General features: G+C 36.0%; 2 protein-coding genes across 5 annotated transcripts; both read right to left on the minus strand.

Moving 5' to 3' along the window:
- Positions 1-108,003: 108,003 nt before the first annotated feature.
- CTXN3 (cortexin 3) lies at positions 108,004-123,282 on the minus strand. The gene is made up of 2 exons (XM_039334155.1): positions 123,205-123,282; positions 108,004-108,340 (listed from the first exon to the last, which is right to left on the minus strand). The coding sequence occupies exon 2, from the start codon at positions 108,244-108,246 to the stop codon at positions 108,004-108,006; it is 243 nt and encodes an 80-aa protein (XP_039190089.1). The 5' UTR covers positions 108,247-108,340; positions 123,205-123,282.
- Positions 123,283-128,474: 5,192 nt separating this feature from the next.
- MEGF10 (multiple EGF like domains 10) lies at positions 128,475-241,769 on the minus strand. Of its 4 annotated transcripts, none has more exons than XM_039334152.1 (25): positions 241,213-241,769; positions 217,242-217,374; positions 215,623-215,724; positions 214,605-214,705; positions 208,458-208,550; positions 184,931-185,177; positions 183,283-183,403; positions 182,754-182,890; positions 180,734-180,946; positions 171,426-171,600; positions 170,928-171,048; positions 170,177-170,340; positions 169,620-169,722; positions 156,056-156,202; positions 150,866-151,000; positions 148,447-148,575; positions 146,037-146,165; positions 145,415-145,543; positions 144,003-144,131; positions 136,899-137,132; positions 135,312-135,439; positions 135,052-135,178; positions 134,866-134,910; positions 133,267-133,473; positions 128,475-130,754 (listed from the first exon to the last, which is right to left on the minus strand). In XM_039334152.1, the coding sequence occupies exons 2-25, from the start codon at positions 217,355-217,357 to the stop codon at positions 130,594-130,596; spliced, it is 3,393 nt and encodes a 1,130-aa protein (XP_039190086.1). In that variant the 5' UTR covers positions 217,358-217,374; positions 241,213-241,769; the 3' UTR covers positions 128,475-130,593. The 4 variants fall into 4 exon arrangements, with proteins under 4 accessions (XP_039190086.1, XP_039190087.1, XP_039190084.1 ...); XM_039334153.1 differs by having other exon boundaries at positions 135,052-135,175; positions 136,899-137,135; XM_039334150.1 differs by having other exon boundaries at positions 136,899-137,135.
- Positions 241,770-243,793: the final 2,024 nt, after the last annotated feature.

Here is a 243,793-nt window from a genome sequence, read left to right on the forward strand (position 1 = left end):
AGCTTTTTTCATTCTTTTGGGAAATGGGCTTTGGAAAAGGGCAGTTCTAAAGATCAGGAAGAGAAGGAATTCATTGGCTTCCTTTCAGTATCCTTTTGTTTATGCACGCATATAGATACGTACATTTTTGATCAATTGTTCACTTTCCAATATTCTGTTTTTACCCTTTTAAAAGCTTTTAAAAGCTTTTCTGGAAAAAAAGAGGGGAAAAAAGAAAATGGAGATTTTGTTCCCAACTTCTCTGCATAAATAGCTGACATCTTGTTTATTCTCAGAATTCATGGTGATTATGATTCGTTTGTTTTCATTAGTGTTATATTTGATCATATAATATGAATGTTGTTTTTTTGTTGCTTACTTCAAACTTCAGCCATAGAATTTATGTCCTGCCAATTGCAGAAACAATAAAAGAAGGCAGAGGAAAAAGGAACACATATTGGCAAATTGCTATTAGGGATAATTGTTTAGTTTTCTTAAATGAAGGTGCCTTTTTATTTGAACTAATTAAACACAATGTCAATTTAGATTTGCTTTTGCCATCTGTTCTGAGGTGTGATTGTACTAGAATAAAGTTCTTCTTTGTGACACTGTACTTTCTTTTCAAAGTCTTACTTCTAATAGCCAGATTGCTATTAATGAAACTCTGAAGGTCCTGTGAAGACATGTTCCTGCTTAGGTATATTGGTAGACATTTCATGCACTGAATTCCAAACATTCTGTGTGAGTCATCGGATCTAGAATTGAACATATTGTATTATTTTTTTTTCAATGGACTTACCTTAAGGCATCCTTCTATCTGTGCTGTCAACATTCTCCATTTGCCATTTCAAAAAAACAGAGAAAGGTTGTGGTCCTGTCAGTTGTTCGTCTTTATACAAAGCTTGAATTTAAAAACTATATTTAAAATACATTTTAATATATTTCAAATTATTTCAGTGGTGCAGTTTTTGCTCAGTTATTTTCTATTCAAGCAAAGAGCATAAACATTTTCAAATTCATTTCACAAGGAGCTGAAGAAAGCTAATTATGTCTGTGTGCTTTGAAAATTACTTTAGATGTTTCATTGTGTAAGACTTGCACAGTAATACTGAACTTAGTTCACAGATGATTTCTAATTACATAAATTAAAAATCTACATATTTCTGCAATAATGCTACTAGACAATGAAATAGGCAGGCCTCATTCAGCTACCGAATTAGCAGTTGCACTACGAGACTAATCCTGTATCTGTCAGCCTCTTCCAAATTAGCAACATCCATCTGCAACAGACTGTCAGGAATGTTCAAAGACAAATGCCAGGGCCATACCATAATTTTTCCATCTCCCTTTCTAAGTAATACCAATGCGGAAGAATTCTAATGATGATTTTGCACCCTAATATAACAGAAATTGGAAAACAGCTATCAATTCAAAACAAAACAACAACATTGTGAATAATATTATGACAGAAATGATGTTGTGTTAGATCTAATAATTCTGAACACGATGCGTAGTGTCAAGTCATGGCAAACCATAGCCTTGCTTTCCTCTGATTGGAAACTACAGTTATTTTAGGCATAAGGAAACAATACTGTTTTCTACGACTCTGATGATGCAATAAGTTTGTTTGTGTGTAAAAGAGTGATGCCATAATGTGTGAAGGGATCATGGGTTCTTTGAGATGACAAGCAAACAAATTAGTTTTCCTTTTATGAAATCTTGTCTCATGTACTGTTATAAGAAAGTTGTACTGTTTAAAAACTAAGAAGCCCAGCAATACATATAATACAAGTCAGACAAAAAAAAATATGCTAGTTCAAAAACTATAAAAATAAAAGCCTGGTGAAATGGGAACACATCCAGAAAAACATGACTATTAAAAGTATTGAGAATATCTCAAAAATATTGCGACTCTCCATAGACATTTATGCCTATTAAAATCCATTTTCCTCTTTCAGGATTTTCAGTACATTTTAAACGTTGTCATGGAGGCTACAAGCTGCTCCATGTTTCTTAGGTTGATCTATAATATTTTTTAATCATTTGGTAAATGGATAATGATATACTCTTGATGGTTTAGGAAAACTTAAGCTTTACCTGTCCTTTTTTCTCCTTTGCCACCAAGAATTAATGCTAGTACTCTGGAGGAAATAAAATGTTTTATTTTTAATTTTTAGTATAGCATTTGCACACACTTAGTCTCTGATCAGGAAAATCCAAATACCCTTTGAATACATTATTTGTATTATTTCTTCAGTTGATCAAACTGGTCACATCTGCTTGGAAACTTCTTCACCTATGGTTTCACCTACTTTTCATTTAAATAGTAATAAATAACTTGGAATTTGTCATATTCTGTTAAAATATAATGTTTTCCACCTGGAATGTTCAACTCAGAGTAGAACATAGAAACTTCCATGGTGACAAGTTTAGTATGGCCATACTATGGTCATTATCCGTAAAATCCTCTTGAGTCTATGCTGATGTGGGACAAATCTTGACTGTCTATTGCTATCATCAGCTATTTGACCCATTTAATATTACATCCTAGATAATAAGACTGGACAGTTCTGTTTGTAAATATGTCGTCTCTGTTCAGAAGTTTCAGGGTGATACTTTTTTTTAAAGAGAGATTGAAGGGTTGTTTTCTTTTTAGTGTGGAAAATACCAAGTATACAGTAGCATGCATATGAAGACTGCATAGTTAAACAGATCTTATCTGAGCTGTCAAACATATAAAGTCCATTTATTAACTGCATAATTTGTACATAAATCTAAATAATATTGTAAAAGATACAGCATCATTATTTTTAGAATTTTCAAACACATATTCTAATATTCATCCTCTAAGAACAGAAACAACACATTTTCTTATTTTCTTTATCCATGCCATGTGAATACTTGTATTAAGTATACACTAATGTACACACCAGTGTATATATACATAAACATACATACCAAACTAACTGGAAACAATGTTCAGGAGATGGAATAAAGTTCTTAATTCAGTTATAAATTTCAGTCCAAGTTCATTTGAAGAAGGAGCTGTATTAAGGGATACCAAAAAGCAGACAAGCATAGTAATTTCTATAGATAATTGTCTCAGAAGGCGCTCCTAAAAATGTTCAGGTTTTTTCTGCCCATTCATGGAAATGCATTTGCCAGCAATATGGACTCACTTGTCTTTGAAAGATTAGACAGAACTGAGGACATGCACAGGTTTTGTACAGAAGAAAGAGGAGGAAATAAAAGTATCATAGTGCTGTAGATCACTCACACAATGTTGGACTTAGCTCATTAATTCCATCACTTGAAAATAGCAGGATAGTTCCAGATTCACTCAAATCTGCACCAGTCCCCATAGTTTTTTCATATAATTGAAATGTTTCCAAATTTAAAATTTTCCCCATAGACCAGTTATTAACTGTGCTTTTTTTTTTTTTTTTTTAAAGTTGATTAATAATCAAACAAATAATATAGAAACAGAGGAGTGGCCATGCCGGTGATCTTAGATTTCTGCTGGCAAGCCTTTCCTTAACAGGTAGTCATTTGTTAATACAAATATGCAGCGATTGTTGCCCCATGAAGCAAATGTTGCTAAGAAAAATTCCGTTGAACTTGGTGACATGAAGCCAAAATTCAAAATAAGTATTTCTTGTTGAAAATGGTTGTCTTATAGGAAAGCTTACAATAATAGAGTACTAAATGTCATTCTTTGTGAGAGCTATATGGGAAATCCTATCTTTAAGACAAAGAGAAAAAGGAAAGGGATAGGCTGAATGCCTCCTTAAGGGCCTGGCCAATTGGGTGTGTACTCTAATCAGAGTTTATGACTCATGTAAGAGTGTAAAATAATTTTTGCTTGTAAGATTTTTCTGAAAGCAACATTCTTCCAAACTATGTATATAACATTGTTTTTTAAAGTCAATAAGTATATTCCATAGCAACTGTTCTAAGCATAAGGGTCTTAGAACTTTACAAAATCTATTTAAGAATGTGCTGTATTTTTCCCAAGTAAAAGTGATTAGAACACTAACCGTCAACACTTCACTTTATAATGCAGAAATGGACTACACTTTCCAGGTTTTTCAACATGACCTTTGTTACAGAGGGGCCACAAAAGTAAAGGGAATTTTGGCGTTTCAGCTGCTCTTGAAGGGAAGCTACTGAGTGCTTACTTTCATTCTTATAGTACAAGGTCAGGAGGAGAATAGCAGAAGAAAAGTCTTCTCTGGACAAATGAAGGACTTTTCTTTCTTGGGAAAGCATTCCTGAAGATTCAGTTTGAGATGCAGACAACACAGACTCATTCCCAACAGCCTGCGCCTATGTTCAACAGTGAAGGGACACAGGGCAGAAGCTCCACAACACAGTACTTTCAGCAGTTCCAAGAAGGCTCCACACCCATTTACACTACTCAGGTGATCCTGATGACACAGATAAACCTCCAGGTGGCCTCAAGGACTCTATAAAGGAATACAAATGACCAGCTATCTGCAAGGAATAGAAATCCTTCCATTCCCCACCATCCAGTCAGAGGTGAAGGAGCTTTTTGAATGAGAAGTGAAACGTCTTCAAAGAAAAACAAGAAAGTCCAGTTGCCTCTTGAAAAAGCACCTTTGGGACAACCATGACCTGGATGACTGAGAATCTCCATAGACAGAGAGGCATGTTATAGTCACACATGTTATTAATCCACTATTTTGAAATGTACACATTTGGTGAAAAAATAATGTATTTTGACATTTTTTGCATTCCACGCAAGTGAATTTTCAGTTTACACTCCTCTTGGATCCCACTTCAGTTTCCAGGCATTTGATATGTAGATGGTTTCTCTTTGCTCTAGTTTCAGCATAACAGAACCATTTTGGTTGTATATGTGGTAAACTTTGGGAATGATTGTGATGGATATACATGTTTGGGAGTGATTGGAAAGAAACTATAATCTTTGACTGAACTTTTGGAAATCTGTTTGGTTTCACACAATATGGTTAAAATAATCATAGTTCCCTAATAGGGGAATGCATGCAGTTATGTTGAATTATAGATCATTTTGCTTGATAATCAGTGACAAATATATCTTTTATGTTAATATGTGTGTGTGTGTGTGTGTGTGTGCGCGTGCGTGTGTGTGTGTGTGTGCATATGTGCTAAATATATAAATATTATATTAGTAAGTTAAGGAAACCTATATACATATTTATAATTTTAAAATAAATTGGATTTTGGAATGGATGAAAATTACTTTTAAAACTATGGGAATGCATAATCATATACAGTATTTTTACTTTAGTTCCACTAAATGTAATTAAATCATGAGATAAGTAAATACAATAGAAATCATAATCCTCAAAGAATTACTCAGGGAAAAATTATTGATGATTGATCACATCAATCAGTAGAAATATTCTGGGTAAACCTACTGAAGAAAGATAAATAAAACTGTTGTTGTTGAGGCATGATGCTTGCTTACTTATTGTGATGTATACACATCAGAAAATATATAGGAAACATAGGTAATACAAAAGAGAAGCCTTCTGCAATGGACACTCTCCAGATGTGTGAGGACTGTCACTCCCAGATTTTCTAGTCAGCATAAATACCACATTCAAATTGTGCCAGTCTTGGGAAGGCTACCATGGTGACTTTTTAGGCAATATATAATTAAGAAATACTAACTGGGAGTAACAGGATGGGCTACTTGTGGGCTTATTGGATTCCTTTGATTAGTCATTGTGGGTGGAAAAGACATACACTTTATGAACCATCAACCTTCTTAGGTTCTTTAATATTTCCAGACTCTTGTATCTACTAAATCTGGCTTCTTGGATCTCCTTTTGCTAAGTTGAAGCAAGACTTAAATGTGTTCAGCATTAATACATTTCCCAAAGACTAAATGTGGACACATTACTAATATGTTCTTAAAATGTTGTGAGTTCGCTATGGATTTACCTCAGATTAATAAAAATTATCTGAATCAATGCAAATAATATAAGAACTGGTAACTAATGTATTGTTGGAGTTCAACAAAAGGTCAAATATGCTGATTTTTATTTTGTTAAAAAATCTAAGTTGGTACTTAAAGAATATTTGAAGACACTAATAAAAAAGAAATTTCATCTCATTCAGAAATCAGTGTATCAGAATCCTTATCTCATTGAAGAGATTGTTTTCACCTAGCACATCTGGGAAACATCTATATTGTAGGTCATGTTTAGACTTCCATAGACCTGAGACCAGCTCTCCAAACTCACTTCCAAGCCATAACTATTTCTCCTAAGCATATTCCGAACCACTCCTCCTCCACTTTTTAAAATCATTAACACCATCCTGCTCTGTCTCATATATCTACATAACTGATTGAAAGAAACTGCAAAAAAATAGGGAGGACAAAAAAAAGTCTAGATGCCAAGTCCTTTTTGCATTGTAAAGGAAGGGATTCAACATATTGCTTTTCATTTGTTCCACAACTTCCTCAAATACATGATTGCTGAACTAATATAATGGTGATTCAAAACAGTTTGACAGTACAAAAATTTATCTTACCTTTGCTTACCTTTGTGTGGCTTTTATCATTCTTGTGGCTTTGACCACGCCCACAAGTGAAATAAGTTTATGCTTGTCTGAACTGGGAAAAAATTGCCCACCACTGTTTATTGCTTTCTTCTTTGTGAACAACAAGAAAGTAGAAAGGAGGTAACACAATACCCTCTTATGATTTCATTTTTTATTTTTCTTTCACAAAAGTGATTTATTTATATAAGATTGAATAATATTTTCATTAATTTACTTTTTATCAGGAGTGCAGTGGGTGGAGTGGTGATGTCATAAGACAGAAGTTTCTAAAAGGCAAAAACAAAATGTTCAGTCTGTCCCTGCATTTTTATATTTTTGTTGGACAGACATTCTAGCATTTTATTGGCCCATTAAGTCTATTGGAGTTTTAACCCACCTATATTTTTAAATTTCACATTAGAAATACATGGACAGTCAGTCCACTGATACAAATGTGTGTGAGGTGTTGCTGGGAACTGCAAAAGGCATTTGCAAGCTATGTTCCAATGGACTATGCTTTCCCTGCCTTAATTTTTAAGTATATAGGTAACATTCATAAGTGTGTGTGTATATATATATATATATATATATATACACATACATACATACATACATACATACATACATACATACATACATACATACATATATATATATATATATATATATATATATATATATATATATATATATATATCAGACACTGTGGCTTATATGCTTGTTTGTTTGATGATCTCCCAGACTCCTGAATTATAGAGCAGTTGTACTTTGTTTCTAGCCTTGCATGAAAAAAGTCTTTGTTTTTGTAGGGAAAAAAGAAGAAAAGAAAGTCTGGCTTCAAATCTTGAATTCAAGTCAAATATTTCACAGATTTCATCCTAGTTCCATTACAGTAATTAAACATCAAATGAATACATGTTAGAAAGAGCTGAGATAACTCTTCTGCGTTTGGGCTTAGAGTTCACCTATGATTAGCCTTTCTCCATCCAAGAAACCACTTATTAACAAGTCTGCCCATGTTGTATGACTCACCTTCAACATGTATTTCTGAGGCAATGAGATGTTTCTGAAAAAGTAAATTACTGATAAAATGCTGAATTGGAATCAGAGCCTTTGCTTATCTGAGAGTAAAGTTAGAATTAACAACCATTACATATAGAATAGTTTATATATGTGAACTAAAACAGTAAGTGTTTGCATTTTGGGAAAAGCATGTGAGTATCATTTAAATGTAGGTCTCCTGACTATAGCTTACATCTATAAATAAAAGACTGACCACAGAGACCTGAACAGTCATAACTTCAGGATTAAACCAGTGCTGAAGGAATGAAAGAATATGATCTGGATTTTTGTTCCTATTATCTAGCCTGCATCTCTGAAGTTTTTCCTATTAAGAAACAACAGAATTTTTTTCCTCTGGATAACCTAAGAAGAACAGTTTAAAAACAACTTGCAAACTAATATAGGACCATTTAGCTGACCTTAACTGATTTCAGTAACGCTAAACAAGACCAGTCCTAGTTAGTACTTGGATGGAAGATGGTCAGGAAATCCTGTAAATGTACGTGGACTTTTTTTAGACAAGAGAAAAACAAGAAAATAACTGGAACAAAACAAGCTCTCCTTATTCACAATGACCTCAGTTAGCAACGACACTTGGATAAGTTTATCTCCTTCTTAGCATTAGTTACATTGTTGCCTTTTCATGTGCTGTTTCCCTCTGAATCAAATCCATCGAGTGCAGGACACATGGAGGCTACTGCTTTGTTGCTATTATCCCATCACTTTCATACTTGGACAGCTGTGCCCACATGATTGCGTTTGAAGTGGTAATCCAGGGCTGTGTCGGTTATGAGTTGAGCTTTTCAAGTGACAGCACTGTGGGGAGCTCGCCATATTTCTGTAGTAATATTCATGTCTGATGGTACTGAAGTTAAAAAATGTATTTGCACCTTATGAGAAATGCATTTTTGATGGCAGAAAGAGATGCAGCAGACTGGCTTATTAGAAACGCATGACTAAACATTCCATCAAGAAAATGTTTTATATTTATATATATTTGGTATTATATTGCATTTTCCCCTTAACATGAATATATAATATTTTCCACACTCTGCTTCTGTTAGATTGCTTTGTTCCTAAAATGAAATAAACATAATACTTCATTTCATCTAAATGGTAGCTATCCATCTAAAAATATTTGAAGATTAGAAATGTTTTCCTACTGCTACTGACTAATTCTAAGCCAAACTTATTCAACTCTGTATTCTCAAATATGGTGAAATTTAGCTTTCGTAGTTTTTCATCCACACAAACAGTGGCCCATGATTATGGATAATAAATGGTATTTTAGCATCTAGAAGAGATATCTGACTGGGAAAGGCTGTTCAAAGCAAAAAAATAATTTAAAGTTAAGAACCATTTGGTTTTCCTACTAGATCATGTCAATTTATGATACTTAACTTTGTCCCTACTTTCAGTTTTATATTTTAATTTGGTATCCTGGCATCTCTTCAACATAGGTTACAAATGTTTGTCTGTGGGAACCATTGCCTAGCGACATTGCTACTTGGCTTGAGCATCATTTCAATTTAAAGGGGGGGAACTGCTTTGGAGGGTCCAGTGGCTTTACCCTTATCAAGCTCTTTAAATCCCATTTTCCAGAAACATGCTATGAAGCACCTTTTCCCTTTCAATCTGAAACATCACAGAGCCCTAATCACTACTCTCTACTGTTCTGTCTTTTAGATTATGTCTCCTTTATTGGCACAATATTTTCAAAATTGTTTAAAAAGCAATGGCCAGGCTTTGACAAAAGGTATTCCCCATTGTTATCTTTTAGGAAGTGAACTGATTGCCAGTTAATTACCTTGGTACAATTCCAAGAGCTATTTCTGACATAGAGGATGATCTTGGGTCTTCATTAACGAACTTAATGTCTGTCTTCTTCAGATGTTCCCCTTTACATGTCTTCCTGTCAATGGGAGGCAGGACAAGCTGGGAATTCATATCACCAGAAAACTGTTTTCCAAGCCACTCCTGGGAAAACACCACAAAACTCTTCTTGCAATGTTTCCTCTGAAACAGCCGCTGAATCAAAAGTTAATTGACTTAGCCTATGAAGATTTAAAATCACCATGGATAGTGTGCTAGAAAAAGCCTAAATTTTCCTTGACTTTTAAAAACTGCTTTCATATTATTCAACTAAAATCCATCCAGGGAATCATAGGGAAGGGGAGCCAGGATGTAATCGGGCTGAATGCAATATAAATGTGTGTGTGTGTATGTATGTATGTATGTATGTATGTATGTATGTGTATATTAAAATCTTCTGCTATTTAGGTCCATGTTCAGCATTTCACTTCCATGCCATTTCTGAACCTTAGAAAATCAATCATCACTCATTTCTTTGCCTATTTCACAGATTCATGGAGCTTCCAATGTCTCCATAGTTGTATATTAAATGTTTACAACTAATGTTTCTTCTCATCTTCCTCCCATCTGAAACAGAAGGGCTTTTTCACTGTTCCATCAAGCTCAAGCTACAGGGTTTCTGTGCTGTTTGATGCCATGTTGGCAGGCTGTCAAGCTGCAAAAGTACTTCTGTGTGCAGGTCTATTGCTATAGTCTTAGAATTGCTACATCCAGGGAGTTTTATTTATTTAAAAATTAATGTTCCTTCCCACCATCCCTCATAGAACAGCTCTCAGTATTTGTTTTATTGTTTGTTGCATAAAAGATTGTGTGGGGTCATCTGTCTGGTAGGTGTAAATTACTCTTTCCCCTCAATAGTAAGAAGCTGCACAAATGAAAAATAGTCTACACTGGCTCTGTTTTCAAGAATATACACCAAGAGATGTAGACATCCATAGGTTATCTGAACAATGTACTTAAAATGTTTTAAACCTTGAGAAATAGCTTGGCTTCATGATTCAGAGACTATAAACCATTTTTTTTGCCAGAATATAATGAGGTAATTACAGTAAGTTTTATATGAAAGTAAACGTCAAAAATAAATTGATCAAAAGTTAAGCAAGGTTAATTTTTTACAAACATAGGTATATGTTTTTAAGATCATTGCCATAATATTTTTATAAAAATGTTTAGAAGGTTTGCTAATGAGGCATACATTTTATTCTGATGTAAATGAAATTGAATACTGTAGCTGCTAACTTTGGGTGGGAATGTACTTCTGTATGAAAAATCAGTTCTGTGGATAAAGGTTATAAAATTGCTGCAAAGATTCACCCACATTTGCACCAACTATTCAAAGCCTGTTTTTAAAAGATCCATTTGTGGTCAACAACTTCGTTTCATTCATAATTTTTCTTTACTTATTTCATTGGAGGAATGGGATGGGATGGGATGGGACGGGATGGGACAGGATGGGATGGGATGAAATGGAACGGAACAGAACAGAACAGAACAGAACAGAATAGAATAGAATAAATGTTGAGACTTTGGAAAAAGTTCAGAGAAGAGCAACTAAATGATCAAAGGCCTGGAGACTAAAACATATGAAGAATGGCTGCAGGACTTAGGTTTGGCTAGTCTAAAAAAAAGAAGAAACGGGTGACATGATAGCAATATTCCAGTATTTGAGAGGCTGCCACAAGGAAGAGGACGTCAAACTATTCTCCAAAACACCAGAGGGCAGGACAAGAAACAATGGTTGGAAACTGACCAAAGAAAGAAGCAACCTGGAATTAAGGAGAAACTTCCTAATAGTGAGGACAATTAACTGGTGGAACAGTTTGTCTTCAGAAATCGTGGGCGCTCCATCACTGGAGATTTTTAAAAAGAGACTAGACAGTCACTTGTCTGAAATAGTATAGCTTCTCCTGCTTCAGCAGGAAGCTGGACTTGAAGACCTTCAAGATCTATTCTATTCTATTCTATTCTATTCTATTCTATTCTATTCTATTCTATTCTATTCTATTCTATTCTATTCTATATTCTATTCTATTCTATTCTATTCTATTCTATTCTATTCTATTCTATTCTGAATAGAACATTCATATTCTTATATTCTATCCTTATAAGAATAGATGACATGACTAGACTAGACTAGACTAGACTAGACTACACTAGACTAGACTAGACTAGAATATGTTTAGCTGGGGACAAAATTGTATTGCAAAAGTAATTTTTTCTCCTTTGCCCTCCATATTGTCACAAAGGGTGGTCATCATTGTATTTAATGTGCAAATATTTACTGAATATAATATCATGTGTAATTAGTGAAAAAAATTGGATAGAAATTCAAAAGAAATGCCATGTGGTCATTTTATTGATTAGCAATAGCTCAGTAACTTTTATACTAGCTACGAGAACTTCCTGTTAATATTCCCCCAGGACCTGACATTTGTGCCTTCAAAAGACAGCTGCCTAGTAACAGAGAATGTAATATTTTCCTCTCCCCCCTCCTTTTGTATTCATAGCACTTTATATAATGTGCCTGTCTGTCAGCTTGGTTCTGTTCTGTGTTTTCTCATCCAAGGTTATTAATTTTCCTGTTGACTCTGTCTAGTGCTAAACATAGGACAGTTCTGTATTCCAGGGCAAGCTGCTTGTCTCCTATGCTGCTTCTGGTTTTTCTTAAGACAACTCCAGAAATTTAGTCTGGATTGCAGGGGGTTGATCACAGAACTGAGCTCATCCTAGAGCTACCTTAAGACCCGATTGGTTGCTCCTTTGCTTCTTGCCCTTCCTATCCCAGCATGGAAGGCAAGCTTTGCTGGCTGGGTCCTAGCGGGCCACTATCAGTGTGTGTCTTTCCTTTTCAGAGATTGTGCCCTTCTCTATTTTTCCCTTCCTGTCTATTGCTTTCTCAGATGTTTGCACACATCGATGCCTTCACACAGACATATACATTCACAGACGTATAGTGTCTCTTTGACTATAGACTCTTTCTTCTTCTTCTCCCCTGCTATGGTACGTACCATTATTGTTCTGATGTTAAAATAATTAAAATAATAAGAAAAAAATATTATTCTGTCTGTGTATTCCTTTGTAGGGCAACGGAAACTTTATAACAAAGAAGAACCAACAGTTTAGCTTCACAGAAACAAACAAAGTTCCTACCATAGAACTTAAATATGTTTTTTTAAAATAAGGACGGACGCTTTGCAGTATCATGGATAGAGAGTGGGAAAATAAAGGGAGCATGGGCAAAACCAAATGGATGCCTATTGAGAAATGTAGGAGTCGACTGGAGTACAGTATGTGCTTCTAGAGTTGAGAACACTTCATTGACTTCAGGAGCCATTGCTGGATAAACCACAAGGAGCTAGCAGCTGCTGACCGGCAGAGAAAATAACTGCTAGCAACTCAGGGCAAAGCAGCCACTAAAGGCGTTACTAGCCTCTGGAAAGAATGGGCATATCAGACACTACAGGCAATCTTGGTCCTTCCTTTATCAGTTTTAGAGGAACTCATTAAGTCTTAGGCTGCTGACTATCTCTGAACCTATCATGATGATATATCATGACTCCAAAGATTGGCTGAATAGTTGGGTTTTTTCTTTTTTTTCTCCTAAGACAATTACTCAAAGCAATGACTTTCTCCCCCCCACCCCTCCCACCCTTCCCACCCCCACAAAACTCCTTCAATTCTTATCTGAATTTTTAAATTCCATGTTATTTTTAATTTTGTTATTTTAAGCACATTTATTATTCCAGAAGAGTAATAATAAACCGGAAGAGCTCCCACCAGCTGTGTCTTCTCCATTTCATGAAGCCTTGAAGCATTTTCCAGCGCCTCTTTCACCTCTTGCTGTAGTGAAACTTGAATCTCTGATTCTCTGATCAAACTAAACCTCAGTCTCTGTTTCCTATTGGTATGAGACCTCAGTAGGTCTTCACTACTCAGCACTCCTCCAAAATAAGCAAATAAAGAGAAAAAGGAGTCTGATCAATTTGAATTTGATTTGGCATAGCTGTGCAGGTTTCTTTATAGCAGTCCACTATAGATTTAATTTCTTTCTTTTTTTTGCTTTCAGGAAATTGTTCAAAAAGACTGCAATGGGCATTCAGCTATTGATTTAATTTAAATTTACTTGAAAAGTAAAATGGAGGCCAATATAAAACTATAAAATAATCCTTAAAAGTGCCTTAAAACAGTAGTTTGGCATAATACCTTTCAAGTCATAAAATTCCTTTTTGGAATAATTTTTAATTTCCAAGTGAATACTCATTTTTTCAATTACCAAGAGAATCTCTTCCCCTTTTTTGTTCTCAAAATGCAAGTGCCATCCAAAACAACTCCTGGATAGGAAATAGGTCTTGTAGAAGGATCTCCCCAGTATAATTACTATCAGATGCCAATCAAGATGTTGCAAAATGATTCTGTTTGTTAAGCCCATGAAACAAACACACATACATTTCATTAACTGAATTCAAAGGTGATCTTTCAAGAACCTCACTTGTTTCCCATGTTCACATTTGAAGATGGTACATGCAAAATTGCTTTGGGGACACGGTGTTGATATTTCAGTTCTGTAAATAAAAAATGCCCCATTAATACTAGGAAAATCTGTGGCTTAGTTACATTCCAGGAAACAACAACCCAGGAAGTCATCTCACACCCAGTGATTTTTCAGGTACAATATGCTTCCACCCAGCAGGATGTAACAAACTGAAAAATATATTGCTAAGTGCAGGTTGTTATGAAACATTAAACATTAGATAGAATCTTCTTTTCCATCCAACACACCTTTAGCAAGGAACAGAATATCTTCAATTCTGTTGGCTAGACCTAGATTTGTAAATGATTCAGAATCTACACCTGACCACAAATGCAAAAATGTTATGCTTCTGCAGGACAGGGAATTTCAGCAGGTTAAGTTCTAAATTTTTTCTCTTTTTTTCATAATTATTCAGATTCAAGGTTACCTTCCTCTTTGCACCTGATCATTCTCCATGATTGTTCAAAACTCTAGAGCATTATTAAGATTTGCAAATCAATATAAAAATATTTTTTTTGTTTGTGTGTGCACACATGTCTGTGTAAATGGAGAACCCAAAGAGGTTGAGAATGAAATCAACTGCTATTGTAAATATGCAAGATAATCTAGTACTTTTAATTCAGCTGTCTCCAGCACATTTTTTCTTCTTCTGTGCCATAATTTAATCCTTCTTTTCTCAAATAAGGCTAGAAACTGTATATTTTAAAAGTGGTTATATTTTTTTCAGCACCTTGATGCAAATTTCTGATGGGCTATAAAAAAGTATGATTTCTTCAAGTAGCTCTGATATCTGTCATCTGCTTAATGCATCTCTACATTAGTATAGTTCTCTATGCGCAGGTACATTGGTGGTTCGGTGGTAGAATACCTTACACAAGTCCCTTACGCAACGTCTTTGGTAAGATTGCTGTGGTATTTTGAGGAACTTTTGCAAACATTTCCTGTTTAATCTTTCATCACAGTCTGCCCAACAGGAGAAATATCAAGGCATGCTAAAATCATGGTTATTACAGGATGGGTTTTACTTAAATTTCCTTTCCTTATTTCAGCATCAAATTCATTTTTAATAAGCACATAAGAGACTTGGGTAACGTTACGCTTTTGACCAAGAAACGCTATTACCTTCTTAAAGTGAGATTAGCTTTAAGAGGTTCAGTCTCCCTGATGGGTTCTTTGCAAAAACGATTCAGTCCCATAGCACAAAATCAGCAGCATTTCTGGGCATTAAGTGTTTTCTGCTATTCATACCATGAAGACTGTTGCCACTACTACTTAGATGCCTAGGAAACCATATTGACTAGCCAGTCATGCTTAAACGAACAGCAGACTCCAAAATGCATTTTAAAACAAACATTCTGACTCACCGTTTTAAAGCATTCTCCTGAGCCTTTGCTTCTTCTGTGTGCTGCTCTTCACATATACATTTTTAATGTGCAGATAGACAAGACACAAGAGATCTATTTATATCACCATCAGATCAGGTCCTGTATTTTCACACATTACAAAGTGCCTTTCAAAAATTGCCTCCATGAAATATTATAGTTTTCATAGGAAATGCCAGCAAAGAATCCATGCTATGTAAAACTCATAATTTAGGTGAGAGTCTTACTGCATATTATTATTGTCCTGTATCATTTCAGTTTTAATCTTTCGTATGCATTTCTGATATGCAAGTATTTCTTCTTTGGAATTATTTTAAATATGACCACTTTCCTACAATTAATGCAAGATGCCATATAGTTATTCGGCATAACTCCCTTTAATGTTTATATACATGCCAAAAAAAAGGAAGAGCAGAATTGTGATGCAAATTAATGTTAAAAACAATTCTAAAAGGGGGGTTAAACTTTAGGTATCTGGGAAAACAGAATAAATGAGTTAAATTTCAGCCATTTTGTTGTGGCTGCTGCTGTTGTGATTAATTTAAGTAGAAGCTTTTTCATCTTTCACACCAATATCTGTGTGTGCCCACTTCTCCTAACAATAGGAAGAAAAATGCTGCAAGATGCAACTTTTCTGTTTGGAACATTACATGAAAGATATTACAGACAATAGGAAGTACTGGTCATTTGAATTTCCTGTACCCCTTGCACTACATACATAAGAAGCTGTTTGTAATTACATCTGATCTGAACTGCTGAAATATTAACTTCTACAGAATTTGTTATATTTGTTATTTGGCCTCCTAGCAAAAATTTTAAAAAATCAAAATAAAAACATAGTTATAGTGATTCATTTTCAAGTTCATTTTCATTTGCTACACTTAATTCATAATGTAAACAATTCTATGCATACTCACCTAAGTGTACATTGTATTAATTACACGCATTATAAACATTGCATTATAAGCAAGCAAAAATCCAGTGTTTGCAATTTCAATCCTTATTAGGAAGCCCTCTCCACAACAGACAATGGAATAGGATCAATTTCCATGAGGGGCAAATATATGTCCCTAGGATCAATTTCCATGAGGGGCAAATATATGTCCCTACTCGTGTGTTCAACTCTCACCATTCTATGAGGAAAACTAATCACCTCCATTGTTGCCAAATCCCTAACAGCCTGCCAGAAATAAAGCCAACAATAAGAAATATGGGGAAAATCCCTGGATTCAGCCTTACCTATTTTCTTGGCAGCTGCAGCACACTGCTGGCTCACTGCTGTCCTCAACCTATGGTCATGATTGAGACGATATTACTAAGCAGGGCATTTGTTAAGTGAATTTTGCCCCATTCTACCTGATTTGCCACTTTTGCTAAGTGAATCACTGCAGTTATTAAGTTAGTAACAGGGTTGTTAAGTGAATCTGGCTTCCCCATTGACTTTGCTTGTGAGAAGGTCGCAAAAAGTGATCACATGACCCCGGGACACTGCAGCCATCATAAATATGAGTCAGCTGCCAAGCATCTGAATTTTGATCACTTGACAATGGGGTTGCCGCAGAGGTCACAGGTGTGAAAAATGGCCATCAGTCACTTTTTTCAGTGCCATTGTAACTTCAACTGTTGTAAGTCGAGGCCTACCTCTACTGTAGCAGACTAAAACAACTGCTAATTTAAGGGGGGGAGAGAAAAAAAAAGAGAAAAATAGTTGTCTTTCCTTTTTTTTTCAATAGGGAATAAGAGTCACAGGAAGAAAGAGTGTGAGAGTTTTGTCAACTGTAAACATCCTGAGTCAAGAAGTTCCCCAGAGCCAGGGGCCATGCCCTTAGATTTCATCAAGAAGCATTGTTTTTCTTTGGTAGAATTTCTCCCCTATCGAGTCACTCACCCATATTCTCTGAGAGTTTTCAGAGAGTGTGATTTTGACTTTCATAAATAACTAACTATAAGTAACCAAAATAGTGAAATATAGTGTGGATTGGTCCAAGTGGGACACATTGGTCTTTTAGCATACATAATACAAATCAACTGTTCTGGTAACCTGCAGATGCTCACTGTTTAGCCAGGCCTTCCAGTTTCAACAGCTTGACTTATTCCTTGTCTTACTTTAAACTAAGGTGACCAATCGTCCTCCTTTGGGGAGGACAGTCCTTCTTTTGTAAGTTCTGTCCTCTCTTGAAAAGTGTCCTCCTACATGTCCCCCTTTTCAATATTTGAAGACTAATCTGTAAATCTCCGTATTCGATTGATGCCGAGCTGATCTGTTGTGTGTGATGTGATGTATTCGTATTTGACATGACGATTTGTCAAGGCTCGGTACAGTGTGGTGAGACGCGATTATGAAACGCATGCGCTACACACAGGAGAATTGTTTTGAGAGAGTGCGCCGCGCGCAAGTGGCTTTGTTTACTTCTTACCGAAACACGACACGGCACACGCACACGCATTAGACTCACTTCTTTCTCAGTGAATATTCAATCATACACAGGTGAGCACAATAATTCACATTTTATTAATTCATTATCTATTTAATAATTTTCAAATATGTATAATTTTATTTACAAGTTTATTCGCTTATGACATTTTATTTATTTGTGTCCTCCTTCTCATTGTAAAAAAGTTGGTCACCTTATTTAAATGGGCTGAAGATACCCTGGCCTTATAATGGCATTTAAAAAATTACAGTACATCTTAAACCAAGACTGCCACCATGACGATCTATTAAAGTCAGAACTGGATGGTATCTAGCAGAGGACCCATTTATGAGAATGTGACCTGCAACTCCCTTTGTGTTCCTTCACACAGGTCATTGCCTATTAATCTTGTTTTGTCCTTTTTTTGGAGGGACCCATTTCTACATTATATCCGCCCATTAGTGTTTTTTATCCTGCCTTTATTATTTGTATAAATAACTCAAGGCAATGAGCATATCTAATACTCCTTGCTACTCCTATTTTCCTCACAACAACAACCTTGGGCAGAGAGAGAGAGAGAGAGAGAGAGAGAGAGAGAGAGAGAGAGAGAGAGAGAGAGAGAGAGGGAGGGAGAGAGAGAGAGAGAGAGGGGGGGAGAGAGAGACTGGCCCAAAGTCAGCCAGCAGGCTTTCATAGCTGAGGTGGGACTACAAGTCACAGTCTTCTGGTTCCTAACCTGGTGCCTTAATTCTTCAAAAGAAAGTTGATGCTGGAGCAGAAGTGTCCATGGGAAAAGTGAAAGAAGATCATTTGGCATAGCTGTCCAGTAAAAATCCTGCCTTTTTATGCATGCAACACATTTGATTTTAATTTCAATCTGTTGGCTTCTACCCTTGATTTTGACAGGCTGAGGGAGACAGTCTTTAATATCTTTGTATACTGCCATTATACTTTCTCTTTTAGTAGCTAAACATGTCCAGTTCCTCTAAACTATGCTCATAATTTCCATATTTCTTATCAACTAGTAGTTTTCCTCTGTCCCTGTCAAAGTATAGTATACAGAAACAAGTACAGTATTCCAAATAGAGTTTTAGCAATGCAGAAGCAAGTCCTTGTTTAACTGCAACTGAGCTGAAAATCAAATGGCTCGGTTGCCATACAGAAACAATGTTGTAGAAACAGGAGACTGTGGAGTTGATCTAGGAGCTGCTCAAATATTTCCTGGGGGGGAAAAACCATATAAAAATGATATTTGGTTCTTTTCTGCTAAATATCATTGCCTAAAAACCATGGTTGTTTTTCCTATCAATCCTTTCCATTTTTTTAGATGACTAAGGCAAAAATCAATACAATTTTTTTGTATTGATCAATACTTTTTTTAAGGCAAAACGCTTTTCAGAAAATGAAAAGATAATAACTGATTTGTGAACTTGTGGCCTTTGAAGACTGCTACAGGAAATCATGACTTCACCTGATTCTTACCTTCCCATTTCTTCAAAATTTGGCAACTTATTGTTATAGCCCTGACTTAGATTTATGAGGGCAAAGAGCACCGGCAAAGAGAACCTGCAATTTAGAAATCATTGTACAATTATTGACTTTGGGGTATGAGTAAAAGAGCTGCCAACATAAAAGTGATATGAAGGTTGCCAGAAGTAATTATTATTCATTGAAATTGTTTTCTTACTTTCTAACATTAAAAAATGCTTAAGACAATAATAAATTAAAGGATAATGATTAAAGCATAATAAAGGAAAGCATTAAAATATGTTAAGAAGTCATCTTTTTAAAAGGAAACCATTTGGCAAAATATTGTTGGTCAGACCATTTACTATTTTTTCATTCAAAACAAAGTTATGCTGGGGAAAAAAACAGGATCCTTCTCCATCCTGTGGCTTTGTATTTTCCAGGAGCTATGCATTTATGTTTCTTGAGTACACTTGAATTGAAACTCAGTCTATGTCAGTGATGGCGAACCTTTTAGAGCAGTGGTTCTCAACCTGTGGGTCGGGATCCTATTTGGGGTCAAACAACCATTTCACGGGGGTCACCAAACAACGCAGTCCGCCATTTTTTCCCCCTTTTCCTTAGCTGTGCTACTCCCTTTTATTCTATTGGCTTTTGAAAGCCAATAGAATAGACTCTCTTGAATAGAGTCTAATTCTATTGGCTTTCAAAAGCCAATAGGAATTGTCCAGGCTGTCTCTGCCCTGCTGAGCCAGCCAAAAGTCCCATTCTGCAAACGGTGCTGCACCAGCTGAGTAGTCCTTGACTTACGACTGGTTGAGTAGTCCTCGACTTACGATCGCTTGGAGGTCGCGGCATTAAAAAGGTTGAGAACCACTGTTTTAGAGACTGAGTGCCCAAACTGCAACCCAAAACCCACTTATGTATCTCCGGGTGCTGGGTGGGCATGGCCCATTGTGTGGGTGTGGCCCATTGTGTGAGTGTGGCCCACTGGGTGGTTGTGGTTGTGGCGGTAACGGCAGACTGGGTGGGACTAAAAAGTTCAATCAATCCATTCCAACTTTGCGAGATCTATTTTCCACACAAGAAATTGATTGAACTTTTTTTTTTGCACACAGCGGTGGAGGCCTAAAGCGAAAAGGTTTTATAAAACCCAGCTGAAGACCTAGGACTGGGGCAATGGCACACGTGCCCACAGAGAGGGCTCTGCATGCCACACGTGCCACAGGTTTGCCACCAAGGGTCTATGTAGTAGGTCTCCCAATACTAAATGCCAACAAAATCAAGCACCCCTCTGAATAGTCTGATGGGACAGTCATTCTTATTTCCTCCTATACCCCTCCTATAGAAAGAGGTATGCCTACATAAACAGGAAAATCAGGCAAGTCTAGTACTTGCCTTAAACCAGGGCTTTTCAACCAGTGGTACGGGTACCACCTGTGGTACATTGGCACCTGGCAGGTGGTACGTGACCATCCTAGAAAAGTAGTAGCTGGGGAGGGGAATGAACTGAACCGGTGGTAGCACCACACAAGCCTGAGGAAGAGATGGCTGGAGCTGGAGGGCTGTCAGGGCTCAGCGGAAGCGCCAGGATCAGTGCCACTTTCCAGCTGATCGGTGCTTCTTCGGGGCTGTCAGGGCTCAGCGGAAGCGCCAGGATCAGTGCCAGGATCCAGCTGGAGCTTGGCGCTGATCCTGGTGCTTCTGCTGAGCCCATACGAAGCGCCGATCAGCTGGAATGTTGCAGCATCTCCAGGGTCTTGTGATTTACATTCAGATGCTTGGCAATTGATTCATATTTATGATGGTCACAGTGTCCCAGGGTCATGTGAAGTGACCCAAACCTGTTGCAACCACCCAGCAGACAGGGGGAATAAAAACCAAACACCCCCACCTCACCCCCACTGCCAATCCTCAACAGAAATGCTCACAACAATGAAAACCTCGTAGGAGGAAGAGTGCCAACAGGTGGGCAGGCAGGTTTCTTGCTCAGCTGTGGCTTGGGGGGCACTTTTTTTCAGTGCCATTGTAACTTCGAACAGTCACTAAGCGAACTGTTGTAAGTCGAGGACTACCTGTACTTTATCACTGTTTTCTTTTTCTTTTTTTTTTTGGGGTCATCAAGTTTTTGACACCTTGCTAGGCGATTGGTGGTATTCGGACGTTGCCATATCCTAAAAGTGGTACAATGGGTGAAAAGGTTGAAAATCCCTGCCTTAAACAACCAAGTATGGTGAACATCCGACTATGTGTGATCTGAGGACTCTGCTGGGCACCTGTACAATGGAATGGAGATTAACAATCTGAAGATTCAGATCTTGTATTGGAGCATAAAACACTTGATTCCAAAGGCTTTTGATTTGTAATTGTTTGTTTGAACTTGAACTCCATACAAAAACATACATCAGCTTAGCCTCCTTGACTGAGCTACTAGATACTGTCCTACTTGACTGGTCCATAAAAGGCAATATTTTCCACTCTTCAAAAAAGTTCTGCTTTTTTTCTGAGGTTGTGTTACCATTCCGAAGTTGCTGAGGAAATGGTAGTTGTTGTTGTTTCAGTTGAACATCTATCCAGCTCTCTGCAATCTCCCTGGCTACCATACTTTGTGATCTCAGAAAGCTTTATGGGAGAAAATCCTTTATCATGTCTGCTCTTAAAATTTAGTTGAGGGATGAGAAGAACCTGTTGGAGAGACAGAAAATTAATAAAAAGCATCAGAAGTATATTAATCCTTCACTCTTCTTTTTTCTTTATCATCAGGAGTGAGTCTTTAATTTTAAGGGCATACAAACCACCCTTAAATGGATGTAAATTTCTTTTAAAAAAATTTTTTTTTAAAAAAAATAGATAGGTTCTATCTGGCCTGATATGTAATTCAGGAAATCAAATTGTTTATATTTAGCTATTGGAATCAATTGGAAAAGTGTACATATTAGTATTTTGTTATCATATTTTGAACATTTTTTAAATCATTCAGTCAAACTTGGGAAGCATTCGTTTCAGCTATACACAATTGCGAAATTGATCAAAATGTCTTACTGAATCCATACTCTCTTGTGCCAAACTGAAAAACCAAGCATTAGTTTAAAACAAAAAAATAAACAAAAACTCTCCACAATCCTCTGCCATAATTGTACCCACAAAAAATATGCCTGATGTTCTGCTTTTAAAGATCATCAATAACAACAAAAAGTCAGGTATAAAAGATTTGCAAGTACAAATAATCACAATAATCTTACTGAAATGTATTCAGCGATATTGTGAAACTCTCCTTTATAAGCTAATGCTAAATCTTAATTTCTATTTCAATTTTACTTCGACTTGACAGCTTGTTTTTCTCTGCAGACCAAGTCCAAGTCTTCCAGTTGTGTAATTTTATGTATCCCTCTTCTCTCTCTCTCTCTCTCTCTCTCTCTCTCTTTCTCTCTCTCTCTCTCTCTCTCTCCCACTCCCTCCCTCCCTCCCTCCCTCCCTCTGACAGAACAAGGAAATAAAATGCATATAGGTAAACAATAGTCTTAACTATGTCATTCCTGCCAGTTGTGAGAGAAATAACAGTGCCTCACTAATACATCTGGATCCTGGCTTTGAGGTCATATTGTTCTATGTTCAGAACAAATTTGTGCATATTTTGACACAGAAATGAAGTATGTAAATAAGAAGTCTAATTTGCATCAGAAACGTACCTCCACTTCCCATGAAAGTAGACATATCTCTGAAATGTGATGAGATTAATATGAATGAAATTAGGCATCCTTCCACAAATCTGTAAATAAAAGTGTGTAAATCATATTGGTGATGTTAGCCTTTTGCACTGTAACATTTCTACCCCCAGTTTAAAGTACTTTCTATGAAATAGAACCCAGATCTTGGGAAAGACTCAGTTTTAAATCTTCTCCTTCTCCTTCTCCTTATAATAATAATAAAGTTGGAAGGGACCTTGGAGGTCATCTAGTCCAACCCCCTGCTCAGGCAGGAAATCCTATACCAGTGATGGCAAACCTTTTAGAGACCAAGTGCCCCAAAACTGGCCCCGCTCCTGCTCCACCCCCTGCTCCGCCCCCACCCCATCCCCCACCCTGCCTGCCCGCAGGGCCACTCACCGCCTCCAGGGCCCACCCCAGATTGCCCAGGCAGCCCAGCAGCGCCATGGTGGCCACGCCCTCCGCCCGCACCCTGCAGCATCAACTGTGTGGGATTGGGTGTGAAGGCAGTGTCTTGTCTACCCTGCCTGGCTGCCATGTTCTTGGCTGCGCTGCTCGGTGTGAGCCACACTTGGGGGCAATTCTCCTCCAGGGGGAGGGGGTCACGGGGGGAGGCGAGGCTGAGGCAACAGCACATGTGTCCACAGAGAAGGCTCCGAGTGCCGCCTCTGGCACGCATGCCATAGGTTCGCCACCACTGCCCTATACCATTTTGGACAAATGGCTGTCCATTCTCTTCTTAAAAACTTCCATTGTTGGAGTTTTCACCACTTCTGGAGGCAGGTTGTTATGTATATGAGATGCCAATACTTCTTTTCTTCAAAAGCAGGAAAGGTCAAGAGAGAGCACAGAGAAATGTGTATAAATACATCTACTATTAACCTCACTGGAGTAGATGTTTGAATCTTTGTCATTTATATTTAAATAAATGTGTTTCATGCAGCCTTTCCTTTCTGACCTCCCAGCCAAGGAAGGAACAAGTCTTTCTTTGTTTTAGCTCTGTTTTTGTAGTTTTTAATCTTTTTAATAATTCATAATGAATAATGGTTTTAGGTATTTATTATTTTAGCTTTGTTTTATGCCATCCAGAGCTGCTTTTTTTTGGTGACATAGGTTGCTATATGAAGTAGATATATAAATAACTAAATTTGAAATTTGTCTATACTTCAGTATCCATTGCTTGCCTACAGACTGATTGAGAACCCTTTGACAACACCACGATATAAAATCTCAGTGATAGGCTTTGCTCCCTGCTTGAAAATTATTGTGCAAAATTGCTATATAATTATATACCTGTGCAAATATAAGGCTTATATATTCTCATAAGGTTATAAGTCAACGTTTGTTTCTCATTTATCTCTCATAAAAGTGACTTTTCTTGTTTAATGGAAGTAATTAAGCAATCTTTCATTAGGATTTAGTCTTTACTTAATTCTGTATGGCCTAATTTAGCCAAGATGTTATACTCCCAAGAAAGACATAATTAAGGAAACCAAAGGAATATGTTCCCAGAGGGTTAGACTTTGGCAGAACATTACATAGCCATATCCACGGGGTCATGTGAAAAGCCTACTTTGTATACGTAATGCAGTATTTGGGTCAGAGAACATACATCACAGAGAGTTTCTTAAAAAACCTCATCACTGCTCTGTCCAGGAGGTCCTGCTGAACTATCTTCTTAACAACATGTTCATTTGACCACTGCTGAAAGCATCATCTCTTTTAGCCAGTTGATGATGACTGAATACAGAATAGAACTGAAAGGGCCAATTTCAAACAAGAAATTGATGTTACACTCAACTTTCACATAATTTTAACCTTACCTTATTTGAGGAGTCTATAGCAAATTTGAAGGGATAGTGAAATGCCTCTATATTGGATTTGGGCCTAACAGGTTCACTCAGAATAAAACAAATTATGTAGACCTGAATAATTCTTTTAGTGCTGCAGCTGGATGCTGGGTTTCCCCCCCCCCCCAGTATAGTTTTAAAAGAAGCAGCACAGCATATGACTGTTTCCATGTCTTGGTATATATCTGTGTAATAATCAGAGTAGTGTAGGAAATGAGCTTGACATAGCTACTAACTTTTACCCTGTTAGTCGTGGGATAAGCTGCAAGATCATCTTCTGCACTCTTTTTTACCCCTTTGAGAAAGGACAGGATAAAAATGAAGGAAATAAAACAAATAAGCAAGCTATAAAAGTTAGCCTACCCGCAGTCACTCATATATTACAAAGAATTATGAATAAGCATACTGTAAATTACTAGAGTTTATCAAGGCTTTAATGTAATGTTCGTACAAGTGGAAATTTTAACCTGAAGGCCCCCTTCAGCAAAGGAAAGAGGCTTAGATCTAGGTCAGGGTTTCTGCATTCTGAATAGATTTTAGATTTAGATTTTCCATAAACATTGGAGGATGGCCTACAAAAGAGCCCCTCCTTCAGTGCTGTTTTTTGTTGTTTTTTTAGAATAGAATAACAGAGGTGGAAGGGACCTTGGAGGTTTTCTAGACCAACCCTCTGCTAAAGTAGGAAACCCGGCCTATACCATTTCAGAAATGGTTTCAGAAATGTTTTGTGAAAGCAGGGAGGGGGAAATGGCTAAGAATGCAGAATCTTTTTACTACCATTCTCTGCATTAAGAATCTGGGACACACAAAACTGAAGTATCACTGGATTGCAGCAAAAGAGCTACAGAAAACTCTTTTTGCTGTCCTCTAGTGGTGGTTCAGATTTTTGTGACCAGAATATGGTATCAAGCTTTCTCTCTGTTAGATTTTCAGGTGCCTAAAGCAAATAAATCTTCACCATTTTTAATGTAAATACCAGCTCTACTTCTTACTGATGAGCCTCCAATTGTACCTTTAGGAGGCTTATTTTTATTCTCTTTACTCTGTCAATGCACAAAGTGTGTTTCTGTATTAAGGATGTGGTTCAGTCAAACTGTGTCCTGGGAGAATAATAGACAATAAAGAACACACAATGACATTCTTTCCTTGCAGCTGATACAGCTTAGAAAAGTCTGAAAAAGCTCTTCTGTTCTGTAACAATTCTGCTTCTGTATTTTTACATTTTTTTTCTTTTCAGTTTTTACTGAAGACATTTGTATCAAAACATGATATTTGTTTAAGGATTCATCTGCCCCTTCCACTTAATTACACCACCGAAACTCTAATTCTTTGCTTCTAACGTCACTGTGGGTTTACTGAGTGTCTTTGCCAAAAAACCGAGAACTAGGACTACAGGTAGAGGATAAACAGAAGGAGCAGATTCCCTCTTGAGAAACAGATCTTTTAAAAATCTAAATATTTTCACTCATCAAGAGTGAGCAAAAGGAAGGACAGAAAACACATGACAAGTTCCAGAGGTGCAGCTGGAACTTTTTAACAAGAACTTTGGCAAACTTAAATGCAAAGATGCCCTGTCACTCTGAGAGAAAGTATTTTAAAGGTATAGGCTCTGAATTATTTTTATTGTTTCAATTTAATTAGCCCTATGAATGTCTAAAACAATGGTTCTCAACCTGTGGGTCGGGACCCCATTTGGGGTCGAACGACCATTTCATGGGGGTCGCCAAACCATGCTGTCCACCATTTTGTTCCCTTTTCCCTAGCTGTCCTACTCCCTCTTATTGGTGGTCACACCCACTTGGGGGTCATCACAACATGGGGAACTGTATTATGGGGCCACGGCATTAGAAAGGTTGAGAACCACTGGTCTAAAAGAATAGAATGTGGTCTACATCTATCTATCTATCTATCTATCTATCTATCTATCTATCCATCCATCCATCCATCCATCCATCTATCCACCATCATCCCTCCACCCCTCTTCCTCCCTTCATCCATATATGTAGGTCTTTGATTATTCGGGTTTTCTCCCACGTAAAATTGGAAGTGTCTTGGCAACACTTAAATAGCACACAAAAAATAGCAATGCAGCTCACCATTTTAAACCCCCTGGCAACTCAGACTAACCTGAGCACAACAAAGCCCCCACCCAAACAGAACACTCCCCCAGCCAATCAGAGCACACCCAACCCCCCAGCCAATCAAAGCACAGCCAACCCCCCAGTCAATCAGAGCACAGCCAAGCTCCTAACCAATCAGAACACACCTCCATCCAATCAGAACACAGCCAAGCTCTCATCCAATCAGTTCATACCCCCACTGGCAGTTAAAAGGAGGAAACAGCTACAACCACACATTGCTCCTAGAAGCACGAAGCCAAAAGCACCAGCCTGAAGATGACGAATGAGACTTCATCGAAATGTCGCCAAGACACTTCCAATTTGACGTGGGAGAAAACCCGAATAACCAAAGACCTACATACAAACACCCGCGAAAACCTCAGAAAACATACATACATACATACATACATACATACATACATATATATCATATATTAACACCACTCTCAGATTTCCTGCCTGATATCTACATTGACCTCAGGAACCTACAAAATTACTCTTGCTGTCTTTTAGCACTTCCATATACCGATGTACTCTAATCCTCACAAGCTGCATTACAGCCATGGTGACATTTTGTTGATCCTCTGGTGGCCCATGCTGGGGATGGTCAAAACAACTCAGCATGAACCCAGGATGCTTTGCAATGTCAAGATGAAAAGTGCCTTAGAACAACACATTCAGCTTAGTCCTTGCAGAGCAGTACTATGAAAATGACCCCTGGCTGTTAGGTGTTCTTGGAGATGTATTTGTTCTTACAGTATTTACTCTCTTAATTTTATGGGTTGTCCTGCTGGTGACTAAACAGCAAGAGGCTGGAAAGAGATTTACTGGTAGCCTTGATAATTAACACTAAAAGGTCAGATTTTTGTATCTGTTATTATCTGCTATCCCATTCTTTGTGTTACCCTTGAAAAAGCACATTTTTCTTAGTCCTAATTGTCTTTAACATGGGAGTTGCTTGGACTACTAAGTATTCCTTTCACCTATTTATGTTCAGGACTGCCTTCTTTTTCATTTTTTTTATCTGTTTGGTACTATTGATACCTGTTTATATTGCAGTTTAAATAAGATAAGGACAAGAACATAGCCCTTTTGTTAAATGATGTTTCGCATTCTGCATTTACTATTAGCAATTGGCTTACAGTACAATACTGTGATCTAGCACTGATTAGCTGCTTCAGTCATGGAGAACTCCGCCAAGCCAATACAGATAGTCCTCAACGTACAATATTTAGTGACTGTTCAAAGTTACAATGTCACTGAAAAAAGTGACTTATGACCATTTTTCACACTTATGACCATTGCAGCATCCCCATTTTTACATGATCAAAATTCAGACAGTTGGCAACTGACTCATATTTATGATGGTTGCAGTGTCACAGGGTCATATGATCATCTTTTGCAATCTTCTGACAAGCCAAGTCAATGGGGACAACCAGATTCACTTAACAACCATGTTACTAAGTTAATAACTGCAGTGATTCACTTAACAATTGTGGCAAGAAAGGTCATAAAATGGGGCAAAGGTCACTTAACAAATGTCTCACTTAGCAACATGTATATATTGCTACCTGTATATATTCCTTTAATTCATTAATGCAAGTATGTTAGACAGCAGAAAGCCACCCATCATATCAATTAGCTTTCATCTACTTACTGAAATATGTACCAGTGCCTATTTTATTAGGTAGTAAGATTTTGGAAATCATCCTTTTTCTAGTACCCTTTCTTAAAATGACACAAACATGGAAACCAATCTTGGGACAGACCCAGATACCAATTCTATCCATAGACTTTATCTCTCAATGCTATTTTAGGACTTTGTCACAACAGCTACAAAATCAAAGCAATATAGAGTATTACCTTTCAATATGAAATATGCCATTAAAAACATCTCTGCAGATAAATCAGCTGGCTTGGAGAGCTAAATATTAGTACATCCCATGCAATTTCTGTTCTGGCTTGGGTGCAGTTATTGCCTCCCAAACTCTCCCATCAAAAGATAAAGAGAGAGTCATAAATAATGGGAAAGAGAAAGAGAAAATAATGTATCTGGTAATCTCCCAGGCCTGTGTTGGTATCTACAATACTAACATGAATGGACAGCATGAACATGCAAGGAATATCCCGTCTATTAGGAAAATCTATTTTAATTTTATTCACACTCCAAAGTATTCTTCGAGGAATGAAGTCAATGGGGTTTCTGTTCATAAAAATATGATAGTACTACTTTTTAAAAAAGAAGTCAAAATAGTCCCTTGATATTCAGCAACAATACATATACAGGGATGTATCAAAATCTCATTAACTCTGCAACTGAGATTTAGAAATTAAATACAGGGGTATCCTAGAGCAGAGTAACTTCATGGCTAACAACAAATGATGCACTGCCTTTCAGTTGGGAATATAGATTTCGATTTCTAAGTATAAACCAGGAAGGTTATTTCAGGTGAGCTCTTTGTTTATGGTGCACCTGCTATTTTTGATAGAATAAGAACAGCAAAGGGAAAAGTTGTACATGGGAGGACATGGTGATTTTTCTTCAAAACTCCTGTTAGAGGACAGTCTTCATTTTTCTAGAAACTCTACTGATCCTTAAAATGAAGAAACCCAGCAACCTGAACCCCTTTATTTTACAAAGAGGAAAAATAACATGTGTATTCATTGGTTGAACAATGACCATGAAATAGTCACGATGTACTTTGTTGTCACCAGGAGAAAGTAAACGTGTTAAGATAAATCATCTTGAGCTATGAAACTGTAAAGTTACTAACTACTACTTCAAATAAGCTGCTCTTTGATACTGTTCAAGATAATGCAAATTCAAATGATCTGAAAGCACTGATATAAATAATGTAGCATATTCAGTTACAAAACAAATGTGCTAGCAACAGCTAACAATCAACCTTAAAAAATCAGTTTTTACAGATGCAGAGCACTGCACTTTGGGATGAAGTAACATTTATGGATCTGCACAATTTCCCCCTATGCAAATCATACCTACCTTTCTCAACACAATACATTTATTTTTTTGTTGTATATTCAAGTTCAGGTCCTACAGAATAGTCATCAAGATAGCTGATTTGTGGCTGGGATGGATGGCTGTGTCATTTTGTGACAACATTTAATAGTCAAAATTCCTTGAATTTCACCAAGCCAGGCACTGGAATATTATCATTCCAAATATATGCATATAGTAAAAATACTGGACATTGCTCAGATTCATTCTCAGTGGCAAACGATTCAAAAATACCATACTAAACTTCTAACATTACTTTTATTTTGTTCTGTTGTATGGAACACAAAGAGAGAATATAAAACAGGAAGAATAAAATAATAATACATGAGAAACAAGGAATCTAAATAATGTCAGGATTAGTTTTCTAGCATAAAATCAGTAAATTACAAAGGATTAAATGTAAAATATCTCTTTATGTGACTAAAAATCCTGTCAAGTAAGTGTGTGTGTGTGTGTGTGTGTGTGTGTTTGACTTTGTCAAAAGGTCACAAAAGGAGATCACGTAACCCCCAGGACACTGCAACCCTCATAAATATGAGTCAGTTGCCAAGGAGCTGAATTTTGATTATGTGTCCATAGGGATGCTGCATTGATTGTAAGTGTGAAAAACAGTCATTAGTCACTTTTTTCAGTGATGTTGTATCTTTGAACAGTAACTAAATGAACCATTGTAAGTTGAGCACTACCTGTATTCAAATTCTGTATCAATTTAATGTCTTTGACTTGTTCAGATTCAGAGTCATACTTCACCACACCTTTATAAATCAAGCCCAACAAATGTTTTGAACTGATTTTCAAATTCAGTTAAGCTTCTCAATATTTCCTGCAGCATCAGTAAACCAAACGTGTTTCTTCCTAAATAATACTACCTCTGTGGAAAACATTTGCGAAAAAAGATGCAGCTGTTTTAAGGAGCTGCAGTTCCATGTGTGCACTGAAAAACTTTTTTGCATTTGAATCTGAAGCACATAAATCAGAAGCCATAACCTAGGTTATGCAAACCTCAATGGTTATGGTCTTTTAGGCCTTCAAACAATGGCTTAGAGACTAATCCCTGAAGTTTTCTTGGTGCAGTGGTTAAAATGCAGTATTGCAGGCTAATTGTGCCGATTGCTAGCAGTTTGGTCCTGACCCGCTCAAGGTTGACTCACACTTCCATCCTTCCAAGGTCAGTAAAATGAGGACTCAGATTGTTGGAGGCAATATGCTTAGAGTGGGATATATGCCGCCCTTTGAAGTGGTATATAAATCTAAGTGCTATTGCAATTGCTATTTTCCAAAAGTAGTTTGCCCTGGCCTCCTTGATTTTATAATCTGTGCAGTAGCAAATATAATACCGTGCGTCATCTCACTTTGCTGAAGTCTTGAAATGAGTTAGGTCCCCAACAGAGAATGAAATAACATATGCAGCAGTTACTGGTTTCCCCCTGAACCTGCTATGCACTTGAGAAGTCAGTAATTAAATTGATTTGACCATTCTTGGCTAGCTCATTTGCTCTATCATAAAGGTTTAGAACTGGGTAATACTTCTGCGTCTAAACAATCTTTGTCTGCTGTGAACAAAACAAGTCTTAAGACCTTGTTTGTTTATTTCCCCTGTCTAAATAAAGCTGACTGTGACCGCAAGATAGATTCAACACATTTGCCTTGCTCTTTTTTTTATTTACTTAGAGTGCAGCTCTTCTTACACAAGGAAATACTCCCACCACATGTAAGATAAACACAGCATTATGCAATAACATATTTTAATAGACCAACCACTGAAGAGCTGATGAAGCCTCTCAGGCTGTACTCAAACCTTTTAAAGTAAACTAGGTTTTAAAAGGGTAAAGGCAGACCTTGTTATAATGTCCCGGTCAATTCATACTGCTGCATACCACTTGTTTATATAAATCAAGAGTGTAAAAAGTTTTTTAGTTGGGAAAGGGGTGAGAGAAGACCACACTGTGGATTCTTATTTAGTCAGGGGCCTTTGAGGACCACAAGGCATCATGGCAGAGACACAGTACCAGCAGCGAAGTTGTTCTTTTTTGGTTTTATTACTCAAAGTAGATTCATGAAGATCTGCTGCTTTTTTTTTTTTTAAGGGAAGGAAAAAAAAACTGGATGTCATTGAAAGCTGCCATTTTGCCTCAGATTTGGACAGAATAGGGGCATTGTCCATCCAAATAGTTGCACAACAATCAACACTTAATGGATATGTTACTTAAATAAGAATCAGGGATTACCATTATCTTATATTGCTTGTACTAATCATTTAGATAGTGGGACTCCAGTGACAGGAAATACTTTAGTAATCTGGTATAATTTGTGCTGTAATTCTGAAGCTTAACAAAATTGTACCTAGGTTACCTTTCCCGCAACTATTGTTTTACAATATTTGAATTGGAAAATATGAAAGTCTCTTTGTGCACTGCGTCAACACAGCCAATCTTTATGATGATTTATGTCAGCTAACTCACACCTCTAAGTCCCTGAGGGAACAAAAACAGATGTTTAGATTAATTTCAAAACTTTTCCTTTGTTACCCTTATCATAAATGTGCTTTTCAAAGAAGCTGGAGGAAGGGAGGCGAGATCAAAGGTTGTTGGGGTTTTTTAAAAGCAAACTTAGAGAACTGCCCATCTAGAGCTTGTTAAAGACAAGGCCTGCCAACACTTTTCCAAGTTTCAATCATTATCTTCTTTGTCACTTCAGATAGTCAGCTGCTTCACTGCATAATCAGAAGTAAGAAACGGGATAGATAATCCTGCTTGATATGTAACAGAGGCTTCTTACAGATAATTAGAATATTTGCTTTTCATATGGTTAAGTGTGTTCTGAGAATGCATGCACCCCTCAACAAGTTAATCCCGTTCTACATGAAATATCACACTTCCCAATAAAAAATTAACTCAGCTAGTTTTTGAAATGTACAGCTATCTTTCTTCTAGACTGTGGTTTTAATTCAAACGTCTGAAAACTGTTCTTATATTGTGAATAACTGGGATTATTCTGATAATAATCATACGGTTATTAGCACAACCGGAGATTGTTGAGTCTTCTCTTCAGAAGCATGCAATAGCATATGCATTCAAGGCAGAATCAACCTGGATAGTTTAATTTGTCAGTTACATTGTCCCCCTCTTCAATTCATTTACAATTTCTAGCACTTTCCATTCTACTTTGGAAAAAAAAAGCATACCAAAACAAAATTCATACTCATCTTTACAATAATCATGCTATAAAATTCAGCTCAGAAACTACTTTACTGAATTGTATTGGGAGATTCATAATTGTCTTTGTGTTCTTGTTCCAATGCAATTATCTATTTCATATGCAGATATAGTAACATTCTGCTGTTAACTATTCCTTGGCCAGATGAATATTTCTATCCTTTTTAATGGAAAAGAGGAGGAGATAAGCAAAGAAAATAGATACCAAAAGTATAAAAGAGAACAATTTCATCAGCAGATTGAAAAATGTTTTTGTTACTAATGTAGAACAGTGGTGATCCCTCTTGTTTATGTCCTTTTTTAAATACAGCAAAATATCCCTTATTCCCCATACCAACACGCCACATGAGGATTCTTCTTTGTCTATAAACATTTCCACTGACTGCCATCCTGCCTTCTAGAAGGCTACAGCAGACCTGCTTGGACTGTTTCTTCCCCAGATGCTGTGAGTTAAAGCAACAATCCACTCATAATTCCATCAGTTTCTTAAGACCAAAGCAATCCTGCTATGCCTCCCATTAAGATCTACAAATGTTAATTTAATCTCATTAAGAGGTTTGACCTTTCACCCAGTCCCAAAAAACATTTTTATTCCCTTGATTCCTTATTTTTAGTTTCTGAGAAAACTTGCCATGGATTTATAAGCTTTTTGTTCTTTACTTTTTCAAGCTTTGGAGAAAGAGACAAATTCAAGAAAGGACATAGGCACATGCCTAGCATGTGTTTCGAAATGAATTATAGCTACTAAAAGATTAGAAAGCACTTCAGGGTTTGGCCAAATGAAAGTAGTGGTTTCTTATCATCTTATTTTTGATTTAGTGACAGGAATATTCTTTGCAAGGCAACAATAAGGCACTCTCATCTCTGAAACAAAGGGCTACTGTTTATTTCACAACATTTTTACAAAATTTATTTTTGCAAGTGAAACAAAAAATAATTTGTATGGTTTCAGCCATTTGGCTTTGTAGCACAGAACTGGGAAGCTTCACTGAAATCTTAAGAATCTTCGATCTCTGTTTATATATTGCTGGCATTTCTTTTCCCCCCAAAAGGGATTTATCATTATCAGTTGAGAATGATAGCACCCAGCAGGCTTTGTGCCCAAGGCAGGACTAGAACAGAAAGTCTTCATTTCTAGCCTGATGCCTTAACTGCTATACTAAACTGGCTGTGTATTTCACATATAGGTAATCTTCAACTTATGACCACAATGGAGCCCAAAATTTCTGTTGCTAAGTGAAGCATATGTTAAGTGATTTTTGCCCCATTTTACGACCTTTCCTACCACAATTATTAAGTGACTCACTGCAGTTATTAAGTTAGTAACACAGTTGTTAAGTGAATCTGGCTTCCCCATTGACTTCGCTTGTGAGAAGGTCGCAAAAAAGTGATCACATGACTGCAACCATCATAAATATGAGTCACTTGCCATGAATTTTGATCATGTGACCATGATCTTAAATGTACAAAATGGTCATAAGTCACTTCAAAGAGTCACTAAATGAACTGTTGTAAGTTGAGGATGACCTGTATTAAAGAAAATATTAAAAAGTAGATTTTTCAAGGATCAGGGTATCTCCATCCCTCAAATATACCTTGTCTTAACCTTATCTAGATTTTTTTTTTCTACATAAAGTTGACACTCTATGGAGAAATCAATACCACATTCATTGGTTTCACTGCATCTTCCCTCCCCTCCCATGCAGTGCACACATTGGAAGTTGGTCTGTCAGCATCCCCATGAGCACGTAATCAAAATTCAACTGCTTGGCAACTGGTTCATATTTATGACCATTGCTTTGTCCCAAGATCATGTGATCACCTTTTGCAAGCTTTTGACAAGCAAAGTCAATGGGGAAGCTAGAGTCACTTAACAACCAGTTTACTAACTTATCAACTGCAGGCAATTGAGGCAAGAAAGGTTGTAAAATCATAAAACTCACTTAATAAATATCTCACTTAACAGAAATTTTGGGCTCACTTGTGGTCATAAATTGAGGACTACTTGTATAAGTATTTTTTAATATTTACTTACTCGGTACTACAGTCTTCTGAAGTGAGGGAGATAGAAACTACCATTAGTGTTAACACATGACCTTTGGATTGATTTTATAGAATCATTTTTTGTTCATCATATTTAAGTACCAAATAAAATCACTCTCATTTTCCATGTCTATTCAGGAATTGTTCCTTTAATTATTTTACATCACTTTGGATATTTTTATTAGAAAGTGACTTGTAAATATTTGATAAGAAATAAATAATCATAAATAACCATTAATTACTCAGTGCTTGTGTTTTCATTTTTGTTCAGCCTCTAGGAAATGCAATTAACAATTGCTGTCAGGTGTACATAGCTATATGTATCAGATTAAAGTCTATTTTAATTAGCACACAGTTTAGTGTTATGCCTCTGGCCAACCATCCTAATAGTAGCTGTGAATATTGCACTTGGACTTGGGCGGCTGAGGTTCATATAACTGTTTTCTTATGCTGAAGAAAAAAACTTGAGCAAATCATAATTTCTCAGTGTTGCTGAGTTCAGAGGTCATTGTGATTCCAATATGTCACTCCCAATGTCTTAAAAATGCAATTAGAATAAAGAAACACAACCTATGAAAATGAATTTTGTGACCTTTTAGCACCAAATATTGTACGTAAATAGACAAATCCCATACAATGTGCATAGCATGCCCACAATACAGTGAACTATAGAGCAATATAAAAATAAAATCTGTAAGACGTGTGGTTTTTAAAAGGATCACAGATCTTTATAAAATATCATGTGAAGTGTGAAAGTAACATGATATGTTCTCTTTTCTCTAAACGGATTCTGCAAAAGAGTTTATATAGTTGCAACACCATTTCTTCCTGCCATTTTATATACAGAAAAACTGACAGCTAAACTTGAAATTGTCAGACAGTTTCCTGTTTTGCTGGTTTTACTCTTAAAATGTTTGCTTTTCAACTGAATGCTTCACTTGCTTTCCAGCCATTATTTACTTTGAGAAAAGTTGATTGTAGAGCAAATAAAAATCTATGGTTTTATTATTTTAGATTGGGATGAATGTGTAATCAAATTAAATAAGCCAACAGTACTTTTCGGGTCACCTGTGGAATGTCTATACTTGGTATTCTTTTGGATTTCCTGAGTTGCCAAATTCCTCTCAGCAGAGACAGGAGGGGTATTTTCTTTATATGTTCTCCTCCATTACTTTAGAATTAATCTTCCATTTCATTTATCCTTGTTATGAGCAATTAGGCATGCCTGTACAGCTGTATTTTAATTTTTGAAAAAGGAGAAATCATCCTAAGGGAAGATTTCATCACACTCAAATGGGATAAAAACTCTTTACTCAAGATACATCTTGGTTTCTTTTTACATGAATATGAAAAATAAAGGATATACCTTATTCATTAAAGATAAATAAAGATTATTTAACTGTACCAATGAAGAAATGCACTCCTTTTCACTGACCTCAACTAGAAATGGTTCAAAATGTTATTTTGGAACTATAATGGTATATCTTGATGACATCAAGGAAATATTTAAAGTACTGAAATTCACTATAAGAAACTATATGTGGAAAGGTTTGATTGATTGGAAAATAAACATATGGTAAGAAAAGACTTTGAAGTTTGAATAGATTTGAATAGAACAGATATTTGAATAATCAGAATAAAGGTAGTCCTCGACTTAACAACAATTGAACCCAAAATTTATATTACCAAGAGAGAGATTTGTTAAGTGGGTTTTGCCCCATTTTACAACCTTTCTTGTCATAGTTGTTAAGTAAATAATTGCAATTGTTAAGTTACTAACATGGTGGTTAAGTGAATCTGGCTTCCCCATTGACTTTGCTTGTCAGAAGGTCACCAAAAGTGATCATATGAGCTCGGGACACTGCAACCGTCATAAATATGAACCAGTTGCCAATCATCCAAATATTGATCACATGACCAAGGGGATGCTGCAACGGTAGGTGTGGAAAAATTGTCATAAACTAAATGAACTGTTGTAAGTCGCAGACTATTTCTGGTAGCTCTTAATACACTTCTGCTGAATGATGGTTTTTTACAACTTAATTATTGACTGGAAATGAAATATAGGAAGAAGGTTTTTTTTAATTGAAATACTGGAGAAGATGTTAAGTTTATAATTATTTGTTAGGAGGTATCATTTTTATATATCTTTTTTTCTTGTTTTTTCTATCTTTCTGCACTTTTTTTTCTTTTATATTTGTTTTCAATTGTATTACACATTATACTTTTAAGCCCTAATAAAATTACTATAAATTTCTAAAATGGTGGCACCTGGATCGGCTGAGGCTGCATTGCTCTCGAAGGTGAAAGTTTTTTGGAGGGATATAAGGGATATAGGCCACATGATTGGGAAGGTTTTAATGTGTTTGAGCAACATGATGGGACTAAGCTAACATATGACCAACAATCTTTGCTGGTATGGTGAGGTTTTAGCTGTTGGTGAGACCGTTAAAAGTTGTTGGCGTTGTTTGAAATTGTTCTGCCAGAAGCAAGATCTGACTGCTGGCACAGTGATGGTTTCTATTGCAGATCAGAGCTGTTTCCAAAGAAGGCAGAGGAGGAGAGGAACTTATGGAGCAAAGGAACTGGATGACGCTGTTGGCAGGACCAAAGGAAAAGAGAGAGGCATTTGGAGGAGTTGGAGGTGGCGGCAGCATGCTCCAGGGGTGAAAAGGAGTCAGAACACTTTAAGGAAAAGGTGGAAGAGACAGGATCAGAAAAAGGAAGGAGGTGAGGTTGTCATGCAGGAATACAAGCTAATTTGAGGGCTAATCCATATGGAGCTCCCTTTCCATCTGTCCTGTTTGCGATCGTTTGCTCCCTAGAGACTAAAATGGACGTTCTGAAACTTGAGCTGGCCACAAACAAGGAGTGTATATCAGAGGTGGTGACCCTTTGAGAGCTGTATGCAACAAAATTTCATTTGGATGTATGTTGATTGGTGTACATTCAAAGTGACAAAGTTGTTGTTGTTGTTATAAAAAAGAACATTTAAAAGAATATAGGAATATTTGGTACAGATATTTTCAGCCCTTCTTACTCAAGTAATGGATATTATTTTATAAGAAAAAAGTAATGCCATTTGAAATAAGAACTGCTTCCACAAGAGCACAAAAGAAGCTCACCATGTTCCTAAAAAGATAATTTATTTTCATCCAGAACAAATATATTATGTTTGGCTTGAAATATTGTAAGTAACCTGCCTTGAACAAATAATGTCTTAAAGATTAGGCCAGGCAATCTACTATGTAACACCATTGGAAAGTTAAATAGATGTATTTTATACACAGATCTATTTCAGCATTTTGGCTGACAGGTTCATGGAATAATTTAGAAGCTGAGATGCAAAACTAGCATCTCAGGTCAGCTGGCAGTGATTTCAAAGAAAGAGTCATAGGAGACACACTAGCATAAAGATGATTTTAAGGAATCTCACTGGCATTTTTGTGAGTCCATTTGAATTCTAAGTCATGTGCAGCTGCAACACATTTTACTAAGGATACACTGTGTTCAGCAACACCACCCAATATTTTTTTCTTAATTCAAACAGTGAGGCTGGTTTGTGCAATTTTCAAGATTTCTTTTCAGGGTTTGACACAATAATATTATCTGATGGTGCCTGCATCAGACTGATGATTCATATCATAAAACTTTAATTCTTCTCAAACACATTTTTTTCCAGGAGAGTGCAGAGACCATTTACATAGTTACAAAGTCAGAATACCAACTGATACTCATGAATTATTACTCACATTGAACTGTGATCCTGTCCATTTGGGGGCAAAAATAAATCATGATCTAAATTCAGTAGCTGACATCTCCCAGAGGATGGCTACCCTGACATGAGGTAAGAGCTCAACAATTTCCATAAACCTGAGATTGATGTTAGCACGGACTTTTGATAAGGTCACTGTGCCAGCATGAATGAAAGGGGAAGGGGATAATACATAATAGGCAATGAGGATAAGCTGAGTTCCAGCTTTCCAACTCACCTCGGAAAAGAATCCAAAATTCAAGAAGGCAATAGCAGACTATTATGGGATTGTCCAGAAATCTGTATAGACTTAGCTAAAATATTTGGACACAGTTTGGATGCCAGATGATGAAGATCAAAAGAACCACACTGATTACTGGAAAAACCTTTGGCCTTCCGATGTAAATACAAAATTGTAAGTTAATCTGCATAGTGATGGTATTATTGCAAATGTCTTAATTTGGAGTTGAGAAATTCTAGTTTAATTGGGGTTTTATCTGAATAAAAGAGCAGGAATGAAGAGACTGTAAAAAAAGCACTCATCATCAATGGATACCATGAGGTAAGAGATAGGATAAATCCAAATTGTTTCTTCAAGAAAGCAAAAGTTTAACAAGGCATAAGATGTTTGAAATCCAATCAGATATAAATTGTGTACACTTATTCCATCATTCAGACAAAACTAATCATCTATTTTGCCTACTGTTTCCTGCAGTATAATAAAGATATAGTTTATAATCCTGTTTTTGTGTGAATGTGTGTTTGTGTGTGTGTGGAAGACCTACCACTTACATCCCCAATTATGGCATAAACATGCCCTGGTAATTATTTTTATGGCATGTTAACCTCAAACCAAGCCTATATCTTAAGTACTTTAAAGTTGTTTTTAGCTGTTGCTGTTTTAGAGTTATATTTTCCTTTTTCTCCTAACCCAAGTTTTGCTGGGGACACACTTTATCAGTTTTTGTTGCCACCAACTCCACAGGCAATTTCTGGGCATTGCCAGTCACACTCCCTGGCTGCCAGATCTGCTATACCCCTACAGAAAGGCTGAGGATGGAATTCACCCATTACTGATAGTTTTCTCCTGACATATCCTACAAATTTCTTTAATATTTCTGACTTTCAGATGGGCTATATGGGGACAGAGGTTTAATTAATTAATTAATTAATTTATCTTTGGAAAAGCACTAGACCTTTGTAATAGGCACAAAGCACCACTGCATATTGTTAGTCAGGCAACAATTCTACATATCCACTCACATTTACTCATCCCTGTTCCTCCACAGCAGTGGTTCTCAACCTGTGGGTTGGGACCCCATTTGGGGTCGAATGACCATTTACGGGGGTCGCCAAACAACGCAGTCCGCCATTTTCCCCCCTTTTCCTTAGCTGTGCTGCTCCCTTTTATTCTATTGGCTTTTGAAAGCCAATAGAATAGACTCTCTTGAATTGAGTCTAATTCTATTGGCTTTCAAAAGCCAATAGGAATTGTCCAGGCTGTCTCTGCCCTGCTGAGCCCGCCAAAAGTCCCATTCTGCAAACGGTGCTGCACCAGTTGAGTAGTCCTCAACTTACGATCAGTTGAGTAGTCCTCGACTTATGATCAGTTGGGGGTCGCGGCATTAAAAAGGTTGAGAACCACTGCTCCACAGAGTGATTGATAATTGTCTTTCCCATTAACAGATAAAGTTCAGGGAGCCATGAAAAGAATCTACCAGTTATTGAATTTAACTTGTCTCAGTTTGAAAAAGTAAGGAGTATCATTCACTGGCTTACAGAGATACAAGAGGGACTGGTGATAATGGCAATTGCATGTATGCTGCTCACAGCCAACTCAGAAATGTCTCATTGGTGCAATGGGTGACTTTGGTTGACAATGGGATGGAATTGGAGAAGAATCCAGATGATGTATTAATTTGTACCTTTTATAAATAATCAATGAATTAATGACAAAAATTCTTTTGGAATCCGTAGAGAATCTCTAGTGACTGATCTTCCTACACAGACACAAACATATCCAAACCCTACTGAGGGTCAGGGGCCAAGATCAACAAAGGAGGAAAATCCCAGTTTAAGGATTCAGAACACAAAATACACTTTATTAATCTTTATAACTTGTTGACCAAGGCAACCAGAAATTGGGAAAGGGAAAATTTGATAGAGCATCTGACAGAAAGCAGAACCAACCAGAAGATAAGAAGGAGGAGGAAGATGATAAAAATATTTTCAGTTGCTGGGAGTTTTCCCCCTATTTTGAGAGTTTGAAAGCTCCTAAATCCAGGATAGTAGTAAACACACACAGATGTGATAAGAGATTGTTATTGCCATCTTCCCAACCCCTGATCCTGATGTGCTAGATCCAATAGTTTAGTTAGAGCTGGAGTTGTGCTAATTGGGAATTGTAGTCCAATGCTACAGGTTTATAATATAATTATTTTTTGATAATAGTTCTAAGAATGCAATTTCCTGGGGTGAAAATAGAAACTGAAAATAGAAAAAACAATACATTTAAGAATAAATAAGGTGGAATATTACTAAAGTCATGCGATACACTTGACTTTTTGGCATCCCAAGGCAGTCTTGATCTTTTATCTATGCAGTATTCTATTTGAGGTCCTGCAAATGAGTATATAATACTCTTGGAGACTCAGCTGCTTCTCTTTTTCTGCCTCTTTCAAGTCACTCTAAAGTAATAGAAGAGACATGCAAAACTGATGTTCAGTTTTTAAATGGAACATTTATTTTTTACTTGACTAGAAGTAGGCCAAACATTCCTTATACATAATACTATTCAGATACATAAATGGAAACTGAAGCACAAAGCATCACTTTACTTCCAGAGGTACTAGGACTTGAAGACCAGCTCTAGTTTCTCTTTGATAGGGAAGGACTCACTTGGCAGATCTTTTAAAGGCAGAGGAAAGAAGTGAAGGAACTTGATGATTAAACTACTTTGTTTACTGCCTGAAAATTATATAGACTTGTTTGCAGTCTACTTATAGAAGACTCTTTTAGACCCACAAGCTATTCATACTGCTTGCTCTTACAAGCACATTAAATTCCTTTTGCGGGCATTGTCACCCTGCTGCCATTTTCATCTCTCATATTCTCAGAAACAATATGAAGGCAATCTTTCTCTTGACTTGGAATGCTGAAAAAAAGAAGTGAAAATTATTGTTTTGCCCTGAACTTCTAAAGGTCCTACATCTACAAAATTTCTCCACCCTAAACTAAAAAAAAAAGGAGAAAAAAGAAAAAGAAATCCAATCTCTTGGCATTTTATAGACAGTTATTCTGAGCATATTTCATTCATGCTTGTTGGATTGAGCCACTGAGGGGAAAACTGGAAAGCCATTAAGATAACATTCCACTTCCAGGACCTGAAACTCAAAAAGCAGGAGGGGAAGGGGTTTAAGGAAAGAATTCCCTCCAATGAAAACTTCAGCATCATCCCTTTCCAGTGGTAAAAATCTTGTTTGGCAGTATTTCAACTGTCCTGAAAACAAGTCAGATATACAGTAAATTAGTTCAATTCTTCAGCAGTGTTGTCATGGAAATGCAAAGATTTAGAAGGCATTTCAAACTAGCTCAGAATCCTTCAGTAGAAGGGCCCATAGTTCTCACTGAGATCATAGCTTTGTAATTCATTTACTTACAATCCTCTTCTGTCCATAGTGAATTCTAACAGCAAGGAGATCAAATTCCAATTTTTCAATTTCTTTGTAATTAAAAAAATTATGATGGTTCTACCTACTATTTATTTTTCGGGATGCAAAGACTTTTCCTAGAAAGACAAATTCCATCATAAGAGGTCCCACCTGGAGTTTGCCTTACAACTCAGACAGTGGCCTAGTATGGCTGAATTTAAACAATACACTATTTCAAAACGAGGCTGGCTTGTTTGTGCCTCAGTATGATGACTAGTTTCTGGTTCAGTGTACTTCATGGACCCAGATAACTGAGCTAATTTGATAAATAATAGTTAAAAAACATGACTTACCATATTGGGACAATATAGTTCATGTTATTCACCTAAAGCAATATTAGTAACTGGGTTGTATCTAATATGTAATTCATAACAAAGGGCAGTGTCCAGTGATTCCAAAATCCCTGGCCTGAACTTGTTTTTAACAGCTGCTGCAAGCAATTGTATCCAGGAGCTTCTCTTTCCTTAGTTGGGAACACAATTTAAGAGAGAGCCACTATTAGCCTCCAGGCTTTGCTGGAACATGGGGACTTTCCTTTCTTTGCTCATTAAGGAAATAGTACCTCTAACATCTGAGTAGCAGTGATTGCTCTTGGGGGCCACTGGAAGAGAAAAGCCACTAATTTACACAAGAGAAAAAGGAAACAGACTTGGTCCAAATAGATGTTATCTTCTTTTTTTTCTTCTTACAGTGATAGGCACTGTGTGAGCTGGCATCAGAGACCCTTTGCTTTGTTGACTTAGTTAATCCTGACTGGTTTTCTGGCTATTGGCACCTGCTTGTCCTTTCTGCTTTCATGTCAACAGACCTGCCAGACAACATTGCTCTTGGACTATTGTTCTGCTCGGTTTGCCTTTGAGCATAGTTCTCTCTAAGAGCAATGGGCCTCATTAGCCCAGAAAGCTTCATCTAAACCTCAATAACCTCTGAGCTGCCTTGCTTTAGGGTCATGATTTAATGAGAGCTTTGTTCATCCAAGAAGTCTCTCAAACTTCAAGGCTAATTGGTGAAAGAAAAGCTTTGATATCTAGTTGCATTGCAGAATTCACCCCACAGCCTAAGACTAGATGCCCATGCTCTGACATATATAGCTATACTGACCCCTAGGGGTTTAACTGATCAGTAGATCTCTTGGGATCTGAATATATATACTGTATACTGTATATATAGAGAGAGAGCCTGTGTCTGGCTAAAACCAGACAAAGTATGTCCTTTCTCATTTCTGAAAGCCTTTCTTTGTGTGAAAGACCAAAGGGATATCTATATATCTTCAGAATAGTTTCCTCTCCAAAGGAAGAAGAGTTATCATATCTATGAAGTGAAAAAGCTATTCCAGTAGTTCTGTAATATGTAATCTAATTTCATTGAATTTCTGAAGTTACAGAATTCAAATGATATTTAGAAATGAAAAGATAAAATATCTACAAAAAATAAAATATCTATAAAAAAAAGAAATGAAAAGAAACAGCTTTATAAAGATTGATCTATCTAGTTTAACATGATCTGACTCAGAGAAGCTCCTTAAGATATTTCCCACCTATTCCTTGGTTCAGCAATGCAACCAACTGAACAAGGATTTTTTTTTCCATGCAAGGCCTGTCCTTTTGTCAACATAAAACCTTTAATCTCTTTGTCTGCCTTAGCTTCTGTGCCAAATGCAATGTCTCTTCATAGAAACATATGCTTGTCTGAGTGGGGAAGTTGCTCCTTTCTGTAATGGTTCTTCACAATTGCCCCTTCAAAGGTTGCATGTTAAAAAAAACATTTAATTTATTACATGGCCATATATACTTGACAAAAGGATGAAAAACAAATATTTGGTTGTATTGCCCCCTTATGAGCAGGCCTTCTGGAACTTAACTGGTCTCTTTTGCAGGTAATCCATGTTTAATAACCACTTGTTTAGTGATTGTTCAGACTTAAAACAGTGCTAAACAAGTGGTACTTATCACCAATCCTTGTACTCACAATGGTTGTGGTGTCGATTGCGATTTGGGTGCGTGATTGCGATTTGGGTGCTTGATGCTTGGTTCACAGTTATAATGTTACAACATCCCTCAGTCACATGATCACCATTTGAGACTTTCACTGCTGACTTCCAGCAAGTAAATGGTACAATGGTAAAATCAGCAGAGGTCACAAATGGTCACCATATGATGTTATGTTTAATGATGGCATTATAGTTGCTTAACTAGGAGAACTGGATGTGCTGGAACTGTTGTCACCAAATGGTGCACTCATGTGGCATCATGCTTTACGAGCACAGTACTTAGCGGTGGAAATTCCAAACCTAATTACTGTTGTTAAGCAAAGGACTACCTGTATGTTTAATGTAATGCAGAAAATAAAACAGAATGCATTCAAATGGGGGAGCTCTTGATTAATTTTCAATTAGAAATGATCAAGTGATCCTGTTGCTTTTACTATCTACTGTCAATATTAACCCATTGATAGAAGCTGTTTCCAATGGCCACTTTCTTCTGCATTGGAGCAACTAATCTCAGAGCGAGCAGATCTATTCAACTCTTAAAATGTTGACCACATGGGTTTTTTCCTGCCTCCCTCTATCAAGAGAAGTCTTCCTGGTTGAGATTCATCCTAGCATGCTGGAGTTAAAATATGGCAGCTCTAGAAAGATGACTTTTCAAAGAAGAAAATGTATAGAGGTGAGAGAAAGAGAAGAAAGGAACTCATAGCTATGAAGATTTAATAAAACATAGTGGGAAAAAATAGCCCAAACAGCATTTCTTTTGGACCCTCCCTGAACAAAACAAAGTTCACTGCCCTTCATCTATAGTCTATTTACACACAAAGTAAACATTAGAGTCAAGATGTTTAAAAGCTGCATACCACATTTAACTCCAAAATGCAGCCATCCCTATTCCTGCATTTATGGCTACAATAGAATTACCAGACAATCAGGAAATCCTTAGGTGGAGAATGGGAAATCCTATTGTTCTGAATTAATTTACTAGGGAATTCCATTGTGGAAAATCAGTGTCAACTGTGAATTTCAAAAAAGCCCACATGCTAAGTTGAAATAGATACTGCATTTTTGGGAAACTTCTATTGTTGCATGTTTGATATAATGTTCATCCTATAGGGATTTTTTCCTCCTCACATTTCCATCTGCATTTCTAAAAATACAACTTTCTCTCCTTTCAGAAAGATGTTTATTTACATTTTAGTATTAAACATTATTGTTCTAGAGCAATTATTTCTGTAGAACCCATTTTGTCTTTTTCCCAAAATAGTGATTGCTCATAATCTACTACTATGCTCGAAGTTCTTCAAACATGCACATGCAATAATAAAATGAATATCAGTAGAATTAGAGCAAAGTATGGAATACTAGACATCAAGACAGTAAGTATTTAATAAATGTGTCTCCCATTAAAATAGTACTAGTAATTGTGGTTCTCATCTTGATGTAGTTAGTCTAAAAGAGTCTAAAATAAAAAAGACCCTCATAAATGGCACCTGGTTCATGATATTCCCAAGATACTCAATATAGAACTATACTGAAACAGAAAAAAATGGTAAGGATTTAGGACAGGGATGGCGAACCTTTTAGAGAACGAGTGCCCCAAAACTGACCCTGCAACCGCTCCACCCCCTGCCCCGCCCCCACTCTGCCCCCACCCCGTTCGCTGCCCCGCCTGCCCACAGGGCCACTCACCGCCTCCAGGACCTGCCGCAGATCACCCAGGTAGTCCAGCAGCGCCATGGCAGCCACGCCCTCTGCCTGTGTCACGCAGCATCAACTGTGCATGATGGGGCATGAGGGCAGAGTCTTGTCTATGGTGCCTGGCTGCCATGTCCTTGGCTGTGCTGCTCTGTGTGGGCCGCACTCAGGGGGCGACTCTCCTTCAAGGGGGCTGCTGGTGAGGAGGGGGTCATGGGAGGAGTTGAGGCTAGGGCAATGGCATGTGTGCCCATAGAGAGGGCTCCGAGTGTCACCTCTGGCACGCATGCCATAGGTTTGCCACCACTGATTTAGGAGTTGGGGAGGAGGCAGCAATACAAAACAATGAGGTACTATGTCTAAAAAAGTTGTGCAAGAAAAAGTTCTTACCGTAGTTACAACTTAAACCTGGAATCTTTCTGAAGTGGCCTATAAGAAATAATACAATACTCAAGAGTTCTTCTTCATTGTGAATAAACTATAAACTTTAATAAAATGGGCATTGCTTTTTAATAGAATTGCATTACAGCACTTTGATGAGACTAAAATTGTATGGCTAGATCAAAAATCAATTTTTACCATATATTTTTTTTTAAAAAAGGACCTTGTGGTTTCCAATCCTTGAGTTGCAACATTGTAGAATAACAAATGTTTGGGTTCAAAGCACTTTAAGATAATCTGATTTTCATCTTGGTATGTCTGAGTTATGAAGCATAGCATAATATTCTTATTGTACTTTTCTTTGATGCATGGCCAAACCATTACAGTGATTACAGTAAGTGATAAGTGCCATATATGAATAGAAACAATCAATTCAGATCAAGCAACATGGGGGGGGGGATTTTATATCATCTGACATCTCTGTAAGCAATTTTTTTTCAGTAATTCATGTCTTAAGCTATATTTAATTGAGATACTTATTGCACAGACTTAACCCTAATTATACCATGAATTGTCTCAAATGCTGCCTTATAAATGTTGTCATGTTCTAGATTTTCACTGATTTTTAATTCATGTCTTCATCAAATTCCAAGAAATAATGTGCAGAAATTAGGGCAAGATACTAAACACTACCCTATTGAAAGCCAAAGCAGCTGGTCTTTCTAATAAATCTAAAAAACTGGAATAAATAGCAAAGGTTCTCTTATCATGCATCCTGCATGCCCCCCCCCCAATCCATATCTTCCTTTTGGAAGAGAAAAGAATGCTATCAATATCCTTTATTTTGAAATGCAAAAACATATTTTATCGTGCACAGAATATAAACATCACAGCTGTGTACTTATAAGACATTCCTTATCAAAAGATTATGCCTACTTCCAAATATCATTTTCTCTTAAATGGTCAACTGTTGAAGCAAGTTGAAAGAAGGTAACTTTTCCTGCCACCCAATGTCATTAAGAATTAAAGGCATATAGTAGCTCCTAAAAGTAACTGGAATTGGTAAAATTACATCTTTGGGTTTAACTCAAATCAACAACCATTGACATAAGAATACCAGCTTAAAATGGCCTTTTCTAATGGGAAGAACAATTGCTAAAGCCATTTCTGGAGCAGATATTTGCTATATGTGAGTTTAATCTTTGCCACTGTAATGACCCAATATTCTGCATATTGTTTTAATATTCATTTATCCAAGGATATCACTCTTTTTATTAGCTAATGTTGAATTCCCTTTTCATGCATTTATTTATTCACTTAAGTTATACACTGCAGTAATGAAAAACAGATCCTTGAATTTTCATTTTTCCCCCCTATGGAAGATATGGTAGCATCTAACTTCATATTTATATCTTAATTATATTCTAGTGAATGTGAGATTATAGCCTTGCTGGAATGAATTATTATAAAAATTATATTTTGAACAATTAAAATTTAATGGTGAGACTTACTCCTCAAACTGCTAGATGAACTTACCTTCTCTCTAAACTTTGCTGAGATAATAGACAGTCTTTTTTAAAAACATGTAACCTCAGAGGCAAATATTACCTACTTTTCCTTATTCAGGCCTAAGAAACACACACATTCCACCAGAGTAAGAAGTGGCTCTTAAGGCCAAATAATCCCATTAAGCTGTCATATTTCAGATAAAGCCAATGACTCACACAATCCAGTGTTATCTTGGTATTATTGCTTTCTGTCATAACTCTTACTTATTACTGCCATTTGATCCTTTTTACCAGTATAAAGCATCTGGCATTAATTGTAATAGTTTCTATTCTCAGTAGACAAACCAGCTTTGTTGCTATAGCTTTGTTATTACAGATTACAACTCGGGAATTTTGGAGAATCATCTGCCTTGCTCAGTTCAGGCAGTTTTAATCAGTTCCATCAATTAATTCAACTGCTCTTAAAATTAGTAAGTCCTATCCTTAGGTTCTACCTAAATTAGGCAGGTCAGAAGTGGATAGGCTGGACAATAAAGTTAAAAAAATCTGGACAAAGGCAAACTTCATCCATACTAGTGAAAGAAAACCATGTCACCAGAAGTCAAGTTCCCTTGACTTGAAGGGAATCGAATCAATTTTTTAATACAATCCTTTTTATTATATCAGTTATATTTTATAATGATATATATTTTATGATGGTGTGCCCAGGAGCTCTATATGGTGGCAAGAGCTGGCCATAGAGATGCACATGCTTTTTTGGTTGTTAAGGGTTTTCCTCTTGGACCATGTCAGCAATGACACAGTTCATAAGCAAATGGGCACCATGCCAATATCAGAGAAAATGCAGGAGAAACACCTACAGTGGTATGGCCAGGTTCTATGAGCAGCCCCCACACTGTTGCCTCATTGCCTTCCATTTTAATATAGATGGCAAGCATCTGTGTGAAAGGCCGAAGCAAAGATGGCAAGCTACAATAAATGCAGAAATAAAAAATGTCTAGTTGGACCTAGATGCTGTGTATGATTGAACAATATGGCATGTTGATCTGAAAAGTGAACCCCACACTTGTGGGAAAAACACTAGGATGATGATGATCATGAATAGAACAGAACAAAACAGAACAGAACAGAATAGAATAGAATAGAATAGAATAGAATAGAATCTGAAACGGACCTTGGAGGTCTTCTAGTCCAGCTCCCTGCTTGAGCAGGAGAACCTATACCATTTCAGACAAGTGACTGTCTAGTCTCTTCTTAAAAATCTCCAGAGATTGAGCACCTATGAAGTGGAAAGTGGATATTTTGGAAGAAGAGTAAGTTGTGGGAGAGTTTATTTAAAATGGCAAGCAATCCAAATTTAGTTAAGATTGGTGGGGGGAAGAAAAACGTAACATAAAGTTCCAGTCCTATGAGCCAAAGATCGTTAGATGACATGCTTCAAAGAGAATGTTCCAATCCACTTAAAGAATTGCAGGCAATGATGCAGGCAATCCAGGAAGTCATGATGAAAAACCATGAGGAAATCAAAATGGAACTAGAAGTAGTTAGGAATGTTACTGAAGAAATGAGAAAGAAGATTCAGGCAATGGACGGAAGATTTGAAGCTTTTCAGCAGCAAATCACAAAAAAATGAACAGAAGTTTCTGGCAGTAGAGCAAAGATTGGATAATGAAGAAAAGAAGGTGGAAGAGATGGACAAAAACTTAAATGAAGCTAATAAAGAGTTATTGACAGTGGTGACGTTACTGGAAGTGGAGAAGGCAACCCAATATCTTAGATTCCAAAATGTTATTGAGGAAAGAGGAGAAGATCTTCCAGACAAGATGGCGGGTTTGTTGGCAGGAGCTCTGGAGATTGACAAAGAAGAGATGATTGCTGGAATGGACGAGACATATAGGGTGCAGACAAATTATGGGAGACGACATAACCTTCCCAGAGAGGTCCATGTGAAGTTTATAAAAAAGAAAATTAGAGATGAACTATTATATAAAACACATGATGAACAGTTAGAATACGGAGGGAAACAAATTATTGTATTAAAACAGATACCAAAAAGGATGAGAGACCTCCGAAAAAACTACCTCTTCCTGATGTCCAGGTTACATCAAAGCAATGTAAATTTTAGATGGTTAACACCAGAGGGACTTATTGTGACTTGGCAAGAGAAGAGGTTTAGATTGGATACAGTAGAGAAACCGGAAGACTTCTACAGGCAATATTGTGCTTTAGAGGAAGACCTGAGGGATCTCGGAGAAGAAAGAGTTATGGTTGAAAAAAGAAGAGATATTGAATGAATGTTGGAAAAAAGAGGGACAGAGCAAAGCATGGAGGAAGTGAGAGGGGGAAGAGGTCATGATAGGCTAGAACAGCAGGGGAGAAGCTCAGAGGAGGCGAAGGAAATAAGAATTACTAGAAGCACAAAGACATGACAAAAACAGGACAATGGGAGAGGAGTATAAGATTTGGTCAACAAATATTAGAGGGTTGAATGCACCAGTAAAGGGTAGGAAAGTTTTTAGTAAGCTTATTAGACTAAATGCGGACATTATCGCTTTACAGGAGGTTCATATAAAAAATGATCAAGAATATCTATTAGAACAACCTAAATTAGGTAGGCTATATGTTTGATAAGAAAGAAAAGAGAGGAGTAGCTCTGTATGTTAAGCAGAAGATAATTTCGAAACAAATCTATAAAGACAAAGAGGGAAGGGTCTTGATAGTTGAGGCTAAGCTGAATAAAAAAATATAATAATTGTTGTAATATATGCCTCAAATGGAGCTCAAGTATCCTTTTTTTAAAAACCTTCATAATAAGCTGAGTGTTACGGAGGGAGATGGTTTCTGTATAATCGGAGATTTTAATGTGATTGTAGATAAAACAAAAGATCATAAAAGTATGGAGGCAAGGAAAGGGAAAAAAAAATACTTCCCAAAACCTTTTTTGAGATGTGTATAGATCTTAGCTTACATGACGTTTGGAGGGAAAGGAATTATGATAAGAGGGAATACACATACTTTTCCAATACACATAGATCATGGACCAGGATAGACATCCTATGGTTTACCAAGGAATTAGCCTCAGAAATTCAAGAAATTGATATTGAACCTAGCCTCTGGGCAGACCATAATCCGATAAGTTTTCGCTTGAAAGGACAAAGAAGCAGCCAAGATGGACTCTCCAAAGAGTGATTCTTAAAGAAAAAGAATTTAAAGAAAGAATGGAGAAAGAAATGCACTTTTTCTTTCAAGCGAAGGACAATGAGGATACATCCTTGCAGAACATTTGGGATACGGCAAAAGCATACATGAGGGGTGTAGCAATTTCGTATATGGCTAAGAGAAACAAAAATAAAAAACAATACAGGATGAGGCTCGAAAAAAAATACAAACAGGCCGAAACACAATTTCAGAGAGATCCTGAAAACAAAGGATTGAAAAGCAAAATGGATTTAATTAAACATAAACTCTGTATAGAGGATTTGGAAAAGTTAGCACAAAAATTACAGGCAGCTAAGCAAAATAACTTTGAGCACGCAAATAAATCAGGAAGATGGCTAGCATATAAACTAAGAAGGCAGAAAGAGAAGCAATAGATTATCAATTTGGAAGATGAGAAAGGAGAGACCCAGGGGGAGGAGACTATAAAAAGGGGAATCGCTCAAAGATACTATGAAAAATTATACAAGAGAAATGAGGGGGAAAATGTAAGACGGATAATAGAATACTTAGGAATGGTCGATATGCCAAAGGTTCCGGAGGAAATAAAATCTATGTTAAATGAGGAAATAAGAATGGCTGAAATAATCAGGGCTATAAATAAGCAAAAGATCAATAAGGCGACTGGTCCAGATGGAATACCTGCGGAACTATATAAAGAACAAGAAAGTGCACTCAATCAATACCTACTAGAAGTTTTCAATGCAGTATTAACCAATGCTAAAATACCTAAGACCTGGTCGGAGGCAAATATAATATTGATTCCAAAAGAAGAAGCGGAAAAAACACGGATACAAAATTATAGACCCATATCATTATTGAATTCTGATTATAAAATTTTTGCCTCAATAATGACAGAGATATTCAAAAAATACCTAATTGATTTCATACATTCGGATCGAAATGGGTTTTTACCAAACAGGCAGACTAAGCGGAATATAAGAACAATTTTATACATCCTTTAATTTTATGAATCACATAGTGATCATAAAGTGGCACTTCTGTTCCTTGATGCACAGAAGGCTTTTGACAATGTTAATTGGCAATTTATGATCCAACAACTAAAATTAATGGATGTTGGGGAAATTTTTTTTAAACATGATAACTGCAATATATTCTGAACAAAAGGCCCAGATCATAATAAATGGAGAGGCCACTGATAAATTTAACATACAGAAAGGCACAAGACAAGGATGTCCTCTCTCGCCATTGTTATTCATATATACATTAGAAATTCTTGCTAGAGTAATAAGACAAGAAGAGCAGATTAAATGACTTAAGATCAAGAAAGAAACATACAAACTTCAAGCTTATGCAGACGACTTAGCATTTACATTAGAAGACCCAGAACAATCAGGGCAGAAATTATTAAAAATATTGGAAGAATATGGGGATCTGGCAGGTTTGAAAATAAATAGAAACAAAACAAAGATTATCACAAAAAACATGACTAACATACAAAAAGGAAACCTCGAGGCAAAATTAGGTATACAAGTAGTTTCCAAATTAAAATATTTAGGGATAGTTATTTCAGCTCGCTGCTTATCAATTAAAGAAGACAATTATGGCAAATTGGTCAAGAATATAAAAGTAGATTTAGACCACTGGAAAAATTTACATCTCTCATTACTCAGGAGAATTGCCACAGTGAAAATGAACAACTTACCTAAAATGATATTCCTGTTTCAGAATATCCCAATTCAATTAGACAAGAAATTTTTCAAGGAGCTGAATAAATTAACCTTACAATTTGTGTGGTCCGGTAAGAAGGCAAGAATAAAATTAAAGGCACTACAGGATGCCAAAGAGAGGGGAGGTTTATATTTTATAATGATATATATTTTATGATGGTGTGCCCAGGAGCTCTATATGGTGGCAAAATCACAGAGGCGAAATCATATAAAGAAAACCTGTATAAGATGGTTTACAGATGGCATCTCCCTCTGGCCAGATTAGCCAAAATGTATAACGAATATTCATCTATGTGTTGGAAATGTAAAAAAGAAAAGGGCACCTTTTTTCATGTATGGTGGACATGTAGAGAAGCACAGGTGTACTGGCGTATGGTCTGGGAATGGGCAATAGAAATGACTAGGCAAAACATTCAATACAAACCTGGGACACTACTATTAGGAATACTAGAGAAAAATGTAAATAAAGAGGACACGTATTTAATTATCCATGTGGTTACAGCAGCAAGGATACTATTTGCTCAAAAGTGGAAAGCAATGGAAGTACCGAGTAGGGAAGTACTAATAAAGAAAATTATGTATTGTGCAGAACTAGATAGGATAACTAAAAGATTAAAAAAATCAGGATAAATTTGAAGTTATAATTTCAAAATGCTTTTCTTTTTCTTTCTGTAATGTATCTGCTAGCCACTTTGGATTATTGGCAAACTCATTTTTTTTTTTTCGGTTTTACAAAATTCATCTTCACTTCCATTTCTTTTACTTTAAAGGCAACTGTTGTAAAAGCTTAATTTGTTGAGAAATACTTATCTTTTCTGGATATTTCTTTAATTCTTCTTTTCTCTTTATTTCCTTCAAAATAGCATAGAATGTGGTTTCATTAGGCCTCAAATAATAATATCTGAAGGAGAGTGCAATGTTTGCATAAATCACCCCTGAAGGCTGCTTCTGGAAGCAACACAGCCTCCTGGCTTCTAAGAATAAAGAGAAGCAGTCTTGATGCTTTATAGTGCTTTGCTTCTCTCTGCACTTGCTTCCCCAATTCTAAGAGTGAGAAAAAGGCCACCATTTGGGCTTTTGCCCATGCTGTGGGATGCTTGGAGGAGACTATAAAGCAACACTCATTTTAGAATTCTCTGGAAATCCTTTCCAACCTTCCAAGTACTGAGGATGCTATTGGTGGTGGCAAGCACTTAAAAGAGCTTCCATCATGCTGTCTTTTGGAACTTTCCTTAGAATCCTTGTCCAACTTTTGCAAATGAAGGAAAGAACCCTGAGGACATATGACAGAAGATGATGGGGTGCCTAGAAGGCAGTATACAGTGTATCATTAAGGCAAATCACACTTCCTCTTTGTCTTGATATAAAGAATTACACCATTTTCCCAATGAAAAGGTCTTCACTGTGATGAATTTAAGCTGCCTCACATAGGAACAATTGCTCTTTAGAGAGTATATTGTAAAAAAAAAAAAAATGTTTCAGTGGTGGGATATTCTCTGTTTAGGCTCCCTAGCTGCTTTAAACATCAATTGTACAGGATTTCTAAACATTTAAAGCTGCTTCTCGGATCTGATTCATTACCTTTATAAAATAATGTGATGAATGTTATGATAAGACACTCAACTTCCCTGTGATCAGCTGCTGCAAGCAGACAATAAAATACTTTTATTCCTATGGTTAGAAATGGTTTACCATGATCAATTACTGCTACTTCTGCTTAACCTTTGTCTTAGCTGCTGAAATATTCTGTGCAATTGTAGCCAAAACAAACAAATGGAGTAGAGGGCAATGTTTTCCATAGTAATCTCTTTTTATTATATCCAACTTATTTCCTTTTGCCTGACAAGCACATTATCAAAGAAACTATAAAATGTAATGGCATCCTTAAAATATAATAAATTTGATGCTGGGCAAGAGTTCCCCAACACGAATGGATTTTTTTTTTTAAATCAGTTCTACTGTGTTTCTGTATTTTAATTTCAATTAACAAGACCCAAGAAGTCTGGGATTATATAACTGGGCTTGGTATGAAGGTTTTAGTTTCCATGCCAGTGAGATAATTACTCAGTCATAACACCATCTTCAGTGCCAACAATGTGATTAATGTAGTAATTGTGGAATTTGAAGAGAATCAGGAGATATTACTTGAAATGTACAATGTCTAGAGTGATATGGCCTTGAAAAAGGTATTCAACAGCTATTGTAGAAACACCAGCTTAGTCCTGAAAGATATGAGGGAGTTAGAAAGAAACTCAAGATTGTCCATCTTGATGCTCTTTGGTATAAGAATTAGTGATGAGAGATTATTTACTTTCAAGATTCTGCTAATATATCTGGCAATAATAGAGTTCCATTAGTGCCCACTTGGCTTATCTCAAAGGGTTGATGCCATGAATTATGCTCTAACAATGCTAAACTTCCATTTGGTTTGTCTCAGCATTTACTTTCTCTACAAGCACTGGTTTCCCAATTTCTTTTCCTATTTTTGATACCAATTTCTCTCCAAGCTTCCAATAAGGGAAAGCAGAGCAGACTTCCAATGTCACTGTCTGCTTTAACCCAAAGACCCCATTAGATAACTTTAATATTTACTTGCTTATTTACTGGGTTTTTTAAAAACAATCACCAGAGTTACCTATTTTATATTGTAATATCCAGAAAACAGCAAAAGTTAGCGAAGTGGGCTTTTGTTGCTTAGTCTCAGTCACTTTAATCAGAGGGACCCAATTTAAATCCTTATTCATCATATAGTGACCTTTTATGAGTTAACTGATGCTCAGTCAAATCCACTGCATAGAGTTTTTGTTAAGAACAGAAGTGTGTTTGATAGCATCGTATTCATAATCTTTCATTTGTTTCAGAAAAAAGTTGAAATGCTACTATCTCTTTCACACCCCACTGGTACAGATGTTAGACTTGGGGATTGTTGGGGAGATCCTCCTTGACTATGAAAAACCAGTTATGTGTGCCCATGATCTGGACTTAGGGCACCTATGTCTTCAAGAGGTACTCCTACATTTCTCCATAGCCAAATGGTTAGTGTCTCTTGTGTGGAATCCTCTTACTACCTCTGCTGCATGTGAAAACGGAGAAAACCAGAAAAGTGAGAAAGAAAGAAATGGTCTTATGTAATGAAATATAAATCAACTAGAATGGATCTTTAAGAGATAGTCAACTTCACTGAGAAAAGTCTATATTCCAGGGTAAAAAAAAATCAATTGTAAGCCCTGTTTTATGATAAGTTTAGTAATTTCATAAACCTTTCTAGATAAGTGCTTGTCATTCCTCAACTAAAAGCCTCAGGCTTTGTCTCCCCACCTATTTTCAAATGATTTTACACCATTTTGTATGTCTCATAAATTGTTTAGAAGAAATATTTGCTTTTTGCCAGATTTCTGTGTGAGAGAATGGATTGTTTTCATCAGTTCATGTCAACCTACCAATGCAATTGAATTCCCATTTAATTTAATACATTTGCTTCTCTGATAGCAGGAAGAAGAAATTCCACTAACTACAATAATGCTATCAGATATAAACCATAAAGTCCAGACAATCATTAAATAGCAGCCATATACTGTACTTGTTCTGCGTCTTTTTGCTACTGTCTACTGATTATCTGGATTGCAGCCCAGATCTGATAGACCTAAACTATGAAACCATAGATGTGCCCACTGGGAAATAAGAGCCTTATTTCTTTGTAAGCATAAATAAGACCTCAGCATAAATATGAATGAATTGTCAAAAAGTGAAGAACCTTTCTTTCTTTTCTTTTTTCTTTCTTTCTCTCTACTTCCTTCTCTTTCTTTCTTTCTTTCTTTCTTTATCTTTTTTCTTTCTCCTTCCTTCCTTCCTTCCTTCCCTTTCTTTCTTTCTTTCTTTCTTTCTTTCTTTCTTTCTTTCTTTCTTTCTTTCTTTCTTTCTTTCTCTTTTTACATTGTTTGGGAATCAAATGGGAACAATGACTTTTCCATATGAAAAGCCTTTGAATAAGAACCCTGGGCTTTTGTGCTTTAGATGCTGCCTAATTTCTGCTTTCCTCAAAGAAAGCACTTTTTAGTTGTATCATTTAGTTGTACCAGTTGTATCATGTGCCAGGAAAGAATAGATAACTTTCTTGGATTCATGCTGGCTCCCAATGCTTGTCTTGGATTCATGTGGGCTCCCTATGCTTATCATCCTGTAGGACTCCTTTAAGTAAGAAACTCCACCTGCTTATTTAAATCCTTGTCATTACTTTTTTCAGTGTTAGTCATAAAATTACTATGGGGAACAGACAAGATTCAGAGTACATTGTCATGCAATTGCAATGGAACTAAGAGGCATTTAGAGTAGGTCATCAGAATGACTTTCAGCATATATTTTCCATTGCATGAGTGAGTTATGGATGAACACAGATGGCAAATACTACATTAAAATGCAGTGAATTTTCAGCTGGCCATTGGGATATGATTAAACAATGGAATGAATAGAAATTGCTGAATAGAAAAAGGATGAAAATCATGATGACTGCTGAAAGGCACTGAGAGGGTTAGGAAAGAATAAATAGAGACAAAAATGGTGTCTCTAGAGTAAAGTGGAAACTTTACTCTTCCATATCCATGACGAAAATATTCTCCTATAGAATACCTGAACATTTTTACAATGTATGTAACTGATAATTGATATGTATATAATACATTAAAAGGGAATAGAAATGCATATTGTAATTGCTCAAATGAATATCACAATCTAATTGACTGGGTGCTGACTATAATGATTCGGGTCGCAATCAAGGACCTAAGAGTTTTGAAGGTAATGCCATATAATGTAAGCTGTTCTAAATAGGATTTTTTTCCAAGATGAGGAGACTTTAGTCCATTAAATTTAAAATATCTAAATGGTGGATCCTTTTGACAGTACACCAAGATTCCAATTTCATTAGATATTAGTACTGATCTTTCTCTCCATAATTTGTAAATTTGTTGTTTTTCATTAATCTGACTACCTTCGGGTATTGCCCCATCAATAAACAAACTTTCTTTTTTTTCTATAACTTTAGGAACTTTAGTTCCAATCTAGTAGGTTCCAAGTATGTATCAGTTTGAATTTTGAAATCTAAGAAAATTTTGATCTCTTCATTTTGCAAAACTTCTGTCACATGGTCCTAGTAGTTTTTGCGAACAATAAAAAACATATTTTCCACATAATTTTCAGTGACATAATAATGACAACCACTACTGAAAGCTGAATTAAAGGGGTAAACAAACAAACAAACAAACAAACAAACAAACAAACAAACAAACAACTTCATGTTAAATATACCGTACTAGCCCAACAAGACACTCAGTTATTCACTTTCTAGTAATTCATCTACCTCCATAGAAATGTGAGGAGATTCCAAATAAAGTAACAGAATAACTAACCACTTTCCTTAGGAGCTTTGAATACACTTTGCCCATGCCATATGAATATTCTCCTGAAAAGAAAAGACAGAGAAAGGAACAATTTTGCATCTGTTTAGCTTCACCTTCCAAATTGTAAATAGAGAGATAGCTTTTCTGTTGCCAAAATCCTGAACTTTTCTTTGTTCCCTCTCATAGCTATTCTGTAATTTGTGGCAGTTGCTGACTCAGCCAGCCACCGATATCAACACCCGGCACCATGTCTTACTAAGCAATAAATAAAACAAATGGCCTGGACTGTTGGCTTGGCTGGTGACAGGCTGGCTGCTTGGCTTACTGACATATCAAACAAACAAAGACCAGTGTTACTGTCTAGAGTCTGCCTCTTGCTTGTCTGGAGTAAAATCCCTATATCTTCCTGTAAAAAGTAGTGGAAAAGACAGCTGTAAAAGGAAAACACATAGAATAAAAAATGTGTACATTTTACTGTCTCAGCTTATTACATTCTTCCATGTGAGGAACTTAAGATGGCACAAAGTTTGCTTATCTTATTCTTACAACCTTGTAAGGTAGGTCGAGGCTGGGAGAGGGTCACATCCCAATCCCCCTCAAAGATTGGGAATTTGGTTCCCTTCCAGAAGGAGCCATGCAGTGGACTGTAATACACAGTCTTGCTCAGTTTTTCTTTCAATATTTTCTCATGCATGCATTTTTCATATCAATTTTTCCTCAGATCTGAATCCCACTATACCCTGTGATAATCAGTTTCAGTTTCACTGAAAGATTTAAGATTGTTTCAGAGTATAGTTCACAAATTTGTTTTTTATTTTACACAATAGTATAGTATATACTAGCCATTTCTACAGTAACAAATATATTTAATCAGCAAAAACAAGATTTCTTTTTTTCCCCTTTGCAAGCACAAAATCCGGAAGAAATTTCCCAATAAAAACAAAATTAAATATATTCTCTTCTTTGGATGAAGGAATCAGTTTAACTATCTCTGCTTTTTCTAGCTATGGAGAATAGTATATACTTCTGTTTACTCATTATATTCAAAGAATTCCCTATATTATTTCAAAAAAAATTAACCCTAAAAGGAGAAAACACTTTTTTCTAAATTTTACAAAGTAACCTTTTTTTAAAAAGCATTTATTATTTAACAAATAATTAAAAATAAATGTATGATACCAACTCTCTGTTTGATTTTCTGATTTCCTAGAGTTTTCCAGTCTTCTACAAGCATTTATTATTCTTTGGGAGATGAAGGAAAGAATTATGTAATATTTCAGACTGTTCTGTTAGATTGTGCTGTTCCTTTGCGCTCATTAAGAGCATTAGTGTTGTGTCTTTTTTCTTGGCAAGACACATAGTTAGCAAGCTTCATGTACTTTGCCTGCAAGAAACCAACATGATTTTTTTTTGCATACTTTGTCCCTGTTCATGCCAAAGAATCATTACAAAATAATCATTATTAAGGCTGTGCACACTCCCAAAATGATTCGGAAAACATACTTTGGACTTTGCATGAATAAAAATAGTATCTGTGATGAATCTTAAATTATGCAGAACTACACAGATTATTTATGTAAGAAACAAGAAAAATTCCACAAGAGCAGATCTGAACAGACTGAGTGGCCTCTACATGTTACAGAGCAGTGAGTAAAAAAAGAAGATAGAAAGAAATTACACAGAAGAGGGAGAAATGAATTGCTTGAGACTTTTACCTTTAAATTGTCTTGGACATAGTCTATTTCTATTAGAGCAGGGGTTCCCAACCTTTTTGGTTCCGTGAACAGGTAGTGGGGGTAGCTTCGGGTGTTTCACGATGGGATGGGAATGGTTTTGCATTCGCAACCTAAATCCCGCACATATGCAAATGAAGCTTTGCGCACTTGCTCACTGCTTTGGTGGCCCAGTTCCCAACAGGCCATGGATTAGTAGCTGTCCAGGGCCCGGGGGTTGGGGACTCCTGTATTAAAGAGACAAAAAGTGAAAGCTGCATTTTGTTGCAGGCTTCGCTTAAAAGCACCACCACTCTGAAATAATGTACATAGGTTGATATTCTGTGGCAGGATGGACAAAGACAAAAATCAGATTTTAAAATTGTTCTTAAAATGTTTCATTAAAATGATAGGCATTGCTCAAAAATGCAATCATGAATATAACTTCTAATTATATTTGGTTCTGTTTTCTATTGTGGTAATGCTAGATTTGGTCATTTATCTGTTGCTAAAAGTACAAAAGCAACGAAGATCAACGAAATAGAATCTGCGATAAGGAAGTACTTCTGACAAATATTTCAAAACAGATGAAAATAATCAAATAAAAGAGGAAATTCTACAATTTCACCAGAACACAATGAATCATATTTTACAATGGACAGAGATCTAGAGTCATGGAAAGCAGCTAACACTGTAGTTATTCCCAAAGAAGGACAACATTTAAATTTGACTGAAAAATATAATCCCATGTCTTTATTGACTAGTGATTTTAAGTTATTTGCAATCATACGGGCATATATATATATATATATATATATATATATATATATATATATATATATATATATATATATATATATATATTCACTAAGGTTTTTTTAACCTAAAAGACATTTAATAGATAAAATGACAAGGCTGCCTACTATCCCCACTTCTGTTTATATTGGCTATGAAAATTTTGAATAGGGATGGCAAGATAAAGGGATAATGGGTGTAATTTTTTTTTAAAAGAATCGTATAAATCGAGAGCCTTTACACATGGTTTAGTGTGGGTGTTGGAAGATCTGTTGAAAAGTTGATGTTAATATTAACTATTAATGGGGAAATTAAAATAATTTGGTGTAGTAGATGGCTTTAAAATTAACAAACAAAAGACAAAGATGATAACAAAATATATGAAGATACAAGATCAATTAGAATTGATGAATTAAAAAAGTTTTAAGATTGAGAGTAAAGTAAAATACTTCATATTTGATAAATATGAAATGCATGTTGTTTCAGAATAATTATGTTAAGACATGGAATGAGGTTTAAAAGGACATATCAAGAAAAGACTTTTACAATTGCCATTACTGGGAAGAATCTCTATGATAAAAATGAATGTGTTACCCAGAATGTTATTTCTCTTTCAGGCAATACCTATTTTGAAGTTGGATTTACCATTTAAATGAGGGCAGAAAAATATATCTAAATTTGGGGGGGGGCAAGATAAACAAACTAGAATAAAATATAAAGTATTACAAGATGCTAAAGAGAGAGGAAGGCTAGCTCCACTAGATTTGAATGTACACTTTGCAACCTGTTGTTTAGTTTGGTTGAAAAATGGTGAGAAATAGAGGTTTATTGGATTTAGAGAGATTGGCTGGCATGCCTATATAAATTTAAGATTACTGTAGATGTCAGAAATCATTTTATTAAATGTGTCATTCTGAGAATTCAGAATAAATACAAATCTAGATTCTCTTCAAAAATACTTTTATGGCTTTGCCACAGGAAGCATATTTTAAAAAAGAAATGGTAACTAAGCAGAAATGGTTAAGGTATGGTTATTTGTTAGAATACTCTCAGGTTTGTTTATGCAACAAATTCTACGCTATGTATTATTGAGAACATCTTTACATTATGACTTCGATATAGGTTATCCACAAAATAGAAACTAGAAGTAAATAGTAGTGTAAGTATATAAGAAAGTAATTGAGAAATATTTTGGTGGATGAATAATATCTGTAAATATTATATATTTTTGACTACTTTTTTTACAAAATAGTTATGATTTCTTTTTGATTGACTGTCTATTTTTGTTGTATGTCACACAAAGTTGTTTGAGTTGGGTGATCATATAGATCAGAGGTCTTCAAACTTGGCTCTTTTATGACTTGTGGACTTCAACTCCCAGAATTCTTCAGCCAGGCACGCTGGCTGAGGAATTCTGGGAGTTGAAGTCCACAAGTCATAAAAGGGCCAAGTTTGAAGACCCCTGATATAGATGCTTGTAATAAATGAAGTCCTCAACATATAATCTATGATTGCTGGGCTCATTTACTGTGTCTTTTAACAAGACTTCAGTAACTAAACATAATGCAGCAGGGATCATAAAATATCTTTGAAATTACTTTTCTAAGTAGCTGCTCTGTTGAAAGCAAGAAGAAATCCAGGAGCTCTCCCAGAAAAAGAAACACATTAAAGGATGGTTTAGAGAATTATATTGAGAATTCAAGTTGCTGTGAGGGTAATTCTTCACAAAATTGTGAAGCAATAGATGGAGGACTAAAGAAAAACACTGTACAGTTGAGAATAATCAAAAAATCTGTTTCTGAGATTCTTAATAAAGTACAGATAAATAAATAAATACCTGCTTTAATTCTCATGCTGTGAAGGAGGGAATAAGCCCCTTTTTTTAATCTGTCTGGTTTAGTAATGGTAACTACTTACAGCAGTGGTGGTGAACCTATGGCACGGGTGCCAGAGGCGGCACTCAGAGCCCTCTCTGTGGGCACGTGCACCGTCGCCCCAGTCCTAGGCCTTCAGCTGGGTTTTATAAAACCTTTTCGCTTTAGGCCTCCGCCGCCATGTGCAAAAAAAAAAAAAAAAAGGTTCAATCAGTCAATTTCAACTTCTTGCAGGAAAAAAAAAGATCTTGCAAAGTTGGAATTGATTAATTGAACTTTTTAGTCCCACCCAGTCTGCCATTACCACTGCAGCCACGCCCACACAATGGACCATGCCCACCTGGTACCCGACGATGCATAAGTGGGTTTTAGGTTGCAGTTTGGGCACTTGGTCTCTAATTATTATATTTAGGATACATTATTATGGCAATGCTGAGAAGAATGGAAGGAAAGAGGGGAAAAAAGGATGACCTACAGCTTGATGGATGAGTGTTGACATGGACTTGGCACATAACAATCAAATATAACTACATCAGAACCTCAATATTCCACTTTCAGGTGAACTATACTACAGATTAGTTTGTCTGGTGCTCTGAACATATTGACAGCCTGAAGAATAGAAGAGCTGTGTCCAAAAATTTATCAAACTTGTTCTCACGTGCTTAAAGGCTGCAATCTGAAACAGCCTTACCTGGAAAAAGGCCAAATGAATTTGGTAGTTTTCTTCTGAGATGAGGCACACAGAGATTACACTGTCCCTGTTAAATCTCAGCAGGCTCATATTCTTGAAGGCGCTTTGATTAGATAAATTCAAGCTGTGTGGGTGGCTGGATATTTTTCATAGCTGTAAAACAGGTTTATAAGAGAGGCAAAGATTCTAACTGCATTATCTAGAGTCAAGTAACGTGTGACTGAGGCTTTTGACCGCGGTGACTGTTTAAAACCAGAAGGATTGATTATCCTTTTTCCAAGCAGGACAAATGATTGTTTGGAGTGGCAATGTTTCTTAGTGTGCTAAGCAAATTGTTGATTTTAGCTATTTTCCCTTCTTGTTATGCAACATATCAATTAATATGGGCTTTGTGGCTTAAAAAGTCCACTTAGAATTTCTTATTCGAAGGAATATGCCCTGTTGATTCTTAAAGGTATACAGCACAGGAGTAGGGAATCTGAAGCCCTCCGAATGTTGCTGAATTACAACATTGGAGGACTCCCCTATCCCCCAGCATTAGCCAAATTAACTGAGATTACAGTTAAAATGGTAAAGACTACGGGTTCCACACTTGCTCTTTATAGAATTGTAGGCACCGTCTTCCTTGCAAATGAGTACCAAAAGATGCCTGGGAGCTCTACTTCCTCTTGCAAACTGACATCCAAACAAATTCCTGATACCCATAGCAGATTCTACAAGACTGTTATATTTCAGGTAAAATTCAGTAAAATCTTCCTACTTGTGAAGAAAGAGATGTTTGCCGCTTCAGATCTTTATTAAAAAATAATAAAAGCAGGATATAAATAAATATTGGAAATATGGGGAAATCAATGGAATTATCCAGAAATATGAATCAAACAAACAACCCAAGGTGAAAAACATATCCAACACATCTTCTCCTCCTGTTTTCCCCACAACAACAACCCTGTGAGGTGGGTTGGGCTGAAAGAAAGTGAGTGGTGAAAAGTCACCCAACTGAGCAGCTTTAATTTCATGCGCATGTTTGATTAAACTTTGTGTGCACCTGTTGCAAAATTTATAAATCCTATCAAATGATAAATATCAGTACATTAAATCAAATATCCAAGAAATGAATATTACATAAAATATTCACACTTTTAATGAAATGTACAAGAAGAATGGTCAGAGACACAAAATATTTTTTGATGTGGAACTGTAGGAATTGAAATCCAAAATATTTCCATTATGTCAAAATATTGTGTTGCCATTACATTTTATAATAAATGTGTTCTTCAAAACAGCTAGAACCTAGGGGGTATATCAACTTTATCTCATAGTGCTAAACATTAAAAACCAAACTTCAAAGTTCCTGGGAATTCTACATATTTTTAACATAGTCAAAATATACACTTGTGAGATCAGCAAAACATATATCTTTCCCCCTTATCTATAACAATTGAAGATGTTAAAAAAAATAGTCATGCTGATTTATCAGCTGAGAATTCCCAAACTGTACCTGGGTAATATATTTATTGAGCTCAACCAAAATGACACAAATCAGTAGGTTTTTAAGGTCTTGAGAACACTTCATGAAGGGGCTTATTACCAATACAAGGATTGGGAAAGGTAGAACCAAAGAAAATTGTCTGATTTTTGTATTGTAAGTCTGAGACCAGGAGTTTCATGAGCTATGGTTCAGCATTATTCACTCCTGTGTGCCAGCTCTTGTTCAATGCCCTTTTGTCCTTACAAAATAAACAGTGCTTGGGAAGAACCAGCAAAACAGTATTTTCAATTGGTGAGTCACACATAAAAATAGGCTTAATGGCAAGAAATAAACAAATATCAGATTGAAATGAAAGATATAAAGTAATGCTTTGTAAACAGTAATATAATTGTAAGGAAATTAATGCCAATGGGATCCAATCTGATGCCCAAAAAAAGCTCAATCATTTCTAGATAAATATATTTAATGCAAATATTACAGCAAGTTCAAACAAAGAACTTAATTTATCTATAAGATGGACTTCAATTTATTATAAAGTTTGCTTGGAACGGCTACCACAAGTTGATGGACCAAGAAAGAACAATAGCCAACTTGGCATTTGCAAGATGCAGAAGAATTCACAAAAAGCACGAAAACCCATAGTAACTCTTGGTTAACAGCTTAAGATTAGCTTTAGACATGGTACATTCTTTCCATAAATATGGGGAGAGACGGGAAGGCAGAAACAACTGTGAGGATCATTCAGGATCTCAATGATACAGAGTAGGAGTTTGTATTGCTCTTTGTGTTGTTCTTAATGGAAAACCAACTCCCGCAAGGTATGTTTTAGATTGGTTTAATCTAAGGTCAGGAATAGGTAACTTGTGCCCAAAACCACATGGGGACCTCAGGCCTTTTTTTTTTATGTTCCTTGAAACCCCCTTTCTGATTCCCCTGAAACAGTCTTCTATCACTGAATGATGGGAAACAGATGAAAGCGGTAATGGAATAATCTCTAAAATAGGGATATACCATGTTTCCCCAAAATAAGACCAGGTCTTATATTAAATTTTGTTCCTAAAGGTGCATTAGGGCTTATTTTCCAGCTAGGTCTTATTTTAGGCGAAATACGGTACTAGATGTGTCCATCTGGCTGAGGATCTTAACTGAGGCTTATTTTTGGTGTGGGGCTTATATTATGAACATCCTGAAAAATCATGCTAGGGCTTATTTTCCAGCTGGACCTTATTTTGGGGAAAACACAGTAGTACCAAGATTAAAAAACAAAACTAACCCCAGCCACATGAGTGATGTGGTCTCCATCCCATTGTAATTGTGATCTCTTCCCATTGGATGGTATGGATATAACAAAGGGAATTGAAGAGGCACATCAATTAGCCTGTTCACATATACACATAAAAGAATTTAACTGCAAGACATTACTTCAGGTCTGTGCAGAACAGACTCAAATAAAGATTGTCAGCCAGTTTGGGTTCCAAAAGATAGAGTTTTCATAGACAATAAGTTCAGGAGACAAATACACAGAGATCTGACAAGCAGAATGGTTGTTGTTTCCAATGGAGGTTTGCTCTTGAATAGTAACAGTACCTATTGCAATCAAGGGCAGGAATGCCTTTGACGGCCAAGAAGCTTTGCACTGCTTGCTGTTCTAGGGCTGGAAGAAGGTATAGATCTGTCTCTTCATTGCCTGGAGCTGCCAGCTGCTTTGCACATTCACAGCTTCATCAGCCTCAGATGTCTGCTAGGTTTTTCCTGAGACTAACTTTCCTCCTGGTTGTCTACTACAGCATTGCCCTCCAGCAATTCCTAGCATTTGTCAGGTGTATCAAAAGCAATATTTCCCAGCTTGGACTCTTCTGAATCCAACCTAACCATGGCCTCCATGAAATTGTGACGGTAGAATTGGGGGGCAGTACAACCTGGGCCTTTGGGGCCTTTGAACTATGATGCTGGACAAGACTCCTGAGAGTCTCTGGACTCCAAACCAATCAAACCGGTCAGTCTTAGAGGAGATCAACCCTGACTGCTCTTTAGAAGGCCAGATCCTGAAATTGAAACTCAAGTACTTTGGCCACCTAATGAGAAGGAAGGACTCACTGGAGAAGAGCCTAATGCTGGGAAAGATTGAGGGCAATAGAAGAAGGGGACGACAGAGAATGAGGTGGCTGGATGGAATCACTGAAGCAGTAGGCGTGAGCTTAAATGGACTCCAGAAGATGGTAGAGGACAGGAAGGCCTGGAGGAGTGTTGTCCATGGGATCGCGATGGGTCAGACACGACTTTGCAATTAACAACAACCTGGGCATCATTCAGCAAAATGAGCAAGCAGAACTAATGAATTACATTTTGAAATGTGAAGCATGATGCATATTACTTTTCAATATCTCCCAGCTTAGCAGGTACATTCAGCCCAGATCATTCAACCCATCCTGAAGGGTCTTATTTTAGAGGCTGCATTAGAAGCAACAGCAGATATTAAATTCTCAATGAAGTTAACTGTGTATGCAGATTGTATTGCTACAGTTGCTTTATATTAAATGTGATCTTATTGGGGGAGAGAAATGTATGGAGTTGCTGCAGGGATCTTTTGGATGTACAAAATATAGCAAGTTTTTCTATTCTGGTATGTGGTAGTCATTTTGGATTCTGTGAAAATAAGACATAGGAAGGAGACTTGCTTTTGCTTGTCTGAGAGAATTATGACATTTATTCAATTTTTAATAACTTTTTTACGATCTTAAAATCACTTAATTTGGGGTAGAGTTGTGGTAACTGAATGGAGTGTTTACTGGCTGGATACCCTCCCTGACGCCATACAGAGTTCACAACAGGTTTTTTTTTTCCTATGTGCCCTAGGAGAGAAACATTTGCCACTAACTAGGATTGAATTCTCAACCTTCCGAGTGAGAGGTGAGCATCTTCACCCACTAGGCCAGTGGTTCTCAACCTTTTTAATGCTGTGACCCCCAACCAGTTGTAAGTCAAGGACTACCCAACCAGTCATTAGTCAAGGACTTTCCCTGCCTGGGAGCACCACGCATGCGTGGTGCCGCTCCCTGCGCCAGCTGAGGAGTAACTGGCAAGCGGCAGAGACGGAGCAGGCCAACCACCAGCTGGGCCACCAGCTGGCCCAGCCCAAGAGAGGTAAGGCACCCGCCAGGCCCTACGCACGCCAGCAATCCTCCCTGTGCCCGCCGGCCTCCCACCTCCCACCCCTGGTCCTCTTTTACTTACATTTTTAGTAGTTGCTCAGTAGGGAGGGGTGGAAACTTCAAGACAGCTCGCCTTCGCTGCAGACAACTTGCAGCACCGTTTGCAGAATGGGACTTTTGGCGGGCTCAGCAGGGCAGAGACAGCTTAGACAATTCCTATTGGCTTTTGAAAGCCAATAGAATTAGACTCTATTAGACTCTATTCAAGAGAGTCTATTCTATTGGTTTTCAAAAGCCAATAGAATAAAAGGGAGTAGTACAGCTAAGGAAAAGGGGGAAAAAATGGCGGACTGCGTTGTTTGGCAATCCCCGTGAAATGGTCATTCGACCCCAATGGGGTCATGACCCACAGGTTGAGAACTACTGCACTAGGCCACCTTACCACTCATTTATTCAATTTTTAATATTCAACTAAAACGGTTCCAAAGCACAATCCTTAAGTCATACAAAATTCAGAAGTTATAATCATACAAAACATTCCAAAAGGTATGCCATAGAAATGGGTATTTGACAAAAACAATAACAATTGAACTGTAAGAATGACAAGGAAGCTTACTGGTTAAGGTAAAACAGTGGGAATCCCCTTGGGAGACAGGACAACCAGTATGCAAAAAGTATCTTAGTTCACTGAGCAGTTAGAAGGAAGGATGGTGTAGGAAACATTTCAGAAGGGATTCTTCCTAGTTTTCCAGAGAGTGAAAAGGGAGGAGGGGAAAAATATTTTCAATTTTGCAAGAGTCGGTTAATGTAATCTTACAATAAAGTTACAGTTAGGGCTTCTGTTTGTGTTTCATGTCTAAACTATCTCCCAGGTTTAATAATAGGTACAAAAAATAATGAAGAATGGGGTAATAAATGCTCTGGTTTTGATTGAAGATTGGCTTTAGTTTAAATATAAAAAAAGCTGGGCAGAAAACTATTGATTAGGCAGAGAAATTCCATTAAGATGATGGAAGTTATCTTCATTATTCAGAACAGGATTGAAATGCCTTGAAAATGGATTTCCTGAGGAAACTGTTGGGTTTTTTTTAACCTCAAAGAACTTTATCCTTAACAATGACAAACTCTAACCTTTTGTTTTAGTTTTTTTTCCCAAAAGAATCAGTTTCTCTCTGTTGTCCTGCCCTTGAAACTCTGCCAACAGATTCATTATAGTTACAGAAAAAAGAAGAAACCACAAGTTCTTTGTCCAAAAATACCTGGGCACATATCTGTGAAAAAATATGGCACTCTCCCCAAACCACTAACAGGTTACTTCATCCCCACAAGACACTCTTTCACTTACTTCACAGTGGCTATTTCTGCTCTGATGAATAACAGGTTTCCCCTCTGGAAACTGTTACACGAAAAGAGACTCTATGTACTTGATTAAAAGAAGAAATAAGGAACTCAATATCCATTCATCGTTGAAATCTTTTCTGCACATACTAAGAGCTGAATGTTCACATTTCATGCCAACACCTAAAAGCAAGTAACAAAAACTTGCAAACAATGAAAAAGTCATTGACCGAGATGGGCAGCTATTGAAATTGAATACATAAATACTTTACAGCAAACAGGTAATGCTGCAAATATGTGCTATGAACTGTGTCAGATGCACTGTGCAATATGTATTTACCAGTATATTAACAAATACATTTTAATTTTCCAATAATTAGAAACTCAAGAAAAAAAGGATTTCATTGCTATTTTATGAAAAAATCAAAATCTAGAGTAAATGTTTTATGATGCAATATTTAAATCTAAAAAGCTACCAAATTCCATGTGCCAGCCAGATGCTAAAGAATGAAATCTTAGCATAGAGAATGAAAACAGCATAATTTGTATCCGGTTGAGAAATGACAACTCAGAGGGAAAATGTGCAAAACTTTCTCTTTACTGTATATCTTTAAAAAGCGGACATTATGGCCATCTTTGGCTCAACTTAAGAATGTTAATAGATGAAGCACTCCATTTTAGCAAAGGCATTTGCAATAAATTTTGAGAATGATGATAGTGTCGGGAGGATCATGTTGTTATAAAAAAAAATCCACTCTGCTGCAATCACATTTAAATGTGTTTTGTATGGATCTTAAGATTAATAAGATGATTTGAGTAGCGTCATCTAGTACATATTTAAAATGTGATTCTCCTTACTATTCACTCCAATACTAAACATGTTTTACCCTTGGAATTGTCTTCTTTTTCTGCAGATTATGATACAATTTGGAATACATGCAACTGAATGTTCTTGTGTAAAAATAATGTTCTTATATTCAGCATATAAGACTGGCCTAAAATTTCAGAATATTGAATAGGGGTACTCAAAACTTTGATCAGATAATTCAGTTTGAATGAGATTCAATTGATGACCTCCATGATTTCTTTGAATTGATTCAAGGCACTGAATAAGTCATGTCCCATCATATGCCTTCATAGAGATTCAAAAGCAGTTCAGAGATTTGATGAGGTTCTGGTACTTTCTAGGTCAGTTTAATGCTTTAATTCAAAGGGGATTCAGCTATTCAAACTATATTTTCAAATCAACTCTTGATTTAAATTTTGAAAACCGAAACTGAAGTGAAATCTTACATTTACACATCCTGAAACAATACATTTATGGAGTCATTTTAGGACTCAACAATAGTTTCTGGCAGTAGGCAGCCTCCTATGTCTCAAGACCGCTTTCCTCAGAAATTCCAGCCAGCATCAACTGATGGCAGTCCAAAAATCTACAGGAAAACCATGTGGGGAAAGCAGACCTAGAATTCTTTAAATAAAAAAAGGAAAGGAATACTTGTGAGTAAACCAGAGCACCGCTACTTACTTTTTAAGGTGGCATTGATCATCCAGGTTAACAGCAGTTGCAGGAGAAAAATGTTTGTCTGTGTGGCTGTTTCTGTTTCTATGAATAAGATACATATAAGGTAAGTATTTTTAGCTGTGAAACCTAATCATAAGGGTGTGAAAAGCATCCTCAGTTTTGAAACAGTGAGCTGAGAAATAGAGAGGTGCCCTGTTTCATAAGTGCTGCGAACAGTAAGCAAATTCACATGCCAGAGTTAAACTACTGCACATTTTTTTGCACCTCTGTTATTTATGGTGACAAATTGCTTAGAATACCACAAACTTAAAATAAACTTAACCTGCAAATGTAATAGAAGTTTTTTAAAAACGTTACTTTAAGATTCTTGTGGCAGGGAGCTAGTTTATACACTTTGGAGGTAAATAAACAAATATTTTCTGACCGGTTGTTGCCTACAGGTCTTCATTCCAAACTGCAGGTCATTAAAATAAAGATTGTATTAACCTGCAACAGCAAATAATCCTGTGTAATCAGGTTATTAACCAAGCTCTATTGTAGGCCAGAAGCCTCGAATATAGATATGATTCACAGTCCATTTCTTAAAGGTATTGCAGCATATATCACATAAAAATCTCGGATAGTGTGGAAGAAGGAATTCGGTATGGTACTCCAGGAGGAAGCAATATTAAGGAGCTATATTTGAAAAGCTGTCCCTAAAAAACTAAGCCCAAGCAAAAAACAAACCACAAATCCCTACACCAAACTTCACAGAAAACAAAACTATTTCAGACAGGTTCTAAAGCTTAGAAATCTTTGTCTAAATTTTAGGAATGATTTCTTATTACAGCAGGGGTCTTCAAACTTGGCCCTTTTATGACTTGTGGACTTCAACTCCCAGAATTCCTCAGCCAGGCACACTGGCTGAGGAATTCTTTGAGTTGAAGTCCACAAGTCATAAAAGTGCCAAGTTTGAAGACCCTGTATTACAGGAAACTAACTGGCAGTATGAAGGACTGCCTCCGGAACAGGTAGCAGCCCCAATTTTATGAGCAATTTTCCAGCTGTCATTGGATGGCCATGGCTATGGAGGAACCTCCAGGCCCTATTTCTATGATTCGAAATTCCCAGCTCTCCTTTCTGATTGAAGCAACTGATTCTTCTCTTCAGAGCAGCCAAGCATTGCATGTAGATGTGATGGTAAGGATACATTCATAGAAGACTGCACTCAAATACAAGGCTTATTTATTCCTTAATCAGCATGCTGTGTGAAGTCTGAGTTTCAGCTTGTGCCAGGACCAGATGGATTACACCCCAGAGTTCTCAAGGAACTGGCAGATGTGATATCGGAGCCACTGAACTATATTTTTCAAAGATCCTGGAACACAGGGGAACTACCAGAGGACTGGAAAAGAGCTGATGTAGTTCCCATCCTCAAAAAAGGAAAAAAAATGGATCCAGGAAATTACAGACCTATCAGCCTGACCTCAATACCTGGGAAGATCCTGGAAAAGATAATCAAACAACGAATCAACGAACACCTAGAGGCAAACAAAGTCATTACTAAAAGCCAACATGGGTTTGTCAAAAATAGATCATGCCAGACAAATCTTATTGCATTCTTTGACCAAGTGACAAAATTAGTGGATCAGAGGAATGCTGTGGACATAATTTACTTGGACTTCAGTAAGGCATTTGATAAAGTAGATCACAACCTACTACTTGACAAGATAGAAAAATGTGGGGTAGACAGAACCACCACCAGATGGATCCGTAGCTGGCTGACCGGCCGTACTCAGCGAGTGGTCCTCAATGGAACTGCATCTATATGGAGGGAAGTGTGTAGTGGGGTGCCCCAGGGCTCTGTTCTGGGCCCAGTACTCTTCAACATCTTCATCAACGATTTGGATGAAGGGATAGATGGGGAACTCATCAAATTTGCAGATGACACCAAGCTGGCAGGAATAGCCAACACTCCAGAAGACAGGCTTCAGATACAGAAGGATCTGGACAGACTTGAACACTGGGCACTAACTAACAAAATGAAATTCAATGGTGAAAAAAGCAAGGTTCTACATTTAGGCAAGAAAAACCAAATGCACAAGTACAGCATAGGTGGCACCATGCTCAATAGTAGTAACTGTGAGAGGGACCTCGGAGTCCTAGTAGACAATCACTTAAATATGAGCCAGCAGTGTGCTGCAGCTGCCAAAAAGGCCAACACAGTGCTAGGCTGCATTAACAGAGGGATAGAATCAAGATCACGTGAAGTATTAATACCACTCTTCAATGCCTTGGTAAGGCCACACTTGGAATACTGCATCCAGTTTTGGTCACCACGATGTAAAAAAGATGTTGAGACTCTAGAAAGAGTACAGAGAAGAGCAACAAAGATGATTAGGGGACTGGAGGCTAAAACATATAAGGAACGGTTGCGAGAATTGGGTATGTCTAGTTTAACGAAGAGAAGGACAAGGGGGGACATATAGCAGTATTCCAATATCTCAGGGGCTACCATAAAGAAGAGGGAATTAAGCTATTTTCCAAAGTACCTGAAGGCAGGACAAGAAGCAACGGGTGGAAACTAATCAAGGAGAGAAGCAACCTAGAACTAAGGAGAAACTTCCTGACAGTGAGAACAATTAATCAGTGGAACAGCTTGCCTCCAGAAGCAGTAAATGCTCCAACACTGGAAGTTTTTAAGAAGAGACTGGACAGCCATTTGTCCGAAATGGTGTAGGGTTTCCTGCCCGAGCAGGGGGTTGGACTAGATGACCTCCAAGGTCCCTTCCAACTTTACTATTATTATTATTATTATTATTATTATTATTATTATTATTATTATTATTATTATTAGCAGGTATTGTGGTTATTTTGCCTTGTGAATGAAAATGTACGGCTTAACATTAGATGGGAACCGAGTTAATGGTAATATATATATGAATAAAAAGAAGCAGTTAAGCAAAGCAAATCTTAGATTTTTAACATAGCCTTACTTAATATCTTACTTAAAAATATTTGAAATAAAAGCACTACAGTATGTTTATCAACAATAATTAAAAACACTAGATTACCAAAATAATGGACAACTTCTCAGAGAATGAGAGACAATTTAGTGTGGTAGTTAAATTTCCACAGGCTAGAAGCCCTAATCCTGGCTTAGGTGCAAATTCATCTGGGTGAATTTGGGCCAGCCCTTCTCCCTCAACTATATGGAGAAATCTTCCTTTTGGGTAAATATAGCATATCAAAAATCTTTTTATTAAAATCTTTTAAACTTAAATTGTTTAAAATTTCCACAGGCACTTCAGGACATCTGCCCAAACTTCTCTCTGTTCATCATTTTCATTTATGGCAAGAGCATCCATGGGAAGGGTCAAAATAGTTAAGATGGCAGCTGTAATTATAGAATCAACTGTGACTCATGTAAAAAAAAGGGAAGAGCTTTGATTGCACAGTGGCAAATGCCATCTAATTTTTTAATTTCCATCTTTCAGACATCCCTGAATCATTTTTTTCAGAACTATCACATGTGAAGTCATATAAATATCATTAATTTTATTTATTTAAAACATTTATGTAGCCACTGAACTTATAACCAACTCTGAACAGCTCTCAATCCAAAGTTAAAACAGCATAAAAACCATACTGTGACAGCCTGCAGGGCCTACCACATTTCCAGCTCTCTATTAAAGTTCATGTTTCTCTTGCAGACGCACTTCTTTGTGAAATCTTGTCTAAAACAACATTATTTCTATTTGACACTTGAATAAACTCAAAAATTGCAAAAGGAAATACAATCCTGAACCATCAGAATGATGTGTTAAAGTACATCATTAGGGGCTTAAACCAGAGAACAATAAAAATGCAGAGCCCCTGAACCAGAAGTGATCTATAATATCTGAGATAGAATAAAATTGCTGACAGGCAACTGGAATGGACATCTGTTACTAGGACTGATTAAGAGCCCAACAGAGATTGTGTTTACTGGTGATGCTGGCAACTCAGTCAACTTAAGGAGTTAATTGTATAGATGCAGGGGTTTTTTTTGTCATAGAACGCCCAAAACGGAGTTCCGACACCTTTTTTGGATGGAACCTTGTAGGATAGGCAAGGTGGATTGTATGACATGTGTGAGTTCCGGCACCTTATTATTTTTCTTTTTACAAAAAAAGCACTGTATAGATGCATATTAATTTGTGAATTAACATTAGACTTTTGAAAATGTAGATTTGTTCTTTGCAATATTTAGCTATTTGTATTATAGTGGATTCTGCTACATGAAAGCTTTGACAACAACTGCTTATCTGGAGTAGTGTACTTGTGCTTTTTGTTTGACAAAAATACAATAATCTGAATTTCTTTCTGAATGAGTTTGATCAATATAGGTTTCATGAGCCATTAAGACTGATTAAAAAGAAGATATTATAATATCCTTAATGGGAAAAAATACTTTTTCAAAGATGATAGTAAAAAGCTCTTAATCCATGGTTGTACTGGGTGAGTTATGCAAAAAAAAAAAAAAATTCTGTTTCATTTTCCCAATCCAGTCCTCATTTGTCTTGTGCTTAAGGCTTAGAATACTATTAAATGCCTGTGATGTCATTCATTAATATATGTTTACTTAATTGGCCTAGGCCAGGGGTAAGGAACCTTGGCTCTTTTATGACTTGTGGATTTCAATACCCAGAATTCCTGAACCAGCCATGCTGATTCAGGAATTCTTGGAGTTGAAGTCCACAAGTCATAAAAAATCCAAGGTTCCCTACCCCTGGTCTAGGATTAAGTGAGGATAGTGCCAGCCCTTCTCTGCTCATGCAATACTGCTGTTAGACAAAATATAAATGTGCTATGTTCTCATTTATCATACCTGTGATGTATGTGAAGTCTGAAACACCTGGAAAGTATGAAGTGAAAGAAGTCTCCATTAGTTCTTAAACCGCTGAGACTGTTTTTGTTGTTTGTAAAACTCATGTAGGAACCAATCCTTTATCGGTCTCTTAGGTTTAACTTAACATTTTGGTTGTATCTCACTATAGCAATTATTTGTTGTTTTCATGCGTGAGGTCCAGACATTGCCTGCATTGTTCTTGGAAGAAAGTCAAAAATGAAGAGCAAATTTTATCAAGGAGAAAAATGACTTTCCAGAAATGTTCCCAAGCCTTAAAGTTTCTTTAAAATGTATTCAAACTAGTTTTCCAAACCTGCTGATCTGGACAATGGACTACTCATTACCTCAGTAATACTGCTTGTAGCTCAGAAATATTTTACCTAGCCCAATTTTAAATGTTAAAGCAAAAAATAATTTACCTAATCTGTTCAGAAAGGGTTTCAATTTGCTTCTGTGCATCCAAGGTTCCCAGAATCTTTAGGTCGAATAATGGGGGTCCATGGGATTGCATTTGAATCTTCTTTTCTTTTGGGTTGCATTTGAATTCTGATAGGGTGTTCAAGGGATAAAATGAAGCCTTGCAAAGGCTGAAGCTTTCATTTCATCCCTTAAAATTTCTGTGCCTCTGTCAAAGTTTCTCTGAAGATAAAGAGGCAAGGAAATATATCTTACAAATACAGCAACTGTATCAGACAGTCTCTGATCAGGTGAGAAGTATAGTATAGAATTTAAACCTAGTTCAAATCAGATACATTATACAAAGACCTAGCTTTATGGAGAAGACTAATGCTGAGAAAGTGGAATGAAAGAGAAGAGGAAAATGAATAGCAATAGTGGTTGGACTCAGTTCAGTGGCATTGAAAGACCTGATGGAACAGATTAGGGGGAGATCATCATGAGGAAAATCTATGTGTGGCTACAAGTTGATAACACATAATCAACCAAATACAGACTTGACAAAATAAGCTTAGTCCCAGATACTTTTGGATTGTGGTCTTGACAAAGCTTGTTTTGGTCCTTAAGCTAGTGGAGATTAGCATAAAGACATTCTGCTGCCTGAGGTAACTGAACTATTGCTCAACCATCTAATAATTAGCCATTGTTATTCTCCCAAATAATGATGACAAAATAATGGCCGAACAATTTTCATGATAACCGAAATCTGTTGCCAGAGGTGATTGTCTCATTCTTCCTAATGGTAAGGGTACTCTTGAATCTCTCTCTGTTTGTCCAAGCCATATACAAAATCTCCATACAATTCTTCATTGATAGAAGGGGCCACATCCTTAATGGAAAAACATAATTTTTCAAAGCTGATAGTAACAAGTTTTACTTTAGTAGAATAATAACAAGTTTTACTTTAGTAGAATAAGAGAGAGAGAGAGAGAGAGAGAGAGAGAGAGAGAGAGAGAGAGAGAGAGAGAGAGAGAGAGAGAGAGAGAGAGAGAGAGAGAGAGAGAGAGAGAATTTTACCAAATTAAAATGATAGTAGATCAAGACATTAAATGAAAGAGCAAGTTGAACAAAGGACCATGTTTGAGTGAAGAAAATCCATGTTCCAGAAATCTGGTTCTATTCTGATATGCTCTCATTGTGCCAGAAGGGCAATAAGATATAGTAATCTGCTCCTATTCTTCTGTTTCTCTGAAAACCTATTTTGAGTGCTTTAAGCTAAGCTCTTGTTGCCTTCTTCCTGGTTTCTCTTCATTATCGTTAACATCCTTCCACTCTGATAGCATTTGCCAACATTCTTGGCTACTCCTATGCAGATCATAGGATCTTAGAATTATGCCAAGATGTTAAAGAGGTAGCGTATGTGAATACATTTGTGCCACGAGCACACTCACTTTCCTGCCTGTTACTAAAAGCCGAGGCTTCTGTAATCCAATTCATTTAGAGTACTAATTTGTCATATAAACAGTATATTTACATATTACATATAAATATACTGTTTAGAGATAAATAACACCAGAAATTGTCACTGAAATTGTGCAGGGTAACAATGTTGTCTGGTTAATGTTTCCAACTGCCAGAAAAATAATGATGATGACGGTGACTATAATAGTAGACATATCAGCAATTACCTATAGTTTTTTAAAAATATTATTTGAATATTCTTGCGGCAGGGAGCTACCTTATTCACTCTTGGAGGTAAATAAACAAATATTTTCTGATGGGTTGTTGCCTACAGGTCTTCATTCCAAACTGCAGGTCACTAAAATGAAGATTTTATTAACCCCCAACAGCTACCTAAGTTTACCTATAGATGAAGAACATAACATTCTTTTTATCTCTTTGTGTATTAGGTGGTTTCCATCCCATATTAAGAAGGGAAAAGTAACTACAATCACATCATATTATTTCTCTGTACCTATCAAATTTCTATATTGCCATTTTTTTAAAGAAAAGTCTGCTCTGCCTTTGTCTCAATTGCACTGGCTGTTTATTCAAAGGAGCACCATCATATGTTTGGCATAAAAAGGAGTATGTTAGCAGCCTTTTAAAGTGGTCCAGAGAATAATATTGCAAATAGAGCATGTTCCAAAATTCTTTGAGTCTCGAGGCAAGCCCTGTTTTTTTTTTTTAAGATAAAACAATGGCTATGAGGTACTGCTTCTGTTCTTTTTCATATTAATATTTGAACCTGGAAGCCTAATTTTGAAGCAATTTATTTTTCTCAGATTCCTTCCCCCCCCCCAAAAAAAATTCAATTAGAGGTAGAAGCAACTGGTTCACCTTGTCTACACTCAGAAACTAAGCATGGTCAGACCTGGCCAGTCCTGGTGTGAAAAACCTTCAGGGAGTATCAGGCCTCTAGGCTAAACTAGTTAGTCAAAACACATCTCATTAAGAAAGCAACAGTGAACCATTTCCATACTGCTGCCAATAAAATGAAGTCATCAAAAAAGATATGAGAAAGTATCTGATAGGCTTGATCTTCCAAGTAAATGTAATACAGCTACTTTTTCTTGCAGAAATAGAGAGATGGATAGAGTGCATCCACCCTGCATTCTTAAGATTCTCCTGTCTCATGCTGATGGAGGCTGGACTCTAAGCCGGTTTTAGAAAAATCTGTCCAAATTGTAATCTTTTAGCAAGAACCTGTCAAAAGTAGAGCCTTGAATTGGTATGTGGGAATGACCTTGAGAGACAGGACAATGAGGGAGTGATGCGATAAAGGGCAGCTTAGCACAAAGCAAGAATGTGGGTGGAGCAAGAGGCTTGGGGGGGGCAAACCCCTCTTTCTAAAGGGGGGGGGGAGAGGGAGACGTATATTCAGACTTGCAAGTTTCTGTTAATGTAATCTTACAATAAAGTTGAATTAGCTCGTCCAGTCAAGTTCCTTGCCTGGTCTAAGTTGTAAAGCATTGTTAATTACACTGGTGCCCTGATGGACAATTCCCCCGATAACAAACCTGCATAACTTTCTGAACTAGGAAAGAATTGCCAACTGTTTTCCCTCTACGTGTGTATATACACAAAATTGTATACAGTGTGTGTGTGTGTTTAATGTATCAAAAAGCATATATATGTAGGTACAACAAACAGATTTAATTTAAAAAAAAACTCACTCTTGCATTTCCCCAGTTTTGACTCAATAGTTTCTATAATATTGGCGAATCCACTATTGGATTCATCCAATAGTTTCCGCTGCAAATACTGTTACATGAATATTTCAGTGCTATAGTGGTTATAACATTTGCTTGACAATACATAGACAATGTCAGCAATTTAAAACCTTGTAATATTCAGAGTGTACTGCAACTAGAATCTACATCAGGAAGAATATAAACCATTAAAAAAAACAGACCTAACAAAATTGGAGGTGGAGTTGAATTATATGTAAGAAATTACTATATCTCTTCAGAAACGCATAAAACTAAGGGTGAAACCCTCCTAGAATGCATATGGGTTAATATAAAAGAAAAAAAGAATGGCATTGCCATACGTGTATACTACCGGCCATCCAACCAAGCAGAAGGAATAGATGAACTTTTTGCTAATTACTTAACAAATGTATGTAGAAAACACACCACTATAGCGATGAGGGACTTTAACTATCCTGACATCAACTGGAAGACAAACTCTGCATCAAATGGGATATCGAAGAGGTTTCTGACCAACCTAGCTGACAATTCTGTCATCCAAATGGTAGAGGAGGGAATTAGAGGGACAACTGTACTGGACCTAAATCTTACTAACAGAGAAGAAATGATAGAGAAGGTTGAAACTGCAAGAACTTTGAGAGTGACCTGTCATATTAAAATTCAGTATAATGTAGACACAAGCAATAGGACATAATAAAATCAGTATCTTAGACTTTAAAAGAGCTGATTTCAACAAACTTAGAGAGAATTTGGGAATGACTCCATGGATGAAAATCTTAAAGGGGAAAATAACTCAGGAAGCTTGGGAAACTCTGAAAAATATGATTATAAAAGCCCAATCCAGCACAATATCACTGAAAAAGAAAAAGAAAAAAATCCAAGAAGAAAACATTATGGTTGCACAAAGAACTCTTTGATAAATTGAAAGACAAAAAGAATAAGTATAGAAAATAGAAAGAGGGACATATAACTAAGGCAGAATACCAGCATGTAGACTGAATCTGCAAAGATGAAGTCAGGAAAAGTAAGGCTCAGAAATAACTAAGACCTGAAACACATGTGAAAAATAATTTTAAAAAGTTTCTTTCAACATAAAAAAACCCAAGAAAAACGTCAAAGGAACAATTGGTCCACTAATGGGAGAAGATGGCAAGGAAGTGACAGGCAGCAGGGAGGAAACAGAGCTGCTTAACTCTTTCTTTGTATCTGTTTTCACATAAAAAGAAAAAATAGCCCAACCTACCAAAAACAGAACTGTAAAAGACAGACTAGGGAATTCAAATTAAAATAGCCAAGAAAATGGTAAGAGAACCCTTGTCCATTCTAGACAAATTTACATCCTAGAATTCTGAAGGAACTGGCAGATGTGATCTTGGAACCATTGAACCATATCTCAAAAATCCTGGAGCACTGGAGAACTACAAGAGGACTGGAAAAGAGCTGATATGATTCCCATCTTCAAAAAAGGAGGAAAAAAAACAGATCCAGGAAACTATTGACCAATCAGCTTGACCCCAAGACCTGGGAAGATCCTGGAAAAAATAACAAAGCAAGAGATCTGTGAACACCTAGAAGCAAGCAAAGTTATAACCAAAAGCCAACATGGGTTTGTCAGAAATAGATAATGCCAAACAAATCTTATTTTATTCTTTGACAAAGTGATTAAATTATATCAGCAAAATGCTGTGGACATAGTATACTTGGATTTCAGTAAGGCATTTCACAAAGTAAAGCACAATCTACTTCTAGGTAAGCTTGAAAAATATGGAATAGACAGCATTACCATTAGATGAATTTGTTACTGGCTGATAAACCACACTCAATATATAGTCCTTAATGGAACCATATCTACATGGAGGGAAGTAATCAGTGGGGTACCCCAAGGTTCTGCTTTAGGCCCAGTATACTTCAATATCTTCATAAACAATTCAGATGAGGGATTAGAAGGGGAACTCATCCGATTTGCAGACACCAAGCTGGCAAGAAGATAGGCTCAAGTTCAAGATGATACCCCAGAACATAGACTCAAGATCTAGATGGATCTCAAAAACTTTGAACACTGGACTCTATCTAACAAAATAAAATTCAATGTAGAGAAAACTAAAGTTTTACACTTAGACAATATAAAAATATGTTGAGATTCTGGAAAGAGTGCAGAGTGGAATGACAAAGATGATTATGGGGCTGCAGGCTAAAACATGAGGAACAGTTGCAAGAATTGGGTATGTTTTTAGTTTAACGAAATGAAGGACTAGGGATGACATGATAGCAGTGTTCCAATATTTCAGGGGTTGCTACAAAGAAGAGGGGATTCAACCTATTTTCCAGACTACCAGAAGGCAAAACAAGAAGCAACATATGGAAACTAACCAAGAAAAGAAGCAACCTAGAACTAAGGAGAAATTTCCTGACAGTCAGAACAATTAACCAGCTTGCCTTCAGAAGTTATGGTTGCTTCATCACTAGAGGCTTTTAAAAAGAGACTGGACCACCATTTGTCTGAAATGGAATAAGGTTTTCTACTCGAGCAGGAGGTTGGACTAGAAGACCTCCAAAATCCCTCCCAACTCTGTTATTCTGTTATTTGCTTCGTTCTCTGAGCCAACCATTTTACTGCTTTTCCTTTCTTTTTCCTACTAAGAATAACCCTCCAAAACAGGCCAAAACATTTACATGGTGAAAGTGATCTAATTAGGAGAAATGTCTTAGATTTCAGTAACATTAAAATACAAGATTTATGTGTCTGAATGGTTCCCTTGTCTCATTCTATGAACAGGAGGCCAAGTTCAAATTCAAGGGCTGCGTAAATGAAAACTCACTAAATCAGTGAGGAGCTGTAACAGTCAGTCACATCTCAACTGAGCAAGATTGCAGTAGTCTACAGCTGAGATTGGCCCAGTGCAGCTGAGGAGATTTATGCACAGGAAAATCTGCCAATTAGAGAGACTCATTCATCCATGTATTCATTCGCAGACTCTGAGGTGTCAGGGTGGTTTACAATAAAACATAAAATCAAGTGTAAAGGTTTTAAAACGAATGAAAAGCAAGATCAAAATTACAACTGGTGATTTAATAGTCTTAGAAATGGATATCTTAAGGACCTTTATAAACTGAACACTAATATTATGTTGGAATAGCCAATTTTTATTTTAGTTTTAAAAAAATCTAAAATTTTCCCATTGCTTCAAGACATACACATTGCTAACTGTGCTAATCTAATCTAAGTGACTTTTAGGGATAGCAAGGCGGCATATAGATCAAAATAATCATGATCACCATTATGTATAGTTTTTATTTATTTTATTTATTTAAAACATTTATATAACCATCTTATAACCAACTCTGGACGGCTCCAATCAAAAGTAAAAATAACATTAAAAAGCAATAATACTGTAAAACTGAATGCATTAAAATCCTTTAAAACAATGTTATTCTTGATATTCCAAAATCTTAAATTGCTATCCAAAGATGCATTGATTGCTCACACTATGTAGCAAGGCACAGTCATTGATGCAAGTAGCCGAAATGAAAGATTAAAAATACTTTGTCTTCCTGTGCTCAACTCAGTGGAGATCTGGCAAAAAGAAAAGTAAAAATTATGCTTTCCTTCTTTCTGTGAAGGGGATGAAAAGGAATATATTTAAAGGGCAATGATGTTACAATTTTTGAAAGAAAAATAGTAGCTTTATTTATTTATTTTTCTTCATATTGCCTTTAGCTAAATTTATAGAAGTAGCTCTAATATAAAAATGTAGCACTCAAAAGCTCAGATGTGAGAAGGGAAACCCACCATCAAATTTATAGGATCCTGCCATAATCTTACCATCAGCACCAGCATCTTAATTTTCATCATGATTATTGTTACTAATAGAACTTTAAAAGATTTTACCTCCAATTACAAACCACTTATTCCACTAGAACAGACATGTCAAACTCGCGACGTCACATGACGTCACGCAATGTATCGGGACGGTTTTGCCATTTCCGGCAATAGGGTGGGCGTGGCTTCCAGATGGCGCATCCGGCCCGTGGGCCGGCAATTTAACACCCCTGCACTAGAGGAATCCAAACCCTTTTTCTGCATCCACAAACAGAGAATATGTGGCATGTATATTAGAACTGAAAAGATGAGAGATACAAGGTTGATTGTGAAAGAGGACAGAGCTCCTTCATCCCTTTAATTGGTACAAAGAAGAGGGAATTTTACCATGTAGTCTTTTAAATAGGGTGTGCTCAATTTTCCATATGCAGACTATCTGCCTTTAACATATGCCTGATGCATAGAAACTCATCAAGTGCCCTTTTCCTGAGCTTCATACAGGCAAAACTAAAGAGAAAACTTCATTCCCTTCTTACATACATATGTGCATAAAAACTCAGCTCCTTTCTTTCTTCCATGCTATGTGTGCTGATTCTGCCTCCCAGGTATATCTCTGGCAGTCCTTTTACCTTTATAGGATGCTCACTAGGAATGAGAAAACATCCTGGTGTCTATTTACTTGGTGTTTTGCATACCTTGCCTTGGGATGATCTCTTATAGTGAGGCCATTCCTTATCGATTTATAAACAGGGAAGAACTTCACAATGGAACTTTTAAGCTGAGCTCTGATGTCTATCAGCCCCAGCTTGGCAAGACCCATCCAGGTTGAAACAAGGAATTACTCTGATGTGGCACATCCCCTACAGAGAGCTGTACATTGAGTTCCGTGCACCTGCCATGTGACCGAAACAAGAAGGCTATAGCCCTGGGAATCTTGTGACACAGTGTTCCAGGAAGCAGCCTTTGTTTGCCCACACTGTGTCTCTTTTATTTTATAATATGTACATTCCACAATGCCTATTGTTTCCTTTCATGTTGAATGCTGTCACATGAGCAATTTGAGTGACACCAAAATGCTTGTGAGGCAAAGCCAAGTGGCCCTGTGGCTCCAGCTTGAAATGTTATAATTCATTAACACTCTGCTTGCCTGACAAATGTCTCTTTTCAGAGCCAGTCACCCACATACATTTTTAAAGTTTTCGGTTGCAGGGAAGCGCCAAACAATAAAGCCAGTACAAACATGTTTTTCTCTCACAAGCTGCCCAAAAAATGATTAATTTATGAAGTTGTGGGAGCAACATCTCACGTGGCACCAAAGGCAGTGAAGTGCCTAATCAGATTATCTGAATTTCTGAATGTTGAAAACTTGTGCAAGAGTCATTCCTTATGGCTTGATAATTGTTAGATATATTGTAAATGGCTAGATAGAAGACTGTGTGTTTTATTTATTTGTTTATTTATTTGTTTGTTTGTTTATTTATATCCTGCCTGTATTACTTTTTATAAATAAGGTGGCAAACATACCTAATACCTCTTCTTCCTCCTATTTTCCCCACAACAACCCTGTGAGGTAGTTGGACCAAGAGAAAATAACTGGCCCAAATTTTCTCTGCCCACTAAAATTCACAGTCTCCCAGTTTCTAGCCTGGTGCCAAACTGTTTTTTTTTTTTAATAGTTTAGGAAAAATCAATACACCATTCTCTATACCTTGGTAGGATTATTCTTGTCATATAATGAATAAACAGTTCTTACTTATCTGTGGTGCAAGACACAATCCTATTCTTGTGTTTATTTTATGGGACATGACTGATGGAGTGTCATTGACATGTTCCTGTAACTCTCTGTGACATCATCAGTGATAAGGGCATAATTTTTCATCCACGTAAGTGTCACCATTTGTTTTATTAGTTTAGAAGCATTGTTTCCCACTCTGCCATTAATTTAGCCTTTTAGGAAGAAATATGAAGATATAAAATAATTAAACTTAATAAATATTTTTTAGCATTGTTACTTTCTCATCTTGAAAGCTAGAGTGTGTTCAAAAGTTTAATAAAGGCATTGCCTTTTTACACTACAATAAGGATATTTCTGCATTTCTTGGTTGGGAATTGGATACTGCATTTCTACTCCTGAATGAGAAGTAAAGATTCTTTCAGATTATTAGTTTATTTCATGGTCCCTTTAAAACTAGCTTAAAATGCACTAACTGGTTTGAATTGTTGTGAATTACTGTAGATCCCTTCAAGCATCAAGATGCCTTGAATCCATGTTTATATATTTGCAAGTCTTGATCTTGTAGAAAAGCATCAGCCAATCAGTGCTCCTTTTCTCTACCAAGGAGAGCAAGAGAATTGTCAGCCAATTGGTGATTCTTCGCTATTCTTTCAAACTGGTAAATGAAAGAGCATTTCTTTACCTTTTCCATAGAAATCGCTAGCATTCTGCCTGTCTTGTACTCTTTCTGCGCATATATTTGTGGATATTTTTCTATCTTTTGCAATAAAAGTGCAGTGGTACCTTAAGGGCAGAACACAAACTAGTTAAAAACATCAACAAACACATTAAAATCCAGCAGTCCCTTTTGGCAAACTTACATGGCCATCCCAATATCTAATGCTGCACATGGTCTTCTTTTCCTAATCATTCAGGCACATTGCTAGGAGGGAAAGTGAGGGGGCTGGGAAACAGAACGAGAGCACAGATTGTCCCTTCAGTCATAAAGCAGTGACATGTTGCCATTTCTGAACTGGCCTTGGAATATCCTCCTCAAATTGCTCATCATTGCAAGCCCTCATTACAGTATCTTGTGATTAGTAGGAGGCTCATCTCACCTCATTACAGGAACCACTCCTCAGTATGAAAGGCTTACAGTATGAAATACTGCCACAAATAGTACTATGGAAAAAGTACAAAAGTTACAAAGGTTGCCTGAAAATGTATTTCCCAGGTATTGTAGTTGTCTCATATTTTTAAAAGCATATTTTAGATGCAGAATTTAGAGACCATCTCACTTACAGAGCGACTCACAATAGCACTGGAATGGCCTCTGAGAGTTATGAAACAGAGAGAAAGAAACATTCCTAAGGGAAATAGGTATTAGACTGGATTCACGTTTAATAAAATTGGGAGGTAAAAATACATTATATTTCTGCACAAATAAGCACAAGTCCAATAGATATATTTGACTTACATATTGTACCTAACCATAATGTGATTTATTTTTGGTTTTGTGTGATGTGCAAACAAAATGAAACAAAAGTTTATTCACCATGGTATATCACTTAGCATTATATGTGAAACAGGCCATGCTTAGCATTATGTATCAGCCATTGAGGTCAATACTAGAGAGTATTGGAGGGATTGCAACTTCAAGTGAGACCTGAAATTGGGAGGCAGGGATGCTGGAACAGAGGTCCTCAACCTTTTGGGCACCAGGGACCAGTTCCATGGAGAAAGATTTTTCCATGGACCAGAGAGTGTGTGGGTTTGTGTGCTGCCTGCATCCCACGGATGGGGCTTTGCTTCTTTGTGTGGCCCAATTGCTAGCATGCTGCGACCCAGTCCAGTCCACGTACCGGAAGTTGGGACCACTGTGACAAAAGTAGAGGACAAAAGTAAAGCTAAACTAATAGGTATAAGCATTATTGTTTGGAAGGAATTGTTAGTGTGAGGTATCTGCCCTGAGTTTAGGAAAAAATCATATCAGACTTCACTGTTTCATATGATGAGGATTTCAGATGTTAAACTGGTGTTGTAGTTGCATCACACAGTGACACTAAATATGGGAGAAAAACACTAAAATGTACCACTCTGCTAACAACTTCAGACATTAATCAAAAGGACATTTCCACATGAATTATTTTCTGAGTGACTCTTGGCTTGGTATCCTTCCATGCTCTTGTCTTTTGCTACGTGGACTAAGAGAATGATTGGCAAGGAAGAATAGTGACACCCAGTGGCCAAAGACATTTATGTCTGTAACGTGGGTCTTATTCTAAATTAAGTCAATACCATTCAGATAAAGAAAATACAGTTGCAACAAGAATTTGAAAACATTCCTATTTACCTGATGCCTTAAAAACAGCTACATTAAATACAGATCATTTAAATGAAATATTTGAAAAAGCCAATGTTAGGTACTATTGTGGACATTTGATTTCTTGTACCTGAAAGGAAATTATGGCAGCCCACAACTCCCCATTTTCAGCAGCACAATTCCAAAAGGCTAGAATAGAAATGGGTACAATAGGCTCCTGAGAAGCAAAGGGAAATGGCAAAATTGTAATGCAAACTCTGCCCTTTTTGAATTTACATTACTCATAAGGAGTAACATAAGAGACTCAGCTGGGTTGTAAAGTCATGAAGCATATTTCAGCTTGTTGCAAACATCCCTAACCATAGATTGTATGTTTCTGAGGGAATTAAATGCTCGAGAGGATGGGGTAGTAGTAGAATTTGTCCAGAGAAGAGGCAGGCCTGCAAAGATTATATTTTAATCCAAATGTTCAACTGTCAAGCAAAAACACCTATATTTTATTGAAAGAAGCCCCCAAAGCAAACAAGGCAGGAGGCAAAATATCTCAATTTCTCAAAACTCAAGAGGGAGCTATTTCCCCTTCTCTACACAGACACATTGTAAATTACTTTTAGAGAAAGTATTATTTTTGAATATATCCTCCAATAGGAAAAGACTCTCCTTGCACACAAAGTTCCTGAAAAATCAAAGAAAGAAAGTGGTCCTGATATCCTTTCTGTTTGATACATTAGCTGATTTCTTTTTTTGGTGGTGGAAGAGGGGGGGGGGTTGTTCGTAGGCCAATGATTTGTTTTCCATCTTTATTTCCCACCACACCTGTAGCTTAAATAGAAAAAAATACAACAATACTACATTCACCGTTATACAGTTTTCCAGGATATTACACAGCAGGAGCTCATATGTGGATAAATGAGAATAGGAAGTGATGCCACCTGTTCTCCCTCCTCTCCATTCATATATGTGAGGTAGGAGGGAAAGATTGTAGCAGTGACTTTATCCCCCTTTGGGGATTGCAATGGAACTTTGTAAGGGCTGGGATGGTTTATTTGGATGCATGTTTCCAGACTATGCTCCTGTAGGGTGAAAATGGACTGACCAACACAGCAATGGTTGGTTGGATCATCTGTCTTTTACCCACAGGGAGCTTACCTCTGTGTGAAAGTGAATGTCTCCACTCTGTGTGGAGAGATTATTCCCTGGTATAAAAAAAATGGGAAACTTCTAAAACAAAGACGGCAAGAAATATGGGATATAGACTATAACCATTAGGGTTATAGGATTAGAACAGACTTTCTTTCTCCTGGGATCCTGAGTTGCATTGAGTGGAAGTGTGATTCAAATGGGACTCATTCTTTAGCCTCACCCAGCCCACCATCACGAGGGACAGTGTCCCTCTTCACCTGTGACTTTATCTGCTACTCTAAGAGATTGCTGATGTCAGGTAATTTCTTCTGCCTTCTTTCCAGGGGCTCATGAATGGAATATTTGCTCTTTGGCTCTCCTCCTGGTAGGCTATGGTTAATAGGGATCAAGCTTTACCTCTCATTTACTTTGCTAATTAAATGTCTTTTTTTTTTTTTACAGCGCTATAAAACTTGCTTCGCTAATCATTATTCAGGCCAGACTTATGCTCTTAGACGTTCTCATGTCTAGTTACAAAAACACTTCCCTTGTGTTTTATATTTGTAGCAAGATGACTGCTGGATTTCTAGGCAGAAAGAAAAGAAATGGTTCAGCAGCTCTACCTATTTTGGGCAGACAGTTCTATTTGTTTCCATTCCGAAGTTTCACCCTATGTGCCTTAAAGATTATTCCCCTCAAAGGGGAACTTTGCTTTGATCAAGGTTTCAATGAATGCTATTCCGTGGGGCTTCACAAGAAAAAGCTATATACTGCTTCTAAGTGCTGTGTTGAAGCTGGTCTTCGCTGTCTTTTATCCTCTTGCAGAAAAGATTTTCATGGAAAACATAGCAGCCCATGGAGCCTGTTATGGCTTTTGACTGGAGATGTGGCAGCATAATTCCTCACTTCTCCACACTGCCTTGGAGAAGATCAGTTCCATGATCAGCACTTTGCTCTATGACCAAAGAGGCCCAACACTATGATCTAGGGACAATATGATACCAGAAAGATATAGTACCATCATGCATCACAGTGCCTATTATCTATTACTACCTACCTATCAAATAGCTGAACCATTAGTGGAATGATATTGTGATCGGGACCACTTTGTCTGACATGAGTTCTTGGGTTGAGACCTCTGAATAGGATCTGAAGGATATGGGAAGAAGTGGTCCTTAAACTTGAAAGTAACACTTCTTTTGGAACTAGCAGATAGCATTGCACTCACACACACAATAAATGAATGGCCTTATGCTGACCCTGTCTGAGAAACTCTGTATTATCTATAATGTCAATATGTTCTGTTGTCTAAATAGAATGATCCAAGTATAGAGTAATTGTGTCGTTGGCCAAGACATCTTTATCCAGATAAGGTTGCAGTTAAACCTCAAGCTTAATAAAGCCTTTAATGATAGTGTTGAATCAATAAGTGTCCCTAGATTATAAATCCAACCCTTTAAGGGAGTGAGATTCCATAGAAATAAATACATGACTAACTGACTAGCCTTACCTGTCTTTTATCTGGATTAAGCCTCAGTTTATCACCCCCTATCTGTCCATTGCCAAACCAAAGCAATGGGTGGGGACAGTCACCGCCTCATCTCCTCTGTTGTCGTCACTACACCAAGCTCAGGTCAAATTTCCAGATGACCTCTCTCAGGTATTGTAAAATTTAAACAGCTGCAAGGATTAAAAGAATTCCACAGATTTCCAAAGCAGAAATGCAAAGGAGACAAGTATCATTTTCTTCAGGAAACACACCTATACTATTGATAGAGGTTTATGAGTTTTGGGTTCAGAAATTAGAATAGAATAGAATAACAGAGCTAGAAGGGACCTTGAAGGTCTTCTAGTCCAACCCCCTGCTTAGGCAGAAAACCCTATACCATTTCAGACAAATAGTTGTCCAATCTCTTATTAAAAATTAATTTCAAGGACAAGACATCAGTACTATAACCCACCATTTGGCAACATCTAAAACTTGGTTGAAATAAATCTAGTTTATTCATTTAATCTAGTAGGGACTAGAGATGTCTTAGCACTGTTTTCCCAATTACCAAGAACAGCATGTTAGTAATTTGGCCCATTGTTTTTAATGCCCACATCACTAGCTATCTTTATGATCAAAATCCGAACACTTTTAATTCTAGCATGTATTTATGCCGGTTGGAGTGTCCTGGGATCATGTGATGACTTTTGGCAACCTTATAACAAACAAAATCAATGGAGAAGCCAGATTCACTTCACAACTGTGTTACTCATTTAACAGTTGCAGTGATTCAGTTAACAACTATGGCAAGAAAGGTCATAAAATGAGGCAAAATTCACTCAACAACTATCTTGCTTAGCAACAAAAATTTGGGGCTCAGTTGTGGTCATAAGTTGAAAACTATAAGTAAAGAGAAGCTCCAGGCTGACAAAGCACTAGATGGAGAGCCAAGATGCAATGTTTTATCTTATTGAAAGAGGAGATAAAATGTAATCATCATGCTGTAAAAAATTATTACACTGAGGAGGTGAGACAAAATCCATTTACAATGTTTTATTGTTTTTGTTGCCAGGAAATTGCTCATGATTCCTCTGAAAACATTTAATAAGGCTAACCCTAAATATAATTTTTACCAAATTTCTGCAATCTGAATTCATATGGATTTGATCTAAATTCTCCCTCTGTTTCAACATAAGTTTGCAAAATAGATTTAACTGCCCAGAGAGACTAGATGAACTGTATGCTTTGTTTTATATTGGGGGAGCAGAAGAGAGAATACTGTATGTATTTCATTAAATTGATGAAAAAGCAGTTAATGGGTTCTTAGCATTTGTGTGCCAGAAGTACTGATAGTATTCATAATGTGGTAGCAGGCAGTTATGAGTGAAATGCATCACATTCTTCATCTTTTAAATAAAAGGAGATTATTTAATGGGTTTTTTTTTCCATTGCTTAGCCATAATTGAATTTTTTTCCTTTAGTTTTATAGTTTCTCCTTTTGATTTGTATGAAAACTTCTCTTTCTTTTTCTTTCTTTCTTTCTTTCTTTCTTTCTTTCTTTCTTTCTTTCTTTCTTTCTTTCTTTCTTTCTTTCTTTCTTCCTTCCTTCCTTCCTTCCTTCCTTCCTTCCTTTCCTTTCCTTCTTTCTCTCTCTCTCTCTCTCTCTCTCTCTCTCTTTATTTAGCATGCTGTTTTTAACAGTAAATCCATTGCCATTTGTGCCTCTCTGCACAGCATGAAGTCACAGGGGAAATAACCCTTCCATTCACATAAGATGTGCTGGACAGTTGGAGGCACTGAACATTGCAGGTAATGCTCTGCCTTAAAATGAAACATTTTGAGACACAAATATTTAGGAAAAGAATGCTGTTCACAGTATTTATCACTTCACTATTCTTTCTACAAAAAAAAGAACTTGTGGGATATTGGGTTCTTACTCAAAGCACAGGAACAAGATTTTTTTAAGTTTACAATACTAGCAGATATGCATTGCTTTCCAAATGGCTAGATTCATCCATACATACAGAAGTGCTTAGCTTTGAAAAGTCTGGATGTGAATCCTTGAATATTAAACCTATGTTTGTGATGTGGGGCTACACACTGAGCCAAGGTGGATTTAGTGTACTGTGTAGACCTAGGCAATTGATTGGTAATGTGGGGCTTTGGGTTTAGTAACCATCGTGTAGAGCAGTGGTTCTCAACCTGTGGGTCGGGACCCCATTTGGGGTCAAACGACCATTTCACGGGGGTCGCCAAACAACGCAGTCCGCCATCTTTTTTCCCCTTTTCCTTAGCTGTTCTACTCCCTTTTATTCTATTGGCTTTTGAAAGCCAATAAAATAGACTCTCTTGAATAGAGTCTAATTCTATTGGCTTTCAAAAGCCAATAGGAATTGTCCAGGCTGTCTCTGCCCTGCTGAGCCCGCCAAAAGTCCCATTCTGCAAACGGTGCTGCACCAGTTGAGTAGTCCTCGACTTGCAACTGGTTGAGTAGTCCTCGACTTACGACCGGTTGGGGGTCGCAGCATTAAAAAGGTTGAGAACCACTGGTGTAGAGAATAGATTTCTTGATGTTTTGCTGGCAACTGTGGCTGACATCTTCAGAGGCAAAGTGGTCTACTAAGAAGACCACAGGCAACTGAGCAGTGACTGACTGGGCTCCTGTTTTTGTAGTCAGGAGTCCTATACCAGTATATTGCAGGCAGTTTTGTTAATTCAGTATATGTTGATTAGCTGTTGTACAAGCACATTCTTAACTATTTTTTTGCAACATAGCTTTCCTAGCCCAGAATAAAGACTGCTTTGTATAAGCTGCCTAAAAGCTCACAAATGTAGACCTGAATCTTGATAGCTCTTTTTAAATAGCTACAACTATTTTTAAAATGTCCTCTACTAAATTGGAAGTGGTGTCTAATAAACCAGTTTGAAAAAAAAATAATAAGTTTTCTGGGCATTGCTAAACAGATTAAACTAAATGAAGAAATTCTGCTAGCTTGGATAAAATATAATCAAATCTCTTTCACATTGAACTTGATTTCTGGTGCCTTTCAGTTAGCTATATTGGTAACAGAATGGTGTGATTGCTTTTTCCAGCATGTTTTTTAAACTTTTCCATTGATCTAAAAGAACTGGTGGTATCCTGTCCATGTACTAGCCAAATTAAAACCTTCTTAGCTTTTTTTAGGTTAGCTAAATTAAACCTAGGACTGATACTAAGTCCTAAATACTGAGAGCCAAATCATGTTGAATTCTATCATCAACTCGATATGTTTCTGTAACAAAACTATATTAATGAGGTCATTGTTAAAGAGATCCAGAATGCTAATTATTATTTTTTTAATGCAATCACATGACAATCTGAGTTGCTGGAAATAGAACTCAGTGTAAGTAGGAAAATAGCTTTCTTATCAGAGAAGGGTGTTATTTTCTGATACATAGTTTCCTAATCTCCATTATGCCTGTGTCAGCCTATGAACTAATGTGTCCTCATCATAATGGGTATATTGATTATTCACAAAGCAAGTTTTGGAAAAACATATTTGCACTTTTTCTGCTTGCTGTCAGCTGTAGAAAAATGGAAGCTTTGAAATGACCTGAAGAATCTTTATTAGGCAAACAAACACAATAAATTCCTACTGCAATAATTCCTAGATTATTCTAGTAACCATCCTGTTTTGCACACATCTTTGTGATCATGAAGTAAACATTTACTGCTCAAGAATTAGCTGAATATCCTGCTAAAATTTCTAATTGCCACTTAATCCCAAGATTCAATTTATACCTTTATAATTTCAATGATTGATGTAATATGATTCCAATTATAACTCGTTTTGTTGACATTCTTTGTAGCAAACCACTCTTGTGTAATATTTACTGATCTCTTGAGATCACATTTGTAAGTCACAAGGGGGGGTGTGAGGGGAAGGAGAGAAGGAAATCCTCTCATTTCCTTTAATGGAAGAAGCTCTACCAATCAAAGGGAAGCTTGATTTCACTGTGATCATATTCTAGCATTTGAAAAATAAGACATACATTGCAATGAATTAACATTTTTAGGAAAATGCTCTGAAAAGTTAAAGAGTGGTGTTGCTTTCATATACAAAAACAAATATACTCAGATAAAATAAACAATACACATAAGAAATCAGAGATCAGGGACACTGAGGTTATGGACAAGGATTGCAATTATAGCTCTCTTGGTAAGGCATCATTTTAATGTTTTGGCCATCAATGAGTGGCCTCATCTGTCTTTGCAGTTTGGCTGTCAGTGGGAGTAGAAGGGCAGGAGGCACTGATTGGTGCAGAGGGTTTCCACCTCTGGGCTATCTCCAAAATTTGGATGCCACTGTTGGCTCAGATACCATAACTCAGCACAAAAACATGTTTTCACACTTTTTAAATGAACGTAGGAGGAGAGAGAAAGACACGGATTTACAAGAAATCCATCATGGACCTATTAAAAAAAGAGTTATTTTATGTGCTAGAGAAAATGAAATGCAGACTACATTCATGTGTGTTTTAAAGAAAACCATTCTTGTTTATTCATTAGATTAGTTTATTTCTGTGTATATTTTGATTCTCCAGAGTGTGTTTTTATTTCAACACAATCATGCAGTTAATGAAAAGAATTCCAGGAGATCAATTGTCAACCTGAACTTCTTTAAGAATGTTGATTATAATAGTAAAATCCACTACAAACTAAATTTAAAGAAAGAAAAGAGAAAACAGGGAAGGAGCAAAAGTGCAAGGAAAAAAAGAAAAAAGAGAAAAAAGTGAGATTATAATAAAGAAAAAAGAATAGTGACTTTCAACCCATCACAACAAGTATAAACACATTCAGTAACTCCTCCCCCTCTATAAAATTACATTTATTTCTTCATATCATATCCCACCTTGTATAAAGAACTATAAACAACTCTGTAAAACATCATTTTTTCCGTCGTGATGTCAGCAAAAAGTCCATAAAGAGTTGCCAGAAGTAACAACATATCTTGTTTTAACCTTGTTCAGATAAACCATCCTTATATTCTTTTCTTTTACTTCTAAAAGTCTTATTTTTTAATTCATTCAAATATTGTTGTAGGATATGATTTCTCTTAATTTTTTTTTGTCAAACCTTTTTTTTTGTAAATTCTATAGGAAAATAATTATTCAGGTTATTCTCTTGGACTGTCAGTTGTAAATCCACTTTCAATACCATCTTTAACTTGTCACATAAAAGTCATTTCTTCAATGGGCATAGTCTGTCCATAGGAGTAGACATCATTATTGACATTCTTGATATTGTGGCTTCTTTCTGATTCCATTCTTCAAAAGTCTCCTTCAGTATTTTTATTGTTATAATGTTTTGCATCCTCTTATATGCCTGTATAACTTTTCTCTACCTACAATCTTTAGTCCTCTAGTGTCTAATTTTAGAAATCATGAAATTGCTTATCTATGTTGTGTTTTGTAAAAAATAAAATATGATTTATTTCCCATGAGAAGCTGTTTGTACTGTATAATTAATAACAAAATCTTATTGTAAGTTTCAATATTCCAATTTTATGTGGAGCCTTAGTCCATTTATAACTTTCTGATTAACATTTTATTTAATGTTTGCTGACTTTTCCCCCAGATTTATTTAAATTTTTAAACTTACAATTAACATTTTCTTTCATTCAGATGAATATCTAATGCTTCAGACTTGTTTGAAGGTTGTTCAAGTTTCTAATAACTTAAAAATAGTTAATGAACAATTTCCAAAAGGATTAGAAAGTGTGATTTGTGAACTTAGTGTCCTTTAAAAGTATCCATTGCAGTTGTGCAGTTGCAGTTAACCAGTGGAACAACCTGCCTCCAGAAGCAGTGAATGCTCCAACACTGGAAGTTTTTAAGAAGAGAGTGGGCAGCCATTTATCTGAAATGGTATAGAGTTTCCTGCCTGAGCAGGGGGTTGGACCAGATGACCTCCAAGGTCCCTTCCAACTTTATTATTATTATTATATTATAAGATGACTAATCCCAGTGCTGAAACTGCTGGTCATGTGACCTCCTCGTGAGGAGCAGCTGTCCAGAGCACATGTGGACAATCTCCTGTCCTTTCCTTATCTGGAGAGGTCCCAAGGAACAAGACTACACACCAGTTCCTTGGTCTTTACCTTGCTCATCAGCTCTGAAATTTTCAAATCAAAATTTAAATTTTGTGAGGTTATGAGATCTAGCAATTCTTGGAATAATTATTTTAGACTTAATCATAGCAGGACAACAAAACAAAATAACAAGGTGAGAAGTTTTCATTTGTCATAACACCTCAGGGCAACAAAATAGCTAGAATCTTTGCTTGTCTATTACAGGTAGTCCTCGAGTTATGATCACAACTGAGGCCAAAATTTCTGTTGCTAAGTGAGTTTTGCCCCATTTCATGACCTTTCTTGCCATAGTTGTTAAGTGAATCATTGCAGTTACGTTAGTAACATGGTTGTTAAGTGAATCTGGCTTCCCCATTGACTTTGCTTATCAGAAGGTCACAAAAGGGGATCACATGACCTTGGGACACTGCGACCGTCAGAAATAGAAGTCAGTTGCCAATTGAATTCTGATTACACGACTATGGGGATGCTGCCATGGTTGTAAGTGTGAAAAATGGTCATAAGTCCCTTTTTTCAGTGCTGTTGTAACTTTGAATGGTCACTAAAGGAACCATTGTAAGTCAAGGACTACCTGTAATCAATGAGTCAGTCAGTCAGATGGATTGCTAGTTGTATAGGTTACTCCTTAATGTTATTCTTATAATGACAATCCCATGAGGTAGGTTTGGCTGGGAGATTGCGACTGACCCAAAATCACCCAGTGAGTTCACAGTTAAAACCGAACTTCATCCTGCATTCTTAGTTCAAATATAATTCAAAGGAAAGAGAAGGAAATGAAGAAAATAGCTTAAATTTTAAAAGTTTAAAACTGTAAGAACTAAAGGCATATTGGCTTAACCAGCAAGTTTTCATAACATTCATGGAATATTCCATTTTTAGTGCATGTTGAATGAACAGAAAAGAAAGGGATCCTACCTGCTATTTTTAAAATGTTAAGGATTTATCAGAAGAGTTGACTCAAATTTTACAATTATTTGGAACTGAAAATGAGATGTCTTTGGATATTTGTTTTTTCAAATTGATGAAACCCTTAGATGTGAGCCAGAGTTTATTAATGTTAATTAGGAAGTCCAACTCTTTAAAATGTCTTTTCTAAAATGGCACATAGGGAAAATTTCCTGCATCTATTCCTATCAATTCTCGTTCATTTTAAGAAAGAAAAATTGCTGAATAATCCCACTGAAAAGAAGAGAATTTTGAGAAATTCTAGGGGTGGAGTGTGGCACTGTTGCACCTGTTTAATAACACTGTATCCTCAATTGTATAAACAGACGCATAGAATCAAAATCATGTGAAGTATTAGTACCGCTTTTTAAAGCCTTAGTAAGGCCACATCTGGAATACTGCATCCAGTTTTGGTCACCACATTACAAAAAAGATTTGGAGACTTTGGAAAAAGTGCAAAGAAGAGCAACTGATTAAAGGCCAGAAGATTAAAACATATGAAGAACAGTTGCAGGAATTGGGAATGGCCAGCCTAGAGAAAAGAAGGACCAAGGAGGGGGGGGGATATGATAGCAGTATTCCAGTATTTGAGAGGCTGCCACAAGGAGGAGGGATCAATTTATTTTCCAAAGCACCAGAAGGCAAGAGAAGAAACAATGGACGAAAACTAATCAAGGAGAGAAGCAACCTGGAATTAAGGAGAAACTTCCTAACAGTGAGGACAATTAACCAGTGGAACAGCTTGCCTTCAGAAATCATGGGTGCTTCATCACTTGAGGTTTTTATGGAGACTGGATAGTCACTTGTCTGAAATGATAAAGGGTCTCCTGCTTGAGCAGGGGGCTGGACTAGAAGACCTCTAAGTTCCCTTCCAGCTCTATTCTGATTGATTGGTAGTTAGCAGATGTGTGTGTATGAATGCCCTGCCTTTTGTTGTACAGTTTGTATCTTTCTGGAATTGTGCAGCTTTGCTGGGTTGCCAATATTCTGATGAAATTCATGTGCTAATGTTCCTGTCTCTGCTGAGTCCTGCTCCTGGAAATTATTAGAGAAGTTCTCCCTTCCTTGGACAATTTTTTTTTTTGGGGGGGGGGGGAAACACCCATCTAAATTTGCTGCTTATAAATTTGGTGAAAAATTTGGAAAGGCTCTTAAAGGACAGCACTTTGGGAATATATCACCTTCCAAATGATGTTGAGGTATAATTTCAATAATGTCAGACTGCTCTCCATGTTGCCAGGACTCCAGGACTGCTCTCCATGTAGTCCAACAGTTTCAACATTTTCACAAACTCCCATCTCTGCAGCAAGGTATAAAGGGAAGCAAAGAAGAGGTAAACAACCTATCCAATCTCCGAGATACTTGGAACTATTTCATGACTCTGCAAACAAAATACCAAATGTTTGCAACTACCCCCCCTTCCCAATACAGAAATTGATACCTTGAATAAATGTGCATATTTAATTTAATACAAATGAAGAAACAAGATGATTCGTGCTTGGTATTTGTGGAATTCCCCCAGTTTGCTCAAAAAAGACTGTATATATGCAAAAGATTGAGCTGCCCTAACAATTATTACTGGAAGACATAAAGGTACAATGGGGGGGGGGGGGGTTGTCCTTGGGGCTCTCTGAGTGTGGTTGTTTTCTTGCAGGCATTACACTACCCAAACTGGGTAATATCATCATCAGTGATGATGTTACCTAATTTGGGTAATAAATTGTCTGCAAGAAAACCAAGCTCAGAGAGCACTAAGGACCCTTCATTTCAATCCTAAACTGCAAATATTCTCCTTTAAAGGTGCAATCAGACAATTGATTTGCTACCTAATAAATCAAGTAGGAGTTATCAAAAGAAACTTACTCCCACATCTGAGGATTACAATACAGCAAATAACAACTGCCAAACATTTCCATCATGCCAAACCTATTGCAACAGTATCACTCAACAAGCAGATTACTTGAATCCTCCCATGACCCCAGCTGATCTTTATCATGCCAGAAGGGATACTTGTTTTTCTGATGTTTCCTGGTTGGAAGCTTTGCAAGCTGATACAAAAATTAGGGTGTTTCCTTGAAGAACATTGTAACAGAAATTTCAACTATAATATCCATCTGCAAACCTTTAAATGTACTGCCTTGCCACCTACGGTTCATGTGTCTTCTAGAAAGGAAAATGCTAGGAGCCCAAATTAGGCTTTGGGGCTTGGCAAAGGTCTTCCTTTTCTTTGAAATGTGTGACACTGACTCATCTGTGAAAGGTGGCATCAGCATATGCCACAAGGGAACAGGAAGCTAGAGAAGAACATTTAATTACATAGTATTTCCATAGTGTCAGAATAAGCATACATTCAGTAATTAACTATCACATAAGTAGGGGGATAATCTGCTTTAATAATCATGTTTACTGTTTTAATGCTTATGCTACAATCGGCGTCCATGAAGATACGAAGGATTCTAATATACAGTACAATGAACACTGTACTATTCATGAGTTTAGGACATGTGTGCAATTATTCAGTTATAGGCAATTTCCAATCCTGTACTCTATAGGATTGCTGCACAGGATTACTTCATAGAAGATAGTACACAGTGTCATATATTTGAAAGGGCTTATATGCCATAAGGTGCAACTTGCTCAGATGCAGCAGTTTTAAAGAGTTGCAGGCAGATACTACAATTCCACGTCTGTGCTCGAAGCACATTTAAAGCAGTGAATCTGAAGTGCTGCACAGTCCTTCTTGCAACATACCAAAAAGAGAAATATCGATTTGTCTGTTCAATTTATATAGTCGCTCATAGTCATTATCTTCTATACAGATAGTCATCGTTTATTGGCTGCCTTGCTTAAAAACCAGTTGTAAAAATCCAATGGTACATAACTTTTGAGAGGCAAGTCTGTTCGACACCAGTTACCCTTTTGCTCCAATGTTGCCCTACAGAGTCCTGAGACTGCTAAAGATAATAGTGATTGTGGGTATGGGTGTGGGTGGGTGTCTCTCTGTGTGTATGTGTCTCTCTGTGTGTGGCATTGAGTCAGTATTGACCCCTGGTAATTGCCTGAACAAGTCCCTTGGCAAGATTTCAGAAGTGGTTTTCCATTGCCTGTTTTCTAGGGCAGAGAGTGAGTGACTGGCCCAAGGCCATCCCATTGGCTTTGTGTCTAAGGGGGGACTGAAACCATAGTCTCCTGATTTCTAGTTTATTGCCTTAACCATTACACCAAATTGTTTCTCAGCAGTTATTTACATAACCCCAAAATGTGGGTGTTATTTGTATTTGCACAATTACAGGTAGTCCTTTACTTAGGACCATTCAGCAGCTGAAATTACAGTGGTGCTAAACATAAGAACTTAAACTAAACATAAGTATCCTGCCTGAAGTTATAGCCTCTCTAGGGTCCCTGTAGTCATGTGAACAAAATTTGTATGCTTGGCAATCCATCCGCCCTTACAACCAACTGAAGAGATATATCGCCCCCATCCTCTGCTGTTGGGTCCCTGCAGGCCTTGTGCCTGCTTTCCAACCCTCTGAATCCCACATCCTCCTCTCCACCTCCCATCACCAATTGGTCACTTATCTTTTTTGGTAGATCTTTGGGAAGCAAAGTGCCATGCGACCTTTCTGTGCAGTGAAGGCCACATGGTGCCATCTCAAAAGCAGGTGCCATTTTGGGAGCAGTTACAATGAATTGTAGTTGCTCCCAAATGACACTTGCTTCAGGGATGGCACCATGTGGCCTGCAGGGAGGCGGAGGGATGGAGCAGCCAGCTCTACTTCTTCAATGCAATTTCTAGAAATCACATTTGAGAAGAAAGCTAGCCAGTTTGCCTCTTGGCGTCCCTATATAGTGGACGCCATGTGGTACTATCTTGGAAGCTTAGTGACCACAATGGGAAAAGCAGAGATTGGTGTCATTAAGCAAAGTAATCATGTTGGCACCTCATTTAATTGCTATGATGACTTTCAACCATGATAGACAGGTTCCATTATGGTTGTAAGTCAAGGACTACCTATATTACCATGTGTATATTGTCATCAACAATAAATTTATTTGGTACTAAGCATCATTAAAAACAATTTATAAGGGGAATGTTAGGTATTAGATATAATTTGTCTAAATTTCTCCAAGGAAAGGAGAAATTCTTGAATCATTTCCCAAGGGCACAATTTTCCATTAATATTAATATCAGTGGTAGCACCACTGCTGATGAAAATTAATAGGAAGATTTCCCTTATAGTATCTTTTCTAGGGTTTTGTAACATACAGAAGCTGCGAGACTCCAGACGATAATCAAGCAAGAAAAGAGAGAATTTTCATCCATACCTCCAGACCGTCTCTTAACTAATTTGGAGAATATTCAACTTCACCCAAATAATTTATGTGAAATTCTCTTTTTTGGGAAACAACAACAACAAAAACTAAAATGAATTGTCATGAATCAAACTGGATGAGACTGAATTGAAAACAAAGCAATACAAGATATTTTTTCTGTTTGCCCTATTTCTGAAAGCAAAAACAAATCATGTCTTTTGCAGTTGTAAATAACTCTGATCTGCTGTTGACATTTTCAGCCTTTAATAATTCTATCTGTGCTGCAAAGAACAGGGATGAAGACAGCAAGATTTATTTCAGTTCTTGCTACCCTTGCTTATTTTTTTTATTAAGTTCGGCTGCTTGGCATTCTCTACAGTGTTTATTCTTGATTGTGGACTGAAGTAGTTAGAAGAAGGATAGAAAGCCAACATAATGAGCTGTTAAAACTTTCTAATAACAAATAGATTCAGATGGAAGGCTGGATTCCTATTACATATCTCTTGGAAGGCTAAATAGTCCAGTACATGAGATGACAAGGCTGGCATAAATGCACTGTGAACTTGTAACTCATCTGAATCATTAAACATTTCTGAGTGCAAAAAATTCCCAAGGGATATGTGAGTCCAGAAAAATTGGCACTGTCCACAAAGCTATGTCTCATCCAGCTAATGCAAAAGTACCATCTTTAAAAATTTAAAAATCAGTGAATATTGTTTATGAAGTTGGTATGGAAGGGCAGAAATACACAACATTTTTTGAGTCAAGGAATATATCTGGACTTTTGAAGGTTGTCCCAGACACCTTCACTGTTTGCCAGAATGGGTGTGGGGCTTATTTGTGTCTGGGCAACTCCCAATCAATAGTTAGATACCCTTTTCTGAAAACAAACAAAAGTTATTACAGCATATGAAGTGGGTATTAATCTTGTTTTGAAAGATTGACAGTATGATGTGGAGGCAAATACAAATATCAATGCCAAATTCTATCAGGTTTTCCCAAAAGAATGATGATGTCACTTGCAACTGACTGCTACTAGTTTTTATGCTCCCAAAAGAGTATTGAGTAACATGTTCAGTCCGGGGAACATCAGATGTGAATTTTTCCACTTTGTATCTTAGACTCCAAAGCTGGATCCCTAAATGTCATCATGGTTAGGTTTCCTTGCTTTAGAATCAGATTCCGACTCCACCCCATTTCCCAAAAATTCTGAATGCTTAAGCAAAGTAAGAGTCTAGACTTTTAATGATGAACATGTTTTCTGGTAGAAATCAAAGCATGTTCCATTGCTTGTTTCATTTACACTCAAAAATCTTTATATAACAAGAAAAAAAAGGGAAAGGAGAGAAAATGTTTAACTTCACATGATGGCTTGACATGACCATTACTATAAATAGTAATAAAACAATAATTATTTACACAAATCACTATGTCAGTGCAAGCAACATCTTCTGTTAGTACAGCACAAAGAGTTGGAACAGACACAGAAAATGTGAGATTTATTGAAGAGCAGCTGTACAAAAAGTTTATATAAAAAGATGCTGAGAACCAATTCCTTTTGGTAACCATGGAGCATAAAATAAAACTTGGCTTCATGTCAAGTGTGCGTAGATTAGGGCAGATTTGCATCTGATTACCTGCAGCTTCCAAATGTGGGTAGATAAATTTCAGCTTATGCCATATTTGCATCTGTTTACCTGCAGCTTTCAAAGTGAGCCTGTCGTTGCAAAACAGGCAATGCATTGTTGTCCCATCAAACTGATATGGTTGCCAAGACTGGCATCAAAGCTTGCCAGAAACGGGTGCATGCCCAGCCCAGGCCTACTTCCTGCTGGGGCTTTCTGCTACTCCCTGGAGCCTCATAGAACTTCTATTGCTCTTTTCTGCTGCTTATTTTTTATCCTTCCTGAAGAAGTAGGGAAGCAGCTCTGGAGGTGAGAAGATGGAGCAAAACCTTCAGAGAACCTGAGCCCTCAAGCTGACTTCTGCTGATTCCCTCAATTCTCTTGGCACTGTTACAAAAATAGTTAACTTTGGTATAATAATAACAACAACAACAACAACAACAACCCTGACTTAACAATTGTCGATAAGAAAGACAAAAAAGTCTGGATAGTGGACATGGCAGTGCCTGGAGACAGCAGAATAGACGAGAAAGAACTGGAGAAGATAACAAAATACAAAGACCTACAAATAGAAATAGAAAGACTGTGGCAAAAGCAAGCAAGGGTAGTACCAATAGTAATAGGCTCCTTGGGTGCAATCCCAAAACAACTGGAGCACCACTTGAACACCATTGGCATTGACAAATTCGCTATTAGTCAATTGCAAAAGGCGGCCTTACTAGGAACTGCTTCCATCCTGCGACGATATCTGTAATACCATCAAACATCCACATCTGCCTATCCCAGGTCCTGGGTAAGGACTCGATAGGTAGACAAAATGCCAAATCCAGTCTGAACATCTGGCTGACTGTGCGATGATCAATAATAATAATAATAATAATAATAATAATAATAATAATAATAATAATAATAATAAAAGATCAGCAAGTTAAGATCACATGCAAGCAAGCTAGAACAGATGAAAGAAAAGAAGCTGAAGAACAAGAAGACCAAAGAATACCTAATCAAGAAATACCACTTAGAAACAAGGAAGATCAAGGAAGCACTGGAAATAATAAAGCAACAAATAACAGCTATAGCCAGGAAAATCAGTAGATATGAAGCTCGAATTGCAAACTATAGGCAGAACCTCCAATTTCAATCCAATCAGAAACGTTTCTACCAATCCATCAATGGAGAAACTGCAAGGAATCAGTCAGTACCTGACAAGGAAGAAACAGTGCAGTTCTGGAAGCAGATATGGGATAACCCAAAGAAATACAACAAGGATGCGGCTTGGTTAAAAGAGGTGGATGCAAATAAAACAGAAGTTGAAATGAAAGAACTAGTAATAACAACAAAAATGGTAGAAAAAAGAGCAAAGAAAATCAAAAATTGGTCAGCACCAGGTGAAGATGAACTGCATGGGTTTTGGTTGAAACATCTAACTGTTATACACCCACTCATTGCCAAGCAGTTCAACAATATACTACAAGGAGGAGAAATTGAAAAGTGGCTAACAACTGGGAAAACCTACCTAATAATGAAAAATCCAGCAAAAGGGGCAACACCAGGTAACTACAGGCCAATTACCTGCTTACCAACAACTTTCAAATTACTAACTGGTGTGGTAGCTGATGCAGTACAACAGCATCTAGTTGAAAACAATCTCTTTCCACCTGAGCAGAAAGGAAACCGCCCCAATAGCAGAGGAACAAAAGATCAACTCCTAATAGACAAAATGATCTTGGAAAACTGCAAGAGAAGGAAGACCAACCTGAATGTGGCATGGATTGACTACAAAAAGGCATTTGACTCTCTGCCACATGATTGGATAATAAAGTGCCTAGAAATAACAGGAGTCAGTAGAAACATCAGAAAATTTGTGCAAAGATCGATGGCACAATGGAAGACACAGTTGCAGATCAATGGTGAGAAGCTGGGAGAGGTTAATATCAAGAGAGGAATATTTCAAGGAGATTCATTATCACCATTACTATTTGTTATTGCACTGTTTCCTCTGTCAACAATACTGAATAACTCAGGACATGGCTATCAAACATCAAAAACATCTGCTAGACTATCCCACCTCCTTACATGGATGATCTGAAGCTGTATGGAAAAACATCATCTGAAATAAAATCGCTGCTCAACACTGTCCGTATATATAGCCAAGATATTGTAATGGAGTTGGCTTGGACAAATGTGCCACACTTACTATCAAACAAGGAAAAATAGTGAAAACTGAAGGAATCAAGATGCCCCACGAAAATAACATTAAGAGTCTGGATGAGGAAGAGTACTACAAATACTTGGGTATTCTTCAAGCTGACAACATCAAGCACACTGAAGTCAAGAAAAAGATTAGAGGTGAATACATCAAGAGAGTGAAGAAGATCTTAAAGTCCAAACTCAATGGAGGAAATACCATAAAGGCAATCAACACCTGGGCAATCCCAGTCATTAGGTACACAGCTGGAATAGTGGACTGGACTCAAGCAGAACTAAAAGCAATGGATAGGCAGACCAGAAAAATAATGACAATGAATCATGCCCTTCATCCACGCAGTGACATTGATAGACTTTATCTACCAAGGCAAATAGGTGGGCGTGGAATGCTACAAGTACATCAGATGGTTGAAGAAGAAAAAATGGCTTTGGAAGAATATCTGAAGAACAATGATGAAGATGCACTGAAATTAGTATATCAGGAAGGCTTACTAACTACTGGAGAGACCAAACTGGCCTACAAGAAAGACCAAATGAAGAACAGAATAGAGGCATGGGAAGACAAAGCACTACATGGCCAATACATGAAAAAAATAGCTGGGAAAGCAGATAATAATAAAACCTGGCAATGGCTAAGAGCAGGAAAATTGAAGAAAGAGACCGAGGGACTAATTCTGGCTGCACAAGACCAAGCCTTAAGGACAAATGCATACAAAGTCAAAATTGAGAAGACAGCAACAGACAGTAAGTGCCGCCTATGCAAAGAAGCTGAAGAAACAGTGGACCACTTGGTAAGCTGTTGCAAGAAGATTGCACAGACTGATTACAAGCAGCGGCATGACAAAGTAGCAACAATGGTGCATTGGAAGATCTGCAAAAAATATCATTTGCCTGTAAGCAAAAACTGGTGGGATCATAAAATAGAGAAAGTCATAGAAAATGATAAAATTAAACTGCTCTGGGACTTCAGAATTCAAACAGACAAGCACCTGCAACATAACACCCCAGACTTAACAATTGTCGATAAGAAAGACAAAAAAGTCTGGATAGTGGACGTGGCAGTGCCTGGAGACAGCAGAATAGAGAGAAAGAACTGGAGAAGATAACAAAATACAAAGACCTACAAATAGAAATAGAAAGACTGTGGCAAAAGCAAGCAAGGTAGTACCAATAGTCATAGGCTCCTTGGGTGCAATCCCAAAACAACTGGAGCACCACTTGAACATCATTGGCATTGACAAATTCGCTATTAGTCAATTGCAAAAGGCAGCCTTACTAGGAACTGCTTCCATCCTGCGACGATATCTGTAATACCATCAAACATCCACATCTGCCTATCCCAGGTCCTGGGTAAGGACTCGATAGGTAGACAAAATGCCAAATCCAGTCTGAACATCTGGCTGACTGTGCGATGATCCATAATAATAATAATAATAATAATAATAATAATAATAATAATAATAATAATAATAATAATAATAATAATAATAATAATAAAGTTGGAAGGGATCTTGGAGGTCATCTAGTCCAACCTCCTGCTCAGGCAGGAAACCCTATAGCATTTCAGACTAATGACTGTCCAGTCTCTTCTTAAAAACTTCCACTGTTGGAGCATTCACAGCTTCTGGAGGCAGGTTGTTCCACTGATTAATTGTTCTAACTGTCAGAAAATTTCTCCTTGGTTCTAGGTTGCTTCTCTCTTTGATTAGGTTCCATCTGTTGCTTCTTGTCCTGCCTTCAGGTGCTTTGAAGAATAACTTGACGCTCTCTTCTTTGTGGCAACCCCTGAGATATTGGAACATTGCTATCAAGTCACCCCTCATCCTTCTCTTCATTAGACTAGACATTCCCAATTCCAGCAACTGTTGCTTATATGCTTTAGCCTCCAGTCCCCTGATCATCTTTGTTGCTCTTCTCTGTAATCTTTCTAGAATCTCAACATCTTTTTTACATCGTGGTGCCAAAACTGGATGCAATATTACAAGTGTGGCATTGTAAAATGGTATTAACTCTTCACGTGATCTTGATTCTATGCCTCTGTTAATGCAGCCTTGCACTGTGTTGGCTTTTTTGGCAGCTGCAGCACACTGCTGGCTCATATTTAAGTGATTGTCCACTAGGACTCCAAAATCCCTCTCACAATTGCTACTATTGAGCAAGGTACCACCTATATTATACCTGTGCATTTGGTTTTTCTTGCTTAAATGTAGAACCTTACTTTTTTCACCATTGAATTTCATTTTATTAGATAGTGCTCAATGTTCAAGTCTGTCAAGATCCTTCTGTATCTTAAACCTATCTTCTGGCTTCTTCTGGGATATTTTTTTTTCAATTATCCAGTCTAGCAATGGACCTTGGACTTCCAAGGCTGACTAGATGTTGAAATCTGCCAAAACATAGACTGCAGATTAGTTCAGCATTCATTTCAAAACAAATCATGCCATCAGATGAGTCGCTTATTTTGTGAACAGGACTGAAGTCTTACATGGCACTGATATGAATTGAAGCTCTTAAATAGTTTGACAGAAAAACAAACCAGAAACTATGTCCATCACCCTTTTCCAGCTGGGCAATATCTAGCCATGATAAACCCAGGCATGTTTTCATTAAATGCTCACCCTGTTTCCCATCTGTTCATCTAATTTTAGCTTTTTTTTGCCTCTGTAAGAACAAGAAATGTTTCTAAGTAGCTACATTTCTGGCTCTAAGCTAAAACATAATCAAATTGCCCTTTTTCTAACCCGTCAAGTCCATCTGTCCAGGTGGCAGTTGGCATAGTCCTGTAAGGGTCTAAGAGGATTCGAAAACATCGGACAATGAGAGCACCAAGGAAAATAATCAGTAAAAGCACAAAGGCAAATGTAGTTTTCTGTTCCAAGGTAATGCCAATTTCGGAAGGGAAGTTTCCAGAGGAAAAAAAATTGGAGGTAAAAGGCTCTCCATCCATTCTTCAGAAATCTTAAAACAGGAGTTCGGCAAATTTCCTTTCATTCTTGATGCACAAAGGCCAGAACTGGAGTCACCTTGAAGTCCATTGTCCTCTGCAATCAAAATGATAAGAAACGGAAGTTACAATTGGCACTGTTTCTCAATATTACAGTATGAAGCGTTTCTAGTTTGGGATTCTAAGCTCTCAGCTCCCCTCCCAAAGTAGTTATTCCATATTTCATGACCAGTAAGTGTTGTCAGCCCTTATTGTGTTCTTGTTTAGTGGGGAATTCCCCCAGTCATAAGTTCTCCTACCATTAAAATATTACTTATTTGTGAGACATTTTTGTGGGTGCCATTTTGACTTTTTGGCCTCTCTCTAAAATAACCCATCTGTGCTGAGCATAAGGGTGTAAGGAACGGTGTGTCAGCCTAAGTGGTGGGATTCAAATATGTGAACAAACGGTTCTCTGTTGGATGCTGATTCCAGAAGTCATTTCTGGGCCTGGGCAACAAAAAATTAGCTACCGGTTCTGCCAAAGTGGTGCAAACTGGCTGAAACTCACCACTGCTCAGCTTCCTTTAGTAAAAGAGAATTCCACCAATGTATTTATCTGATTATTAATATCAATATTACTGGACACATTAAAAAGAGTTCAAAGAGAATTCAGATGAACTAACAAATAATGCTTCGGAAGAAAAAATAATTAACTAAACTGAATATTATCTAAAAAATTAAATAAAGAGGGAGAAAGTGGTTACGCTGTTTCTACAAAATCTGTCATCTCCATCTATCTATCTATCTATCTATCTATCTATCTATCTATCTATCTATCTATCTATCTATCTATCATCTATCATCTATCTATATCTCTAGCTACCTATCTCTCTCTCTCTCTCTTTCTCTCTCCTCTCATCTCTTTTTTTCAGTGGAGGTAATCACATTTTCCAACTACACACTGAATTGAAACCACACATTTTTATTGTCTAAGAACATGTTTTGGTGCCCAGAGCTATTTTTGGAGATAAAGGAGATACTAGAAGTATTTGTTAATTAATTATATATATAGAGAGAAAATAAAAACGTATTTCTAGAAATATCAGAAAGCTTTTGTCCATCATATATATTCTGATAAAAAAGATATAAATAAAATGAAGGTTGTAGCAGCAGAGTTGTTGGGATAAAACACAACAAAAGATAAGGAAGTACTTAGAAGAGAACAATCAGAAAAATCCCAAATCAGAACAAGTACATTTGAGTAATATATTAACTGAGTTTTTGTATGATATTATATAACAGATTGGTATCTGTGCAAGGAGGATGGCAAAGAAAGTTCATTGCAGTCTTAGTGCTGAAAGGTTTGTAGACAAATTGTTCTTCTCAACCAATTTATGACTACCTTCTTTTGCAATGTTTGTTTATTCTGTAATGGCTGCCAACTGAGGAACTTTGTAGCATCCTCAAAAGAATTAAATTCAAGGAAGCCAAAATAAACAATGGGCACTCCTCACTATGTTCTTACATTTTACTACAGCAGAAACAACAGCAGATTATTTGACATCTCCTGGAGAGTTCAATTTATCCTCCTCCCAATTTTGGGTTATTTTTAGTAAAATTGGTGCAGGTGCCTTACTCTTGCCAGCAGCCTTTTTGTTCTTGGCTCAATCATTCAGTAGCTTTCAACTTTTTGTGGGCCAGTGGGTATCAAGATTGTCCATCAGAAACTATTTCTTTGAAATAGTGTCTTTGAAATCATACATTTTGCAAGGAGTTTATAATCTGAGCTGCAGCTAGAACCAGATTTTGTTCTCTCTTTCTTTGAGGAGCTTCTCAGTTTGTTTGCAGAGTATATGGCCAATTTGATTTTCATATTGTCCAACCAATGTTGTCCAAGTATTTGCTACAAATATTGGGTTTTCTTGGCAATGTTCCATGAGTCTCTTTCCTGCTTTATTTTGCACATGGGGCCCAAATTTTCCTATTATTCCAGATGCTATTTTGTTTCTATCTTTAGCATTCCAATCAAAAATTAGTAAGGTATCTTTGGGGTGGGATGGGGTGGGGTTGTCATCCAGTTACTGCAGATTGTCATAGAATCGTTCAACTTATACTTCCTCTGCATCTGTGCTAAAAGCATAGACTTGAATCACTATAATACAGATTGCTTTGCCTTGGATTTGAATCGAGCTCATTCTATCTTTTTGAGATTGTATCTGTGCCCTGATTGCAATGTTATTTAATAATAATGACTCCTCCATTTCTTCTCTGATTTTCCTAATAACAGTAGATCTGATGTTCCTCTGATCTGAAGTGACATGTTCCAGTACATTTCAGTTCAGTGATTCCCAGAATGTGAAAGCTCATTGATGTTTCTGCTCTGGCAACATCTAGTTTGCCCTGATTTATGATTCTGACTTTCCTCATACCAATGAAATATGTATCTTTGCAGCATCCAACTTTTCTTTTGCCTGTGGTCAATATGCAGCAGCACAACATCCTTTTTGTTTAATCTAGCCACATCAAATAGCCACATTTGTCCCCTGCTTTTCCCCATTACTTTACTGGATACCTTTCAATCTCAGAGCTCATTTGCCAATATCATGTTGACAGTTATGTTCTACTTATGAATGTACATTTGGTTTTCTTGAAAGAATGTTATAATGGGTTGCCAATTCCTCCAGTGGATTGTATTCTGGTCTCAGTTATGAGTTGTTCATCATGTACAGTCCTTCTGGGAATGTACACTGTAATAATCCATGAATGGGTACAGCCCTTTAATCTCCAAATAAGACAGTCCTTCTGCTCAAAATTAGTAGTGGGCCATATTGACCAAACTGCACTCCAAATTAGAGGAAAAAGTTATATTTCCCTCCTCCATCAACATGGTGCATAAGGAGAGAGGAATTGATAGGCGACCTACTTTAACACCAAAGCAACTCTAAGGGTTATATTAGCAACACTGACCAAATGCTAAAAGTGTTTTTTTATTATTTTATTTTGCAGAAATTGTTAAATGTAACTGGTTGGCAAATTTCTGTTGCAAATTTTTCTATTTATTGTAAATCCCCCCCCCAAAAAAAACCCCAGAGACAACCTTCCTCCATTAAATGACTTCTTAATCCATTGGACTACACTTCCCTTCATCCCCATCTTGAACAGAAGGTAGCAGTTAGAAAAAAGCTGGTCATAAGGAAAACAATTTCCCAATTGATAATTTTGGGGAAAAATTATCTGCCCCACTGTACACAATGATGTATTGTTTGTTAAACATTTCTTCAAATAAATGCACAAAGCAAAAATTTCAAGAGGGAACATGTAAGCAGTAACAGAAGATACATAATTCATTCATCAACTTTTTGCAAAGCTGGATAATATTACAAACGATAAAACTAGTTTAATTTCAACAGAATTCAAAATAAATAATAACAGTGGCATATAAATATGTTAGATAAATAAGCAATGAATGACACTTACAGTAAATTCCTCTGTGATATATTTTATTGTTACAAAATCTACAAGTCATTGAATCCCACAATAGGGAAGTTGGAATATTGAATGCCTTAACTTTGAACATTTGTCTGAAAACCTATCCCAAAGAATTCATAGGATTTACAGTTAGTAAGGGAGGGAGGCAACTGTCATGAAAGGTGATGGGTCTATTATCTGAGTAACCATGAATGGCTCTCAACTGCATGAATCCTTCACTTTGAAAGATGAATGGTTAGGATTAAGGTTAGAAAGAGGAAAAGTATAGAAACTTCTCAGCAGATATGAAATGACCATCCAAATAGGGAGGACTCAGCAGTATTTCTTCAATTCACCAATATTTCTTCTGAGCTGTATGCTTATGTGCATAGAACATGAGCCCTGTGCATGTGTAAACCATAGTAGGCCCACACAAACTAGTATTGCTAAAAAATGTTGATTATTTCATCTTTATTCAGAAATAAATTAAGAAACTGAATGAGTCATACTCCCAAGAACCTTGCTTGCACTGCGTGGGAATTTCCCTCTGGTTCCTTTGCTCCTTTATCCCAGTGTTCTGTTCCTGTCCTTGCATTCCTCCAACAGTATGTGAGACTCCTGGCACCTTCATTGGGACTGGTTGGTAGTATGGGAACATCAGCAGAAACTCAATGGCTTGCAATGTTGTTGATCAAACTGAGAGGAGACAGATCAGACTCAATCCCATGGGAGGAGGACCAAAACAGCTGTCTTTTATTATACCCATGCAGTTGTCTTAGTAAACTGAAAAAAAAATTAAAATCTGCCAAATTTCATTAGCTTGACCCTAAATGCCAAAGGTCTTGGAGAATTATGATGAAACTGTCAGAAGGTGTATGAAAATTTGAGTTCTTGAAGCATCATTTGTTGAGTAAATCTCATATAGTTAATGTATAAAGACTCAGAAATTGAAAAAAAAAACTTCACAGGAAGCTTTGCTTGGTATGCAGTTTAAAAGCTTATTGTAGTGTGTTTATTACTAAGTTGTATAATTATTTTCACCAAAATTAAGAAAAGTGTTTAAAAGTGTGTTTTAGTTATATGATAAGAATTGGAAATGAGAAGAAAAGAAAATTCTTGTTATACTATCTAACAAAAATCAGAAGGAATGTTGCTCTCCAAGTTTCCTGTGACTCATCTAATATTAGAAATAATCCATCATTAACACAAGTACAGTACATCTAAACATTTATAGTTGTCATAACACTGAACTGCCAGCATAAAACATTTTATTTCATAAACATTTCAATTTTCAGGGTTGTGATGGTTCTTCCTGGTGCAGCTCAGGCTTCTGCTTTATTAATCCTCAAGAATCCTGAAGAATACTGGATTTCAGTTTTTGTTTATGTCTATCTCTGCCAGACAAGAGTTAAGAAGTGGCACAACATGATCAAGAAACAGTAAAGAGTTGGGGAAGTCGCAACTCAGTAGTTCAATCAACACAGTAGCCTTTTGAAATGTAACCATGCACAATAAGAAGGTTAGGGGAGAGGCAGGAAGAATTCTACCCCATAGTTCTGGATATACTTCCTTTCCCCTCATTTCAGGCTGGCTGTGATTATTTTCATAAACATCTTATCTGTGGCCAAATCACAGCCTCCGCACCATGAATAGATTCTCCTAGAACAGGGGTGGGGACCCTTGGCTCTTTTATGACTTCAGTTCAGAAGATAGTCCTGGACATTTCCTTGGTGCCAAGCAACCGAGTCAAAAACAGCACTTTTAATTGCATATGAAACCTAATAGGAAGCACAGGCGTAATATGATTATTTCGGGCGAAATAAATCAATATTACTAACATTGCTACGATTATAAAAATGTTCAGTAACTTCTCCACTGTTTTAGATGACAGTTTTGATTTGCAATTTAACGTTGGATGTGTCGCAAATAAATCTTTAAAACCGATGGTGTTTGTTCCTGCAACACAATTCAGCAACAGAAGCACACCCGAGATAATTAGCTATAAGAAGATGCTGAAGAAATAGCAGAGAGGAGCTTTGGATAGACATTTGCTGTATAAAATCTAGGAGGATATATCTTGTCAAATGGTCTTTTTATGCTGTTTTGGCAGAGTCTGTTGGTGTCTGAGTGTAGGCTTTTGAGATCAAGAGAGCAATTAGAGTTGTTCCTAATTTCAACACAAAGCTGGGAGGGCACCATCATGTTCAATGCTGTCTCTTGCCTGTTTCCATGGGTAACCTTTCCTTCTGTGTAACCTAGAAATAATGCATGGGTGCCTAATCAATGGCTTTGAAGTCAACAAAGAGTACTTAGTTCTCAAATGTTGATTTTGGAAGTGATAACAGTTGCTCTTCTATGGTTCATTATTTGATCTCATACTTGATAGGGTAAAATAATATGCAATGGGAAGTTATGAACTGCATTATGGAGTGTGAACATTAAAGACTGTATTGTAAATGTTTTAGGCTAAAATGCAAATAGAAGCAATGTCAAAATGCTTGATTCAATGTTGCTACTGCATTTTCAGCAAATGTATATGTACTACTGTTAGCCTGGCAATGAAGTTCAGACAAGAAGAACAGCAGAAAAACTACCTCTACTTTGCTGTAAGGTCACATTTACAGAAAGTATGAAGTCTTGCAAGTCTGAAAGTATATTTTTCCCTCATCACCTTTACTGTCCAATAAACTAGGGATATCCACATAAACCAGCCACGTCCACATTCCTGCTGCTACTTTCCTCCCCCTGTCTCTTGAGGTCATTCCCACATACCATAATCTACCAACATACCAAATATGTTTCTTCTTACTTGGATTTCAAAATGCTATATGTCATAGTAGATCCACACCTCTACTTCCTGTGTAACAAAATTTTCCTTTTGGTTTGGCAAATATTACATAGGATTTAGACAGAATGGAATGGTTTGGTCATCTGTATTGGGTCTCTGATTCAGCATGTCTTGGAAGGACTTTCAAAGTTTGGGTTGAGCCATCTGGTGACCTCTTTTTCAACAGACTGTCATTTAGGCAAATTAATAGTATTTCGTAACATCAAGAAAGGACTGTCCTATTATAACCCATACATAATTATGTCTTGCAATTGTAGCACAAAGGAAAACTTTGCTAGGGTTTGTGCAAAAAGCAGGTTACTAGGCCAACTTATAGATGCCACAGAGAGTATCTCTTAGAGCTTTCACTGAAAGTATAGTTTGAGACTTCTTACTGCAGGATAAATCCAGAAAACACAGCATTTAAAGAATGTCCCACTTTGGAATAGGAACAGTCTGGATTCTAACAAAAGATTTCTATTTGGACTCAAGATAGTACTGTTTTCCTGATTCTTTTTCCCACTAAGTAAAATTTCTCTTAGCCCCCTTTAAATTGAAAAAGGATACTTTAGGAATACTACTAGTGAACATGGGAACAGACTTGTGAACTTGATTCTATTACTGACCATCAATTCCTGGTCTGAGCATGTGTTTCAATGCTTTTTGGACCTTAATTCTTAACATATCTCAACCACAATTTTGTATTTACAATTCAAAATTGGTGAGTCCTGTTTTAAACAAAAAATTGATTTTGATGGATTGACCAGATTTTTCCCTACCACATTTCTACATCAATAAATTAATGTACTAGACAATAAGCATTAATAGTAATAAGCAACCAAATAATCTATGACAAATAGCTCTTTATTGTTTTTGTACAAAGACTGAAATTTTAAACTAATTGTTTTAGATCATTCTGGCATGTGATTGTAAAAGTGGCTGCAAATGAAATTGGTAACAATGCAAATCAGACATTTTCTTAAACAACTTAACAGGGCACATAATCACAGCCAGAAATCAGAGGAGGTTACAATAGCAGAACTATCACGGGCAACGGCTAGCAGAGTAAAATCTGCAGGACTCCTTTACCTTTTATCTCAGGGATGAGCATGAAGAAGGATCCTTCTAATGGCTGCCAATCTCAGGCATACTTTGTGAAGAAGCCTGAAAATCTTCAGGTTTAAATAAGTACATAATGAAGAAAGTTTGTCTCTGGTAATCTGGATTAGTGACTGTATTTTCAATTTATCCAATTGCAGGCAGAACATTATATATTCTTAATCACACTATTAAATTACTATGTGATGATGATAAGGCCTAAAATCATATTTTATGAACTTTTCATGTTCCTATTGTTGTGATGTATTGTACTTAAATGGTTACATTCCACTTCTTTGATCTAGTTGGTATTATTGCTGATATTCTTCTACCCTACAAAGATTTGTGTAAAGACATCCCTTATATTTTTATTCTGGTTTGGTTCATATGTTGGACAATATGCCAAATTTTATCTGATTAAGCAATAATGAATATAAGGAGGTAACATGTTGTTTATGTAAGTACAATTTGCCCAAAACACAACAGCTTAACTATTACTGTCTATTCCACACCAGATTTTCCTAACTCTAACCCTAATGGTTAGTTGATATCATGTCTGCTATAAAAGCATTTCCCATCACTAACATAAAAAGAGCATCTTTGTTTGCATAATTGGCTTTGTAATCTAAAGGTCAGGTAAACTTTAAAAAAATAAAATAAAATTAGAGGGGAGAATTTCAAAGCATGCATATTATTTGTCATATTGAAGTTAGAATTCTTTGATGATAAACAATTGAAGTAATAAAACATACACTGGCAGCATCACTGTAGAGACAGCCATCAAAGCAAGATTTTTCTTTTTGCTGGCTCATAAATGCAAACAATTGGAAAAGTTTAGCTGCTGGCTGAGCCTTCTACGAGGCATGGTGGTGAGCAACTTGCTCACCCTAACAGGCTTTGTGAAAAGCTCCATTTGAATGTATTGCAAAACCCTTATAAGCAACAGCTGTACTGCTTTGATAGAAAACATGCCTGGGCCAAGTTCTGAAAGTAGGTTTTGATTTGACAAAGTTTCAGTCAAATTCAGTCAAAGCAGATTAATGAACTAAAGCCAAATCCCATATTAACCCTGCAATCTGAAGCCCTTCTCAAGGCTGCAGATTCAATCGCTTTATTATCATACATAGGGAAGAGGGGGGCATTGATTGGTGTGATTAATTATGAAACTCTCTGCCGGGCAGAGAGCTTTTGGGGTGGCAAACCTAACGCTGCTTGGATTTCATTCACTTCTTCTGCTCTTAGCTTTAACTTTGTTCTGCCTTATCCTAATGAAATGATATAGTTCCATGCTGATCCTGTCAATGCAAGCAGGAATTCAGTTCGGCTCTCAGCATGCTAAATATGGGCTTAGGACTGACCCCTGTTAAATTCTGCTCATTTGGGGTTCATTTAAATCAATGAATATGGAAGTAGGAATGTAACAGCCTCTTTCTTTGTGCCAGCCTGTCCCCCTGTTCCCACTAATTTCTGATATTGTTCTGTATATATATATATGAGAGCCATCTTCTCTTCTTTCTGCAAATCAACTCATTTCCAGCAAACCGTAATCCTAAATCAACACAGTCTTGCCCACAAAAGGCCTGACTCCCAACCAAAGGTAGAGATAAATAGGTACCCCTCCCCACTAAATCTAATCCATTTGTCTTGAATCTTGAAACAGAACACAAATACAGTTACACTCTTTCCGGTCTTAATCGAATCAGGATTGATTTCCCTCAACCTCACTCACCTTGAGGCAATGGTTCTTTTATGGGAAACAGATTTTTTGCTGTTGTTATTATTGCCTTTACATTCAAATTCAGGGGAAATAAAGAAACCTTGCCCGGACTCTAAAAAAAAATCTGGAAAACAATATTCAGTCCAATGGATGGAATTACACCCACCTTTATTTTTTTTTAAAAAAGTAATAATATCCAATTGTCCATGTGTAAAGATTTATTTAAATAGCAAATTCAGATTTATGACATTTGCTGACTTTTTCAGTCTTGTTACATCTTTTGTTCCTTTTTCTCTGTACAGCATATACAGTAATTCTATTTTTAGTAAAAACAATTTTATCCGGGTGTAATCGTAAGAGATCACTCAGAAAGAAAGAAATTTAGCTTTAAAAAAAAGTTTTGGCAGATACCCCTCCACCCAAAACATTTTCTGCCAAGTCCTTGTGCAATGCCTTTGACTAATTTATAGTGGAACAACTATAATATGGTTTTCGTTAAGAGAAGAAAAATGGGGAGAGGGGAGCTGCAAAATAGAAAGGAACCATTTTACACCAAGGAAACTCTACTCTGGTAAGCAGATGTTCTCTAAGGTCTCAGTCAGTTTAATACTTTCCCCACAATATGGGTATGGATGTTCAGGAATCAGGCTTGAAAAAAAAAGCTAGAAGAGGCTAACAAGCCAGAAAAATCTAGTGTGTGTCTACATTGTGCCCTTATGCTGCCTCTGCCTTATACGGGTGCCAGTTGGATTCTAAACTGCTTAAGAAAATTCTTTCTGAGCTGGAAATGCAGCAACATGACAGATGTTCAGTTCAGACTGCCAGATGCTGCTCTCCCCAATTGGACAGTTCCTCTGCTGCATGTGTCCTCCCAATTTTCTGTGCCAGAAAAGAATTGCCAATCATCTTCTCTTCCTTTAAAGATTAGCAGTATATGAGTTTTTAAATACATCTAAATAACCAACCTCAGGAAATATGCATTCTTATCTCCAGACTAAGCTGATTTCCAGGCAGGCATAGGGAGCAGAGGTGTAACATCCTCTCTCCTTACCCATGATCAGAAATAATCTCTTCAAAAGTCTGGAAAAACCCAAACAAACCTTAAACAAGCACAGAATTGCATCCACAAGAAAATAAGTGAAAAGCACTGGACTTGGAGAGAAGAGAAGATTTCTAAACTGGTCGGAATAGCCAACACCCCAGAAGACAGGCTGAAAATCCAGATGGATCTTGACAGCCTTGAACACTGGGCCCCATTTAACAAAATGAAATTCAATGTAGAGAAAAGTAAGGTTTTACACTTAGTCAAGAAAAAAAAAACACAATTGTACAGGTACAGATTAGGTGAAATTTGAATCAGTAGCAATAACCGTGAAAGAGATCTTGGAGTCCTAGTGGACAATCACTTTACATATGAACCAGCAGTGTGTGACAATAGCCAAAACAGCCAATGCAATCTTAGGCTGCAGTAACAGAGAGATAGAATCAAGATCACATGAAGTACTAGTACCACTTTATGAAGCTTTAGTAAGACCATACTTAGAATACTGCATCCAGTTTCGGTTACCACAATATAAAAAAGATGTTGAAATTCTGGGAAGAGTGCAGAGAACAGCAACAAAGATGATTATGGAGCTGGAGACTAAAACATACCGTATGAAGAACTGTTGCAAGAATTGAATATATCTAATCTAGTGAAAAGGAGGACCAGGGCAACATGATAATAGTGTTCCAATATTTGAAGGGCTGCCACAAATATTCAACCTATTCCAAAGCACCAAAAGGCAAGACAAGAAGCAATGGTTGAAAACTAATCAAGGAGAGAAGCAACTTAGAGAAATTTCCTGACAGTGAGAACAATTAACCAACTTGCCTTCAGAAGTTATGGGTGCTTCATCACTGGAGGCTTTTAAAAAGAGACTGGACAACCATTTGTCTGAATAGAAATAGAATCTCCTGCTTGAACAGGGGTTGGACTAGAAGACCTCCAAGGTCCCTTCTAACTCTTTTATTCTGTTATTATTCTGACTAAAGCAATTCGTTTATACAGGTAGTTCTTGGTTAACAATATTGAATTTCCGTCACTAAATGTAACATCACCTGACCATATTGCTTTGCAATGGCATTGCTAGGATTCACTGTTGCCATTGTTAAATGAGGATGATGGGTCGTTAAGTGAGACTAGTTGGTTTGCAAGCAGGCTGGCAGGCATGTAAGTGGATGCTGCTAGATTGGGAAGAGTGTACAAGGGCATGCAAGGCACAGCACCAAAATGTAGGGCCAGGGATGGTTGTTGCCAGGTAGGGGAGAGTATGAGCAACTTACTGGAGCTTCTCTGCCAGTCTCCCCATTGACCTAACTTGTGGGAAGCTTGCAGGAAGGTCACAAATGATAATCATATGCAGGACTGTGGGACATTGCAACTTTCATATTGCAAACTGGTTGCCAAGCACCCAGATCACAATCACATTAACTGTTTTACAAGTCTTCCCCTAATAGATACACTTCCTTGCTAAATAGTGATTCCAAAGTAACACTTTCTCCTACTTGTTTATGTTGCTTCCTGCTCCCCCCTCCATGCTTTCTGATCTGAGGCAATCTCAAGTTGCTTTTAAATGCAGTACACAAATAAGAAGGCCAAAGGCCAACCAGTCTGTGGGCCAAGTAAGCACTGAGAAAGCTAATTACCAGTTTACTTTGGCCTCTCTAATCTCTTACTAATCAAGTCTTTCAGAATTACCAATCTTAGGCCTGGTCTGAATTAGTCGATCAGTAAAAATGGCTTGTGAAACCTTTCCTGGAACCTATAAAGAAGGTCAAGACTATGGGTGTGTTTGCATGACTCTGAATCACAGCTAGCTAAGTGTATATTAAACTGAAATGTTATACGAAACCTAATTCTTGGCTCAATGTGTTGGGTAATGCAAAAATTTGCATTACTTGATAAAACCAGAGTTAAATTATGTGAACAAAGCAAGGAAGCTTCTTACAGTACAATGAAGCACAACAACATATGCAGATATTTCTTTTGATGAAGTATATAAATTTTAAAAGGAAATTGGACAACCCATAGTACATTGGATCATTCTTCTTTCAGCATTTAATATAGGCCTGTGCTATTTCTCCTGCCCTCACAACCCTCAGGTGAGTCCCAGTGAAGCCTCTTCCTCCTCTTTGGTTACCCGCAGAACTGCCTGCTACTTTGGTTGGGGGAAGAGGAACAAAGGAAGGAGCAGACCACAGGAAAAACTATATGCCTGCTCTCCATTCCAGCATGTCCCCATTCAAGAGCTCATCCAATATCAGTGGACTGACTCACTAGCCAGCATCTAAGTCAGACAAACATGCCCCCCCTCCAAAAACACCAACACAGCCTAGCCATCCCTACATTGATGGGGGGGGGCATCTCTATTGCTGTCCTGGTTTGCCTCCATTATTTGAGACAATTTCCATTTGGTGTTGACTGGGAACCAGAGATGTGACCTTCGGCCCCTATTTTAATAATAATAATAATAATAATAATAATAATAATAATAATAATAATAATAATAAAGTTGGAAGGTACCTTGGAGGTCATCTAGTTCAACCCCCTGCTCAGGCAGGAAACCCTATACCATTTCGGACAAATGGCTGTCCAGTCTCTTCTTAAAAACCTCCAGTGTTGGAGCATTTGCCGCTTCTGGAGGCAGGTTGTTCCACTGGTTAATTGTTCTATCTGTCAGGAAGTTTCTCCTTAGTTCTAGGTTGCTTCCCTCCTTGCTTAGTTTCCACCCATTGCTTCTTGTCCTGCCTTCAGGCGCCTTGGAAAATAGCTTGACACCCTCTTCTTTGTGGCAGCCCCTGAGATAGTGGAACACTGCTATCATGCCCCCCTCGTCCTTCTCTTCATTAAACTAGACATACCCAATTCCAACAGCCGTTCCTTATATGCTTTAGCCTCCAGTCCCCTAATCATCCTTGTTGCTCTTCTCTGTACTCTTTGTACTGCTTACTCCAATCCTATTTCCCAATCCTATTTTAATGTCTACATGAAACCATTGAGTGAGATCATCCGTCACTACAGGTTGAGATATTGTCAATATGCTGATGATAATTGTACATTTTTACCTGTGGTGAGTTAAGTAATGCCACGACCACCCTTTCATGCTACCTAGAGGTTGTTGAAGTGAACTAATCAACAGCTTATGAACCTGCTGCCTGATGGAGAGCAACAGGTTAAAACTGAACCCTGGAAGGCAGAGTGGCTTTAGGTCTGGAAATCCTTGGTTTTGCAGAATTGTTGTGGAGGTTGTGGGGGGGTTCTCCAGGAACTGCACTACTCCAGACAAACCTAGTGCATAATCTGGGGGCTCTCCTGGACTTGTGACTCCATATTGAGGACCAAGCAGCAGTCAAGGTCAGGAGGGCCTTTACACAACTGTGTTTTGTACATGAGTTACACCCATTTCTGGACCAACAGGCCCTTATCATAATCACCCACACCCTGGTCCATTTGGAGTATTATAATGTGCTTTACATGGGCTGCCCTTGAACAGCATCCAAATGCTTCAGTTGGCTCAAAATATAGCAGCCCACATGGTTTTGTGCAAGTCCAAATTTGCCTATATAACCTCTTTTGCAAGAGCCGCACTGGTTGCTGATTTGCTTTCAGATATAATCCAAGGTGCAATTAAAGGTTACCACCTTTAAATCCCTACAGGTCAACCCACCTTTCTCTGATTACATCTACCCAGCCCACCAGAGTAGGAAAGCAGGGCATATTGCAAGTCCCAAGGAAGAACATCTGGTGAGATCTAGGAACAACTTTTCTGTGGTGGCTCCCTCCCTTTGGAATATCATCCCCCCAAAAATAAGATTATATCTCACCTTATTGCTTTTCTGCAAGATCTTAAAGACATGTTTTTGTCATTAGGTTTGGGGATCCCATTCAGAATTGAACAAGTGGCTTGTTTGATTCTATTGTCATTGCCACAGGGTGGGAGGGGGGGCAGGAGGAGATTTAAGTTGTGAATATTTAACTGTGGATTTTTAATGTTATATGCCACCCAGAACCATTTTGTGTGCATTCAGCAGCTAAATAAATTTGTTTAATAAAATATATCTTTATCTTAGCTTATATCATTATGAGGGCTTTTTTTTGTCATAGAACGCCCAGAACGGAATTCTGGCACCTTTTTTGGATGGAACCTTCTAGGGTAGGCAAGGTGGGTTGTATGATGTGTGTGAGTTCCTACATCTTTTTTTTTTTTTTTTACAAAAAAGCACTGATCATTACCATCCAATGTTTATTCAGATTTGCTCACTTACTATTTTTGGCCTAGTTCTTTTGGCCACATGTATGTTCTGTCAGTTCTACCACTTTAAAAGTTCTTCATTGTCTACTTCTAGCACATCTCTTCTTTTCTTCAGTATTCTTCTGACTTAAAGTATCTTCCTCAGCTCCTTTCTATCAATTTATATATTCTCCACTGTTTCTGAATTTATTATAGTACTCACTGTACTATAGAGCCAATTTTCTTTTTTCTCATAGAAGCTGAGCTTCATGAATTCTGATAGCTTTGTTCTCTGAATAACTGGATAGTTATGGACGTCCCCTCTCATCATCCCAGTTTCCCCAGTCGCCATCAAAATCTTTGATTTAGCTATATTATTCATTAGAATGCACACAGTAAAATGAAAGGTATGCTTTAAATAAAATTCTGTACTGAATAATATTCAAAAGAATGACCAACATGAAAAAGAACATCTATTCTATTGCTTGCAATTCCATATACTTTAGAAAGTAATAAGGAAAAAAAGTTCAAAATATTACGTTGCATTATGTTACATTACATTATATTATTACATATGAAATGCAAACAGGACCTACCTTAGACAAAACATTATTAAATTCATGATCCCGAAGCTTCCCTTTATATAAGTTGATGCAAAGAGCCATTCAGAAAGCAGATCTTCTCCTGTCTGCCACCGCTTCCACTAGAATCTGATGTCATTTCAGGCTGCTTATATATCTGGACTCCCACCCACTGCAGGCACTTGGCATCTTATCCTACTTGACAACCATGGTAGCATGGTTGGACCCCATCCTTTTAATTCTCTCTCTCTCTTTCACTTCATATTCCTAACCAGACTAATATTATCCTTTGGGAAAAGCCTGAAAATGAAAAATATTACCATATATGTCATCATTAATTCAAGGCTAATCCAAGATACTGAAGCATGGTGCTCAGCACTATCTATGTCAAATTGTATTCTATTTGGGGTCAACTAAAAAGGATCTTACATCTGAGTCAGAAAATCCGACAAATGTAAAATCTCTCTCATTCTGACTGTCTAGTTGTCAGCATCTTATTTTAAAGACATCAAATCACCGCTGGATGTTTTCACCCACTTCACTTTGCCAGATGGGTAATATGGTAAATTATTTTGAATTTTTGTGTTACATTTATTGGTGATCAAAGCAATCAACAGCAAAGATAAATTCTACTGCTAACCCATGGAAAAGCATAAAAACTTCAAGAAGAGCAGTGCTATGAAAGTGCAGCAAGGTTTTAATTATATTATTATGATAATCATTATTATTATATTTGAATGGCATAGAAAAGGAGATTCCAACATAAGTTAACTGGCTTAAGCCTAGTTTAGCATAGTGTGACAGCTCTAACATGAAAAATGGCTAAATTATTGTCAGGCTAAATTATTAAACCATGAAGAAACTGATGTCCCCTTAACAGCCAACGAGGATTTCCAGTGAAGGCTACAAACTCTCACAGATAGCTGTGTGCCTCCTATGATACAAAGCTGAAAAGTATTGAGTAGATGCTATTCAGAGTTCTCACCTTGCCATTTTCCCATATCCTTTCCCCCCCTCTGTTTTCAGACTGGCTTTCTACTTCAACTTCTTTTGAAGCTTATGAACCTGCTGCATGAAACTGATCATCAGGTTCATATAAAGCTATGTCCCACATGACAATCTTTTTATGTAATTCAGGGCAGGAAGAATAAATAGGTGGCTTGCTAAGCTTCTAATGAATGGCTATACATGGTGCTAGGCTATGATTAGATCAGGTGGTCGCAGGCTGGATCTAGAAATAGACTTATCATTTCAGGTCCATGGCATTTGCCTATACCTTTGAACATAAAATGTGCCAGATAATTTAGATGGATATTCTCAGCTCAAGATGCTGATTTTGAGCACAAGTGCCTGGGTCTGCTTTGTACTACTGTAAGAGACTTGGAATTTGGTGTGAATTAGTGGAAGAAATAGAAGAAATGTGGAAAGAAATGAATAAATGTATATTGCTTTCAAAGCATTTTGCATCAAAGTCAGCAGAACATTGTGTCATCTTATAAAACAAATGCTTTATTCTGCATATTTCCTTGGATCACTTTTCACTTCATGAACTACAGGGAGTATATCAGGAGCACTGAGAGCAAAAGGGAACCAATGACATCACCCCTATAATGACATGCTGAAATTGTGGAATGACATCATGCTATGCATGAAACCACCATGATTATACTCCCATAGATTGGACAGCTATGGCTGCCCATCTCAGTTAATGACTCTGGATGGCTTGCAGTTTATAAAATATATTACAATTAAAAAATTTAAAAATTAAAAGAATTAAAACAATAGAATCAGTGAAAACATTAAAAACATCCAATTCAAGTCACACAACAGCAAGATATTTGGCCTGTTAGCAATAATTGGGGCCATTCTGATCCCCAAAGGGAGGATGTTCGACAGAACAGGGGGCATTGCGGAAAATGCATGTCTTCTGGTCCTCACCAGCCAAGATTCTTTGTCTGATGGGATCTGCAGCATGTCCGTTCTGTTTGACATAGGGGGAGACGGATAGAAATTCTTGGAAAAAGGCAATCCCTCAGATACTCTGGTCCCAAGCCATGATGTAGGGCAGTGTTTCTCAACCTTGACAATTTTAAGGCATGTGGACTTCAACTCCCAGAATTCCACAGCCAGCATTGCTGGCTGTGGAATTCTGGGAGTTGAAGTCCACATGCCTTAAAATTGTCAAGGTTGAGAAACACTGATGTAGGGCTTTATAGGTAAACATCAGCACCTTGAATTGAACCATACTGATAGTGATAATACTGTCTTTAAATCATGTTTTACAACTGGATTATATTGCATCAAGAAGCCTGTCAGATAATTTGTTTCCCCTCATAGATGTTCAGAAGACATCCATGCCTTGCCAAAGCTTCTCCTAGGAGATCAGGATCCATGACAACGATTAAGAATAGGGTATCAGAAAAATTAGTGGGTGGCTGAAAAAGAGGCAAAGGACTCTCCTTGAGTTTCTTCTATGGACCAGAACCTTTTAGATGAACAATTCTGCATCGAGTAATGTGTGTAGTGAGGGTGGAGCAGGGCAAGCAAGCAAATGTGGATATACTATAATTCAAAATCTAAAAATAAAGGGGTTAAGGAAAAATGGAATGTTGAGACATTATATAAATAGCTTTTATTCACTCTGTTACAAACCCCCTGGCTTTGTAAAATAAATAAATAAAGTTAAGGCTAAAAATTTCAGCTACCAGATCTGTTCTGGTAGCTGAATAAGTTCTGTTGGTAACCTGGGGATTTTTGCAGGTCAGATCTGGTAACATTACTAAAGCCAAAGATAACGGTGAATGGGAAGACTCATCCCAGCAGGCTTCCTCAAACTACTATCTGCCTCGGCCATTAAAATAAAAAACTGTGGGTTTGATTGTTGTTTTAGTACTTGGTCTATTCACAAGAAATTGCCTACCAGACAGTCAGGCAAAGTGCCAGGATACAGTTGTCAGACTTCACTGAGAACCAGTGAGGTGTCTGCTTTTTGATGGCTTGAAGGAGCTGATCTAAAGGAAGACCAACATAGCAGCGACATGCCTGCCTTTCATGGGCATCAACTATTGAAAGCATTCCCCTATCCACATCATTTTTCCAGGACAGTGTTGGGATCCATTATGATAATCTCACCCCAAAGATTATTTCACAAAACACAAACAACAGAGGTAAAGAAATGGCATTTCCTTCCCCTCCAAAATTGTTTCTCCTGCAATAATAGGCAGTAATATTTCTAGTTCATACCCCACACAAAAAAGATGACAAAAGGGAGCAGATAGGAAAGAGTTCTCATATATGTCTCTAAGAATACACATACCATGAGAAAAAATAAATCAATTATGGCAAACATATGCACTTGAAACTGGAACTTCAAAGGTAGACATTATGGGAGGAGAGTCTATAGTTGCCAAAAATCCTACCTCTTTTTAGCCGTTTCATGAAAGGAACTGTAGTTCACAAAAGCAAATGCCTTTTAATAAAATCCAATAAATGCTATAATTCCTTCTAACTTAGAGCTTCCAAAGTGATTACAATGTAACTTCTGAATTAGTATTATATTTCATGTGGCAGATTTGCGATCAGAAAAGCAAATAAATAAAAACATACTGATATAACTGGGTGACTCACAAAATTGGGTGACTGATTCGGGGCATAGTCATTTTAAAAAAAATTGTGCTAAGACTGCCCTCTCCTGGACCTTCAAGATAGTGGCAAGGGTTTAACTCTGCCACATGCATTTGGTTTGCATGCAATGTTGGTGAATAACATTTTTGGATTTCAGAGAGCTGTTCCTACATTTCTTTTAATTATAAAGCGATTGCAACATAATTTTAAGTAATCTGTAAATGTTGTAAGATAATTGCTGGTTACATAATGTTGGGAATTTTAATGGAGCAAATAATGTATTTTCTTCTTGTGAAAAAGTAAACATGAATGTAAATGAATATAATAATGAATGGATAATATTTTTACTTAATATAGAATCTAGATTTCTTAGCTTTCTTTGTAGGAAACATAAATAGAAATAGAAATTCATTTTGCATCAGTCTTCATCAGTCAACATGTTTATCTTGCATCCATATTTCTAAATCTTCAGTTCCTTGCCTTCTTTATCACTAGTAGCATATAAGTCATTTGATCATTATCCCTTGGATTATGAACCCAATATTGACACTATCCAATTTGATTGTTTATTGCAATAAGATTTAAATAAAAAAATAGAAGCCCTTCTAAAGTAGGAATTTCTTTTACTTACCACATTATATATTTTCAGGGCTTCTTCTGCTACTAGATATCAGGAAAGAAACTCGAAAAACCAAATCTATTTTTAAATCTTCTTTGATGTGGTCCTGTACAGTTATAGTTGCTGTTTTCATTCTTTGATTCTCTGCTAAGTTTTCTGATAGAGGTAAAGTGTTGTGGAACACAAACTATAAGCTACAGTACATAATTATTTTAACCTCATGTCAGGTCAAAAATATTATTATTCCCTCCCTCCTAATTCTTCTGTAGGACTTGAGAATTTGCAACCACTTCTGGACCATGTAATTAATGTCTTGCATTCTGTAGGTAAATATCCTCATCCTCAATATCCTTCAAAGAGGAATGACAAACACTAAATGAGAGGCTTATTTTATACAAAAGTTGTTTTTAAATCAGCAATAACATAGCACTACTTCCCTTTAAATTTAAAACATAAAAAGACAATAAATACGCCTTTACACAATAACATACTAACAACTATTAAAATTATGATAACAATACAACAGTAAACTATCCTGGGAGCTGAGTTATGATCTGCACACTTTCTTCTTTTTCAGCCACAGTTATGGTGTGTTATGAGCCAAGATGTTATCAGTTTGAAATTGGAAATCTCACAATATTTTAACCTGCTCATTTTCTACTACTTTTCAAGTATTTGAAAATTATTCCCACCAGTTTAAATGGAGCTAAATAAATGATTTTAAAATTGTAGACTATCTCCTAGTGTCCTTTTATTTAAATAAACATTTACAATTCTTTAACACTTAACATAAAGACAGGAATTTTGAAATAGGGAGCCTGGCCAGCACCAATGGAGACAATGTGCATACAGCTGAGGTCCCTACTGCATTTAAGGACCCAGGTTTTATATCCATTATATGTCTTTTCTTTCGCTGGAATTCTCCATTACCTTCTTTCTTTATATGAGATAAAATGAAATTCAGGAACTCTTCAGTGGTAACAGGTACTAAGCCAATTTATTTTATTCTTAAATTGCTAATAAATTAAGACTGAAGTCTGGTTCAAAAAAAGATAGTCTTTATTTGTAAGCTTTTTATTCTGTGACACAAAAACCAACAGAGCTGTTTCAGACACTATTCCAATCTTATCCTTTGGTAAGATATTTGAACTATTTAAGTTCTAAAACTCTATTCTTTTGTCCTTCAGGTTTGCATCTTCCAAGCATATTATGTGTTTTAGTATATAGAGACATTGCATACCAAATCTAAATCAAGTTATGGCAGCACTTTTTGACGGAGAATGCCTTTGAAATAAAACACATTTTAGTTTCAATCCAGGTTTATCTGGAATATCTAGAAAACTTTTTTTCCAACCCTACCATTATCTGCTTTCAGTTATTTAGATCTGAACCACAAATATTTTAAAAAATTTAATAGCCCTAGGGCATATGACTTACCAATTTTAGGAATTAAATGGTAAGAAATAGAAAATTAGAAACTGCAAATGGAAAAACCCAACAATTACATTTAAAACATATATAAGGAATAATCTGTTACTGTTAGGGCTAAAAACGATATAGTAATGGATAGCTACATTGTACAGAACAATTCTAGATTGAGAGCTGATTATTTGCCAATATTTTATGTGAAAATTCAGCTATTGGCACATTAAAGCATAAGAAAAATGTCCTTGAAACAGGGATGTTGCATTTATAATGAAAGAATTAATCATATCTAAGTTCTCTCCAGTTTAATATTTTTTTATAAATAAATCCTTGCACTAATATTAAACCTGTCTTTTAAAAATCTGAATATTGCCACAGTTTACACATTGGTAAATTACAACTTTTAAGTCTGTTGGGAAATTGGTGTACTCAAATAATATTTTTCTTCAAAAAAAGAGAACTTCTAAATCTTATGAAGCTGGAAATAAGGGGAGTTGACAGGATTATAAAATATAATATTTCACCACTATTGTTCTAAACCACTAGAAAACACAACTACATTATTTTAAAATACAAGTTAATGAAATGTGGGCTACGCATGCCAAGTTTTCAACAATGCAAAAGTCCAGCTTAAGCATATTTTTCTTATTACTTTCCTATCATACAAGCATACAAAGATTGGTTCAATTAATTTCACATATACTGTTCCTTTCGATGAACTGAAACTCTTTTTCATTCAAAGTGTACATATGTTATAACTGGCTTCTCTCATCCAATTCTTAAAGACAGTTGGGTAAAAATAAAACATTTAATTATGTTTATGAAATGCTTATGGATATGTAGTTAGCCACTAGTTGAACCAACAATTGGTATGACAACTCCCATTTAATAATACAGATCTTCAGGCATATTCATTCAACCTTCAACCACTGATTCACATCTATTCAAAATTATTCCTGTTCCATGTTATATTTCCATTACCAGCAATGTGATAAATACCTAGATTTTTTCCAATCAGTCCAGATTACAGTGAGTTTACTCTGAATATCTCTTTATACCATCTTTGCCACTGAAAAAGTGTAACAGTTTCTTTTTACAACCCCCCACCCATAATTAGTAATTCTGGTTACTTGGCTAAGTGAATATTTGGCAGATTATGCTATCTTGATTGTATGTCAACATATATGAGCAGCGTGGTGGCCTATTAGTGAAGATGCTTGCCTCCCACTCAAAAGGTTGAGAGTTTAATCCTAGGTAGTGGCGGATGTTTCCCTCTCAGGGAGCAGAAAGAAAATATCTACTGTGAACTCCATATAGGCATCAGGAAGGGCATCTGGTCAGTAAACATTCAGCTCCATTCAGTCACCCCGACTCTACCCCAAATAAAGGGATTACAGGGTCATAAAAAGAAAATAATTGAATGTCAACATGTATAAGTTGATAGTGAAAGGTGGCTGCTTCTTCTGAGCAGTAGAGTTCTCACAAGCATTGTTCTATAAGCTTGGATAAGCCAATGCATCATAATGTAAAAGTTTGGCTTTTTAAAAAAAGTTTGATGGAAAATCTGACATGATTTTCCAAGCTTAAGGTCTATCCATCAGCAATGAATGTATAGAAACTATAGTTTGATTCTCATCCTTTATGTACAGCAAATGTTTACTGGACGCTGGTAGGAAAACAGAAGAAGAATAACCAGATTCCACTTTTCAAGATAGCTTGATTAAGCTCATCAAAGATTATTCACTGTTTTCATCTTTGTCTGAAGATGCAGAACTATCCCGAGGAGGCAGCAGGTCATAGTGGCAAGGGATGTGGCTGTTTTTTGGTAAATCATAAAGATCTTGGCTGATAGGTCCATTATTACTTAAATTGCCTTGGACAACACTAACTGTTGGTTCTGCAATTTAAAAAAAATGTATGCATTATTACTCTGATATTGTGAGAAAGAATTATAAAATTTAATCAAATTAATGAATCCATTCATTTAGAAGTTTCCAAGCTTTAAAACAGAACTCTCAAAAGGAGGAAGCTGCTGGTAGCAAGTAGCTTTGCCACAACTTTTCTCCACCCACAACTTTTAAACTCCTTTGGAGCAACTTCCCTTAACTGCCTCAACCAATAGATATACATGAGGGCAAAGTCACCCAGAGACTTCCTGTGTTTCACAGTTCTTAGAGTGCAAGACAATGGTCAATTCAGAAAAGTGTGAGGGGATATATATGCCATATTACATTGCCCCCCTCATAAAGGTGAGATAAAAATCTAATTAACCAAATCAATCCTAGAAAAGGTGTTTTATTTCCAAGAGTATTTGTGGTGAAAAATCTTTGGGTCATATTGGAGTTTCATTTGGTAATGAAACTCGTAATACTTAAATCTCTGGGGAAAAAATCTACTTTAAAAATAGATGATAAAATGGAAAGCTTGGAGCAGAAGCTTTTGTGACATTAAACTAATTATTATATAATGGTTGTTTTAAGGATTTGTCCTGACTTTAAATTAAATTTGATCTTCCAGTTCATAACAGTGGTGGTATTTTTCAACTTAAGCATGTCTTCATGGACCAATGTACACCAGATGCTTTGGCTACTTCAAAGGCATCTGAGATACTCAATTATTTGAAGGAAGCCATGGCAGAGGTAAAATTTATAACATATCTCTATGTAAAGTTTAAGTATATTTTTAAAATGGACCTTCTGAGATATTCAAAACATGGACTCAAGAATTAGAATCTTTGATAATGCCCAATCAAGGGTTTCATGTCTTTACAAATGTTAAAATGTATCAATAGATTTGAGATTGACGTTGATTCATCAAAGAATTGTATTTTGACCACATTGGATTTCCCAAAGAATATGCTGGAAAGGATAAGCAGCTTTCTTTTTTGGAGGTGTAAAAAATTTGAGGGATCATTGATCCATATTGTGGGGTCATATGATCCTCTGGTATCTTTTTGGAATGATATTCTAATGTATACAAAAACTGGAATAGTATTTTAATGTACATAAAAGTACTTTAATGTACAAATTGTTATGTAAAATGGCTATACAATGTGATAAATAATATAATATAATAATAAAATAAAATAAAAGTAGGTGTATGGCAAAATCTTAATATGTTAATGTGAATGTTGAATTCAATAACAAAGCCTTGGAATTATCTGGGATACTTGGCTGTCCAACTTTGTTTCAAAGCATTCAATGATGTAGCAGCAACAACTCTTACTACTTACTCATTCTCATGGTCCTAAAATTCCTCTTTATTTAGAATTTGAATTTCTCTTGCTAATGCTTCCATCCGTTGGTTCTTGTCCTGTGATTGAGCACTATGGAGTTGCTGCATTTGTCTCCACATAACTCTTTCTGCTGGGCATCTTTGTCTTTCATTACTTTGGAGCTTCCAGATAAATAAGACAGCACTACCTTCTCCTTCTTGGCCCTATGTTATTCCCCATCGACAAGGACTTCCCATTTTCTGCCTCAAAGTATTTAATGTCCATCTGACAGCCAAACAAGGTAGATGGAGCTTAGCCTCCAATCTTAAACTTAATTCAAAACCAAACTTCAGTGCTTCCCCATTAATTATAACTGGAAAGTACAACATAAAAGCTGCTGTTTTCCTCTGTGTCGCTTATGTGTTTATTTAATCAGTTTTCTCCTGCTTTCCATGACAAGAAATCTGAAGTTGAGCTGAATTTTCAGGAATTGTATAGCTGAATTATATAACAGGATGATACGTGCCAAATTAAACACAACCTTTTTTAAAGAACTGCCAATATTATTTTTATTTCTTGGCAAAATTGGAAATAATTTTCAGGCCTTGTAGCCTCTTTTGAGAAATAAATCCTTTCAGATAATTATGCCCAACAATTTTATATTCTTTTCAGCCACCACCAAATAACCAAAATGAAATGATGAAAAGTACTTCATTTTATAGTATTTTTATTTCATAAGTGTACGTTTATTGACATAATAGTTTCACTTCTTCATTTTGAACTCACTAGCAATTTTTTAATCGTTTATATGGAAAGGCTATATTGTTGTGGCTCTTCAACTAATGAATTGGTCCTCATGTACCACTTAAATAATTTCTGTTTAAAATAAAGTGTTTTCCCTTTTTCCAGGCTCTTTTGATAATGGCATTAAATAATTTTCATTCATTTCAAAATAGTATTTTATCATGACAACACAAGATAGAGGAGGGCATAGCCGTGATAGCCACTAATGCCTTCTAATTTAAGATTTTTTTAAAATCAAGTTGTTCATTACCATTATTTATAGACTATCTTTAAATAGTCTATAGTTAAATGGAGTTGTAAAAACAGACTATTGATGTGGAAGCAAAAATAAGAAAAACAGAACAAAGGTTACTGTCATAGAAATGGTAAAAATTCTAAAATTGGGACTTACCAACTTCATATACATTTTTATTAGACGAAACAGAGTTATTAATTTCTGCATAGGCAGAATCCCTGTATGCTGGTGATTTCATTTCAACATATCCACATTCTGAATTTTTTGGCATAAGTGCTGGTGGATCTTTAATAGTAGCATATGGGTTTTCAGAGCTACTTAAGGAACAGTTACTTAAATTATATTCGGAATTCTTTATTAGATCTAAGAAAAAACAAAAATGATAATTTAATGGTACTATAGAAGAACAGTGAATAACAAATTAGAATTATTCTTTGAAATGTTTTGGTTATTTGTCAAGTTTCTATTTTTAGTGCAACTTATACAACAATACACAGTGAAACAAACCAGCAAATTAGTTATATGCTAAGCCAAAGATTTCTTCTGCATTGTTTCAACCATTCACAGTGGATTTAATGAAAATTTTATAATTTGTTTTATAATAATAAACTTGGAAGGGAACTTGGAGGTCATCTAGTCAATAGTAGCTGATTATAAACTTGATATAAATCAGTATCACGATAAGGTTGTAGAAAAAGCCAACATTATTTTAGGTTACATCCACATAAATATAGTTCCTGAATTTAGGGAGTAGTATTTCCACTTCAGTATTGCAATGAGTTCTGGGCACATCACTAGCATTCAGATAAAATTGAAGAGGTTCAGAGAATAAGGAAGAAAAACTAAATCTTATGAAGGGAGACTGAAGGAGCTCAGAATGTTTAGCCTTAGTGAAGGACACAAGGTAATGAAGATTCATATTTTGTTGTTGTTGCTAGAACCAAAAAGTATAACCAGAGAAATGATAGGCTAACCTTCATTGGAAGCAGAGATGGTACAGCTATATATGAAAATAGTTTAATACGGTTTCCTTGACTTAGCAAGGGGTAGGCCTAATAACCAAAAAGTTTCTTTCTAACTCTGTTAAATAAAATGATGGGTAGAAAGATGTTCAAAAGGCCAAAGAAAAAAAACCCCAATTGTTGTATTCTTTTTCTTTACATTCAGCAGCAATGCAACATATATATATATACAAAATTACATAGTATCGAAACATACAGGCAGACTTATGACCACAACTGAGCCCCAAATTTCTGTTGCTAAAAGAGACATTCATTAAGCGAATTTTGCCCCATTTTACAACCCTTTCTTGCCACAGTTGTTAAGTCGTTAAGTTGTTGAGTTGTGAAAATAGTTGTTAAATGAATCTGAGTCCTCTATTGACTTTGCTTGTCAGAAGGTTGCAAAAGGTGATCTCGTGATCCAGGACACTGCAACCATCAAACATATGAATCAGTTCCAAATTTTGATCATGTGTCCATGGGGATGCTGCAATGGTCATAAGTGTGAAAAACATTCATAAGTCACTTTTTTCATCGCTGTTGTAATTTTGAATGGTCACTAAATGAAAGGTTATAAGTCGAGGGCTACCTGTGTTTTTGATGTTCATGAATTAACATATTCTCAGTATTAATTTATAGTTCTAACATATTTTTATGAGTTCCATCCAAATGGTTGGAATGGTCCATGGTTGCCTAGCTTCAAGAAATCTACCATCTACCAATGTATTTTAATTTGAAGAAATTTCATACTCACCTTTTAAAGATTTCCCCAAACAGCTTCTGTCAACTCCAAAAACCCCTGTAAATAATGGAGAAGAAGAAAGCCTAAATATACTAGTAGTCTCTTCTGCTGGGAATAGTTATGTTTATTGTATTAATTGTTCTTAATTTCTAAAATCCATAGTATCGTGTTCTGAACTGTCTGTTTTTATATTCATACCTAATTCATTGTGGTAGCCTCCATGCTTCCAATCAGCAGGCAATGTCCCTGTGTAATCCATACCTGGGGTTCGCTTTTGAGGATTCATGTTTTTAAGATTCACAAACAGTTGGTCTTTGTTTGACTGCTTCAAATTAAAAAAAAATTGTAAATAATGAAACATTTCATTGTATAGAAGGCAATTGAAAGTGTGGTGTTTTTGAGATAGGCAGTTCATATATCCATCTAGCATGAAGTGTGCTGCCTTTTTATTTTCTTACCTTTGACAGAGTCATCCTATTCAAGTTGTTGGCGTTTGCTGTATTTGAGCATTGTGTTAGAGTGTGATAACTGGGGTTGGAGAAGTAGTGACTATTAGTGCTTCCACCATTATTATGAGACACAGTTTCTGCAAAGAAATAAAGTAAGTGCTTCATTATTACCCATCCTTGCTTTATATCATAATTCTTAACTATCAGACAGCTCTCCTAGAATTAAGGGATATATTAAGAATGGTTTATATAATTGCTTTGTAATCCTTTTTCATTTTTAAATGTACCTTCTAAACCAGTGGTTCTCAACCTTTTTAATACCGCAAACCCCAACCGGTCGTAAGTCGAGGACTACTCAACCGGTCGTAAGTCGAGGACTACTCAACTGGTGCAGCACGGTTTGCAGAATGGGACTTTTGGCAGCCTCAGCAGGGCAGAGACAGCCTGGACAATTCCTATTGGCTTTTGAAAGCCAATAGAATTAGACTCTATTCAAGAGCGTCTATTCTATTGGCTTCCAAAAGCCAATAGAATAAAAGGGAGTAGCACAGCTAAGGAAAAGGGGGAAAAAATGGCAGACTGCATTGTTTGGCGACCCCTATGAAATGGTCGTTCGGCCCCAAATGGGGTCCCGACCCACAGGTTGAGAACCACTGTTCTAAACTTAGCTTAGTCTCTTCTCAATTTTTATGATTCTTTTAAAAATATGTACTAAATGATCAATTAATATTTCACAGCTTTATGAAAATAAAATGCATGTCTCTGCACTCTAAAATTTATTTATTTAATAATTCAAATTACTGCTAGCCTTTCATCTGTTTTTATGTGGATGTTTCAAATGCATTTTATTACCAAAATGAAATATAATTTGTTTTCAGTCTCTATAAAAGTCAAAGCAAATATAAATACTGTTTTATCCATGTAATTTGCATTGTAATACATTGGGAACCATCTTAGAAATACCCATTCCTTTGTCCCAGCTCCTCCCACATATAAATTTCTTTTTAAATAACAGGTAATAAGTTCATTGGCAGGAGCAATGAATGTTAATCTATTTGGTTTCCCCATAAATTACCAAAATAACTGTCTCTAAATTATTCTGATAAAACAAGATCAGATAACTAATTTTTTCCAAATGTTATTGGATTCCAACCATTGTTTAATAGTAGTTATTCTTGCTTTGGCAGATGAGAACTGGAATTCAACAACATCTGGTGGATCAAATATTATTCAAAGATATTACATTACTTTGGGAGATTGTAATGACTACAGCTAAGCAATGTAAAGAAAGTTAGTGGTTAACAAGTAGGAGATGCTAAACAATTTCAGTATAAAATGTTGTACTGAGATATAAGAAAGAATTCTAGATTTTCATTTTTCTTCATAGCGCTGTGGTCTTTCTATGTGGTCACTAGGAGTCGAAAACACTTTGATGGCACATAATCAACCAATCAATCAAAGCAAAATCTCCTGTTCCTGTAGAATTTGCTAATGCCATACAAAGCCCTTAACCATTGAAACAATTTTTTAAAATTTCCTTTGCTAAAATTATGTCTAACAGAGATAGAATTAATGCCTGCAATATGGTATTCCTACCTGAAATTGTATAATCTGCATTGATAACTCTCATGGCAGGTGTATAGGTAACTGCTGGCATATTTGTTCCTTTTCCTTTCTGCTTTTGTCTGTAAATAATGAACAATGCAAGTAGGAAAAGGACAACAAGGACAAGAATTATAATTCCGGCAATAGCTCCAATTTGGTAAGAATCAGCTGGGATGGCAGCACTAGTACGGCTTAAACTGTTTAGGTTTCCGACAATGATCACCCCTGCTGTGAAAGAAAGAAAGAAAGAAAGAAAGAAAGAAAGAAAGAAAGAAAGAAAGAAAGAAAGAAAGAAAGAAAGAAAGAAAGAAAGAAAGAGAAAAACCAGTCATAAACATATAAAAGAAGTCCTATGTACATATTTTTCTTCTGATTGTGTAAGATAAACAATATATACTAGAAGTGTATGACATGTTTTGAGTTGAAAATATTGTTCATACTCAGTTCTAATCTATTGCCAGCATTCTAGCACTGTTGTAACATCCCCCCCCCATCTCTGAGTTAGAACATACCATTAGGAAATGGGTACAATTCCTTTAAAATTAGAATAAATTTTAGAATGACTTTCTAAGATGGAAAGAGGGCATTTGGGAATCATAACATTTCAACATTTCAACCTCAAAATATTTTGAAATGTCTAGTATACATTAATTTATAAATGGTTTAAGTATGCCTGAAAAATATGCTCAGTGGGCCAGAAATGGAACATGTCCATACACTGCTGGAACTTGACAACCTAAGTATTACTGATTAATCTCTACATCAACAGGTCTTGGCACTATCCAAGGGTGTCAAACTACACCAGGGTGTCAAATTGGTAGCCCATGGGCCAGATGCTTCATGTACAGGCCATGCTCTGCAAAGGCAAAAAACGTCATAATATGTCATGATACATCACACAACTTAATCGAGTTTCACACCCATGGACTGCACAACCGTTGCAACTATGGCTAACACATTTCTTCCTCTGCTCAGTTCAACCATTTTGGAGGCAGTGAGTTTGTGAAGGGAAGCAACATGAAAGAATCAAGCGGCTACGATGGCTGCTTTTCAGAAAGCAGCCCATTCCTGGGTTGTGTAAAAGCAGCAGGACTTAAAAGTCAGCTGTCCTGTGGCTTGAATCTCTTCCCTGGGAGAAAAGGAAGAGAAAAGCTGCTCAGGTAGAGGTAAGAGCTCCCCTGGATCCCCATAATTTCAGGGATCGGAGGGTAGAGCTCCCTCGGAGCCTGAGCCAACTCCGCACTCCAGGACGTCTTTGTCCCGAAGTTCTGGGATGAAGCAAGGCGTCGCTCCCACATCTGTTTTTTTTGGGGGAGGCTTGTGAGTATTCAAATGCAGACGGAGCAGACCAGGAGAAAGTGGATTTAAGATTTATTGTGACTTTAACCCCTGCAAGCATCTTCCCCCTCTTTTTTTGTTTACTTTCCCTTTTGAAGAAAGGGAAAGTGAAAGGCAAAATGGCGATTGTCTTTCTTGTTTGATCTGCAATACAAAGTTAAAATCCGGATACAGACTAATGCTTCAAATATAGAAGCAAGAATTTGTCTTTTTATTTTTTGTTTTTTCTTTTTTCTCTGTAATCTTTTTTCTTTTTTAAGGAATATTTAAAAGAACTGTGATTTTTTCTTTTCCTTTTTTTATTTTTTTAAACAAGAATCTTTCTTCTTAGAACTTAATGAAAATGGCTTCAAAACGTTTGCCTCCTCCTCCTAAAGCTACTATCTCTTCCCCAATGACCCAGCCTGTCTCCCAGAAACCAAAATCACCTCCACCCTCTCCTCCTCCTGCAATTTCTCTTAAAGATTTACAAGAAGCTTTTAAAAAGCATGCTTTGGATATTAAGGAGGAAGTAAAAGATCTTATAATTGCAGAGAGGGCAGTTACAGAAGAACTATTGGAGGCTAAAAATAAGCAAATAAGGGAGGACATACTTTTTGCCTTTCAGGGCCTCGCTCTGCACATAGAAAGGATTGACGACAGGATCGAGGAGATTAATGAAAATGCAGCAAGAATGGAATCCAGGATGGAGGAGGTGGAGAATAAGATAGAAATCACACAGGATGAACAAATTATGTCACAATATAGAGAGATGGAGTATGCATTGCATATCAGGGGGCTGAGAGAGAATCCTCAGGAGGACTTAAAGATGCTTATTGTGAAAGATTTCGCTCTTAATCTGGGCTGGAGGCCTGAAATAATCAGGAATGAGATAGAAAAAATTTTTAGAGTCAACTCACGGTTGCTAGACAGAGAAACTTAACAAGAGACGTGGTCATCTACTTTTCTAGAAGATTTACTCATAATGAAATTATACAGGCTTTTTACAAACAAAAGTTTCAAATTGCAGATCAAGATGTGATAATTTTAAAAGAAATACCTCCCAAAATTTTAAGAGGCAGAAAAGATTTTGCTTTTCTGTCTGATGAGTTAAAGCATCGTCAAATCCAGTTTAGATGGGAGATTCCAAGAGGAATAATAGTGAATTATGAGGGGATACGTCATAGATTAACTACAGTTATGAAGGCAAGAGATTTTTATCATTCTATTTTAAAGGCAAGATCGTCTTCACCCCCACAAACAAGGATAATGGAAAAGCCTGTTATGGCAGGAGCCTCATCAATGATGGTTATGGAACAAGTTGTACAGAATTTTGAGATAAAAGAACAAAGGATGACACGAGCTGCCCATAAACGTAAAGAAAAAGAGCAGCAGCAGAAGAGTGGAGATAAAGTTGAAGGCATGGTTATTACAGAGCCTTTGGGAGGGGCAAGACCCAAAAGATCTTTGACAGTGGATCTGCAGGCCATGCTCCAGAGGCTCCAGGCCGGTGGAGATGGCCAGGCTCCTGACCTGGAATGTTAATGGCTTAAATGTGCCACAGAAACGAAGAAAGATTTTTCATTATTTGAAACAACACAACAATGATTTGATATGTCTGCAAGAGACTCATATAACTTTAAAGGACTCCAAACTTTTGATGAATCCTCGTTTGGGTTCATATTTCATTGCTCCAGCTCCAGGGAAAAAAGGGGGAGTGGTAATTTACGTGAAGAAAAATTTTCCATCTAAATTAATTGAGACTGACTCTGAAGGAAGATATCTTTTTGTGGAATTATCATTACAAGGTAAAAAAGTTCTTATTGTTGGATTATATGCTCCTAATCAGCAACAGAAACAATTTTATAAGTTTTTGCATGGGAAGATATCCCAGTTGGATTATAAATCTGTAATCTTGATGGGTGACTGGAATGGGGTTCTAGATTCAACTATAGATAAAAGGAGCTCTTCTAAAACTTTTACCCAAACTAGGTTACCTAAAACTTTTTTTGATTTGAAAGAAGAATTGGAGCTTATTGATATTTGGCGAGAAAGGAATACAAGTGATAGAGATTTCACTTTTTATTCGGATAGACACCAATCATTTTCAAGAATTGACTTTTTCTTGATTACTAGTGACCTTCTTTCTAGAGTGAGGAAGGTGAAAATTTTTCCTAGAACTTTGTCAGATCACAGTCCGGTGTGGATGGAATTACATTTGGAAGATGGGAATAGAAGACCCTGGAGATTGAATGAGAATTTGTTTAGAGAAGAGATTAAATTAAAAGAACAAGAGTTTGTTCTTAATCCAACTGACAATAACTTAAAGGTATCTATAAAGATGCTTAAGGAACAATTTAATATGTTGATGGCAGATCAGGTGGCTACTAATTTGTCGTATATGAGACATAATACTTTCTGTAATGCGAATAAGCCTGGGAGATGGTTGGCTTATCAGTTACGAAAGAAACAGAAAGCTAGAATTATAGAGAAAGTAAAATATAAAGGTACTGAGGTTTTTCAGCAAAATTTGATCCAAAAGAGTTTTTTAGATTTTTATACAAAATTATATTCAAGTGATAACATAAAGGGTGTGGATATAGACAAATACTTACAATCTGTGCATTTTCCTAAACTCTCAGAGGAACAACAAAATGGGATGAATAGATTAATTACTGTGGAGGAAATTGGTTTAGCTATTAAGCAGTTAAAGGTTGGAAAATCTCCGGGAACAGATGGATTGACTTCGAGGTATTATAAGACTTTATCTGAAGAAATGATGGAGCCTTTAAAGGAACTTTTTAATAGTATTATGTTGGGTACACAAGTGCCTCCTTCTTGGAAAAGAGCTTTTATATCACTGATTCCAAAGGAAGATCAGGATCTTACAGAGCCTAAGAATTATAGGCCAATTTCATTATTAAATGTTGATTATAAGATTTTTACAAAAATTTTGGCAAACAGATTAATGCAGGTTATGAAGGACTTGATTCATAATGACCAAGCAGGATTTATAACAGGGCGATATATGAAATATAATGTTAGACAAATTATAAATTTAATTGAATACTTGGATAAGAATAATCAGATTCCTGTGGCTTTTATCTTTTTGGATGCTGAAAAAGCCTTTGATCAATTAGATTGGAAATTTCTATTTTCATTGGTAGAGAAAATGAATTTTGGGGATAATTTTTTATATGCACTTAAAGCTATATATCAGCAACAATCCGCACAAATCGTTGTAAATGGGGGATTGACTGAGAATTTTAATATTGAAAAAGGGACAAGACAAGGATGCCCATTATCCCCATTGTTATTTGTTTTAACGTTGGAAATTTTATTGATTCAGATTCGAGAATCAAAGGTAGTTAAGGGCGTAAAGATAAGGAAGAATGAGTATAAATTGCGGGCTTTTGCGGATGATTTGGTCTTAATTTTGGAACAACCGAATCAAGCGATTGATTGTTTATTAGAACTTATAACACAGTATGGGAATGTCTCTGGTTTTAAAGTCAATAATTATAAGACTAAGATATTATCTAAGAATATGTTAGTTAAGGATAGGGAAAGTTTGGTCAAAGCCACAGGTTTTCAGATGGTAAAAAAGGTTAAATATTTGGGAGTATATTTAACCGCTTCAAATGGAAAATTGTATAAGAATAATTATGAACCATTATGGGGAAAAGTACAAAAGGACTTAAAAGACTGGAAAAAACTGCAATTGTCATTGTTGGGGAGAATTTCAGCTGTAAAAATGAATGTTCTACCAAAGTTCCTTTTTTTGTTTCAGATGATACCTATTTTTAAAAAAGAGGCAAATTTGGATGAATGGCAAAGGGGTATCAACAATTTTATATGGGCCGGAAAGAAACCAAGGGTTAAGTTTAAGATTTTACAGGATGCTCGAGAAAGAGGAGGACTTAAGGCACCCAACTTGAAATTATATTATGATGCAGCCACTTTAACTTGGTTAAGCGACTGGCTCAACTTAACAAATAAGGATATTTTGTTTTTGGAAGGTTGGGACTTAATATATGGTTGGCATGCATACCTGATTTTCAATAAGAAAGTTGATGGATTTTTAAATTACATATTTTGAGGAATGCCTTACTTCGTGTTTAGAAAAAGTATTATTTTAGATTGAATTATAAAATACCTATCTGGGGGATTCCCAGACATGCAATTGAGGGAATTTCTAAGGGGACAAATTTTGATAAAATCTCGTATAAAGAATTGTTAATTTGGTCTGGTTCGAATTGGCATTTGAAATCCCTAGATGTATTAAGGCAAGAAAATACTCTACAGTCATAGTTTCAATACTTACAAATAGTGGATAGATGGACTGTAGATAAGAAAGAGGGAATAACATTAGAAGATAAACAATTGGTTATTCAGATTAAAAATCAGAGTCAGGCCCATATAAAAAGAATTTACAATGTTTTATTAGAGTTAGACTCGGAAACAGAATTGGTTAAAGACTGTATGATTAAATGGGCTCAAAATATACAGGAACCGATTTCATTGGATTTATGGGAGACAATTTGGACTAGAAATGTTAAATTTACACAAGCTCAAAATTTGAGAGAAAATTTTTATAAAATGTTTTACAGATGGCACTTAGATCCTAAAAATGATCTTGTATGTATCCTAACATACAGCCCAAATGTTGGAGATGTGGCAATAAAGATGCGACATATTTTCATATTTGGTGGAATTGTAAAAAGGTAAAGGCATTTTGGATTATGATTTTGTGGAACATTCAAAAGATTTTTAGAAGGAAGATAAAGTTTACTCCTCAACTATTTTTATTGGGTATCTTTGTGGATTTAAATGATAAAGAAACTATTTGTACTTCAAATGTCATACAATGGTTCTAATTACATATAATCTTCTAGATTCCTAAAATGTTAAATTCACTATAGATCCACTTTCATTTAAATAATACATATAATATTTGGCTTTCTGTTTGGCAGGCTTTAATTATTAATATTTTTGTAATTTTAATATATGTGTTTAAATTTAATTATACTTGATCATCAATGATTTAATTATTATCAGCTACACCGACTGCTGGATGGAGCAAAAAAGGCAGGTCATAAAATAAATGACACGCTATAGATTATTTTATGATTTTATACTTCAAAAGTTATGAAATATTTTATAACCTGTATAAAAGTTAGCCACAGTAAAATAAAACACAGGTAATTTCCAAACAACTTTACAGATTATAAATCATACACTTTTAAAGGAGAGGTCAAATAAATATAAAGTGCCAGATGGGAATAAGAAGTGTTCAGGATGAATCTCTTCTACATTAAGGCCCCTGGAAATTCAGCTGTCAATCCACTTTCTATGCCAAACGTTAATAATACCTTATACATCTCCAGGACTGTTTAGGAAATGTTAGTTAGATCAAATTGGAAGATGTTTAATTTTTAATCCTGAACCAACTTAGTTCAGATCAAATCATCTTAACGTAAAATGGTTTTCTTTTGATTAAACATATACTAGATTGTGCATTAAATCTGATCTTAATGATGCTTAGGAAGAGGTCAGTGCCATGTAAAAGATAAGGAATTGTGTCTGATTATGCATATACAGAGCGGGAGTGGGATCCTAATAAGCGTCACATATTGTGAAATTAAAACGCTCAGCATTCTTCATCATTGTCTAGTTAGTATACTAATCCGAAAACTGAAATAGCAAAAGCACCCATGTAAATATACTTTGGGGGCAATCTTGTCACCTTTTTAATGAACATTTTTTAGAAAATATTACCTTGGTCACATCTTGCTCCTTTCCAGCCAGGACTACAATAACAGGTTCCAGTGATATGGTCACAAGTTGAGTTGTTCAGGCAGTCACATATTTGCCGACAACCATAACCATAAGTACCTGGGGAACATTCTTTAGAAATCAAGAAAAAGCACATAGAGGTTTTACTTTATTCAAATTTGCAGTCAGATTCATAAACTAGTCATAAATGACTATGAGCAGCTTAGAGTAAAACTGGGACTTCCCAATTCTTAGTAATGGAGAGTAAAGATTTGCTACATTAATGGGTATCCATTGAGCAGCAGGACAAGAAAGGTTCCATTTCCCAAAAACATGTCTTTCCCTAACTTTTTTCGAAATTGTGTGTATGCAGGAGAAAGGAGAAATGAAAGCCCTATGTCAAGATAGAAAGTCTTCCTGTGTAACATAGTCACATATGTTTACAGTGCTATAATCAGATTAGTTTATAAACTCCTTTGAATTAAACTCTATGAATAAATTCTTATTGCCAGGAAAACCTGCAGGTGTAATTGGTCACCACCAGATGGCAAAGTTTCACAAGAATTTATATCTAAGCCATAGCCTTATGTGCAGAACGAGGCTTATAAATGCAATCAAATACAATTTAAAATAAATGCATGTACAATGTAGTATTCACTCCATAAAAGATAATTTTGTCACCAAATTTCTAAAAAGGGTCCACAGAAAATCAGGTTGCTAAAATAGCTGGGAAACCATTTCTTACAATAGAAACCAAACTCTTGGAATAAAATATATATTTTTTCCATTGTGATGTTTTACACATATTATATAAAAAATGTATGTTAGTAATTGCAATAATTGTAGTTGAAATGTAGTTTCCTGGGTATTAACTGTAAATATTTTCTTTTGAAAAAACAAAGTTTAAGGGAAAAATTCTGGTAAAATGTTTCTCATAATATGCCAAAGCCAACTAAGATATTCAGAACATATACCAGTTCTTAGAGGAAAAGAAAAAGAAAATTGTAGATTTTTTTAAACTGATGAAATATTATTTAAAGTAACTTTGCCTAGAAGTTACAAACCTCCATCTTAATACCCCTATTCGCATTACATTCTTTTGATTTCAATGGAATGTGGATGCCAGTGACTTTGCTTAGAATTGCATTTTAAAGAATTAACTATGCCCTTTTAATACCACCAAATTCAGTGAAAATCAAGACTTAAGATCAAACTTCACTCTGGATTGAATTCAGGATGTATACAATATGGTTCATACTGTATGAAGTATCATTCATTGTCTTTGTCTCATCCATTTAGTTATCCGTGTAAAATTTTATTATAGTCATTGTAGTCTGAATAAGAAAGAGAGCTTAGTACATTTTAATTATACATACATCTCCTATTAACAATGTGTAAGAAGAATTTCAACTCACTCTGTTCACAGTATTTTCCCATGAATCCTGTGCGACATGTACATTGGCCTGAGATGTGATCACAGTCGGCTCCATTCTCACACTGGCAGATTGATGCACAATCTTTCCCAAAAAATCCCAGTGCACACCCTTGAAGAAGAAAGTAAGAAAATAAAATGAAGCAGTGTATATTCAATAACTGCAACTCTGAAGCAAATAACCCATGTATAATCCAAAGAAAAGATAAAGCATTATAATCTTTAAAAGTGTTTATAATTGAACTAACACTTCTCTAATAAAAAAATTCTGAACTTCCTTAGTAGGATCTTGGTAGAGTATAATTCTGCTTAAATGAATAGAAAGGTGCTATATTCATGCAAGTCTGATGCATTTGTAATCATTTTTGAAATATGCATAGCTGTTGAAATTTGAATTTTAATTTGAATTTTATATCCTATACAATACCATTTCTCACTTTCTGACTTGTGAATAATATTACTTGAAAATATTAAAAATTCCTAAAAAAACCAGGAAGCACATAGATTATTTTGTCATCCAACAGAAGCTCCTCTAATTTTTAATTTTGATATTATTGTTTCTGAAATGGAGAATAAATTTATCAAGGTAAATATGTTTAACTCACTTTGTGTGCAATAGAGACCAGTCCATCCTGGTGTACATTTACACTCTCCATCATAAGCACTACAGTGAGCACCATTGTGACAATTGCATGTATGAATGCAGTTTGGGCCCCAATGAGAAGGAGGGCAAGCTGAAACGAAACAAATCAAATACTGTTATTGCAACATGAAAATATGCAGAGTAAACATATTATGGGTTTTGTCTGAGAGAATGTGTATAGCAAAATTATCCAATTTTTAAGGAAAACATTTAAAAATATAGCAAGTGAGAAGACTACAATGAGAATATAAAAAAATTGGTTTACTTGGCTTTTTTATGTTCTCCATAATGAACAATTTATTGTGGAAAAGCTAATGATGAGTAGGGGTTGCCAAGTCATACATATAAAACAACAACAACAAAGGTTTTATGGAGATAATTCCAAAGGCTTTTTAAAATAATGGGGATACTTCTTCCTTTAAATACTATTCTTTTCACAGGTATGACATTAAAGGATTTTCCTAGTTTAAAAATCAGACTTAACATACAGTAATATAACATAACATCCTTTCCTTCAGCTGGCATATTTATTTCTTTCAACCAATTTATCAGTTGTACATTGGTAAGGAAACAAGACCTATTACCATTTACCAACAATAGCTGGAGGCCAAGGTGGACAATAGTCCAGTTTTGGATCTAGGACGGAAACAACTGACTTGGAAGAAAGGTGATGCAACACTATTAAGTCCTGTTCTCTTAACTAACTTTCCCAATGCCCCAACTATCATATTCCCAATCCCTCCACCTATTCAGCCCTTTCCATCCATCCATTCCATTAGCATTGACCACCATGTGCAGAACACATCTGAAGATAAGTCCAGAAGATTCATTCAGTTGTACTAACCACTGCCCACTTTGAACATGGACTTCTGTCATCCTCTCACTTCTGTCACAAAGATTGTGACATTTCTTCCTACAAGACAGCCAGGAAGAGGCTGCTTATAAACATGACTTTCCTTAGTCTGTACTACCCTTGAATAGCAGCAGCGGCACAGCAAGCAAACACTCCCCCCAAAATTTCCCAACTGTCTTAAAAAGTCCTCCAGTTCTATCAACTTCATACGCATACATAAGAAATGAGCTAAGTCTACAATTAGTGAGATAGGTAAGTAGCCTATGAGCTTTTCTTCTAAGTCTGCAGAATTGTTTTTGCTAGTAGAGGACAGAAGAGTGTACATCACTAAATGAGCCTGTAATCAGTGAAAGATACTGCTGGAGGGCAACAGTAGCTCTTCCCCACTTCTGTACTATTTGCCTTAAGTATATGCCTTCTATACTAGTCTCTTCTGTGCCCACTAATTTGGGTAGCCAAGTCCTTTCAGAAAATTTCATCATCAAAAGCACATATCTGACACACACACCCAGAAAAACTCTTTAAGGGATTCTAGTTCTCAAAAACATTGGCAACAAGTACTGTATACACTGGGGAGTAAATTCTTCTGAAATAACATTTCTCAGTTTTTCCCACTTTTCTAAACTGTTTTCACTTTCAGTCTCTATACAATGTTTTCTTATCCTACTAGTTCTTACTGTATCTTTTCTCACTTGGGGAGGCAGTCACTTTGAATTAAGCTTCATTTATTTCAAATTGTAGACTGTTTCTCCCTAGCTTTGCTCTCTGCTGACAGTTTCTTTTGGCTGGCCTCTGATAACTCAGTTTTCCTTTTAGCTGTGCCATACTGTATTTTTACTAGATTAAGTCTTAAATTTTCTTTAGATGAACTGATATGTGCAATGCTCAGTATGCCAGCTCCTTTTTCATTACAGCTCAGACTCTAGTACCATCAGCCAGTCAGCAATTCAGTACTCTAATGGGCAACCATCTTCTCATCCAGCCATTCTGATTTTTATCTGAGTTTTATTTATTAGTTAGCGGCTGGCCAGTAGGTGGAGAGCACACAAAAGTACTTATATTTCCAGAAAAGAATTTGTATCTTTCAGAAACTTGATTTCTTTCCAAAACACTAGGCATGGAGAAGAAAAAACCCACACTGTTTTAGTCTGTTACAGCTGTGCTTGTCTTTATACACTTATCAAGGACGGTTCCATATTTTCCGTAGATAAAATACAAGAACGTTTCCGTAGATAAAATACAGGAATGTTTTTATTTATTTATACAGCAAATATTCCAGAGCTAGTGAATTATTTATACAGTTTATATCAGTGGCTATGTTGTAAAGTTTGAATTTTTCAAAAGTGGAATATGCACATGGCATATATTTCATGCACTATTAGAAATGGAAATATATTGAGATAAATTAGCCATGCTGCTTTGATCATTTTATTTGTGCTGAAAATGTTTTAATGAACTAAACTCTAATGAAATAGGCCCCAAACAGAAACTTCCCAAAGAAGGAAATGCTAGTACTTACGCTGGGAGCAATCACTACCAATCCAGCCAGGATAACATTGACAAGACTTGTCAATTGGATTACAAGTTCCATTATTTGTGCATGTGCAAACTCCTGCACAGTTCTTTCCAAATCTTCCACTGGGACAAACTATAGAAATAAATTACAGAGGTCGTGAATACTTATGTTTTTATACTTCTGCCCTGGTGCGCAGTGGTTAGAATGCAGTATTGCAGACTAACTCTGCCCACGGCCTGGAGTTTGATCTTGACAGGCTCAAGGTTAACTCAGTCTTCCCTATTTCCAAGATCAGTAAAATGAGGAGCCATATTGTTGGGGGCAATATGCTGACTCTGTAAACTGCTTAGAATGGGCTGCAAAGCACTGTGAAGCAGTGTGGTATATAAGTCTATGTGCTATTGTTATTGCTATTGCTATTTTTAATTTTTTTAGATACCTTTATATAATAGTCAGATGTCAGTAGCTACCATTTTTTTCTATAACCGTTCCCCCCCCCCATCCCATTCTCTGGCTTCCTTCTCTTTATCTTTGCAGACTTCTCACATTCTCTCATTATCCAGTCTCACTATTTTGTCTGTCTTCTGTTTATATCATCTTTCCTTTTCCCTGCTTGCTTCTGTGTGGTATATTCACCATGCCCCTTCTCTTTAGTCCTCATTTAGTACTCAATAGTCTTATTTCAGTAAGTAAAAATATCATATATGGAAAACTGTTTCCATGACTTATCTTTTTTGTTAGCACAAGGTAACCAAAAAGTAAGAGCGTCTGGGAGCATTTTTTCTGATTAACAAAGGCATCAGCTTTCATGAGCTGCAGTTCACTCCATCATATGATAGTTGGGAAAGATGCTACCAGAGTCCATCTGATATATGTGTGTGTGTGTGTGTGTGTGCGCGCGCGCACGTGTGTGTGTTTTCTGAGGTTTTCGCGGGTGTTTGTATGTAGGTCTTTGGTTATTTGGGTTTTCTCCCGCGTAAAATTGGAAGTGTCTTGGCGACGTTTCGACAAAGTATCATTCGTCATCTTCAGGCTGGTGTTTTCAGCTTCGTGCTTCGAGGAACAATGTATGGTCTTAGCTGTTTCTTCCTTTTAACTGCCAGTGAGGGTATGAACTGATTGGGTGGGAGCTTGGCTGTGTTCTGATTGGGTGGAGGTGTATTCTGATTATCTAAGGGTTTGGCTGTGCTCTGATTGGATGGGGGGTTGGCTGTGCTCTGATTGGATGGGGGGTTGACTGTGCTCTGATTGGATGGGGCAGAAGAATAAGTGCACGCATTGAAGAACATAAGAACTCAGTCAAAAAAGAGGAACCAACATCTTCCCTAGTCCAACACCTTAAAGCCACAGGACATGAAATTGACTTTAAAAATACCAGAACTATCGCCAAAACTGAACATTTTAATAACAGAATAATCAGAGAAGCCATCGAGATAGAAAAAACGCCCACACAGCATGAACAAACGAGATGATACCTCCCGCCTACCAGCCATTTGGAAACCCGCCCTTATTGACAAACGGCTCCCTAACACAAAGAATGACACCAGACCCACACTCACTAAAACCACACAGGATGTCACCACCACACATCCACGCAAAAAGCAAACCCAAAGCCACACTGATGATGAGGCACAACCACAAACCAGAAGTCAGACCACAGCTGCATCATTAGCCACTTTAAACCCCTCCAATCCATACATGAAGCAAACTGACACCCACCATGAAGATGAGGCACGACCACGAACGCGAAGCCAAAAAATAGCAAGGCAGCCACCATCTTAAACCCCCCCGCAACTCAGACTAACCTGAGCACAACCAAACAGAACACTCCCCCAGCCAATCAGAGCACAGCCAACCCCCCAGCCAATCAGAGCACAGCCAACCCCCCAGCCAATCAGAGCACAGCCACCCCCCTAACCAATCAGAACACACCTCCACCCAATCAGAACACAGCCAAGCTCCCACCCAATCAGTTCATACCCCCACTGGCAGTTAAAAGGAAGAAACAGCTAAGACCACCCATTGCTGCTCGAAGCACGAAGCTGAAAACACCAGCCTGAAGATGACGAATGGGACTTCGTCGAAACGTCGCCAAGACACTTCCAATTTTACGCGGGAGAAAACCCGAACAACCAAAGACATATATATATATATATATAGGATGAACCGTGATTTTAAAGAATTCTTACATATATTTAGATATAAATTTTATATATAGCAAGGAAGATGATGTTTGAAAATGCAGAACCACATATGAACTTAATTTCTTGACTGTAAATAATAGGTCTATATGTGTCATTTATTGGATGAGGCTATGCTGCACAGTATAGCAACTGGTACAATGATTTACATAAGCCTAGCAAATAAATGTGTTATAAGGACAAAACTGCAAACAGTTGTTGGCATTATTTGATGATCCTACCTTCGTTACAGAGAGCTCCAGTAAAACCAGGTAAACAGTCACAAAGTCCTGTCACATGATGGCATGGGCCGCTGCTGTGAACACACTGGGGGCATGCCTGGTTACAGCGATGACCATAAAATCCGGGAGAACAAACTGAAAGAAGAGGGATGCTATCATATTCACCTTCCATACATACTTATCTGATCTAAAAGAAATGAGCTGGATTCATTTGGAGGGATTTGGAAATACTGGAGAAATTCTAATTCACGCAGATTTGTTTCATACAGTTTCAAATATTAAATTTTCTTCAAATCAAGCTGGTCTCCTCATCCAGTTGAGTCACCATTGACATTATGGACATACATTTTATTTTCTTGGCAACATATACTACTGGTTCTTTCAGGATTTATTTTCAACTTCCAGTGCTTTTCTTTCAAAATAGTAACTACTTGAAATTTAAAGACAGCTTGATACACAATGAATTTTACCTAAATTTGCTATTATTTTATTATAGAGTCCCTATATATAAAATTATTATACTCATAATTAAACTTTTTCTTATCATAATTGTCAACAGTATAATAATTATTTTTTCTGTGACTAGATCAGACTAAAATCACTACAATTGCACAGTTTAATTTTTTTTTCAGTACAAGAGTAAGTACAGACAGCTGCACACTGCTGTTTTTTTTATTCCATTCATGAGTTAAAGAAAAAAAATCCTATGAAGTCTTATGCCAAAATACCAGTTCTTTTTCAGAGAACTATATATCCTTATTTGGACTGACTGAGGAAGAAAAAAAATGTTGGGTAGAATTTATTTCTTTATAACTCTAACATTCTGGCATTCCTTTCAGGACCAATCAATATATTAACAAATGTTACAAGTTATTAAACAGCAATTAACATTTACAAGGCTAATTTTTGCCTTTACATTTTTAGAATTGTCTAGAAGTCAAACAGTCTCACGTGTTTGAAACAGGTTCCTTAAGAAAGAAAAACAAAGCATTCCAGTCACATCAATTTTTTGATTAAAAAAAATGCCACATCCATAATTTCTTCCTTCTCTCTTCATCCAAGTTAGGTACATTTGTATAAACATTGTTAGTGCAACTATCCTTTTAAATGTGATATTGTCCTGAACATACTAAGAAGTTACCCTGTCTTATAATAAAGAGAGTCTCCAGGCTATGTCTATGTTATAATGCCGTTACTTCATTTAATTTACAGTGTTTCAGCATTAATTGAATAGTCTTACAAACTATTCATCAAGGATGGCTCCTATGTAGCTTCAGTTCAATTCAATGGGGTTGGTGTGGGAGTAAATTTGATAGATAAAGATGGCTTAATATCAACCACTCAGATTGTTTTGTTAATTAAGACATACCAGTTTCTATACCTTAGACTACTACATACATTCTCTTTTTTTATTAAAAAGTTTTACAAAAATTACAAAATATATCCCAAAACCCACCAACCCTACCCCCTTCCCCTCCCCCTCCCCCACTTCCCAGAGCTGAATACAGGGTAACAAATATAATAACCATAATCTAATTAACATTAACCAACTATATAGATAAACAAATATAATGCGCTTTAACTATCCTTTAACACAGAATAAACAATTTGCAAATAAACTTGATCATATAAACAAATTAAAATCCTAATTCTTAAACAATGCAATATACTAAAAAATTTCATTATAATAAACTATTAATAATAATAATAATAATAACAATAATAATATTCTAAAATTTATTCATAAAGTAAATGGAACTTTTTAGTCCCATATTTATTCTGAATATAATCTATCCATCTTCTCCAAACCGAAATATATCTCTCTTGTGAATGATCCTTCAATTAAGCCGAAATTTTTGCCATTTCTGCTAAATTTGAGACCTTAAGGGTCCATTCTTCTATAGTCGGCAAGGAATCTTTCTTCCAATATTGCCCTACCAACAACCTTGCTGCTGCTATTAAATTCAACATCAAATTAGTTTCTTTAACATCATGTCATGAGTCAGATTCCAATTCATAATAACATAAAATGCTTAGAAGAATTAAAATGATAATAAAATAAAGTCATATTTTCCCAGCATTCAAAGCAAGGGTATAAGTATCCTCTCACAATGTATGATAGTATGATAATGTAAAGGTATGATAGATCACAGAAAATGTCCATTCTTTGGTAAGGTTTTATGGATACTTTCAGAAAGAGTTTATGAAAAAAAGAACAGTTGGCAAAAAAAATATATAAGTTGGGGGGAGAGTGCAGAGAGACAGGAGAATTAGAGCAGAGAACAGTAACAGAGTAGAAAGTAGATAATGAAATGTAAATTAATACAACATATTATATTACCTATATAATATCTAATATAATATTATATATTACATTAATACAACAATGCAATTATATTAAGGAATAACTCCCAAGGTGTGATTTTAAAATAGGGTTTGACCCCTACACCATACACTTACATCATTTATTGCCATTATTTTGTTTCAACTGGTTTTACTTAATCGGTACCCTCTTCCTTTTCCATTACTGAGATTCTTTTTAATATATAATTATTAATTTTTCTACTTTATAATTTTATCATATGTTTAAATAATAGTCTCTGAACCTTTTATTTCAATTTGTTTTTAATAAGTCAAAAAATCAATTATAAACGTAGCCCATCAATAGGCAAAGAACTTTCTCTTATTTATTTCTTCTAGGTGGATTCTTATTTATTTGTTTGTTTGTTTGCTTATTTCATGCTTTATTTATATTATTTATCAAATGTATATTTAGTATTACTTTTTAAAAATAAATCAAGTTTTTTTTTAACTGGCTTTACAACTAAAATAGAAGTAGCAGGATTCAATCTGAGTCAGTCACCTGGACCAAAAATTTATTCTTTCAATCTTTTGGGCTCATGCTGGAGCCATCCTCAGGGAATTTCTCTCTGTCCAGAATGTTTGCAGTGAGCTGTTCTACATGCTGTATTTATATGGTGCTTGGTTGTGTGTGTGGCTTCCGGTTGTTAATTAGGTGTTGATGGCTGGCTATTAAGTTGTTAACTGTTGTTTTCTTGTGCTACCACACCCTCAGCTTCTATGTAGCTGGTAGGTTGATGATAAATCAGCACCAAAACTCATTGGTAGTTTCACACTGCAATGAACCAGTACATGCATTCAGTTTCACAGCTACCTACGATTGTTAGCCAAGCAGAGACAAAATAGTAAGAAAAATGTTTAAAACTTGGGAAGCAGACCCCTTGTCGCTCAATAGGACTGCTGATTTACCACTAATCTTTGAATTGGCCAAGTGTTTAAAAGCTCTCTGTATCAATGCAAGTGCAAAACACTAAAGCCCTGATGGCGCAGTGATTAGAATGCAGTATTGCATGCTAACTCTGCCCACAATCTGGAGTTTGATCCTGACTAGGCTCAAGGTTGACTCAGCCAACCATCCTAGATTGTTGGGGACAATATGCTGACATTGTAAACTGCTCAGAAGGTCTGTAAAGCAAGGATCCCCAACCCTCAGGCCATGGACCAGCACCAGTCCACAACCACCAGGAACTTGGCCATGCAAATGAAAAAAAAACCATCCACACATGTTTGGGATCCAGGCAGCATGCGAAACCATGCCCCGCCAATCCACAGAAAAATTGCCCTCCATGGAACTGGTCCCTAATGCCAAAAAAGTTGGGGACTGCTGGTGTAAAGCATTATGGAGGGTGAATAGCTCGTAATTGTTATAAATACCCAGAATGGAGCTACCAAATTAAAATATATTTTTCCATCAGCTTTCCTAGGGGTATTGGACCATTCTGAATAATTTATCCAATTTAACAGGAGGCAATTATGCACTTGCGCTCTCTCTCTCTCTGTCTCTCTCTCTGTCTCTCTCTCTGTCTGTCTCTCTCTCTCTCTGTCTCTGTCTCTCTCTCTCTCTCTGTCTCTCTGTCTCTCTGTCTCTCTGTCTCTCTGTCTCTCTCTCTCTCTCTCTCTCTCTCTCTCTATATATATATATATATATATATATATATATATATATATATATAGTTAATAACACTAAAAATATGAACCCTGGGAATATTCATATCTAAAATAAAATGAACACCAAGGTATTAATTAATAAAAAGGAGGGGAAGGGTGTAGTAATCAAAGATAATTACAACCATGAGACCACCCCCACAGAAAAACAACCTATTGAGCCACCCCACCCAGTCTGGAACACTGTGCATGACCATCTTGACGACAGTTGGGTACGAGGGAGGGGCGTTAAGGACGAAAGGAAAGATACTCATAGAGAAAGTGACTGGGTGAAACGGATTGGGGAAAAGAAAAGGACAAATGTAAATACCACTTGAACCCGAAAGGGGGAATGGATTGAGGGATAGAGACAATCGGAGAGACGAGGATTTTACATCACCTACCTTAGAATCCAAAGAAAAGAAGGTAGATGAAGATACACATGCAGCTAGGAAGGACAGAAAGAAACAAACCACCAGAGCACAATCTAACCAATTGGGTCCGGTGACGAGATCGAGGAGCCGAGTGCAGACCTCAATCTGCCTATAAAATGACTCTCTCACACCCTGGCGGCTCAGCCCTGATGATGCCGGCAGGTGACGGCGAAAGCTTGGTGTTTTTAAATTAAACTTTTATAGTTTTAATTAATACCTTGGTGTTCATTTTATTTATATATATATATATATATATATATATATAATATATAATATATATATATATATATATATATATATATATATAATAATGTTTTCTGAAGTTTTTGCGGGTATTTGTATGTAGGTCTTTGGTTGTTCGGGTTTTCTCCCGCGTAAAATTGGAAGTGTCTTGGCGACGTTTTGACGAAGTCCCATTCGTCATCTTCAGGCTGGTGTTTTCAGCTTTGTGCAGCACGAAGCACGAAGCACGAAGCTGAAAACACCAGCCTGAAGATGACGAATGTGACTTCGTCGAAACGTTGCCAAGACACTTCCAATTTTACGCGGGAGAAAACCCGAACCACCAAAGACCTATATATATATATATATATATATATATATATATATATATATATATATATATATATATATATATATAACTCAGATTATTAACTCAGCATATCATTTTGTAAGAATATTTTTCTATCATAAAATAGTTTGTTTATATGTTAGTATTATAATCATAATAAACAAGGAAGAGGTAACTTACTTCTTTGACAAGTAGCACCTCTGTAACCAGGTGCACACTCACAGATTCCTTCATCTGGAGAACATGATGCTCCATTTTTACAGTAACAGGACAATGAACAGTTTGGACCCCAATGTCCTTCCGCACATACACTGTCACAATGTATACCTGCAAACAATTAATATGTACAGTTATCAATAACAATACTAGGAGAGCAACAAAACTACCAGAAATAAAATAGTGAATGAAGCATAATGTAAGCCTGGAGTTTCAGCATGATTTCCATAGGCTTCTATATACCTGCTAATAGATCAAGAGATATGTTAGACACTATGCCCTGAATGACTATTTCTTTCTATCTGAGAGGAAGCTAGCAAATTGCAAAGCAAAATGTAGCTAAAAGTACATATTTCCAAGAATACCTCTGGGCTATGCATATAGAGGAACTCTTTGAAAATAAATTGACAGTCATCTATTCAGAGGCACACAAAAGGTAAATTAAAATAATGCTTATCTGACCAAAAAGGAGCATTGACGTAGAGATTATTTATGTATATCTGATTATTTACTATATTTGAAGCCACAGCAAGTAACTTTTGGGTCCTTGTGACTAAACAAACGCTTCTTATGAAAGGAAGGACCAAATGAGCTCAAAGTAGGGAGAAAAGGAGAAAATTGCTATAAGAAATAGGAAACTAAAATCATTGGGTGACCTAAATAGATAGTGCTGTGCTATTCAGTTGATGCCAATGATGGAATCAATTGGACTTCAGATCAAGACCATCTTATTTTCAAAAGTAGTTGAAATTGCTTGTATCTGCAATTTATGAATAAGTTGCCTTAAAGCATTATATAATCGTAATATATTGTAAATATATTATCTTTTGAATAGCTTAAATATCCCAGTTTAATCTATTAGAAGGGCAAATATTAAATAATTTTAAATGTTATTTGTTTATTTAAAAATATATACATTGGGTACACAAAACCTAAACAAATAAAAGCTCACTTGATTGCACAAAACAAGTCAATGGAAGTATAGTCTCTCTCTTTACAGTTAATAAGTTCATAGCATCATTTGCTTTGGAAAACAACTTTTTTCCTTTTTAAAAATCATATATTGTATATTATGTCTGGAGTTATCTTCCTGTCTTACTAACTTATATCTGTACTTGAAAGGTATTAAAATAGATATTCATATTTTTCTATTCTTTTTCCTTTTCATTTTAATAAAGTAGAGTAAAACTAAGAAAAAAAAATATCCTTGCAGTAATCCATATATTAACTCTTATGGGGGCTGGGAACAGAATCCTATTTGGAAAATATCTTTCTTGGTTAGAATAAAGGGGAATGTAGGTTAAAACTATTATGACCCAGGTCTTTTTATCCAATCTGCTAGAGAAATAATAACAGAACTAACTGTAGTGGAAAATGCATCACATTGAAATTTGACAAGAACTCAGAAACTAATTTTATACAGGATACTGAACAAGTATAAAGGGGCTATTTTTCCTGACTGAATGAAGATTTGAATGGATTTTGAATTGACCGACAAGACATAAAAGTAGTTGTACCATTAACCTCTTGCAAGCTGATTCTTGTCTAGATATCTCAGCTTTCTGAATCAAGTCACAAAGTAACTTATTTCTTAATAGCTTAGAACAGATATTTAATACTGGATTTTTTAAATTCAGCCACCTATATTTGCAAATAAATCAAATTCCTATACTGGGTGTCATTAGATCCACTGAAAGGTTGTACATCACACCTTATTAATTTGCTGGTACATTTTAAAAGTATTTATTTATTTATTTATGAGACTTATATACCGCTTTAAGTGCAAGCACTCTCTAAGCGGTGTACACCAGTAAGCAATGTATATATATATTTACATTGCCCCCAACAATCTGGGTCCTCATTTTACCTACCTTGGAAGGATGGAAGGTTGAGTCAACCTTGAGCCGGTGAGATTTGAACCGCTGACCTGCTGAACACAGTCAGCTAAAGTGGCCTGCAGTACTGCACTCTAACTGCTGCGCCACCTCGGCTCTTTAAGTTTGGATATAGAAGTAATAATAATAATAATAATAAAAAGGTTGGAAGGGACCTTGTAGGTCATCTAGTCCAACCCCCTGCTCAGGCAGGAAACCCTATACCATTTCAGACAAATGGCTGTCCAATCTCTTCTTAAAAACTTCCAGGGTTGGAGCATTCACAGCTTCTGGAGGCAGGTTGTTCCATTAATGTACATAAGTTTGAAATAAGCAATTTAAGAGAATATTTTGCTACTTTTTTTTACCAAACAAGGACAAAAAATAAGATTTATTTCAGAGATTGTTTTGTTTTATGTTTTAATTTAATATAATATATTTCATTCAATGTAAAAATTCTCTTATTTCCCATCTCCCAAAATAAAGCACTATAAAACTTTAAAAAAATTAGTTTTGAGTAGACATGTAGGACTTTGTTAATAAATGAAATAATTTATTTTTGGTTAATACATAATATGATATGAATACATTATAAATACATTATTTATTAGTTTAACAATCTATGGAAATAAAGAAATTAAACTGAAATAGCATTTATGATTACAGTTGTTTACAATCCCAAATTAATGTTTAGCAAAATGAATATCAATTATAGATAGCTTTAAATTTGTGTGTTCTTTTTTTTTCTCCTTCTGTGACCCAACAGTGAGAAGGAGACTGAGAACCTCTATTTTTATTTTGCCTGAAACCTAAATTGTGGTTAATATTAACAATGAGTTATTAAAAACAAATCAGCTTGTGTTTAATTTGATTTTTAAAAAAATAAAAATCGTGTATGGCTAGAAGTCACAAGGTTGCATAAATGGATGCAAAAACTTCTCTGATCATTCTTACAGTTCAGAAGTAGAAGGGAAGTCATTGCAATCTTGCACCCTAAACTGTATTTAGTAATAGTAATAGTAGTAAAGTTGGAAGGGACCTTGGAGGTCATCTAGTCCAACCCCCTGCTCGGGCAGGAAACCCTACACCATTTCGGACAAATGGCTGTCCAGTCTCTTCTTAAAAACTTCCAGTGTTGGAGCATTTACTGCTTCTGGAGGCAAGCTGTTCCACTGATTAATTGTTCTCACTGTCAGGAAGTTTCTCCTTAGTTCTAGGTTGCTTCTCTCCTTGATTAGTTTCCACCCGTTGCTTCTTGTCCTGCCTTCAGGTGCTTTGGAAAATAGCTTAATTCCCTCTTCTTTATGGCAGCCCCTGAGATATTGGAATACTGCTATCATGTCCCCCCTTGTCCTTCTCTTCGTTAAACTAGACATACCCAATTCTAGCAACCGTTCCTTATATGTTTTAGCCTCCAGTCCCCTAATCATCTTTGTTGCTCTTCTCTGTACTCTTTCTAGAGTCTCAACATCTTTTTTACATCGTGGTGACCAAAACTGGATGCAGTATTCCAAGTGTGGCCTTACCAAGGCATTGAAGAGTGGTATTAATACTTCACGTGATCTTGATTCTATCCCTCTGTTAATGCAGCCTAGCACTGTGTTGGCCTTTTTGGCAGCTGCAGCACACTGCTGGCTCATATTTAAGTGATTGTCTACTAGGACTCCGAGGTCCCTCTCACAGTTACTACTATTGAGCATGGTGCCACCTATGCTGTACTTGTGCATTTGGTTTTTCTTGCCTAAATGTAGAACCTTGCTTTTTTCACCATTGAATTTCATTTTGTTAGTTAGTGCCCAGTGTTCAAGTCTGTCCAGATCCTTCTGTATCTGAAGCCTGTCTTCTGGAGTGTTGGCTATTCCTGCCAGCTTGGTGTCGTCTGCAAATTTGATGAGTTCCCCATCTATCCCTTCATCCAAATCGTTGATGAAGATGTTGAAGAGCACTGGGCCCAGAACAGAGCCCTGGGGCACCCCACTACACACTTCCCTCCATATAGATGCAGTTCCATTGAGGACCACTCGCTGAGTACGGCCGGTCAGCCAGCTACGGATCCATCTGGTGGTGTTCTGTCTAACCCACATTTTTCTATCTTGTCAAGTAGTAGGTTGTGATCTACTTTATCAAATGCCTTACTGAAGTCCAAGTAAATTATGTCCACAGCATTCCTCTGATCCACTAATTTTGTCACTTGGTCAAAGAATGCAATAAGATTTGTCTGGCATGATCTATTTTTGACAAACCCATGTTGGCTTTTAGTAATGACTTTGTTTGCCTCTAGGTGTTCGTTGATTCGTTGTTTGATTATCTTTTCCAGGATCTTCCCAGGTATTGAGGTCAGGCTGATAGGTCTGTAATTTCCTGGATCCATTTTTTTTCCTTTTTTGAGGATGGGAACTACATCAGCTCTTTTCCAGTCCTCTGGTAGTTCCCCTGTGTTCCAGGATCTTTGAAAAATATAGTTCAGTGGCTCCGATATCACATCTGCCAGTTCCTTGAGAACTCTGGGGTGTAATCCGTCTGGTCCTGGCGATTTGAACTCATCTAGGCTGGACAGGTGCTCACTAACGATTTTCTTGCCTATCTTAACTTGTGTTTCTGTTTTGTTTTTTGTGGCACTATTTTTGATAGGTTGGTCTGTTTTTTCCCTTTGTGTAAAGACAGATGCAAAAAATGAGTTAAATAGTTCTGCTTTCTCCCTGTTGCTTGTCACCTTCTTGCCACTTCCACCCACTAATGGACCAATCATTTCCTTCACTTTTTTCTTGTTTTTTACATGTTGAAAGAAGCTTTTTTTGTTATTTTTGACTTTGGTCGCAAGCCTCAGTTCATTTTGAGCCTTGGCTTTCTTCACTTCATCTTTGCAGGCTCGGGCTATTTGCTGATATTCTGACTTAGTTATGTTCCCCTCTTTCCACTTTCTATACTTGTCCTTTTTATCTTTCAATTTGTCAGAGAGTTCTTTATGCAGCCATGCTGGTTTCTTTTGAGAGCTGTTATTTTTCCTCTTTGTTGGTATTGTGCTAGACTGTGCTTTTATTATCTCATTTTTCAAAATTTCCCAAGCTTCTTGAGTTGTTTTCCCCTTGAGGATTCTCATCCATGGAATCCTTCCCAAGCCCTCTCTAAGTTTATTGAAATTAGCTCTCTTGAAGTCCAAGACTCTAGTTTGACTGTGTTCTATTGGTTGTGCTTCTATAATGTTGAATTCTAATATTGCATGATCACTTCCTCCCAGGGTTCCTATGGCTCCAACACCGTCTATCATTTCATCTCTGTTAGTGAGAATTAGATCCAAAATGGCTAATCCCCTAGTTCCATTCTCTACTTTTTGGGAGACAAAGTTGTCTGCTAGGTTTGCCAGGAACCTGTTTGATCTTCCACTTGGTGCGGAGTTTGTCTCCCAGTTGATGTCAGGGTAGTTAAAGTCCCCCATTACTATTGTGATGTGCTTCCTACATACCTTAGTTAGCTGACTAGCAAAAAGTTCATCTATTTCCTCTGTTTGGTTGGGTGGTCTGTAGTATACACCTATGGCAATGTCATTCCCCCCCCCTTTTATATTGACCCAAATGCATTCAAGACAGTTTTTATCATTGTTGTACTCTATTTCTGTGAAGATGTAGTTATTTCTTATATAGAGAGCAACTCCACCTCCTCTTTTATTTGGTCTGTTTCTTTTAAATAATTTAAATCCCTCTAGCTGTGTGTTCCATGTGTGAGTTTCATCCCACCATGTTTCCGTAATGGCAACAATATCGTATCTGCCCTCATTAACCTGAATTTCTAGTTCACCCTGTTTGCTGTTCATACTTTGTGCATTGGTGTATAAACATTTGAGTCCTTTGTGGGTGGCCCTGTGTTTCCTTTCTACATAACCTGTGTGGTGCCTGAGTTCCCCTATTGTCTTACCACCTATTTGGTTAGTGCACTTTATATGGCACTCGCTATTAGAGGCTTCATTTTGATTGGTAGCAAGGTTGGTATTCTTGTCCACACACACATCTGTGCTACATGCACTGATAGCCCTATAGTTTTTAAATTGCCGGGGACAGGGTTGTTCCGTATCAATTAACTCCCTGTCCCCGCTGTTTAGTTTAAATTTCCCTCCAGAAAATCTGTGAATTTATAGCCGAGTAACTCAGTCCCTTTTTTTGATGGATGCAAACCATCTCTTTTGTACATCTTTTGATTGGACCAGCTACTGACATCGTGACTAATATATCCAAAGCCTTCCCCTTTACACCATTCCTTTAGCCACATATTGAATTGTGCTATGCGCTGGCCTTTTCCGTTTTGCTCCTTATACACTGGTAAAACCTCTGAGAAAGTAAGCCTACAGCCTATTCTGCTAAGTTCCTTCCCCAAGCTCTGGAAATCATTCTGCACAGAGAGTACATCTTTTTGGGACAGATCATTAGTGCCAAGGTGTACAATAGCCTCCACATCACAGTCCTTGCTGCCATTCTTGATTATTTTAGAAATACGCTTCTTGTCCCTACTGGCAGTAGCACCTGGAAGACACCTGACCTCTTTCAAAGCCTCTGTGTCCTTTCCTAAATTTACATCCCTTATAATTGAATCACCTACCAGAAGGTAGCTTCTCTTTTTGGGAGCCTTTCTATTCTTGCATGACTGATGTGCAATACCTGATTCACACTTCTCCCTATCAAAATCTAGTTCTTCATCTCGGACCACAATCCCCTGCTTATTTGAGTTATCTTCACAAATACCTTTACCAGTCTCCTTAATGTCCCTATTAAGGTCAGCAAGAGCACTGTAGCTGTTGTGCAGGGACACAGCGAAAGCTTTGTGTTTATGGTGTATAATATAGTCTATAATATGTATAATATAATATAATATATATAGTCATATTTAGTATAATATGACTATATATCTGACTGGTAATGAAAATGTATTATTTTTGTACACATGCAGAGCAATTATTACCCTGATGAATTGTGTTCTTACATATGTCTTTATCAAATACATGTATTTAACTAAACACTGCTAAAAGAATTAGGAACCCAACCAGGAAAATGAACATATTTGTACACATTCTTATTTTGAAGGCCACATGTTAGCAAGTAGCTCTGCCTTAATGTTTAGATATTTCAGCCCATCGATGACTGCAGGAGTACTCGGCATAGAAGGCTTTTACACTAAAAATTATACAGATGCTTTTTTTTTGTATAAACGTTTAATATTTAAAATGCATTTTCTGAAACAAAAGAATTATTAGCAAATAAGTCCATTAATTTCGTTCCTGAGGAACAGATCGGTCAGGAAATGTTTTGCCAGGAGAATGGACAAAGGCCTCTTTTATGGCCTTTGCAAGTTGCTAGGCAATAGCAAAATGGTCATTATAAACTTCAGCTAAGCAGCTCTGAAGAAATCCTCAAACTCGGAGAACTATGCCAAGAGCTTCACTTTTAAATTAGCATTCCTGTAGCACATACAATGGTGTGAATGAAGGGAATGATTACTTGGATGATATTATCTATCTTGCTATAAAATTTGTAGTCTGCATGTAGTCTATATATAAAAAAAACCTTTTTTTATATTTTAGCAGTAATACTACTATGGAACACTGCGGTAACATTGGCATGTGGAAAACCTAATCTCCGTACTGTGTCGTTGGGATCTAGTAAATGATCCATGCTGACAGCTGCTGGACTGCATATTAAATGATATTTTATATATTTGCTCATGTTTCAAAGGTACAAACAAGAAAGGAAGGCCCTCTTCACAAGCAGTAAATACTGTGATTGTGCAATACTTTGGATTCAAAGGCAAAACTATGCTTTGGGGTGTGCAGGATTGCAAATGTGGCATCTGTCTACATTTCCTTGAACCACACATATTCTTTTCCAGGACTACAAGGAAGAGTCTACATTAAGAAAAATAGACAAATATCTATTTTTCTAAATGCAAACTGTGGAAATAATTGCTGTGTCAAAAGTAGAAATTTTAAAATTAGAAAAAAGAAAACCTGTGCTATATTGAGTTTGATAGCTTAACCCATCCCTACCCAAAATTGTTGATCCTAGCAAAGAAAAATAATAGAGACTAGGACTATTACACTGAAATGTTGAAACTTCCATCATGTCATATTTATCGATACTATATTATAATTAGATTTTGATTATACTTTTGGCAAAATGCTTAGCAGGGAATTCTACATGTAGCATGGGTATCACTAAGGCAGAAAACCTAGCTATCAATTTAGCTATAATACTAGAAGAATTGTGTAAATGTCTTGATTGAACAAAGCCATGATTGGTGATAGAAGTCAATATCTATGATCTGTTCTTATTGTGATGACTATTGAATGGAATGTAAGAAGAATAAATGATAAAGAGCATGAATTCATTAATGAAATGAAATAAAAAATAATTATGTTGTGTGTCTGTGAAAGTAAGAAAAAGGCAAAGCATATTATAAGCCAATATTGTATAGTGGAATTAAGGAATACATGCAGAGAAGTAAAGGTGTAGATTAAATCATTAATGGAGCCAAATAATATATAACAGAAAATTATGGTGTTCTGTATTGTTTCATATGCGTATGAAAGTTAAGAATCCATAGCTCATTATAATTATATGTGCTCTGTTGAATGATGATAATATAAGTACTAGAGATGAGCTTTGGGGAAATAGTCCAAAATTCTGAATGAATATTATTTGAGGGAATATGATTCTGCTAAGTGAAAGGAATAGATTGATAGGAACAAGAAGAGAGTGAACAAAAAAAGCAATAGGGCCTTGAGAAGACCCAAGAATAAATAAGAATGCTGTTCAGTGAGTAGCTTCTTAGAAAAATGTCAGTTTATTTCATTTACATGGTTTACATTTATAGATGAGAAAATGAATGTAAATCTAAAAGCATATTCAATTTGATTGTTTTTGATGAAAAATTGAGAATTACTGAAAAATACATGAGTGATAAATGTCTGAATGTGGAACACGCCATATTTTGATAGTGTCAAGAGAGGATATTTGGGGCTTCCGGTTCCGGATTGTGGCGCCTTCGGAAGTGCGGTGAAAGCCCTCTTTCCGCCGTTCAGTTTCCCTTCGTCGGAAGACCCTGGAAAGGGTCGAAGGTCACCCTGGAGGGGCGACCACCATTGGGGAGGACCCTTGCTAGATCGTGGAAGAGCAGCAGCCCTTCCATTTGATCCGAGGCAGCTCCTCAGGACCAACGAAGAAAAGATCGACCATTAACATGGCCGATCATCAAGTCGCACCAGCCGAAAGCCAAAATAACAACTAAGCACAACAAAGCACCGTGGAGGATTTGGGTGAGACCCTTCTTTACCTCTCTATTTGGCATCTGAGAAAAGATTTTATGGTCTGCTGGGGACATCTTATGGCAAAACCTGGCATAGCAACTGAAATCTTTTTTCAATTGTGTCTGTTGACTCCCCTGATTTGTTCTTCATATTATCAAAAAAGATAAGAAGTGGAAACAGCTGGGTGGTGACAATTATTTTTACAAAGTGTGAAAACATAGTCTCCACTAAAGGACCATCTCTAATCTCTAATCACCATGGAAATGGAGGAACCCTATCCACAACTTAATTATAAACTTATCCTGGAAAAAAATCCTTGAAGCTACTGAGTTAATGAACTCAGGAGTGAAAGCCAAGGACATTTTCACAAAACTACAAATTGAACCCCAGACTCAAACTGATCAACCTACAAGCCAAAAAATAACAGAAGAGAAACAATTCAACATTAAAGAGGATTTTACACGACAACACGTACAATCTACTTTAATTATACTACCTGTAACTCCAAAAGCAACAGGAATTGATCAACAAACACATTACATTGAGAACTTAGACAATTTAGATAACCAAACAATTACAACACCGGATATGACCTTTTATTTTACTCAGACAAAACTGCAAGAAGAAGAAGAGGACCAGACTGAACTGATGATAAACATCTCAAACTGAACATGGAGAGTTGAACTATTAGGACAACAAGCTAATAACTACAAAGGGGCCAGTTCTTTTGAAAGACTGATAACTGGATGTTCTCCCTTGATTCAAACAACAGGTGTGGGAATGAAGGGAGACACATCCTACTTTTTAAAGGCACAGGCATGAAAACCTGTCTGGCACAAAAAGAAAGCCAGAGTTAAATTTAAAAATGGGATTTAGAAATCCACCTAATGGGTTAAGCAGTTTTTTTAGAGACAATGATTGCTTTAATATTTAGGATTTAGATTTATAATGGGAATTAAAACTAACTGTTAGATTATAATTTTAATTGTTATATGGAAATAAATTTGTGACAATGAAAAATATTTTGTTACTAAATGTGGAGTTACTAGGATGAGAAACAGAATATATCTATCAATAAAGTAAGAAGGTAAATTCTGGAATAATATGTGTATTTTAGTTACGTTAATTATCTTATAATGAAATGAGGGAAATTAAGGTTATCCAAAGCTTAAACATTGGTTATAAAAGGCTAAATTGGAATATGCTAATTGGAATTAAATAAAACCTAAAAACAGGACTTGGATATGTATAACCAAAATGTTATTCACAAATCTATTGATTGATTAAGCTTTAGCTAGAAATCTATTAATATGAATATGATATAATATTTGTGGGAAATAGAGAGGGAACCTTTATTGATGTAACCTGAGATATACATGAATGATTTTGTTATTGGACTATTGACTACCCTATCACCACACTGCTTCCTAAGTACTTGGATGTAAACATTTGAAAAATTAATAGAACTTGTATATAAAAAAAGAGAGGATGTTTGGAAGTGAATATGAAATAAAAGGAAAGACAAAATAAAGCAGAATGAAAGTAGAACAGGAGTCACAGTATGCAGAGGTTTTGGAAGATACAGTAGATAAATTTCCCAACAGCATTAATAAAAAAATGAGCATACAGAAAGAAGATATGGAAGCTTCTCCAATATGAAATATATCAATGAGTGAAGTTATAATAATGAGAAGTATGAAAAATATTTTTAGGTTTGGTGTATGGTGAAGTGAAAGGGACTATGGATGAGCAATAGTACATAAAAGAGAATAATTGATGGAGTTAAAATAAGTAAATTATAATATATAGATAAATATTTGCAAAGAGTATGATTATTTTGATTAAGAAACACTTAAAATTAAAAGAAACAAGAAAAAAATGGTTTGGGTTTAAATAAAAATCTGTTCCTGAAATGGATGAAGAAGGCTAAACAGACAGTCTTTAACAGAATGAATGAAGTTAAAAAAAACACAGTGGGATTAAATTGAAGAGACAAAAAGTTGCAAAGTAGTATTTTAGAGATTTACAAGGAAATGGTAATAATATCTTGAATATCAAAATTGAAAGAAATACTATAAATGTTAGTGTCCAAGAAAAAAATGAATGAAAAGAAAGTTATCCACGCTGTGATAAGTTTGAATAATAATAAGTTTGTAGGTAGTATAACTTAACATGTTAATGAAAACTACTTCTGACAATTGTAAGAATGCTTTCATTGTTCTGTTTACCAAAATATAGCTGGCAAGAATAAATTAAAAGTCTAGTGAGGAACTAATTTTAAATTTGTTAATTTAAGTGTCTGCTAAAAATTGGTTTGGTTCAAATATTTCTAATCAAATAGGAACAAGAATTGACAATAAGCCAATTGTAATACAGTGTGTGTTTTAAATGCCTCTTGATTATTGTTTTTAATCTTAGAACTGCATTCCAAATTTAAAGAAGTTTGTAATCCAAAGGATAGATCCAAATTTCTCATTATCCTGAAAAAATGGAATCAAGTTCATTTTGCTTAGTGAGGGAGACTGAATAAAATCTGAAATATAGCTGTCATGGATAACAAGTATTACAAATCCTTACATTTTGGCCTACTACTGGATTATCAGATTGTATTGTGATAAATGCAAAAAATCCTACTAAGACATCTTTATACATTTTTATGCTCTGTTATGAACAATTGGTTTTAGTGTGTTTTTATTTTATTTCTTAAGTACAGTATATGTTCTAAGTAGATAAATACAATTTCAGCCTACTTAGATTGAAATATTAAAAAAAAACATGACAGCAATATCAAAATATATAACATGATACAAACAAGATAGCTTTGCTGGTGCTAAGTTTTTCAAAAGCACTCTTGCCCAAAGACAAATAGCACTATAGTCAAACATAACAGATATTCTGGCATGTGTGAATGTGAACTAAAGATGAAGATAGACTTTAAAATAGCCATATTCAGATTTCTCATTTTTGTGTGATATTTAGAACACTTATGTGTGATATAAGAACATTTTTTATTAAATTGGAAAAAACATCTATTCATGTGAACAAAATAATGAAATGCTGCATTAATTAAGAGACCAATAAATAAAAATAGAGTGGTGCAATTTTAGTAACATGATATACTATGAAACTTAAAAATTTAGAGTAAACAGGTTTAGGACAGATCTAAGAATCGCAATTTGGAAGCAGCCCTATCAAAATGGCTATATTATAACATTTGACCATATAAGACTATTATGTTTTTTTTTAGAAAGTGGCTGATTAATCTGAGTTTTTTCTGATCAAATTGCCATACATTTCTACAGTAGCTTGACAGTTACCAGAGGCATAATCCCTAGAATACAATAGGACAGAGGCTGGAGAATGCAATGATATCTTTAATTAGAATTTCCAGGTTATATTAAGATGGATGTCCTCCAAACACAAATAATACCCTTACCAGTTGATGAAGATTCTCAGTCATCCAGGTAGAATTATTTGAAAGTTGAATCATGGCAACTGGACTTATTTTTTATTGGTTTGAGATGTTTCAGTGCCCATCCAAACAGTTTCTACAGTCTGAACAAGTTGGTTAGGGGAATCTGAGTTGGCAGACAGTCATTAGAATGTGCCAGCTCCTAAAATTCTTAGGGATATTGCCACACCAACCTCAGGGCTTCTTCCCCAAAGTGCATGGCAATATGCTGATGAAGATTCTCAGTCAAACAGGTAGCACTGTCTGAAAATTGAGTCATGGTTACTGGACTTATTTTTTGTTGGTTTGAGATGTTGGCTACCAAAATGTCTCAGACCAACAAAAAAATAAGTTCAGTTGCCACAACTCAACTTTCAGACAATGCCCTACGAGTATATTTTTAATATTTTGGATTCTTACAAGAATGGAAGCAATGAAATTTCAAAACTCCAGCCAGTGCAGAATGCAATAGCCTCTCTATTAATATATATGCTCTTGTGTCTTCTATTCAGAAACATATGAAGTAATTTACAGCATTTTGTATATGCCTTTTAAATTGTTGCAAAGAAAATAAGTTTTGTCTAGGACTTATGGAGAAAATCTAGATTTTGAAAACTAGGAGTTGAAAGCAACCTGATGGCACAATATCAGTCAATCAGATTCTGTCATGATAGGTTAAAGGCCTACAATTACTTAGATAAAATCATTCCATTCCAGTTGTTAATTTTCTGAGAAAGGTTTATGCGATTAATCTGAATCGCACCACATATATTTGGATTCATTGTGATTAACATAGAATCTATTCTAAATCTTTCATATATTGATCAAAATGCTACTAATGTACACAAGCGTGGCTAAGTCGAATCAAAATTTGGATGGCACTGTCCTATTGTTATAACAATTTCAAATTACCTGACCATCCTGGGAGGCAACGGCAATAACCTGTTACTGGATGACATCCATCTGCATGACTGCAGTCACAGCGCTCTGAACAGTCCAGGCCATACATGCCATCCTGAAATGATATTAAATTTATTTTAGTGCAGTTAACAGGCAAGCCTTATATAATTGATATAATAAGAGATTTGATTTGTGAATGAAACATATTCCTTCCTTCCTTCATACCCAAATTGCATTAACACCAAACTCATGAATGAGATGTTCTACATCAGGAGTGTCAAAATGCCGGCCTGCAGGCCGGATGCGTCACGACGAAACAGCGCCCACCTCATTGTCAGCAATGGGGGAAAAGCTCCGATACGCCGCACGACGTCATGTGATGTCGTGAGTTTGACATGTATGTTCTACATTGTTTATACTTCAAAGTGAGTGTAGGAAGAAGAATGGAAAAATTACTTCAAACTGGAACATCAAAGAATAAATTTAGAGTGTCAATATGATGACTAAGGATAAATCATTATATTATTGCAATCTCCAAATCAAGCTCTCAGTGGAGTCTGCTTTATTACCTGACAGGGGTATTCACATTTTTCTCCTCTCCAACCTGGAGCACAGGTGCAAGTTCCATCCAGAATATTGCATGCTCCTCCATTAAGGCACTGACAAGTTAAATTACAGCCAAGACCCCACGTCCCACTAGGACAATTTATAGAGCAGTCCACTCCACGCCAACCTGACACAGTAAAAAGAAAATGTTTCTTTTCAGTATAGAGTTCTAAGATCTTACTTGATAAGAACAGCTGAGAGCTGATAAGCATTTTTTTCAGTTTTTGAACAGGAAGCTATTTTTACATATATCATTCATTTGCCAAAATTATAGGAGGATGGCTGTGTTAGTCTATGGCAGCAAAAAACCAGGAGTCAAGCAGCATCTTTTTCAACTAGCCACTGTTATTAAAAGACATAAGCTTTTGTGAGCTGCAACTCACTTCATAAGTTGCAACTGACTTCACAAAATGCAGTTATTGATACAAAGTCTTTAGATTTACAAATGCCATTAAGCAATTTGAGGTGAGGGTTGTAAAAATATTTGCTTGTTGATGATGAGCAATAGAACAGAACAGAAAAAAGAATAAGGAATAAATATGATTACAAGGCAGGGAAAGCACAGGGATCTTGACGAACATTTTTTTAAAAAAATGTTTGGGACTGTTCAAGAGGAAGGATCCTGCAGTGGAGTAAACAGAATTAAAATGTGAAAGTTAAGTCTGAGAATGCTGGAAGTAGCAGTACAGTGTGGTTTATGATGCTCATTCTTACCAGCTTTGCAGACACAAGAACCATCCACTGGGGAACAAACAGCCTCATTTTTGCAATTACATACAGATGAACATTTTATTCCATATGTTCCAACAGGACAAGGAATAGAACAGTCAGAACCCTAGAATGCATTTGACAAAAGATAAGAAAAATGCAATGTTAAGGAAAATAATTAGATCATTAAACAGAAAGATAACCTCATCAGTGTAATGATGTTACCTAGTTGGGTAATGAAACATCTGCAAGATGATGGTACTTAGTTGGGTAATGAAATGGCTGCAAGCAACCACCAAGGCTCAGAGAACATCAGGAATTCCACAGTTCAAGCCTGAGCTCCATGTATTTTCTTTTATTGAAACAAAGAAGTCTTATCTGCCCTCCTGTGTGTTTTTAAGCACATCTTCTGATGGAATGTCACAATCGCAATAGGGACTATGGAAATTGCTTCTATCTTCAAAGGCAGAGACAACCAATGAAATAACAAGCAGAACTATTTACCTTAAATCCTGGAGCACAAATGCATTTTCCAGTCACACTGTCACAGTCTGCACCATTTCGGCAACTACAGATTTGTTGACAAGATTCACCATAGAATCCTGGGGAACAGCTTTCATTACAGGAGAGCCCAGACCAGCCAGCCTTGCAAAAGCACTCTCCAGACATTGGGTGGCAGCTGCCAAAAAGGAATGGATGGATAAAACATTTGGAGAGAATATGATATCAAGAGCCCAATGAAGAAAAAGGGGCTCATTATACAAAGGATTTCACACAAAGAAGTTATTTGGAAAAATATCCTCAACTGGGTACAGAAGTGGGTGGAAATAGTGGATCATGTGGTCTAATATTAATCTACCACAATATGAATACTCTACTAATAATAATAGCATTTACATATTTTATGTTTTAAAATAAAATCTCTGCTGAGAAAATCTACTGCTTAGATATAATTCTGAACATTTCTAATGAATTTTTGGGATGAAATACGACACGTATTAGCCAAATATGTATAAGTAGTCTTCCCCACAATTGAGCCCAAAATTTATGTTGCTAAGTGAGAAATTTGTTAAGTGAGTTTGCCCCATTTTACGACTATTGTTACACAGTTCTAAGTGAATCATGGCATTTGTTAAGTTAATAACATGGTTGTTAGATGAATCTGGCTTCCTCATTGACTTTGCTTGTTAGAAGGTCAGAAAAAGTGATCACATGACCCCGGGACATTGCAACAGTCATAAATATGAACCAATTGCCAAGAATTTGAATTTTGATCATGTCACCATGGGGATACTGCAACAGTTGTAAGTGTGAAAAACGGTCATAAGTCACTTTCTTCAGTGCTGTTGTAACTTTGAATGGTTACTAAATGAACTATTGTAAGTTGAGGACTACCTGTAGTTCTATCCTATAAAATCAAATGTAAATTCAATTGATTCAATATTTCATTACCTTGGAACTGTAGAAATAAACAAGATAAGCTACCATGAAGATTAGGAACATAATAAGTATTCTGATTGTTTAAAATAATAATAAATGAAACCCTATTGAAATACATTGTTGGATTATCTCAATGAGTGATCTTTTCTCAATACTCAGGAAAATTAGTGTTTAAGTTAAATGTATGTATGTGTTTCTATCCTACCTGTTGTGTCCTGAGCCTGCTGAAGCATTCAGCAGGCTCAGAAATGTTGCAAATGGTCCCAGGCAGACCAAAAGCTGCCCGGGACCAGACTGGCTGTCACCAGCCTTGTGCACATGCACAAGGCGCAAAAACAGCCGGATTTCTATTGGCTGACACTGTCCAGGTTTTGGACACTATAAAAGGCCTGCGTGCCTTTTTGTTGTTGCTGCTTGTAAGGAGAAGTCAATAAAGAAAGCTTTGCTGTTCACCATGCGTCTTCGTTTAATGCCTGCGACCCGAAAACCAAAACTACTTTCATTGAAACAATTATAGAACTCCTTTTTCCTTTTCCTCACAAAAAGCCATGAAGTAGATTAGGCTGAGGCATGTGACTAGCCTGAAGTGTCCCAGGACACTTCCAAAGTTAAGGATGGATTTCAAACTTGGTTTCCTCAGCCTGGCCCAATCCATTAGTGACTATACCATACAGTAGATTTCTTAAGAAAAATAGTAGCTTCAAGGAATGTATTCTTGTCAGGACCGCAATAAACAAGGTTTAATCATCCCTTTTATGCTAGCTGCAACCTTGTAACTATTACCCAGTATTTATTCATTTTCCAAAAAATCTAAACCAAATTGTATTTAATAGATACATAATTTGACCTTACATAAACCTATGAGCTTTCATCTAAATTCTGGTAGGTGTTTAGTTTTATGTTTTTTACTTAGAAGCAGTGCCAAATTGCTTTACAGGGGAAAGGTCAAGGGCACTCTTATAGCCTTCAAGAATGTGGATATTTTAGCTTCCATACCTGGTGTCAGACCATCTGCTCCTACCTGAAAACAGCAGTTTTATTCAATGCACAACCACACAGCTGTTATTTTGCAACAAATGGAACCATCAGCTGTGCTAAAATATATGTGCCAAGACAGTAAACACAAGGACAGTTTTGTGGTCCTCTGGCAGGAAAAGCACTTAGCTTAACTCTCACCAAAGAGAAGCCTTAACATCCAGATCAATTATGTTTACAATAGGCAGCCTGTTTAAAGATGACTGATCACTGATTGAAGTAATATTCCCTAAGGCATTCTGAAAGGGGGAAAATGTACTCAAGTCAAGACATATTAAAGGAATGATGACAGAAGAGTATATCCTTTCTGGGGTTTTTTAAATGCCTCTTTTCAATGCCCCTTACTCATTTTGCCAGTGCAATTCTTTACAGTTAGTTGTTCTTTATTCCTATTATTAAACTGCAGTCTGTTTATCCCCAAGATATCACTTTTCTTATGTTTGTGTGTAAAACATGTAAATAAATATATGGAAAATCAAAAGGACATGTTTTCTCTTATTCTTCTATTGTTTTAAATATTTGAGAAGAAACGGGCAAATTATAATTTATTACTATTGTTATTATTTAAAATGCATTTGTCTCAATTTTCATTGTGGCATATTAGACACACATTATGCAAACCTAATGAAGCAGTACAGCTCCAAAAAACCTTCATTTAATCTCAGCTGAGGAATGTTGTTCTCATTCATATATTTCTAGAGTAGTTATATCTCTAATAATCAGTACATATTGATAAAATGTATTTTATTTTCCAGTCAGAAATTTAAGTGAAATCTGACTACTAGTTGGGACAATAATACTTCACTAATAGACTAGGATTTTGCCACTTATTTCTCTCTTTTTAGTCATTTTCTAACCCAGAAGAATTCAGCTGGGTCAAGGCCAGATATTTCCCAAGCACAAACTCCTCCGTTCTGGCCTGGACATCTTTTTTTCAGCACAAGAGATGATGACATGATCCGGGACTAAAACCTATGTCTCCTATGTTTAGATGTTATGTTGTTCCCAGGCCGAAGTGCTTTGAAGGACTCTTCCCTGGAGCCAGCACTTAAAGGTGCTTTTAAAAGGGAATTGGCTCCTAGAAGCTTGCTTCGGTCACCCTTTATCTTCCCCCTCTGAAGATAAAGCAGAGGATGTTTGGAAATGATCCATCTGAACAGCTTTCAAGGGTAGCTCAAATAGGCTTCAGAATCATGCTTTTATTCTTAACCATTTTGTATTTTGGCTTTGAAAATAAGGAAAACATCTGTGTTATTTTAGATCAACGAGAAACTACACCTGGCAGTACTTTAGAAATACAGTAAATAATAATCATTGGTTATACTTCAGGAATATAGGTCTGGTAACCATGGGCAACACTGTAGCAAGAAACCAATAAAGAAACAAGAGAAAGTGTGATCATTTTAGAAAAATGTTTTCTACTTCATTTTCTTTTCTTGATTTGATGTGTGTGTGTGTGTGTGTGTGTGTGTGTGCGTGTGTGTGTGACAGAGAGAGAGAGAGAGAGAGAGAGTGAGGGAGAGAGCAATGGAGTCCATGTACAATGGAAATGAGGCCAAATTACAGCAATATTTTGTATACCTATTCTCCTGGTATACAATAGGTATGTGGTACACAAATACACTGAGTTAAAAATTATCATAATCCACGATTAAACATAGGAAATTAAAATACTTGAACGCTCTTGGTGTAGTTTCTTTAACTGGCAGTGCTTAGGTTATGTAGAGTTTGAAGAACTATATAAATGTATAACTCTTTTTAAAATAAATCTTAGGAAATTAGGATGCATGAAGATCAAAGAGCTGAGGTGGCGCAGCAGTTAGAGTGCAGTACTGCAGGCCACTTTAGCTGACTGTGTTCAGCAGGTCAATGGTTCAAATCTCACCGGCTCAAGGTTGACTCAGCCTTCCATCCTTCCGGAGTAGGTAAAATGAGGACCCAGATTGTTGGGTGTTGGGGGCAATGTATATATATATATATATATACATATATTATATATATATATATATAATATCTATATATATATATATATATATATATATAGTGAAGAAATAAAATGAGCACCAGGGTAATAAAATTAATTAATTAAAAACTTTTTAGTTTTTATTACCCTGGTGCTCATTTTATTTCTTCACTATGAATATTCCCAGGGTTCATATTTTTAACCTTTTAAACTATATATATATATATATATATATATATATATATATATATATATATATATATATATATATATATATATATATATGTTTTCTGAGGTTTTCACGGGTGTTTGTATGTAGGTCTTTGGTTGTTCGGGTTTTCTCCCGCGTAAAATTGGAAGTGTCTTGGCGACGTTTCGACGAAGTCCCATTCGTCATCTTCAGGCTGGTGTTTTCAGCTTCGTGCTTCGAGTAGCAATGTGTGGTCTTAGCTGTTTCTTCCTTTTAACTGCCAGTAGGGGTATGAACTGATTGGGTGGTAAAAAACTCATTCCACTTTATAGAGATCATAAAGAAACAAAACTTACAGCCCAGCGACCTACTCGTGAGCTTTGATGTCATATCCCTCTTCACCCAAGTGCCTATCAAAGAAGCCTTGACAGCTATCCAAAACAAATATAACCCCCCCAAACACATCTTAGATCTGACCAACCACTGCCTATCCAACACATACTTCATCTATAATGGACAAAAATACAAACAAACAGAAGGAGCACCCATGGGATCACCCCTCTCACCTGTCATTGCCAACCTCTACATGGAACACTTTGAAACCCAAGCTCTAGAAAAATCGGATCACAAACCCAAACTCTGGCTCAGATACGTAGACGACACCTTCATAATCTGGCCACATGGGAAAGAAAAACTGGACAACTTCCTCACACACCTCAACAGCCTACACCCCAAAATACAGTTCACCATGGAAACAGAAGCTAACAACCAACTTCCCTTCCTGGATGTCTTAGTCTACAAGAAATCCAATGGCTCCCTAGGACACACCATCTACCAGAAGAAAACACACACAAACCGCTATCTGCACGCTCTCTCACACCACCACCCAGCACAGATCAACTCTGTAGCCAAGACACTCATCTCCAGAACAAAACGCTTAGCTGACGAACAACACCTAAAACCCGAACTACACACTCTCACCAATGTACTAACATCCAATGGATTCCATAGAAATAAGATTACAAACCTAATCCAAAAAGAAACCCCCACTAAAATCCAAGACAAAGAACAAGAAAACGGCAAAGCCCTCCTCCCATACATAAAAGGCACCACAGACAGAATCAGTAAGATCCTCCATAAACACAACATCAAAACAGCATTCTGCACAAACAGAAAAATATCCACCATCCTTAGAAACCCCAAAGATAAAATTGAATTAGAAAATCAAGGAGTATACGAAATCCCATGCACCACTTGTCCCACCACATACATCGGACAAACCAACAGAAGAATAAGTGCACGCATTGAAGAACATAAGAACTCAGTCAAAAAAGAGGAACCAACATCTTCCCTGGTCCAACACCTTAAAGCCACAGGACATGAAATTGACTTTAAAAATACCAGAACCATTGCCAAAAGTGAACATTTTAATAACAGAATAATCAGAGAAGCCATCGAGATAGAAAAACGCCCACACAGCATGAACAAGCGAGATGATACCTCCCGCCTACCAGCCATTTGGAAACCCGCCCTTATTGACAAACGACTCCCTAATACAAAAAATGATACCAGACCCACACTCACAAAAACCACACAGGATGTCACCACCACACATCCACGCAAAAAGCAAACCCAAAGCCACACCGATGATGAGGCACGACCACAAACCAGAAGCCAGACCAGAGCTGCATCATTAGCCACTTTAAAGCCCTCCAATCCATACACGAAGCAAACTGACACCCTCCATGAAAATGAGGCACGACCACAAACGCGAAGCCAAAAAATAGCAAGGCAGCCCAAAATCTTAAACCCCTCTGCAACTCAGACTAACCTGAGCACAACCAAACATAACACTCCCCCAGCCAATCAGAGCACAGCCAACCCCCCAGCCAATCAGAGCACAGCCAACCCCCCAGCCAATCAGAGCACAGCCACGCCCCTAACCAATCAGAACACACCTCCACCCAATCAGAACACAGCCAAGCTCCCACCCAATCAGTTCATACCCCCACTGGCAGTTAAAAGGAAGAAACAGCTAAGACCACACATTGCTGCTCAAAGCACGAAGCTGAAAACACCAGCCTGAAGATGACGAATGGGACTTCGTCGAAACGTCGCCAAGACACTTCCAATTTTACGCGGGAGAAAACCCGAACAACCAAAGACCTATATATATATATATATATATATATATATATATATATATATATATATATTGCTTACTGGTGTACACCGCTTAGAGAGTGCTTGCACTTAACACGGTATATAAGTCTCATAAATAAATAAATAAATAAAGTGAATCTATATTTAATCAACAATTATTGACAGAGAAATGTCAATAGGGCATTCAAACTGTTAGTGTTTACATTTCTCCAGGTATAGGCACAATATACTCATAGTGTTTACATTTCTCCAGGTATAGGCACAATATACTCATGCTGACCATATTTTTGAAAGGTTTTCACTTAGCTTCACATCCCAGGTCTAATATTTGTTTGATACTGTGATGATATATATAAGAAAAGCCTTCTTGATTATAAAAATTAGAATCATAACTTGAACTTTTATATATCTGCAGTATTAAATTTTGGCATTGATTCATATTTTTGCTGTTTGTGCTCACACACATATACACACATTATATAAACATACATTTTTTTCACCTACACTATAAACTAAATACCTGTAATACTATTTAAAGTCCACTTTTCTGTATTCTAAAATGAACAATACAATGCTGCTACACTCATATTACTGCTAAATCCATTCAATTTGTTACAGAAAGGAAGAGAAGTTTAAAAAACACATTCTAAAATAAGTGCTTTTATTTGAATCAGAACATTTTTAGTTTGACTTGCCACAAGCTTTCTTTCAGTGGTATAAATGAACAGCTGTGTTGAACATGAATCAATTTAATCCTTGAAATATCAGAAATGCTATATAATGTTGTGCCATACATTCTTGTCAATTTAAAATGTCTGCTACAAATTTAGTTATTTTCTAAGTTAATGTCTACATTAATTGCAGGACACTTGATAAACAGTCCAGCCCAGGTCCTACTTATTGAACATTGTTGTTGAAGGACAAGAAATGGAAAAAGAGTGAATACACCACTGAATAGACAAGTTAATGGAAAAGTTGCTGGCTTCCAACTCTAGTACTAAACCTAACAAGTACTTGGAATTTTTAAGTATATATTTCTCATGAACAATGATATCAGAGAATGAAGGATGCATTTCTTTAGAAGTTCTCTGCTAAATGGATCATGAAAGATATCTAATTAAGCAAATCATGCATGGTTTAAGGTAGGAATAAATAACCTACCTTAACTGTTGTCATAACAATCAAACTCAAAATAGCTATACAGTGCATGTTATATGATGGCTTCAACTCAGAGAGTAGCTGAGTCAAGCTCCTTGACTTTTCAGAACTAGACCCAGCTTCCTCTCAGGTGGAAGGTAAAAAATCTTGAACACTGGGCACTAACTAACAAAATGAAATTCAATGGTGAAAAAAGCAAGGTTCTACATTTAGGCAAGAAAAACCAAATGCACAAGTACAGCATAGGTGGCACCATGCTCAATAGTAGTAACTGCGAGAGGGACCTCGTAGTCCTAGTAGACAATCACTTAAATATGAGCCAGCAGTGTGCGGCAGCTGCCAAAAAGGCCAACACAGTGCTAGGCTGCATTAACAGAGGGATAGAATCAAGATCACGTGAAGTATTAATACCACTCTTCAATGCCTTGGTAAGGCCACACTTGGAAGACTGCATCCAGTTTTGGTCACCACGATGTAAAAAAGATGTTGAGACTCTAGAAAGAGTACAGAGAAGAGCAACAAAGATGATTAGGGGACTGGAGGCTAAAACATATAAGGAACGGTTGCTAGAATTGGGTATGTCTAGTTTAACGAAGAGAAGGCCAAGGGGGGACATGATAGCAGTATTCCAATATCTCAGGGGCTGCCATAAAGAAGAGGGAATTAAGCTATTTTCCAAAGCACCTGAAGGCAGGACAAGAAGCAACGGGTGGAAACTCATCAAGGAGAGAAGCAACCTAGAACTAAGGAGAAACTTCCTGACAGTGAGAACAATTAATCAGTGGAACAGCTTGCCTCTAGAAGCAGTAAATGCTCCAACACTGGAAGTTTTTAAGAAGAGACTGGACAGCCATTTGTCCGAAATGGTGTAGGGTTTCCTGCCCGAGCAGGGGGTTGGACTAGATGACCTCCAAGGTCCCTTCCAACTTTACTACTATTACTATTACTAAATCAAACTGCTCTATTTATTTCCAATTTTGGCCTAATTCATTTAGTTATCTAATTTCTTCTATTGTCCTAATTTGATTACACAAAGTCCTCAAGTCACAACCATTTGTTTAGTCGCCATTTGAAGTTACAGCAGCACTGAAAAAAGTTACTTATGACCATTTTTCACACTTATGACCATTGCCGCATTCCTATAGTCATGTGATCAAAATTCAGACATTTGGTAACAGTCACGTATTTATGACAGTTGCAGTGTTCTGGGGTTATATGATCACCTTTTGTGATCTTCTGACAAGCCAGATTCACTTAACAACCATGTTACTAACTTAACAACTGCAGTGACTCACTTAACAACTGTGGCAAGAAAGGTCGTAAAATGGGCAAAACTCACTTAAACAACTGTTTTGCTTAGCAATGGAAAGTTTGGTCTCAGTTGTGGTTGTAGGTCATGACTACCTGTAATAGCTTCCAAAGCTCTGTCAGGAAAAACAAATAAACTGTGGCATTGCTTTTATTAGTAGGTCACGAACATGAAACCTACATTCTTAATATTCTTTTTTCCTACAAGAAACACAGAACAAAAATCAAGATTTTTTTTTTAGGTATTAACATTTATAGAAAGAAATCCAAAGATTTTAACCCTTGTGAACAACTTTAACTACAACTACCATATCAGGATATCTGGAAAAACAAATCCTTCCTCACATTCTTATATTTCCTGTCTTATTCTCACTAGTGATTCATGGTGATATATTGTTATTGCTGTGGCAATATAAGTTTGCCTGCATTGGTGATTTGTCACAATAGCTGAACGACATTATAAGACCACTATAAAAAACGGAAAAAAATTTGCCCAAGACTAATTGGCAAACAAATGTTGATTCCATACTGATATAACAAAAATATCTAAAGTACCTGTAAGTATTTGGCAAATAACATGGACACCTTTTGTCACATTTAAGACCATAGACTACTTCAGCACATAGCCTTGTTTCACAGTGTACTCCGGTATATCCTGGCTCACAAAGACATTCACCACTAATATGATAGCATTTTCCACCATTCATGCATTGGCAGATCTCTGCACATTGTATTCCAAAATTTCCAACTGGACATTCATCTTGACACCTGGTGAGAAGACCAGGAAAAAAAATATATTTTCACTTTCTATAAAAAAAATATTCTAAAATATACATTTAATTCTTCTCAGATAATAGCACTATATACATAACAGATACAAACACAATCATGCATACAGATACAATTTAATGCAACAAAAACCACCTTTTTAAATATAGTTTTCTGGATAACAATTAAAGCAAACCATGCTCTTATTTATGTCTTAAACAGGATCATATGTACTTCTTAGCAGAGATATTACAAAAAGAAGACATGGTTAGAACGGAGTATTGCAGGCTAATTCTGCTGACTGCCAGCAGTTCGATCCTGACCAGCTCGAGGTTGACTCAGTCTTCCATCCTTCTGAGGTCAGTAAAACAGAACCCAGACAGACAATATGCTGTCTCTGTAAACTGCTTAGAGAAGGCTATAAAACACTATGAAGTGATATTGCTATTGTTTTCCTTTCGAGAATTGTTCCTCTTGACTGGCCATTATGAAGGACAAAAATGAGGTAAAATTCTAAACATCTCATTTCCATATAAAATGCAGTGAATGCTATTGCTGCTGCTAATGTTGAGCTAGGCAGTTATTGAGCTACATAGAAAAATAGTCTGAATACATATAAGAACAGCTGTTTTAAATTCCATATTTATATATAAAGTAGGCAGTTCCTGATTGCTTTAGTGAAGGACATTTTCCGTTGTTAATTTTCTACACTACACTTCCAAACATTCTAACAGAATTTTGATGTGTGAAACAGAATTTTTCTATGATATTTAAGCAAATGTTTATTCCACAAAGTGCCATTTGATTTATTATGTGAGGATTTATTCACTTAAGTGTCCACCTCTAAATCAAATCCAGTAGGACAAACTAGAGAACATGATATTTCCTGTGAGAGTTGAAAGAGGAACATCCCAGACATCTGTGTACCATTAGATGTTGCTCTTTATAACATAAAATAATGTTATGTAGAGTTAATTGAAGGTTAGGAAAAGAGACCAGGATTATAGCCAGCTGGCAACACATTCCTTTCAAACAACACACATAGTATGAAAGATTTTAGAAAATACAAAAAGTTTTTATAATTCAATAGCTAAAAACGAATCCAGTGGAAAGTTATTCTGCACAAATCCCATAAACATAACAAGTGGTAGGATAAAAAAATAATTTCTATCATAAAGTTCACTTAAAAACTTCTGGAACAGAATTTTCTCCTCTTCCCTTCTGAAAATGATTCTTGTTATCATACCAAGAAGATTAAATATGGGAAAAAAGAAGATACTAAGCCCCTAACATCCAAAGGGATGACAGAATTTTATTGTTGTGCCCCATAGGAAGTAGAGAGAAGGCAGTGAAGTGATGATATTCGGAAAAAGAACGGGTGGAAGAAAAGGTGTTTACAACTTTGGTCCCAGCCACATGATTTATGTCCTCACATAAAATAATCACTGATTAAAGAACAATAAAATAGGAATAAATGTCAAAACATGAAATGGGGCAGTGCTTTTTAATTTTTTCATATTATGAATTGCAGTGAAGTGGCCAAAGTATTCAGAATGAGAAAAAAAGACAAAAAAATGCAAATAGTTTTTATAAAATAAGATCAATGAATACATAGCTAAGGAAAATAATTTAACTATATACAGTAATTGAATTCCAATTAGTTTCTTAGCTAAAATTGAACCAGCTTGGGTTTTGCTTAGTTTTGACTGGAACAGTATTCAAGTTTGCATAATGCTATATATTCATTCAATTTTCCTTTTTCCCCCCAATCATGACAATCAAGTGTTCTGAAAAATTTTCTTCTTACCGTTCTCCTGTATACCCTGAACTGCAATGACATTGACCAGTGGCTAAATCACATGCCCCTCCATTGTGGCACTGACATTCTTGGGAACAATTATTTCCATAACGCCCTTCTGGGCAAGGCTGACCACAGACTGTGCCCTGTTTGAAAATAGAACTTTACTTTTATTCATGGGAATGCACTATGTAAAAATACAAATAGAGATATAGATAGATAGATAGATAGATAGATAGATAGATAGATAGATAGATAGATAGATAGATAGATAGACAGATAGAGAGAGAGAGAGAGAGAGCTTTGTAATACTAGATACTGTATGTTTTCTCGTGAGTGTTAGATTGTTAATTTGTTGGAATCTTTATGCTGTAAAAAAAAGCTACGTAATCCTAGATTTTAATCTTACAGAACAGTAATAGATTCAAATAAATCATTTCCCTTATTTCCTGCATTTAAACTAGAATTAAAACTCCTAAAACATACCCATGAAATATCAGAGTCAAAAGCAATGAAACTTTATAGAAATTATAGCTACCATCCATCCAGGAGGGCAGGCACATTCGCCAGTTACATGATGACAAACTCCTCCATTCTGGCATGGGCATCTTTCTTCACACTGAGGCCCATGTTTGTCAGGCGGACAAAGATCCTCACAGCTAAAAACAAGGCAAATATACACACACACATACAGAGAAAAAGACAGTGGTTAATTATAAGAGAAATGGTGAGATATTTATGTTTCTAATAGGGTTAAGGTTGTTAATCTGTAAAACTAAGGAAAAAGTATATAAATAATTTCTTTGCTTGAGAAAGTGTTTCTATTTATAAATGCCAACAGATTATCTTGTTTTATCAATTTAAAAACTGCAAAACTCTTTCTCTACTTTATAGGAATTTCTAATCCAGATTGTAATGTTAAAAGTTTGGATGTATTTGCTATTTAAAAATATCCTTTATCTACTTTTGATTAAATATTTTCCAAATTGTCTCCTGAATCCTACTCTATTTTGTGGCAAAATACTAGGCTTGAATTAGAGATTGTATATTGTTGCTATGTGTGGTGCACAATTACCTAGTCAATATTCTTATATTGCTTATATTTGTGGCAAATAATGAGCTTATGCCTTGAGCAATCAAATATATTTATTATATAAAGTTAAAAGAAATTATATACAAAAATAGCTTATAGTCCTGCTTTCTCTATTCACAATTAACTATTCCCTTTTTTAAAAAATAAAAATAAAATCTGATTGCTACCCCTGTTTTTGCCTTTACAGAATGTTGTATTCAGATGAGTTGTTGAAATGTTCATTCTTTAGATTGCTTTGGGAAAAAATGATGCCTTCTCTATATTCTGGTCCATGATCTTCTAGGCAATTTCAAGGGAACTTTTGGCATGAACAAGCTGTAGATGAATTCACTGTAGCTTGATATCATCTTTTCCCAAATCAACTCTAAGCAATTTTGTAGTTGGATCTATTTAGTTGTGATTGGATGGTAAGAGGAAAATAATCGTGATTGCTATTGATTCAATCTAAGTCATAATGGAGTAGGGATTTGAACTTGCATTTCCCTGGTGCAAATACACACTATTACCAGAGTTTTCTTTCTTGACTTTCTCATATTTACTGTTTTAATATTTCTATTGTTCTAAAAATATACTGATAACATTCATTCTGGCTTTTGTAAATCAGAGTCCACTGTGTCGGATGCATGAAATGGTATCCTTCCACATCTCATCCAATGGGCTCTGGACCATGAACTATTCAGCTTCAGTATATTGGTTGGTCTTGAAGGTTCAACTAGAATCTATTTAAACTGTTTTTACACTGTCTAAGGACAAAAACCCTTCCAATATATAAAAAAATGAATCAAGCATTACTAAAAGTAACATAAAAACAATGCATTATACACATTTAATATTCCTCAAAATATTAAAATATAGTTTATTTTGTCATATTTCTGTTGCTTATCAGTTATTCACAAGTTGGCATATTGGATTTGGAACTGAGAGACCATTTCAAATCCCAATAAAACTATTTGCAGAGTGAAGATTATTTTTTTATCATCACCAGAACAATAATCATAGCATGAGGACAATATTGCCATCTTCCTTGTAAAAGAAAAAAATAATTGTAAAATTCACTAATATTCCACACATAACCAATATATCAATCGCATACAAAGCTCCAGTATATCCAGGGGGACATCTGCATTCTCCAGTGATGTGATCACAGGTGGCTCCATGCTGACACTGGCATTTTTGGTGGCAATCATTTCCATATGTGTCTTGGTCACAGTGTTCCTCACAGCGCCATCCCTTGAACCCTGCAGTACAGTGGCAGGCTCCAGTGATGGGATTACACAAAGCTCCATTTTTACACTGGCAGCGACTACTGCAGTGGGGTCCCCAGTGGTAACTATCACATGCTGCACAGAAAACAGAAAGCAAGATTATAAGGCTTCCTTGTCAACATATTCTCCCTGCTATTTAATTAATTATGATACTGTGGCAAAGTGAATTGCTCAATTTTCATCTTAAGATTAAGTGTGAGAGAAAATATCATTATACTGTATTTATAATTATAATGATATATTATTAAATATAATTTGTATTGATATAGCTATATTATTACATATAATTTATTTACATATTATATTTATATAATTATAAACTATATTTTAAAAAGCGAAAGCAGTCTTACAAGTTGTATTACAATAAGACATATGATGAGAAATGTTAAAAGATCATTTTTAAGTAAATGTACAGTAATGTGAAGTTTTAAGCAGGAAATATACAGACACATACCAGTATTGTTTCCTTCCTAACTTTCTTTATGGTTTATTAATTTATTTATTTGCTATCTGATGTGGATCACAAAGGCCTTAGTTCCTCTCTGAAAATTTGAGTTAATCGTTCTTTCTAACCTATTTCCATGAATGGAGTGATGATAGAAATTATACCTCTAGTGCAGTGGTTCTCAACCTGTGGGTCGGGACCCCATTTGGGGTCGAATGACCATTTCACGGGGGTCGCCAAACAAGGCTGTCCGCCATTTTTCCCCCTTTTCTTTGGCCACGCCCCTGGCACCCGGTGATGTATAAGTGGTTGGGGGTCACCACAACATGGGGAACTGTATTATGGGGTTGCGGCATTAGAAAGGTTGAGAACCACTGCTCTAGTGCTTATAGAAAATGCAGAATCTAAGAAAATAATATTTAAAAAAAATATAGTTGTATGCTACTATGTATTAGCAGTCCAAACAGTACCAATAATGGACATTCGTTATATGTAGACCTTGAAAAAGGGATCAAGACCTGCCAATTGTAAAGTTTAATAAGAGAAATCCTTGTAAACACATTCTTTTCCAAGTTTCACAGAGAAAATGTCATGGAAGATTTTTTAAATGATAAACTGTAAATAACCTCTAAAAAGATCATATGAAGTTCAGTAAGAATTTACTAAACATATCCTTACAGCATCTGTTTTCATTTTCATGCTGAACTGAAAATAAAATGGCAATATCCTTGCTAATAATTGTCACTGGACCATTTTAGTGACTATTTTTCCCATTGCTTTCTCCTGAGGCGAAACAGACCTATTTTTTTAGACCTTAGACGAGACAAAAAGAACTCACGGCATCTCGTCAGACTGATCATTACTCTAGCATAAAGCTAAATTGTTCAGACTACACAAATAACAATAGTGGGTTCTTAACAAAGATTTTTTTCCCATTAATGTGTCTTATACATTACTTAGATATGACAGCTTTGTCTTGAACACAATTCTCTAACGATGTTGTGATTTGTAATACACAATAAAACATGACTGAATCTAGGGGGAAAAAACCTTCACTCAACATGTAATTTTTTATTACTCTTTATTCATTGCTATGCTTCTTTACCATTTTAGTAAAGTTTATTGCTAAACTATTACCCTGCATATAATACACAATATACTCTTCCAAACTGTGTTTTGTGTGTGTGTATATGTGTATATATATGAGTGTGTATACACATATATAATGTAAATAATTTAAATGCTTCTGGTGGACTAGAAAAAAATATGTTCATGTGTATCCCTACTGTGTGCATGCATGCTATGGTGTTAATATAGACCTGACAGAACATAGCTGACTTATATAAACTGTGTATAAAACATTGTACAGCTATTGAACAAATGCTATTATTGAAACACCGCATTATACTTAAAATATGGCTTCTTTTTATGTTAAAGTAAGTTGCGTATTACATCTTACTGTGAGTTTGAATTTAAACCTTTTCAGTCATAAGTCTTATTTCTGAATGAAGATTATTAGTTCCCTAAAATATTCTTTAAAAACTACATGAACAGTTTCCCAGAACCACTATCACAACAAAAACAGCATTTTTTCTCATCCATTTTAACATTTGAACAGACCACAAATAGAAATCAATTAACAAACTGATGAAAATATGTAGATGTAAACTGATGTAAATTGTAGTTGAGTTCTAAACTTTTCAAGACACAAATCTTGTGCACATAGCTCCCTGAAAGTCAGAGACCTGAGACAATTTCTTCGGGTTTTTAAAGCCAGAAGACCAGGACAGATAAAACAATAATGGTTTGAACAAATACCGAAGTAGACTAGCACTTCAGGGTCATTAGGAATCTACATATTGGAATTGGATTGAAAACTGGAATTAAGGAGAAACCTCCTAACAGTGAGAACAATTAACCAGTGGGACAGCTTGCCTTCCGAAGTTGTGAGTGCTCATCACATTCTTTTTAAGAGGAGACTGGACAATCATTTACCTGAAATGGTGTAGGGTCTCCTGCATGAGCAGGGGGTTGGACTAGAAGATCTCCGAGGTCCCTTCCAGCTCTATTCTAATTGATTGATTGATATTATAGTGGCTGAATATCCAGGTATTTAGGGGAGCAAATATTTGATAAGGTCAATATTCTAATTAGAAATTAGATTTTAGATCTCATGACTGAAGAAAGTAAATAAGGGAAGTAAGTAGAAAGTAAATAACAAGATAATGTTTCATAATTGACTAGATACTGTGAATTCTAATCTGTCTTAGCCACAAATCCAGGTAGATAACCTTGTGTCAGTCACTTTCTCTCATCTCTAGAAAAGAGACAATGGCAAATCACTTCTGAAAAACCTTACTCACAAAACGGCAGGGACCTATCCAGGCAGTCTCCAAGAATCAGATATGATTGAATGGGGGGGGGGAGGGAAGCTTAATTACCTTGGAACCACAAATTCATTTATCTTTGTCTTTTAAAAATTCTAACAAAAATACAACATTTTACTCTAAATACAAATTGTGGTGGTTTTCACCTTAATTATATCACTTTGTGACTGTATGATGAATAGAAATACTATGAAGACCTCATAATTCACATTTTTTTCTTGAACATTTATTTAATTTCAAATGACTACTACTTTAGACTGTAACACATAAAAATATGTAACAGCAAACATTTACCCATATCTCAGGTGAAAACCTCACATTGGGAGTTATAATATACATTAAATAAATAAAATTAAATTCATAGGGTTCTCAAAATATGTATTCACTATCAACAACAACAAAAGAAAAGTATAAAGCTTCATGTACTTCAATGATAAATACAATTGTTTTTACAAAGGAAGCTTTGGGAACAAATATTTTTCAAGGTATAAACATAACTGGAATATCAGAATTATTATTGAGACTCTGGTACATTTAAAGATTCATATTGGATCATATTGGATCATTGGATATAATTAAATTAAACTTCAGTATATATTATTAAGCTGTTTAAGATCCATTTTTTGGTAAATTGCTTTCATAAATTTGCAAACTGAGAAGCAGCTTTGTTATTTTGTACATTGCAATACAAAATTTAAGACATCTACGTAGATTTCTAATGGTTTTACAATATATTTTGAAATATATTGTAAATAAATTATCAATCTAATCTATGGAATGATCATTCTAAATCCCAACTATACTTTTCTTTTGTTAATAACTTTTGAAAAATTAGAAAAAATAAATTTTAATGAATCCAAGAATTGATGGAAGAGAATATTTGTAAGAACATTTGTAATATCTGAATCAAAGAATATTACTGCTGATTATAACAGAAGTTCTATTTTCTTCTACAAAATAGCATTAAAATAATCACAGAATACCTGAGGATTGCAAAGAACAATTGAACAAAATAACTGACCAAAACTATACATTTGGATCTACCATATGATTTTCTGTCAACTTTGATTATTTTAGATGTTTTGGAAATTATTCAGAATATGAGCTTATGTACTCACAATTCTATTTTTTTTTTTTTTTTTGCTTTAGAATTTTCTTTTCATTTTGCAGTGCAGACTATATACCAAGTAAATAGTAGCATGCCTGAATGCAGCAACATCAGACACTGTTAACAAAGCTGATGGCTTTCTCAACAGGAACATATGGCTTTGAAAGCTGTACCATCTGAAAAGCTGGACAAAGACAAATTTGATGGCTTTGAATTGAGGTGCTGAAGAAAATTGTTAAGAGTACTTCAAATCAGAGTAGAACAAATCACTTCATGTTTGATGAAGTAAATACACATTGCTCTCTGAATTTATTAAGAATGCAGCTGAAGCTTACAACTGTTGGGCACATAATTCAAAAATAAGAGTTATCGGAGAAGATCCTGATACCTGGAAAAATTGAAGGCAATGAAAAAATGTCAAAGACAATGTGGACAGATACTATTACTGATGTCACAAGCATGAGAGTTTACAAGAATTCAAAGAAACAGTTATTGATACACAATCCAGCAAGTCACAAAGAGACAGAAGTGATTAAATAACTTGAAAACAACATGCCTAGTGTTCCTTTAAATTGAGTGACCTGACTTCAAATCCCTCCTCTATTACAAAGCTCATTTGTGACTTTCATTCAGCTATTGGGCTGGTTCCAGAGTCAGTCTTTGAAATGGATGTAAGTTAAACTTGTCCTGACTTAACTCAAGCTATTAATTTCTGTGGGAAAAGAATGACTAATAAATGCTGAAGTAACCCTGGTTAAATAATTGGGGTCATATGGTCATATATGTTAATTTTTTAAAAATGATTACATAGAAAATCTTGATTACAGAAGCAATTTTGCAGGAGGCTACCGCTATACTCTATTATTCAAGAAAATTACTAACCTGCCTCTTCAATCCTTACCTAAAAAAACATTTTCAATATTAAATTATGTATAACTCTGAATGTGTACCAATACACTACGTATATAACCACACTGAGGGAATATGGGCAACAATAAGCAGCTTGCAAGTTCTTTTCAAGATTGCATGGAATAGTGTAAGCAAATATGATTGGCTATAATTGACAAAATCTGCCCAAACAGACTGTACTATCGTTATCATTTCCAAGGACTATATAATCTATAAATTCTCAATATGACTAAAAATATTATGTGAAAGCCTTAATTAACTAAGGGCATGATAAGCAGCAAAGGATATAAGATAAGAAAATAGATAAGAGCATGAATTAACAAATGAAGTGCATGAAAGAACTACAATATGTTGTAGATCTATGAAATTATTAAGACAAAGGGAAATAATGTAATAAATCTGAATAAAGGTGACATAATCTAGTGGAGTGAATGAATATATAGAAGAAAATGAAAGTGTTGATTAATTTTGAAAGAAAGGACTAAAACATACATCCTAAAATATGTTATAAAACAAGTTATCTATATTCTTGTGGGTCCATTTCAAAACAGGTATCATGAGTTTATCTCCCTTTTTCACATCCTTTTCCTTCAAGAAATATCCACTTAGAAGAAAAACATCAAATAGCTGCATCATGCTTTTCCCTTTTAACCAATCAAATCAATTTGTTTTTCCTTAGTTCCCCAAATTTTCATTCTATTCAGTCCTACTGAGTTCCTCAAAGTTTTCAAAGGATGTGTTATGCATGGATTATAGATTGTGCAGAAGAAGCAAATAGCTCTTTTTTTTTTCTTTCTGTGAAAGAGACAAGTGGTTTGATTGTTTGGGTGTTTGGGTGTGGATTTAACTGTTGTTCAGTCTCAGAATTCATGCAGATTTTAAATACAATGGGAAGAAATCTGCAGATGGGCTGAAAAACAACATTAGCAACAGGACTACAGGACTTACTATTCAACTAAATACCTGCACATTCTCCACTCATAACAGCAAGAATATAGTAAAATGAATGTGACATATTATTGAAAAAAATGTGTGATTGGTAATTTGGATATATTATATACCATGATAACATTGGTTTGTAAAATAGCACTGGAATGGTTGCTAGAACCTTATGCCATAATAAACTGGCTATTTTTTAGGATACTGTTAGATTCTTCAATCGTTGCTATTTTATTTACAAGAAATAGATTTCAATTTATTTTCATATGTCTTCAAGCTATCTATATTCACATTGTTGTGTGTATAATTCGTTTCACATCTAGTTGCCTCTAGAATCCTTCATATTTTATTTTATTACATTATGGGTTTTTCCATTTAATATATTAATCATTCTAATTTATTTATTTTTGAGCTGTGAAGGCAAAAAAATGAAGAAGCATTACTCATGTATATTAATTTTTTTAAACTATATTTTTCCCAATATTTATACATTAATTGTAGTATGCAATACCAAAAAACATTTAAGAAGATAGCAAGATTGTTTAATCTGAAAACAGGAAATATAGTGTGGGAAGAGAATCAGGATGACAGCAAACGTAGAAAACACAAATATGAGTGTGGTTTACCACTGAGTTACATTTTGTAGTGACTTTATGGATGTTATTGTTATCTGTTGTGATTCACACATACCACTGACCATGAGTATGGAATTATATTACTAGCATCAATGATGTCTTTTAATAGTAAGATGAAATCGGATTCCGGTTGGCCTACCCTGTTTAAAATCTCTTCTATGCTTAGATAGCAGCCATTTCCTACCTCCTATATTCCTTTCAGCAACTTTTTGCAAATATATAAACTCCCTGAAGGCAGGTTGCTACTCTTTTCTTTTGCTGATTATTGCTTGCTTACATAAATTCCAACAATAACGGTCCTATTCTTCTACCTAAATAGGACAGCACTTAATGTAAGTCACCTATATAAAAAATGTAATACCAACCTTCATTCTCATTCCTACTCATTTTAGTTAGTCCTTTTTCCTAGTATTGTTAGTTCATTCCCGAGTGCCCCTGTTTGTTCATGAAGTCTCTTATGAATTCTCTCTAACACTTTAAATCAGTGAATAAGATGGTAATCTATTTCCAGTTTCATTGGATCAACTTTCTGGTATTGGTTTGATACCAAACTTGGTGCCAAACACTTAAGGAAGATCCTAAGGTTATTAATGTCCCTTGGAATGATGCCAAAGATGCTGTGAATGCTTGAAACTGTTGAGAAATACTTGCTGACCAGTGTGCTTTGTACAGAACCTGATGATGATGATGATGATGATCTTTGATACTGACACCCCTATTGTACAATGTTTCACTCTTTCTATCTTTCTTTTAACTTCTCTGAATCAGTTACTATCTGTCCATTGGTGTCCTTTAGAATACCAGTTCAAGATTGGAACTCCTTCTGAATACAGAGACCTTTTGGAAGATTTTTCTTGTCTTTTCATGTCTGTTTCCATCTTCGATGTCTTTATATGTCCATTTCTTTTTTGTTTTTCATGTCTGAGTAGTAAACAAAGTGATCTGCATACTGAAAATGTCTAATCTCAGTCTATCTCAATTCACTGATACCTAAGATGTCAATTATTATTATACTTTAATTAACATGTTTACCTTCTGATTTATGAAGTAAATGAAATGGAAAAATGTGTCCATGAATGAAATAGAATTAAACAACATAGTCATATCAAAAATTATTTTCCTGACAGTTATAAAATAGATCGTTCACTTTAAATTATAGTTAAATATTGAATTTATTTAGTAATATGTATTTTAAAAAAAACTTTCCTCCTTTGAAGATATGCAGAACTTTAGTTGCTATTTTCCTAATGACATTATTTGAAAAATTATTTTATACTTCTTACTGCTGAATAATAATTAAGTAAAGCTAGAGCTGTGTACACAAAACATCTCTTAAAACATCTCATTGTATTTGTGAATATCAGTATCTTATAAAACCTCTGAGATGCCTCCCCATATATATGAACTGCTTAATGTGCCCTTGTAAGAAAAACATTGACAGCAAGCTGAATTCATCCTGAGTGACGACAGGGAGAAGCAGTCAGGAACCTGTAGCCCAGTAAAGCAAACTGTTTCTATTCAGTAACCATATCACAAGGACAGTAACCAGGACGGCTGACGTATTGCTAGTATGCTAATCTAGTAAGAATGGATAAATAATAAGGTCACATGGATGAGTTTACCTAAAATATTCCAACATCATGCTGTAATTTCCACTGGATTTTTTTTTTTGTCTTGCCTTTGCCATGTAGTGAGCCAAAGATATACAAGCTCTGTTCTGCTTTTGTTCATGACCACTCAGAAAAGTATCAGAAGTTTCCTGGGGGTCCAATAAATACTGTATTATTGATTACATGAAAGTAAAATTATGCTGCACCTTCAAAGTGATATGGTTGCTTTAGGTAAACCACATGAGCTAGGTTTTTGGACATAACATTTTTTTAAAAAATTATATTTGTATCATCCATAATACCATGAACATAGCTTATTTCCCAATACATGATGGTTCATCACATCAATAACAGTTAAATGGTTGAACAATACAGCTAGTTCATCACATTAGCAGCAGCCAAAATAAAGATATGTGCTTCATGGTAGTGTTGCATGATTTTATTAATTATTCTACTCACAGCTTTCCCTGTAATATGGGTTCATAGATATTTTCTTTATTGCATGCTTTTAAAATGTACGCCTTTTAAGTACAGTACCCCTAATTTAATTTTTTTTCTATATGTTTTTTCCAAAATAGGTACTCACATTTGGGCAGTTGTGGCATTTTTGAATGACAGCTGAGGCAACTAATTTTTTTTTTGTCATTGAGGTAGCCACCATGTTATATTATCAAAATTTAATACACAAGCAAAAGTTGTGTACTTTAATGTAATTTTGTACCATGGTGAGTTGTTGCCACAAAATGATCTCAGTCAGTTCCATTCAAAAGCAATAACATATGCAACAAAGAAACTTGGCAAATTGAGATTAATAACTAGGTGATAAGCATGTATAGCCAACTTCATTCATTTCACTTTCTAAACATATCGTAATGTTTTTATTCATGATTTTACAATCATCTCCATTATTCAAAATAGGTTCAGAGCCAGGTCTGTGAAAGAGGCATGAAGCACATTAATAGCAGATTTTAATTACCCCAACATATGTTGGAATATAAACTCTGCCAAGCATAGTCCTTTCAGGAAATTCCTGAGTTTTTTCTTCTTCAGAGAGAGGAAGAAGACAGATGTTGGAAGTTCTTTAAAAAGAAGATTCTAAAAGCACAATTACCAAAAGTTCCAAAAAAGAGTAAAAATAGAAGACAATGGAGGAAAACAATATGTTATACAAAAAAAAAAAAAAAATCCTACCGAGAATCTGAAGGAAAAAAAAACCCCTGTATAGGACATAGGTTACAGGTAGTTCAGAATTAATTCCATGGTATCAGAAAAGCTAATGTTCAGAATGAGCTGAGGCTGGTTGGCAAAGATGATTAAAAAGAGCTTCTTAAAAGAAGAGGAAACTAGCGTATCAGGTAACGTTCATTCTTTAAAGAAAGAAAACAAAGAAAAAGCAGAACTACTACTGTGAGGAGTAGGATGAAGGGACAGGACTGAAATTCAAGGTAAATCGAAACATGTTATGAGTCTAGCATGAGCAAGAATTAGTGAAGCAGATTTTATTACTATAAGAGAAAAAAGGTTTATTTATAGGAAATATATTATAAACCTGGGAAGAAAGGCAGAAGGAACCGACCTCATATTAGCAATCTTGCAGATAAAAAAAATCAGGCTCAGTATTAAAGAAAGAGAGGACAAAGTAAACTGTTACCTATATTATTGTCCTCTTCTGATCATAGATAATGAGATGTTAAAGAAACAATGCCAATGGATTTGGACCCCCAACTCCCTTTCTCATTGGATCCAAAATTTTCATCATCTCTTGAAGGTTCCTAATGAGTTAATCTGCCAGCTTCTCTTGAAAAATATTTTAGTTCAACATAAGGAGGCTCTAGGTACTTAAGTATTAGACTTTACCTATCTCTATCAGGTACTACCTGTGAATAAATCTCCTTTCAGTTATAGTTGTAAAACCTGATTCACTAATCATTTCTCAGGACAGTATCCTATTCTTAGAAGGCTTCAACTTCAAACAGAAATAACTTTTTAAAGAAACTGAAATCTCCAGAGCCAGATTAATCATTTTCTAAAATACAGAAGATGGTCTGGGCAAGTCATAATTTTCCATTTTTAAGGATAAAATGACAGACAACTGAAGGCAGAAAAATATCACTCTTATGTTTTATAGCAGAGGAATAGAGAAGCAATGAAACAGACATCAGAACAGTTTCTAGAATAATTCATAAACAGACTGAGTAATAAGCACCTTGAAAGCAATATAATAATTAGGTATGGATTAGCATAACAAGTTTTGCCAAATCCATCTTATCTCAATTTTTGATTGGATGATTTGCTTAGCAGATTGTGGGAATCCTGTAAATGGAATTTCAGTAAAGCATTTGACAAACTAGCCATGGCATTCTGATTAACAAGCTAGTTAAGTGCTGGCTGGATGGCATGACAACTAAGTGAAAACACAGCTGGATAGAAAATTGTACTCAAAGTGTATTCATTAAAACTTTTTCATCAGACTGGTGGAATGAACCTAATACTATACCACAAGGATGAAGTAATCTTCTGTATTATTTAATTAATAACTTGAATGAGAATATGGGGGGAATGCTTGTCATATTTGCATATAATATGGTGGACAGTTCATACTTTAGAAGTCAAAAAGAAAATTCAAAATGTTCAGCTTAAAGGAATGGACTGATTCCCATTTCAGTTCAGTTCAATGAATATATTCAAGTGGAAATATCTATCAGGCATGTATTAATTTATATTATTGCACTGAACTGATTTTATAAATTTGGCTCAGTTTGGAAGTAACTTTGAAATCCTGCCATGTTTTGAACTATTTGGATTTTACATTCTTCAAAAATAGTTTCATATCCAAGCTAGATATAATTAAGACATATAAGCAGCTATGCAAAAAAAAATATTTTAAAAAGTGGCATATAAATTCTTATCTGAATAAAGCACTAAAGAAATCCAACCATTATTTGAGTATCCAGGACCATGGCTGAATTCAAAAATATTGCCAAATTCTGAAATCATCAGTCAAATGTTATGCCATCTACAGTAAAACAGCCCAAATATTCCCACACAAGAAGTATTTGTCTGAATATTCCCACACAAGAAGCATTTCTGACTCATTACACAATTTATGTTTCTAATTCCAAGTAAATATAAAATAGCATGAAGATTAAATCCTGAGGGAGACCAATAACCAGATAAAAGATTGGGCTATCATCCTTAAGAAAGAACAAGAGTTATTCCAGAACAGTGTCTACTGCAAGATGGCATGAAACACCAATAACAGAATTCAGACAAAATATTTCTCAAACCCACTGAATATTTCTCAAATCACTGTCTGATTCTAAGTGTCCAGAAAATGGCCTAATGTTTACCTGATGCTTTAATATGATTTTTATATTGGTTCAATTAGAAAAACAAACACCAGTTTTTAGTTTAGTTTTTTTTCTTTAATTCCCTGATGATTCTGCTCCTGGGTTGAGAAAATGCAATTGTCTAATTTGGTTGAGTTCAGTCTTTCAGCGGCTGATTAAAAACGAAATGCTTCTCTGAGAATCTGGCAGAGGTTGTTCCTCGTGTGAATATCCCACAGAAATAGTGCCAAAAACTACTGTTTCTACTCTCTTCTGCATCTGCCAGATCCTGTGAGAAAAATAATTGGCAGTATGGAACTTTACAAGACCTTTACAGACATTCTTGATGGTAAATGACACTGCAGGGAAGCATGAAGATTGTGTCTGAAAATTTCCATAATAAACATACGCTCTGAAAGTAAAAAGACATGGAGTTTTGTTTTGTTTCTGTTTTGTTATCTGTCACGCTGGGAGACTTAACAAGAAATATCAGCTCAGTTCCTGAGTACATGCTTTGCATTCAAAAGATCACACATTCAATCCTGAGCATAGTGTTAGGAAAAAGGGGATCTGACATCCTAGAAAACTACCATCAGTCAATATAGACCAGAGATAAACTATTCAATATACATGGGAACTAGGGGTCCAACTGAAGGGTTTTTTAAATCTCTAAAATCAAGATTTTCACATGAAAATATGCTGAGATCTTGTAGGATCTCGTGAGATTCAATCATTTTATAACAGAACTTACAAGATTTCAACTGTGATCTTGTATGTTTTCAGATGTTTAATATAAAATAGCATAATGGTATTAGGATGCTAAAAAGAAATTGCTGATTCCTGCTATAGATGATGATTTTTCTTTTCATAAAGCAGTTTTCCATCTCTTACATTTTATCTTTATCAGACTATTACTATGTTCCAGGAAACTAGAATTGTGCTGTTATCAGGAGGCTGGATCCTTAAACATCTTTTGAAATTCCTTGAAATTTCAGAATACAATGTAGAGCTAACTGATCTAGGCTATAAAATGTGTTCATTAAATAGGAGCAAAGAGATACAGGCTAGCACTCACTCTTTGCTGCTATTATCCAGATATTTTAAATCTGGTAGCCCTAATACCATAAAGTTTGTTCATTTGTCTGAATTCAGTAAAAACAGGATATCCTCATTTAAAGTAGACTTTTTTTACCCTGTTGATGGCAACAGACTTACAAGTGTCCTGACTTAGCTCCTTTTTTATGATATACAAATATATATTCTATATTTGAGAAGAAGGAAGAAGGAAGGCTGAGAAGATGAGAGGTTATATGTCATTTCTGGATTAAACAATAGAATATGTATCTCATTCATGATTTCACACATAGCATTAACAAGGATTACCTTGTGGCAGTAAGGGGAGTAAAAGTGGCAATAGTTCTCTGCTGTTATAGAGCGTGCAGATTGCTCCTGCACATCCCAGGTCTTATTTAGGAAGTCCCTCAAGAACTAGTTATGTCAACAGGCCTGGGGATGTTTGGAAACTGGAATATTATTAGATGACTCTACTGTGATTAATATTCTTGCTCTCTCCATGGATTTATATATTTAAAATTTTGGGATAATATTATTATTTAATATTTTTTTAATGTATGTATTGTTTAATTCAAAATCAGTTTATGTGAGGTCAATGGTCATATAAATGTCATTAATAAATTAATAAATAAATTGATACCAACAGAGAAGGGTAGGCAATTAATTTTCCCAAGAGGCCACATGAAAAACTGGGACTGTTGTGGAGTGCCATTGCTGCTGCTCTGCCCCACCAATGCTGCCTCCCCACCTCTGCCAATGCTGTCTTGCCCCCTCATCCAACGTTGCGCCACTGACTTGCCCCCTCACTGAAGTCAATCCGCCCTGACCCTGCTGCCATCAAACCCTCCATTGATGCAGCCCAGGCCCTTCTGCTGATGACCCATCCCCACCTCTGACTCCCCACTGCCGATATCCACCCCATGCCATCAATGCTGCCGACACCACAGGCTGGACTGGAATAATGCACGGGTTGTAAAATGCCCAGGTCTGGACAAAGACAAGATCATAGTCCAATCTCGGGCTTCAAGCAATAGTTACAGTATTTGTAGAAAGATTTAAAGAATCAGCAGCAAAACACTGCTACAGCTCTAGTTAAGGTCAAAGCACCCAAATTCTAAAATTCAAGATACAAAGAATTTACAATTAAGCTGTTAATAGACATAAAGCCATAGAAGGACTTTTATCTCAGAAGGTTTGGCTTCTACCACTGTGTAGTAACTTGTTCTGCACAGATGGGATATTATTGCTGATCTACTTAAGTGCACCAAGCTACTCAGGAGTAACAAGCCACTGTTTGCATGATACTCTGGCAAGCAATCTTGCACTTCTCAGTTCACAACTGGAATTGTGAACAAGATGAAAATCTACAACAAATTCATAAAAATGGTACCAGAGCGACCTGCCCACCTATCTAGAGAATAAGTGGGAGAACAGACGCTGCCAAGATGCATTAAGAAAAGTTGCATAAAGAATGTGAATCAGAAGGTAATGGAAGATAAAGCACACCTAGTGACATCATCCTATCTTGATAACATCTCAGAAAGTCCAATTTGGGTCATCCTGTACTAAAGTCAATTTCCATGCTTAGAATTATAAGGAAGGGAATGAAAAAATTTAAAAGGTAATACAGGAATGTCTCTGTATACAGTAAATCTACGGTAAATCTGCTCTTGAAAATTGTATATGGTTCTGGTTACCATGCTTAAAAAAGAACATTGCACAGCTAAATAACAGGCAAAAATACAACCCAAATGATTAAGATAGAACAGCTCATCATGGAAAGACTGTACTATGTTGGAACAATTTTAAGTCTTATGTTTTATCAAATAGATTACCCAGATTCATCTGAGTAGGCATTATTTAAAAATTGTAAAATAGATAAATGTTATCTTAAAGTGATGGTGGCCAGGAAACTAATCAAGGAGAGAAGCAACCTAGAACTAAGGAGAAACGTCCTGACAATTAGAACAATTAACCAGTGGAACAACCTGCCTCCAGAAGCGGTGAATGCTCCAACAAGTCATAAAGGGGCCATAGTTCCCCCATGCTGGCTCAGGAATACTGGGAGTTGAAGTCCATGAGTCATAAAAGAGCCAAGGTTTCCTACCCCTAGTATAGGGGGGTATTAGAAGGCTTTCAAGCTCCTTAACAGACCTATGATTCTATTCTATTATTCTAAATACATGCGGATTGCCAAGTGCCCAAATTTGGGTCAGGTGACTGCAGGAACACTGTGACAGTTGTAAATGTGGGGACTGATAATAAGTCACTGTTTTCAGTGCCCTAAGTTTGGTCGCTGAACAAAGGGTTGTAAGTCAACCACTACCAATAACTGCAAATCTAACAATTGGTTGGATGCATTCCCTGATTATACCAAGGCTCTGATGGATTATGGGTTTCCTGATGGAAGGCAGCAGGGAGGAAAAAAGAGAGAAGGCACACTGGTGGGGTTAGCCAATGGTTCTTCCTAAGAAAATACTGCACAGGTAGGAGAAACTTCCTGACAGTTAGAACAATTAACCAGTGGAACAACCTGCCTCCAGAAGCAGTGAATGCTCCAATACTGGAAATTTTTAAGAAGAGACTGGAAGCCATGTGTCTGAAATGGTATAGGGTTTCCTGCCTGAGCAGGGGGTTTGACTAGATGACCTCCAAGGTCCCTTCCAACTTTATTATTATTATTATTATTAGCACAACACAGATGCAAAGCAATCATAATATAAAAAAATGTGGAGAGATATTTTATCTTTCCTAGTGTTAAACTTCAGACTTGTCACTAAAATTAAAACATGGCAGAACTGAAATATAGAATGCTCTGCATCATAAGTTGTTATGGTCACTAAATTTTATATGAGAGGGACTGGACAAATTAAATTCATAAAGGGTCTAGTTATCAGCACCTAGTAGTCTTAATGACTCCTTTTAAAAGCTGCTTCCATTTTGTTGCTTCTTGTTTGTATTTGTGAACATTAACTCAAGAATGTTGTACTAGATGAGCTGTGGGCCTGAGATAGCAGGATTTTTCTTATGGTCTTAACTAAAAAAGATTAGATGTATTGTTAAGTGTGAATGATGACTTCCTCATAAAGTTAGCATACAGTTAACTTCAGTTTTTACTACAGTGGTTGTACTCTAGTTGTCAGACACACATGTGGAACTCAGTATGTTTTAGCATCTTGAAATCTAGATGGGCTGCCTGTCTTTAAATAAGAGATAATAATCTTGTACTTCATTTTATGCACTTATGTTTGTCATGGCAGTGAGGCCCCAAAGGGCAGCACCTGGTCATTGTCACCCATTTAGCACTACCCAGGGAGCATGTGTAACTTATGGAATGCTATGGACGCTGGTGATTTTTGCTCCCACTCCTCTGCACTGGTTACCAATACTTAGCAATATCATACTACCCCTCATTAGACAACAACAAGCTCTTATTCGGCTATGATCAATGATGTTGAACAGCAAGGTCTTCCCTATTCACCAGGACAATGCACAGCCCATCACAAGATCGAAATCCTTTTCCAGCTTGGAAAACAGACATTCACTTAATATCTACCCAATTTAAACCCAAAAATACCTGGAGTAAGGAATGATCCAGGGTATCTTCTTGTGGCCTGACCATTACTGATCCCTCTACCAAACCACCTGGTTTTGACCTGCCTCGCTTTGTCTGGTTGAAATTGAATAGAATTAGGTGAGATACTGGAAGAAATGCCTCTGCCCTGTATCATCGGAGATGGAAAGATTTCCCCTTGTTGAGATTGTGGTGCTGATATGCAAACTATTAAACATGTGCAAGATTGCCCATGACATGTGCTCTCTGGTTACCCAGAAAATATGCTTGAAGCAATGCCACAGGCAATCGCCTGGAGCTGAATTGGACATCCAGTTATGAGGCCACTGCTATACCTCCACAGAAGTTTTATTTATAATTACGTGGACTGTGTATATATGTTTACTTCTCTTCTTCCATGTTCTCATCATTCGTTAAATCATCATCATCATCATCATCATCATCTTGTATTACTTCTGTTGTTGAACAGAGAGTCTCTATTCACATTTATTAAGTTTATAATTATCACATAATTGCTTATATTGTGGCTACTTTTCCAGCTGCTTTAGAAATCTTTCTTTTAATATAATTTGGACAAAATTGTAAACTGATATCCAAATTCCAAGGGATGGCTTGTTGTTTTCTGTTAGCCTCAAATGATATTGATCTATTATATACAGGGAATAAAGTTTTAATAACTTGTTTTCATGTCAGAATATAAATATCAAATACTTTACTGAACAGGAAATATTTGTAGAGATATATTATTTCATATTAGTAATTTTTATTTTCAGTAACATGGCATTCTTTTTATCTGTTTTCATAAAATACATTTCAGGCACTAGAAACATCTTTAATTTTTTGATGGGCCAAAGATAAGCAGAAACATAAAATAATGTATTAGTACCATGCTACTATTAATTTTTCGTTCAAAAGAATGTTCAAACTTGTAATATGTGCTTATTAAGTTGTTAACGCAAATGTTCACTGATTCTGTGACTAATTATTACAAAGCAGAGCAATGTGAGAAATTCGATGTTTGAGATAGTTCAAGTGTACCCTCAGGGTAAGATATAAAAGAGCTCTGTTTAGAAACAACATGAAAGACAAAATGCAGTGAAATAGTGGCTGATGTTAGAAAGAGTAGAAAAGAAAGGGCAAAGGGGGGGGAATCAAGTTACTTGAGAAGTTAGGAAACTATAGCACATCACTTGGTCTTTTAGAGACAAAAACAAAGCTTTGGTATTACATTAAAGTAGGCCCAAAGCCATTATGAAAAGAAGAATGACATTATCAGTGCTATATCAATCATTCAGTGGATGAAGTGATTCATTCTGATGGCAGATTCTGGGAAGCATCAGCAAGGTGCTTGGAGAGAAAAAAATCTATGTTCCTTTAGCTATCCTGAAGGCATCCCATCAGCAGCATTGATGAAAAATTCAGTGTTCAGTATCATTTGTTTATGTATAGAAAGAGGTTGGAACAAGGTCTAGAGTAATCCAGTTGTGAAATCTGTAAAATCTATTCATGTAATATCTGCTAATCTTCACCTGGCCTGGGAAGTAAGTGTCTGATTCCAGGTAAAAAAAGATTGGAAAAACTAAAAGACTAGAAACCCTTCCAAATGTTAGTAGCATCTGGAAAAAGACATGATACTTTTAATGCTATCTTATTTTATTTTATTTTATTGAATTTCTCTTAGGCCTTAGTACAAGTATTTATTAATAACTGAATACATTTTAAAGTATATTTGGTGCATTAATTTTCCATAAAGTGATAACAATAATTATAATCATATAACAATTCATTGCGTTTTCCAAAAGATAATTTCAGGATGGCATAGAGAACCTCAGGGGGGCAGGAAAACACAAAAGTATGTGCAATGAAACAGATTTTATGCAAAAATCCTGGGATTGTTATGTTAAGGATTACGCATTGCATCTTACTTTGGCTTCCTATGTAATTGTAATATAATTGCTGAGTTTTAACTACTACAACATTATTTACTAATATTACCTTATCTAGGTAATATTAATATCTAATATTACTTTAGCAAGTAAGTAAAATTAAAATTGCAACTACAAGTAAACCATCATGTAAAAGAATAATCTCTTTTTACTTGTTATAAAATAAACATATGCCCACTGATAATCAAAACACTGAAAGGGACCAAAATGTGTCAGGTACAATGCATTTATGTTTTCCAAGTTAATGTGTAACACTAAACCTAGGTTTCACGTTGAGAATTTTTTTAACATCACTTAGACATGGAGATACAGAGAAAGTATACAAATCTAAATTGATTAGATTATTTTTTCTATACAGCTCAAAAATCATGTTGAAATATAAATTTGATATTGTCTATGTCACGTTTTCACACTTTTACATTTGATAATAAAAGAGATATGTCCTGCACATGGCAATTTGAATGAAATATAGGATAGGATAGGAAACTGATAAACAAATGGATCAGTTCAAACTTAGCAGACTTAAATAATAACAAACTCCATCAGTTGCCATTTGCCCTACAAGGGATAAAAGACTACTGATATTTACAACAAACCAGCACTTTACTGCAGCTGGTTTTTTTTTTAAGTTTGAAAATCGAATAAGGGATTGGCCCCAATCTAACCACAGTCTCACAATACTAAGTTCAAAGTTAAGTCATCCTTCCATTACATATTAAATTACACACGAGACACAAGTTTCTAACCTTTGCCCTCTTGTCTGCCCTTTACTCACTTCTTTCTTTTATACCGGAACACGCTTTTAAGAGGACAAAGTACTGTAATGCTCCTTTCAGTTGCTACTGTAACTCAACTGTCTCCAAAATTCTTGTAATGAATTGAGCACATCTACCACTTTGTTCAGAGATTTTTATCCCTATACAGTTACTATCAAATGAAAAGATGAGTAAACTAGAATATTTTTCTGATTAAGGCCCACTGAATTCAGTTAGATTCTTGTCTGAATAAAATGCATAGAATTGCTCTTTTAGATCAAGAAAATGGTTCAAGGAATGCTGACATTTTAGCAAAATTGAATGTATTAACAGATATGATTACATGAATTTGACTCTGACCTACAAACAGAATTCAAAAGTGACAATACTAAATTCTTACTGAGAAAAAAGTAGTTACCGTATTGAAAATGTATTCATAAAATAGACAAGCTATGCTGAACAGTAACATGTAAAGATAACAAAAGGGTTAAAGTATTTCAAAATCATGTTTTGATTACTCTTTCCTTCTACCAGCCTATATACTTCCTACATTCAGAAGTAATAGGTCCTGTTATGAAGTCAACATGGATACTTCATTCCACTGGTGGATTCCACTCTGAAATAACATCTATGGGTATAACATTTAGTTGTAATGATTTTATAATTAATAATAATGGGTTTTTTTGTGATAGGTAAAATATTCAGTTTGAAAAAAACAATGGCACCAGCTGATTTTGAACCCTTTAATGATAGGAATATACATGAATTTATGAACAAACAAAAATTTCATTTCAAATTGGGTTATAGTTCTAATATGTTAGAACAAGTATCTGATTAAGTTCAATCCTGCTTTGTTTGTAGATTGGGACATACCTTTTCCTATTTTTTAATCAGCACAATAGTTTGAACATTAAATCTACAATATGAATAAATTCCAGATATTCATAGAGACTTCCCAGCATTTCCTCTCATTATCTCTTATTTGTTTTTTGAGCAAAATATCCTGTACTTCTCAAGAAAAAACTATGATAAAGGATATCTTATAAAGTGGCAGTAACAAATGGAAGCGTTATAAAATTATGCTAGCTAAATATATCCTTTCATTTTGGAATCACTAGACAAAATAAAATTTGGAGCAATACAATGCAATAAAAACAGTTTCTCGTTTCCCCTTTTGTCTGCTATGGTTAAATGGACGCATGCCTGGCAGCCTAGGGCCTAGGCCTCTTGCTTACAAAATCTTGCTTTCACAGTGTGTGAACAAAGCTGTATTTTCTATTCTGAAGTGCCCTACAAAAGTAATTTTTGGGAAAAAAAAGATTTTTAGCATTTCAAGTCAGCTGGAATTGGTATGCAAATTTTTTTATAAGGGATCACTAAAATCCCAGGGGTTTTTCAGCTTAAGAATCAGCAACAACACTTCTTCCTCATAATTCTATTTTGTAAATGGACAAAATTTGCATTGTTGAACCTGATGAAACTGGCATCAAGAGGAAATGGAAAGGAAAGATAGGAAGAATAAAATAAGCTTAAATCCAGCATAAATGATACAGGAAACATAAAAAGCCAGTCTCCAGATAGTCAGAAAATAATGCATTTTTAGTTTTAGACTGAGTGGAGGACTACATATGCTTACTTTAAGCATTTTTGCTGAATTCTATAATAAAGCCATGATTTCACTAATAAAAATACTGAAAAAAATTCTATAATGTCACCAAGAAAGATATACAATTAAATAAAAATCAGAAATGTTTATTTTCTGCCTGAAACTTTTTGCAGCCAGTAAAACACTGTTTTATAGTATAACTTTTAACAGCATTGTAGAATGCTGTTACTGTTACACACTATTACACACTATTCTAAAAACAAATTTTAGGACTGTGTCCCTGGGAAAAAAATTGCTTTACACATTATATACAGTTTAAGGGAGAACAAAATTACTAATCAACTAACCAATTTGCCAACAGATTATTTTAGTTCCCATGTATTAATATATTAATAGATGTATTAATGTATTAATCATGCAAAGAATAAAAATAAATTTTCATCTTCCAAAAGATAGATAGACCTCAGTTATTCCAAATTATAAGAAGAAAAGGTGAAAACATTTTTTTGTGTATGCGAAATAAGAATGTACCATACAAATAAGTGGTTTCAACATCATTCTTATTGACATACACCACTTTTTGAAGCCAATATATCATAATTTTGTCACCAGTGTATTAGCTGTTGTTAACAGCATTAATACTGTAACCAACAACACTGAAGAATAAATATATGATGAATTTATTAAAAAAATTAATAGATACAAATTACAATTACAATAATAATAGTAAAGGGGAGGGACCTTCGAGGTCATCTAGTCCAACCCCCTGCTCAGGCAGGAAACCCTATACCATTTCAGGCAAATAACTCAGGTTTAAAATACTTTTAAACCAATGATGCTGGAAAATATGCTTTTTGTGTGCCTATCAAATGAACTAGACAGGAATATCTTCAAAGGAGGTACAGTATGGGTTTCATAAACAGACATTTTCTTAGAGTCAGGCTTCAATCAGTCTTCCCCAATCTGGATGTGCTTCTGTCTACCACTCCTAGAATTCCTAGCTAGAATGGTCATGGCTGAGCATTCTGGGAGTTGAAATCCACATAGTTGAAGGACATACATATTGAGAAAGGCTGTCCTAAGACATTTACAGCTTAAAACACGAAGTAGCATAGCAGAGAAAACAAACTTTTAGTGTAAAGATTATGTTGTTCGGTCACCATCTATTAATTAGCAGCTTGTTACATCATAAAGTATATCAAATAAACTTTTCAGGGTTATCAAAAAAAAATGCTCCAAACAAGAACATACTATAGTCTGGTCTTGATGAACCAAAGCATGGATAAATGTTAGCAAATGTGATTGTCTCAGGAATACTGCAATCAATATATTAAATACTCTTTAATATATTTTGATATCTGAAAATGCATGGATAATCAGAAATACCTACAAGCTGCAAACATGATCTTCCAAGAGGAGTGAAACTTTTGGAACAATTTTAATCACAGATTTTCTTTCAACTGACCAATAATATCACTCTCTTATTACAATTTGTTCTATTTCATTCAGCACACTGTTTAATCAAGGCAATATTTTCTGGTGTCTTAGAGTTGCTCCCTTTAAGGATGTTGTTATTGTTTTGATCCTTAAAGAACATCTTGTCTCCTGATGACTATATGAACAGATCCATGAATTTTTCTTGGGAACATTTCAAAAGTGGCTTGCCAATGCCTTCTTGCTAGGGCTGAGAGAGAATTGCTGACTAAAGCTATTCGGCTGGCTTTTCTGCCTAGGAGAAAACGTGAACTCCCTGTTCCTAGTCTGGCACCTTTTGTGTATGTGCCTTCAAGTCAGTGTTGATTTTGGGCAATTGCCTGGACAACTCCCTGCTGTCTTCTTAGCAAGATTTCAGAAATAGCTTGCAATTGTCCTCTTCCTATGGCTGAGAGAGAGTGGCGATCCACCTGATTTTGTGCCTTAGGTGGGACTAGAACTCACAGTTCCCCTTTATAACCTGGTCTTTTTGACTACTACAACAAACAATACCTTTTACACCTCACCAGGCTGGTTTTCCTTTAAGGATAAGAAATCATTAGTCATGAGGTCAACTCCACCTTAGTATAGCTTGATAAGGCTTGAATTAATAACTTGTTGTTAGCCTGGTCATCTTTGCTTTCTTTCAAGCTTGCTGCCAGGTACCATGGAAATGTGTATGTGGGGGGGGGAAGCAATGGATATTTGGGAGGGGAAGCGTGCAGGACGTGAAACCGGAATTTCTGAGAAGCAATGGGGAGGCCTGGATTCAAAGAGGCCAGTTTGGGTTGTTTAACATGGTCAAGGCAAACCGTCCTAGGATCTGTAGGCACAAAGGAGGAGCGATGCACCTGGATCAGACACATTCCCAAAACATCTTCTGGCCAGTGATTGAACTCTGGTTGCCTGGCTCCTGGGGGAGTGGGCTCTGAGGTTAGTTTCAATTTATTTCTTCACACGTGTTTTGCTTCAGACCTTGCCTGATTTTTGCTGCAATTACTTCTTTTCTCTGAATCTATGGAGTCAAGGGTTTTCTTTTCTAGGGATTGATTGGAGGCAGCCCTCTTCTCTTCAAGTTCTCTGATTCTTTAAAACTTGCACAGTAAAAATAGAACAACTGGACAATTTACTACCACATCAATCTTACAACCTTTACAGTGAACTCTAGTTATATAAAAATAACTTTTAGCAGAAAGCTTGAAACCTGGGTATGGAAATTGGGTTTAAGTCCATTACCTGCTGATATTCTGCTAAAATTTTGACAGGAGGTATTTCCAAAATGGAAGAGATCAAATTATTTAATCGTTTATGTTTTAAACATTTTTTCTGTGATTCAGATGTTCTCTCCATTTAATTTGTTAAAAATATACTATATGATAAAGCAATGTTGGTATTTAATAAGTTGACAACAAGACAGACAATATCACATGTGATGCAGTCTATACCTTTGGAAATGATATCTCAAATGCTGAAGAACTATAGCAAAACAGTGTTTTAATCTCCCTGCAAAGGAGAGCAACAGAACAGAAAGAATAGAAGACTGACAGTAACAGATGCAGACTTACCACTTGAACAGTTGGGTCCACCCCAGCCAGGCTCACACTGACAGGTGTTTGGAGCAATGCAACGGCCATGAATGCATTTATCAATACAGTGAGCTGTCAAAGAAACAGGGTGAATAAACAGATAATGAAAAATCAGAAAGAATAACAATATTGAAGGTGTGAGGACAAGTCTCTTTTCTGCAACCTAGCCATTTCCAGTTTCCTCTTAAAAATAAGAGACTAGGTTTTTCAAATCTTACGTGCATTTGTCCTCTGTGTGTCTTCATTCATATTCAATTATCCATCTGCACACATTTATTTGTAATTGTCCTACTTCAAAATAGTTTGATATTTTTGTCTTCAAATTTCAGCTTTCAAGACAAACATGGTAACCAAATCCTATCCCATATTGGATTAAGATGTAACAAAACAAAAAGAAGTAAGAAAAGTAATATTTTAACCCGGTAAATAGAGACTTCAGTGATGAAAAACAAAGAATAGTGGCATTAACTAACATTAGCATTTTGTACAGTAAGATTTTTTTGAAATCTAAATTTCATATTTACTAAATATCATTAATACAGAGTTTTCTAATCAAGCATTGAATTCATAATCATTACCTAAAAGATTACCATTCCTAAGATAAAAATACATCCAAAGAAATGTCTCTTTCCCTCTTTTCTTTATATCATACTAAATTAATAATAATTTAGATAAAAATACATCCAAAGAAATGTCTTTCCCTCTTTTCTTTATATCATACTAAATTAATAAAAATTTAGATAAAAATACATCCAAAGAAATGTCTCTTTCCCTCTTTTCTTTATAGCATACTAAATTAATAATAATTTAGATAAAAATACATCCAAAGAAATGTTTTTCCCTCTTTTCTTTATATCATACTAAATTAATAAAAATTTAGATAAAAATACATCCAAAGAAATGTCTCTTTCCTCTTTTCTTTATATCATACTAAATTAATGTAAAATCTATACTCTGTATAAAAGACAGTTACTTGGTAACTAATCTTAAACAGGAACTTCTGAAAATGGTTGCATTTCAAATTATATTAGGTAAATGTCTGCAAACAGTGAATGTGAACAGCTTCCTGCCCCCTCCCTTTTCTATTTTTATCATCACCTCTTTCGTTCTTTGATCATTTATCTTAAATAATACAAATATATATTAATAATCTTTCTTACACCATGGGAATCTGAGACTGTAGTGGTAATAACTTAGGTAATTTGTTAAATTTTGACACAGCTGCCAAGAGATAAATCATAGATTAGAAGCAACTACATGTAGTGCTAGACTATGCCTGGTTGTTTAACAATCATTTGTGTCTCAACAGCCTTGGAAACAGATGCCTTACAGTCTATAATGCACTCCCAACCATTGTAATATGACATACCAATTCCCCTGGTCACATGATTCCATTTCAGGTACTTGGCAACCTGTTCATATTTACAACTGGTTGCCAAATGCCCTCTGATCATGTAATCACCATATGCAATCTTGTCTATTGGCTTCCCTAGAAAGACAATGAGAAAGCCTGCAGGGAAGGTTGCAAGCAGAGGGATGTTGGATTTGATGTCCAGTGCCCTAGTGTACCAAGGGATTTCTCCTCCTACCCCCTGTAACAAGCAGAAATCCTCCCATGCTCTGGAGAAACCAGATCTCAAATCTGGCAAAAAGGCCAGCATTCTAAGCCTTCCAGAATGATGGTATTCACTAGTGATTTTGCCAGATTGGAAGTCCATTCCTCCAACATGTGATGAAATTTTCAAGGGAACGGACTTCCACTCTGACAAAATAGCTATCAAATGCTCTCATTCTTCAATCATTCTCTCTAGTGCAGCAGGGAGAGAGTCGGCCTCCTGAGTATTGTGGGAAGCTGGAGCTCTCCCTGCCATTCTGCTTAACAGCCACAACTGGGAGAGCCAGGATTCCAGTCATTGAACAAAGCAGTCACATGTTGTTTCACTTAATAGCTGCTTCATGCAATTATTGAAATTCTGGGTCCAAATGGAGAACTACCTGTATAAGAATATTCATGATAAAGTTGCATTGAAAGAAAATTTTTTGAAGATTAAAAAGATAATTTTCCAACACATTTAAGAATAACCAATACCCTAATCCTAAATATAAAATATGTTAGAATGATGTTAATCTTCTTTAAAGAGTAATGTCTTAAGATCTTAAGACAGTGTTTCCCAAACTTGACAATTTTAAGGCATGTGGACTTCAACTCCCAGAATTCCACAGCCAGAAATGCTGGCTGTGGAATTCTGGGAGTTGAAGTCCACATGCCTTAAAATTGTCAAGTTTGGGAAACACTGTCTTAAGAAAATATAACATGACACCACTGATCTGCTAAATTTGAAGTTATGAAAAAAACTTCTAACGAGACAATAATACTTGTCTCTCTTGTTTCAGACAAATGCCTAATCTCTATAGATTAATAATAGTTGATAATGTGCGAGTAAAAAATAAGCATATGTTGTTCTTTTGTAAGATTTCTAGTGCAAGATTTATAATTTAGGGAGGAGTTGATGGCAAATTTTGTATTTTAGAAACAAGGACTTATAAAATGGCTGTTGTGTAGGACACAGCTAATAGAAAATATCCATGAGATTGCTAACTGATCTACTGTCTAATGTTTCAAGATTTTTTCCACTATTGCAGTATTTTGTAGAACAAACTTTATCTGGCAAGATGAAGATGGTATCTAAAGAAGTATCAAAATTGGTCTGACAGACCAATATCACTTAGAAAGAGATATTTCATTAGATCTACCAAAGAAACTGGGTGAGGTTTTAAAATGTAAAAGGGGAATACAAATGACAAACCAAAAGAGTAAAATGAATATTTTTTTTCTATAGGATTTACAAAAGAGGCTTGTTAAAGCCTTGAAGAACTCTATGAAAAAAGACAAAGAAGAAATTAAGAGAAATCAAATCTTATGACAATATTTGAATGAAATAAAGCTTAGATTGATACAAGTAAAAGGAAGGAATATAAGGATGGTTTATTTGATCCAAGTTAAAACAAGACATGTTGTTAGTTCTGGCAGTCCTTTATTACTTTCGGCTGACATCATAAGTTAAACGATGTTGCTTTAGGGAGTTGTTTATAGATAAGAAATGTGATTTAGGGTGAAATGATAAATGTTTGTAAACTTAGAGGAGGTGAAAAATCACTACATTTGTACTATATCACTATATTTATACTTGTGAAAAAATCACTTCTTAATACACATTTTCTCTTTCTTTATTATATTCTTATTTTTCTCTTTCTTCTCACTGATTTTATTTTCTTTTCCTTGCACTTTTTTATTCCTTATTTCTATACATTCTTCTTCAAGTTTAATTAGTATTATATTTTACTATTATAATCTAAATATATTCAGAAAAAAAGAGAAAGGCCAGCAATAAAAATCCCATGTGTGCCCAAGAAATAAAATGTTTTTTTTAATTATTAAAAAAAAATATAAGCAGATGGGACCGTTATGGAAATTGGTTTTTGGGAATAACAGCTTCCTATCATGTCTTCCTCATAGTCAGTGTTTGTGGAATCTATGTCATTTTCTTGCATAAAAAGAGACTATGGTTTTGTCTTCATTTGCTATGCTGTTCTGTGACTAAATTAAAGAACATTCATTCGTTCGTTCATTCATTTTGTTCTCCTTTGCTTTAAGAAAAACGCTATCCATTTTTAATCTTATAGTAGTATCTGCCTAACTGACTGACAGCTGAAGAAATAATCAGTGACTCTTCTAATTCTGGCACCAGAGATGCTAGACGAGAAGTCAAAACTGCCAACTGGAGCTGTCAATTAAAATTATGTACATATTAACATTGCACTTCACTTTGAAGGAAAATGAATGCAGGGAGGTGATTCAAACCATAAAATGGTGTATTAAACCTCTAAAATGCTGACAAACGGAGTGCAAGTTCTCAAAATATTTCATAAGAAGGTCTACCTGGGCAAAAGCAAATCAGATTTGTTTCTTCAAGATAAAGTGTTCTCTAGTATAAGATAAAAATAGGGGTCCATTTAAAAATATCAATATTTGTATTATTTTAGAAACATGTTTTAGGAAACTATATGTTCTTTTAAAAGCCTACCATTGTAAGCATAATTTAAATTCTGTATTTCTACATTGCTATTTTCAAACTATGATAAGGATAGCAGCAGTGGTGGGATTCAGCCTGTTCTGCTACTTCAGCAGAACTGGTAGCTAACTTTTTGTTGCCCAGGCCCAGAATTGACTTCTGGAAGTGGCATCCACACAGAGAACTGGTTGTTCGCATATTTGAATCCCACCACTGGGTAGCAATCATTTTTTTAACTTAACTTTTTCATGTAAGTACACTTGAAGTAATGCTGAGGAGCAAAATGAAAACAATACATCCCTGTTTGTGTTTAAGACAAATAAAAATATTTTAACTTTTAAAGCATCAATATCAAAAGAAATATACTTTCTGTTGGTTTGTGTGTCCTTATTTCAGAGATTTTCTAAAGCAAGGCATTTTTTCTATTACATGATTAGTCATTGTTGCCAATTCTCTCTTCTAAAATCTCTTTCAAAATCTCAAATCTGTTCAAATTAAACAATTTAGTGAAACAAGAATAGAACAATGGTAGAATTAGCTTTGAGTCTACAGAAGAGAAAAAAGCAAGTGAAATCACTTTCTTTCTGGCCAGGGGAAACAATTATCTTGGTCTGACCTATAACTGGAAAAATCAAAATGAAACATAATGTGTCCTTGACACAAACATTAATAGTTGAAGACTCTTGAGGAGTTTCAGAAGGAAGCAAAGCCAAATACAAACTAGATCATGGTGTAATATGGTAAAATAGTCTCTGGTAGACATATATGAGAAACTGCAAAGGGACCTTTTCTGATGACAATGAAAAACAAGAATGTTGAAAGTATTGAGGGAACTAAAGAGAATTAATGGCTAAAATTTTCCAGAATAACAGCAAATAATTTATCTCTTCTTAAAAAAATATGACTTCCCCATTTCAAAATTTCTTCAAAAATGTATATATTCATTTTTTTCTTACAAGTTAAAGACAACTCTCTACATGCAACAATTCACCAAGTTCTATATAGACACACTTAAATTGTGTACATCGAAACTCCAAGGCATGTGAAAGAGCTGCTGGTATGTTTATGCATATGTCATTAATCATATGTTAATCTACAATTACTAACAAGCCATTTCCCAATATCCAGGCTGTATGCTAATGCAAATAGTCCTAATCTTAATTTTTAAAGCTTTTTAATGATTGCTGGTTGGGTAGTTTTCCAACTGGAACTGCCATCTGCAAGTACAGGACAATAAAACAAGAAAAGCCACTGTTTTAAAAAGAAAGAAATAAGAGGGGCAAAGGACATTGTATCATCATGCAAACATATGTTTCTGATTGATCAGCAGGATCAGTTAGAACAATTAGAAACTACAATAGTGCATCCAGTTTTGGTTGCCACAACATAAAAAAAGATGTTGAAACTCTAGAAAGAGTACAGAGAAGAGCAACAAAGATGATTAGGGGACTGGAGGCAAAAACATATGAACAATGGTTGCAGGAATTGGGTATGTCTAGTTTAATCAAAAAAAGGACTGGGGTGACATGATAGCAGTGTACCAATAGTTAAGGGGCTGCCTATTCTCCAAAGCCCTTGAAGGCAGGACAAGAAGCAATGGATAGAAACTAATCAAGGAGAGAACCAACATAGAAATAAGGAGAAATTTCCTGACAATTAAAACAATTAATCAGTAGAATGACTTGCCTTCAGAAGTTGTGAGTGCTCTAACATTGGAAATTTTTAAGAAGAGATTGGACAATCATTTGTCTGAAATGGAATAGGGTTTCCTGCCTGAACAGGGGATTGGACTAGAAGACCACCAAGCTCCCTTTCAAATCTGTTATTCTGTTATGCAATATTGCTTTGCATAGTGCCAAATTGATAACTACTGTATTCACCAAGACCTCCCCCCCACATTAATTGGTGTCACAGAAGTATCCCATACCTGTAAACCACCATCTTAGTCCCACTGCTTTTCTAAAGACATTTTGTTTCTTGGGAAATTCTCATTAACATTCTTATTAACAAATTATAAAGAACTGGATATTCTTACAAAAATAATTTTACTTACGAATGCACATTTCCCTGCTTTCATAAAATCCGGGACAACACTGAGATTTCCGTCTATACATAGTCTTTTCTCCATGCCTATAGGCAGTTCGATAGCTGATTCTGTTAAAATATATAAAATTTGTGAACAACTATTTCAAAAGACCCAGCTGTGGGTCTTAAGGGTTAAGGATAAACTGAATTGTTCCATAAATTAGCTACGTCCCTTACAGAGAAAGATAAATATTATTATCTGCAAACTCCATTATCTGCAAATGGAGATACTTTTCAACATCTATCACAAATTCTGCAGAAATGCAGCTGACACCATATGGATTTGTGATCTGCACCTATTATTAAATGTTTTAACTAATGAATTGATACACATGCAGACCAATATTTAATTTTTAAATGCACAAAACCATTGTCAGACAAGGAAGGATAACAAGAACAAAGTGTACTTCTCCCATGTGTCACAAAGTTTACAAATTCAGAACTTTTAAAACTCAAAATGTTTCAACAATAAAAACAAATTCTGTGTTGTCCAAAAAGAATCAGTAAATAAATACATGCATTTATTTGTTAAATAAATTTAAGTAGCCACCCAATTCACACACAGTGGCTCCACTGTACGTAGCTGAAGCCGTGTATTCACTTCTGCCTCATACAAGAAGGGCTATTAAATACAGAGTAATTATACTGCAGAACTATTTGAAAATTTATGTTCTCAAGTAATTTTACTGAAACTATAATTTTAGAGAAAGAGAATATCTTTGCAGTCATTCAGTCCTGTTTAATCTAGTAACGCATTTCAAAATTCAGGGTAATATTTTCAAGGCTATCTTACAGAAGATAATTTATACATGTAAATATCAGTGGCATTATACATTAAAATATCCATATCATCTGACTTTGCAAATGCTTTCAATGTGCCACTATGCTTCAATATGTTTTCTACTGTTTTTAACATGTATCAACCAATAAATACTTATAAAACATCACTTTAAAAGGGTAATCAAAACAGAGTTACTAAAAATCACCTGTGTCGTGTACACTTAAACCAATTCAGTATGTCTGTACAGCTGGTGTAGTAAATCTGATCAAAAGGATGGGGATAGGATTCTTGCACTGTAACAGAATAACTGCACAGAAAAAAAAGGAATAAAATTATCGATTTTGCAATAAAATGATTAAACATGCACTTTGTTAGAGCAATTAACTGAAGAAGTTTCAAAGGGATGGAAATAAAGAGACATTATTGCTGAAAGTGAAAATAATTACATTTAAAAAAAATAAAAGTAGGTGGTAGATGCTCAGTTACATGAATATCTTTTGAGAATGTATGTCATTTCTGGGGTTCCAATTACCAATTGTTTAACCATCTGGGAATAGAAAGTTGGGCCACATAGGCTTTTTATTTAATTCAACATGAAACTTTTCATATTCTTAATTAAAGAGTATTTTTAATCAGTTTGTTCCTTCTATGATTATGTTGTAACTTCGATAAACTGTGAATGAAGGGTACACTTTTTATTGTTCTTCTAATTTGAGTTTCTCTATAAAATAATATTTTGGTACACCAAAAAGCCCTGCTGGAAACAAAACATATAATTTTAGTTAAATATTATAAAAATGTAACTGCAGTTCTTAGGTAATATTTCCTACTCTACCTATCATTTGCGTCCAGTATTTTCCTAATAGCTTCACTTAATGGCTGACATCTTCAGTGTACATTATAAATATCATCAATCATTGCATCACTTTGTACAACTACCAATGATACTTAAAATTGATAGATATGGAATAGGTAGTGCTGTAATTATATAATAGTAATAATAATAATAGTAGTAATAGTAATAGTAATAATAATAATAAAGTTGGAAGGGAACTTGGAGGTCATCGAGTCCAACCCCCTGCTCAGGCAGGAAACCCTATACCATTTCGGACAAATGGCTGTCCAATTTCTTCTTAAAAACTTCCAGTGTTGGAGCATTCACCGCTTCTGGAGGCAAGTTGTTCCACTGGTTAATTGTTCTAACTGTCAGGAAGTTTCTCCTTAGTTCTAGACTGTTTCTCTCCCTGATCAGTTTCCATCCGTTGCTTCTTGTCCTGCCTTCAGGTGTCTTGGAGAATAGCTTGACTCCCTCTTCTTTGTGGCAGCCCCTGAGATATTGGAACACTGCTATCATGTCTCCCCTCGTCCTTCTCTTTGCTAAACTAGACATACCCAATTCCAGCAACCGTTCCTTATATGTTTTAGCCTCCAGTCCTCTAATCATCTTTGTTGCTCTTCTCTGGACGTTTTTTTATGAAAAGAAAACATTCATGTAACTAAAAGCTAAGTTCAGTATGTAGAGTGTAATTTCTTTATTGAGAAATAAAACTGTACTTTACAAAACATTGAGTGTTTTATGTCACATCGGAAGCAATCTGCCAACCTTGCTGATTTTCACAAATTTCAGCAATATCACGTCTGTTAGTGTTTGGATGAAAGACCTCCAGGAAATTCCAGAGCTATATATGAAACTAGAAAAATTCAATATAGTCATTTCATGATGTCACCCATGTCTTGATGTTTGCCTATAATGTACATTTTATATAGACATCAGTTAAAATAACCATGCTAGTAGAATTTCAGAACTATTAAAAGAAGTGTTACCTCTCCCAGTGGCTACACACATTTGGATCCTCAAGATTTAGACAGATAGTTGAGACTATCCAGTGGTTCAAAAGCATGAGTGTGAAATGAACAAAGGTGTCCAAATAAAGAACCATCTTTTCAACATAAATGCCTGTAAAAAGAGAGAAAAAAGGATTGCTAATATTATGGCCAGGTACTATGCAAACTATTACTGTATAAAGTCAAATACTTTAGGGTAAACAACTAAAGCCAGTCCTGCTATGCAATAGAATAAGAAAACCTGCTTTATGCAGCATCTGAAGGAAATAATAGAAAGCAAGTGATTATGAATGGTGTAACACAACTTCCCATCTCAAATGCATTTTAATTTCAGCCCCATGCTTCTACTTAAACTGTATGTTGGTTTGGCAAGGACACCTTTTTTAGTGATATGCAAGATTTTAGAAATTAACATTATATCTTTTACTGCCTTTATGAAATGTCCAAGCAGCTTCAAGTTGAACTATAACTTTGTTTATTTATAATAACAAATTATATCAAGTGCTCAGTCCTTAATTTGCTTTTCCTAATCAAAATTTCATCCTCCAGCTAAGTTCCAGATATTTTGGGAAGTGGTAGTCAGTTCATCCCACTTCTGCTGGCTTCAGATTTATATATATAAATCCGGCATCTTTTTTTTATAGAAAAAAAGCAGTGTGTGTGTGTGTGTGTGTGTGTGTGTGTGTGTGTGTGTGTGTGTTTGATAAAAACAAATAAGTTCGAACACCAGGATAACATTAAACCAAAAACTGTTTAATAGAAGTGCTGAGCTTTCATCAGTCAGCACTGCCGACATCGTCAGAGCATAAAAAGCAAGGTTACTGGGAGTTCTCTTATATTACCAGCCGACTCTGCATTCAGTTTTTCAACCTGGTCATTGGTCCACTCATTGTCTCTAATTGTTTTATTTTTAAAGGGTACGTGTTTGCTGCTATGCTAATAGTTTCCAAGTTTGCTGTTCTCATTTTCCCTTTTCTCCCCCAATCCCTTTCCTTGTGCATGTCCAGCTGTCAAATTGTGCAGGGCACTTTCTTTCACTCTCCCCCCTCGCTTCCATCCCGAGACAAATCTGTTCCTCCCCAGTGGGGCTGTCGGCGGAATGTACATTCGGTGTAGTTCTTTTGCTCCTCCGTCCTGCCGCTGCTGCGCAAGTGTGAGTGTCCAGGAGCCGGCCTGTCAAGTGGGGAGGAACAGCCCCACAAAAGCTCAGCACTTGTATTAAACAGTTTTTGGTTTAATGTTATCCTGGTGTTCGAACTTATTTGTTTTTATCATATGGCTCTACCCAGGATTCGTATTTTTAATATAATTAGACACACACACACACACATACACACACACACGTATATAAAAAAGGGCTAAGTCAGAAACCTCTTAAAACATCAATTTTGAGTGTAGTAGATGAGTAAATGTATTCCAGTGTCTACAATGTACATTAGGCAAAATTGCAGAATTGTTTTAATGACACAGAATGCAAGCCTTGATTAATCAATTTAAAGACTCATTCCTACTTGCAGAAAAAGACTCACATTCAATATTAAAACCCATCTGATATAAAAAAAACAACATAGTGGTACAGGACAAAGGTAACAAGGGGAGGGACTACAGTTAACTACTCCTGTTCCTATCTTTTAACATGTCTAGATTCCCTGATAACATCAACATTTTAAAAGTATATAATTTTTCAATAGTAAGTCAGTTACATCAAAAAGAAATAAAAAAATGTACCCTCTTGTGCATTTTGATTTCAAACAAGCAGTATTTCAGTTATTAAGAAGGCAATTGTATTTCCTTTTTTAAAAATTATCAATAGATTTCCTTCTGAATACATTTAACAATAACAAAAAAAATCAATGTAAAAAAGTTTTGAGCTATTTGCATGAACTCCCTAAGGTAAAACATGATTACACCCTAGATCATTTGCCTAATTATTGAGAAAAATCAAAACAGATAATCAGTACAGCTGATTAGCATTGCTAACGTGGTCATGTTAGCAATATAATATAGAAGGTATATTTAACTCTTACTATAGGCACACATTTTAAAATGGCTTGTGTTAAGAGAATAAAGACTGTTTGATAAATGCCTCAAATAGTTTATATATTTCAATACCACAACACTGAAAGCGTATCCTCTAAAAAAGACTTACATTTAAAATGCTGGTGATACTATTGAGTGACAGAATAACTCAATATTAAATTAATGTAATGAGAACATTCAAGTGCAATCAGGAAATGCAGCTATTCCTTATTTAACAATGATAATTAGGACCGGCAACATCATCAATTAGCAACAGAGTCAAAAATCAGGATATCACATGACTGCACCAACTTACAAAGGTAGTTGCAGCAGTTGTTGCTGTTGTTAAGCACACCCTGCAGAGTGCTTCAGTGCAATGTTACCTGAGCACCATAAGTGACCTCCTGCCAGATTCTTCATTAATTTTGTTTGTCAGAAGCTGGCAGTAAAGATCACAAATGGCTATCTTGTAACCATGGGCCTCAGCAACCATTATAATGGTGAGCCGGTTGCCAAGCACCTAAATTATAATCAGGTGGTTCTGGGTACACTGTTATGGATGCAACTATGAGGATCAGTCTTAAGTCTTGTTGTTATGTGCTGTTGTAATTTCAATTTGTTGCTGAATGATTGGTTGTTCTGTGCTGATATTAATTACAATAGGAAGAATATAAAAGAAACTGGTGAATTAGATGATAAAAAAATCAAAATCTTTATGAAGATACTATAAGTTTGAACTGAGGAGGCAAGAAAAGAAGAATGTTTAGGAAGTACTGTTCAATGATCCCAGATTGGCATCTTCTCTTTAATCTCATTCTTTCAGAGATTCATTAACCAGTTCATCAGTCAGTCATAAGAATCAAAATTCCATAAAGTAACAATTATAAAAAAGTAAAAAGAAAGTATAAATTACCTGCAGAATTCTAAAATTAAATAAAAGAAAAAAGATACCCCAAATATAAGGCAAATAGAGTCTCATAGAACAAATTTAAAGACACAAACTATGACAAAACAAAGAAAAGCATCAGCCATACTAACAATTTAAAAATAACCCTATACAGAGACCTATTTGTCCAAAAAGTTATTTTTGTGGAATGTGTAATCAGCAAAACATTGCTATATATTTTTCATGTCTGCTATCCGTACAGGTAGGCAAGGAAGATCTTCCACTGTGGCTATCAGAAGATCAATATGTCAGTTTGTTGCACTTCTTTTTTTCCATATCTGAAGAATTACAGGTATTATTTAGGTCAGAGGTCCCCAACCTTTTGGGCACCAGGACCGGTTCCATGGAGAGAGGTCTTTCCACAGACTGTAGGGGGCATAGTTTCATGCATCCCATGGATGGGGCTCCGCTTGTTTGTGAAGACCATTTTCTGGCATGCCGCGGCCTGGTGCTGGTCCATGGACCGGCGGTTGGGGATCCTTGATCTAGGTCAGCTTCATCAGATAATAATTGGACAATATAATGATAAAGTAAAAAAATGGCTATGGTCTGTAATTACCAGCATAATTGTTTTTAAAAACCTGTACGTTGTTGGACCAAAAAGAAAAAATCTATTTAACTGATATATTTATATTTATTTTATCATTATATTTATTATATTACATTAAGTTATTATAACTTTTAGTATGATAGTTTACTTAGAAGATTAATTTTTACCTCTCATTTAACTCACCATGGTTTTATACATAGCAACCAAAAGCTTATATTTGAACATTGTTAAACCACAGTCCCCCTCTGTTCTCATAATTACTTCAGAGATAATACATTCCTCCTATTAGTCCAATCTAAGCATTCACTGAAAGTCCTAAGGCAGTCCACAAGATGGAGGTCTCTGGATGCCCTCCACAGCAATCATACAGAGGCATTCTTGAAGGATACAATTCTCAATTATGTATCTAAAGTTGTAAAAAAAAGCGCTTCTAAATTTACAAGATCATAGCCAAGTTTCATTATTAGGATGAGTTACTTGTTCTCTTATCTGACTTAACCCATATGTGTAATTCATCACATGTTAGAAATATATAGAAGAGCTCAAAAGGCAATTATTTTTTAAAAAAAAAATAATACTGCACTAATTTAGCTCAGCTAGTTGGCAATATCTGGTTAATTGTAGCTATACTATAAAACCAAATATAGTACTAAACTATTATATATAGTACTAATTAATACTTGGATATTATTATCCTTATTAGATATTTCCTGTGTTACCAGGAAATAACACAGCTGTTGGGTAGATTGGGATTCTGAAAAAACACATATCAGTTGTGTACTGCTGCCAAAAAAAAAACCCCAACCCTATATGAACATGTTCATGAACTCATCAGGAATTGATCTTTGAAAGAGACATAGCATTGTAGACTTTATAAGGTAATAGACTTTACACTAAGCAGTAGAAATAGAAAACACTATTTATTCATTTATCACATTTCTGCCATAACTGAGTTGGTAGCTTGCAACAAAATAAAAACAAGACATATAATATTACAAAATACTCCAAATACCTAAACCCACTAACAACATTTAAATGGCATCATATCCAAATATTCTCTAGAAGAGTTCCATCATCAACTTCTTCCCAAAGTTAAACAGGGTGAATGTCCAACAAGAGGCAATTTCAGAGGGCTGGCCCTACAACAATAAAACACTTCCAAGCTTCAGCTCCTTTATTTGCTTGTTTTTTATTTATTCATAAAATTTATACAATGCCTATCTCACTATCTAAAAGCTCAGTGGTTAAGACACTGGGTTTGTCAGCTGGAAAGCTGGAAAGCCAAGTTTGAGACCTGAGCATCGCATCCTGTCCTCGCCCCAGCTCCTGCCAAACTATAAGTTTGAAAGCATGCAAATGCAAGTAGATAAATAGGTACCACTTTGGTTGGCAAGTAACAGTGCTCCGTGATATCCTGCTGGCCACATGACCATGGAAATGTCTTCAGACAGCAGTGGTTCAATGGCCTTGAAAGGAAGATAAGCACTGCCCCCTCTAGTCAGCAACAACTAGTGCAGTAAAATCCATAGGGATTACTTTACCTTTTTCTTTAATCTCAGTATTTAAGTGACCCTGGGCAGTTTACAGATTAGAACCATATAGCTGTATAAAAAGAGACATAGTTTAAAAGATAGAATTTTTAAAACAGCTAAAGTTTAAAAAGGTGGAGGGAATGCCCATAAGCCACCAACCATCCCCTAGAATGCATATTACTATTGTATCCCCATGCTAGTTGGTAGAGCCAATTCTTAACCCTCTTCTGGAAGACCAGCCTCACTTCTGGGCAATATGTTCCACAGGACTAGGGCAACAGCAGAGAAGGTTATCTTCCTAGACCTTGCCGATAAAAGAAATAACCAGTGGGGTCCATAATATAACCTCCCTGCTTAATCGGGTAAGATGAGTTGATACAATTGGACAAGATGGTTCCACAGGTAACATGCTCCCATACCAAGAAGGGCTTTAAAGGTGATAGCCAATATCTTGAATTGGACCCAGAAGCAAATTGGCATCTAATGAGGCTCACGCAGCAGAGACATTACATGTACAATATTTGTACCGCCACATTCTGCACCAGCTGCAGTTTCTGGATACTTTACAAGGGTACCCCAAATGGAACGCATTGCAATAGTTCTCAAGGGAGATGACAAAGAAGGGCTTCCAATCCTGGCACACAATACAAAGCTGAGCAAAGGCTCTCCTAGCTATGACTGCCCCCTGCTCTTTGAGCAGGAATCATGAGTCCAGGAGGAACCCCAGATTTGACTTCCTGAAAATCAGGACGAACCAGCTGTGGCTCCAACAGGTTCATATTGGTCAGGCCAAATCCTACTTCTGCAAGTAACTTAGTTGCCCAATCATGAAGGGCATTATAGAGGAAAACCAACACTTCTAATGTTTGCACATTAACTACATAAATTCATTTATAGGTGATAAACAATCCTTTTTATTAGGCATATAAATACTCTGATAATGAAAAAATGATTTTTCATAAAATAACTCAGTTGTTATTTATATCACTGTAGTCTTTTTCACGCCCTTTTTAAAAAAAATACAAAATCCAATGTCATTAAGTCCGCAAAAGTGTTTTATTTTTTAATCTGTTTTGGAAAGGACTTGAAACACTATTAAAGTGTTTTCTAATGTCCTAGAAAATGTAACAAATCTCTTTATTTGTAATTAATATAATTCCCAGATAATTTATCTATTACAATGTGAAAACTGACTATTTTTAGATTATTTGAAATCTTTTGATAGGAAATTCAGAAGTTAATTCCTTGCTGTGAGCAATATTGTGAGTTTATTTTTATTATCATAAGCCAAAAGGGATTTCAATTTTCAAACAGTCATCCTTAGAAAATATTTGAAAATATTGTTAAATCTGACTATATTCTCCTTTAGAAAGTAGATAGTATTTTTTTTATTTTTATTGAAAATTTTTATTTTTTAAAACATACAATCATTTATAAAAATACAATAAAATTTTAAAATAGAGAACCCCCCCCCTTACCCTCCCTCCCACCCACCCCCTCCCTTCACTTCCCAGAGCAGAATACAGGGTTAAGAAAAAAAAAGAAAAAGAAAATTATAATAATTAAAAAAAAGAAAAAAAAAGAGAAAGAAAAAAAATATCATAATTAACCTTTAACTCCATAACTTATAAAACAATTCTCTATAATATTTGATATTCATTCATAAAATAAATAAAATTTTTTAATTCCATATTTTTTCTGAATATAATCTATCCACCTTCCCCATACAGTAATATATCTTTCTTGTGTATGATCCTTTAAATAAGCAGAAATTTTTGCCATTTCTGCAAAACTAGATACTTTAAATATCCATTCTTCTAAAGTAGGCAAAGAATCTTTCTTCCAATATAGACCTACTAGTAACCTTGCTGCAGTTAATAAATTCAACATCAAAGTAGTTTCTTTTTCATTTAAGTCAACAAAAATACCAAGTAAAAATAGTTGAGGAGTAAACTTTATCTTCTTTCTAAAAATCTTTTGAATGTTCCACCAAATCATAATCCAAAAAGCCTTTACTTTTTTACAATTCCACCAAATATGAAAGTATGTCGCATCATTATTGCCACATCTCCAACATTTGGGCTGTATGTTGGAATACATACAAGATAATTTTTTAGGATCTAAATGCCATCTATAAAACATTTTATAAAAATTTTCTCTCAAATTTTGAGCTTGTGTAAATTTAACATTTCTTATCCAAATTATCTCCCATAAATCCAATGAGATCGGCTCCTGTATATTCTGAGCCCATTTAATCATACAATCTTTAACCAATTCTGTTTCCGAATCTAACTCTAATAAAACATTATATATTCTTTTTATATGAGCCGGACCTTGGTTTTTAATCTGAATAACCAATTGTCTATCTTCTAGTGTTATTCCCTCTTTCTTGTCTACAGTCCATCTATCCATTATTTGTAAATATTGAAACCATGACTGTAGAATATTTTGCTGCCTTAATACATCTAGGGATTTCAAATGCCAATTCGAACCAGAACAAATTAACAATTCTTTATATGAAATTTTATCAAAATTTGTCCCCTTAGAGGTTCCCTCAATTGCATGTCTGGGAATCCCCCAGATAGGTATTTTATAATTTAATCTATAATAATACTTCTTCCAAACACGAAGTAAGGCATTCCTCAAAATATGTGATTTAAAAGTCCGATCAACTTTCTTATTAAAAATTAAATATGCATGCCAACCATATATTAAATCCCAACCTTCCAAAAAAAGAATATCCATATTTGTTAAATTAAGCCAATCACTTAACCAAGTTAGGGCGGCTGCATCATAATATAATTTCAAATTGGGTGCCTTAAGTCCCCCTCTTTCTCGAGCATCCTGTAATATCTTAAATTTAACCCTTGGTTTCTTCCCGGCCCATATAAAATTATTGATACCCTTTTGCCATTCCTCCAAATTTGCCTCTTTTTTAAGAATAGGTATCATCTGAAACAAAAAAAGAAACTTTGGTAGAACATTCATTTTTACAGCTGAAATTCTCCCCAACAATGACAATTGCAATTTTTTCCAATCTATTAAATCCTTTTGGACTTTTGCCCATAGTGGTTCATAATTGTTCTTGTACAATTTTCCATTTGAAGCAGTTAGATATACTCCCAAGTATTTAACCTTTTTTACCATCTGAAAACCTGTGGCTTTAATCAAACTTTCCCTTTCTTTAACTGACATATTCTTAGATAATATCTTAGTCTTATAATTATTAACTTTAAAACCAGAAACATTCCCATACTGTGTTATAAGTTCTAATAAACCATCAATCGCCTGATTCGGCTGTTCCAAAATTAAAACCAAATCATCCGCAAATGCCCGCAATTTATACTCATTCTTCCTTATCTTTACACCCTTAATTAACTTCGATTCCCGAATCTGAATCAATAAAATTTCCAATGTTAAAACAAATAACAATGGGGATAATGGACATCCTTGTCTTGTCCCTTTTTGAATATTGAAATTCTCAGTCAATCCCCCATTTACAACAATTTGTGCAGATTGCTGCTGATATATAGCTTTAAGTGCATGTAAAAAATTATCCCCAAAATTCATTTTCTCTACCAAAGAAAATAAAAATTGCCAGTCCAATTGATCAAAAGCTTTTTCAGCGTCCAAAAAGATAAAAGCCACAGGAATCTGATTATTCTTATCCAAGTACTCAATTAAGTTAATAATTTGTCTAACATTATGTTTCATATATCTCCCTGTTATAAATCCTGCTTGATCACTATGAATCAAGTCTTTCATAACCTGCATTAATCTATTTGCCAAAATTTTTGTAAAGATCTTATAATCAACATTCAATAATGAAATTGGCCTATAATTCTTAGGCTCTGTAAGATCCTGATCTTCCTTCGGAATCAGTGATATAAAAGCTCTTTTCCAAGAAGGAGGAACTTGCATACCCAACAAAATACTATTAAAGAGTTCCTTTAGTGGCTCTATCATTTCTTCAGATAAAATCTTATAATACCTAGAAGTCAGTCCATCTGTTCCAGGAGACTTTCCAACCTTTAACTGCTTAATAGCTAAGCCAATTTCCTCCACAGTAATTAAACTATTCATCCCATTTTGTTGTTCCTCTGAAAGTCTAGGAAAATGTACTGATTGTAAATATTTATCTATATCCAAACCCCTTATATTATCACTTGAATATAATTTTGTGTAAAAGTCCAAAAAGCTTTTTTTAATCAAATCTTGCTGAAAAACCTCAGTACCTTTATATTTTACTTTCTCTATAATTCTAGCTTTCTGTTTCTTTCGTAACTGATAAGCCAACCACCTCCCAGGCTTATTCGCATTGCAAAAAGTATTATGTCTCATATACGACAGATTGGTAGCCACCTGATCTGCCATCAACATGTTAAATTGTTCCTTAAGCATCTTTATAGATACCTTTAAATTATTATCAGTAGGGTTAAGAACCAACTCTTGTTCTTTTGATTTGATCTCTTCTTCTATTTCTCTACGTCTTTGTGACCCTTTTTCCCTAAAAACTTTATTCAATTGAATCAAAATTCCCCTCATATATGCTTTACTAGCGTCCCACACCATAGACATCGATGTTCCCTTATTCATATTTATAGTAAAAAAGTCCTTTAAATGTTCTTTACACTTTTGTACGAACTCCTCCCGATTAAATAAGTTCTCATTCAATCTCCAGGATCTTCTATTCCCGTCTTCCGAATATAACTCCATCCACACCGGACTATGATCTGACAATGTTCTAGGAAAAATTTTCACCTTCCTCACTCTAGGGAGGAAGTCACTAGTAATCAAAAAAAAATCAATCCTTGAAAATGACTGGTGTCTATCAGAATAAAAGGTAAAGTCTCTATCACTTGTATTCCTTTCTCGCCAAATATCAATAAGCTCCAATTCTTCCTTCAAATCAAAGAAAGTCATAGGTAATTTAGTTTGAATAAAAGTTTTAGAGGAACTTCTTTTGTCTATAGTTGGGTCTAAAACCCCATTCCAGTCACCCATCAAAATTACCGATTTATAATCCAACTGAGATATCTTGCCATGCAGCAACTTATAAAATTGTTTCTGTTGTTGATTGGGAGCATATAGTCCAACAATAAGAACCTTTCGGCCTTGTAATAATAATTCCACAAAAAGATATCTTCCTTCAGAATCAGCCTCAATTAGTTTAGCTGAAAAAGTTTTCTTCACATAAATTACCACTCCCCCTTTTTTCCCAGGGGCTGGAGCAGTAAAATGTGTGCCCAGACAGGAATTCATCAAAAATTTAGAATCCTTTAAAGTTATATGAGTCTCCTGCAAACATATCAAATCATTATTATGTTGTTTCAAATAATGGAAAATCTTTCTTCGTTTCTGGGGCACGTTTAAGCCATTAACATTCCAGGTCAGGAACCTGACCATCTCCACCGGCCTGGAGCCTCTGGAGCATGGCCTGCAGATCTGCTGTCGAAGATCTTTTTGGTCTTGCCCCTCCCACAGGCTCTGTAACAACCAAACTTTCACCACTCTTCTGCAACTGCTCTTTTTCTTTACGTTTATGGGCAGCTCGTGTCATCCTTTGCTCTTTTATGTCAGAATTCGGTGCAGCTTGTTCCATAACCATCATTGATGAGGCTCCTGCCATAAGAGACTCTTCCGTCATCCTTATTTGTGGAGGTGGTGACAATCTTGCTTTTAAGATAGACTGATAAAAATCTCTTGCTTTGGAAACAGTAGTTAATCTGTGACGTATCCCTTCATAATTTACTATTATTCCTCTTGGAATCTCCCATCTGAACTGAATTTGACGATGTTTCAACTCATCAGACAAGAAAGTAAAATCTTTTCTGGCTCTTAAAATTTTTGGAGGTATCTCTTTTAAAATTATCACGTCTTGATCAGCAATTTGAAACTTTTGTTTGTAAAAAGCCTGTATAATTTCATTACGGATAGATCTTCTAGAAAAATAAATAACCACATCTCTTGGTAGATTTCTCTGTCTAGCAACCCGTGAATTAACTCTAAAAAATTTTTCTATCTCATTCTCAATTATTTCAGGCCGCCAACCAATATTAGGAGCAATATCTTTCACAATAAGCATCTTTAAGTCTTCCTGAGGGTTCTCCCTCAGGCCTCTGATACGCAATGCGTGTTCCATCTCCCTATATTGTGAAATGATTTGTTCATCCTGTGTAATTTCTATCTTGTTCTCTACCTCCTGCATTCTAAATTCCATCCTTGATGCATTTTCAGTAATCTTTTCCATCTGGTCATCAATCCTTTCTATGTGCAGGGCTAGGCCCTGAAAGGCCAGAAGGATATGGTCTCTTAATTGTTTATTCTTTTTCTCCAATAATTCTTCTGTATTAGCCCTCTCTGCAATTATAAGATCTTTTACCTCCTCCTTAATATCCAAGGCATGCTGTTTTAAAGCATCTTGTAAATCATTAAGAGAAATTGCAGGAGGAGGAGGAGAAGGTGGAGGTGATTTTGGTTTCTGAGATGCAGGCTGAGGCATTGGAGAAGAAATAGGAACCTTAGGGGCGGGAGGCAGACGTTTTGAAGCCATTTTCTTAAGTTCCAAGAAGAAAGATTCTTATTGAAAAAAAAAAGGGCACAGTTCTTTTAAGTGTTCTTTAAAAAAAGAGAAAAAAAAATAGAGAAAAAAAGAGGAAAGAATAAAAGCCAAATTCTTACTTCTGTATTTAAAGAGTTAATCTGTATCCAGGTTTTACTCTGTAATGCAAATCAGGCAAGAAAGACGATCGCCATTTTAGTTTTCACTTTCCCTTTCTTCTAAAGGGAAAGTGAACAAAAGAAAAGGAAGAGGAAACTTGCTGAAGTTAAAGGCACCATCAAACTTAAGCACAGTCTCTCCTGGTCTGCTCCGTCTGCTTTCAAATACTCACAAGCAGCTGGAAAAAAAAGCAGATGTGGAAGCGGCAACTTGCTTCATCCCAAAAACTTCGGAATGAAGTCTCCCTGGAACGCGGAGTTGCTCAGGCTCCGAGGGAGCTCTACCCTCCGATCCCCAAAATAACAGGAATCCAGGGGAGCTCTTACCTCTACCTGAGAGCTCTCCTCCTCCCTTTTTCCCAGGGAGGAGATTCAAGCCGCGGGACAGCTGATTGTCAAAGTCCCGCGGCTTTTACACGCACCAGGAACGGGCGTCTTTGTAAAACGCCGCCATTCGTCATCGCTGGAACCACCGGAAGTTGAGAAAGTAGATAGTATTAATAAAGGATATTCTACATAAAGAGTTTTTATATATTTTACAAAAAATATTGTTTCTAGTACTATCTAAGAAAAGAACAACAAAGATGATTAGGGGACTAGAGGCTAAAACATATGAAGAATGGTTACAGGAACTGGGCATGGCTAGTCTAGTGAAGAGAAAGACCAGTGGAGACATGATAACAGTGTTCCAATATTTGAAGGGCTGTCATACCAAAGCACCTGAAGGCCAGACAAGGAATAACAGATGAAAACTGATCAAGGAGAGATTCAACCTGGAAATAAGGAGAAATTGTCTGACAGTGAGAACAATCAACCAATGGAACAGACTGTCTTCAGATGTTGTTGGTGCTACATCACTGGAGGCTTTCAAGAAGAGACTGGACTGCCATCTGTCAGAAATGGTGTAAGGGCTCCTGCTTGGCCAGACGGTTGGACTAGATCAGAGGTCCCCAACCTTGGGCACCAGGGACTGGTTCTGTGGAGAAAGGTTTTTCCACAGACCGGAGACTGCAGGGTTTTGTGTACTGCCTGCATCCCACGGATGGGGCTTTGTTTGTTTGTGCAGACCGGTTGCTGGCATGCTGGACTAGATGACCCACAAGGTCCCTTCCAACTTTGTTATTCTATTCTATTCTAATTAACTACTGAGATACTGCATGAAATAATCAAAATTTTAGTGAAATATTAACTTAATGAGCCACTTTATTAAGCTTATGTACTCTCCATAGTAAAAATTAGGAGAGAATGATGTACAGCTCAGTTGCAACATAAGTTAGGAAGTAATTTACAATGATTTTTTGGAGTGTGTATTATTCTACACCAAAAAAATATGCCAACTGGTGTTGATAGTTTCTCTCAAACAGTACCTTCTATTAGTTTTTAAAATTAGTCTGTTATAAAATATTTGTGTACGTTGGTTATTTGGTACTTTTTGTTGCTGATTATCCTAATCTTTTATTTTCAACATCAATAGTCCTTGTTTTAACTAAGTCCTTTTAGCTCAGTTCCATATATTATTTTCTATTCCCCTTTGCCTTTTTTTACATGCAGCTTAATAATGCATAGGATAAATCACCATTTCTTTAATTATTTCAATACTGTTGCAATCCAGAGAAATCCGTGGGAAAAATATGACAGAATTTCACCCAAATCCTACTAATTTTTAACTTTCTTATTTTTTTTATCGTAGGCAAACTGATAAAGAAGAGTACAAATAAAATGATGGAGGTGTGTCTTTGATATGAACTTTTCCAATATTTTTTAAAATATTCATATGTAAATAAAGTCTGTTCAAATTTTGTATTAAGTTTAACTGACAGGTACACTTTGGAAACAGTTGTAATCTGTCTGTTAAAATAAAGATTAAAAGATCAAGTTTCCCTTAACTTCCAAACTGGTCAAGCCACAGCTGGTGCATCAGATTTTGAGCAACTGCTCAATGTATGTACAACAAGGCTTCTGTCTTGCTATTGGGTTTGCTCAGGTCATCTGCATGTGGCATGGATTAAAGTAGCCATAAAGCTTTTATATATATATATAAAACTAGGCTAAACAATAAGATTACAGGCCAAACTCTTCTGACACTGGTAAATTTTGCCTTCTAATATGTTCTTCAGAGGGATTAAATTCACAGGGCAAAACTGTATGAACATACATTTTTGCAACAGTATTGAAAGAATTAAAAATGGTGATTTATCCTATGCATTGTTAAGCTGCATGTAAAAAAAAGGGAAAAGGGAATAGAAAATAATATAGGGAGGGAAATCTCTCAAAATATCAAGCAAATATATGTTTTCAATAGGAATGATTCACTTCCTTGCACCAAAAAAGCTCCTTATATAAAAAAACAAAATTCTACAATATAAAAATCCCCAAAACCCCACTGACTCAACACCCATTCTCCCGGCAACAAGCACAATCACACCAGCCACTTAATTAGCTCTGTTAACATGGAGTCTCCAGATCCACTGACAGAACCATGTCTTCAGGGCCTTCCAAAAAAGTGTCAAGGTTGGGGCCAATCTTATTTCTGGAGGAATGATATTCCAAAGGGAGGGAACCATCACACAGAAGGATCCCATTAGATGTACTTTTTTAACAGATGGGATCAGTAACATAGCTTGCCTTCCTGTTCTGAGGGGCTGGGTATATGTAACTAGGGATACTTGTGACCTTATCAGAAGCATCCTAACAAACTGGATGCTTGACTAGGGGATTTTGATTCCTGAGATAAGCTTGCCAGGATTCTTTGCCCTAAGTGTGTCTCTCTGTGTATGATATAAATGTCACATATTTAAGTGACGTACCAGTATTATGGAAGCAGCATTATTAAAACTAGAACAAAACTGTCATGTTTATTTTTGAATTACAATTCTTTGGTTATTCTGTGCTACATTAAAAAATCCTAAATTTTGGTTTTCTTATCATTTTAAAATATATTAATATTGCAATAGAAGACAATATATGCAGCTTGGGGTTGATCTGTAGAGTCCTTCATGCTTCTGAGCTTGGTTGTCTGCTTGCAAATATTTCATTACCCAACTAGATACATCTAGTCAGGTAATAAAACACCTGCAAGCCAATCACCAAACTCAGAAGGTACCAAGAACTCCACATATTAATACTGATTATTTAATATAGAAATTGTAACTTTTTAGACAGAAAAAAAATACAGTAATTAAATTCTGCTAAAATAATGCACCGCAATTTAAAATGTTCTTCAATGAGAGCTCATGCAAGCCTTCCAGGCATAATTTACAAAGTATTTTTGAACAGCATATGGTCTATTACTCACTTTCCCACCCACCATGTCTGGTATGACTGAAAATCCCAAAGGATTATTTTTATATTTAAATAAAGGTTCTTCTTGTCAAAATTGCTTTCTACAAATAGTAACAATCTGTCTATCCTTTATTAACTGAACCTATTCAGCTGTGTTGTCAATTTTCCTAGAAGGCTTGATGTAGTTGGCAGAAAGAATATATTACCGTATACTGTCAGTAAAGACAAATTCCATTTCTGGACTAGGCATAGATGTGTTAATTGTTTCTTCAGTTTGTTCCTTACTTAGTGCTAAACATAATCAGAAAGTTATGTTTTACAAAAAAAATTCCTATGAATTCTATTGAATAATTGTAACTACTGTAACTACCAGTTATTGTTTTAGGCATGTTGTTAGTGCAAAATAGTTTGTTATTTAGATGATATATTATTTCTAGATTGAAATAATAAAATTGAAATATTGTATAATTACATGTTATAATAGTTTATTTATTGTAGAAAATGACCAGGCTGAGTACAAGGGAGTGGTCAAATGCATCATAAATCAAAAGTCCTTGTGCACCTGCAAGAAATCTAAGTCTAATCCACCTTGAATGCCTGCCTTATCTCCTGCTCATTTTTCTTGACCATTAGTTGGTCAGATTCTTGTAGAAAGCTTAAGCTTTCAATAAATCTTTATACTCATTTGAACTGCCTGAATCTCCTGATTTCTCTGGCGCTTGACATTTATTATTATATTTTATGACAATTGTAATTAAAAATTAAGTCAGACAAATGGTTAACACAGTTATCAACTATTAGTTGCTAAAAGTTTGGCATTCAGATAAATCAGCCATCAACAGACACATAGACGTAAACACATCATTCAAAAGAGACGATAAAAAGCTACATAGGAAACAAAAAGACCAGAACATATTCTTTCCAACAGTCAACATACAGATGAACAGGAATTAACACAAGACAAATTAATAAACAGAAAACAATAGCCAAATCAAGGACCTACCAAGAACAAAACCATAGACATTCCAATACTGGCAGGGCAAGCTGCTGCATATAAACAAAGAACAAACCCGATACTCACCAACACTCATGATATTACCTAGTTGGGTAATGAAATGTCTGCAAGCAAATTACCAAGCTCAGAGATCACCAAGGACTCCATAGTTCAGACTTGCATTCTCTTCTATGGTTTTACCTATATTACTCTGACACTAGATGCTTTGATAGGATGAAGAAAGCGCTATTCAATAACACCTTACAATATAATGTTTTTGCTTCCAGATTGATAAATCATTGTTATCTAGTTTAAAATATTCAGCCAGTGAAGATGATATCAAATTAAAACATTTAAATGGAAATCATAACAATTAGATATAATTTATTGGCTCTGCTTATGACATGATCTTAGAATAAGTAATTTAAATAATTAATTAGAATAAGTAATTTAATTAAAGCTGACCTACAAATTACCTGGTTTCATCTGCAACTGATGTCATTTTTAATGGCCATAGATGGTCCCTTAAATGGGCAATTTAAATGTAAAGAAATGTGTAAAAAAATGCTTTGGTGAATATTTGGGTGGGGGGAATCATTTTGTAGTATGAAATACAAAGGGAAATGAAAGAAATGACAGTTTCTTACCTCTAATTAACTGGGATTGAAAGAGTAGCTTTGCGAAAGCGGGGCAATGACCACATGCATTGTCAATTTCAGAAAATTCCCCAATTCTAAAATCCAAATGCTTTACTTTTATATTTGCAAAACAAAGCAATTATTACAAAAGAACTGTAAAAGAAATAAAGCCAAGTAGATTCTAGTTGAAAGTTGTCGCAGTTTGCAAGGAAAAAATGAGTAATCCCAGATATTTTCTAACCTTAATTCTGCCAAATTTTCCTTGAATTTAAGCAGATTGAAACTGCAGTTCAACATGTTTAATGGCTTCCTTGTCTAGCTGTTACATGAATAGCATTGTTATCATTATTGTTACATAAGGTTTAAAATGGAAATGATGCTTTCTTTTAAATTATCAGCTTTGCAGAGTTGCAAAGCTGTTAAACTGATTAAGAAATAAGTCCTACTGCTATTATATCAAAAAATTTAAGGCATGAGTTACTTATTTTCAGTTATATAACAGTATTATTATACCAATTTTCTAGTATCAGGATTATTTGCAAGCAATTAATATCATAGTATAATTTAATATCAATGTGATGTGTCTAAGAGTTTCCTATAGAACAGTTGTCCCAAAAGATAACTGAATTCTTCAGCATGGTTCAAAATTACCAGTTGCCTCACTGCTGAATGAAAGAACTCAACATATGTGAACCCCATCAAATTAGAAGACCAAATGACAATAAAAATGAGTAAGCAGACTGAACAGACGTCATCCTGTGATCTGCCTTACTTGTTGTTGAAAAAAAGTCAAAACAAAAGAGGCAATCTTTATTTAAGCAAAATGTTTTACTGTTTCAACCAAAAGAAAGATATGTGTTTGCAGCTGAGCATATATTTTGTGAAAAGATTGCAATATGTTTGGATGTCTTTGTGTAAACTGCTTATAGATATGGATTTTAAGGAAGAAAAGACACAACTTCTTGAGGATCTGTGTGCACTCAGTGTTCATGATGTGTATATTAAATACTTCTAATAGGTTAGATTTAGAATATTTATAGCAACATACAGAAGCATTCCATGATATTTTGCTGTTGGAAGCAAAACAAAGATGCACACTTTGGGGAAATAATAAGATGAACTGTCCAGAGCCTATACCAGTTAGGTGGAATGTCATTAGGATTCATTACAGTGGAATTAAAACAACAACAAATTCTATGTACTAAAAGCTAGTTGAAAGTCTGTTCCTTACTACTAGTAATTTCCACATGTCTGAAAGCAATACTGAGACACAGGAAGAGCACTAAGGCTTTCCCAAGATTTGCTGCATAAGACAACCACTCACTTTGCCTAACAGTATGGCTGGTTCTCCCAAAATGTTTCATAACAGCTAAAAGGCAGGAATTTGAACCTTGACATTTAGTTGATATATTAAAATCAGGCTGCTTTTATGTAGGAAGTTATTAAGTACTATTTGAACTTTTATGAACTCAAAGTCTACTACTTCTGTTGTAGTATGCATACAGTAATAGCAGTTAGAATTATTATACCACTTCATCATGCTTTACAGCCCTCTCTAAGCAGTTTACAGAGTCAGTATATTGCCCCCCAACAATCTGGGTCCTCACTTTATGAACCTTGGAAGGATGGAAGGGTGAATCAATTCTGAGCTGTCTGGCTCAAACTCCAGGTTCTGCCAAACTGGTGCGAACTGGCTGAATCCCACCACTGTTATGTATACATAATATAAACTGCTCTCTAAGTGGTTTACAGCAGTCAGCATATTTCCCCCAACAATCTGGGTCCTCATTTTACTGATCTCAGAAGGATGGAAGGCTGAGTCAACCTGGAGCCGGTCAGGATTCCTGGAGTGAGCAGTGAGTTAGCTTGCAATACTGGATTCTAACCACTGCACCATATGTTGATCAGAATATTTTGTAATTCAAGTTAAATTCAGAAGTGGATTTGCCTTTAGAACTTCACTTGACTTAACCATCTCTTGGTATGGTTGGTATTTTAATTATAAGAGCAATAAATCACGGTAAAAATAAGTCATTCAGTATATTCATTTTGTGCAAAATGAAAAAAAATCTGGTTGCATTTAATGAAGAGTTAAGTTCCTTATAAATGTACTCATTCATAAAAAAAGTTAAAATAAAATGACAAATGAAGAGCCTCAGGATTAACTTCTAGTATCATGCGAGTAATAAATGCCTTTTATTGTGTCTCGGAAGGGCTGGAAGAAAAGACACTGGGATGCTCTTTAGGACATTGGAGTGGTATGCTATCATTAAACTGGTAGTACCAACTCAATTTCTCTTCATCATCTGAATAAGGAGATTATTCCTTTCATTTAAAGAATTAGGTCCTAAAGGGCAGTCTGGAGGGCCATACTAATCCTTCTGCTCTTCCTATCCTACAACCCAGTTTGTAGATCCAAGCCCATGTAAATGACTTTTCCCCTTACATTGAAATCCAAATAACAGTATTGTGCAGAGGCAGCAAACTTCTTTGGAATCATGTGATCTATATGATATAACAGTTTATTTTAACCAATGAGATTTGAGCATCATTATCAATAAAGGTGAACTAAGCCTTTTTCTTACATAAAAGAAGCTGTTAAAAACATGATCTGCTTGACCTCATGCCCTAATGCTCCAAACTTTGACTGGTTTGTTTACTTACAATTTGAACCTCTGCTTTTGCTTTGAATATGCTCCTGGCCTAATCCTTTACTGGCATCGTTTGCTATATAGAATATCTGATGCATGCATTAAATTTTGACTCTCTTGGTATAACTATACTGACCTTGGTCTAATTGACTATAATTCCCTATATGAATAATTTCAAGATGGAACAGTTCATTTACACTTGGTGTCAAGCTTTATAGGTTTCTGGAGCTCTTAGAAGATTTGTTTCATTTCTCTTGAAACTGTTCCACTGCATTTTAAAATTAATTAATACATTTTATTAAAAATCAAGATATATTATTTGGCTTAGCTAAAGAAAGTCACATGGCTAGCATATTAAATGCTCATCTACCGATAAATCCTTTTTAGATTAAGCAGTTTAAAGTGATTTCTAACATTGATTAATATAAAGTAGTTATTTTTCCTTCAACAGCATAGACATTTATTTAAATAGAAAAATGTAATTATGAACATTTACTTTTCTATAAGTTTTATTGCCTGTTCTACTGTACAAAGGGATGTTATTTTCTTTTTCTTATCTATCATGTTGAAACAAACAGCACCAAAATTCCAATAATGTGTGTGTGTGTGCGTGGTTATCAAATAATGTTAAATGTTAATGTAACAAAAATGCAAAATCAAATATTTGCATGAGCAACCTGGAATATATGCCAAAAAGTGCACATATTTTAAAAACACAGTGTGGAAATAAGCCCCATAATATATTCATTATTCAATTATCAAGGTTCTACAGTACAGTTGACTGGCATTCTTAACTTGGCTCTAAAAAATGTAAATAAACTATTCATCAGCATGCTAGTTACTCACTTTACTATTGTGTTAAGCCCATTTCCTTACATCCCATACTGCATGCACATCATGAAGAACGCACATTGTTAATTATGTATGCTCTCATTTTGAATAGTGTTACTGGGCATTCAGGAATGTTTACAGAGAAAAATGAAGTCTGAAGCCAGTTTTCAGTTTCAGTCTTGCATCACATATGGAGCTCAATCAATGGGCACATTCTTTTGAAGCACAAAACAGTGACTTAGCTGGTTACAAAACTTCCACTTTTACAGATCTGTTATTAAGCTTCCCAACTACTCTCAAAGTGCTACCTTAGTCTTGTATCTAGCTTAACTAATATTGAGGAAATAAGCAATCTCAGTAGTTTTGATAGAAAAGGGATAAAATTGTATTTTATCTATTTCATATATTTGCTAACCACCCAATGACCTTGATTCTCTTATACTGTGTAAGTTAAAAATATAGAACACAAAGGTGTAAATGGTGATAAAATGACTGATATGAAAATAGATAAAACCAGCAACCATACAAATTCAAACACAGAAGGAAAGTAAATTAGAAAACTGAAAAAAATCATGTGTGCTTAAAGGATGTCCCACTAACATGGGATAATTTCTATCAATGGCTAGAAAAATAAGTTAGAGAGAAAGGAATGTGATATGTAATTTTAAATATATATTAGCAAGAAGAAGGCTGTTGAGCGATTAATTAACATATTGTTTATGATGATTAACTATTATCTATTATTGAGAATATTGAGAATGTTGTTTGGAAAAACTCCAACCCCGATCCTAATCCTAACCCTAATCCAAATCCCAACTTCGACCCACCTCATTCCTAACCCTATAAAAACTAATAAAATCTATACAAAAAAGAGGATGTCCCACTAGAGGCGATATAATATATTTAAACATGATTGATACAATTTACAAATATTTAAATCCCATTCGTTTATCTAACAAGTGTTATAAAAATTAAAAATATGCCAAAAAAGTTCGATCATAAAAAAATCAAAACACAGTATATTGTACATCAAAAACTATTAAGTCTAATCCTGTTGAGTATCACAGAGCATAGTAATACTTCCTGAAGGGTTTCAGAAAAAAGGAATAAAAAATGACAATCAGGATCAGCCAAGATAACCAATACGTTTTTTTGATGTGGCTCTTAAAAATTCCATTACATGATAGAGTCATCTCAAACTATTCAACCACTAATAAAATCTCATAGCTTAAGTTTGTGGATAACTCTGCTATCCTAAACTTTATTACTTGGAAGACAATTTCATTGGCTTCAAAGTTCACTATGCAAGTTTAACTTGACAAATATTCTGAACTCCAACCAAAGTTGAAAGACTTCATTCAGACAAACAAATGAAATGTATAATCGATGAAATATGAAAACAATGCTGCCTATCATTAATATGAATTACCAAATTAGAGGAAATAAAAGAATTACTTTTGTTTTATTATTTATTTCTGTGAATTCTTCTATGCCTCTTTATCATCTCATTCATTTGCTAGAGCAAAACATAACCCTGTTGTTACTCTGGTGTCCCAGTAGATGGGATCACTGGTGCCCCTGCTCTCAAAAATAACCAAGAAACTATTTCTAGAAGTCCATTATTGATGTTATCTTCACATCACAATTTAAGAAAACAAGATACATCCTCTCTTTTTGTATATGCACCAGTGAGAAAAGTGAATCAGAGAACATTCTATTATATCCATTCTTGGGAATTGTTGTTTATTTAACTTGTTCATGTTATTAGCTATAGCTGTCAGAACTGCAATAAAACATCACATTGTGAACTGAACTTCTAGCCAACCATTCTTCTATTCTATCTCTGCTGTTTCTCCCAGCCAACTAATAGTCACCATTCTGAACCTTTTGCGCTCACTCATATTTTATCTGTCTATTTCAGTCACTGGAGAGATTTCTCTAAACATTTTGTTGTTACAATGCACTCCTGCTAATAACTCCTTCAACCTAACAGTGCAAAATAGAAGCCAGTAACAGTTCTAATAAATGCTATAGGACTTAATCATGTCTGAGACAAGTAAACAACACCAGAGGCTTTTGTAACTGTGCAAATCAGAGACCTACAAAAGATTCTCTTTTTATGGCAGGATGGGAAAGTGCTATGGAATGTCAAACCATCAAATCTAATTAACTGGTTTATTGATACTGGTCAAGCATTTGAAGACCAGTGAGCCTGCCAAGCTCTTGTTGGGGAGAGTCAAATTACAGACAGCTAGCCTTTAATTTGTAAAACAAGACATTCTGTCAGTCAGTCTATCCTTGCTATTTCTGTTGTCCATACAGATCACAAAGAGGACAGCTTTGTAAACAAGACAGTGTACGGTCACTCAGTAAGAAACTACTGTACAGTCTTTGCATGTTGTGTTGTCCCACATATTCTAAGCAGTGACAATGACACTGAAAACATAATTAAAAACCAGGTTGATGCACATGGAAACTGTTTAGTTTATATTTCATGGTTGAATGATAAAAAAACTCTGCATTAAACTAATCAAATGCCAAATTATTAATGAAACAAAGGGTGCTGACCTAAATTTTATGGAAAGTAAAATTCTTACTGAATGGAATTAAAAACTGAATGAACTTCTGAAGTGGCACATAAAAGGAAAGGTACAACACAGTGCCTCTCTTTTTTTCTCTCAAAACAAAGTTATATTAAGAAAAGAAAAATCTCTTAAGAAGATAGTGAAAATTGGAAACCAGGAGATAAATTGGTGAAATGTGGGCAAGTTAACAGAGAGTAGCTGAAAGAGTATCACAACCATTATTTGGGGTTATTTAATGGGACCAGCTTTTATAGGCAAAACCTGCTTCACTAGATGAATTATATGGGCACTTTGGACTTACAAAGGTATCCTTCCCTACTCCATCTCCATCTCCAAAAACATAATGCCAAAAGACAACAACTTCATTTTCCTACTTGGAAGATCGCAACTTTACACAACAATGGCACAGGTGTATGCGTGACTCCCCATCATTCTCTGCAACACACAGCAAATAAATCTCAGAAAACACAAACGCGGGGCGGGGGGAGGGAATGTTAGTTGTCCAGAGCCTTTTCTCAGCCCTTCCCTCCGCACGTTCATCTAACAGAGGTTTCGCCTGTACGACGTCCGCCACCATCCAGACTACCACACGTACCCGGAGTGTTCCGCAGTCATCTGAACAGTTTTAGGTTCGTGTACACGTATCCGTCTGGCCACGCATCGGGGAAGGGGGGTGGGGGATACCCTTCGGTTTTTTTTTTTGAAGTGATAGATCTCTTAGGTTATCTCTCTCTCTCTCTCTCTCTCTCTCTCTCTCTCTCTCTCTCTCTCTCTCTCTCTCTCTCTCTCTCTCTCTCTCTCTATATATATATATTATATATATATATATATATATATGGGGGGTGGGGGATACCTTCGGTTTTTTTTTTTGAAGTGATAGATCTCTAGGTTATCTCTCTCTCTCTCTCTCTCTCATCTCTCTCTCTCTCTCTCTCTCTCTCTCTCTATATATATATATATATAGATATATATATATATATATATATATATATATATTATATATATATATATATATATATATACATATATTTTGCATCCGACGACTTTACGAATTCTTAACTGGGCGAACTAAATCGCCCCTTCTCCCACCCCCACCCCCGCGAAGCCCTCAGCGCCTCCGGCCTCCCTCCCCGCCCGAAAAAGTCCTCGACAAATAGCATCCTCGAAACGCACCTGCCTTTCCCGCTTTCTACATCCCTCACCTTCTAAGTTGGGCTGCTGGTGCGGCGGAGGGGGGGGGGTGTCTCTCCGGGAAGATCTTCCACCGTGCCGGCAGGCTTATTTTCCCTCTTTCCTACCGCATTTCCTTGGAAAGCTCCATGGTTTGCTCTGGTTCGTCCGAGCTGAAGGCAGCGAAGTGCCTCAAAGTTAACCCGAGTCGAAACGCCGCCGAAGCTCCGAAGACTAGACTGCTGAGCTGCTCCGTCCCACGGAGTTCTTCTGCCCCCCGCTCGGCGGGACAAGGCGCAGAAGATAATAGGGGGGGGGGAGGGAGAGAAAGAGATGGCCACAGAAGCGCCAAGCAGCGCCTCCTGCTGCCCTTGTGCCTCAGGAGCGCTTCTTCTCGGCCATTCACTTGCAAGGCGCTCTTCAGGCACCCAGCCAGCCCGGCCAGTAATACGCAAAAGGGATTGGCACCAACTGCTCTAGGCAAACTTGGAGCGGCGAAGTTCCGGCCCAGACAACGCAGAGATGGCTTGTGGGGAGTGAGTGGGCGCCTACAGATTCCTCCTCCGGGCTAGCGAACAGGTGCCCGCCGCCCAAGATCGTGAAGCAAAGGGACCTTTCATTCTCCTCCCAATCCAAGCGAGCCGAGCGGCATGATTCCGTTCTGCAAGAAATTCCTCTGGACGCACCTCAGCAGAGAAAGAAAGAAAGAAAGAAAGAAAGAAAGAAAGAAAGAAAGAAAGAAAGAAAGAAAGAAAGAAAGAAAGAAAGAAAGAAAGAAAGAAAGAAAGAAAGAGAGAAAGAGAGAAAGAGAGAGAGATTAGCAATTCAAGCATCTTCCTTTCTACTTATATATACTGGCGTTATTTATGGATACAAATAAATAAATGTTCTTTATTAAATTTTACAATAAAGGGTATAATTCTTCTTTCCGAGACATAAGGTCAAGCATTATGGCATTTGTTTCAAAGCAGCTATGGAAGGCACTGGGTCCTGCTTAGAGGATGATCAGTTTGGTATAGTGGTTAAAGGGCCACTCTAAACACCTGGAGACTGTGAGGCAACCAACAATAATGTTGCAAATGATCAGGTCTAAAAATGTGTTCTCAGGACTTTATGTTCAGCTACCTTGGTTTTAGATCCATGTCCTGCCTGGCTGGCTAAGGCTACCTAGGAGATGACATATGATAGGTTTTCGGTAAGGCCTAGATAATCAAGTTAAGATGCACTTTAGTCAACATGATGGGGCTTCCAAAATCCAATTTTGAAATGAACTGGAGTGGTTTTATCCACAAGATGCCTAGTATACTCCTCATTATGTTTTTACAAGTGGCTCTCCATTCCTAACTTCCCAAAGTCACCTGGCTTTTTCTTAATATGGGCTCTAAACTGCTGTCAGCTCTATGTTGGATTCACTCTGCGTTGCCTCCAGTAGTGCTGTCAATCCTTCACAGTAGAAAAGATCAGGAAACAGACTCCATAGGAAGTCTGAAACTAGGTTATAATATCAGGATCTTGCAAGCCTGCTTGTGTTTTAACTTTCTTCCCTCTTATACCCCACTGGATCAGGAAAGAGCTTCCCCGAGTCTCTTCTTAATATTATCTTGTTTCCCAGGACTTACGGAATGCTTCAGCCCTCTTAAATTATACATTATACAGTGACTCTTACCTATTTCCTTAAAAATCACCTTTCTGATGCTCTAAGACTCTTTTGGAATCTTCTCTTATGCTTTTATCTCCCTAAACTGAAGGGAGACCTGGGATCTCCAGGAGGCAAGAGAATATATGAGCATAAAGTGATCCAAGCCCTCAAAAGCAATAACAGGTTCCCTCTGGAATCCTATGGGCAATGGATATCTTGTTAAAAGCTCTGAAAGGCCTGGTTGGAAACAGATAATCCTGGAGATCCGACTATGTAAATACTAAGAGTCAATACTCACCTGATGGCAGATAATCAACATAGCTTCAGTGTATAGCAGAAGTCCCCATCCATAACCATGCTTGTGAAGAGAACTATGTGAGTAGTGACAACTGTCCCATATCTGCCATATCAAATAAAAAGTGGGTACCTTGTTTTTCCATGAACATGGAGGGAATTGGATATTTCTATACTCAATTTTTTTTATCCCTTTGATTCTGTTTAGAGGCTGTTATCTATATTAAAAAGAAAATCTATGTATCACTAACATCTGTCTAAATGTACATCTAAAAAGCAATGTATTTGCAAAAAAAAGAGGAAAGCTCATTGCTTTGCAATAATCTTTTAGTAGCCCAGCCATAAATACAGGCATTAGTAATGAACTTTCAAGTTGTGAAATTTTGCCAGTACAAATAAATATACATATGTGGTGTGCCAGAAACTAACTCCCTCCCACCTCCCTCCCATCCCCCTAAGACCCTCTGGGCTGGAATTGCAGACAGGAGTAGTACAATTCTTAGCCCACACAACCAGTAGAATTGTAGCAAAACCTGACAGCTGAAGAGGAAGAAAAAGGAAAGGGACAACTTCCAGTACACTTATGTGGTACGCCACAAGCCAACCCTCCTCCTGCTTTTCACCCAAAAGCCTCTGGACCACTATGCATGCAAAGTAAGAACTGCACTATGCATATTTTT

The sequence above is a fragment of the Crotalus tigris genome, unplaced genomic scaffold, assembly GCF_016545835.1.
Source record: "Crotalus tigris isolate CLP2741 ecotype Arizona unplaced genomic scaffold, ASM1654583v1 scf7180000017628.32516253702:7417878, whole genome shotgun sequence".
Classification (NCBI taxonomy): domain Eukaryota; kingdom Metazoa; phylum Chordata; class Lepidosauria; order Squamata; family Viperidae; genus Crotalus; species Crotalus tigris.

What these genes read in the sequence shown, in the direction of transcription:
- CTXN3 (XM_039334155.1), bottom strand. Translation starts at nt 108,246, where the DNA reads ATGGATGGAGAGCCTTTTACCTCCAATTTTTTTTCCTCTGGAAACTTC.
- MEGF10 (XM_039334150.1), bottom strand. Translation starts at nt 217,357, where the DNA reads ATGGTTCTTTATTTGGACACCTTTGTTCATTTCACACTCATGCTTTTG. An exon ending in TGGACCCAACTGTTCAAGTG is followed by an intron (nt 185,178 to 208,457) that starts GTAAGTCTGCAT and finishes TTTTCTGTGCAG; the next exon opens with CATGTGATAGTTACCACTGG. An exon ending in TATTTGCCAAATACTTACAG is followed by an intron (nt 171,601 to 180,733) that starts GTACTTTAGATA and finishes CCTTTTTGGCAG; the next exon opens with CTGCCACCCAATGTCTGGAG.